General features: G+C 33.0%; 21 protein-coding genes and 1 pseudogene across 32 annotated transcripts in view; 9 read left to right on the top strand and 13 right to left on the bottom strand.

Moving 5' to 3' along the window:
- Window positions 1-17,378: 17,378 nt before the first annotated feature.
- LOC130825036 (histone-lysine N-methyltransferase ATXR6-like) lies at window positions 17,379-21,078 on the bottom strand. The gene is made up of 6 exons (XM_057690062.1): window positions 20,716-21,078; window positions 19,902-19,982; window positions 19,578-19,804; window positions 18,893-18,993; window positions 18,573-18,785; window positions 17,379-18,376 (listed from the first exon to the last, which is right to left on the bottom strand). The coding sequence occupies exons 1-6, from the start codon at window positions 20,987-20,989 to the stop codon at window positions 18,217-18,219; spliced, it is 1,056 nt and encodes a 351-aa protein (XP_057546045.1). The 5' UTR covers window positions 20,990-21,078; the 3' UTR covers window positions 17,379-18,216.
- Window positions 21,079-22,110: 1,032 nt separating this feature from the next.
- LOC130825035 (uncharacterized) lies at window positions 22,111-32,146 on the top strand. 3 transcript variants are annotated; one of them, XR_009046825.1, is made up of 9 exons: window positions 22,111-22,491; window positions 26,080-26,224; window positions 26,315-26,483; window positions 27,022-27,292; window positions 27,497-27,762; window positions 27,853-28,068; window positions 28,447-28,549; window positions 28,760-30,536; window positions 32,031-32,146. XR_009046825.1 is itself a non-coding variant. In XM_057690060.1 (8 exons), exons 1-8 carry the CDS (start codon window positions 22,341-22,343, stop codon window positions 28,816-28,818), a joined length of 1,380 nt encoding a protein of 459 aa, XP_057546043.1. In that variant the 5' UTR covers window positions 22,111-22,340; the 3' UTR covers window positions 28,819-30,603. The 3 variants fall into 3 exon arrangements, 2 of the variants coding, with proteins under 2 accessions (XP_057546043.1, XP_057546044.1); XM_057690060.1 differs by lacking the exon at window positions 32,031-32,146 and having other exon boundaries at window positions 28,760-30,603; XM_057690061.1 differs by lacking the exon at window positions 32,031-32,146 and having other exon boundaries at window positions 22,379-22,491; window positions 26,097-26,224; window positions 28,760-30,605.
- On the top strand, window positions 31,712-35,693 carry LOC130825034 (uncharacterized). The gene is made up of 2 exons (XM_057690058.1): window positions 31,712-32,208; window positions 33,954-35,693. Exons 1-2 carry the CDS (start codon window positions 32,006-32,008, stop codon window positions 35,152-35,154), a joined length of 1,404 nt encoding a protein of 467 aa, XP_057546041.1. The 5' UTR covers window positions 31,712-32,005; the 3' UTR covers window positions 35,155-35,693.
- A 4,520-nt stretch (window positions 35,694-40,213) lies between these two features.
- On the bottom strand, window positions 40,214-42,253 carry LOC130826177 (protein yippee-like At4g27745). Of its 3 annotated transcripts, none has more exons than XM_057691741.1 (3): window positions 41,987-42,253; window positions 41,714-41,859; window positions 40,214-40,850 (listed from the first exon to the last, which is right to left on the bottom strand). In XM_057691741.1, the coding sequence occupies exons 2-3, from the start codon at window positions 41,804-41,806 to the stop codon at window positions 40,623-40,625; spliced, it is 321 nt and encodes a 106-aa protein (XP_057547724.1). In that variant the 5' UTR covers window positions 41,807-41,859; window positions 41,987-42,253; the 3' UTR covers window positions 40,214-40,622. The 3 variants fall into 3 exon arrangements, with proteins under 3 accessions (XP_057547724.1, XP_057547723.1, XP_057547722.1); XM_057691740.1 differs by having other exon boundaries at window positions 42,065-42,253; XM_057691739.1 differs by having other exon boundaries at window positions 42,095-42,253.
- On the bottom strand, window positions 41,806-52,450 carry LOC130824834 (protein yippee-like At4g27740). Its single transcript, XM_057689853.1, has 3 exons — window positions 52,358-52,450; window positions 44,964-45,221; window positions 41,806-41,859 (listed from the first exon to the last, which is right to left on the bottom strand). Exons 1-3 carry the CDS (start codon window positions 52,448-52,450, stop codon window positions 41,806-41,808), a joined length of 405 nt encoding a protein of 134 aa, XP_057545836.1.
- A 6,037-nt stretch (window positions 52,451-58,487) lies between these two features.
- LOC130824833 (uncharacterized) lies at window positions 58,488-61,546 on the bottom strand. The gene is made up of 5 exons (XM_057689852.1): window positions 61,261-61,546; window positions 60,971-61,212; window positions 59,953-60,847; window positions 59,381-59,685; window positions 58,488-58,559 (listed from the first exon to the last, which is right to left on the bottom strand). Exons 1-5 carry the CDS (start codon window positions 61,544-61,546, stop codon window positions 58,488-58,490), a joined length of 1,800 nt encoding a protein of 599 aa, XP_057545835.1.
- Window positions 61,547-77,036: 15,490 nt separating this feature from the next.
- LOC130825419 (RNA-binding protein 1-like) lies at window positions 77,037-82,826 on the top strand. 2 transcript variants are annotated; one of them, XM_057690637.1, is made up of 7 exons: window positions 77,037-77,178; window positions 79,111-79,232; window positions 79,324-79,609; window positions 79,753-79,814; window positions 79,896-79,977; window positions 82,250-82,367; window positions 82,481-82,826. In XM_057690637.1, the coding sequence occupies exons 1-6, from the start codon at window positions 77,094-77,096 to the stop codon at window positions 82,348-82,350; spliced, it is 738 nt and encodes a 245-aa protein (XP_057546620.1). In that variant the 5' UTR covers window positions 77,037-77,093; the 3' UTR covers window positions 82,351-82,367; window positions 82,481-82,826. The 2 variants fall into 2 exon arrangements, with proteins under 2 accessions (XP_057546620.1, XP_057546619.1); XM_057690636.1 differs by having other exon boundaries at window positions 82,250-82,826.
- Window positions 82,827-94,048: 11,222 nt separating this feature from the next.
- On the top strand, window positions 94,049-101,486 carry LOC130826178 (oligopeptide transporter 6-like). Its single transcript, XM_057691742.1, has 6 exons — window positions 94,049-94,695; window positions 96,947-97,044; window positions 97,920-98,489; window positions 99,054-99,312; window positions 99,409-99,591; window positions 100,687-101,486. Exons 1-6 carry the CDS (start codon window positions 94,183-94,185, stop codon window positions 101,308-101,310), a joined length of 2,247 nt encoding a protein of 748 aa, XP_057547725.1. The 5' UTR covers window positions 94,049-94,182; the 3' UTR covers window positions 101,311-101,486.
- Window positions 101,487-109,055: 7,569 nt separating this feature from the next.
- On the top strand, window positions 109,056-130,467 carry LOC130826322 (nuclear pore complex protein NUP98A-like). 5 transcript variants are annotated; one of them, XM_057691946.1, is made up of 13 exons: window positions 109,056-109,311; window positions 110,741-110,812; window positions 113,326-113,595; window positions 117,685-118,368; window positions 118,468-118,680; window positions 119,232-119,839; window positions 123,533-123,596; window positions 123,673-123,727; window positions 125,824-125,962; window positions 126,059-126,175; window positions 126,257-126,413; window positions 127,178-127,234; window positions 129,115-130,464. In XM_057691946.1, the coding sequence occupies exons 2-13, from the start codon at window positions 110,794-110,796 to the stop codon at window positions 129,777-129,779; spliced, it is 3,048 nt and encodes a 1,015-aa protein (XP_057547929.1). In that variant the 5' UTR covers window positions 109,056-109,311; window positions 110,741-110,793; the 3' UTR covers window positions 129,780-130,464. The 5 variants fall into 5 exon arrangements, with proteins under 5 accessions (XP_057547929.1, XP_057547925.1, XP_057547927.1 ...); XM_057691942.1 differs by having other exon boundaries at window positions 123,509-123,596; window positions 127,178-127,237; XM_057691944.1 differs by having other exon boundaries at window positions 123,509-123,596; window positions 129,115-130,461.
- Window positions 130,468-134,488: 4,021 nt separating this feature from the next.
- On the bottom strand, window positions 134,489-148,058 carry LOC130825785 (protein PELOTA 1). Its single transcript, XM_057691193.1, has 17 exons — window positions 147,719-148,058; window positions 147,389-147,462; window positions 147,238-147,320; window positions 144,626-144,698; window positions 143,731-143,805; window positions 143,591-143,647; window positions 142,677-142,722; window positions 141,583-141,658; window positions 140,290-140,365; window positions 140,148-140,180; window positions 139,978-140,046; window positions 138,556-138,662; window positions 138,217-138,289; window positions 137,977-138,015; window positions 137,034-137,128; window positions 135,459-135,565; window positions 134,489-134,838 (listed from the first exon to the last, which is right to left on the bottom strand). The coding sequence occupies exons 2-17, from the start codon at window positions 147,437-147,439 to the stop codon at window positions 134,765-134,767; spliced, it is 1,134 nt and encodes a 377-aa protein (XP_057547176.1). The 5' UTR covers window positions 147,440-147,462; window positions 147,719-148,058; the 3' UTR covers window positions 134,489-134,764.
- Window positions 148,059-153,849: 5,791 nt separating this feature from the next.
- LOC130825745 (uncharacterized) lies at window positions 153,850-154,727 on the bottom strand. The gene has a single exon (XM_057691135.1). The coding sequence runs from the start codon at window positions 154,635-154,637 to the stop codon at window positions 154,209-154,211; it is 429 nt and encodes a 142-aa protein (XP_057547118.1). The 5' UTR covers window positions 154,638-154,727; the 3' UTR covers window positions 153,850-154,208.
- Window positions 154,728-155,893: 1,166 nt separating this feature from the next.
- LOC130824832 (uncharacterized) lies at window positions 155,894-157,197 on the bottom strand. The gene is made up of 2 exons (XM_057689851.1): window positions 157,180-157,197; window positions 155,894-156,301 (listed from the first exon to the last, which is right to left on the bottom strand). The coding sequence occupies exons 1-2, from the start codon at window positions 157,195-157,197 to the stop codon at window positions 155,909-155,911; spliced, it is 411 nt and encodes a 136-aa protein (XP_057545834.1). The 3' UTR covers window positions 155,894-155,908.
- A 646-nt stretch (window positions 157,198-157,843) lies between these two features.
- Window positions 157,844-162,532, bottom strand: LOC130825974 (uncharacterized). The gene is made up of 5 exons (XM_057691438.1): window positions 162,081-162,532; window positions 160,025-160,325; window positions 159,307-159,465; window positions 158,896-159,191; window positions 157,844-158,281 (listed from the first exon to the last, which is right to left on the bottom strand). Exons 1-5 carry the CDS (start codon window positions 162,279-162,281, stop codon window positions 158,063-158,065), a joined length of 1,176 nt encoding a protein of 391 aa, XP_057547421.1. The 5' UTR covers window positions 162,282-162,532; the 3' UTR covers window positions 157,844-158,062.
- A 3,229-nt stretch (window positions 162,533-165,761) lies between these two features.
- Window positions 165,762-186,156, top strand: LOC130825028 (cytochrome b5-like). 2 transcript variants are annotated; one of them, XM_057690056.1, is made up of 4 exons: window positions 165,762-165,765; window positions 182,985-183,093; window positions 185,489-185,555; window positions 185,656-186,156. In XM_057690056.1, the coding sequence occupies exons 2-4, from the start codon at window positions 183,007-183,009 to the stop codon at window positions 185,907-185,909; spliced, it is 408 nt and encodes a 135-aa protein (XP_057546039.1). In that variant the 5' UTR covers window positions 165,762-165,765; window positions 182,985-183,006; the 3' UTR covers window positions 185,910-186,156. The 2 variants fall into 2 exon arrangements, with proteins under 2 accessions (XP_057546039.1, XP_057546038.1); XM_057690055.1 differs by lacking the exon at window positions 165,762-165,765 and adding an exon at window positions 182,576-182,882.
- LOC130824831 (uncharacterized) lies at window positions 174,196-174,813 on the bottom strand. Its single transcript, XM_057689850.1, has one exon. It carries the CDS (start codon window positions 174,811-174,813, stop codon window positions 174,196-174,198), a length of 618 nt encoding a protein of 205 aa, XP_057545833.1.
- LOC130824830 (uncharacterized) lies at window positions 179,367-180,322 on the bottom strand. The gene is made up of 3 exons (XM_057689849.1): window positions 180,239-180,322; window positions 179,505-180,011; window positions 179,367-179,423 (listed from the first exon to the last, which is right to left on the bottom strand). Exons 1-3 carry the CDS (start codon window positions 180,320-180,322, stop codon window positions 179,367-179,369), a joined length of 648 nt encoding a protein of 215 aa, XP_057545832.1.
- Window positions 186,157-188,624: 2,468 nt separating the features above from the next.
- Window positions 188,625-194,403, bottom strand: LOC130825027 (rab GTPase-activating protein 22-like). The gene is made up of 5 exons (XM_057690054.1): window positions 193,928-194,403; window positions 191,705-191,840; window positions 191,259-191,308; window positions 190,118-190,171; window positions 188,625-190,016 (listed from the first exon to the last, which is right to left on the bottom strand). Exons 1-5 carry the CDS (start codon window positions 194,095-194,097, stop codon window positions 188,810-188,812), a joined length of 1,617 nt encoding a protein of 538 aa, XP_057546037.1. The 5' UTR covers window positions 194,098-194,403; the 3' UTR covers window positions 188,625-188,809.
- A 16,682-nt stretch (window positions 194,404-211,085) lies between these two features.
- Window positions 211,086-215,677, bottom strand: LOC130826191 (uncharacterized; annotated as a pseudogene).
- A 12,232-nt stretch (window positions 215,678-227,909) lies between these two features.
- On the top strand, window positions 227,910-230,599 carry LOC130826179 (ubiquitin-60S ribosomal protein L40). Its single transcript, XM_057691743.1, has 5 exons — window positions 227,910-228,191; window positions 229,279-229,365; window positions 229,520-229,622; window positions 230,171-230,237; window positions 230,338-230,599. Exons 1-5 carry the CDS (start codon window positions 228,089-228,091, stop codon window positions 230,362-230,364), a joined length of 387 nt encoding a protein of 128 aa, XP_057547726.1. The 5' UTR covers window positions 227,910-228,088; the 3' UTR covers window positions 230,365-230,599.
- A 15,114-nt stretch (window positions 230,600-245,713) lies between these two features.
- Window positions 245,714-246,636, bottom strand: LOC130824829 (secreted RxLR effector protein 161-like). Its single transcript, XM_057689848.1, has 2 exons — window positions 245,997-246,636; window positions 245,714-245,817 (listed from the first exon to the last, which is right to left on the bottom strand). Exons 1-2 carry the CDS (start codon window positions 246,634-246,636, stop codon window positions 245,714-245,716), a joined length of 744 nt encoding a protein of 247 aa, XP_057545831.1.
- Window positions 246,637-276,191: 29,555 nt separating this feature from the next.
- LOC130825765 (syntaxin-related protein KNOLLE) lies at window positions 276,192-278,326 on the top strand. Of its 2 annotated transcripts, XM_057691167.1 has the most exons (3): window positions 276,311-276,394; window positions 276,469-276,866; window positions 277,614-278,326. In XM_057691167.1, the coding sequence occupies exons 2-3, from the start codon at window positions 276,484-276,486 to the stop codon at window positions 278,155-278,157; spliced, it is 927 nt and encodes a 308-aa protein (XP_057547150.1). In that variant the 5' UTR covers window positions 276,311-276,394; window positions 276,469-276,483; the 3' UTR covers window positions 278,158-278,326. The 2 variants fall into 2 exon arrangements, with proteins under 2 accessions (XP_057547149.1, XP_057547150.1); XM_057691166.1 differs by having other exon boundaries at window positions 276,192-276,866; window positions 277,614-278,318.
- Window positions 278,327-283,736: 5,410 nt separating this feature from the next.
- Window positions 283,737-288,358, top strand: part of LOC130826160 (uncharacterized) — a 5,383-nt gene continuing 761 nt past the window's right edge. The window contains exon 1 of the mRNA XM_057691723.1: window positions 283,737-283,967. Coding sequence (XP_057547706.1) covers window positions 283,845-283,967 — 123 coding nt within the window. The 5' untranslated portion in view covers window positions 283,737-283,844. The remainder of the gene's footprint in view (window positions 283,968-288,358) is intronic.

Raw genomic sequence — 288,358 nt, 5'->3', positions numbered from 1 at the left:
TCTATCAATAAGTAGATGTTCTATCAATGAGTAAATATTCTATCAAAGAGTAACGTTTTATCAATGTGTAGGCTTTCTATCAAATAATGAACCTTTGATCATTAAATAACTTTCAATCAATGAATAAACTCTCTATCACTGAATAACTTTCTATCAGTGGATCTTTCTCTACTTCCTGGCATAGTGACACGGCCAAGGGCGTTAACGGCCATCCGGCGCCCATGGCAAAGTACGAGCTCATGCCCCCTCCAGCTGACCCTCTCGAGTCCTACCTTCGGGAAAAACTAACACACTGGGGTTCTAAATCAGTGAAGAGGCCACCATATTGGAGTTTGCAAGGCCCGCATGGTAACACCTTGGTCAAGGGGCGGTATCTCACCTAGGGGACGAATAAATCAACCGGACATAATCCAGTTGAGTCACGCCAGCTAATCATAATCTAATACTTTATCAGATGGGAACAACTTCCACTTTCGACTAATAATGAGCGCCCTGGGATAACAGCACGCCAAAACCCACTGAGCCACTGAACAAAATATAAAATTCACCTATAAAGGAGTCATTCTAACTCCAATTAAGGCATAATCTAATTCTTAAATAAATACGGGGGTGGTCCCTGCCTTCTACTAACACTCTTATTCTCTAAATTATTCCAAGCGCAAGGATTTCATAGTCGACAGCTTTTCGTATAAGGCGTACTCGCTAGTATTTCATAGTTTTGATGTAGTGCATATTATTACAATAAACAATAATGTCTTAAATAAAATTGCATATAAGGGTTCGTTACTGCATGTACGTACCTACAAGTGTCACTGCACGACCACAAGTTACAAAAATCACCCAACTAAGGGTCTACTTTCCTCTTATAAACTGGGAACCTATACAAGTTAGGAATAAAACTTATAAGTTCTCACAACTACTTTGTCATACCAGCTAGAAACCAAAGTAACCACTATCATCCATTCACGAAAAGTTTTCAATTACTTCTAGCACGTAGGCATCTCATTCAACACCAAGCATAATCGTCAATTCAACAATAACACAAGTTTTTTCATCGGCAAAGAATAAAAGGATTATGCCGACTGCTTCATTACACCACTAACTTTGAGTTATAACGGTTCACATCATCTTAATATAAAGCGACGATTCACACTTAATGTTGATGTAGTGCTAATATGACGACAAGGACGAATCTTAAAGTTATCACATCGCATATCATTTATTATATTCTCCAAGGCTAGAAAGAACTAAAATCAAGACATCCTACAAGTAACTTTAATAATTCTCAACAGTTGACACTATGTTCATGGCTTATTACAATTATGTATTTATGATTTCAATAACAACCTAATGAGGTATTAGTACTCTCACAATTAAATCACTAACAATTAGCAACTACTACTCCCAATTAACAACCAAAACCATTTCTATAGTCAACTGTAATCAAAAACATTACTAATTGCCACAACAATAATCAACCAAGTCATAAAACTACTTATAAGATTATTGAATAAATCATCACACCACCAAAGTAGCATACAAACACACACACTACTAGTAATCACATCTCTAAATAAAACCCTAATCATTTCATGTTCAAGGATAATTCTTTTAACTATTACCCATACTAGAATTCAATGAGACTGATACACAATCAACACACAACTCATAAACATGGCAGATTCTAGTTAGAATTAGTAAATTAATCAATTTGAAAAGTGAGAGATGGCTTACAATGGGTGAAGCTAGAAAATGGGTCAAGAGGTTGGTGGTTCTTGTGGTGGTGGCGTGACTCAAGGTGTTGGTGGTGGAGGAAGCTGCGCGGAGCCAAAGGGGAAGCAAACCCGCAGTCGCCTGTTGCTGTGAGGCGTAATTGCAGCCGCCTGCTACTGGGCTGCACGTGGGAGTGAGGAGGAAGGTCGGGTGCTGCTTGGTAGTGCTTCTGTGGGGTCGTTCAGCGGCTGGTGGCGGCCCACTGTTCTCTGGCGGCGCAAAGGGGAGAAGAGAGAAAGAAGGAGAAGGAGGAGAAGGAGGGATGACGGCTCTCTTGAGCATTTAGGGTTTTCACGGGTTTTATACTCGTTACTGCTATTATTATTATTATTATTATTATTATTATTATTATTATTATTATTATTATTATTATTATTATGTTTATTTATTTATTTACTTTTATCTCGATTTATTTTCTTGCGAGACCCAATTAAGAGGCTCACCTTTGTGTACTCACACGTATAAATAAAATAATAATTTTGATTCAAACCTCTTTATTTTAGAGGTCGCAATCGTATTTTTAATATAATTATATGTTAATATTTAAATTCGTATATAAAAGGGATTTATTAAACTACTTCTAAATTGATTTAATATAATTATAAAATTTTTAAAAGTCATTGAAACATTAATTAATGACGTCAGAAAAACTCGGGGTGTTACATGAAAAGAGAATAATCAGAATAAGATTATAAGAAACCATAATTCCAAAGTGAAGTAGCCAACTTAGCAAACCAACATCTAGGTGCTTGTTTCAATCATAAAGAGATTTCTGCAACCGACATACCTTACCAGGCTGAGCACTGTGAAAACCAGGTAGCTTTTTCATATACACTTCTTCAGACAAATCTCCATGCTGGAAAGCATTGTGGACATCCATTTAGTGCAACTTTCAATTTTTAGCAACAACTACTGCTAGAAAAGCACGAACTGTAGTCATCTTCACTACTGGAGCAACTGTATCTGAATAATCGATCCCTTCAACCTGGTGATTACCAAACACAACCAATCGAGCGTTAAGGTGCTTTACACTACTATCGGAGTTATATTTGATTTTATAAACCCATTGACTACCAAGAGCTTTCTTTCCAGGAGGAAGATCTGTCACACCAAGTACTATTGTTTTTTCCAATGCTTGAATTTCTTTCTGCATAGCTTCTTGCCAACCGGGGTCTCTCATGGCAGCCTTAAAGGATTGAGGTTCTGAAGTTGTGGTAATAGTTGCAAGAAAATTTTGGTGTCCTATAGAAAACCTATCACAATTAACAAAATGTGCTATAGGGTAGAAAATACCCGAGGTCTGAGATGAAGCGCATGGCGGAGGAGAAGAAGACGGACTTACTTTTTGGATTGTATTAGTGAAAAAATCACGCAACTTTGTAGAGGGATACCTTATGCGCTTGCCTTTGCCTCTTTGTTCTTCAACAAGAATAGTGGGAGTGGCCATAGCCTCCTCCATCAAGGAACTATTTGAACCAATACTTGATTATTATAAGAAGCATTGGCCTGAACCTCACTACTACCCATCTCGTGGCCAACAGCACTCCTAGTCCCAACGTCATCGTCACTAGTAGACATTACCCCATCTCTACTTGTAGAAACAGTAATAACGACACTCTCTTGAACAACTCCTCCATCAATATTATTTTCACTTCCACTTCCACCAATATAAAGAAGGTCATCAAAAGAATCATTTGTATAATCAAAAATAGATGCAAAAATATTCTTGGGAGAGGATGAGGTGGATGGAGTATTACGAGCAAAAGGAAATTCATTTTCATTAAACTTCACATCTCGCAATACAAAGTATTCACCTGTTTCAAGATCATATAGTTTCCACCCTTTATTTCCCCGCGGATAACCAACAATTATACATTTTCTACTCCGACTCATAAACTTATCCCTCTTAGATTTGATGTTAAAGGCATAGCACAAACAACCAAAGCCACGAAAAGTATCATAAGAAGGGGAAATATTAAACAAAATTTCATAAGGAGTTTTATTGTCAAGCAAAGAAGCAGGTGTGTGACTAATTATATAACTGGCTGCCAAGACACAATCACCCCAAAATGACAAAGGCAGATTTCCCTGAAAACGTAAAGCCCGAGACATTCAAAATATGATGATGCTTACGCTCAAGCCGTCCATTCTCGCATACAATTGAACTTTGTACCATTATCACTACGCACTACTATAACTTTAGCATCAACTTCTCGCTCAATCATGGAAAAAAAGAAGTAAACATCTTATAAACCTCTGTTTTGTCAAAAAGGAGATACACCCACATTGCTCGAGAATAATCATCCACCAAAGTAAGAAAATAAGTAGCACCACAAGAGGAGCAGGGTCGACCCTAAGATTTTTAAGGGCCCAGGGCGAAACTTAAATATAGGCCCTCGCGATAAATCTTTTCTATTTTATTTTACTTGCAACTTTATGATAAAAAATGTCACAATGAAATATAACTAAAATAATGAAGAAAGTATAAAAAAATAGATCAAAAAATTATATATCTATAACATTGGATCTACGCACCAATAAAAATAAAATTAACTCAAATGAAATTAGTCAAATAAACACATAAGCAAAGCAATATAAAAAGGAAATAAATTGAAAATAGAAAAAAAAAATTCATATATTTATGAGAATTATAATTGTAGAAAAAGAACACTCACAAAAAAAGTTAAAAAGTACTTATTAGGAAAATTCGCTAATGTTTAATAAGTTAAAGTCCACTTAAATTTCATATATGTCCAAGTGTGCACACTATATTACAATTATTGCAATCATACATGTTTAAAATCAATAAACATTGTATTTAAGACAAAAAAATATAATTTACCTTAATGGTTAACAATCTTATCTTTCACACAATAGGTTTAGGTTCATATCCTCTTAAAGATGAATTATAATTTTTTTTAGTGGGCCCTAGGCGTTGGCCCGTCTTGCCCTTGCCCAGGGCCAACCCTAAAGAGGAGGGAGTATGATACTTCCCCCATAAATCACAATGTATGATCTCAAAACAAGAAGTCGCTCTACTGTCACTAACGTGAAATTTATCTCTAGATTGTTTGGCTTGATGACAGATATCACAAGGTTTAGTGGAAATTTTACTACTAGATTTAACAAAAAAAAAAGGGAAAGACCTCATCACTTTGTCCGAAAGACGCCCAAGACGTTGATGCCATAAATCTGTAGATGATTGCCCAACAGTATTCACTGCACTAATCCTTGGAAAGCCACAATAGTAATACAATCCGTCTCTCCGTTCACCCGTTCCAATCAGAGTCCTTAAATGTAGCTCTTGTATAACACAAATTGTTTTAGTGAAATGCACTGTACAACTCTGATCATCTATTAATTGAGTAACAGAAATTAAATTGCACTGTAAATTGGTGACATAGAACACATTGCGAAGAATAATATTTGACTATAATGCAACATCGCCCTGCATGGTGGAAATAATTTTCTTACCATTCGAAAGCCCAATCGGACAGTCAGACACATGATAAACATTACTTAATAAGTCAAAAGTACCAGTAACATGGTGGGAAGCACTCAAATCAATAAGCCAACCGAAAGGAGTCCTACCATGGGAGCAATTGTTTGAAGAGTTGCCAAGTAAATCGATAAGTTGTTGCCATTGAGCATTTTTCATCCCAGGCAGTATGTCATTAAAAATCTGACAATCAACAACTTCATTACTATGAAGTCCTGATATTGAAGCTACAACTATGGGTGTTGCATGTACGCCATGAACATATACTCCATCCATTGATAAAATAAAAAAAATAAAAGAAAAAACACAAATTGCTAATCGTGCACACAAACAGATTCAACCAAATTGTAAAACCAAACACCAAATTGCCTACTCAAATTAATTAAGAATTGTTTCGGTGATGAAACGAGGAAGTGCAAAAGACACTTAAAATACCTGGAAATAGGTGGAAGTGGGATCAAGAGAAGTGACTTGTGGGAAGAAACGACTTAAATTCCTGCAAAACAACTCGTTAGCCTTGTCCGGGGGGTGATCTCCCGGAAAACCCCTCCGACGCTCAAGTTAGAACGTGGATCGGAAATTAATGAGTGACAGATTGTAGAATGAATGTAAGGTCGGGATTAGGACTGCTAGGGCTAGAGCTAGTGTTTGGGAAGGCTGAGGAAATAATGTAAGCAAGAATACTAGGAAAACTATTTCAGATACCCCTCCCTTCTTGATGGCAGCCCCTATTTATAATGGTGAGGAAGGGGAGTTGTTTCTGAAAAGAAGTGGACTATCATGGGAGTAGTGGGAGTAATGGGCAGTTATCAAGCCTGAAACAAGGAGAGCCAAGCATGATTGAAGAGTGGAAGGTGGTGGGAAGTTATTCTCCTTAAAAGGAGGATGGCCAAAGAAGATAGATGACAGGGAAGTTAAGTATTCTGTAGGTAAAAGCCCAAGGGCCCTCCAAGCAAGGCGGGAAATCCAACAGAAGGCCCGTTGACCAAAAGTCAAAGTCAATCTGAAAAGGTCAAAGGGTATTTTAGTAACGTGATGCTAATTAATAAATAAATAAAATAATTGAGTAAACAATACCATGACAAGAATACAATTAGAAATGAACTTTCAGTCTTGAAAGTGTTGTGCGATATTCATAAAATGCAAAAGCGGAAACAGTAAATGGGCAAAATGTAAGCAATATGCATAATCTAACAATAGATAGCGTCGAACATCTAGTTATTTAATCGACGGCCAACCCAAATTAATTGAAGAACACCATTGAAATAATGACTTTTTTTACAATGGAGAGTGTCTGATTTGTTTAAGAGATTGAAAAAAATATATGAAAGGGGATAAAAAATTAAAGAAATAACCTAAGCCTGATACCATGTAGAGAAATAAAATCCTTTACTTTGTATTGTTCATAAGCATAGGCAGATCCAATAGGAGCACGCGCCCGCCTGAAGGCACTAAACATTAAAAATAAATATATGGGAAAATCTCAAAAGGAATCAAGACACCTCTGAAATAATGATTGCACACGCTACCGGTGTGCTAGGAAACCCTTCGTGATAATTAGTTGATTTTAGTCAATAAGTGCTCTGCTCAGCTCAGCTTAAGTTTTTTTGGATAGAGTACCCTTTAACACTAAGGTTTATTGTTGTCCATTAAATAATTAAATTTTTTTTTGAAGGTAATAAATAATTACTTACTTTAGGTAGATTTTGTGTGGGTTATTTTTAATTTTTTTGTCTTATTTTATATGTTTTCTAAATTCATTATTGTTTACCAATTAATTATATATTTGTGAGTTTTTTTCTTATTTTAATTATTTTAAAAATTTTCGTTTATAAGTGTGTTTTAAGAATTATTATTGTTTTAATTGGAGTTATTGTTAAATAGTATACTTTATATGTAAGGCAAGATACTATATTATTTAATTATATAATAATATACAAGATTTAATTTTTAATTTGCCCGTGTTCAAACTTTTCTAAAAATATTGGACCTCCAACGATCACTCCTCTACGCGAACACCCCACAACTGCAACCATCAACAATCATCTCTATGAATGTGATGTTGCCACCACTACAATACTAGCAATGATCACCAATGTTTTTATTAGCAATGTTTATTAAAAAAACTCATAATTCATGAAAAAGTTATACTTTATTTTTTTTTTCATAAATTGCAATTTAGACTAAAATTTTTTGTTGGATTATTTCCTGTAACTACAAGTTATATGTGCTCTCACTGACTGTGAGTTCTGGATCCGCCACTGTTCATAAGATATGTATACAAGAAAGAAGGAAAACCCTAACACAAAGAACCCACTACAAATATACATAATAGGATACATAATAAATCCTCACTTAGTCTATCCTATACTCAAAAAGAAAAATTATCATGGTAGAAGAGTAAGGTGTTTAGATCATCGGGTCAATTTCAGATCAAGTGTTTCGGGTCAGTTTAAAATCAAGTTGTGTGTCCACAATGATTTTTACACAAAATTCAACTCATTTTGAATTTGGGTCAAATTCAACTTAAATTATAAGGTTAGGTAAATTTCAAATCGTCAAGTCTGTTTTAAAGATGAGATTGAAATTTGTCTTCATGGTTTTTTTTTTTTAATTATTTTTAATATGGCTATAGCCATTAATCTAATCTTGAATTCATGAGTAAATAAAGCAAACATAAATATTCATTATAAGTTTATAACATAGATTTCAATTATACTTTGTGAGCTTGCAAAAGTGGGTTTAGACAAGAAGATGCCAATTCTTTGAAACCCATAGGTCGTAAACTTGTGGTAATATTCTAAAAGGGATAACCTTTTCTTTTACGAATGATGAATACTTTATGCTAGCAATTGGTCCTAGGCTCATAGGGTTTGCCTGTTTATTAAGCAACAAATCTTCTCCATGCATGGAATGTTCATTCCTTTTGCTTTAAAATTAGGTTAGACTAATTCTCCGCATGATTGACCTTTTTCTATTTCTTTTTTCTTCAATATTATTATACTATCACATATTTCCTCCGTTTCAAATACTTGCAACGTTTGTTTTTTCACGCGATTCAATATACTAATTTGATTGTTAATATCTATAATCATGTATAATAAAAAATTATAAAAATTTGATATTAATAATCTTTGCATCAAGACAAATCAAACAAGATCTCACTCGACTATGCTTTAACTTATAGATTACAAATATATACAATGTTGCGAGTAAATTGGGACGGAGGAAGTATTAGAGACTATACTCCTCTATGATCCTCTGTATATTCGTTAAAATTGTTTCTATTTGTCATTTTTATCATTTTATTAGTTGTTTTTTAAAATGATCTTTTTATTTATATTATAAATTTTTGACATAATTAATATTATTTATACTCATTTTAATATTTTATTAATGTTATGGTCTCAATATATTATTCACCAACTTCATTTTAATATTTTAATATTGCTTATGGTTTTCAAATATTTCCCACTAACTTTACTTAAATATTTTAAAAATAGTTTTGATACCCATGTTTTTTCTACTAACTTTATTTTACTAATATTTTTCTATTGCTTTTGATACTCACTTTCCTTCATTAAATTTATTAATTAATAAAATGATATATCCACCATCTAAAAATTAGATTTCTCTAATTCTTGTGAATACTTATCTTGGGAACAAATTTAAAGAACGAAACAAGAATAAATTAATAAATACTACCTGCGTTCCTTAAAGAATTTCCTATTTGCCATTTTTGGGTGATTTAGTTGTTGTTTTCATATAGATTCTTGTTATTTATATCAGAAATTTTAGACAAAAATAAACTTGCTCATTCTCATTTTAATATTTTAATAGTAATATTTATGCTCTCCACATATTTTCCACTAACTTCATTTTAATATTTTTATATTTCTTATGGTCCCCACATGTTTCCCACTAACTTTATTAAAATATTTTTTTATTAGTTGTGGTCCTTATATTTTTTTAACTAAATTTCTTTTAATTTTTTTGAATATTTATGGTCTTTATTTTTCTCCATCAAATTTATCATTCAATAAAATTATATCATATTAATTATCTAAAAATTTTTTTTCTTCTTCGTGAACATTTATCGTGGAAACTTTATTAAGCAATGAATGACCAGTAATTCTTTGTTTTTGGCAGTTGGCATAAACTAACCGTCAAATTTCAATAAAAAAGAGAAAAGTCAATCTAAATGCTCAAAAATCAAAATTCATTGATGATGAATTCATTGCATATGATTAAATACATAACAAAAATGGTAATAATCGAGAATGAAAGATTTGTAAACCATAATTTAAGTTACTAATGATGAAATTATACATCCATTGGTTTAGACAAAACCATGTGTAGTTTTGAATTGCTTAGCTGTTTATAGTGCTAAATGGATGTTGCATTATCTCTCTCCTTTTCACACATGCATACATCCTTATTTATTGGTTGAGTTTTTCTCCTAATAATATCACTTAATTAATTAATTAATTAATCATTCTTTAGACTATAATTCTGCCGACATTAGTAAGTAACCTACCGCATTAATTACTCCATACAACGATTTCATATTCACCCAACTTTATAATTGAATTCGATTTGATCCGACTAAAAAACGGATTTACATTAATGTAAAAATAAATTTTAACACAAAATCCAATTTTTTAGCAACCAAAAATACCTAATCCGAAATCAAATCGATGATCTGAATAGTCCTTTCGTTTCCTCTTGTTTGTCCTCTTTATAATTTTTCACCTAATAAGCAGTAAATCAAAGAGAAATTTAAACAATATTTTTAAGGTATATATTAAAGATAGAATACATTTATATAAGATTTTGTTAAATTCGTCTTAACTTGAATTTTTTATTTATTGAACGTATAAAAAGTAGAGTGAAAAAAAAACCAATATTGATTAGTCGTACGTAGTCTCACTTATGGTCAAAATATTATTGACATTCCACTGATTAGGATGTAATAAAGTAAAGTAAAACTCAATCAACCATAGACTTTAAAATAATAATAATAATAATAATAATAATAATAATAATAATAATAATAATTAAAAAAAAAAAAAAAAAAAAAACTAGAAGATAAGAGATGAAAAATAACTTCACTAGCACATCCGTATTCTTCAATCAGCAATTTGTTGTATTAGGAATTTAGAATTTTAAATGTGAAACTTTTTTATTTCAAATATAGCAAAATAAATAGACGGAATAATCCTTCTATTTAGTGAAAAATGTTTATATCTTATCCTATAAACTTATCAAGTCATTTTTTTTTTGAAAGAATTTATCAAGTAATTTAGTTATCTCGCTTATTTAGGTTGTTAGATGCTTATTTTTTGTCCATCAAAATATTAAATTCGTGATTGTTATAATAATATTTTTCTTATCTATACATCAGATGCAAAGGTTTAGACAATAAAATTGATGATTAGTTGAAATTTAATTTAGAATATTCTATAAAATACTAAGAGGAGTACATTTATCAATTTTAGAGGATACTTCTACTCTCTGTTTCCTGATGTTCTTCTTGTTTAGAATAGAGAAATTTGATTAAAATTTTTAAGATATATATAAATGATAAAATATATCCATGTGAGATTTCGTTAGATTCGTCTTAATGTATACTTTTTTATTACATATTTTTTTATAATTTGTTTATGATGCGTATTTAAAGATATTAAGGCACAAAATTTACTTTGAAAACTGTGCAAAAAGTAAACGGAAAAAATATTTGGAAACGGAGAGAGTATTAGATTTAAAATAATTATCAATTTTGTTATTTAAACCTATGCATCTAGTACATAGGTTAAAAAAATCATAATAATATTCACCAAAGGCCTTCCTCGCATTCTCTTTGATGAATTTTGGTACAATCTCACCATTCGTTCTCCACCTGCTTCGATTGAGGGAGAGTATTAGTATTATTAAGTATATATTTATATTCTTTATTAAGGGTAATTGTATAATTATGTATGTGTAGCTCCAGGGTTAATGTTGTATATATACTCATCTTAATTTAATGAATGAGATCAAGGAATTTAATTCTCCTACAATATAAGGTGTATGCTTGTATGGTAATGAAAAATAGTGAACAAACAAACTTGATTAAAATTCATTATTCTGATAATGACACAATATCATTTATAAAAATTTGCATTATATATTATTTTTGTTACCATTATTTAATACGAATACCAAATTATCCGATAACGGGCAACAATGTTGTGAGGTTGGTGTTGAAAATCTTAACATTATTTATTCAAATCCTTAGTCTAGCAATTTGCTACTCCCTCCGTTCTTTTAAATTCACCCACTTTGGGTTTTTCTCACATATTAAGAAAAAGAGAATTTTTAGTTGTAGTGGGTATTATTTTAATTAAATAGTAGCGTAAAGTAATGATTGTATTGAAAGTATGAGAGAGAAAATAATAATAAATAAAAGAAAAAGGGTACATTAAAAGAAAATGGAGGGTTTTAAGGGGTAAAAGCGGGATAAAAACTATCTAAAAATAGAAAGTATTCTAAAATGAAAGAACTTATGAAACTACCCGTTATAGTAAGGTGGAAGAACTTAAAAGAACGGAGGGAGTATATTGTAACTTGTAAGTAACTAAATTCTTTTTTAAGGTTGCAATTGAATTTTGTTGCAGCCTGAGCTTAGCAAAAACAACCAAATCACTACTACAAGAACGTACACTCTCAACAACTAACAGCACAAATCAATTAATTTGATTGATTAATAGTAGCCCTTTTTCAAAGGGAAGAACATAAACTGTTTTAGGACCACTAGCTAAGAAGAGAAAGAAGGAAGATCAATACTCCAATCGATTTATTTATGACTATTATTTTAGTTGATACGTTAAATTCATTATCTGAAGTGTAGCATAAATTTAATTGATTACATGGCTGCCGACGACTTATTTCATGGTATGTGACAGATCAAGGCAATTAAACCCAACGTTTTCCCATACGTGATAAGTCCATGCAATTTTGTCGCAACAGCTATATGGATATCGCGTTTGCAATGCGCGTACAAAGGAAACACATGCCTAAGAGCCTAAGATGCGACGCACGGCTTTAGAAAGGAATGGGTTTTGAGTAAAATGAGGGACCAAAAGAACCACTCATTAAGCCTTGAGAGCACAGTTTCTCTAGTCTTTCTTCTCATACAAAAATGTTGAGCCTAGATATAACCTAATAGTGACCGACCCGAGTCATATCCGACCCGAATCATGCTCAAAACCGAACTTGATCCGGCTAAAACCGACTTAACCCGAATGAATTTTTAATCGAAATGCTATAACCTGAACCGATTTTTAACATAGAGGTATGATCGACACATATTCAATCATCTTATTAGTTAATCTAATAAAGTAATAGAAATTTTAATAAATTAAATTTTATACATACATGGTTTCATTTATTTAGAGTTAATAATCAATTGTCAATGGTTATTTAACTATTTTTAATCAATTTAGATGAAAAATGATAAAACTTTAATTTTAATTTATAGTCAAACAAGTAAAAGTAACAAAGTAATAATCACTAACTGATTTGCATTTTGACTATTTTTCCTTAATTTAGGGGAATCTTATCATCAATTAAAAAATGTCTAACAACTTAATCTAATATTGACTCGATCTATAGTAATTATTAATTCGTAGCCGAATTCTACTGGAAAATAATACCCAAACCGGATCTGTACCCGGTAAAATCGAACCAATTATTAACCAATGACAGTCCGAGACCGATTGACTACTCGACACAAACTTCAACCAATACCGAACCGATACTAACCCGATAGCTCAAATAACTAATCTTCAACTGAACAGTGACTAACCGACCTGACCCGAGTGTGACCCGCCGTAACACGCATCCGAAAAATAACCGATCCGAAATACAACTGTATCGAATGACACCCATTCGAACCCGACTCGATCACCCGAATGAACACCTCTACTTGTGAGTTTAGTATAGAACCCAATAGAAAAGCCCTTAGAACCATTTGATTAAAATCGATGGTAACCATACTATCCAGCTAATAATGGACCACAATTTGTGGGGATACATCCCAAACATCAAAGCTCTCTGGCAAAGATTGAAAACAAACCATCCTCCTCAGACCTCAATGAAGAAGGTGTTGATTAGGATCTCCCTCCCTCCCAATCCGATCTATTTGGATCTGCATAACTCATTTCGCATCATTTTTACTTTTGCTCAATCACCGATCAGTTTTTTTAATTCTCATTTATACATCTAAGCTCTCTTTTAATTTTTAATTAGTATCTCCCTCCCTCCCGATCAAATGTCTTTGGATCTATCTCACTTATTTTGCATCATTTTTAGTTTTGCACAATGATCGATCACTTTTTTTAATCTCATTTATACATTTAAGCTCTCTTTTAATTTCTTTCACATAATATATTGTCACTTTTTGTTTATATAGAATATTTATTGTTTTATTAAAAACACTATATTTCTCTTTGATGCTAACTCAAATCTTGGCCCCTTTTTGCAGAATTTAATGTGTTTGTCAGATTGTTTTTATCTAGAGTTATACATAATTAAAAATTATAAAAATTTAATATTATGAAAATATGTAATGAAAAGAGTAAAACAAAATTTTATATAATTATGTTTTTTTCTCGTATAATAGTTGAAATATATAAACTACTATAAAATAATAAATAGTGCAGAAGTTAATTTAGTACAAGTAATATATAACAATTTGGACCATCCTACAATTTTAACTAAATATTTTTTTCAGTTCTACTGCACATATATGTTAGAGTAGGGTGGTCCAAAAATGGAGTATAGTACTATTTGGTGCAATATGAGTAGGACTAGGGGGAGTATTTAAAACGAAGCAAGTGAGCAAGTCTAGCTTAGATTACAGTATTTACTAGACTGACAAGTAGTGTTAGTTGTCTGTTTCTTTTTCCTTTTCTTTTTTTGGTTGTGTACTGATGTAAGACTTGAGAACCAGTGCAAGTCAAGACAGAAATAAGTGTTTTGTTTATAACCTTTTCAACCCAAATGGAGTAAATTAATTTTTTAAGATTATAAATAGTCACTTTAAGATTAATAAGTGATCATTTTAAAATTGTAAGTGATCACTTTAAGGTTATAAGTTGTCATCACCATCATATCTAATATTATGCCCGAAAGCAGGGTCTGGGTGAGGGAAAATTACAAACAATCCATACCCGTATTCCCTTTACAGAGAGGACCAGAGGAAAACAATCGATTTTACCCCAAACAGTAGAGATAATCTCACTATAAAATCGTCTCATTAGAAAATTTGTTTTTTTTATAATTTTTATCTACACAAATGGAGTACTCCTAGTATATGAAGTTGGGGTGCATTTGTCATAGAGATTTGAGATGCAAATGAAATTGCTTCAGACAGATTTCAGAGTTTTGTCAACATATACTTGGACAAAAGTTTCAGAACTTCATTTATTCTACAGTTTGGAAAACATCAAGTGAAAGAAAGGAATACTCCTAAATAGGTTCACACCTGAGAAGCCCAACTAATTTGGGAGAGTCAAGGGCCTTTAAGTCTTCTATGTGTATGGACTTGGCTTTAAATCCAGTCCCGCCCTACTGTTGTAATATTTCAGGTCCCCAAACTCTGGCAACACATGCTCTATCTTAATACTCCCTTCGTTCCATTATAATTGCAACATTTACTCTTACAAACTCTCATATAGATTTACGTAATGCTAGAATCTCAATAAGACAGAAGAATACATTTTTATGGGCCCTGTGCGGATAACCTCCAGTGCATGTATTTGATTTGTGGGCTTGTGGCAGTGGTTTCTAAGGTATCCTTAAATTCATAGTCATAGTTAGTGTACATAGAACAAGAAATGTATACATTTTAACAGATTGTTTTAAAGTTAAAATTGTATTATAGGTGAAAATCATGGATTAGTATAGTAGTTGAAGTCTTCGCTTTCACCTTTAGGATAAAAGTTCAATTCTCACTGGCTACATATATGATTAATTCCCCTTCACTCTTATCTGTAGCCTGTAGGGATTCCCTAGCCTACTACAAATTAAAAGAAAATAGTGTATCATTGGTATTGTTTTTATTTTATTTGACATAATAGTTAAAGTTGTTTCTTAACAAGTGATGTAAGTCACAGAACTCATTCCTGCATGAGAATGCCACCTGAGATAGTTGAAGCTAAAGTATACATTGATTCATTGAATTCGAATTAGCATTGGCATGCGAAAAATGTATTAGCACTAAACATTTTGTAAATAATGACAGCAAAGATAACTGCAACATCAGCTTTTACAGGCCGTTTGATAAATGATTTGTAGTGTAGATTTTCATGATGTGTATCATGTCATTACCAATTTACCATGGTAATGAAAGTTTGATAATAAAAAAGTTTTTTTTTTATTACTATCTAATACCACATGTTCAAGTGGTAATGTATTAAAATAGATTTTGTGAAGGAAATGAGTTTGTTGAAAGAGAATAAGCATGATCATTAAACTTATCGAGAGATATTCTTACCAAAACTAAACTAACATTCTATAACCATTCCCTCCATTTGATACCGATTACCAAACGGGCCGTGGGTTGTTCCACATCAACATAGCGTAAACCAAATCTATACAAGACTTTCTCCATCAATGCGCTATGAATTAGTTGAAATGTTTAAATCTTTTAATGGTAGGGTTAGCATAACAACTGACATTTGGTCTGCTCCCCCACATTTAGAATCTTATATGTGTGTAACAGCACATTGGATAGATCAAAATTGGATTATTCAAAAAAGAATAATTGCTTTTGAGACAATGCCAGAAAGACATACCAGTGAAAACATAAAATATAGATTAGTAGAGATATGTAGAGAATGGAACTTATTACTTATTAGATAAGATATTTTGTTGTTCAACTGATAATGCAACCGCGAACATTAAATGTCTAGAACTTTTGTATAACGAACCTGCATTTAGTTTTATCCTTGGGGGTAGCTTATTACACATATGCTGTTGTGCGCATATAGTTAACTTATCTTGCCAAGCTGGCATAAAACAATTAAGCGATTTATTAGAACCAATTAGGGATATAGTGAAGTGGCTTAGGATTGGAAAGATAAAGAGACGATACAAACAATTATGTGACCAATATCAACTTAAAAAAGTGTATTGGTCATTGGATACTCCTACACGTTGGGGCTCAACCAACAATTTATTAAGAAAGGCGATTGCTTATCGTCCAGTTATAACACAACTATATAGTGAGTGTACAGATAGTTACAAAGCTGATGACACTTGGGAATTAGCAATAGGTGTACATAACATATTAGAAGCGTATGACCACGCGACTAAGATTTTTTCATATGTTTATGAACCGAACGTTCACTTAGTAATAAGTGAGTGTGTTACTATTTTTTATCATCTCCTTAAATATACACATGATGATACTAACCCATATTTGAAGCCGATTCTTGCAGATATGATGGAAAAATGGAAGGCATATTTTACCGAATTTTCTTATATTTATGGAATCGCAACCATTTTGGACCCATGTTTTAAAACTGAGGTCCTTACTAAAGTAATAGGATTTTACTACCAATCGTTAGATCGCCCGCCTACTGATGTACATAATTATGTAGGAACATGTAAAAAATATTTAGCAGAACTCTATGATTATTACGCTAGTGTGTATAACCCAAAACGCGATACGTCTAGGCGTGCTAGCGTTTCGGCACGTCCCTCTTACTATAATTCGGTAATAGCTAATATAATGAGTCAAGATGATAGTTTTGTAGGATCATCTTCTTCCTCGACCTCATATTTAGAACTAGATAGTTATCTTAAACACCACTTTGAAATAGACCAAGGTAGCTATAATATTTTAGAGTGGTGGAAAGAAAAATCTGTAAAATTTCCCATTTTATCGAGAATTGCAAAGGATATCCTTGCAATTCCCGCGTCAACAATTGCGTCGGAGTCTGCTTTTAGTGCAGGTAGAAGAGTTTTGGACGAAAAGAGATCTCGCCTTGCTCCACAGAGTATTCAAATATGTGTTTGCAAGAAAGATTGGGATCAAGCGAAGATTCGAACGCAAGGACTAAGGAATGATGATGATCAAGACGACGATGATGATCCATGGATGATGATGGATACATCTGCATCATCGTCAGGAGGAGAGTCAGCGGAAGCATCTAACCAACCACATGATGATGACGAAGACGAATAGGATCAATCCGACAACGATAAATCAACATTCAACAACTATAAATAAAAGGTATGACAAAGAACTACGTGGGCTTTGATTCCTTCGGGATACGTAGGCAGCTTAGTATTCCTTTGGGTACTAGGTTCAAGTCCATTTTCTCCCTTTTTTTTATTAATCATCTTTATCGACATTATCATTGATTCGTTTGTTATTAATTTATTTTTTTCATTCTTTTTAGTAAATATTTCAATAACGATGACAACTTGACATGCAATGAATTTCGCTAATAATCAAGTAATCATCAAAGGTACGTCCGCAATATTATAGTATTTTTTTATTATATAAATATTTAAAGAAAAAATAAAAATGGAACCGATGGTCCGACCCGCCCGTCCCGTGAGTTGGAACCGCCGGAACCGCCTCATGAACCGCCAAGGAACCGTTTGGAACCGCCCGGAACCGGAACCGGAACCGTTCGCGACAGGTTCCAAATGGAGCCGGATGGAACCGGAACGGAACCGGACCAACCCGGACCGTGGCCATGCCTAGATCTAACGTTTCTCATAGAGAAATTTAGTTTTACAGATTGTACCTACATAAATTAGCTACTGAAGACTACATGTACAGTTAAGAGATTAATTTCAGCAGAACAGGAAAACCTAAAATGAGTTTATGGTCACTAACAAAAAATTTCTAACTTGAAGTTAGATGTTAAGTTAAAAGAACGGGGATGTTATACAAAATGCTCAGTTGGGTATTCGTTCTCAAGTCCGTTGTAATCATAATACAGCCTTTCTCCTTTACTTATATCTCTGTTTGCAATAAGCAAAACTCTGCATTCACCACCTACATCATATCTTACACACTTCAGGTTCTGCTTTTTCCTTCCTTCCCTGCATTACAACAATGCACAAACTGTCAATTGTAGTCGCATAGTTTAGCTTACGATGTCTTTCAGACACTTTAAACACGTTTTTAGTTTCTAGATAAGCTTATTGATAGGTTTTCATTCTTAATTATTGAACCAAACAATGATTAGTAGAGGTGTTGAAGCATTCAAATTCATCACATAAAAAGAAGAAAGCTTACGGAGTAAAGTTGTTGATGCCATTGATGAAGCGTGCAATGTTACTGCGTTTGTCAGGGCATACAACAAGACTTTGTGAAGGATTACAAGCTGAAAGCAATGTCATCATGCTATCCCCATCATCATTTTCACGATTACGCAGGTAATCAACATCTCCAACATATTCTGTGATGATTGTCAAATCCCTGATAAACTTATCTGCCTGTACTGTGAACCTGTTATATGATTTCAAATTGTAAGTTGGTAGTTTGTACTGCTCCTTGTTCTCTGTTCTTCCTATGGGTATGAAATATATTGATCAAACTTACAAAGGAATACTTACCCTTCTCTAGGATCAAAGACAACTAGAAGGGGAGGCCATTCCCCTCTTTCCATCATCCTTTTGCACAAAGTTAATGTTTCTTTATCTTCTTCTGACATTACCTACATCAATTCAAAATTTCAAATTTCAAAATTATAAGGAAAAACTCTAAGTCACATTTCACAACAATGTACCCCATGGAACAAAAAAATATGCCTTGAGTTGAATCACATCAAGTGCATGCTTGAAAAATTATTTATTCATGATCTAAGATATAAATCAAGTGATAAAGTGCATGAATGAAAGCATATTTATCCATGATCCTAGATATAGATCAAGTAACTAAGTGCATATTATTTATCATTTAACAAAGCTTTGCAGTCTAAATGTCTAATTGAGGACAATAAAGTTTATAAATCCCCTCTAGTTGCACAATACATTCATACTTGAGAAATCCAGCTGAACTCTAGGAAGTAGAATGGTAAAACTAGCAATACAATAATTAGACAAGGAAGCTGTAGGCATTTCAGCTCTAGTAGCAGTTTGCATCTGCATCACAATCTAAAGTAAAATCAGTTTCTAGTTTATTTTCAGCCTCGTGACCGAAGAACCTGATAAGCTATAAACCATAAGCTCCTACAGCCATACATACTAAAGCACCTATCAAAGATAATGTATGTCATTTGCAACCTATATGTGTCATTACCTGCATTCCTCCGTTCTCAAGAACAGCAGAATTTGCTGATTTAGGAGCCATGCCGGGAACATAAGTGAGCTCATTACTAAACTCAGTCCCGGTAGCCATCAACGCAGTGGCTAAAGATGCCATTTGCTCTAGTCTCCTTTCAGGATCCTCAGTTGGATTGAAGGGCAACAATTTTCTACTCTTTTTCGTAACCAGGAAGCTTGAGCGTCTCTTCCTTTTGCGAGTATCTAAAATCAATTTCATGTTCTAATCAATACCCACTTTCTGAATCAGTAAAAAATTCCAGAAAATTTGATTAACTTAAATAGGATTTAGTCATCTCACCTGTCATTAGCTTTTCCATTTCTGCAGGTGGCTTTTTAAGTCTGAAGAAATCAACAATTTTAGTCTGTACTAATGGGAATTCTGCATATATTAAAGAAAAATATGAGAAATTTGAAGCCCAAACATCTAAGAGTGGAAGAGATGATCATCTTGAACATCAATAAGTACAGCAAGAACAAGAACATACTTGTGATGATAAGAAGAAAACCTCAAGGAAAAATAATTACAGAAACCATTAAGCTAAAATCAAAATCCAATAGCAAAATCATAGAGCAAAATAGCATGCATAGCATTCAACATTTTTACTATTTTAATCAAAATACACATTAGTGATTGTATAAAACCCTAATCTCAATTTACAAAAGGTGAAACTTTTTTACAATTGCAAAGTGCCTTTATCAGTTTGCCAGATGTTATACACGCAAAACGAAACTCAATTCATCAGAATTTCGATGCTATATCAACCAAATTAGACCAATCTTAAAATTAAATTGGCGATTGTATAAAAGCCCCAATCTCAATTCAAACCAACATTAAACGAATTCAGCTGTCCGTCAAAGCCTATTAATTAAAATGATAATAACCCAATAACTTACAAACTAAATAGACCAAAAATGAATCAAAATAATAGAACTCTCAATTTAACAAACAAATGTCACTGACAGAAATTGATGTAAAATTGCAATTGAAAACTTTAAAATAAGGAATACAAATCAAAAAATAAATATAAACAATTAAGCTAACAGAAGTTATTCCCACAAATCATGAACCAAAAAAAAATCTCAAATGAAATAAAAAGAATCCAAAAACATACTATGTAGCTTCTTGGTACCAGAACAATTAGGGCAAAACCAAGAACCTTTAGGAACCGCAACAAGAATAGGTTTAAGGCAATACAAATGATAGCCATTATCACAGCCATCACAAAGCAGCAAATGACGAGCATTATTCCCAGATCCACATTCTACACAACACACTTTATCGTAATCTAAATCTGAACTTTCTTCTTCTGATTCTAGAGATGGTGATGGAGGGCGATAGACGGGATTTGGAGCTCGAGTTCGTCGACGTTGAGCTGATAAAGCCATGGTAATGGAGGGCAGCGGTAGTGTTTTGGGGTTTTGGTCAGCGGTAAGACAAAGAGTGCAAGAGGATTTAACGGGACGGAATATTTGGCGGGAGAGATTTTAGTTTCGCGCTTTGTTTGAAGAGAGAACGCTAATTTACAGAGCTAATAAATTTTGTAAATAATTAAGTATTTTAAAAACTATTTTCCTAAAAATAAGGATTTTTTATTCGAATCTCTGGTTATAATTTGTTTGTTGTCAGCACTTGTTATTAACCATGAACAAAAAAACTAGTAAGAAAGTCAAATAATTATTCATTACCAAGAATAATTTATTATTCATCATAATTTTTATCTAAAAACTTTAATATTTTAAAGTTAAAAGGATTAAAAAAACATGTATTCACTTGGTTGCTTTTAGTAATATAACACTTGAGAATATTTTTTTAAAATAATTTTAACATGTGAAGAATTAGTTAGTTAGTTTTTATTTTTTTTTATTTTGTGATTGTTATATTATTATGAATGTTAAATGAATCGGGTCCTAAGTCGTGTCTGAATGAATGGAAAGATTGTAATAAAGTTTTTCTTTCCGGTGATATAAATGATCATATTTTAATCGAGTCGAATTGGATTAGAGATGGGTGAGGAATGTGGTTGGGGAGATGGTTTTGAGTTTTAGGGTCTTTTTGTTTTAAATTCAAATTTTATAAGAGATGTTTGGTAAAATAGTTTATAAGTAATTTTTAATTACTTTGATACAAATAAGGTGTTGGAGTTCAAACCATTTAATGTTAATATTCAATAACTATTAATAAACTGTTTTTTTGAAACCTTGAACAAAACCCTAAATTCGCCTCTCTTCAAGAAACTTCATCTTGATTTAAAAAAAATGTTTTTAAACAAGACACTTATAACAGAAAATTTAAAATCAATTTGTCAAACTAGTTGATATCAAATCGGTCATTATAAATCTATAATCAGCTATCAGCTACCTGCCATTTGCCATACGCCACTAAGGCCACTATAAATTTAAAATACTTAATTTATGTTATAATAATATTTTTAAATAAAAATACAAATTAAAAGTATGATTACTGTATACAGTTGACTGTACAGTACTATATTCTACCGAATGGAGAATGATGGCGAATCAGCAACATGAAAAATCATCGACGCATAAATTTGGCCATGATCACGCTTTGATCTTGCCACGTGTCGTCTCCCTTCAGTATCAACAAACCCGCGTCTCTACCCCAAACATTGCTCATATAATCCGCTGCAATTCTGCGTGTTTCAATTTTTTTCATAACATCAGAACAACAATCTTCATTAATTCTCTGACTAAACGTTTTCTCTGAAAATCAACAAAAATGGAGTTATTCTATTACTTCGTATTCGGATCCCTAGCTATAATTGTCGCAGCACTTGAGTCAAGCAAGAACAACAATGATCGTGTCAACACTTCTTCCGCTTTCAATTCTTTAAAAAACAATTATATCCTCGTTTATTCTCTCATGATGGGTAATTCTTTTCATTCTTTTCTATTTTTTTTTCTGTTTAGTTTCATTCAAATATCGATTAGTTTCCTTTCTTAATCTCGCTTCGTTTTAAGTTTTTTTTTCATTAAAAGGTTGAATCGCTGTTTGTACATTTTTTTTTCATATGTTTGTATATTTTTTTGTTGATTTTTTTTTGTCATATGGGTAATTCTTTTCGAGATATGTTTGTATATATTTTTCTTGGATCGCTGTTTGTTATATACTTTAATTTTTGTTTAATAGTGATTTTACTTCTCAATTTGTTGAGATATGATATGATTTAGTGCAAGAAACGAAAATTATGATCAATGTGGTTTGTTGCATGGAAATTGGAAATGAAAATTTTCTATAGATTGAGAATTGGAGTGCGCTATCTTGATTTTGAATTCTTTTGAGTGAAGTAATGTTGTTAGATTTTCAGTTTATTTATTTTGTTCAAGTTAAGTTGTGAAAGAAGGCATAGTAGTTGTTATGAATAGTGTGACTTGAGTGCGCAAATTGATGTGTGTATTTATGAGTGGAATTGATGGGATGGAATTCTATGGCATTGGTTAATAGGAGAATTAAGTGAGTAACTTAATGTTTTGTTTATGGTGTTTAAGTGTGATTTATTTGTTGAAGTAATTATGGGAGTTATTGGTTTTAATGGTGTTTAATGAAGAAGTGCAAAGGGTTTTTAGAAGATGCTTTGCTCGAGCAGAAACTGTTAGAAGGATACTCAAGGTCGCTCAACCGAGCAAGCTCTTGGGTGGGTCGAGCGAACAAACAAAATGTATCCAGAAGTTGCCTGTAGCTTGCTTGACCGAGCGGGCTCTCTATTCTGGTCGAGCGGTTCCTCTGATGCACCTAGGATGCTACTTTTGTCTTTTCAAGTCCTTGGAGTTGTTTCAACTCATTTGTTATTTAACATTAAGCATGTATTAAGTGAGCAATTATCATTAAATGTACTTAGTACTATAAATAGAGAGCTCTCATACTCATCCAAGATAATCAAAATACAATCCCTAAGCCAAACACATAGCCTATTGTTTTTATCTCTTACTCAATTGTAATACTCCATTTGTAAGAGTGTTTTACTCCATTGAAATAATATAAACAAGAAACTACACACCATGGAGGACGTAGCAGTTATTGGGTGAACCTCCTTAAATCATTGTGTCAATTTTGCAAATTTTATTTTATCAAACGTTTGTTAGTTCATTGAAATTATTATCGTTCATCAAAGTTCTTAACATCGTATCGATCTTGGCAAATTATTTCAGTAGTTAAGTTGTCATGGATAATTACAAACAGTACGAGAGGTGCATTCAGAACATTATTTCATAAGTAATACTACTAGCGGTAGCAGATTGCTTATATAGGACAAAAGGAATGAGATTAATAACTAACTAGTCCTAGAGGCATCATGCTAATAACAAACTTTACATCACAATAACCCTAAAACTTAACTTAATATAATAAACTCATCATGTGTTCACACCCTAGCAAACTTGGAGGTGGGTAACAAGTTCCATGTTTGGTAAGTAACTGTTGGAACTGCAAACACATTTCGTCAAAACAAGGCAATATTTTCGTTGAAACATATGACAGTTGAGAAGTAGTAGTAGGAATGAACATAATTCAAGATATGTCGGAGAACTTGATAATGAGCCACAAAAGGTGTTTGTATATGTTGTCTAAGGTTTTAAGCCATGAATGAAAGACCAGGTTGAGTGTTGGTAAGAAAGTCAAGCCTACCTACTAAGCATCTAGATTTAGTACGATCCTCAAAAGGTTGAGTAAGGTCTTTTTGGAGCTTTAAGTTTAATAGTAAGGCAGTAACAATATGCATAAAATTTTTAAGACCACTGTCTTTAAGTAATTCGTTGGTGAACTTCTTTTGTGACAACACATACCCTTCTAGTAAAGTATGAACTTTCCCCAAAAAAATAATGAAGATTACCTAGGTCTTTGATACTAAACACTTTGTGTAGATGTTGCTTTATAGCATCCATGTGAGCAATAGAGTCTTCAGTTGAAAGGATATTATTCACATGAATTGCTGCGTATAACCATCAAGATGTCGAATGAACAATGATTAATTGTTCTTGGATTGCTCAAAACCCTCGTATAGCTTCGAAACAAGTCTAGCAAACCACTGTACAGACGTTTGTTTTAATCCATACAATAATTTCTTGAGTTTACAAACCATTTTTGGACTAGTAGTAAGTCCCTCGAGAATCTTCATACATACTTCTTCATGAAGATTATCACGAAGAAACGCATTATCGACATCAAGCTAAATACAAGCCTTTTTTGTGTGTGTGATCACTACAAATAAACGCCGAACTATTATCACGTTCACCATAGAGAAAAAGTATCGGAATAGTCCACTCCAAGACAATCTGTAATAGAAAATTTTCAGTAGTACCTAGAGACTAAGTGTTAGGTAATAAAGGTAATGAGTTTTGTTTTAAAGGCAAAGAACCCTGTTGAAAAGGCAATGTACAAGGCAATAAAGTGAATCATCTTCTTGCATAGCTTTATTGTGCACATTTGTAGAGGAATTAGGAGCATGATGTTGACTATTCTCTTGTTGCACAATTTTAGTAGACACGTTGGGAACATGTTGTTCATTGTGTCGTTAGTCTGCGACCATGACCGAAATTATATTTTTTCACTATTATGCGCGCTGGTCACTCTTATATAGTATGAGGAGTATCAAGGTATTGGAAATCAAGGATTGCCTGGCATAGAATCTTATGAAGTTTGAGCATTGAGTTGTTTGCTTAGGGCACAAAATTAGGTGTCTTCCTTTTGACACTAGGAGCCTCAGAGGTGGGAAGACTATTGGGACTTTGTTAGGACTTTTAATCTTTGAAGCTTAATAAGTTGTAAAATTAAAATTGATTCCTTACTAAAGCAAGGTTGGCGTCCTAGATATGAAAAAGTGTGGGTAAGTTGTCTAAGATACTCTTTTCTTGTAAAATTTCATATTGTTTCAGTATAACTTTGAAGACAAGGTATGGGGACGGGATTGAGTAAATTTAGTATTGCTATGGACAAATTGCATACAAATATTGTTATTAATTTCAAGAAACAAGTGTTTTATGAGGGTTCATGGCCAAGACTAGTGGAGGTTGTGCAGCTTTATTGGAGGTGGAGTAGATTGTTTATACATGGAAATATACGGTGGTATCATGCTAATCTACATGTTCAAAATTGGAGGTGCCAGGTTAATAGATGTCGGACCTTATATTAAACTACATGCTGATTAAATGTTTATGGAATATTAGAGTATCATGAACTATTGTGTGTCTTGCTTCTTGCTCATTAGAAGGTGGTTGTCCAATAATGTTTCTATTTTTTCTGATAACATCGGTATCATTGGATGTTCGTGGCCCAGTTCCAATTAGGATTGATCTCAGAAGCTGTTAGTTTTGAAGTAATTACCATCCTTAATTCAGATATAAGTGTCCTAGAAGGGATTTCTTAAGCACATTCATATTCAAAAGTTGAATTGTTCTTGTATGGACACTTAATTGTATAAATGGGAAATTGCTTTTTGATGGAATTGTTTACATGTGAACAGTTGGGGACTGGTTGCAGGGTCCATACGTTTACTACCTTTATAGTACATATGGCTACGGAAAAGGGGATATAGGACAACTTTTTATTGCTGGTTTTGGATCCTCCATGTTATTTGGGACAATTGTCGGATCACTGGCAGACAAGCAGTAATATTTGTAGTTTCTTCTTGATACTTGTAAATGTGTTATTGCCTTACTTGTGTCTTCTAAATCTTACTACTTTATGGAATTTTTTAGGGGTCGAAAGAGGGCATGTGTGACTTACTGCATAACCTACATCCTGAGTTGTATCACCAAACACTCTCCTCAATATCACATCTTGATGCTGGGTCGAGTTCTTGGAGGTATCGCCACATCACTGCTCTTCTCTGCATTTGAGTCATGGCTTGTTGCAGAGCACAACAAGGTGAGCCATTTTTTGCTTGTCATATATAAGGTGGAGTGTAAATGCTGTAACCTAAGCAGTGGATGCTGGCTCCCAGAATGTCTATGTAGCTTGTGATTTATGAAATAGAAGTACCTGCTGAAGTTGGAAATATTGTAACATAGTTGATTGAATAATTGAAAAAAGTTAGGCCTTTCCTACCACATTTGTGAGCGAAATGTGATTTAGTTTTTAGTTTGGTGACCTGTGCTATTTTTTTCTTCAAAAGGCATGTAAAATGGAGGGTCAAGTCTGCATATAATCACATGCATGTATGTTTGCTTATGTGGTTAAAATGTTTACCTATGTCAACTTTGTTTCTTATTCTTTCTTCTATGTTCCGTTTCTGTTGGCAACGTCATCACTTTGAAGTACTCCATTACCATGTCTTTTTTCTCTTGGTACATGTCAATGTTATTCTTCCTCCTTGGCTAGTCACTTAGATGTTGCAATGATTTTCTCCCTTTTCCTGGTTCTATTCAGTTTAAACGTACCCCTGAAGATTTTATCCTTTTTTTAGAGAGGCTTTGAACAACAATGGCTGTCTATAACTTTCTCGAAGGCGATTTTTCTTGGGAACGGTCTTGCTGCTATTCTTTCTGGATTGGTTGGAAATCTACTGGTGTTTACCTTTGGGTTTGGGCCTGTAGCGCCCTTTGATGCTGCTGCATGTCTTCTTGCTATAGGCATGGCCATCATTTTATCATCATGGACCGAGAACTTTGGAGATCCTTCAGAGAATAAAGATCTGCTTTTGCAGTTTAAGGGGGCTGCAGTAGCCATTGCTTCCGGTAATTAATTTTTTTAATACAAAGGTGGATACTCTATAGTTGAAGTTTTGTTTATTGTTGATCCTAGTTCTTGATCAACTCATATGAAAGGGTTAGAGGATTAATGAAAAAAGAAATACTCCTAATTCTTAGTACTCATTTTTTTTAGTTCTGCCTTTTCAGTCCATCAAACATCATATTGAGTATAGTTTATTTTATGTTCAGATGAAAAAATAGCTTTACTTGGAGCCATTCAGTCATTGTTTGAGGGTTCTATGTACACCTTTGTATTCCTCTGGACCCCTGCTTTGAGCCCAAATGACGAGGAGATTCCTCATGGGTTTATCTTTGCAACATTCATGCTTGCTTCAATGCTGGGAAGCTCACTTGCTGCTCGGCTTCTGGCTCGTTCTTCTCCTAGAGTTGAAAGCTATATGCAAATAGTATTCTCCATCTCTGCTGCCTCTCTCCTCTTACCAATTGTAACAAATGTACATTAGACATCCAACTCTTATCTCAAACTAGATGTGATGTGACGATCTTGCCATTATCTCTCTTGACTTTCGCTTATTTTACAACAGTGGCTTGTAGATCCTGCAGAGGTGAAGGGTGGTGGCATCTCATTTTCAGGTTGCATCCAAGTTCTCAGCTTCTGTGTTTTTGAAGCATGTGTTGGAATTTTCTGGCCATCTATTATGAAGATGAGGTCCCAATATATTCCAGAGGAAGCTAGAAGTACCATCATGAACTTCTTCCGTATTCCTCTTAACGTCTTTGTTTGTGTTGTTCTATATAACGTATGCCATTATCTTGTTCTCTGTTATTAGTTTTTCTTTGCAATGTTTATACTATGCTTGGATACACAACTAGGAAAGAAAGAAAGAGAAGGGGTGGGGAGTGATAGGTGACGAGTTTTCCTCGCATATCTCTCCTTGGAGAAATTTGTTTTTCAAAAATATGAGGTTTTGTCCCTTGAAATTTCTCACCTCCATTTTTCATCTTCTCCCCTCCCCAATAGCTATCCAAATAAGAGAAAACTCATCCCTCCATTTCCTTAACCTTCCTTTCCCTCCATTCCTCCTATCCAAATAGGGTGTTGCTCTATCTGCTTTATTCAGGTATTCTTCATTTGCTTTCCTCCAGTTTCTAACACTTGTATTTGTCTTTCTTTAAAGGTTAACGCATTTCCCATCACTGTCATGTTTGGCATGTGCTCAATCTTCCTCTGCGTGGCCTGTATATTGCAGAGACGACTCATGGTTATATCTGACAGACCTAGTAAGTATTGATGTTTTCTTCGGTGCGATGTATTGATCAGTATTACTGTTTTCAATTTAGTTTTAGCTTATGGTGTTATCGGGTTTTTGTATATACTGATGATATGTGCAGTGGTCCACCTGCGGTTTTTGTTAGTCTTTTGCCAGTCTAAAAGCACATCAATTTTTTGTTTATCATTCGCTCATGATGGATTTTTCACTTGTTTGACAGAAACTGATGTTTATGAATTTGAGGATAGAGATACTGAAGCTGAGCCCTTGAATATCTAAGCATTACGAGGTAAAAGGCTTGGCGTATAGCGGTAAAAATTTATTCAACAACATAGCGGCAATGAAAATGGGTGGTAATTCTCACAAGAAATAGTTTTGGTGCTCCTTGTGCGAGTAAAAATACACAAACATACAACTATACAAAGGTGTTTCAACACTTTCTATAGCAGTTCACTAATCATTAGGAAGCAATTTTTTGACCCAATTTTTTTTACCTTTCTTTCATGTCTAAAAGGAGGACAGAGAACTAATGTCCATTTCTGTTCATTTATGTCAAAGAAATTTCATTTTTGTTGTTTAGGCTCAATATTTTTTCACAGTAGAACAGATTTTTCATAGAAACTACTCCATATTGTTTCTCTCGTTTTAGTTGTATGGATATGGAAATTTATAGGAAAATTTCGTATGGCAACTCTAAATTTTTCAACTTTTGCACGTGGTAGACAAATATTTTTTTGATCCACATGGTGACCTTGACCTTCTAATTTTTTCACGTGGTAGATAAAATGAAAATTTTTAAATATTTTTACCATATGGAAAAATTAAAAACTTAAGATCACCATATAAATTTAAAAATACATTTGTAGAAAAACAAAAAAATTTAAGGTCACTAAATTTTTAAATATTACATTTGCTTTGTTTCTAAATGTAATAGTGTATTGGTGGGCTATCCCAATATGTTATAAACTTTGTCTTTAGCAAAATGTATTGATGTCTGACACGTTTAATCGTCGCCCACCACTGTTGTCAGTCTTTTGGCATTCTTTTTACAATATAAATAAGTGCTTAGAGAAGGTTGAAAATCACATTGAGTCCACAAAAAATGTCATCCGAAACTTCTTTTATTCCCCAATATTACATCCAATTACGTATACTTAATACTCATCTAAACAGGTCTTACTTAGTTGGAAAATGACTTAGGAAGCAGTATCATTCTTTTCCCTTTTCTTTTTATTTTAAGCATTATTGACTCGTTCAACATGCTTTTTTTTATTATTATAATAAGCTTGTAAAATTACTCTATAAACTATTTGCGTTATTGATGTGTGTGTTTTATATATTATTTTCTACCATGCCCCCATTGTATTTTCATAGTATTTCTCGCGTATTTTGCTCAATTTCCTATTGGTTTTTATGCTTGGTTGGAGTGTTTGTTTCCTATCTATTTTGTAGGTACAACGCTCTAATTATGCTAGGAATCGACTCTTGGAGCGAGATTTGCAAGTTGGAAGGTCATAAGCTACTCAAAGGTCATTTTTGTGCTGACCAGGTCTCATACTCGGGTGGGTTTCCACATACCCGGCCGGGTGAGCCTCTCATACCCGGTCGGGTTTCCACATACCCGGCCGGGTGAGCATCTCATACCCGGGTGGGTTTCTAGACACCCGGCCAGGCTTCCATTGAAGATTAAAATGCTATGCTGCGTACCCGGGCGGGTTTCCACATACCCGGCCGTGTTTACTCTTGAACTTAGAAAATTTTTGGTCTTGAAGAGTTAGTTTTGCTTCGCACCCGGCCGGGTTCAGCAGTTATTTTTGATAGTAACTTCCCATATCCTCCGATCTCTTTTAAGGGGGATATAAATAGCTTTTGAGAGGAATTTTTGAGACAGTTTTTTTTCTCTGTTTTGAGGGTTTGATATTGAAGAGATTTCTCATATTACTTGCCATGGGGGATTGTTAATCAACACTGAACATGTAATTTTAATTATATTGAAGGTATTAGTTTCAATTCTAATCTCTTGTTCTTGTTTATCATTGTTATCTTTGAATGTTTGTTTCTCCATTAAATTTGAATTTGATTTTTTCCATGAATTTAATTGTTGAATCTCTTGTTAGTTTTAATATGCTTAGTAAGTAGTTTTATTTCTAGGGTTTGGTGAAACTATGCAAAAGGTCATGATTCTTGTTTGATTTTAGGATTTAAATTTGGTTTGTCTAGGCGATTCAATTGATGGGTTTTAGATTGATTGCATGTTTGGCCAATTTGCAAGTTTTATTCGCTCAACTCTATAAGCGAGAGTTGCGAGTTTGAGTGAACGATTTCCTTCTTTGAACAATTAAGCCTTAATCGCGATAGCTTGTTTTATTGTTTGATTGTCGAATTTGTTTGCGAGAGCAACATCTTCCTTCGCCTATATTCATTCCTATCCCAATTGTTGTTCATGAATCATGATCGATGCATAGTGAATCCTTTTAGCCCTAGGTTTTTAATTATTGAATTTTATTCATCTCTTGTTTTTGCGTTCTACTTAGATAAACAAAAAATTCAACATTTGATCGTTAGCAATAGTGAACTTGGTTCAAATTGTGACTTTATTTGTCCTTCCATAGTGGTTCGACCCTACTTTCCCAACTATAATAGTTAGGTGAATTAGGAATTATTTTTAGTAGTAAAACGACCTATCAGTTATTTTTTTATTTATTTGATTTGATTGTGTATAATTGTAAATAATAAATGTAATTAATGCTCAATCAAAACCAAAACTCTTATATTGTTATAAGGATAAATTCATGTATGTAGAAAGCCTCTAATTAAAATTACTTTTTAAACGTACAAAATGTTAGAATATAAAAAATGAACCTAACAACTTAAACAAGAAGGAAAAGCCACATCCAAACCTAAATAGCAAGGGGTAAAAAAAAAAGAAAATATATCTAATTAAGTTGTTTCATTGAAATGAATATGTGGGGGAAAAACTCTCATATATTCTTTAAGTGAATGTAAACTAGTTGATTTGATCAACTCATATATAAAATGGAAAACAAATAATACATCTTTTGACAACATTGTTTTTGTAGTTCTCTAATATATATATATATAAAGAACTGAAGGATTCAATTGGAAGTAAAGCACTCAACTTCATTATTCATTATTATTAATTTCAACTTGTTTTATGACTAAGTCAAAATTTGTTATTGTTTGACAAAGTTTCAACTCCATTAGAAAATAGATTTAAATGGTTCATATAGTTGTATATATATTATTAACATAGGCAAATGAAAATCCCATTGAACCAAAATATTTTTGGGGGGTGTAGAGTAGGTTGAAGGAGGTTAGGGTTAAGGAAGAGACAGCGAGAATTGAGTCTAGTTTTTTCACGGAAAAAGTGATACATTCTTACAATCGAAATTAGACTTAATTCTTCACTTAATTGAACTTATTCCTTCTTATAAGCTACAATAAAATGTCAAGTTTGCCTTCTTTTGCAGCATTCAAATATGAGAGTGCAGATAATTTATTGGGTTATGTAACAGAAGGTGATGGAAAAGGTTATCTTGGATTCTATTCGGAAATAATATTTAATTCAAGAGTTAAATTTGCTATCGAAAATGCACCTGATGGACTTGTGCACATAAGGTGTTGTTACAACAATAAATATTGGACTAGGTAATTAGTTCTATATTTTCTCCATTATAATTGTTATTTTTTATTTTTTTTATTTAATATTTAATGGGAGAAAATAGAAGGAAAGGAAAAAAAATAGATATTTTTATTTAATATTTATCAATTATGACATTAAAAATAGTGAACAGAGGACATTTCTTTACATTCTGTATACTCAACAATCCTTGGAGTATGCCCCTTAAATATTTGGAAGGAAACACATTAATCAATTATTGGTTTGAAATTTGATCTTATACTTTTATTATTAATGTCATAATCAGATTAATTTGAAATTATTGGTTACAAATCATAACTATTACTATATATATCATGTTAAAGTTTGCAAATAAATCAATAGAAATAATCAAATTATATGTTGTCATGATCATGAGTTCATGACATAATGACATAAGTAAAAAAGATAAATAAAAAAATTTATAATTGAGACTAGCTTTGTTGGGTCGTTAGATTGTAGGATTATAGAATTATATAATCATATCATGATCTTTCATACAAAAATTTAATTCTAATTAGACCACAAAATCCTACCAAACATAATTATAATTCAACCTACAATTTAAATTTGCTCGTCAGTTTTAAATTGTAAAATTATAAAACCGTATATCAAAATGACCAATTAAATAACAAATGCAATCATTATTATTTTCGTAAGATCGAAAGTATGATTTATAAAATTATTTATTTTAATCATTATTATTTGAATTATTAATAATATTAGCAACGTTTATCTTAAAAAAATTAAACCTAAATGAAAAAAAGTACACAGTTACGACTTGTCCAAAAAAATCCAGCCTGTTTGACTAGACTTGCTGATCCGCTGACCCATATCATGAATGACGGGTCATGGAACCAAAAAAGGTATAAGTTATCCAACCCGTTTTAATAAGGTCGGGTTAAGGGCCACAAAATAATTTTAACCAGGTATCCGATGACCCCTTTAGGATAGGGAGAGATTTTTTTTAAAAAAATTATTGAAAGTTTCTGCCAGCAGACTTCTCTGATTGGTAGTTGGTACCGCTTCTTTAATTCTTAATGCTCCTTTTTGCATGGCAGTACTGTTTTTTCAATTCTTTTGTTGAAATGGTTTGTTCGAGCAATTACTTGGGTTTTAGTTTGTTTGCTTCATTTGAGAATGTAAGACAATATAACTCACTTTTTTACTGCCTTTCATATGAATTTAATATCACTATTTTTTTTCATCTTGTTATATATGTTATTATATTGATTTTGGAATAATTTTACATACTTTGCCATATTAAAAAATTACATAATTACGCCACAAAATCTACCACAAAAAATAATATATCACAAACACTACTGGGTATTCAGTGTTTCAACCCGATTTATCTGGATACCCGATATATGAATATCCAGATAAATCGGGTTGGAACACGGGCCGTTAAATTAGGTATCCAACTAATCAAGTACCCGGCTTTTCGAGTATCCGAAATGTCGGATACTCGATTATGAACACCTCTTGACGACGGTGATGGCAACAGACATGTGTCACTATTGTTAGTTATGACAACAAGTTTGATGTCAGTTTGGCTTCTGACAACGTTTTTGACGATAGACAAAAATTAACGCCATCCTGTCGTCAAAAACACCTTTTGTGACAGGATGGGGTCAGTTCCTATCTTTTGCCAAACTTTTTTTTTTTTTAATTTTAGTATCAAGATCACTATTTAAATAACAAAGGCAATAATGCTGGCTATTCAAACTTGAAGGGCATCGGCAACGGAAGACTACATTACTCCCTCAGAAAGTGAAGCAATTGAAGACAAAAACAAATGGAATTGTACATTATTTAAACCAGTTATGATCCAAGACTCCATTCTTAGTGTGAATTTTATCCACAATCAAACTGGTCGTTTTATTGCCACAACAATTTTAAAGACAGACGCATGCGTCCTTCATTTAGGACCATCTCATTTTGACAATGGGCATGATCATATACGTTTTCAAGTTTTCGACTATGGTTCACTGGTGAAACTACCACAATATGTAGCATTTAAGGGTGACAATGGAAAATTTCTTATTACCGATTATTTGAACCGCATTAGTTATGATCACAAATTTTCTGGTAAATGCCTCTCAGACAAACGTACAAAGCATGAAATCTTCTCCACCATAGAGGGTCATATTCTTGTAAAAAACGTCGATGCTAATAAGTTTTGGAGGTTCAGAAGGTTGGCTACAAAGATAATTGCCCCCGATGGTACTTCTCGTCGTGATAAGGCTTCTAAGGTTGAGGTAATTCAACTTAGCGAACCAAATGTGGTTTCTCTTCGTATCCCAAGTGACAAAGTATTTCTTGGTAGAAGGTTTGACGTCACGAACCTTCGACATGCCTTGCTCCCTGTGGGAACTACTGTAACACCTGAAACACGATTTGAGGTGGTTGAGCCCATCCTCAACAGGCGAGTTGATCATGTCAAGTTTCGGCTTGAACATTCTAGAATATATGAAAAAACACCTGAAACTGTGCACAAGGCAGAAATCCCAAATGATACCCATCTAGAACACCAGCATAGTATAGAGATTTCTTATACTAAAACTAAGACTTCTTCCTGGAATAATGGTGTTATCTTGACATCTAGTGTCAAAACCACTTTTCAGACATCAACTGCATGTATTGTTGATGGTCAGGTTGAAATTTCTGCTCAGATTTCGGCAGAATTGAAGTGGGGAGAATGTATACAAAGTTCGGAGCAAGTCAAGAGCACGTACATAGTTCCCGTACCTGCAAGACACAAAACAATCGTAACAGCAATGGTAACAAAAGCGAAGTGTGACATACCATTTTCCTATGTTCAGACTGATACATTTTACGATGGATCAAAGACGACTACTAAATTTGATGACGGTGTTTACACTGGTAACGAGACCTATGACTTTCAGCTCATGACTAAATATGAACCGCTTTGATCAGGATGATCTATTGGGCAACCCTGTTAGAATATATAACATATCTTGAGGCCTTAATCATCAGCTTAAGCTTTTGGTTAAATTTGTTACTTAAAATGGTATCAAAGCCAAAGGTGATGTTGTTTTTTTGGTTCCTTTATGTTTACTTTTATCCGTTATTTCAGTGTTAGATAAGAAAACATTAAACAATAAATGTTATGTAAACATATCTAGGTTTACTTGCCCTTTTGTATCATATATACATGCTCTGAACTAGCGTTCGATCATATAGGGCTTGTGTGATAAAAGCTCCTTTTCATATAGTTATTGCTTAATATACAAATTCTTAAATGAGACGGTCTCATGGTGAGACCATCTCTATTAGAGTGCTTCATGTACGTTTAGTGTGTTAAGGTAATCACTTAAAATCTCAAAGTGATCAATTAGAGAAATTGGCTCGTCTCATGGTGAGACTGTCTCATATTAAGACGACTACTTCAAGTTTGTACTTGTGCATTCTTGTATATTCTTGTGTAATGTACTAACTTAAATCTTCGTATTACTGTTTGCATTAGTTTTTTTGTTTAAAATCATCTTATTGCTTGCAAATGGTCTTGTATTATTAGTACACCTTTAAGACATGATCATTACTTTTCTTGGATACCTTTAGGCTTCGCTTCAACTCTCGTTAGGTTTCTCTAGCAATATTTATTCAATCACACCCTACAGTCGAATTAAGTGGTTTACACATACTAAGACTATCCCAAAAATTATCAAAGAGGAAGCCGAGGAAGTCCTATAATAAAAATAGCAACATTTACATATGGTGAAGAGCAATGAAGAACTCGAACTTCATCATGCTTATCTTTCTGGCGAACAACGTGAATGTCAAGTTCAATAGTAAGTGTGGGGATGATGAACATAATTTCTAGATAAATATATAAAACTAACATAGTCATAGTATACTAATGTTTCTTTTATGGATGGGACTATGTAACTGCAATAACATATTGCGGATCCAATATGATTCAAAGACAACATCAATTGCACTATTACATTCGGCTTCAGCACTAAACTTAGATAAAGTGCTTTGTCTTTTGAAAGACTAAGAGATAAGATTATCATCCAAAAATAAACGATTATCAGAAGTAGGTCCTCGATCTACATCATTATATAATGTAAGGATTTATATAGATGTAGACGACAACAATTAGCATTTGAATAAAATCATATCCAACTTTTGGATCATGCATAAATAAACATCCGTTGAACAACTTCCTATGGTTGTGATATTGTGTAGACACTGAAACTTAGTAATAATCAACTATATTCGAGGCTCAAGCTTTGTGTAGCGTATTGCTCCTTATTTCCAAAAGATATTGTTGACTTGACCCCTTGATTCATCCATCGTTTTATATGTTATGATGGAAGACAATATTATATATTTAGTTATTTAGTATATGCTATTATCTAGTTGCGGTTTACATGTTTACGTAGAATAAGAAGTTCAAATTTAGCCGTTTGTTATATTTTGGCAAACATATTTGTGTCTTGTTCATTCCATCCCAACAGGTACAATAAAACATCTCAAGGTATGATCTCTATCTATTTCATTTGGTAAATTATCATGACATATGCCAAGATATTTAAATTGATTTTATTACCAAAGTTGTCATCTATAAAGAGATACTTATTTATACTTGCCTGAAACAGATTGTAGTATTCTAAATGAGTAATTGTTCTTATTTAAAGGTAATATTCTAAATATTCCTACTGGCATATAGTATGTTATTATACCAACAAATTTTTGTAGGAAAATTTCCATAGATACAAAGATATGGTGGCTATTTTCAAGGCCTCGACTGATTTAGTTAAGGCAAGTTACCGTTAAGCATTCGAAGCTTCAAATAGGTATTTAATCTAACGAATGAAGATGAAAGAACAACAACACACTTCACAATACCAGCGCATACATTGATATAGTCTTTCAAGTCTTCAAACAATCCTACTTCAAGAATTACTCTCAAGCTCTACATTTAAGTTAACCTTCTTAGGTTGTCTTGTAATAATATTCGATTCATTGTAAAAAAGAAAAATTGAAAAAGAAATATCTTTAGTTCACTAGAATTAGAGTTTCTAGTTTTGTTGCATTGTGGCTACAAGGAGTTTTTAGATTATAAGTGTGACCTTCTAAGGCTTGTATCTAGAACTCTAAGTGAAAATAAATAGAATATTTGCTAAAATCCTAAGAGCTAGGGAAAAGCTCAAAGGTAGAGACTAGATCCTTTAAAGGGCTAAACTTTATACATTTCTATTTTCTTCATTCTTGCATCTTTACATTCTGTTTTTATCTATTGCTCAAAACATGTTCCAAACTTATTCCGCAAAACAACTTTTGTTTTTAGTTTCAAGCTCCTGACTTTTCTTATTAAGGTTCCAACTTGTTATCAGCAAAAAATTGTCATACTCTATTCAACCTCTCTCCCTTTTAGAGTATTCCACCACCCTTATTGATTCTTCATATATGAATATGTTAAAGATGAAATAATTCGTCCCTAGATCTCTTTGGGATATGTTGAGCCACAATATAGAAACCAAATTTTAGAGGAAGTGAAACATACATCCTCAGTTTGGTAAACATTAGCTTTTTCATTATAAAATTGCATGAGGCGACCTGTAAGAAACGATTCATGATGCATGATGTAATGCATGATCTTGTTCTCTCGATTGCAGGATTCAAGAATAAAATGGCAGACTCAACTACAACGGAATTCGATGAAAGGGTTCAACATGTGTCGTTTGGTAGTATAACGTTGCAACATCTTGGGAAATCCCTTCCTCACTATTCAAAATCAATCACCTGCAGTCCTTCCTTTTCACAATGCCTAAACAATGTAAATTGAAATTGAAGACTCTATCTGTCTGTGACAATCTACATAAGTTGGGGATTACGGTTGAGCCGGTGTGCTTGTGGTATTTGGACTTGTCGAGGAATCCAATAATAAAACTCCCGAATTCAATCACAAGGTTGTTGAATTTGTTGTCTCTCGACTTGTCGTGGTGTGACAAACTTCAGGTGATAACTAAGGACACAAATAAATTGATCAATCTGAGACATCTCTACATTGAACATTGCGATGCATTGAGTCATATGCCTACGAGATTGGAAAGCTTAACAGATCTTCAAACTCTTGACCTGTTCACACTGAGTGAGCAAAACAATTTTTAAAAGCTAATCATGCAGTTAACAATGTTGCATATCTGAGTTCCCTCAACAATTTACATGGAAGGTTAACGATACGTGTGTTATGTTGAAGAACATAGAAAAGCTTAAGACCATTAAATTAGAATTCTGCAATGGCAGCATAAAAGACAACGAGATTTTAATCGAAGGTCTTATACCCAATCGACAGTTGAAAAATCTGAATACATACAGAAGGTTATACCGAGTTGAATGACAAAATGGGCACCGTTGTCCGCTTCCGAATCTTGTACAAATTTGGATATCTAGTCTTAAGGAGTGCAAATGTCTAAGCTCTTTCAGAAGGCTTCCTCATCTACGGAGATAAAGTATTCTCAAGCTAGAAAATATTCAGTACATCGAACAAAGCACAAGTGATGACGAGTCTCATACTTCTTGGATCTTATCACTAGAGAGCCTTTTACTTCAAGACATGCCCAAATTGAAGGGATGGAGACGGAGGGTTTTGAATAGCAAAGAAATTATAAGACATGCCCAAATCAAAGACAACATAGTTGAATAAAGAAAGGGATTTCCAAGATTGAAAAACATGCATTTGGATAAAATGGAATGGCTTGTCATGATAAATAGGGAGTTTGGGAAAATTAACAATCTTAACAATTTATTGATATATAAGTGTGAAAATGTTGAGGCTAAACCAAAGTGCATTTCTAAGCTTTCCAAGTTGAACTTTCCAAACAGCTTAAAGAGAGGTGTTGGAAGCGAACGGGTGAAGATTGGCCTAAAGTTCAGCATATCCCTTTTTATACACTTCTTTTTGCTGTAATCTAATCTTGTAATATACTTTTATACATCCTCTGTATTTTTTTAGTTGCATTCTTTTGATTTTTTTCATATATTTACAGTCAAAATATTATCTTAAATGGGTACTAAGTATAAGAATGACATAGCCAAAGTAGAAACTTATTATATTGAGTTACTCTAGTGAAACTAAGACCGTTTCTCGGCGAGACGACCTCAAAACAAGAAATCTATACTAATAATTTGTGTTTGGAAAAATTAACTAGAATAATCCAAATTTTTTATGATTTTCCTATAATAATCCCACCCATTAATTAACCATGAATAATCCAAATTTTAAGAGGTATTTTCCTAGAGTAAACTCAGTAATTAGAGGACTTAATATAGCAAGTACTCCTATTATTTTTTTAAAAAGAGATAAATTAAAATAAAATGTAGACAAAAATGTAAAAAAAAGTTGAAAAAATTTCTGAAAATTTTTAATTATTCATAACTTTTTATGTAAATTTTCAAAATTTTTCTCTAATTTTACATTCATTTTAGTCTAATTATTTTGCAATTACCTATTTTAGCAGGTCATCTGATTACCCAATTTACTCTAAACAAATACTCCTAAAATTGGGATTATTCATGGTTAATCAATAGGCGGGATTATTGTTGGAAAATCATGAAAATGTTGATTATTCTTGGTAATTTTTCCTTTAAGTTGCATTTGAGAATAAATATTTCATTTCAAATTATAAATTTCAATTATGAAATCATTAATGTAGAATTTGAGAATGACAAGATTTGGGTGATCATTCTCACACCCTCAACTTTAACCATTTTTATAACATCTATGGATTTAACTCGAATCCAAATTTGAAAATTTTTTATTTGTCAAACAAAAAATTTGAGTCAAATCCATATTTTCTAATGAAATCCTCATTTTCAAACATATCATAATTATTGGGCTATTTAGCTATGTATGAAACGTGTGTCACGGTGAGACCGTCTCATACAAGAATTTAGAAATTATATTGTCCCCGTGCCCAGGAATCACATTTAGTCACTAAAGTCTACTTCTAATCACAAAACTTGGAAAAAATATTTTGGTTGGCTAATAAAGACCAAGAAAAAGAAAGAAAAACAATTAAGTACAATGTCCTCTGTTTCAGTACAATGATACAGACATAACAAATGCAGAAGGGTGTATATATAGCCATTAAAGACACTAACCATGGCAATTGCCAACTATTTCTAACATTTTATCAAACTGTTCAATCCAACATCATACCAATTGGTGAACGACAATCATATTCAAAGAACAATCCAGTTTTTTTCAGAATAAATAAAGGTAAAACCCACAACGAGCAACATATTGCACAACAAGAATAAACACTTGGGTCGGAACAAGTTCTATACAGGATAAACAACATTGCTATCTTCACACTTCCGGGAAGTAGAATGAGGCGGAGAATGAAGCAAGGAAGACTTTATTTACTCACTACCAATCTTCCTTAACAATTTTAGACTTCTCGAAAATGAACTTTCCTTCTTTATATTTCTGCGACGATTCATAAGCGCGCAAGTATTTCCACCCCAATACTTGTCGACAATCGACACAACAGATATCAGCAACCGTGTGAAGGCCAGTAATGAGGGGCCTATCTTCCTTGGGCCCAACCTCAATATTCATAGCATGAGAAAACAAAAATGCTCGGCCGTTCCTTCCCTAACAACATACAATCACTTAGTTGGACAAACTAACCGGTAATTCATAACTTTTTGACTTAGTGTAACAGCATACTCATGACCTTAAACTAGAACAAATCCTCCAAAAAAACAATCAAAGAACAAAAAACCCAAAATCCCAATTGCCAAATTGTTTCATTCCTCCAGTAATAACTGAATAGACTTGCTAAATATCTATTAGAGTATATAACATATTCTGAGGCTTCAACTATCAACTTAAGCTTTTGGTTGAGTTGGTTCTTTGACATGGTATCAGTAGCCATCGTGACATAAAGGTCAAAAGTTCGAAACTCAACCACCATTCAAATTCAAGTGGAATATTTTGCACCAAGTATGAAGAGGGTTGTGTTGCATCTATGCTTCTAGCCCAAAGATCTCTCATGAGGTGGCGTGTTAGAGTTTATAACATATTTTGGGGCTTTAACCATCAGCTTAAGCTTTTGGTTGAGTTGGTTCCTTAACAATACTAAAACTCAATCAAATAATGAAACAAAAACCCGAAATTCCAATTGGCAATGTGTTAAATCCTCGACCTAAGTACTTTTTGAATAGCCTCAATCAAATAATCAAACAAAAAAACCAAGAACCCAATTGGCAATTTGTTAATTTCCTCGAGTACTAAATGAATAGCCTTACTAAATATAGAAACTGAATCAAATAATCAAACAAAAACCCTAAAACCCAATTGCCAATTTGTTAAACTGCTCAAGTAGAAAATGAATTGCCTTACTAAATAAAGAAACTCAATCAAATAATCAATCAAAACCTTGGATTAGAATGTGAAATGAAAACTTATAAAGAACATTGAATTCAAATAAGCTAAGGAAAGATTGGGGTATTTACCTGAAAAGCTTTGGAGATAATATCATCATGAAGACAAACTTGATTTCGGCAATTATAGCAGCTATACACCCTGGGACCGCCAAATTCAGCCATCAATCTATTCCCAGTATTTGATTAAGCCCTAAAAAGCAATTCCAATTCCAGTCCTACAATCAAAAAAAGTTCAAACAATCAATTAAGTAACAGAAGTAACAAGTAAAACCCAATTGAGGAATCAAGTAGTATGAAAGAAGGATATAAAGAAAAAAATTAAAAATGATCAAAATTCAGTACTACGGCATTGAAAGATCACAAATAATTAAGAAAGATTGAAGCTTTATGATGTTATGATCACAAACAAAAATTCGTAACTTAGAGGGAAAAGTTTTGGGATTATTTTACTCGAAAAGAAAGATGATGATGATGACGGCGATGAACCAAATTAATCGCAACCAATGACAAGAAATTCGAAAACACTCTTAGCGTACAAAAGTAGGCTTTAGTTGATTTTTGCTGAAAATCATGTACTCAATTTCTCACTATAGAGTGGTCAAAGAAAACATCATATCTTACTTCTAGTTTTTAAGATTCTCCATTTCATTATACTTATTACATTTTATTTTTTACGTAATTTAATATATTATTTTAATTATTTATTTTATCAAATTATATATATCTAAAAATTATAAAAAAACTTAATATTATGAAAGTATGCGATTAGACAATTCAAACAAGATCTCACTTGACTATATTTTTTCTTACACATTAACCATAATATGTAAAATAAGCTGGAACGATATATAGCGAGTATTTCAGAACGGATGAAGTATTATACTTTCTCCATTCTAAAATACTTGCATTATTTGACTTTTCACGTAGTCCAATGTATTAATTATTTTCTTATTATCTCAACTTATGAATAATAAAAAATTATAAAAATTTGATATTAATAATCTTTATATTGAGACGAATCAAACAAGATCCTATGTGACTATGTTTAACTTATTGATTTAAAAACTAATTACAAATTAAAAATAATAAATAAATAGTGCATAATGTAGCAAGTAATATGATAGGGAAAAATTATAAATTATGGCTATTACTCTCATAATCAAACAAAATCATTACTAATATTCACTTTCTTTTCTTCATTATTCACCACCCTCCATATTCCAAAAGAAAGAGTATGTAGTACGTAGAAGTAGAGTGAAAATCATGAAAAAAGTAAAAATGATACTCTAAATAATATATAAGTGTAAATATATGGATGGGATAAAACTAAAAATTATATTTATGAATGTGAATAAAGAGACTATTTTATTGTCAAAAATAAAAATAATTTAAATTTAATAAGACGTAAAAATAAAAATAAGACTTATTTTTTATGAAACTTGTAAAACTGGAGTGACTAAAACATGCTTTAATTGCCAAATCACTGTATCGGTCTTCATTAGTTATTAGGAGACTAAAACATGCTTCGAACTACATATAATGCCGACTCATTGTCTCAGAACCACGATTATGTGTTAGACATTTCAACCAAATTTTTTGTTTTTTATGTTTATTTAAGAATCAAGTTTCAAGAGTTAGGGGTGTATTAAGGGTCTGATTTATATTTTTCTTTTTGAAAAAATTTCCATACTGAAAATATTCTAGCCCTAATTTTGGAGTCGAGACCCAAATTAGGGTCTGCTTTATTTTTTTTCCTGACAAGTTTTTATACTTTTGTAATAGTTTAGCGCCAGTTTTAGAGTTGAGGGCGAAATCAGGGTCTAAATCATTTTTCTCTCGGACAAATCTCCATACTTAATATATTTTAGCCCTAATTTTGGAGTTGAGGGCCAAATTAGGGTCTGAATAATTTTTCCCTTGGACAAATCTCCATGCTTAGAATATTTAAGCCCTAACTATGGAGTTGAGGGCCAAATTGGGGTCCGAATTCTTTTCCATCGATCAAATCTTTATACTTAGAATATTTTAGCCTCAACTTTTGAGTTGAAGGATAAATTAGGAATTTGAATTGTTTTTCCCTCAGACATATATCCACACATAACAAAAATTAGCTCTAACTTATGAGTTGAAGCCAGATCAGGATCCAAATTATTTTTCCCTCTAATAAATTTTTATGAGCTTCATACGATTTTCTTTTGGGGAAATAAATTTCTCACATGAATGGTATTTGTTGTCAGAGAACATTTATATTTCCTATAAAAGCTCTTAACCACATCATTTAAATAGTTTAAAAAAATCCTTTTATAGTGAGAGTAAATGTTTAAATAGTTAAAGTATTTATTTTTGATAACCAAAATACGAAACATGGATAATAATCAGACTATATATAGAATAAATTTAGATAAAACTTAGGCATATGGTGGGTAAAGAGGAGGTAGGAGCACCGAGAATATGATCTTTGGGTAACTAATTTTCCATTATAGTTACATAAAATTATGTAATAACTTAAATATTAGTACAAATGGTGGATTGAATATTAAATAAATTTGTTACTCTTCCTAAGAAAATAGGAGGAAAATAGTAGTATAATAAATGTAATTTATTTTAATATTGCGATCTTAGCAAGCTCAAGTATGTAGTTTGTTGAACATTTAGAATATATAAACCTAAATTTGTATATACTACATACTTAGTATAGTAGTGGGACTTAAATAAATATATTATAAGTCCAATTTAAATGCCTCAAAGAACTTGGTGAAACATTACTTTGTTTCATAAGCTTTGCTTGGTGAAACATTGCTTTGTTTCATAAGCTTTGCTTGGTGAAACATTGATTTGTTTCATAAGCTTTACTTGGTGAAAAAGCTTTGTTTGGTGAAGCACTTTTATTTCAAAAGGAGGTATTGTTTCATGCATAACTCTATAAATAGAGGTTGCATGCCTAGGGACATTCCATCCCATCTCCATATCATTTCTTATTTCTCCCTCAAGAATACTCTCATTCTTGTTCTTCCTTTCATGAGATAATATTGAGAGAGTAATTAACTTTCAATATCATCAAAGTTCTTAATTCACCACAACACTTGTATTTACTATTGCAATTTCCTTGTGCTAAGATTTTGTTGTGTAGATTGTATCTCATTGTGAATTTCATTTATTATCCCAAGCACCTTTGTGGGAGAAATATCACAATAAGAAAGTACATGAACGCCTTCTACTCATATCAAGTTTCCGAGCGACTTCTTTGATTGTCGCAACCATATCTTCATCGTCTCCTTGGTGATTCAACAAGAGTTCAAAGCCATATACAAAGGATTACAAATAGTGTAGATTTATCTTGTAACACATATTTGTAATACATTATTATTATTATTATTATTATTGTAATATAGTTTCCTTCCTTGTATGCTTGTCTTTGGTCATGTGCTCGAATATATTTCCAACCCAAGACTTGTCCAGATTTACCATAATATATACCTGCTATTGTAAAGTGCCCTATCAGGAGTTGCTTCTCAAATTTATCTCCAATCTTCAAATTAGTTGCGTTACGAAACATGTATGCTTGTCCAGATGATGCCTATCATTTTTAAAAATTAATTATTTACAATTTATCAATTAATTTTCAATTTTAATTTTGGGATAAAATGAGGGAGTATATTTCTCCTTTTCCTTTTTCTTAGTGTAACTAGATAGATTCTCACGTAAACATGGATGCTATAAATATTTACTGATATGAATAATGATATTATTGTATAAAATCAATTAATTTACAACTTCAATTTAATTATTAAATCTTTGTACTTTTTATGATGATATTAAAACATATACTCATAGTAATTATTGATAACTAAGACAAATAAAATTTAAAAAGTATTCAACTATGATAGATAGGAGGGAGGATTTAGTTGAAAAAATAGCCAAATTAGTTAGCTTATTCAATATGTGAAAATGATTTATTATCTAAGTTAAAATAGAGATTTACATGTATTTTTTTTTTATATAAGGAAATATAGTATTTCAATAGATTATCACATATAGTTATAGTCAATTAACAAATATTACATGTTTTAATGAGTTAATTGTTTCCCTAAATATCAAGTCAAATATCAAAAATTTCCCTGCCAATAACAGAAAAAGGCGGGAAAATTTTTAATTATAGTATGACACGCGTCTCAAGTCGTTTCTTCATTAGTATATTTTATTTTATTGATGATTGATTGATTGATGATGATTATTTATTGATTATTGATTATGAGTATGATCTGTCCACTATCCTTTCTTGAATCCTCACTTATGCGACATATTGAGTTAATGATGACTATGACTATGACTCTTTTAACTAGACTTTAATTCTTGTTTAAATATTAGTGATTTCTTATCTTCTATACTATTTGAATACGAAAATTTTATGAGCTAGTAGACTAGTAACTAGAGTATTACTAATGATTAGGGGGTATAAAATCAGATACCGAATCGATCTGGATTCGAAAATTAGGATATTCGGTTTTTTTTTATAGTGAAGAACATGATCAAGTTCCAATCTTATTCTGAATTCGGATATCCGACTTAATCCGGATCGAATATCGGATATCGTATTTTAAAATTCGTATACTATTTTTTGGTTTTTTAAAAAAATTACGCTTTTTACACATAAATATTTAAGCTCACTTTACTTTTTTTTAATCAAGTTTATTGTTTGATCTTTAAAAATAAATCATTTTGGGAAAATGGTTTGATTTTTAAAATTTTAAATTAATTAACAATTTTGAATTAGTTATGTAACTTAGTTAAATTGAAAATTGTACATATTAGTAAATTAAACAACCTAAAAAAACATTTATTAAAAATATATATATAAAAAAATTGGAAAACTTGCCAATATTTCGATCTAATTCCGAATGCGATTTTAAAAACCAGATATATGATTTAAATTATCATGTTTCAAAAATCGTATCCGATGGGATACTTTTCCTCACCCGGGTTTTCAATAATTATTAAATGGCAATGGCAATGGCAATGGCAATGGTACATAATTATTGGCCAAAAACTACAATCAGTATATGATGGCAATAGTTTATGAAGCGGATTTGTCGGAGACTTTCTATTTATCATTTTTCGGAATTAAGTCTTGTCTCAATTTAATTAAAAAACAAAGAAAATATAAAGTGTTACCTTAATAATTACAGCGCTTTTCTTGAGAGACCGTCTTTAGAAGAGACGGCTTTTCAGGCCCAAGCCCAACAATTAAAAATAAAGAGAAACATCTAAAAACTGACACGCGCATTTGACCCTATTTGGAGTTGGTGTTATAACCTATTGAAGTTGGTATTATAACCTATTAAAGTTTGTATTATAATCTATTAAAATTGGTATTTGAAGTTGGTGTTATTATTTATTAAAGTTGGTATTATAACCTTTTTGGAGATACCAACTTTAATAGATTATAATATCAAACTCTAATAGGTTATAATACCAACTTTAATAGGTTATAACACCAACTTCAAACAAGATTACACAGCGCGCATTTATCTGATAGTTGTTTTTTTATTAATAATGGACCGGCCATTTAAGACGCATTATAAAGACGGGCTCGAATAAGAATTTGCGTAATTATTATGATTGATGTATAGATGAGACATTTTGCTCAACCTTCTGTCGCCAAGAATTTTTAAAAACTAACTTATCTTTGAAAAAATTGCTTAATTAAAGATATAAAATATATGTCGGAAAATAGGACTATTAGCTAAAGCTATTTATTAGAAAAATAAATGGTGAAAAAAAAAATCAAAACTCAATTTAAAACATTACACAACTTTTTGATTTTATCTTAAAAGTCTCTCCACTAATTTCAATGCTATCTATAAATTTTCTTTTCTATTTGACTAGCCAATAACTAAAAGTCAAAATTCAAAAAAAATTTAGAAGTCATTTACCAAATATATTTTTTACGTGATGAATATCAATTTACTTAAATTGCATCAAATCAAAATCAATATCATAAAAATTAGAAGGGTTCAAAATAGATTTGACAACTTGACGTTTAACCGAGCTTGTAACTGAACGCAATTCGATCTAACTTCAAAAATAAATATTACAATTATGTAAAAAAAACATGACACAAGGCTCGATTATGAAACATCTGACTCGAATCGACCTAATAACCCAATGAACGCATCTAATAAAAACACACCTAAACTAAAATGTAAAACCAATTAAATAATTAATTCTTGTTTTCTTGATTTGGTTTATTTAGGATAATATAACAAACCCTCCTTGTAATTGAATATATATACATTATCCTCTCTAGTAATAAACTCAAGCCTTTATGATCAAATTCTTCAACCTTCTACATGTCAGATTTCGATCCTTTAACCCGCGCCCCTTTCGGTTTCCATGGCTACCGCATCCTCCTCTCTAAACACTCTTCCCAATTAACCATTTGTGACTCTCTCTACCTCCAATATCATCAAATTACATTCCAAAAATTATCTAGATTGGAAGCTTCAAATCAAAGAACATTCTTAATGAGCGCTGCTGTCATTTCCGTCAACAATGTCGACAAGACAAACCCGGCGTTCTCCTCTTGGTTTTGTCAAGATCAATTAATTTTCGGTGCTCTTGTTGGTACTCTCTCCCCGAATCTTATTTCTCTCATTTTCCATTCTACAACATCCAAAGAATTATGGGATAAATTGGCGGACACATTTAACAAGATTAGTTGGGGTCATATTAAACAAAAGAAAGATCAACTCAAAGCCATCTTATAAGGTTCTTATCCATAACCGAGTATATGCACTCGATCAAATCTCTTGTCGATGACTTAGCCTCTATGGGTAAGTCTCTTGATCATGAAGATCTTATTGATCGCGTTCTTGATGGGTTAGATTCTTCATATGATTTGTTTATTGAGCAAATCAATAGTCGTGATTCTTCCATTAGTTTTGAAGAATTACATGAAAAATTAATCAATAAAGAAATTGCTCTTCAAAAATCAGAATCATCATGCCTACCTACCATTCCGGCCACGGCCTTTACTATGCAAATGGGCGAACATTCCAGCCAAAGTTTTGCTCCATTTCCAACTGCTTCTACTTTCCAGCCACGGCCCACATCAGTCCATGCTTCTGTTTTGGGCCCACATAAGTCCCAGCCACGGCCCAGAAATTTTCAGCCTACACAGAATTAACAACCTCGTTTTTCTCAATTTTCAGCTGTTGTCCCGTATCGCTCATCCTCAAATTCGGGTCCATCCAAACCTTTCTTGGGCAAATGTCAATGGTGTGGGGAACGTGGACATGTGTTGTCTCAATGTGCTTCTTTTACTCAACAATTTCCTTCCGCTCATCCTCCTTCAACTATTACAAAACCCGAAACTCGGCGTTTTTCTAACACACCGCAAGTCCTTGCTACCAAGATGAGTCCTCTTGCTCCTACTCATGATTCTAATACGTGGTTACTCGATAGCGGCGCATCTCATCATGTCACCAATGATCTTGCTAATCTTTCTTTACACACTCCCTTTGATGGCACCGAAGAGTTAATTGTGGGTGATGGTAAGAGTATTAGTATTGCTCATACAGGTTTTACTAAACTCAATGTCGCATCTAAATCTCTTTCATTACAAAATGTTTTACATGCTCCTTCTATTTCTCGTAATATAATTCCTATTTCTCAATTTTGTAAAGATGATAATGTTGTTGTTCAATTCTCATCTAATTGTTTTTGTGTGAAGGATATACTCTCGGGGAAGATTCTACTTCGATGCCCAATTAAACAAGGAATTTATGAAGTTTTATCATCATCTCCGGTTGCTTATACCACTCATGCTCATCTTCCATTTCATGTTTTGCATCATAGATTTGGACATCCTTCATTCGTTTTTAAAACAATTGTGCTCTACTATTGATATTTCTATTTCTAAGGACCAAGCATGTACATGTATTTCGTGTAATGTGAATAAAATGCATAAATTGTCTTTTGCGACTTCTACTATTTTATCAACTGCACCTCTAGAATATATATACACAGACTTATGGACTTCTCCTGTTTTGTCGTTTAATGGACATAAATACTATTTGATATTTGTTGATCACTTTACTAAGTACATTTGGTTTTATCCTATACGACGAAAATGTGACACCAAGGCTGTTTTATTTGCTTTAAGGCTTTAGTTGAGAAACATTTTGGTTTGTCTATACATCATCTATATTCTAATAATGGTACTGAGTATCTAGCCTTAAAAAACATTCTTGCTTTAGATGGCATTACTTGGCTCACTACTCCTCCTAACACACCACAACATAATGGATGTTTTGAGAGACATCATCGTCACATTGTTGAGACTGGTCTTTCTCTTCTACACCATGCTTTCATGCCTATTCTTTATTGGTCTCTTGCTTTTTCTACAGCTGTTTATCTCATCAATCGCATGCCTACTCCTGTCTTGAATAATATATCCCTGTTCTCTAAGTTCTCTACACAGCCTAATTACACCAAACTAAAGTCTTTTGGTTGTTTATGTTTTACTTGGCTTCGGCCATACACTAGTCACAAATTAGAACCAAAGTCGATTGCTTGTGTTTTTGTTGGCTATTCTTCATCACAAAGTGCGTACTATTGTTTAGATCCTAAAATGAATAAAATATATGTTTCACGACATGTTAGGTTCATTAAGAATATTTTTCCCTTTAGTACCCAGGCACACACACTTCTTCTCTTCCCTCAGCTGATATATGGTGTCCTATGGATATCATGATTCTCTCGTCTTCGCCTCCCTCCTCTACTCTCCCTACTCAGCTTTCTGATTCATCTTCAAATTTACCTATCACTTCATCTTCACCTCCTTCTGATTTGTCTCACAATTCTACTTCATCATCTTTATCTTCTTCTTCACCACGACCATCACACCAAATGATCACTCGCCTAAAAGATAACATTCACAAACCTATAAATAAATTGAATCTTATGGCTCAATTAACTTCTTTAGAGACTGAACCCAAGACTGTGACTCAAGCCCTTAAAGACCTTAAGTGGTGCCATGCTATGGATTCTGAGTTTAATGCTTTGCTAAAAAATAATACTTGGGATTTAGTTCCACCATGTTATGCTGAGAATGTTAATAGTACAAAGTGGGTGGTCCGACTAAAACGTGATTGTAAGGGTCATATTGTTCAACATAAAGCCCGTCTTGTTGCTCGTGGTTTTAATCAACGAGAAGGGATTGATTTTCGTGAGACCTATAGTCCTGTTATAAAGCCTGCGACCATTCGTGTTGTCTTAACTCTTGCTACTGTTAAGGGATGGAAATTAAGGCAACTAGATATCAATAATGCATTTCTTCAAGGCTGTTTAGATGATAATGTTTATGTTACTCGGCCTCCTGGATATATTGATGTTACTAACCCGCATTATGTGTGCAAATTAAAAAAGGCGCTTTATGGGCTTAAATAGGCTCTCCGAGCATGGTTCAAACAATTGAGTTCTTTTCTCCTCTCTATAGGATTCAAGAATTCCATTTGTGATTCTTCTTTTTTCATTTATCTACATAATGATTTATGCATTTATGTCTTGGTTTATGTTGATGACATAGTTGTTACGGCTAATGATGATACTGTTCTTGAAAAGTTTATCACCAGGCTATCTGCTTGATTTTCATTAAAAGATCTTGGTCTTCTATCTTACTTCCTTGGCGTTGCGGTTCAACACACTTCCTAAGGACTTGTTCTCAATCAACGGCAGTACATTCTTGATCTCCTTGTTAAAAGCAAAATGGTCCATGCCAAGCCTGCTGTCACACCACTTGCAGTTGATCCTCCTCTGACCAAAGCCGGTTCTCCGTACTCCAATCCCACTGAGTATCCTACCCTCATCGGCAATCTACAATATCTTAGCATTCCACGTCCAGATGTGGCTTTTGCTATGAACAAATTAGCACAGTATATGCAATCTCCTACTGATGATCATTGGCATGCTTTGAAACGAATTCTTCGGTATCTTGTGGGCACCATTGACTATGGCTTGATTCTTCACAATAATACTCCTCTTTCTCTTCATGCTTTTTCGGGTGCAGATTGGGCTCGAGACAAAGATGACTATATCTCTACCTCAGCTTATATTGTGTACCTTGACTCTAATCCTATTTCATGGTCCTCTAGCAAACAACGCACTCGGCTCGTCTACGGAGGCCGAATATCACGCGGTCGCTTCCACCACTGCTGAACTACTTTGGTTAAAAAATTTGTTTATTGAAATCTGTCTACAACTCTCCCCTAAACCAGTTATATATTGTGATAATTTGGGTGCAACATATGTTACTGCTAACCCCGTCTTCCATTCTAAGATGAAGCATTTGGGTCTAGACTATCATTTTGTTCGAGAAAATGTGCAATCTGGTTCTCTACGAGTTTCTTTTATCTCCACCCATGATCAAGTGGCTAACTTGTTAACTAAGCCACTTCCTTGGGTGTTATTTCAGAAGTTCGTTAACAAAATTGGTCTTCTTCCTCACAAGCCCATTTTGAGGGAGATGTAAAACCTATTAAATAATTAATTCTTGTTTTCTTAATTTGGTTTGTTTAGGATAATATAACAAACCCTCCTTGTAATTATTTATATATACATTATCCTCTCTAGTAATAAACTCAAGCCTTTATGATCAAATTCTTCAACCTTCAATATAAAATAAGAAAACTCAAGGGGTTGAAAACAACTCACTATGAAAGATTTGGAAAGAATATCATCCTTGAAGGCAATAGGATTCCAGCAATTATTGCAACTATAAACACGATGATCAGCCAAGTTAGCCATTAAAACTTGCTCAATCGAATCAAATATTGATTAAAGTTGTTTCGGTGAAGAAACGAGGAAGTGCAAAAGATACTTAAAATACCTGGAAGTTGATGGCAGTAGGATCAAGGGAAACGACTTGTGAGGAGAAGCGACTTATATTCCTGTGAAACAACACGTTAGCCTTGCCCGGGGGGTGATATCCCGGAAAACCCCTCCGACGCTCAAGTTAGAACGTAGATCGGAAATTAATGAAGGACTGATTAAAGAACGAATGCAAGAGCGTGATTGAGATTGCTAAGGCTTGTGTTAGAATTTGGGAAGGCTAGGAGAATAATGTAAGCAAGAATACTTTTGAAGCTATTTCAGATGATCTTCCCTTTTTGATGGTAGCCCCTATTTATAGTGGTGAAGAAGGGAAGTTGTTTCAGGGAAGAGGTGGATTATAATGGGAGTAATGGGCAGTTACCAAGCCTGAAGCAAGGAGAGCCAAGCATGAAGAAAGAGTGGAAGGTGATGGGTAGTTATTCTCCTTAAAAGGAGGATAGCCACAGAAGAGGGATGGCAGAGAAGTTAGGTATTCTGGAGGTAAAAACCCGTGGGCCTTCCAAAGAAGAAGAGAAGCCCAGCAGAAAGCCTATTGACTAAAAGTCAAAGTCAAATCCCGAAAGGTCAAAGGGTATTTTAGGGATATGATGCTAATTATTAAATAAATAAATTAATTAAAAACAAAAACAGTACCATGACATTTAGCCCCACGCATGAAGGGTGATGTGAGGGGAGAGTCCCCACGACCTAAAATATCTTCCTTTATGCGGAAAAATACGCGCCCATTGTAGTTGATTTGGTGAAGGGATACGATCATAAAGAACATTCAAAAGCCCCATGAGGATGAACACATACCCAATCTGGCGAATTTTCTGATGGATCATGAAAGTTGAGCTCGCAAGCTTCGAATCGACTGTTCATATGCCAAATTCCGAGTTGTAACGAAAAAGATATGGCCTTTTCAAATTAGCCATATAAAAAACGCAACGAATCCGAGTCAAAGAGACAAACAAGGCCGCGGCTTAAAGTATGACGTGGAATAGCCCCGGTCATTTATTTAAGGCAGCAGCAGAATCATAGAGAGGGCGCGGATCCGCGTCCTCCCCTTCAGTGCGTTCCGTGACATCACATACAACAAGTTTCATACTTAGAATATTTTTCACATCTTGGCCAACAGGGGGGTCCGACTTATCGATCCCACGGACGAGCTGCATACTTGGAAAATCTTCGAGTCTTGACCCCCAAGGGGGTCCGACTTATCGACTTAGCGGTCAACACAATGAGTCTTCCGGACACCCCATCATATTATGAACAAGAGACCGCGGCTTGTATCATGCCGTAGGATGATTGGAGTCCCGATCCAAGCTCCTGCTTTGTTGATATCACGGAAATACTCAAATACTTAGAATATTTTTAACAAAATAGCACCATAGGAGGGTCCGACTTATCTACCGTACGGATGAGATCATCTGTTTGTTTTGAACTGATGGCGCGTTACACCAGGAATATTTATGAGTCAAAACCCAAGCAATGACGCGGCATGGTATTCTCACCAAGACATTTCTACCTGTTTGAACTATGCCGCGAACTAATAGTTCACGTCTTCACTCGCCAGTTCAGCACGAGAATCCCTCTTTGATACTTAGAATATTTTGAGAAGGAGAAGGACCACCTGGGGGTCCGACTTATCGACCGCACGGATATTCCTGGTAATTGTGGAAAGATGTTCAGGACTTCGTCAAAACAGCCCCCTTTATTCCAGCACAGTACGGAATGAGCCCCATAACTCGTATCTTCGATCCCACGGACACACAGGAGAGGTTCTATACTTAGAATTTTTCACTTGGACCAGGGTCATATGGGGGTCCGACTTATCGACCATACGGAAATCCTTCGCCCTTAAGATATTTTCATGTTTCCTTCCATCACATTTCATCCATCGTGTCCATAAGTCGGACGGCTGAATGTGTAATCTTCTTAAAATAATTTTCCTCTCTGGAGATTCAGTTTAGGGTCCGACTTATTGACCCTACGGACACAGTCTGAAGGACTTAGAATAATTATCGATATTCTACCCTTTCCTGGGGGTCCGACTTATCGACCTACCGGTTGGATGGTTTGATACTTGAACAAATTTGTGACATTGCTTTCTAATTGGGGGTCCGACTTTTCGACCTCCCGGCTATATTCAAGGATTTAACACTTAGAAAAATTTTGCAAAATTACCCTTTCAACTGGGGTCCGACTAATAGACTTCACGGTCATTATTAAACACTTAAGAAAAAATCTGATGGCTTCCCCTCATTGAGAGTCCGACTTATCGACTTCCCAGCTTTCATTTGGAATTCCACTTTTTCTTTCGAATGTTCAAGCCCCAAGTGAAGCATTTATTGCTGCAATAAATAGGGTAGTTGGAATAGTTCCATCTCACCTAATCTTCATTAACTTTCTCAAATCTTCAAATTGCAAGAAAGAGAAAATAGAGAGAGACGCTCTGACAATCTTCATCCCTTCTTCAAACTTCTGACAAATCCTTTGAAGATCTTCAAGGTTTCTGACAGATCTTCATCAAGTTTCTGACAAATCTTCAAATTACTTCTTAAGGTATTCAAACTTTTCCCAGATATTCGAATTTCTTCAAGTTATTCTTCAAACTGTTCTTGAATTTATTGAATATCTTCAATCTGTTCATGAATGTTAGCCTAGAACTTTGAATTTGTTCATGAATTTAATCTCCATTCTTTACAAATTTCGACTTTTACTTTATTATTAACATGGATGTCGCGACTATTCAAGAGAGTATAGCTAACTCAGACACCAACCCTACTAACTTGTCGGAAACTCCTTTGATAGTACGTAGGCGTCTTAATAAAAAGGGGTTACCCATGAATGACTCGGATGAAAGTAGTTCGGTGAGAATTACCCCCCATTATGAACCAATAAAAGCTGGGGATGAGTCGTCCGTATCCCCTATATACCCTCCGGAGATTATGAAAACTGCTCCTTGGGAAGTGAGCATTGCTTTCTTTCCAAATTACTTGCCGCGAATAAATCCTGACCTAGAAGGGTTATTGTATGTAGATATGGAAAACCTTGAAGGATCAGCCGAGTCTTCTGGAAGAGAGAGTGCAGCGCCAGTTCCTCCTCCATTCTACATTCCAAACGGCGGGCCTCTAAATTACTTCATTGATTTACAGACCAAGAGAGATTTAGACAACCGTCGGGAGGCCATCTCTCAAAAATGGGGTTTAAAAGATAACATAAACATTATTACCCCGGGGAATTATGACACCGTTAGGTTTCCTCCCCCTCATTGTATAGCCGTATACTTTCCTTCTTTTGAATTAGGGCTTAGATTTCCTCTTCACCCGTTTTTTAGAGAGGTGTTAGAGTTTTTGAACGTTTCAGTGCCCGAATTATACCCAAACGCCTGGGGTTGTATGGTGGCCTTTTTGATCTTATGTAAAGTTTTGGCCGTGCCACCAACACTCACAGCCTTTAGATATATATTCAGAGCCCGCCTATGTAATTCCCAATCATACGGCTGTGGCTGGATTACTTTTACCCACCGTCGAGGACTGAAGATAGTCCAAGACCTCCCCGATAACCAGAAGGGGTATAGGACGAAATTCGCGTATTTATATAACTCAGAGGGATGGAATATCAAGACCTCTTTTGACATCAAACCCAATCTCTCGGGTTTTAATAATGGGATCCCGCAATGTTCCTTTAGTGATGCGGTGATCATTGAATATGCAAAGATGGACGTTCAATTGGGAAGGAAACCAATGAACGTCCAACTTAATTGGATACCTGGTCGTCCTGAGTTGGAGAATGAGAACCTCCTCTCAGCCTTCGGCATCAGCTTGGCTATCGATCGGAGTAAGAGTTGCCGGGTTTCTTCCTTTTCTTTTCTATAGCACGTTTGACTGTTTCTAACTCATGGTTTTACAGGGATAGCCAAGAGAAATCTTCGAGCCAAGAGTCCGGAGCTGATGAAGAAATTTAGCGTCTTAAGACTTGCTTCAGGGGCCATCCAGCGGCCCGAGGATAAGCCTCTTCCCCTTCCTCCGAAGGTATATCTTTATACAAAGTTCTTCGTTGAAAAAGATTTTTGTTGATTCTTCCTAACTTTTTCTTTTGTAGGACTCGGCAACTGTGGAGAAGGGTCTGGAGGACGTGCCCTCGGAGCAAGAGGCTCTCCGACTCCTTGAGGAGAGAAAACATGTTCATATCCCCGATGAATCTGAGAGGGTGATTCTTCCTCAGACGAGGGGGGTAACAAAAAAGAGTGGGAAGAAGAAGAGGAAGCGGGATTCTTCTTCCCACAAGGAGAAGTCGGCCAAGAGGCCCTCCGTGGGCACGATCCCTACGGCCGTGCCCCTCCAAATAAGGTCGATTGAAGAGGAGGCATCGCCCCTTCTGGACTCTCCACGACCATCTTCAAACAAGGGGAAGGAGAAAATGGGGGAATCTTCCGCGGCTCCCTCATCACAGTATGCTGAGGTTTATCGTCGTCGGGAGGTTTCCCCTTTTCGACACGAAACACCATTTCCGGAGTTGGGGCATAAGGGCTTAGTTGTTCGCTTTAACAGGGCGACGTCCAACTTAATCAGCAAAGTAGACGTCGACCTTCTAGAATCTATGCCCCTCGTGATAGGGTGCGTCAGGCACAAGCTTCGGCGGCGGAGGTAATGACTTTTTAAGCTTAGTAGTACGATTACTTGTTGCTTTCGGATTTCTTTAATAGTCGTTCCTTTGCAGGCGTTCATACGGTTGGCCTTTGAGCTCGACGCCAACCGTCAAAGTGCCGCGGACCAGGAAACCATGGCCGCCCTTACCTCCCGCTGTGAAGAGCTGAATGAGGAATTATCAAAACTGCGGGAGGACCTGCCGAGCCTAAAAGAGAAACTGGCCAAGTGTTCTGAGCTGAAAGAGCGCTTGGTCAGAACTGAACAATGGCGGGAGAGGGCGAGGAAGCAGCTGGATCAGATCGTCGAGAACTTGGATGCTGCTTCCACCAGGTCTGCGAGCATCGGCCATGAAGTCGGCTTGCTGATGGATACTCATGCCAAGCTCGTTCATCAGAACCAACAACTTATGCAGCAAGTGTCGACCGATTCTTCCCACTTCAAGATGATTCTATCCGCGGCTAAGGTATATAAACTGTGCCTAACCAGGAAGGCCCGGATAGCTCGAGACTGGCTTCTTTCGGATGAGCCGGAAGCGTCGAAGTTTCTTGGAGATCTGACGGCGGAGATGGTGAAGGCCGGAACCATGATTAGTGACGAAAAGTATCGTTTGGCTGCCGCAGAGTTGGGCATGGATTTTACTTCCCTTCAGCAAACTGCTGATCAGAAGGGGAATGAAGCTTTGTCCAACCTTGCTCCTGTCTTGGACGGGGAGTCGGCGGTACTGGTCGACACTGTCTGGGACGCGGAAGAAAAGAGAACCTGGTCCGAAAGGATAGATGCTGAGGCTGAGAGGGAGGCTTTATGTCTCGACTTGGACCAGCTGGCTCTCTCTTCTCCTCCGGCGTCAGATGTCCCGGAAAACTTGACGCTCTCCAACCTGGAGGTTTTGTGCCTTGATCTATCGAACCTTATTATTGACGAAGGCCGGATCCTCCAGGGCTTGTCCCGGGAGTTGTCTGAGATCGGGGTGGAGCCGTTCAACGTTGAAGATTATGTCAGCTTCACCCCCAGTCTTGAAGAGGGAAGGATCGAATCTCCTCTGCCGCCGGGTGAAGACGTCGAGGCATTTTTGGAAGATGTATAATCTTGTACCTTTGTAACTTGATTTTTGTAAAACATTCAACTGTATTTTGAATATGTGATGTATATATTTCTGATCATGGAGTTTGTTCATGGTATCCATGCTATTGTTTGTTGAGCCGTGGCTTCTCTTATCTGAGGCCGCGGAATATTGCTTTGTCATGTGCATTGTTTGTTGAGCCGTGGCTTCTCTTATCTGAGGCCGCGGAATAATGCTTTGTCATGTGCCGGCGACATCAATGAAATTTGTACTTAGAATATTCCGCCCTTAAACCCCAGTTTGGGGGTCCGACTTGTCGATGTCCCGGCTAGGAAACATCATTAAAAGACTTTGAATATTTTTTGAACTTAGGGACCCCAAACTGGGGGTCCGACTTATCGATGTCCCGGTTGGGAAACATCATTGCGAGAAACTTTAGAATATTTTGAACTTTAGGGACCTCAACCTGGAGGTCCGACTTATCGAAGATCCGGTTAGGAAACATAGATTTCTGAATTTAGAGACCCCACTCAGGGGGTCCGACTTATCGATGTCCTGGTTAGGAAACATCTTTTTGAACTTAGGGATCACAATCTAGGGGTCCGACTTGTCGATGTTACTGATTTAATAAGATTTGCAAACATAAGAGTCGGATATTAAATGAAACCTGTTTATTAATGATTGATAAGGATACAAGTGATTGAAATAATTTCGAATTACAATGCAACTGTTGCGGAGTGATTGTAGTCGCGGACTGATACTGATGAGACACTTACTGTTGGCCCCTTGCAAATTTTATTAAATGAAGAATTTTTTCAAATGGTCTCCATTCCATGGTCGTGGTAGTTTTTTCCCTTTCATGTCTTCTAGTTCAAAAGTTCCTGGTTTGATGACGTGGGTGACTTTGAAAGGTCCGTCCCAATTGACCCCTAACTTTCCTTTTTCTACAATCTTTCCCGTAGCTTCGATCTTCCGGAGGACCAAATCACCAATTTGAATGTATCTGGTTTTGACATGGCGATTGAAGCTACGGATCATCTTCTGTTTTTGTGCTATTGATCTCAGCATTGCGTTTCCTCTTTTGTCTGGCAGCAGATCTAAGTTTGCTCTTTTTCCTTCCTCATTTTCGTCGTGTGAGTAGTAGGTGACCCTTGTAGAGGGTACGCCTATTTCAACTGGGAGCACGGCTTCGGATCTGTATACTAAAGAGAAAGGTGTATGCCCTGTTGCGTCTTTGATGGTTGTTCGACTTGCCCATAAGATGCCTGGTAGTTCTTCATCCCAATTGCCTTTGACCCCCTCTATCTTCTTCTTAATGCCATTCAGGATCTCTTTGTTTGCGGACTCTACTTGACCATTAGTTTGCGGCCTGGACACCGAACTGAATCTGATTTGGATGTTAAACTTGTCGCAGTACTCGATGGTGTTCTTGCTGACAAACTGCCTTCCATTATCTGTTATGATCACCCGGGGGATGCCGTACCTTGTGATGATATTCCGCCATATAAACTGACAAACTTGTTTGTCCGTGATCGAGCTAAGGGCTTCTGCTTCTACATACTTTGTAAAATAATCAATGGCCACAATGATGAATTTGCGTTGCCCTTTTGCCGGAGGGAAGGGGCCAAGGAGATCCATGCCCCACTTGTCGAAAGGCAAGACGGCTTGCATGGCGGTCAAGTAATTAGATGGCTTCCTTCCTATCTTTGAGTGGTACTGACATTCAGGACATCTTTTGATCAAATACTCCGCGTCTTCTCGGAGTGAGGGCCAGTAATATCCACTTCTCAGGACTTTCCCGATGACAGTTCGCACTCCCTGATGTATACCGCATCCTCCTTCATGTATTTCGCGGAGGATATAGTTTCCTTCTTCAGGGGATACACATTTCAGGAGGGGCTGTGTATACGACTTTTTGTAGAGCGTTCCTTCGTGGAGTTCGAACCATCTTGCTTTTTTCTGGAGCATTTTGGCTTGGCTTTCATCTTGGGGAAGCGTGTGATTTCGCAAATATTCGATGTACGGCTCCATCCATGTTTCTGATCTGTCGATGGTATCGACCATGAAGTTGATGCTGGGATTAGGAAGCACTTCCCAGATAATGTCTCGAGCCGCGGATGTTTCTGCTGAGCTGGCAAGCTTTGCTAGGGAATCAGCCTGTGCATTCTGGGATCTTGGAATGTGCTCCAATGTGAACTTGTCGAATTTTTGAACAAATTCCTTCACCTGCTGCAAGTACATTTTCATGCTATCATCTTTAGCTTCGAATTCCCTGTTGACTTGTCCCACAATCAATTGGGAGTCAGAGAAGGCGGACAATTTTTTGGCTCCCGCTTCGTAGCAAATTCTAAGTCCCATCAATAATGCTTCATATTCGGCCTCGTTGTTGGATGCTGCGAACTCGAACCTGACCGCCCTTTCCATACGGACCCCTGCGGAAGACACGATGAGGAGTCCAGCTCCACTTGCTGATTGCATTGAGGACCCATCTACATACAACTTCCATTCCTGATTGGGTTCAGGATGATAGGGGAAAGTGCTTTCAGCAATGAAGTCAGCCAGAGCTTGGGCGTTGATTGTTGTTCGAGGCTCGTATTCGATGCCGAAATCCGCTAGCTGGTTTGCCCAATCTGTGACGCGGCTTGACTTGTTTTTCCCTTCCAATATCTTTTTCAAAGGTTGATCAGTCCGGATGATGATCTGGTGGGACTGAAAGTAGGGCTTCAATTTCCTGCTTGCCATGACGATTGCGAATATGACTTTTTCGACTTCACCGTAGTTTCCCTCCGAGCCGCGGAATGCATGACTCACATAGTATATGGGAAGCTGTTTCTTTTCCCTTTCCGCAACCAATACTCCGGATAACGAATATTCGGAGACAGAGACATATAGGACAAGTTTCTCCCCTTTGATGGGCGAAACTAGTTTTGGTAATGTGGACAGGTGCTCTTTGAGTTGGCGGAAGGACTCTTCTGCTTCTGCTGTCCACTCGAACTTCTGTTGTTTTATTGTTTTAAAGAAGGGGGAACATTTATCCGCAAACTTGGAAAGGAATCTTCCGAGAGCGGCTATGCACCCCGTGAGCTTTTGTACTTCTTTTACTAAGGTGGGGGATCTCATGTTCTGTATGGCCCGGATCTTATCGGGATTTGCTTCAATGCCCCGCTCGTCTACCAGAAAGCCGAGGCACTTTCCTCCGGTAACTCCAAACACACACTTGTCGGGATTGAGTTTCATTTGGTGTTTCTGAAGGGTAAGGAACGTTTCTCGTAAGTCCGCGGCGTGCTGACTTGCTTGTTTGCTTTTTGTGATCATGTCATCCACATATACTTCTAAATTCCGTCCAATCTGAGATTGGAAGACCTTGTTGACCATCCTCTGATAAGTTGCCCCCGCGTTTTTTAATCCGAAGGGCATGACTTTGCAGCAATAGACCCCCATGCTGGTAATGAAGGCCGTGTGAGGTTGATCTTCGGTTGCCAACGGAATCTGATGATAGCCGGCATTGGCATCCATGAAGCTTAATAATGCGTGGCCTGCCGTAGAGTCGACCAGACGATCTATCTTTGGAAGTGGGTAGTCGTCTTTAGGGCATGCCTTATTCTGGTCCGTGAAGTCGACGCACATCCTCCATTTGCCATTTGGTTTTTTCACCAGGACAACGTTGGATAGCCACTCACAGTATTTGCATTCTTTAATAAATCCGGCTCTCAACAACTTCTCGACTTCCTCCTTGGCGGCCTCAGTCCGCTCTCTTCCTTGATGTCGCAGCTTTTGTTTTACGGGTTTATAGCCTAGTTTGATGTCAAGTTTATGACACGCGACACTGGTAGGGATTCCGGGCATTTCTTCCGTGCAAAAAGCAAAGACGTCGCGGAATTCAGCAATGGTGGCCACTATGTCCTGTTTGACCGTGTCGGGAAGATCTTTCCCTATCTTGATTTGTTTCCCCTCGAACATGTCTACTTCCTCGTATCGTTCTATGGGGCGGGGCCTTTCATGCGTGTTGGGATTTTCCCTGTACACGCTCATGACAGCTGGGACATTGTCTTCCCTCTTTCTTTTTGCAGGTGTCTCGGAAGACCCGCGCTTCAGGGTGTTGACGAGGCATTGGCGAGCCGTCACCTGGTCTCCCTTAAGAATGCCAACTTGTCCGTCATCTGTCTCGAATTGCAGCAAGAGTTGATGGGGAAAGATTGCTGCCTTGATCTTATTAATGAGTGGGAGCCCCATAATAGCATTGTAGGGAAAGTTGAGATCTACCACTGTGAACCGTATGGGCATAGTCCGGCTTTCATTTTTCTCCCCTACCCGTACGGGGAGAATGATCGTGCCCAACGGAATGACCTGACTCCCTCCAAACCCAATTAGTGGTTTGTCTAGGGGTTGCAAGTGCTTTTCCTCGAACTTCATCTTTCTCAAACACTCCATTGTAATAAGATCAGCCGTGCTTCCCGTATCTACCAGCACCCGTCTGACTTTCATTTGCCCGATTTTAAGAGTGACCACCAGAGGGTCGGTATGGGGTTGTTGCAGCGGTTGGGAGGTCGTGGTGTCGAACTTCATGACCGGTCCCTTAGATGAGGCCATGGGAGGCCCTTTCAGCAAAGTGTGGACACTGTTTTTTGCAGCCCGGATGGTGGGATATTCCTCAGTGTATCCTCCAAAAATCATGTTGATAGTTCCTTGAGTGTCGGAACTTTCGCGTCGGGCTTCGTTCCTCTTTGGGGATCTGTGTTTCTGTTGCCACGGCCTCCTTTCCCCTTCTCTTCCCGCATTATAATCCCTCGGGTTGAGGAACCTGGACAGTTTTCCTTCGTCAGCCAACTGATGCAGGATGCGTTTTAGTTCGCGGCATTGTGCCAGAGTGTGGTCGTGCTCTTTGTGGTAGTCACACCACAGATTATAGTTGCGCCTATCAGAGGGGGTGGTAACAGGTGGTGGAGCCGGCAATTGATCTCGAACAGCAAAGAAAATGTCCCTCCTGTTTCGATTGAACATTGGGTCATTGCCTCCGTCTCCCAGATTCCGCGTCCTAGTTTCTCCTTCGGCAACATATACCTGTCTGGCTCGTGGAGGTCCCATATCAGATGGTGGCGCAGGACGACGCGGCATGTAATTCTTTTCCCTCGAAGAATGTTCCTCTCTACGTCGTGAGGATTGAAGGGAGGACCCGGCTTCCTTCTTTTCGGATTTCCGCCGTTTTGGATCATGGGCCTGACATATCTCCGAGGCCGTGACGTAGCTTTGGCATTGTTTCATGGCCTCTGCATACGTCTTTACTTGACTTTCAACCAACTGGAACTTCAGCCGTTGGGCCTTCATTCCGTTGATTAGGGCGTTTAGCGCAACCGACTCCTCCAAATCAGTCACTTCCAGTACTGCCTCATGGAACTTCTTAAGATATAAGGATATGGATTCTCCTTCCAATTGAGTGACACTAAGCAGGTGGAAGTTTGATCTCTCCTGCCTTTTTGAGGCTATAAAGTGGCTCAAGAACTTGCCTTCTAGTTGGGCAAAGTTGTGGATGCTTCCTCCGGGAAGGGAGGTGTACCATGTCAAAGCTACTCCTGTAAGAGTAGTTGGAAAGAACTTACACCATAACGATGAGTTGGTGGTGTATAACAGCATAAGATTCTTATATGCCGTCAGGTGCTCCTGTGGGCATGACGTGCCATCGAAAGCAGCCATGTTTGGTACTTTTATTTTCCCGGGATTGGGAGTATTCAGTATCTCCATGGCCAGGGGGGAGACTAATGATATGGGCTCTTCAGGAAGGACACTCTTGTCGGCCTCATTCCGCGGCATGGTGGCGGAAGTGAGGGGACGGCTAGATCCAGCGAGTTCCGCCTTCTTTCTTTCCTCCCTTCTTTTATCTACCAGGGACTGGACGCTCTCAGACGTCTTTCGTTTTTTGCTCTCTAGGAAAGTTCGAGCATCTGGAGTGGCGGTTTTGGATTCGCCATCTCGTGTATCTGTCTTGCTAGGGTGCAGGTAAGCTCTGGACCTTTCCCGCCTGTTTTTGTTGCGTCTACTGGAGTGGGAAGTCCTCGAGTTCCCATCTTGAGATTCATGGGATTTTGGTATCTCAGGATGGGGCTCGATTCGTTCCTCCAGGTTTTTTATCTGTGCGGCCATATCTTCCAGTACTCGTTGTTGAGTAGGGGTATTGTTTATGACGGCGCGAAGTTGTTCAGAGAACGCGGCCGTGAGATTTCGCGCTAGCATGTCCAGATCACGACGAGTCACGGCTTGATTGTTAGCGTGACCTGCGGAAGTGTCTGTATCTGTGCTATGCACGGTTGCAGTTTGTGTAGGATTATTTTTAGGAGCCATGACTTTTTGCAATCTTTCCCGACAGACGGCGCCAAACTGTTTCGGTGAAGAAACGAGGAAGTGCAAAAGACACTTAAAATACCTGGAAGTTGATGGCAGTAGGATCAAGGGAAACGACTTGTGAGGAGAAGCGACTTATATTCCTGTGAAACAACACGTTAGCCTTGCCCGGGGGGTGATATCCCGGAAAACCCCTCCGACGCTCAAGTTAGAACGTAGATCGGAAATTAATGAAGGACTGATTAAAGAACGAATGCAAGAGCGTGATTGAGATTGCTAAGGCTTGTGTTAGAATTTGGGAAGGCTAGGAGAATAATGTAAGCAAGAATACTTTTGAAGCTATTTCAGATGATCTTCCCTTTTTGATGGTAGCCCCTATTTATAGTGGTGAAGAAGAGAAGTTGTTTCAGGGAAGAGGTGGATTATAATGGGAGTAATGGGCAGTTACCAAGCCTGAAGCAAGGAGAGCCAAGCATGAAGAAAGAGTGGAAGGTGATGGGTAGTTATTCTCCTTAAAAGGAGGATAGCCACAGAAGAGGGATGGCAGAGAAGTTAGGTATTCTGGAGGTAAAAACCCGTGGGCCTTCCAAAGAAGAAGAGAAGCCCAGCAGAAAGCCTATTGACTAAAAGTCAAAGTCAAATCCCGAAAGGTCAAAGGGTATTTTAGGGATATGATGCTAATTATTAAATAAATTAATTAATTAAAAACAAAAACAGTACCATGACAAAAGTAATTTGATTAAATTGGTGGGTGGATTTGAGAATAGAATTTTTTAAGATGTTTGCAAAGAATTTATATATAGTGGTATGAGATTATAAAAAAAATAATAATAATAATAGAAAGACAAGGTTGTAGTAAAGAACAGTGATTTGTGAAATTAATAAATCATCCTTATATGATAGAATTTAACAGAATAAGGCTTTTATGATTTTAATTACTTTTTTAATTTTATTTTATTTATTATTATTATTTTTTTATTTTTTTATGACGATATACAAATATTGTCATTGATAGGAAATACTGGAATAGAAAATACTATCTAATCATTGCCATCTGACGACTTTTCTAAATTTAGACTGCATATAGTCCATGGACAGATGGACTTGGTTTTCAATTTCCCTTTCCAATTTCTTTTAGCAAGTGTTGTATCCCAAGGTTTTACCGTAAAATGGATCCATATAAGCAGTCAAAATTAATTATATTAAAAAAATTAAAATATATTTAAACTATTTTTGTTTTAAATTTTTTTTAATATATTAAAATTAGATGAATCTATATTAAGTCGTCTTATGGTGAGACGGTCTTAATAAAGAATTTGCCATATTTGTTTGATACTCCTCTGTTCTATCAAATTTGTCTATTTTTTATTTTAGTTGGTCTTACTAAATTTATTCAATTTTATTTTTGATCATGAATTATACACTTTCTTAAATTTAAATTTTCATTTAAGTCGCACATTTCTATCACTTCTCTATAAAATTCTACTTTTATCTATTAATCCCTCCGATTCAACATATGTGTCTCATTTTTTTTTAGCTAAGTCACCCTAAATATCTTAATTCTTTTTTTGGTTGTTAATTTTATTAATTTATCCTTAAAACATTTATCTTATATTACACCTTTATCCATAATAACCTCACTTTACCTCTTCAAAATTAAAAAACACTAACATTTCTCTCTTACCCATGTGGTTCAATTTGACTTTATTAAAATTTATGCAAAGTCAAATGAGACACATGGCGAATAGGAAGGAGTATTTTTTATTTGTTCACCAATTGCCTATAAAATAAGGTTGGACGAAAGGGATTTATGTGTATCAATATTTTGTGAGCAGTTATATTTTCTAACGTAGCCGCCTCCCTTTTTTCTCTCTTTTCTCTCTAAAAAAAACTCTAATTTCCATAATTGTGTTAGGGCTATTATCAACCTTTTGATTGATAATAAGCCCCTAATTTTTCTATTTTAAGCTTTTTTAATATGATTAGAATAATTTTTTGTCCTCTCCCTACAAAAGAGTTGTTCCACCCATTCATTGAGTTGATTCTACCCATATATTGGGTTTTAATCTCTCTCCTTGTGAGAGTTTGGGGTTATGAATTTTAATCTCTAGTTGATTTGTTGGTAGAGATTAACGCGACAATGCAGCAGACACAAAAATTGCAATTACTATCAACTACATCAAACTCAATTCTATCTCAAGACTATAACAAATTGAAAGATCCCCTCGTAGAAGGTTGTATCAAACAGCTATGTGGAAGAGGATATTCAGAATTGTCAGATCTCATACACAACGATCATAGTTTTGTTAATTTTGAATTAGTTTTGGTTAAAACTGTTATTGAGAAAATTTGCTAAGATCGATACGATGCTAAGAACTTACATGAACGATACAAACAACAAAGAATAAACAACGTTTGATAATGTAAATTTGCAAAGAGACACAAAGATTTAAGAAGGCTCACCCAATGATGGCTACGTCCTCCGTTGTGTGTAGTTTCTTTTTATATTATATCAATGGTGTATAAAATACTCTTACAAATGAAGTATTACAATTTTGCAAGAGATAAAACCGACAGCTATGTGTTTGGGTTTGGGGTTGTGTTTGATGTGTGTTTGAGTGAGTATGAGAGCTTTATTTATAGTACTAAGTATATTCAATGACAATTGCTCACTTAATACATGTTTAATATTGAATAATGAATGATATGAAACATGTAACATCTCGGAATAACTCGGATCGTACGAAAAGAGAAGATGACCTTTTAAAAACAAGTATATATCGTCCGAGTCAAACCAGGATGTTAAAAGGCAGTTAAAAACGAATTTGAAATTAAGGGAAGCTTGCGGATCGAGTTTTATTAGTGTTATTATGAACTACTAGATATAAGAAATTCTTAGCAGCGGATAAGAACGAAAAATTAAATCTACTTATTACAACTTGAGAACGAAATCGCCTCATAAAACCAAATATTCTTTAAACTTTATTAGAAGTTCTTATCAAGACTTCTGTATCCTAACGATTTATTTCTCCAAGGGACAATCCTCACTCCCCAGACCTGCAACTTAACTTACTGCTAGTCATTGCCCAGATAGGAAACAACATCATCGCAGGGTCGTTAAGACCAAAAGTACACGTCAGCAAACGTCGCATACCAAATAAATAATAACACAAGAGAAAGTTTTAATTTATTAGCTGACAATTCACAGAACCTTATGCTTCGATCATGCTTATTAAGAATAATTATTTTCATGTAAAGGTTAGTCAGCCATACTGCTGTACTATCCAGCCATACTGCCGGTACACTCCAAACTCCATAAGTGAGACAATACATTAGGGGGAGCTAACCCCTAAGCAAGTCTCTACCATAGACACTCGCCTTACTTCGGTGCCTATGGTTAAGTATGCATACCCCCGCGGTGGCTCATAATGCCCTCATATACCGCGAGAAATTTTTTTTTCCACCAATTGACGTCATACTACGGCCACTTTAAAGTTAGTGAGGTCATACTACCTCTGCTTATCAAAACAATGTATAAAAATTATTGATTCGAAAGATAACATTATTCGTACTATATATCCATGCTTTACTTTTGTATATCATTATTATATGATACATCGGACTAATGCGAACCACGCTGCGTGTACATACCTTAAGCAAGATAACCAACTCACAAGCGTCTTAATCAATTCCCGGTCACGAATCGACTTCCTACAAGGTTCAATCGTATTCGGGAAATAAGCACACATACACATTTTCCTCAAATCATCCATAACACACATATACAATCACATCCATACCTAGAATACTACACACAACATGAACATCCATCACATACTATAACATGGTAAATACACAAAACAGGACAACCTATACAATCTGTCCAGAAACTCAACTTAAAACTGTCAAATTAAAAATCCGACTTCACCGTTGCGTCCGGAAGGCGTCAAAACCCCCCGGTACCAATTTTCATAATTCATAACATAGTATAAGTATTTTTAACTTAATTTCAAAGCCAAAAATGTTCCAAAAACACATTTTTTTTCACCATTTTCAAAACCTACGGGATTTTGTCATTCCATTTTTTTTATCACAAAAATATAAATATCAATGCTTTATTTCCTATTAAATCTAAACAAAAAAATTTACATAAAAATAAATTTTAATGAATTATTATTATTATTATTATTTTTAATTCTTTTTACACAATTGTATACACACATACACATCACATATTTACATGTATATATTTTTTTTTACCAACATTATAAATTCCTTCTACTAATCAATAAAAATAATTAAATAAATTCCTAACACCACATATATTTTTTTTTTCTATGAACATCCATTTTTATATATATATATATTTTCAATTATCCATCAAACAATTTCTTCACACATATGTAAACATATCCAAAACCCTAAAAAAAACATACATCAATTTAGATAGAAAATACATCATACTTTCACACATGAATTTTTAAATCATGAACAAATCATAAACTATAAAATAACACACATAAAAATCATAGAAATTTAAATTAAAATTAAAAAATAAAAACTAGATTAAGGATTACTCACAATTGCTCAAGAACAAAACACCAAAATTGATGAATCAATGGAGGATTAGGCGTGGGAATTTGAGGGTTTTGGGAGTGTTTTTCTTACTTGCAAATGGTTTGGAATGAAAAGATGTAAGGAAATTAGGAGATTAAGGAAATAAAGAAATTAAGGAAAATTAAGGCAATACTTATGGAAGGCAATTACTCCTTAATCTTTCCATATCCTTAAGAAGTTACAAATCCCCTAATGTTGCTCCATATGCCCGGCCAAAACCAATCACCTTCCCACATTTATTTTTTTTTAAATTAAATTAAAGATAGATTAGGAAAAAGGTTTGGACTTAAAATGGTTTTAATTGCCTTAAAAGTTGAAGTCTCGTGATTTAACCTACTAACAAAATAAATAATAAAAAGAAATATATTTTTCTAAAAAGAATAATAATAATAATAATAATAATAATAATAATAATAATAATAATAATATTACTAGCAAATCATTTAATATATCGGAAAAATATCGGGGTGTTACAAAACATCTCCAAGAACTTGAAAGGTCGAAAACCAGCATCCTAGGCATGTCAGAGGAACCGCTCGAACAAAACAGAGAGCTTACTCGGTCGAGCGAGCTACAAAAAACTTCTGGATGCATTCTGTCTGACCGCTCGACCAACCCAAAGAGCTCGCTCGATCGAGCGGCTCGGCCGAGCGACCATTAGACTTCCTCTGTCAGATTCTGCTCGAGCAAAGTATCTTCCAAGACCCTTTGCACTTCTTTATTAATCATCAACACCAATAATTCCTATGAATACTTCACCACAATAAATCACACTTAAACACTACAATTATTAAGTTAACAACTTAATCACCCACATTACCATACTCATTGGATTTCAAGAGTCACATATGAATGCACACATCATTTGTACACTCAAGTCAGTATTATTAAAACAGTTATGTATTTACTAATTTTTATCTCTGATGTAATCCTTTATTAATGAATCAGTATTATTAAAAAAAAGTTGGACGATGAGAATAATTGGTATTTGGTATGGTGGGCTCTACATTAGACCTTCTCAATTACTTGAATTTCACGTACCTAGATTTACACAAATACTTAATTTCATGGAACGGGACTTACATAAATTTTCATTTAAGATAATGTTAGGGAGAAAAAATAAATTAAGACGTCTATATATTACTTAAATAAAATATTCACTTTGGTTATTAATGTTTGGCATGTTATTTGAGAGTTTAAAATTAACACTTTAGATACTAGGTTATTCATTATTTTAATTTGACTCTTTGTATAAATATGTTAATTGTCAAACAATTTTATACAAAAATTGCTTCTAAACTTATTATAAGTTTTCTAATTACACAAAAATTTGGGTGAGATCCATCTCACTTATGAGACGCGTCTTATACAGCCGGTCAAATTATATATATATATATATATATATATATATATATATATATATATATATATATATATATATATATATATATATATATATATATATATATATATATATATATATATATATATATATATATATATATACCAATTTTACAAATTAAATGTCAATTTCAAAAATTAAAAGGTCAATTTAAAGGCTTAAAAGATCAATTTCAATGATTTAAAATTGACATTTTAAGTTATAGAATTTGACAGTTTTAAAACTTTAAAGGTCAATTTCAATATTTAAAAAAACCAATTTTAAGACTTAAAAGACTAATTATAGAACATTAAATTCTCATTTCAACTTTAAAATCGGATATGACCCAAACATTAAAGTAGATATTAAAAACTTTAAAATTGACTTTTTAAGTCTTAAAATTGGATTTTTAAGTCTTGAAATTGTTCTTTTAAGTCTTAAAATTAGCATGTTAGAATATTTTTAAAAAATTATTAAGCTTGGGCCAATTGCACGACTAAGACATCTTACTGGAGAGTAACCGTTCTAATTATAGATCTTATATTAGCTTGAACTCGCACCAACTACATAAATGATACTTAACTATTTATTTATCTTTTAATATATTGAGTTTTCTATTAAAAACAAAAATTCTTTTTTTCAAGGAACTAAAAAAACAAAAAAGTTGATTCTTATCATATTATTTTTTAATTGTTAATCCACTAACACTGCATAAATGAGGGTTGACACCAGCAACAAAAATCACTGACCAATGACCACCCATGAAAGTTGTTCCAAATCATCGACAAGACACAGTTGGTCGCGATCAGTGACTACTTGGCAACCATCTTGCGACGAACTAAAATTTAAAAAATGTATTAATAAGCAGCCACTATTGCGACCACATATTCTTTTTTCTTTTATATAGAAAATATTATTTTTAAATTAATCTCAAATTAGACTCATCGTTCACCTTAAGACTAAAATGGTTGGTCACAAATTTTTGTGTAATAAAATAATTTATTTATTATATATTGGGTGTTTGTATAGTGGTTATGCATTTAAATAATTAAATTGGAGGGAGTTTTCTCGTGCACAATTAAATCTACAACTTTTAATTGACTTGCACTATATGAATATAACTAATTAGGCGTATTCATCTAGTATAAGTCTAGTATTAGTATAATATATAAAATTAGTCATATTAGTATAATATATAAAAAAAGTTATTATCTAAGTTGATCAAAGTTAAAGTCAAAGTTAAATTGTAGTAATAAAAATGTGATGTACTTGTGTGAATAAATATTGATTAAATGACCCTAATAGTAAGGTAATGTCGAACCATGGTGTAACACCCGAATTTCCTCCCGTAAACCTGAATTTCCAACCCCTTACACGAAACTAGAAGTCGTGAAGGAAGGGAGGAAATTCGGGTGTTACACATGGACCAGCATGTAAAATCCCGGCGCCCATATTGGTCGGCACATAAAAATGCGGTATAAGACAGGGGGTTAGCTACCTATCCTGTACAGCTCGAGCATAAATTGTATTGGGTGACGACTCTCACCACAGTTAGGGTTTAGGACTATGGTCCTCACCTAACCAGATCCTTACATGTATCAGGTGTCATATTGATGTGCTTGTTGATAAGTGATAAACTTGATTAGTGTTGATGCTATGATGCATGGTACGGTTATGAGTATTAACCAAACATTTACTTAAGTGTTAAGATTACCAAACTGTATATAAGTGGCAGTAACTGTAACACCCCGGCCCCTCGGACCGCTGGTGACTACTCATGGAGATTGTAGACTAGCTCCACAAACCAACACAAGTCTTTCCAGCGCACTTTGACCTCAATCGTGCGTGCCCGGAATAACTTTCCAAGAGGTCACCCATCCTAAGATTGCTCCATACAAAGCACGCTTAACTGAGGTGTTCTTAGCAAATAGGCTCCATGAAAAAAAGATGTACTTTGTTGATATGAGTAGTTTATCAATACTTTTTCAAGCTAAATCTGGGGTATTACACTCACCCCCACTTAGGAATACAACATCCTCGTTGGACCGTAGTTTCAAGATCTTTTCCCCCGCTAGGTGCACTGAATACACAATTAGCCACGGTCGCAGGGTTGCTTTGATACCATTTGTAACACCCCGGCCCCTCGGACCGCTGGTGATTACTCATGGAGATTGTAGACTAGCCCCACAAACCAACACAAGTCTTTCCAACGCACTTTGGCCTCACTCGTGCGCGCCTGGAAAAACTTCCCAGGAGATGTCTAGGGCTGCACACGGTCCGATCTGGTCTGGTTTGACAGAAAAATCAGACCAGACCAGAAATTCCGGTCTGAAATTTTTCAGACCAGACCAGACCAGTCAAGAGACCAGACCGGACCAGACCAGACCGTTCTAGAACGGTCTGGTCTGGTCTGGTCTACGGTTTTTTATTATTTTTGTGTACATTTCAGATGTTGTGCCTGTACATTCAAACAAGTAATACAACATTCAACTATTTAAACAAAATTAACATTCAACATATCCAAATCATATATATATAATTTTGATGGAAGCATATAAAACACTTATTACACTATTTTACAAACAACCTAAGAATACCCACAAATATTTAACCTTATTTCACTATTTCATATAATGCTCATTGATCTTCAGTCTTCACCTTCTTGCATATCAAACATTACATGATACATCTCACAATTAATCACATTATTACATCAAAATTACAACACTTAATCAATATATGATAAGTCAAGATTCATAAACCAATAATCATCAAAACAGAAGATATCCAGTAATCATCAAAACAAAAGAATAGAAGATATCCAGTAATTCATAAACCACTTCAAAAACTGATTCCAGTAATCATCAAATGGAGGATGAAACAAAAACCCTAAAAATCAAAAACTGATAAAAAAAACCCTAAAAATCAAAAAAATCAACCAATATACTTACATTACGAGATTCTACACTTGATTCCGTGGTGAATGGTGAGATTGGAGAATGAAGATTGGAGGAGGAGCGTCGAAGCCTCGAAGAACCACAGAAGCAGAGGCGTCTTTGAAGGAGGTCGTTTGTCGATTGGCGTCTGGCGTCTGTCGACTGTCGATGGGTTAAAGCTTGAACAGTTGAAGGAAGCGAGGCGAGGCGACTGTCGACTTCAGAGACTCAGAGTTGAAGGCAGGAGGCGAGGAATGGGAGGAGAATGGGAGAGGAGAATGGGCAGGAGGCGAAGGAAATGTTTGTTTATTGAGAAATGTTTGCCCTAATCCCTAATATTAGAGACTTAGAGTTTATTACGGTTTATTGGTCCGGTTTGGTCTACAAATTTAAAAACCGGGACCGGACCGTAAACCGTTTTAAAAAAAAAAAAAAAAAACGGACCAGACCATTCAGACCGTAGACCAGACCAAATACTTAAATTACGGTTTGGTCCGGTTTGGTTTACGGTTTAGACCAAACCCTGTTCAGCCCTAGAGATGTCACCCATCGTAAGATTGAAATGGTATCTTAATTACTCAAAAGTATGGAACAGAAAAAGAATATGGTAAAAGTATACAGGGATGTCAATTAATTATAAGTTCGTACTTAAATTATTATTTTGTAAATGTAGCGTATAATTTCCGTATTTTGAGCTTGATAAAAAGTTATGCTCGGCATTAAGCGTTGACCGATTTAATCGGATGTCATCGGTATCATGGATGGTAGCATTTCGCAGGATTTAGTTCGGGTTCCGATCTAGGCCGCAACAATTACTGTTTATCGAGAACTTTGTTGCTTTTTGTGTCTTTATTGATGACTTGATGATGATGATGTATTTTTTTCATTTTGAGAAAACAATATTTCTTATAGATATAATATTTTACTTTTGTTTTAAACAGTTTCAGTTTTTATGATATAAAGTTTTTAACAGTTCGACATTTTGAGACATCCGCAATATTTTTCTATTAAACATTATTATTATATGTTAATTATGTATCGAAATTTCCGCTCCTGTTACATGTGGTATCAGAGCTAAAGTTACTCGAATCGCAGAACTTCGGTTCCATGTAAAAGAATGTTCTCGATAGCCGACATTTTCAAAAAAAAAAAGAAAAGATGTTTTTTTTTTCAAATAACTTTTATTCAATTTTTTTATTTTGTGCTTGTGTGACCATGTGTTGATTACATGTTATAGTTATGTTTATGTGATTGATATTGATCACATGTTTATTTGAGATGACGAAAAATTATAATATTCCCTTCCCCACTCAGGAGTCTAGGATTTGACAGTTGAAATAACAGTTAACGTGAATGAAGAGTTTGAAGGCAAAGTTATTTCTGATAATTTTCTCGTAGATGACTTTCTATCTAAACAACGAATGAGATCACGTAAGCTCCTATCAAATTCATGAGCTTCAAAATAATGCTTGTGAATTATTGAGGCGTCATCCCATATTATTAGCTTGGTTCTTTTAAGGAGTTTTGTCAACTAATTATTTGGTTCTATATCTCTACACATAAAATCTTCATTAACATAAAGGGTATCCCAAATTGTGAATATGTAGTTCTTATTTTAGGAAGTAACAACATTGCTATGCCACTTGAAGCAATAAGAAAGACAATTTCACCCATCGATCTTAGACATGCACATAAGATCTTCCACATAAATATATTTCTCGTCTCACCTTGTCTATGTAGCAAAAAACACCTCACTTACCTTTTTCAATTGTTCTATTAATATTATTATATATTATGGTTTGCTGTACAGTCATCAACAGGAGTAGGTTATGAAGTTTAGCTTCCAATGATTCTTTATCGTAATTGAGCTCTTTCATGATTAGCTTATTTTGACCATCTTTGACTATCATATCACTCGGGAACATTTCATGACATGCTCATCATTGAACTACCATAATTATGTAGTATTTCTTCAAGATTATAAAGATAATAGTTCTTTAATTAATCATCTGTGAGATTTAGATATGTATTAAAAAAAAGAAATTGAGAGTTAGTATTATTTTCATTACCTAAAAGAAATTAAGAGTAAATTATTACTTGATGGAAAAAATAAAGGAAATTTTTTTGAGTTTTACTTTTCGTTATAAAATAGATGTTAAAATATTAGCATGTATTTTCTCTATCCCTATGAGTTTGTCAATATTTTTATTTTATGGGATCTCTTTTACTTTGCTATATATAGTTTTATTTTGGTAATATCCTCACTGCTTTTTAATGTCCCCACTAATTTTTAATTGTGATTTTCAAATGTATCAATGTCATGGGGCGACCGGAATAATGGTGAAAAAGTAATAGAGACATCTACTAAACAGTAAATCTCTTGTGAGACGACAACATACCTGTGACTACTCACAAGCCTAAATCATTTAGTAAATCTATCTATTAAATTTTATTTGAAAATGATTTAGTTTTATTTTTAAAGTTATCTTTTGGAATTGTCATTTTAAAGATTAAAATTGGCATTTTAGACATTGGAATTTGCTTTTTAAGTGTTAAAATTGACAACTTTAAATCTTAAATCATTAGTGAAGGAAAATTAAGACTTAGAATAGGTACTTTGTGAAGAATTCAATAAAATAATATATTTGTTATCTAAAAGATTCAATTTTTTTTAATGTTTACTCAATTTTTGTGAGAACTTCTTTAAGGAACAAAGGAAATAATAATATATTCGGGTTTTTTTAAAAAGGAGAAAATCCACGTGGTAACCTTAAGGTATTGGATTTTCCACGTGGTAACTAAAGTTTTTTTTTTTAAATTCATGCAGTAATCCTGAGGTTTATCGAATTAAACCTCCATGACCTTTTTAACCAAAAAAACGTTAGGAAACCATATATTAGTCGCGGTTGCCATGTTTCTAAGATTCAAACATCGAAAATCATTCCAAGGATTACATTTTCCCTAATTTTATAAACCTAATTCCCCAATTTCTCTAATTTCTAATCCCTAATTCCCTAATCCTAATCCCTCAATTTCTCAAAGTGTGATAACAAATTTCTCAAACTCTAAATTAAAGTTACTTATCTTTATTACTTGCTAAAACAAACGAATTATTGGGTAAACCAAACAAAATTGACCCAAAACTTTTGAAATTAATCTACCAATAGCTGAATTCTTGAAATTTGTTGCTAAACTTTGAGAATTGGAGAATTAGGATTAGGAAACTAGAGGTTGAGAAATTAGAGAAATTGATGAATTGAAATTAGAAAATTAGGAAAAATATGATCTTTGGGAGAATTTTTGATGTTTAAATCTCAGAAATATGAAAATCCATACTAATAGACGTTTTCCAAATGTTTTTGAGGTAAAAAGGTCACAAAGATTTAGTTAAATAAACCTTAAAGTTACCACATAAATTTTAAAAAGACTTATTACCACGTAGAAAATCCAATATTACTATGTGGAATTTCAAAAAAAAAAAAAAAAAACCCGGTTCGTATCAACAATATACCTTGGGTCGTTTTAAATTTTTTCTTGTGAAGTCTCTCTATTCTCTTCTGTAATTTCCTTATCTTCTCTCACGAAAGCGAAAATGTCAGATGCACAATGGAGGTACACCGACTCTAGGCAACAGCCCGCTGCGCCACTTGTCGGGAAACGTCCCCGCTCTGATTATGGTATACTTTTTTTTCGTATCTCTCCTTCTTTTGTTCTTGGTTAAACTAGGGTTTTTTCTGTAACAAAGAAATGGAAGATTAGTTAGATGCTTGAAAATATTTTCTTTCTTTTTTATTTATTTAATTATATAGTTAGATGCTTTAAGGATTGTAGTTTGCTGTTAGGATCCTTAATTTTCTTTTTTCTCTACTTTTTAGGGTTTTAGTTAACATTTGATTAATTCAATTTGTTTAGTAAAAGTAGGTGCATTTATATATTTATGTTCGGTATTAGTCTCGATAGTTATATATTCTCGAAGTTTAATGTTGAATGGTGATTATGTTTATGAGGTTCAAATGATGTTTGATGGGTTTTCCTGAATTCCTGTTTACAATTTTACTAATCTGTCCAGAACTCGTTGTGATGGATTTAACGGGTAATTGTGTAATGGTGTCTGCATTTGCTTGCAGATTGTACAACTTATGTTTTTTTTCAAGAGAAATACTTTCTCAAGGGGTAGGTTATGAGTTTGGAACGAGGAAATTGTTATCTTTTTAGGACTTATGAAGTATATATTTTCAGGATAATTTTAGATCTCTTTTCTTAAAGAACAACATTATCTTGGAAAGGGAGAGGATTTTTGTAGGACATGGTGTTTGACAATTGGCTGCTCATCGTAAATTAGAGAAAAATGAGTTAACAAGTCAAAAGCAATGAAAAAAGCTACTCATTAGTTTTTTGATTTTGGCATAAAAGCCAATGTCTACATGAATCTCATATACCTAATAATTTTGACCAATCAACAAGACAAGCCAAAAGGCTAACTAACAAGTCGACAAAAAAGTCATTTACTAAACAAGGCCGATATCTATAAGCAAGCAACTTGTGTGGAACCCAATGTTTGATAGGGCGCTATTTGCTCTAGTCCTTGTGTTACCTTTGTTGCCAAACTGGTTAAAATATTGATTTTTAAAAGTTTGTATGTCAGTTAACTCTTTTTAATCTTGGTAAAACACTAAATCATTGGTGTCTTCATATACAATTCCTTGTTTCTTTAGTCCTTAATGACTTACATAGTAAACTTATATAGACAAACCAGGTTTCTACATGCAAGGTAATTAGACTATTGATATAATACCCTTACTGCTTTCACATCTTGCTATGAAAAAATGATAGTTCACATTTTCTGCTAAAGAATTAAATTGTTTGTTCTGTTGAAAGCATCATTAAGCCTTCTATTTACAAACTCCAATTGAGGGTTTGGTGGCTGGGTGCGTGATGGACTGGAGTAGGGTCTAGTGAATATTTATGAGACTTTTCTCTATTTTGTCTTCAACAATCATTATTTTTCTTTCTCCCTTAAATAGAAGAAAATTAGTAAACAAACTTTGTGCGTACGTATGACTCTAAATTTATGTTTGATCAGGGTTCAGCTACAATATCTCTACTGCCATTCATACGTCTTTAGAAAGTAGATGCAATTTAAACTAATGGTATACTCATAAAATGGTAACTGTTTGAACAGTGTGACATTATCGTTACCAGGTCACTATTAGTTGTACCTTTCATGTTTTATTCTTACGGGTCCTGTTATGTGTTCAGTTTTGCCTATAATGTCATTGACACATTATGCTCTTGTCTTCACATTGTTTCTCCAAATTCTTTTTTTATTTATTGCTACTCCATTTTTTCTCTTAAGACTGGCACAACTTCAACTTTTAACTTGATTGCAAAATAATGGTTTTTAAAATATCTTTTTAAAAAAGTTGGAAGTAAAAGTATATTGGATACATTTTAAGTAATATCAGAATTCATAAAATTACTTGTTTATTATAGTGATTTAGATAAGTCAAATGTCAAAGTTGAAGCTGTAGACTTATTTGTGCATTAAAAACAGCTAAAGGGGTAATATGTGCTGCATAATTTGCTGAATTCTTGGTTTGATGTTGTAGACATACCATCTGGGCATGATATGATAGGTTATTATCCTCAGGAAGATAACAGGCTTACTCAGCATGCAGTAAGAGATACTGAAGCTATAAATCAATCTTATGATCATTATCTACAGAGTGGGGTAAAATCTTAGCTTTAATAATCTTTTTCTGGCCTTTACTTTATTTGTGATTGGATATGTCTGATGTGAATACAAAGTTCAATTATTTCAGCAAGCATATCCAGGGGCAGATTTAAGTAGATTACCTGGTTCTGGAGTGTCTGGTCATGTTGTTCATGATCCTCGCATGGGTAGTGATCCACGCATTTCTGGTGACCCGCGTATTGTAAGCGATCCTCGTATGGCAAATTTTGGGATAATGGATCCTGGGCTGTCAGCTAAAGGACAGGGTTCTAATCTTGTATCTGGAAGGTCGGAGGTTCCTCTTCCGCCTGATGCCAGTAGTACTCTCTTTGTTGAGGGATTGCCTGCAAACTGTACAAGCAGGGAAGTGGCCCGTATCCTTGTGTTGATAGTTTTTACTTTGGAAAACTATTTTTAATTTCATATATTCTATTATCGTTGAGCCCCCTCCCCCCCCCCCCCCCCCCCCCACAATAAAGGATCTGGGACTGTTTGTTTCCTTTACTTCTTTTGGCAGACATCTTTCGTCCCTTCGTAGGCTACAAGGAAGTCAGGCTTGTAACCAAGGAAGCAAGACATGTATGTTGAATTTTGTTTACTCCACTAATTTTATATCACGTTTTTCATGGATATGGACTTACGTATAATGTTAATGTGCAGTCTGGGTCAGATCTATTTGTGCTGTGTTTTGTTGACTTTTTAAGCCCTGCCCATGCTGCAACAGCTCTGGATGCTTTGCAAGGTGAGTTAGTTGAGGTTTTTCTTTTGTTTGTATCAACTTTGTACATCTATGTAATCTCATTTGATCTTAGTGATCCATTACATGCTTGTTTTATTTTTGTCAAAACTACTGTGGAGGTGCAAATTAGGAGCTTGATTTCTAGGAATGAAGGTTTTGGACTTCTCTTTTCTAGAACTGTTGCCTTGACATGTGTTGAATATATGATCCAATCTTTACTATTCAAATGAGCTTAGAAGAAATGGTGTGACACTAATTGTGTTCTAATTCTTCAGTTCTACATGAGGTCAATGATTGGTTTGAGAGCTTTGTTTTGTTTGTTACTAGAAAATATTTTTTCTATTGTTCCATATCCGATAAGGGCCAAGGGAGATTCTGACCTTGTTATCTATGTGCACGGGTAACATACGACGTTGTTTATGAGAATATAGAACTTAATGTCTCTGTTAAATGTTAACTTTTTCTTCTTATCTTTGGAGGCTTTTCAATATTACAATTGGGATTAAGCAAGGGATCCTTTGGGTTGTCTGTATCGTTTTCTTGTACTAATCCTGCTTTTGAACTTGTGATGATTGAATTGTAAATGCAAGTATATTAGACTTTTTTAGAGTCTGACACGAGTCAAGTTTTTTTTTTTACTAATATTTATTTAATAAAGTTGATGGAATTGAGGAACTTTTCATGCAGACCATAAGCTAGAATAGCATAATTGCATGGGTTTGCAATTCATTTTGCTTTTCCCAATGTTGTTAGGAGTATAAATTGAGATTTGCCCCTATTCTTTTACCCTGATATTTCGTTGCACCATGTGTCACTTTGAAGGGTGAACTCATAGGGATAGTGGTTTGATAACATATATGAAGATATCTGCTAGGATTTTATTGGATGGGCCTTTGGCTGATTTGAAGGGTTGAGGGCTGGGCAAAAAGTGCTGCATTTTGATATTTATGCCTCCAATAAAACATGTTTAAAATTTGTTCGGTTGTACCAAATTCTTGGAATTGTATTAGTTGAGCTATGCTTCACCTCTTTCTTGTCTGGTTCTGCGCATCAGATACCTCGGAAATGAGTTCTGCCTTCATTATTGAAAATGGAATTTAATTGTTAAACACCAGGTAGTATATAGAAGATTGGATTTCTTTGCCTACTTATAGTAATAGTCCCTGCTTTTAATAATGTAGAGTTTTGCGTAAAGTTACCTTCCTTTTCAAGATTTAGAAATTTTCTAACTCATACTAGTTTCTACAACTATGGTGGTTTCATTTCCCTGTCATCAAGATATTTTGGTCTTGAAGTCCAGATAGTTATCACACAAGATATTTCTTTTATAGATTAATAATCTTATTGTTGCAACGCACCACCAAGGAACTGCTCCGTGCAGAATTGTAAAACGCTATTGTTGTAGAGAGTGAAATAGACTGTTCTGTGTGTGCCACTGGTCTTCAGATGTGGTTTGACCTTGCTGATGGATACTTTTCATCGTCACCTTTTTTTAAATTACAGTTTGGATTAACGTGGTCCATAAAGCTTGGATGGCCAGCCACATGAATTTAGAAAGCCTTGACATCTGAGCCTTGTTGCTAGGCTTGTTTAGTTCTTTACCCTAGTTTGATTACCACTTTTGTTTGCCCTGCTACTCTTTCTGTTTCAAAGGGGAGCTGGCATCTCTTTTCTTTTTGAGTTGCGGACATTAGGTTTAACTGTTTCCTCTCCTGTATGTCTGGCCTTGTAAGCTGACCCTCGAATTCTGGCTGTTACGTTTCAAGAACATATAATAGTGTTCTAGTTTGAATGTATGTAAGTTATGGTACATTATAGTTCGTAACGTTACGTGGAACGACATTTGGTTCGGAACGGGGAACGGGTTCTGAAACATGGAATGGAACCTAGATTGACTTGGGGACAATTGGATACGAGATACATTATGTATAAAATATTTAATTGAAAACAAAATTAAATTAAAATGATTGTTATGCTTTAAGAAATTATTTTCAAGTGGAATTTTTTTAGATTTCAAGTTTTCATTCGTTTTTTTACCTTTTATCTTTAATTCATAACTGAAGGCCAAAATACTTTCAAAAAAGGTCTTAAAAACCGGAACGTCACCTTTAGCGATTTGGGTCGCGTTTCATGGTGATTGGGGACAAACGTTCCCGGATCGTGGAACGTGGCTACGTTCCACGTTCTATGTAACTATGGTTCGTAATGACCCCAAAATACATATAAACCTCTACCATAGTCTATTTTGCGGCGTGAGTAAAGCTCGATTTTGCAGGTTATAAGTTCGATGAGAACGACCGAGAATCTCCTTATTTAAGGCTCCAGTTTGCGCGTTATCCTGCCAGGTCAGGTGGTGGACTTCGTAGAAAACGTTGAACGATGGGATTTTGCAGGTGATAAACGTCATTGTTCATTTGCTGAGGCTTAGGCATTAATCGCTCTATAGGCTATAACTGAAACAGAAACAAATATTCACTCTAAATTATCGAAGAACGTTTTTATGTAGGAATCTGCTTGAAATGGGAGGTTTGTAATAATGCGGTTGATACTATGTTCTTGCAGTTGGAGAAAATGCGCACATTTCATACCGAGTCCGTTTTAGGACCAATATGTGGGATTTTGGGTGTATAACATGGGGCGTTGAGTTTGTACCTTTTTATATACGCCTGGGTGCATATGAGTTTGTACCCTTTTATTAGCAACTTTAAATACTAGATTGTATTCGCTTTTAGATACTTAATAACTTTTATGTATTCGACTGAGTACATTTGACAATGCTACTTGGTCTTGAAGATGGTTTTGGATTCTATAGACATTCCTGCTTTTGGGGTAGTCTGTCAGGAATTAGTCTATTGGCCTGGTGTTTGGGAGGGTTGGGGGTTTGGGGATGGATTTCTGTCGTAGAGTTTTGCGCGTGATCTTTCAATCTTCTAAGAATTTCATTAAGGCACAATAAGTATCTTGTTGCGTTACTTGTTGATAAAAGTCCTTCACCTACAAATTTTTTGTTTTATTTAGATTTCGGATTTAATTCTACATAAACTTTTCTAAAATGATCTGTGTAATCAAGTATATCAGAAACTAGTCTTTGGAATTTAATATAATCTTAAACTTGAGATCAGGAGACTTTGTGCATGAATAGAAAGGGAGCATGGGATGACGAGATTACCTCGCATATTCTTCCCTGCTCTGCTGCGGCCTCTAGTGAGTCGCGATTTGTTACTATGTTACAGTTTTCCTTGTTTTTATGGGGTTTTTGCATCTCTCATCTGCTCTTGTAACTTGCTACTGTATTTTGTTCTGTACCTCAATATTATTCTTTGTGCTTTTGGATTTCATATAAATTTGTTTAGTTGAATTATGTTTTGGATGGCATTTTCATATGCATATCAGCATATGGTGGCGAGATTGCGTTAGCTTCATTTGGTTTCATCGTATGGTGCATTTCTGTTGATGTTAATGAAATTTCACGGTATTTACGTTGATATCTAGAACCATTTGTTTACAAGCATCATTGTTACTTTGCTTCCATCGAATAATCAAATAGTTTTGGAGTCTCGACCTTAAGGCAATTTCAACGTTTCAACTTTCTTGCAATGAGTCATTATTGTTTGATTTAGATCTGTTGTTTCTGTTATGAGAAATTACCACCTATGTTCCTTTGAGTTTGCACCATAAGACTCAAGTATGTGGGCTTTTGGAGTCTTATGGTGCAAACTCAAGAGACAGACGTAGTATTTGATATTGATTCAAAGATTTAAAGAAGTGTTAACATCAGACTATATGGGAAGTGAATGATTTCAACACCTTTATATTTTCCCTGATCCTAGATTGGGGCATGAAAAGCTTTTTGGAGATCATTGTTACTTTTGAAGTAGTCACTCACTCGGACACTTGCTCAATCATAATAACTGAAATTTGGCCCTCTATATATAATACTCCCCCTAATCCTTCTTAATTAGCACCATCTTCTTTAGTATGTTCTGATTTTGCAACATTTTTCTTTTTTGGCAATATATTTTCTCTCTATCTTATTCATTCTTTACACAGTTTTTCGTTTTACTGATTTCACCCAAAAAGCAAGTGTTTATTTATTACCATTTGTGGAGCAGTGTGCTATACATGTGGGCACTCAAGTTACAGTATTGACTTTCATAATGATATTTTGTACACTTCTATTTATAATAATTTAAATGAAAATATGAAAGTGTCAATGTGTTGTAATAGTGTGAAAGATGCGAGGTTGAAAGTGTGTTAATTGTAGGCAGCACCCCTAAGAAATCCTATTATTATTGTGATGATGTTTAGTTTAATAATTATAGTTAATTGTACCCTAAGATATCTTGTTGACTTTTAAACAGTTGTATTAACAAAAATTGTACTGAAAATATTTGTGTTGAACTGACTAAGTTATGTAATGGTTAAACTCAAAGAGAGTAACTTTGTTGATTTAGAGATGTTTATGCTGATAAAAAACCTGAGAAGTAATATTTTTTTTATAGTAATAAAGCATTATAAAATAAAAATATTTAGTAGAATCAAAGCAAGTCATGCAACAAGAGATTGAGCGAAGCAAAGATATTTTGCGTGCATGCGATAAGGTGAAGATTTTTGAAGGCTTTATAGATTCAACCATAGAGAATGAAGAAGGCATGCAATTAAGCGAAGACAAAGAAGTTTCGGCTATTCTTGTGAGAGATTTTTTCTCAAAGAGACGACCTCAAAACATGAAGCTTACATTCTTATTTCTTCTTTAAGTTGTATTTATTGGGTTATTTAGCCTATTTATGTAATATGTCTGTTGGAGAGATCGTCTCTCACAATGATTTGTGAAGAAGTTTTAAAGGATTTTATAGGTCACCGAGCATAACTATCTTGTTAAAGGAAAAAAAAATCAAATATAAATGTCGAATCAAGGAACAAAAGGATAGAAATTAATTGATTGTTTGAGAATGTAAATTTAATAATATTAATGTAACTTATTTGAATCATAACGGGTGTGTGTTTTTGTAATTGTTGTGTACTCTAATTTTTTAGTCTTAAAGTACGTACGTATCTTCATTTTTGGAAATTTTGTATATTTCCTTTACTGTTGGATCGCAAGTTTAGCTGGCTTTATTCTTCAAATGGTTTCTTACATATGTTGAGCTAAAAACAAGAAAGTTGGTGTTAACATAAGCAAACAGAGTAGAAACAATGCAAAACATGATGAATTGATTTTAAGTGTTTGGAAAGAGGAACTAACCTTCTTTGAAAGGTCTTCACGTAGTTGGTAAATCACTCATATCTGCATGATAATTTGAAGTTTGTTTAGGGAATGCTTGGTAATAGTTGAGTAAAGTGCAAGGAAAACTATGAAGCAAAGAATATCTGACATCAAATTACTACATAATATAAGTAGATTGATATAGCAAGTTGTGTAAGTACGTAATAAATATGGATTCAGTAAAAACGAGATGGCAAGTAAATTTTTAAAAAGACGATCTCATTTGTTCAATCGTTTAAAAAGACAACCACATTATGTTTTAAATAGACCACTATAAAATAAAAAGAAGATGGTGCTTTACATTCATTCTTTAATCACCTAAAAATAGGAGATTGCTTTCTAGTTTCTTCATCTTAAATCGATTATGTTCACTTGGAAAGAAATTAAAATGAAAGGTTAGAAAATACAAACTTTAACAAGGAATCACTAAAACAAAAAAAAAAACACAAACAAAATGTGAAAATTCTAATTCCAAATAGTATGATATTCAAAAAGAGAAATGTATATCAGAAAAAGAAGATTAAGGAATTTAATTTTCTTGATTCGAATCCCTCTATGTTCATCTTATTTATAAAAAAGAATCTCTCTATGTTCATCTTATTTATAAAAAAGAATTTTTCTATTCGAACCCTAATTACAAAAAAAATCAAAAAAATCAAAAAAATTCAGAAAAAAAGAATAAAAATGAAAAAAAAATTACCTAAAGAATAATCAAATTCAAGGAGCGAAAAAAATTAGGAGATCCTTTAAAACAATCTAATTAAGCAAAAATGATAGAGGAAGAAGGAATCATTCTAAGTCATTTTATAGGTCCACAACTTCTATAAGTTGGATTCCTTATTGACTCAAATTGGAGGTTTGAGGCCAAAATCAATCTAAATCATTTTCAAGGTCTGAGAGTTCTATAAGTTGGACCCCTTACTAGCCCAAGCTGGATGTTTGAAGCCATAAAAAGCCTCAGTCATTTGAATTACAGTTCGAGACTCAATTAAGTCGGAGCCTTTGATCCACTTGAGCTTATAGACCAAGACCCTTTACTCCAGCACGTCGTACTCTCTTCTCCTATATGCGTGAGGCCAATGTTGGGGATAAAATATCTCGTCTATGTGAAATGTTGAAAATATCCCTAGTCAAAGATCAAAGTCAATACAAAAGTCAAGGCCTAATCCAAGTCATATATTTTATTTTATTTTATTTTTCCCTACATCAAACGGCTCATCCTACCAAGCCTTGTACAACAATTATAAGCTACTACTCCCAATAACTATTCATTACTCCTAAAATAACTGTCTATTATCCCACTTTCACAAACATGATCAATATGAGCCAGCATTGGTCAAATAACTACCTACACCTTACAATTTCCACAGCAAGATTATTATAAATACTTCCTCTTCTACACAAAGGAGGTGAAGCAATCCTACTCTGATACTAAAACTCTACTTATCATTTTACTTCCGCAACCCAACCATCTTCTTAAATTGAGTCTTATTTCACAAAATTATTGAAAGTAAAGATCAAGCAAAAGATACTTTTTACTAAAGAAAGCCCCAATTCTCCGATTCAATAATCTGTTTATACAAGTTATTGTTAGAGCAAATGCTCTTGTCAATAAATATTGTAAAACAAAGAACGAAAGATTGCAAAATGTAAAATATAAAAAATAAAAAATAAAAAAAAATCAAAAATCGGAAGATGGGAAAAATCCTAATATCAAATTGATATAAACAAAAACAAACACACCAATAATTGAAAGGTGGTGAAAATCCTAATATCAAATTGATATTAGACTATAAAACCCCACCCAATGAATGAAGACAATTTATTGGTTAGAGTTCTTTATTACATACACTAATCCAATTCTAACAATAGAGAATGAAAAGCTATAGAAATTAAAAAGAAAATTTAACAAACCCCAATTTCACCTTTATGAACCCTAATTTGTGGCTTCCTCTCTATATAGATCAATCTCACTATCTTGAGGATTACAAGAGGATTACTATTAATCTCTCTACTAATGATGTATACAATGAGTATTTATAAGCCTAATAACAAGAATGGACAGCAAATAAAAGCTCACGCAAAATAGAGAACAAAACAGAAACCGCACATGATGAGCTGAAGCTAGCTTGACCAAGTCGAGCGACCATCAGTAGATCGAGCCAAGGCTCGAGTGGGAGGCAACATCATTCTGATCTTAAGCTTCTTAAGATCCTTCATATGCCCATTTATTCCAAGCACAATTACTCCCCAACATCAAGCTATGATAGAGATTATGAACCACAAACATAACAGCTATAAACATATACTTATTTAAATTGGTAAATGATACTTATATCACATATATCATAATAGATTGTATGATATTAATGGTCAAAATAGTATAAGTTTGCCTATGAAAATCGAAATAATAAAAAACCTAAAACATCACGTTTAAAACTTTGAGTGTTATATTATTAACTGATAGTAAAACATAATTTGATGAACTTAACTTAGAATGAAACACAAATTGAGCTTAGAACTTTGCTTGAATTTGAAATTTAATCTGACTCAGATGCCAACTTCACAAATTGATTTGAATAAACTTTTTTCATTTTATTTTAAATATGAAGCTTCATTTTTTTTTTCAAAATAAAAAATGACTTAAATTTGAGTTCAGAGTTGAATGTTGGGTCAAATTGGAGAGTTTTGAGTCGGAGAAGGGTCGGAGTTGGGTTGAATCGGACTTGGATTATAAATCGAATTCTGAGTTGGATGTTTTTTTGCTCGAATTCAGATCAGATTAAATTTCTCGAATCGAATCGAACTAAGGGTAAATTCGGACTGAATTGCAATATCTCGACTCAAGTCAGTCTAAATCCTACTTAGAGTCATCTAATTGAAAACACTATTAATATTAAATTATATATCACATATTACAATAAAAATGAAAGTCAAGTTGATTGAATATTCATAGAGATAATTATTGGGTCTAATATTCATGACTTTGCCTTAAATATTATAGGTTGGGCCAGAGAAAATTTGTAGTGAAGGATTGAAGTATGGGAAGGCTCACATTTCGAAGTATAGTCCACCGAATGTGAGGTTACTCTGTTACTCATGTCACTTGTTTGGTGTCGTATTACCTGTGTTGTGTACATAATTTGAGAATGGTCACGGATAGAGAATTGGACTAATTTGTAAGGCATAGCCATGACACTGATTCTTATCTAATTCATTTCTGTTACGGCCCGTTTGGTTGATGGTAATGAAGTAATGGGAATGAAATGTTGTAATGGCAATAGTAATGAAGGAATGGATATGAGAATTGGTAATGAAGATTCTTTTGTTTGGTGTGGATAACTAAAGAATGGTAATGAAAGATAATATTCCATTAATTGCATTTGGTTGTTAGTAATAAAAAATGGTAATGACTCTTATAGTTTCATTATTGTATATTTGTATCTAAAAGCATTATTGTATCTAAATTATTATATCTAATGATTCTTTTTTTAATAATAATATTTTTTTGGATAATTACATACATTATCTTTTTTTCTTCATTATTTTTTTTCTTCAGCTCGAAACAACATTACCTTATTTTATTACCACAGTAATACTTCATTACCATTACCGCCTAATACCATGTTGTTTGATGGTAATGAAAATGGCCCTTTTTGGTAATTTCATTACCTTATTTTATTACCATTCATTATCATTGAAGGCATCCAAACAACCAAAATTTTCATTAATTTTATTACCATTACCGCCCTCTAATACTATGTACCAAACGGGCCGTTAATGTTTAGTTTCCTCTATAAATTAAAAAAATAATTAAAAAATTCCTTTTTTTTAAAGACTTCGTTTTGTGTCGTATTCCTTGTGTACATCCCATTTAAGAATGGTCGCAAATTAAGAGAATTGGATTTGATCTTGGTTATAGCAATATTATTTTTTACAGGTAATGTTATTTAATTGATTTTCATTAAGAGTCTGGCCTACCATTTGGCTAAACACAAGAAGGAAAATTCGATGGGGTGACCCTAAATTTTTGACTTTTCCACTTGACAAATAATTTTTTTTAATCCGCGTGGTGATCTTGAGCTTTCAACTTTCCCCTGTCGTAGATAAAATGTTAAGTTTTTTGTTAATCTAAGTGCTCATTTCGAATAGATTTTTTTTTAAAAGTGTTTTTTAAGTGTGATTGGGGCTTATATTTTTATGTAAAAAGGTCGTTATAATAGATAATAATAACGTAAATTTAACAAAAACTTAATTTTTTATCTACCAAGTGAAAATGTTCAAAGCTAAGGTCACCATGCAAATTTAAAAAATATTTATTTTCTATATTGAAAAGTAAAAAACTCAATTTTACTATATGAAATTTCCCAAAATAGAATGATTACAAGTTCCCTATTTTTAAAGACTTATTTGGTCTCTTATATATGTGTACTTCCCATTTTAAGTGTAACATCGCTTTTTTTTAAAAAAAAAAATAATAATAAATAAATAAAATAGTAATAATAAATTTATAAAAGCAAATTTCATAAATTTTAAAAAAAATAAAAAATAACTCACCATTAACAAATAACTTCCCACTTCTCCCTCTAAATCTTATAACTAACCTCATTTACCTACCTACTATAAATTAAACCAATTAGCCTTAATTCATTCACATTATTATTCACACTTCCTTTTTCTTCTACAAACTACTTCCTTCATCTTCCAATTGCTTAAAATTTAATCAAGAAAAGACAAGATTTTGTATTAAAGGTATGAATTTCATTTATTTGTTAGAAATTTTTTGTATTCAAAACCCAAAAAAAATTATGCTATTAATTGAAAAATACCCATCTTTTATTTGAAAAATGAAAAAAAAAAGTATTTCTGACCTTAGTTTTCCGACGATACGACAGTCACTGGGACACCACCGGCGTGCGACGGCGGCTTCCGGAGCCACCGCCGGCCGACACCTTCTTCCTTCTTCCTCTCTCTTCTTTCCCCTGTTTCTTTTCGTGGGTATTGATAACCAGTACAAAATTTCCTAAGTTTTGTAAAGCACCTTTATATATATATATATATATATATATATATATATATATATATATATATATATATATATATAATATATATATATATATATATATATATATATATATATATATATATATATATTTTATAATCCTTTTATTATTTAAACTTTGTCCTTTTCTTTTAAAACTATTACTACTAATCTTTAAAATTTTAACAACATTTTAAAATTTTTCATTTTAAATAAATTATAAAATATAAATCGAGAGTCTTTTAATTTATTATTTTCGATTGGGTTGATTTGGGTATTAATTTTAGATATATTATTTTATCGTGTAGACAGCGAATTCTTAAACAAAGATTATTAGGAGCGTACGTTTGTTTAGGATCGCATGACATGGTAATTCTCAATGTCCATCTAATTAGGACTATCCCATTAATATTATGTGCTAAGTTTTAATTAATGTGTTTAAATAGAATGCATGATTTTATATGACATTATTTTGTATGATATTATGTTTTATATATTCTCAAATTATATCTACTATTATTTTTGTCATACTTGAATTTATAATTACTATTTTGATAAAATTTATATTATTATTTTGATAACGAAATTAGATGTTTAATTTGGAGGAGAAATACTTATAATATTATTATTTTGATGAAAGTTATATTATTATTTTAATAATGATTTTAAATGTGATTGAATTTGGGAGAAAAATATTATGATATTAATATTGCAATTGAATATTCTTGAGATATACTTTTCTTGGGAAAACCTATGATCATAAAATAAAATGTATAATGTATGTTTGATTATATATTTGTGTGCAGGCGACTAATTATTAAAATATATTAAATCACGTAAAGTGTAACACGAGGGAAATGAAACTCCTATATTTGTTGTGATCCAAGTATAAGGGTGATGAACAGGTTGTCCTGTTTGGTTAGTATAGCTGCCGACAGGTATTATTATTTCTGATACTTGATATGATGTTTTGGTCTTCCTTCTATTTGTTGTGATCCAAGTAGAAGGGTTGTGCACATTAGGGTTCCCTGAGACTACTCTGCTGGTCTTGAATTATTTGGGTGATGACCTCTTGATGAAGTAGGTATAGGGGTAAAGGCTCGGCCTACTGGCGTTCTTGTTCCCTCAAATTAAAAATTGATTATGTGTTTGTCATTATTAAATATCAAATTAATAAATTGGTTTATGTGATATTATATATATTGTTTTCACAAATTGTTTTTTCTTAAATTCAGCTATATATTATATTCTAAAATTATTTTCAATTTGATTATATTTTATTTTCTTAAATCATTTTCAGACTTAATCGTTTTATGGGATGGAGTTGAAATTACTTAATTTCCTGATTTTGGGAGTTTTTCCCTTGTTTTTCTTGCATTCTTATGTTGCAGGTTATTGATTGCGTGGGAATCATGGAGTGAGGATCACCTGGAAACATAGCTTTTATTAGAGTCGTATTTCAGTTTACATTTTACCTTAAGTTGTTTAAATTTTATATGGACATAGATTGCGTTTCAGTCTTTTCTTATGTTGTAAGACCCTTTATTGGATTTAAAGTTATTAAGTTATTTCTTAGTCGTTAAGCCTTACATTTATTTTATTAGAAATAGATATGGCGATAACATTCCCATGAGTAGGTTTTGGCTCATGTTTTTCAATAAAGGTGTTTTCAAAAGTTCGACCTATTTTGAGAGTGTTAAATTAAGAATGGTCACGAATTAAGAAAATCGGATTTGATTTGAGTTAGAGCAATAATTTTTACTTTTCAGTCATATGATTGATTTTCACCTAATTCTTCTCCCTTAACTGCCTAATCTACTTTATAATTTAAAAAACTAACTGAAAACGATCGCCTAATGCTTTGCGATGATAAGAACAAACAACAATGAACAAAATAAGATTGACAAAGTAACAAACAAGGACACAAAGATTTAAGGAGGTTCACCCAATGATGGCTACGTCCTCCGTGGTGTGTAGTTTATGTTTATATTATATCAAATGAATACAAACAACACTTCAAAATATGAAGAATTACAATTGGGAAAGAGATAACAACAATAGGCTATGTGTTTGGCTAAGGGGTTTGTGTTTGATGTGTTTGCATACTTGAAGTGTGGGTATGAGAGCCCTATTTATAGTACCAAGTACTTGAAGCTGAATGGCTCACATAATTACATAGTTAATATTGAGTAATGAATACTAAGAATTAAGTCCAAGGAGTTGAAAGGTCGAAAACAAGCATCCTATGCACGTCAGAGACTTCGCTCGACCGGATCAGAGAGTTCGCTCGGGTCGAGCGGCTCGGTCGAGCGAGAAACATCAAAATCTGGAGCATTCTGTCTGACTGCTCGACTAACCCAAAAGGACTCGCTCGGTCGAGCGGAGCTTGCTCAGTCGAGCGGAGAGCTCGCTCGGTCGAGCGGATAGGTCGAGCGACGCTTCAGAACCTTCTGACAGTAACTTTGTTCGAGCATCTCATAAATCAACCCTTACATATTCTTCATTACACCTCATTAACACCCATAATTCTTCATCAATACTCCACACATAATTGCACCCATTTCGTTACCAAATAACCAAGAGTCACACTCATGAATTCATCCCATTAAAGTGCACTCAAGTCACACATTAGTATACTCCATTCATGATCATTAGTATACTCCCATTCATAACACTAACATTCACAAATTTCTTTTTTTTTTTTAAGGAGGCGTGAGGCGTGAAAACAAACCAACAAACTTGAAGGATTCTACATCTACATCAAACTAGATTTTCATACAATTCCTTTGCCCTTTAATTAGAATGTGAAGTAAACCTTTTAAACTTCCAATCTTTGTTGTATGTAGTTACGTAGTACTTCACTAGAATGTGGTATAGAATGAGCAAACTAACCAATTATTAAATTAGATTGATAACCCTTTTCTCCTTTTTAGGCAATTTTTGTGATGTATAATAATAAATATTTGGCAAAGAGTTCTTATCAATTTCTACTAGTAAATAGTGGAGTATATGATTAGTGTTCCTTTAAATTTGTTACACTTTTGTATTGATTAGAAATTTAGAATCAAATAAAAAGATGATGACCGTGAATGAAACCATAGTTTTGCAAATGTTATGCTCTATTAATATGTGCAAATCATTTTTAAAATTCACCAATAACTAAATATGTTTTTCTTCATAATTAAAGACTAATATTGTATAAAATGAAAAATTAAAACTTGTTACCTGGTAGGGCGAAGTAAAAATCAAATCTCTAACATTGCCCTAAAAAAAGTGATACTTAATATTCAATTGAGACATGACTCGGTTATATTTCTATATATTATCTTTATAATATAGTTTGAAATGAATAAAAATAAGGTATATATACCCACATTCATGAAAATTAAATTAAATTAAATTACAAATGATTATGTGAAAATATATTTCCAATTAAAAAAGAACAAATTAAAGATTAATTAGCTATTAGATAATGTACATGATACTCCAACATCTAGCCATATCATCTACGTATTTTGAGGAATTACATTACATTTTACAAAAAGTGAAAAATATTTTTTATTTTAGTAATTTAGTAGTATTCTCAATTTAAAAAAATTGCTATTTGTAAAATAAATATTTTTCACCTCAACTTGTGTTTATGTAGAAGTAGTCAAGGCCATATTTGTGGGGCGGGTCAATTTCGGTAAAACTAATTTTTGCGTTTTTAGGGGATTTAGTTATTTTTTTTCTATTAAATACCTTTTTATGACAAACTAATCCATATTTTTAGGTGAACAAAAGGTCCAAAAGTCGGATCCACAAAACTTAATATAAAACCCCATAAACAATCCAAATTTCATCATTTTTTTCACAATCATTCTCAGAAAAAATATTAATTCTCAATCTCCGCCCATAAACCATGGGGGAAATACAAGAAACAACAACGACAACAACAAAGACAACAAAGACGACGGAATCATCATCATCAGAAGAAGATAATAACATAAGCAGCGTTATCAAACAGGTGGAATTAACCGTACCAAAAACGGATGATCCAAACATGCCCGTATTAACATTCCGGATGTGGGTTTTGGGTCTTGGAACATGTATTTTACTGTCATTTGTGAATCAGTTTATGTGGTACAGACAGAATCCCATGTCAGTAAGTTCAATATCTGCACAAATTGCGGTAGTTCCTCTTGGTCATCTTATGGCTAAATATATTACAAAAAGGGTTTTCTTTGAAGGTTGTAAGTATGAGTTTACGTTGAATCCTGGGCCTTTTAATGTTAAAGAACATGTTTTGATCACTATTTTTGCTAATTCTGGTGCTGGGACTGTTTATGCTACTCATATTCTTAGTGCTGTTAAGCTTTTTTATAAGAGGGAGTTGTCTCTTCTTCCTGCTTTTCTCATCATGTTCACTACTCAGGTATTATGATAAATCTTTTCTTTTTTTTTTTTATATCTATGTTTATTTATTTATTTTATTATTATATGATTCTTATATTCCGTTAAATTTACCGGAAATAGACATTTGATGTGAAAATCAAAAAAAGTGGGATACTTTATCAAATATTTCAATCTTAATTAATGGCATTTCATACCAGTGTCGGCAAATATTTTTATGACATTTGGATAAATGACAAAATATTTATACCTTAAATGTTATAATTGGTATTAAAATTTGTGGTGAGTGAAGTGATATTATATGGAGAAATGAGAGTAATGTAAGTGTATGTTAATGTATATTAAATTAATGTATGCATGACAATTAAAAATGAATTTATGGGTTTATGATTAATAATAGAAGAGGATAACTACAATGAAAGTAAAACGGTGTAAATTTTGATGGGATTAAAGAAGTATATCGTTTCATCTTCGTTTTGTTTTGTTTTGTTTTATTTTGTTTTAGATCTATTTTGTTTTGTTGTTTCAGATCTAGGGTAAAACAATTGGTAATAATAATAATAATAATAATAATAATAATCTTAATCGTAATCGTAATCGTAATCGTAATCGTAATCGTAATAATAATAATAATAATAATAATAATAATAATAATAATAATAATAATAATAATAATAATCTTAATCTTAATCGTAATCGTAATCGTAATCGTAATCGTAATCGTAATAATGATAATGATAATGTAATAATAATAATAATAATAATAATAATAATAATAATAATAATAATAATAATAATAATAATAATAATAACTTATGATTTGGAGATTAAAAAACAACTAAATTAAGTCTTCAACTAATATTTAAAATCCTTTAAATTAGGAAAACTTATTCGATCATTAGACACCTTTCACATACTCAGAATCACTTTTAATATTATGTTACATAATAAAAATAATTCTAATATGATTTAAAATTTAAAATATTTTTCATTTAATATTTAAAATTAATTTATATGTTGTTTAATTAACCAACGTCTTAGCCCCAGACATCGTTAGGAAGATCTTTCAAATATACATGCAATGAATAATAAATATGGATCTCATACTTTCTCCGTTCCATATTAGTTGCAATATTGTGAAAAATGACACTATTTATTCATCACTCTTAATTTGTAATTAATTTTTAATTTATAAGTTAAAATATAGTCAAACGAGATCTTGTTTAATTCGTCTCATTGTAAAGATTATAAATATCAAAATTTTATAATTTTTTATTATGCATAATTAGAGATATTAAAGATTAAATTAGGTCATTGGACTACGTAAAAAAGTAAAAGTTACAAGTAAATTGAAACAAAAAAAGTACATGTGTTTGTTAACCTAGATCTCATGATGTCGTTGTTTATTAAGGAGACGTCTGGTACAGTAGTAATTATTGACTTATTGTTAACCTAAATTTTTATTATTGTGGGGTCATTAAGTTGACTTTTAAATCTTTTGTTGACTTTACAATTGAATCATAATTCTTTCATATTATTGTTTTTTTAATAAATTAGAATAATTCAATATTTTGTTGATTTTTCTACAATAATCCTAATTTTATTTAATTATAAGAAATTTTAATTTTATAGTCGCTTACCTAAGAAAACTATTGCCCAAATGGCGACCAGTTTTGCAGATTAATGTTACAAAAAAAATAAATAAATAAAAAATAAAAAATATTAAAGATTTAAAGTTAAAATCTAAAAATTAACTTACTTGATTTTTTTATTTTTAAAATTTTTAAATTTAAGTTTGTATTTACTTTCTTTTTTTACTTTACGCAAGATAGCTTGTTGTATAGGTAAGATGTTGCCTAAGTGCATTCTTAACAAGCCTCTATTCTAGTTGGAATTATTCAATATTTAATTAAGTTGGGATTATTATAGAAAATTCAGTAAAATATTGGATTACACTGTAATTTTTTTTTTTTTACCTATGCTTAAAAAAAACTGTCATATTAAAGGAAAAGTATAGCTATTAAAAAAAAAAAAAACAAAGGTAGTATAAATCTGTTAAAAAAATTATAGCAACGATGTTTAGATGCTAATTGTCGCATTTGGATTATGTTAATTATTTAAGGATTAGTTTAACCCGGGAGAAATTCTGAGATTTCAGTGTATTAGGGTGCTTTTCTTTATCTATTTTTCTTGGGTTTCCTCTTGCTCTTTAAAGAACAATTTTGTTAATGTATTGTTTGGCACTAAATTAAGCTACTTGATGACATTTGTAGGTACTGGGCTTTGGATGGGCCGGTCTGTTCAGAAAGTATCTTGTGGAGCCTCCACAAATGTGGTGGCCTATTAATATGGTTCAAGTCTCAATATTTAGGTATATTATAATCTATCAAATTATGTGCGCTTTTTATTACACAAATTATCAAGAAAGATTGTTTCATACTCAGGGTTGATCAATTTTCAATTTGGTTGTTTTTTGGTTTGTTTTTTGTGGTTGCTGTTAGGATCAAATGTAACCTAAAACTAATTAATTTTAACTTTAAAGTGATCAGTTTTAAGTTAAAGTATATAGTTTTAAAGTGATCAATTATGGCTTTTTAAAGTAATCAATTTTGATCTTAAACTGATCAATTCTTGTTAAGGAAGCAACTCTACCAAAAACTTAAGCTGATGGTTGAGGCCTCAGGATATGTTATATACTCTAACACGTCCTCTCACATGAGAGCCTATTGTGCTAGAAGTGTGGATGCGCATAGGCACTGAATATTTCACTTTAAATGAGGGGCGGTTGAGATTCGAATCTGTGACCTCTTGTCATGATGGCTACTGATACCATATTAAGGAACCAACTCAAACAAAAGTTTAAACTGATAGTTGAGACTTTAGGATTTGTTATGTACTCTAACAATTCTAACCTTAAATTGATAAGTTAAATATAAAAAGATTAATCATAAACAATAACCTTAAAGGGATTAATTTTGAACTTCAAGTAAAAAACTATAGATGATCATTTGTAATTTTTAAATGCATTTATTATGACCTTAAACTGGTTAATTTAATGAGTATGTATTATAATTTTTTTTAAAAAATATCAAAATTAGACCTATTGGGCTACTGTATGTTATTACAAAGATAAGATTGTTACATCCGACCCCTATTTGCAAACCGAAAAATGAAGTGTATTTGTTGTAGCCTTCCAATGTATGTCAACTATTATATGGACTAACCATCTAAACTACTACTAACCAGGGCTCTACATGAGAAGGAACCAAGACAAAAAGGAGGCTTAAGCCGAACACAAACCTTCCTGATCATTCTATGTTGTGCTGCTGCTTATTGTGTGCTACCTTCTTACCTGTTCATAATGACCACAAGTTTTTCATGGCTGTGTTGGTTTAAGCCAAAATCTGTTCTAATAAACCAGTTGGGTTCGGGTACTGAAGGTCTTGGCATTGGCTCATTCGCGATAGACTGGTCGACAATTTCTTCGTACCTAGGGAGTCCGTTAGCTAGCCCATGGTTCGCAACAGCGAATGTAGCAGCAGGATTTGTGCTCACCATGTACATTTTGATACCAATTACTTACTGGTCAGATTTTTTCAAAGCCAAAACCTTCCCTATCTATTCTCAAAAGCTTTTTAAGGCTGATGGGTCATTGTACAATATCAAAGGCATTGTTACTCCAAGCTTTGAGTTGGATAAACTTCAATATGCTAAAGATGGTCAGCTATATCTCAGTAATTTCTTTGCTCTTTCTTATGGACTTGGGTTTGCTACACTATCCGCTACTGTTGTTCATGTCCTAATCTTCAATGGAAGGTACGTGTTCGATTGAAAATTTTCGAGATTGTAGGCCTATTTGACATGTTGTTTTATCAAAAAAGTCTTTGTCAAGGAACCAACTCAACCAAAAGCTTAAGCTGATGGTTAAGGTTTCAGGATATGTTATATACTCTAACACACCCTCTCAGATAAAAGCCCTTTGAGCTAGAAGTGTGTATGCAGCATAGGCTCTCCTCGGATGGTTGTGATTTGAACCTGTGACCTCTTGTTATGTTGGTTTCTGAAACCATTTCAAGGAACCAATTCAAATCAAAAGCTTAAGTTGATGGTTAAGGTTTTAGGATATGTTAGATACTCTAACACGCCCCTTCACATAAGAGTCTTTTGGGCTAGAAGCGTGAATGCAACATAGGCCCTCCTCATATGTAAATGAGGGGTGGTTGAGATTTAAACCTGTGACCTCTTGTCACGCTGGCTTCTAATACCATGTCAAGGAACCAACTCAATCAAAAGTTTAAGTTGATGGTTAAGGCCCCGTAATATGTTATATATTTTAACAATCTTTATGCTTGACAATGAACGCACCTTATGATGCTGCAGGGAGATATGGGAACAAGTGAAGGGAGCATTGGAAGGATCAAAGAAAATGGATATACACATGAAGCTAATGAAGGCCTACAAACAAGTTCCCGGTTGGTGGTTTCATGTCCTTTTGTTGTTGAACTTGGCTTTAACCATATTTACATGTGAATATTACAAAGAGTCACTCCAACTACCATGGTGGGGTGTTCTTCTTGCTTGCTCCATTGCTTTCTTTTTCACCCTTCCAGTTGGAATCATACAAGCCACAACTAATCAGGTAAATTAACCTCTCGAAAACTAGAATGTATTTCAGTTTCTTACCTTACATTTATCTGTTCTAAAGCTTATGAGTTCCTTGATGTTGTTGTAACAGCAACCAGGGTTGAATATCATCACTGAATACATCATTGGTTATCTATACCCTGGAAGACCTGTTGCTAATATGTTGTTCAAAGTCTATGGCTACATTAGTATGGTTCAAGCATTATTTCTTACCCAAGATTTCAAGCTTGGTCATTACATGAAGATCCCACCTAGATCTATGTATATGGCTCAGGTACCTACCCTTTTCTTAATATGCTTCTTCAAAAGTACTAGGTCATGTCAATTTTTTTCTGACTTAGTAAAGTTAGAGTATATATCATATCCTGGAGCTTTAATCATCAGCTTAAACTTTTGGTTGAGTTAGTCTTTTGAAAGCCACCCTGACCGAAAGAATAGGGTTTTGAATCTCATCTACACCTCATTCAAGTGGAATATTTGGTAACATGTATGAGAATGACATGTGTTTTATCCACACTTCTAGTCCAAAAAAAACACTCGTGTGAGGATGCATGAAAGAGTATATAACATATTGGACTCAAGTATGAGGAGGGCATGTACGTATCTGTACTTTTAGTCCAAATGGCTCTCGTATGAAGGGCATATTAGAGTATATAACAAATCAATGAGCTTTAATCATCAGCTAAAGACTTAAGCTTTGGTTTAGCTGTTCTCTTGACAAGAAGCACTAAATTAAGATCAAAATAAGTTTCAAATGAACCAAATTTAGCACTTAAAAGTTTAATGTATCTTGTTATATTAGTAAAAATTCAGTTATATTAGTAACTAACTCAGAAAAGTATGAATAGTTACAGTAAAATTCAATTGGATCAGTTCGATTTATTGTCGATAGTAAACATCATCTATAACTTCATAACGTAAACTAAGAATTTTGTTAAATAATCTGTACTAGTTATTTTACTCTTTAATAGCCAAAGGCGGAGCAAAAATTGATAAATTCTTTGAAGGTTCTATGTAAGTTTTGAAAATTATTATATTTTTCTAACAACTTTATATCTTTAAACTCTTAACATACACTATGTAAATTAATATTGAGGCTAGAAGGGTCTTTGAGGGTGTGTAAAGTGATCGACCACACAGGGCCCCCTCTTTCTCCCTTATATGAAAAAGTTAATCTAAAAAAATATATTAAGTTTATTAATAAAATAAATATATTTACAATTAATAAGACGCAAAATAAAAGTTTTACACAAAGCCTTCAAATTTTTCAAGATGGCTTTTGATTAAGGCCCTCAACTTTTTAGAACCATGTGCAGTCGAACATATTCTGAATCTCCTGCTAATATCATCCTTCTACTAATGATTTCAGGTGGTTGGGGCACTAGTATCAGTATGTGTGTACACCGCAACAGCGTGGTGGATGATGGAATCAATCCCTAATATTTGTGACGTATCACAATTACCACCTGACAGTCCTTGGACCTGTTCATATGACAGAACCTTCTATTCTGCTTCCGTAATATGGGGGCTCGTAGGCCCACGCAGAATCTTCGGTGACTTAGGATACTACGCGCGTGTCAACTGGTTTTTCGTAGCAGGAGCAATAGCACCGTGCCTAGTATGGCTCGCTCAGAAGACATTCCCAAGCCAAAACTGGATCAAACACATTCACATGCCTGTTATGTTGGGCGCAACAATGATGATGCCTCCTGCTAGTGCAGTTAACTTCACCAGTTGGATCATTGTAGGATTCATCTCAGGCTACGTTTTCTATAGGCATCGACAGCAGTTGTGGGTACGATATAACTACATTCTTTCGGGAGGTCTGGATGCAGGAACCGCGTTTATGACGATTCTTCTCTTCTTCTCTTTGCAATATGTTACCAACATTGGGCTTGACTGGTGGGGAAACCAACCGGATGATGTTATTTGCCCCTTGGCTACATGCCCTACTGCTAAAGGGATTGTAGTTGATGGTTGCCCTGTCTTTTAGTTCAATTTTAGACAATTTATTCATGCTTTTTTTTTCATAGAATAGTTTAGAATTAGGGATTTTTTTTCTACTTTTGATTTTAATTTCTTTTTTGAGTTGTAAATACTATTTCTAAGGTTAATAATTTGTTAAATTTGGATAGAATTCTCGTGAATGCCAGTATATGATCTAGAAAATACGAGGTACACATACTTCATAAGTCAAGGAGATACTATCCCAAACTGTACTGCAATAGGTGGAAGAGCTCGAATGACTTATAAAGTGTGCACAGTGCACACCATCTTTAATTTATTGACGTGAGATAATCATCCCAAGAGCCCCTCACATGCAAACTTTGTCAAGTTCGCATGTGGGAGTAATCTATTGGAGTAAGAACGCGATTACTTTTGGACTTACCATTTTTATTTTTGATCGAACCATCGGCTCAGATATCATGTTAAATTAGGCTAGACTTATTATGAATATCAACAAATAAAGTTAAAGCTTCCCCATAATCCCTTTTGAAAAATAAAAACTAGGTGTTTTTGATTCTATATATTTGTCTAGTAAATCACCAAAGACATACTATTAAATTTAAGATAGCAAAAATATAAACACGCTTACTAAAATGGATAAATGTGAAAGTATTAAAGATAAAAAGTAATGACATTTAATATAAATTTATTAGTCTAAAAAAATTAGAGTAGTTTAAATTAGGATTTCATCCCTTAACTTTAGATTATAAATGTATTACTCCAACCATTAACCTATAGGATTTTTGTTATTTAATCTTTAAGCTATATATCATAGTAGTAAGTGGGCAAAAGCTAAAAATATAAAAGATCTCATTTTTGGTAGGGGGTTGGGCCTCCCTCGACCCCCAATGTAGCTTTGCCTATGAGTGTGCACACTATTTTTAATTTATCGTTCTGGTTATATTAAATCAATCATTCCAATGTAATTGGATTATAAGGCTTTATGAGATGGGTTAGGAATTTTTTTGATGGTACAAAAAAATTGAAGCACTTTGTAAGTTGGATTTAAATTTAAATTGTACATATTCAAATTCAATAAAACCAACCTTTACTTCCTTCTATTTTGATTTATTTTGCTATTGTTGCACATAATGAATTTGAAGAATTAAGAAAGCTTAAATTGGGTTAATGAATACTGTATTTGTATTGATTTTCCATAAATACAGTCCTAATATTTATACACAGACCTAGCTTGGAGAAACAGTAATGGACTAAAATACATTGGCCTAAAAAAGGTAATTAAAGATCTGTAATCAAATAAAATATTTGTAATCAAATAAAATCAGGGATTATATTCCCACACTTCCCCTCAAGTTAGGTTATGGGATTCTCAATACCTAACTTGGATAAAGTAGTTTCGAAGACTTATGCTGGAACAGCTTTTGTGAGAATGTCTGCTAACTGATCTTCTGATTTCACATGCAGGATGCAGATTATTTTTTTTCTCCAATTTCTCTTTTATGAACTGCCTGTCGATCTCTACATGTTTTGTTTGATCATGTTGGATAGGGTTTTCTGAGATGTTAATAGCTGCCTTATTATCACAAAGTAATTTGCATGCTTCTGTAGGTGGACAGTTCAGTTCACATAGAAGTTTCTTGAGCCATAATATCTCCGTTATTCCCTTGGCAACTCCTCTGAATTCTGCTTTTGTACTTGATAGTGCAACTACTTTCTGTTTTTTACTTTTCCAAGTAACCAAGTTACCCCCTACAAGGGTGAAGTATCTAGATGTGGATCTTCTACTATCTCAATCACCTGCCCAGTCAGCGTCAGTATAGGCTATGAGTTTTAGATGGCCATTTTTCTTATAGAAAACACCTTTGTCACTTGTGCCCTTCAAGTATCTCAAGTTCTCATGACTGCTTCCATATGGGATGTCTGGGGTAAGTGCATGAAACGACTTACAACCCTAACTGCGTAAGATATGTCAGGCCTAGTGTGCGACAAATGAATGAGCTTTCCCACCAATTTCTGATACTTTTCTTTGTCAGTTGAATCTTCTCCTGGTGTTGTTTGTAGCCTGTGGTTAGTAACAATAGGTGTTTCTGCTGGTTTGCAGTATATCATACCTACCTCTGCTAATAGGTCTAAGATATATTTCTTCTGATTGATGAAGATTCCCCTTTTTGATAGAAAAACTTCTATACCAAGGAAGTTTTTCAAGTTCCCTAAATCTTTCATCTCGAATTCCTTAAATAATTTCTCCTTAAGATTACTAATCTCCTCTTCATTATTCCCTGTTATGATCATATCATCAACATAAATGATTAAGCAAGTGATATGACTTTTTTCTTTCTTTAAGAACAATGTGTGGTCGGAGTTGCTCTGGTCGTACCCAAACTTTCTCATGGCTGTGGTAAATCTTCCAAACCAAGCTCTTGGGGATTGTTTCAAACCATACAAGGCTCTTTTTAATCGACATCCTTCTTCTGGAGCAAATTCATCTGAAAAACCCGGTGGGGCATGTATGTATACTTCTTCTTCAATCTCACCATGAAGGAATGCATTTTTAACATCGAATTAATATAAGGGTCAGTCCTTATTAGCGGCTATAGAGAACAGAACTCTGATGGTGTCTATCTTTGCAACTGGTGAAAAAGTCTCTGAATAGTCAATCCCATATGTCTGTGTATATCCTTTTGCTACAAGGCGGGCTTTGTATCGTTTAATAGTCCCATCAGCATGATATTTTATTGTGAACACCCATTTGCAATCGACAGTTTTCTTCCCTTTAGGTAGCACACACTTGTCCCATGTACTATTTTTCTTCAGTGCTAATATCTCATCTTTCATTGCTTCTTGCCATTTTGGATTCTAGAGAGCTTCTTCAGTATTGCGAGGAAGGGAATTTGAGTATAGACTGGTTTGAAACGCTATTGCCATCTGTTCTAATTTATTCATATCACGGCTAACCGGGTATCAAGATCTCTGTGACTCAAAATCTGGGTCATACCGCTTTGGAGGGACACCTCTTTTGCATCTTGGAGGTAATTCATACCTGCATGGAGGGTTAACAGTATGGGGTATATCATCATCAATCCGAGAGTCAAGTTCAGTAATTACCTCTTGAGTCTCACAGGCCGCCTCTTGTTCACTGGATGCTTCAGACAAGGTAAGGGAAGTCTGAGGAGAAAGAAGTATTATGTTTTCAGTAGCAATATCTGCGGAACTACCTACTTGCTCTTTGGGGTTCAAATCATCAGTCACGGACTGTGTAAGCCAGCTCAAGTCATCACATATAGTCTCCCCCTGAGGACGGGTTCGAGAGTAAAAATAGAAGTTCTCAAAAAAATCACAATCCATTATGGTATAGAGTTTATTCTAAGTAGGGTCAAAGCAGCGATACCCTTTCTAGTGAACACCATACCCCAAAAAGATACACTTAATAGCCCTGGGTTCAAGTTTATTTCTAGTAGGTTTAGGCAAATGGACATATACTACACAACCAAAGATGCGAGGAGGTAAGGAGTGTAGAGAGGGAATGATAGTGTGGTTCTGGAGGGTTTCAAGAGGGGTTTTGAATGTAAGGGTTTTTGAGGGTAGTCTATTTGTGAGATTTGTGGCAGATGTGATAGCTTCGGGCCAGAAATGAAGTGGAACATGTGCTTCAAACATGAGGGCTCGACTGATTTCAAGAAGAGTACGATTTTTCTTTTTAGCGACCCCATTTTGTTGCGGTGTATAAGTACAGGAAGTTTGGTGGATAAGTCCATAAATGGTGAAGAAATTTTTCATATTTTGGTTTATGTATTCCCCCCCATTATCAGATCGAAGGATTCGAGACTTAGTCTTAAATTGGGTAACAATCATATTATAAAACTTAACAAAAGCATCAAAAACTTCAGATTTATGTTTCAATAAATACACCCAACACATCCGAGTACAATTATCAATAAATGAAACAAAATATGAGTAATTGTGATTATTAAACTCAGGAGCAGGGCCCCAGACATCAGAATGTATTAAAATAAAAGGTTCACTACTATGATTATGACTCGGAGGATAGGATTGTTTATGACTTTTGGTAAGAACACATGCTGCATAGTCTAGAGCAACATTTCAATTGTTTAATGATGGAAAAAGACGTTTCAGATACCCTACTGACGGATGTCCCAGATGTCGTTGCCAAGTCCACAACTGTTGATCGGAGAACCCATGAGCAAGCGAAGTGTGTCCCTTTTGAATCGCTTCATCCACATAGTACAGGCCATCTTGTTCAGTACCATGCCCAATAATCCTCCCCGTCTGAGCATCTTGTACAATACAATCAGAAGAAGTCATAAGCACAGTACAATTCAATTCCCGAGTTAATTGACTAATAGATAACAGCTTATGGGATAAATTAGGAATTAGGAGACAATTATTTAATTTTAGAGACGGAGGTGAGTCTTGTCCTCTATGTCATGCCAGTGAGAAATTTGACCGGTGGTGTTTGATGGCCAACCCACTCCAAATTTCTGAGGGAATTTTTCCCGATGATGAAGCGTGGGTCATGATACCACGTCGTGAAACTTCACGGCTGATTGTAGCATAAGCCATGTCTACTGTTGGAAGTGGGTCAAGGTTCAGTAAGTCCCTTTTTTCTTTGTCAAAGGTTTTATTGATTCCGGCCAAAAATTGAAAGAGGCGTTGTTTTTGAATGAAGGTGTTAAAGATGGTAATATCTTCAGCATGCATCATCGGGTTTGGTTGCCTTCGATCTATCTCCTTCCATATTGTGGTCAGCTTCCCATAATATACCTCTAATGGATCTTGATTCTGTTTTATGTTATTTGCCTGTGAACTCAGATCAAATATATGGAGTTCATCCCTTCCACTGCTCAATAAGACTTCGATCCCCTTCCATAAGTCTTTTGCAATCGTGTAATCTAGAAACTGATTTATGAGTTCAGTGTCTATGTTTGAGATAATCCATGATAGGACTATTGAGTCCTTTTGCTTCTAGTTTTTGTAATTTGGATCTGAAATGCTAGGAAGGTCGTCAATGATGTGGCTAAGACGAACCCTGCATTCTATGGCTATCTGCATCATTTTACATCAAGTTGTGTAATTTTGATAGTTTAATTTTTCGGCCAATTTCAAGTCTGGGGAAATAGTTTCAAGGGTTGTGTTTGGTTTTTGCATCTGTTGAAACAAATCTGAACATGTGTTCCATCTGTTCCATAGTTCTGATTTGGTTTGGGTTTGTTTCCGCCATTGTTACAGGTAAGGTTTAGGGTAGATGATGATAACCAATGGTGTTGCCGGTCCCGGATAACACCTTTGACTCTGGTACCATGAAGAATTAAGAAAGCTTAAATTGGGTTAATGAATATTGTGTTTGTATTGATTTTCCATAACTACAGTCCTAATATTTATACACAGACCTAGCTTGGAGAAACAGTAATGGACTAAATACATTGGCCTAAAAAAGGTAATTAAATATCTGTAATCAAATAAAATATCTGTAATCAAATAAAATCAGGGATTATATTCCCACAGAATTGACCCCTTCTTTTAAATTTATTTTTCGATAGAGATAGATTAGAGAATCCCCTATAGATTTGATAAAGGGAAACTCAATTCTTCCTCTAAATACTAATTGAGAATATAATTTTTACCATAAGAGTTAAAAGGGAAAATGATCAAGAAACTCCAAAGAACTTCCATTTAATTGTGGAGTTTCAGTAAATTATGATTTATGGGTCATCTAAAGACTAATGATATGGGGGAAACTCATTCTTGTGTGAAAAGTTGAGTCTGCAATCTCATATCATCATGTTACCCCATGTATCCTACTTATAGAAACTATTATTTGCGTTTAGAAAGGAAAGGTAGGCGATAACTCATACCTATAAAGGAGGGTAAGACCAAAGAGTCTCTCCACTCGAGACAGATCCAGATGAATCCTCAGAGAAAAAAAGGCCTAAGTAAACAAGAACATTAAAAAAACATATAGAAGCATATAAAAACTAGGTACAAACTAATAAAGGAAAGATATGGTAGAAGGCAAAGGCCAAACAAGAACACAAACTAGTACACGCAAGATAATTATAATTCTAAGACTTGGATATGATGCCTCAAATTAATTCTACTCCTAATCAGCGCCTCCGAGAGGTGTAGGTCATGCAAGTCAATTTTTATTTGTTCTTCCTACGTTCTCCTAGGTCCTCCTCTACTTCAAGTCCTACAAGACGTACAACTATGTCCATTTTTCGATATTTTTCAAATTATTTTTGATTTTCTAAATAATTTTAATTTTTTCATTTAATCATTATTAATAATTTTATTTTAATAATAATAATATTTTATTTTTATAATTAAAAACGCGTTTTAGGGCATTCTCGTAATTTTTCATTAAAAAATTAAAGACACAATGAAAAGGGTGACAACATTTAAAAATGGATTTAAAGGCTTTTTCACAATAAACATTACACATTTTCAATTATTAATATCTCTAATCATGCAAATCATCAAAATATTAATGGAAACAAAAAATTACTAAAACTTTTGATCCAGATGATTAAAAAAATTCCATATGAGTATATGACTAAAGGCAACATAGGTACAACATAAAATAGGGAAAAGTATGAACTAAAAGCCACTCCTTCATTCCTAAATGATATTTCCATTCGCAATTTTGATCGTTATATTTATTATTTCTCTAAAAAAATCTTTACATTTATATAAGATAATATGGATATATTTTGATATAAATAGAGGATTGGGTGGTCAAACCAATTAATGTTAGTGTTTGGTGAATTAACTGGTTGAAACAACTTATTGATATGAATAAGTTGTTTTTGAACAAGTTACTTATAGCAGCGGGTTCAAAATCAGCTGGTCAAACCAGTTAATAAAATCAGCTGGTCAAATCCGCCACTATAATCAGCTATCAGTTATCAGCCATTTGCCAAACACCTTTATTTGATTCCATTTAATGTAAAATTTATTAATATCAACTTTTTATAATTTTTAGTTATACATAATTACTATATTAATGATTAAATAAGTGAATTGAATATAGTGCATAAATAGATGAGACAGTTTAGATGAATGAAAGAAATGAATAAGAGGGAGTATCTATCTATTTATATATCTATAATCTATCTATAACTATTACTAAAACAAAACACTGCTGACATCATCACTATTTAAAATTGCTTACGTGTCACAACCTCAACAAAATTTTTTCCTCCAACACTCAATGATGATGTTAATATTTTTATGACTATTATTTTATCTTTGACTTTATTACTCACACCATTTAATGTATTAGATAATCATATGTATTATTTCTTTTTTTCAATTAATTATAAAACCTTTTTTTATTTTATTTATTAAATGAGTATTATTTAGTGTATTGAATATTTTGAGATGATTAAAACATAATATATTTTTATTAGGAATTTTTTGTTATTTATACAATTAGTTACTTAAATGCAATACTTGATTCTAATATGATTCAGGTTGTGATAATTTTTATGTAAGTCAATTAGATTTTTCATGACAAAAACTATTTTTTTCGTTTAAACTTTTATATAATAATGTTACATATTTTCGTGTTAAATTTGATTTTGAAACGTGTTACTAATAGTTGTAATACTTTATACAAATTAATGTAATTTATGTCGAAAAATTTAATAAAACCGTAAATCGCACGAAAACTATCCAGTTTTTTACTCTAATAATAAATCTCATATCTAAAAAAAATATTTTTTTTCTTAATTGTCATTAACATTTGTTGTGGAACAATTTTATGCAACAAATGGCTAATTACAATCACCTCGATACATGAATAAAGCATTTTTGAAGTATTCCTCGTAAGCCAACTTAGGGCATAATTGCTCATTGGATTCGAAACAAATCAAACGCCAGACTCTGCTGGCTTGGCTCAATCATAAGTACATTCTCTCAATTGTAATTCCTTCATATTCTCTAATCAGATCATATACAAACTCATCTTTGATTTTTTTTTTTTGCGCTAATCTTCGTCGTCATCTCCGTAAGTCATCTTCGATTAATTTCATTTTTATGCTCAATCGAATATATTTTCTATTTTTTTAATTGAATTTCTGCTGTTGCTGATCAGATTGGAACTTTTTTCGTTATATTGTTTTATTCTTTATCGAGACCTGTTAGATTTCTGTTGTTAGTTTAAATTCAGACATTATTTATTTACTTTATCAGCGAGAAATAGAGTATTAACGATAGTTAGGGCTTGCTGTGTGTGGTCAAATACAATCTATATCTTTACTGAGTTATTAATTGAAATTTATTCAATTAATATTTCCTCGCAAAGGAATTTTTTATTACATTTTTCTCTTGATGTTCTCATTATTTGTGATGTTCATGGATCCTGAGATGCTGCTTATGGTAATTATAAAACCCATCCCATTGAGATAGGCTCTTAGATTAAAAAGTTAATTTTTGCAATCTCAATGATAATTATAGGACAAGCTTACTGACATAGTGACATTACTTTGACTGGCTAGATTTGTTCCATGCTGCTACTTGATGGGTTCGTTATTAAAGTTTGTTGTTGAATGTTTTCTGGTTTAATCTGCCCCTGTGTAGATCTTGGTTCTGTTCTCTCTAGGGTTTAGAATTTCCAATTTGTACTGGTTTGATTAAAGGTCAACAGACATCCTTGTAATGATTGTAAATTCAAATCTCGTGATTCGAGATTGCTTATGTTTTTTTGGATTTGAATTATATAATTCAAGAAGTATCTTACTTTCCACATCATCTACTTTATCTCGGGTGGCTTCTTCATGGTTTATTTTGCAATATGTGTTATATTTTTACCAAGGGCATGCTTGTATTGAGCGAAATATTTCAGAGGTGAATAAAAGTCAAATGGAAATGAAGCTTAGTAGAGGTGAATCTTCTAGGGGAGTCTGGGAGATGAAGGAAAGAGAATATATGGTATGAGGAGAATGAAGGAGGAAAAAATATTATCATTATTATTTTGTGGGAGAAAGAGAGAAATATTTCTTCTCCATCCCATCAGGGTAATTAGTTACCCAAAATGAAGGGACTAATTTTTCCATTCCTCCTTCATCACTTTACAACTATTTTTGTTCCCTTTACAACCATTTTTTCTTCGAAAGACTTGAGATGTGGCGTTTCCCACTTAGTAGTAAATGTGATTTTAAAGTTTTACTTCAAAATTATATCATTTTCAGAAACTGACAAGATCACGCAAGAGATTTAAATCTCGGATCTGTCGGTTCTAAAAAATCAAGATTCAGACACTATAAAACGAATCTAGATCCACATATCCGAGTTGGGTCCAATATCCATTGACATCCCTTGTCTCCATGCTAAGTCCATATGCGATACTAAGTTTTGTAATGTTGATATCAAATGTCTTCAGTAGTTGCATTTTTAGAACTTCTATTTGATGTTGATTCAATCTTCTTTTGCTGCAGGTTATAGTGGAAATTTAACATAAGTAGGTCATTTGGATATTTTATAAAGGAGCATGTTTGGCTCAAGTAGCCGTAAGTATTTATTATTTTATTTTATTTTATTTATTTATTTTGTTATTATTTACTTTGAAATGAGTAGTAAGTATTTATTGAGCATGCTTGCTGTGGCAAACAATTTCTTTTTTTTTTTCTCTGTATTTTATATTTTTATTGTTTGTACATGAGTTGAACAATGTGCTATATAGAACAATCATACTCTTACTTTTTGAATTTTGGTTGGAACATTTATTTTTTTGGTTGGCACGACGAAGATAAGTGAATATATAATTGTCTTATAAATGAATGTCAACATATGCACATGCACTATGGAATAAAAACATTCTACGCTTGTTATGTAACCTTTTGAGAGTTTTTGTGACGTTAAATCCCGTTTTATAACGGTGCATGAGTTTTCAGGTCAAAATGCTCATCATTACAACGATATTTCATAGTTATAACATTATTGTCTCGCCGTTAAATTCCATTAATACCATTAACCTTAATTATTATAGATCACTTAAATTATAGGTACTCATAATTTTAGTCGTTAAACAAAATAATTAACTTATAAGAATTATAAATTTTAGCCCTTTTAGTTAGGAAGAATGTTTTTATCACTTTCTACATTGTCATGCCTGGAAAATTACCCAAGGGGAACAAAAGACTTTTGAAGAGTCTTTGGAAGATCCCCCAAGAAAACTATAAGGAATGTTTTTGTTATTTTGGAGTGGTTTGTTATGAGCTATTATTTTGTTATTTTTGCTAAGGAAGATCTTTATATCCTTGTATATATAGAGATGGGGAGGGAAAAAAGTAAAGCATGCTTTGTATTGTCAATGGTGTTTTACACTGCTTTGAGTGTACAAGATAGTCGACCACTATCATAATACAACATATTTTATTTCTTTTCATCAGCATTTTGTGCAACTTCCATATAATAAATTGACCCCCTAATCCTTATAAAGACCCTTACACGAACAAAAATTGGAAATGTACCACTATTCCTAATCCTTGTTTTACTGCAAAAAATTAGGAGACGATATTAGGTTGACTTATAAGGAACATTAAGAATGAATGAGGATGAACTTATGTTTGCGATGCAATGAAAAATGGCTAATACATCAATGTAAATTGTAAACCAACAACCTATACCTAAACCACTCAAACCAACACCACAAAATTCCTGAAGATTTTTCCCTTACCGCCAATCTCAATCCCCCAACTCGTGTAAAAATCTTTAAATACGCAGAAGCACTTCTAGCTTATTGTTTGTTAGACACAAAGCATAAATCAAACCCATAATATTTCCATCTCTTTGGAATTTATTAAAAATAAACCATTAAATTTTATTTATCCAACCATAATAAAAGCCAAAAACAATCCACAAATTTTTCTTGCCCTTCTACCACACATCGAAAATGGAGACAAAACTGGAGATGGGAGGAAAGAAGACAAAAAGTGAAAAAAAAGAAAGAAGGAAAAAAGTGGAGAATACTTAAAATTGACATCAGATAGTAGGAAACCTAGGAAGAGAAACGTCAGTTGAAATCAATTAGTCATTACCCATTTTTATGAAATTTGAGGAGTATTCATGAAGCCTATGTTACCCGGATCAAAGGACGGAAGGTCGTTTTCCGATCAGAAACGGTCCATCCAAACAGAACAACCGTGCACTCAAATTGCCAACTGCTTAAATTGAAAAGAAAAAATAAAAGAGATATGGGACAAGAAGATAATATAATATAAGATTGAAAAGAAGAGAAAGGGAGAAAATTAGAAGAATCAAAAGAAGTGGAGAGAAAAAAAAAAGAAAGATAGGTCATGTCTTTTGGTTTTCAGATATGAATAGGTTAAAGTATTGGGCTTTGGCCCAATCTCTTAGAATATCGTTTAAACTTTTTATTTCTTTGTCTTTAGGAGAGTGCTTTTCACATGAGACATGATGTTCTTTACTTTTTTTTTTGTTTTCCTTTTTCCTTATCTTTTATTCTCATAGTTTCTTATCATTTCGGTTTTATTTTTCAACTCTTCCAATGATTTATAACAAATTGTGTATTTAGATTAAATTTATTCTGCTTCTAACGGCCTTAATAACGGATTGTATGACTGTGAAGTTGCATAACTGTCTACAATGGATGTCACCATTGGTTATGCATAACATTTTATGGAACAAGTAGAAATTTTTGTAAGAGTGGCTCTGAGCATGATTAAGTCTATTTATTTTCCTGTCAAATTTACTGTTTTAGTTGGAGTGAAGAAGTGCCTTACACCTTGCATCCTTTTTGTTGTGGACTATTGCTTACTCACACAAATTTTATATTTTTAGTACCTATTGACCTATTTAGGTCCTGTAAATGCTGATTTATGGGTCACAAGGTTAGTCTTATTGTTATTGGGGTTTTGCTCTGTATATATATTTTCTTAATCTCATAGTCCTGGATCATTTGATAGTCTTGCTTGCAGTCCTTTTTAGTAGATTATTATGCTGTGTTTTCTATGTTCTGTTAATGTTTGATTAATTTGTTGCTTATTCATTGCCCTTTCAGCTTTTGGGCAATCACCTAGTGCATCCTTTGGAACGCAGTCCCCTTTCGGGCAAAGCAATCCAAACAGTAATCCTTTTGCTCCAAGCCCTTTTGGTGCTACCAACCCTTTTGGTTCACAAACAGGAGGTTCAATGTTTGGCAACACCTCAACTGGTGTGTTTGGTCAATCATCATCACCCTTGTCTTCAACACCAGTGTTTGGTTCTACTGCATCAACTGGGTTTGGGAGCTCCAATCCTGCTTTTGGAAGCTCTTCTTCAGCTTTTGGAGGTACGTGGGATGTTTTATTCTACATCTAGAACAGTATCAATTTTATTACTGGACATTCAGTTGAGATTAAGCCTTTGGCATTGTTACTATTGTTGTTGTTGTTGTACATACAGTTGGGTGGATAAATGCAGTGGAAATTGTGATTTACCAATCCCTAATTCCATCTGCACATGTACTTTTGTTTAAATTCTAGGTATTGACTCTCGGTGCACGGTTCTAACATTAGAGTTAAATATCCATTTATCTCCAAAAAGCGTTGCATTTTCGGTTCGCACGTTAGAGATTGAAATATCTTGTTAACATCTGCTTGACATGGTGCAGTTGATCTGAGCCTATGCTTCTCAGGCTGATTTCAGTGTATTGGCAATCAGTGCCCTTTCTTTTCTTCTGTGTCAAGCTGGTTGTCCCTCTCCCTATCTATCATGCAGTTTAAAAATTGGAATTTAGGGTTCTTGGAGAGATTAAAACCGATGTGAGGGATGATTGTTGAATAATTGATTCTGAATCCATGTGTACTTCTAGTTTTGATCAGTTTTGAATACTGGAGTTGGTTAAACAATCTCAATTCTCAAATGAGCAATAAGCATTGTTTTATTTTCAGACTTTTGGCCAATATTTGTTTATACTTTTTCTTTGCATCCATATTTTTCTCCACTGAGATTTTGAAGTTACATACTAAAGGTTTCCTAAAAGTTTTAAATATCTGCAACCATATTTGTCAAAAGTATCTCAGACAAACGTATGACTAATACCATTTTGTTTATTTCTTTAGCCGTGCTTTACTTGAAAATGCTTTTGTTGTATGTGCTTTTTCTTTTATATGGATATATGACTGGGTATGTGCTTGAGCAGGTATAACCCTATTCCATCACAATGTAGATTATTCACTTGATAATGTTGGCAATTTTCCCTTTCATTTGTTTTGTTTTCCAATATCATTTTCCTCTGGTGTTGCATTAGGAAATGTCAAGTGTTACCGACATTTCATACTTTTATAATGTGTTATGTTTCTACATTTCAAATACTACTACTTGAACATTAATATAGCAGTACTTCTAACAACTTATGTGTATTGCACCTTCTTTCCGTTTGTCCTTCCAACCATTTACTATTACATAGCCCTTTTGTGTCAATTGAGTTTCTTTCCACGGTTATAGGACTGGAAATTTGGAATATGCTTAGAATTTAGATGATTAGATGTTGCACAATATTTCACGTCTTAGTCCTACAGTGTTACCAGGATCAAAGCTTTGGCTGCAACGTATAATCCGGGTCGTTTGATTTGAATTGCGGGTCAAAAGCGACCAAAATCGATGGGATACGAGATTTGGAATGGTGTTCAATCGATCAGCTATTAAAGCTTGAAGAAAAAGAAGAAAGAAGAAAGGAGAAAGGGTACTTGGAGACTTGAGAGAACTCAAGGAGTTTTCCATTGCAAGGCCATTACCATTCTTCTTTTACCGAGTATGAATGGAAGAAAAACGCAGAGGGAGAAAGGGTAAGTGAGACGAGAGAAAAAGAAAGATGAAAAGACTTATGATTGTAGTGTCCATTCTCACTCTTGTTTAACTTTTCTTTCTTTATTTAAAAACTCTAGTCCATGGTACCATCACTACCATAATGAAAATCAAAGCCATATCATATTGTATCGGCTATATTGTAATGGTTTTAAAATTTACGGAACCAGTATTACCCACATCGTAAAGGTGTAAAGAAATCGCATTTTAGGCTGTTCCAAGCTATAATTCATGGTTTAGGCCGATATTTTTGCCATTATCGTATTATCATTTTCGTTACCGCAACCGTGTCCGTTATCACATTTTTGCACTATGATTACTACTATTATTACTATAGTTTTTTGAAATGTATTTATTCACTTTTTTTGGTTCTTTTTGCTATTGCTTTTTATTTGTTTCTTTATTTCTTTTATTTTCCTCTTATCAATTGTTTATTTATTTTTTTCCTTTTTCGATTTCCTTTTCTTTTTCTCTTCCTCTTTCTTTTTCCTTTTTTTTTTTTTAATTTTTAATTTTTAATATTTTTTTCTTTGAGTCTTCAATCCAAATCTTACCTCAATCCGGAATAAATTGTTTCGCGACCTTGGAAAACTTCGCCCAAATCTTTTTGATCAGATCTCAGAATTTGGAAGTTGCTGAATTTCGTTCCGGACCCCGTTCCATGACCCAAATAATTCCTTTATCCTGGTCAACTCTATTCCTATCCTCTTTGATGTTAATATATCTCGACTTGCAATCTTATTAATGATATTTTAATGTGATTTAATGGAATCGTGTTTTCTTTCCTTGGAAATAATCCCTAGTGAATTGAAGTAGAGACTCTTTCATGATTTTTTCTTCTGTAGAAGGAATTTGGCCCAAAGTCTGTTGGATATGTTTAGTGTTGCCTAAACGTTGTCTAAACTGGGCCAAAAAAACGTCAAAACCAACCATCACAATAGTCCAAAACCAACCCTAATTTTCTTGTCTTAGTTTGTAACATTGTAACATAGTGCAAAAACAAGGTCGCATTGTATCGTATCAACCGTAACGTAAAGGTTTTCTAATCAACTAACTTGTATTACCCACATCGTAAAGGTATAGAAATCCGGGTTTAGGCACTGTATTTAAAACGATATTTCACAGTTTAGGCAGAACTTTGGTGGTACGGCAACATCTTCACCCCTGCTATCACAGCATTATATCCGTTACTGCAATCGCGATTGTTACCACATTTGGCATTGCATGGGAACATGTTATTAGCTAACACTGGGTGTTCCTGGGCATTTTTGATGTGATGTAGTAGAGACACTTGATAATAGCTTGGGTAGTTGCATTATGTTTGACTGACTCTCTTAGTTAAAGCTTAGAGGAGCTATGGTTTTGATATTCTTACTCGACAAGGGGTTGTTGATCTGATTTAAGAGCATGGCTTTGAGAAAGCATCAGATCAATTTCAAATTACTGGATCCTCTGGTTTTTCATCTTAATATGGTGGTAGATGATTGCTCACAGGAGGAACTTTGACATCAATTGGTTTTGTTAGAAAATGTTTTCAAATCTGTTGATTGAAGTTCCAAAGTCTTTTAGGCTTCCATTCCCTGAGGTGATTTGAGCTGAATATTATTGTCACCGAGTTTTGTCAAATTACAGTGCAAGAGCTACATATTAGTTTTCTTGTCGCACCTTCTTTTTCCTTTCACTTTTATTGTTGCGTGTGAATTGTTTTGTTCTCTGATCCAAAGCAGTGGACTGATGTCAATTAAGCTCTCCCTTTACCACTCTATCTTGTGTGATTTTCTTGCAGAATTACTTGCTTTGATTTTGGTTTAAATTACTTGCCCCTTTTAAGTTCCATGTTCCAACACCCCTTTTGTCTGACAACTTCACGAATACCAAAACTTAATCTCGGTTTACTAAAAGGTTGTTTTCTACTGTTTTTCGTAGTTTAGAATATCAAAGGGATTATATTATATTGCAATACAAGATTACTACAACATCAGATAAAGCATATATTTATGGACTGCAAATTAATTGTTAAGCTAATGTTGGAAGCCAGATCACTTTTTTGAGGATTGGACACTCAGATTCTCAGATTCATGTCGTATTTGCATGACCAAGTCTGATTAACGTAGGTTATGGTAGTATTTCTTTAGAGTTTAGGGTACTTGGAATGCACAATTGTGAAGGTCAGAACTGCTTACTAATTTGAGCTTTGACTGCTGAATGCTGATTGCTGAATGCTGAATGCTGAATGCTGAATGCTGAATGCTGAATGCTGAATGCTGAGTGATCTACTCTGATGTATTCTCTTTCTCTTTCTGCAAGAAACTTCATGTATTTACTTCTTTTTATTTTGTGATTCAAGAGTAGGCTAGAGAATTCATACATACAAGTTGGGAAAGGAAGTTAATCTTTACTATACATGGTGAAAATCGAACCCCTGTTAGTGTTACAAGGATGAAAGGGAAAACCCTCAACTACTTAGGCTAGGCTATCCTGTGATTCTTGCCTTAAAAAAACTTTATTAGCCACTTGTTTTTGTGTTATAGTCTTTTCCTCATGCATGTTCTGAAAACTCTATCTTGTCCAGGTTCTTTTGGCCAGAAGCCTGCTTTTGGAGGTTTTGGGTCCAATACTCAAACAAGTCCCTTTGGAAGCTCATTTCAACAATCACAGCCTTCATTTAGCAGCAATGTATTTGGTGGTACATCACCATTCGGTGCATCAACCCAACCTTCATTCGGTGGTAACAGCTCCCCTGCTTTTGGATCATCAAGTACACCCTCATTTGGCGCTGCAACTGCTCCAACATTTGGAGTCAATAGTGCTCCTGCTTTCGGTTCAACACCAAGTCCAGCTTTTGGAAGCACGGGAGCGGCCTTTGGTGTCTCAACTACACCTGCTTTTGGGTCTGGAGGAGGTTTTGGTTCTGCAAGTACTTCTGTCTTTGGAGCTGGCAGTGGTGCTGCATTTGGTGCTACGACCACACCAGCATTTGGTGCTGCATCCACTCCAGCCTTTGGTGCTGCATCCACTCCAGCCTTTGGTGCTACTAGCTCTCCGACATTTGGTGTTAATAGTGCACCTGCTTTTGGAGCTAGTACACCTGCTTTTGGTGCTAATACTAGCACTCCAACATTTGGGACACCAAATGCCAGTACCTCATCTTTTACTTTTTCTTCCAGCCCAGCCTTTGGTCAGACTACATCTACATTCGGTAGCACCGGTTTCGGATCTACACAATCCCCATTTGGTGCATCGTCCTCTCCGTTTGGTAAGTTAAATAGCTTGGAATGATATATGAGGTGTAATCTTTATGACTTGGCTAGCTTTTTGACTTCAACAACTTAATGATTTGCTTTATTGTATGTAGGAGCATCAATATCAAGCACCTTTGGTGGTGCTGTTGGGCAGTCAAATATGGGAGGAAGTAGAATTGCTCCATACCAACCGTCCCCAGAAGTTGATGGAAGTAATAGTAGCACTGGAGGACCTGGAAAGTTGGAGTCAATATCTGCTATGCCAATCTACAAAGACAAAAGCCATGAAGAGCTGAGGTGGGAGGATTACCAGCGTAATGATAAAGGTTTTGTTTTACTATTCCCTCGTCTTGAGCTGTACAAGAAGTGAGATGTGAATATTTACTTGTCTTGCTGTTGTTCACATTACTCAGAACTGCCTTTCTTTTAGGATGAAGTTAGCTGGGGAGGGGGGCCGAGGGGGCGAGGGGGAAGGAAAACCACGGCATTTTTTTGTTGATAATCATGAAAAAGCTTTATTTACACAGGGTATTTTTTTAAGGGGGTATTCTGTATGTACATCTACGCAACTTTAGTAGAGAATGACATGCCATCATTTGTGTATTCCATTGGGTTCGTTTTTTTATACTTATGTTTGGTTTTTCACTCGTGGTGAAAATTTATCAAAATAATGTTGGTCAACCCCTGGTTTTTTATTGTTATGGTATAGCTAATTATGCTTCATTGATGTGGCTGACCATTTAAACTGCAATGTTTGCCAGATTGTGACTTTCACTCGTGGTGAAAATATATTAAAATAATATTGAACTTGATGTGATACAGTAGTCTTTCATTTTCAAATGTATATATGTTTCGACAATCCTATACTGTGTTGTAGGTGGCCCTTCTCCAACTGGACAGTCTATACCAGGGATGAACTTTGGTGCATCTCCATCTACCGTGCAGTCCAGTCCTTTTGGAACACCAACGTTTGGGCAAACATCAACTAATCCATTTGGAACACCAGCAGCTGGTCAATCGAACCCATTTGGTTCAAAACCTTCAGTATTTGGTTCTACTACTACCTCGACATTTGGCTCCTCGCTTTTCGGTTCTGTTACTACGCCCTCCACTTTTGGATCAACTCCAACACCAACACCTTCCCTTTTTGGAGCATCCACTCCAGGATTTGGTTCGGGCAGTACTCCATCTCTTTTTAGTACCGGTAGCTCTTCTGCCATTGGATCGTCATCTATATTTGGTTCTGCGCCTGCTCAGGGTGCCACCACAAATTTTGGTTCCACTTTGAGCTTTGGGAATTCTCAGCCATCCTCTTTATTTCAGTCGTCCCCATCGCTTGGAATAGGAAATAGTTTTGGGCAAACTAGTTCTGCCCCAGGACAAACTTCTGGATTTGGTCAAAATCCTTTTAATAATGCATCCGGATTTGGATCAAATATATTTTCAAGCACCACTACCAGTCAATTCGGCTTTCCTCAAACCACTGTAAGTCCATCTAAAATTGTCAAGTTACATTTTTTGACCCTTTTTGTTTGACTTTCTATGCTGAATTTTATGGTTTTATACTTTTTTTTTATGTTACGTTATGTGGCTGTGCTAGTATCACTTAGGTGTTTGCCTTTTTTTCTTGGAGGTTTCCTATCTTAAAGGAAGTTGTGATGTATGTCTGTGCTGCATGGCTAGAGTGATCTGTTTGCTTTATTTTATTCAATAAATGTGAATTAAGATTGAAGACGCCAAACCATACTCATAAAGGAGGATGCGACCAAAGAGCCCCTCGACTCAAGAAAAACTAGCCAAGGAAAGAAAAGCAAGACAAGAAAAAAAAAAAAAAAACATGGCAAGACAATGCAAGATAAAAATTACAGCTTATAACATAACCAAAGAAAAATAAAATTATTTTTTTTTGTAGCCTCAAAATCGGTACATGTGTCATTTTTATAAGAAAGTATATTATTTTAAAATAGAAAATATATTTTATTTATTTATTTTTTTTACGAAAGGAGTAATGATAAAATAATTCTTGTAAAGACCCTTGAACCGTTGGGTTGTCCTAAACCCAACTCAAACCTAGCACAACCCGATCCGGAATTGACCCTACCGAAAGTGACCCGACTCGTAACCTGCAACATAGTGCTAAAATACGATTTCAATCATGAACTCTATAATTTTTATGGTTTTGTGGATGATTTTGCGTGGCCTATTATGAGCTACATGAAATTTGATAGCTTTCCTTTATTAATAAACTTTCTTTTAGTTTTTTATTTGGGGGGGGGTAAGATTTGCAAGTGGGCTTTAGACCCATATTAAATACATGGGCTTTTGTTATAAGTTGTAATGAATTGGATTATACTAAGAGGACACTCTTGAAAGAGATTTTGAGTCTATAGTTCGACTTCTTAACATTCTTGAAAACTTTCATCCCTCCTTAAACCCAGATAAAACGATTTGCAATTTTAACTCTTATTTGACTTTGTCAAGCACTTCATTCGATCTTTTTTATCTCCGCCTGCTCATAATACACCTTGTTTCTCTTGAGCCAAAATGATCTGGAAAGCTAAGGCTGCCTTCAAAATTGGAGCTTATTTTTTACTTGTGGCTTTGGACAAATTCAAGACTTTGGAAATTCTTCAAAAAAACGTCCTTATTATCTTAACCCTCCCTGGTTTATAACGTGCTCTGATAGCTAGAAGATAATGATCATTTCTTTCTCCACTTAAAGTTTACTAGAAATATTTGAATAAATTATATAGCATCATCATTGGAGAGGTTTGGATGGAAGCATTAATCTATAGATTTAGTTTGGGAGATAGATAGAAGAATGTTTAAGGATATAACTCTTCCTTTAGATTCAGTTTGGGAGAGATTCAAATTCCTGGTCTCGATTTAGGCTAAGGTTAATGGCTTATTTTTGGATTATATGTTAGGAGATCTATGAGGAATGATTGGAAAATCTTAATGTAATTTTCTTCTTTGTGTGGGGATACCTTATCCCTATTCTTGTACTATTTTCTTTTAGTATTTCATAAAAAGAACTTCTTTACTAAAAATATAATACTCCCTCTGTTCCTATTTGATGTTCTCATAAAGAATTTTCACCTGGATTAAGAAATGTAGAATCTTTGAAATAACAATAATGATAACTTAGATAGTTTAAATATTTTTTATTGGTTGTAAGTGTATGTGGATAACATAATGATTTTGGCAATATTAAGTATGATGAGAATGAATCTAATAGGTAAAAAGGAGTTTATTAAAAAAAACTAAGGACAATCTTGTCCAAAAACTGTAATAGTTAGGGTCAAATATGACCAAAATTATAGGATACAAATAGAAAGATTCTTTGTGAAAACATCAATTGGGACACTCTAAATGGATATGAGAACATTAAAAGGAATGGAGAGAGTAATTGAGTGGACACTTGACATTTTTTTAGTTTTTTCATTGTAATCTTTGAAGTTATATTATATTATTTACCCATAAAAGTAACTGACTCCAAACATACCTTGATCAAAATTAAAATTTAAAGAAGTTTTAATCGCATCTCAATTTGTGAAAAATAATGGATTGCCCCTTTGACACCGCTCCACTACTCGGATTGTTCCTCATCCTAGTAAGTGATAACATTGATAAGGGCTCTGGTAAGCACGAGTTCACAATCTTGGAACCCTGGCCTTTGCTTTTGATTGGACTTTGATGTGTTATTGGCAGTTCAAAATTTGTTATTATTTGGCAAGATTGTTGAGCAAAAGTTCTTACATCTGCTTAGGATTCTGCTACTGTTTTCAGATTTGCTTAGGCTAGTTAGTAGTACTCATGGAAAAAAAATCACAGTCGCGGATGCGTTTGCGGAAATGATTGCGATGTCGCGAAAAACGATTATAACGGAGAAATAATGCAAATCGCGGCCGATGTGGTGTGATTTTTGGAAAAAGAGTCACATAAGGGGTTTTGAACTTATAATTGCTTTTTTGTTGTTGAACTACTATTATTATGCAATAATATACAATTAGCTATTATAATTGCAATATTTGAGATTCTTTAGTGTATAATTAATTAACTTATTAGTTATTCGTTAATTATTTTGTTTATCAACTAAAATTATGAGTAACTATAATTTAAGTAATCATAATAATTAAAGTTAATAGGTATTATTAAAATTTTAATGGGAAGACAAATAACGTTGTAACGGTGAAATATCGTTATAACGGTAGAATAACGGGTGTTACACGTTATATAACGGTCAACACAGCGTTTTGACCGTGAAATTTTGTGCACTATTATATAACGGGATTTAACGTCACGGCAACTTTTAAATAGGTTATATAACGGACATTACGTAACGTAACGGGAGAGCTTTTATTCAATGGTAGTACTAGGCGTTTTTTATGAAGAATTTTGCATGGTGTGAGATTTTGATGTTTATGTATTCTGGGAAGCACGAAGTTACCAAAGGCAAGCGTCTGAAATGATTCTTTTTTAACATGTGCCATGTTGAGGAACTCTTTTCCCCGTCTGTATACCCTCACGCTCTCTCTTCTCATCCTCACCCTTTCTTGTACCTTTCCCTCTTTTTCATCCTTTCTTATCTTTTTCTCTTTTCATCTTGGTTTTTTCTTTTTGAATCTCTCTTTACACATGCACTTTCACTTATTTTTCTCTATCGTTGCACTTTCTTACTTTTCTCTCCTATTCTTCATGTTTGTGTCAAATCAATTGTGAAACATGTTTAGTGCCTGGGAGAACTGAATGAGTGGTGTGTCATAGATTCTCATGTGTACATCCCGTGTGATTAACCATCACGGTGTTTCAAATAGGGTTTGTCTGATTATTAAGTTTACATCTTTCCGATTGCTGGTTACTCTTGCATTTGTTGTCTTAGGGATAAAAAACTTATTTGTGAAAGGATAGTTGTATGTTTTGGCTTGTAGTTATCTTTTAGTTGCATGTTATTTAGCAAGGCTGGTTGCTTTTTTTTTTTCTGACTATTATTTTGAAATTTGTGACAGATTGTATAGCATAGTTGATAATCTGCTCGTTTATGCTCACTGTGTAAATAGAGTTTCTATCAGGAAAATCAAAATTATGAATGACAAATCTATGTTCTGTTTGAATGTAATTGTTCTTGTTTATATAATGGTGTTCAACTTGCAGCCTTCTCTTTCAACTTCTTTTCAGCCCAGTTTTCCCACGCAGACAGCCAGTGGTTTCAACATTAGTACCTTCGGACAAACACCGTCAGGTACTGTGTCGAGTCATTTTGTTAGTTTTGCTGACAATTTAATTTATATTTACTGACTTAATCCTTCATGTGTTAGGTTTGAGCAGTGGCCTTGGTGCATCAAACCTGTTTGCTCAGGGTCTTGGTCAAACGTACGTCATTTGTTTGCTCCACCTCCACTGTAGCACTGATTTTTGTTTCCTTTTTGATGCAAGCGTTGGAGCCACATGTTAAACATGAAAATATTCTTTGTATGTCGAATGCCTTTACACTTTGTTCCAAAAAGGAACTTACCATAATTTGAAAATATCTAAGTCTCGATCATGTGGGGATGCCCTTTTTTCAGATGATCAGTGAATCAAAGTGTACTTTACACCTTCTCTTGTTTCGGGGTAGGTGAGTGGGTTGGTTTCGTCAGCTGTTGAAGTTGGGTTAGTTTTTCTTTCTAAAAGCATATTTTTTGACTTTCTACCACTGCTCTGTATCAACCTCCAGTGGGGGAGAAGAGGGAAAGTAGATCATTACAAATGAGGAATACGCATTGTTTTAATGATTCAACTCCATTCAAGAAAGGTTCTATTGACTACTTACTTGAGAAGCCCTAACGACAAAGAGCTATGAAGGTTGATTTTGTGTCTCATGAGTGTTTGGAGATGAAGGCATCAAATAATTGCCTACTATCATTAAAGATGGTGCCTCCAAAGCTGATTAATAGATTATTGGCAGAGTTATTTGCCTATAGGAATCCTCTCTCCAAACCATAGTAACCATACCCATACCCACCACCTACCCTCTATCTATAGCAAGTACAATTTTCATACTCACGTGGGTACGCATGCAAGCTATTTGCATAAATTACTTAATTAGGTACACCCATTAGAGTCATGCCTGTCTTATACCCCCCTTATACACTCCATCCCCACCCCGTCCCCTAAGTATAAACAATAAGCACATTGTATGGATTGTTAGGCCAATTTAGATTTACAATCTTTTTTTGAAATTTATCTATGATGGTTTATAATCATTATATAAAGGAGAATAATATGAGTATGTAGGGCTTTTTTATCCCCAAAACCACTCACTACCCACCAAATTCCTATTCATACTCGCCCCAGTTGGGTAAGATCTGCCAAATTTTATTCGTCTACCCTCCATATTTTTCTAGCAAAGATGAGGAACAAAAGGCTGTTAGAGAGCAGTGTCGAGAGTCATTGCCTCCCATTAACTGAGAAGATGGTGAAGCCAAGCAAAACTAGGTAATGATTTGTTGTTTCAAACCACCAAATCAGCGCCACATTCTGACTCTTTGATAGTTTCTGCACATACAACGGACTTGCAATGCAGAGATAGCTATGTTAGCTTTTTTTTGTTATTTGGAAATAAATGCATGTTGTTTAGCTCTAGCTTCTCTACCTAGCATGCTATTACATGCTGATCGATTCGGGTGTTGGATTATGTAATGAAAGAGAAAAAACTTAAATAGGAGGGGCTAGGAACAACGTCGAACTTCTGCTTAGGCAACAATTTTAGGATCAAAGTAACATGCATTATTTTTGTGTGCTGCAAGTGTGCTAGGAAGAACATTTTTTTAATCCATCTGAACTTATTCAATAAACTAAAGTAAATGCTTGTTTGACTTCATGTTAGTCCTATTTCTTCATGAAATGTTCATCTTTTTGCTAATTTCTATAACTATTACTTAGCCCTAGTTGTGTACCATTTGGAGCAATTCTGGTAGATTGTGTGTATAATGAACGATAGTGGTTTGTTTCTTTGTCGTTGGGGGTGTTTGGTAAATCGGTTTTAGGTTGGATTTTTTATTGACTTTTGGCTTTTGGCTTTTTGGTTGGTCAAGAAGCCAAAAAATGTGTTTGATAAGTGGCTTTTCAGCATGCTGTTTTAGCTGACTTCTAAGTCAAATGAAAAGGCTAACATGGTTGAATTTTTTCATTTGGTTTGTTGGCCCATTTTTTCTTTAATATATAAACAAGCAATACTTTGCTTTACCAAATATCTTAAACCACAAACTTATCCAGCTTAGCTTAAATGCCAACAAAAAAGCAAATACTTCCACTTGGTCAAACAAGCTAAGTAAAAAAGCCAACAATCAACAACCATTTGCCAAACATGCCTTATCCTTTCTGTTAATTTCGTGCTGGTAGTTTGAGGATTCCATTTTGAAAATCAATATTAAAGTCATATATGATGTTTATTAACTAATTTTGCTCCTTTCCCTTGCATGTAACAGTTCTTTCAATCAGATCTCTGCAGTTGCACAGCCGGTTGCAGTCACAAATCCTTTCGGGACCCTTCCAGCAATGCCTCATATGTCAATAGGCAATGCTGGAACCTCACCATCTATTCAATACGGAATATCTAGCATGCCTGTAAAATTATCTTTTTCATCAACTTATTATTTTGTTTATACTTCATGAAATGTAACGAGGAAGTTGTAAATCTGGTGGTGTTGTCATCTTTTCCAGGTTGTTGATAAGCCTACCCCTGTAAGAATTTCTTCCTTTTTAACATCACGACATTTGTCTCAAAGGCGAATCAGGCTACCTGCAAGGAAATACCATCCTAAAAATGATGGTTCAAGGGTGAGAGTCTAAAATCTAAATAGCTATTCATTGTTATTTTTTCACTTGTGCAACTTTTTCACACTTGGTTGGTTTCTGCAGGTTCCTTTTTTCAATGATGATGATGAAGCACCTAGCACCCCCAAGGCAGATGCTCTATTTGTTCCCCGAGAAAATCCTAGAGCTTTGGTTATTCGGCCCATCAATCAGTGGACGAAATCTTCGAAGAAGGAAACTTGCGTCTTGGTGCACGAAAATGGTCTTCTCTTCACCCCAAATTACTTTATACATATGGGTTTTGATTTTGACTCTTTGTTAGGATTGTATATCAATTATTGGTTAGTTAATTAAATGGATGGTGTGAATGCTGAAAACTACGAATGGTTGGTGTAAAATAGGCAATTTTTGGGGGTTGACTTGTAAAAAAATTTTATGAAAGGAAATGCTGCACCTAGAAAGGATTACGTAAAAAGTAAATTGGGACAGAGTAGTATTGTATTTTACTATTGTGCATGTTATAAATATAAGATGGTTGAATTCCGTATCTGACGCTGTTCTCAAATCCCATTGTCTTCCACTCTGTAGCACTCATCCAAATGAGCATACGTTTTAGCACCCCAAAGAAAAGGATTGCAAAAGCCAAAATTTCTTTATCAGATGGAATTGTGCTGTTGAAAAAAGTGATTGCATGTGTATGTGCTTAGTCTTGTCAGTGGGTGGGGATATTTTGCTCTTATATTTTGCATAATGAATTTGGTGAAATTCAAGAAAAATAAAATTGGAATTGCTTTTGATGTATTAAGTGTGTATAGATGTATAATGAGATGAATGGGAGTGGTATCATCACGTTGTAAATTGTTTTTATGTTTCATACTGGCTGCTACGCCATTCTTGCGTAAGAGACTAGGTGTCTGCACTCCCCCCTTCAAATATGTTCCCGGTTGTAACTTTATTTCTGAAATTTCATTTGAAGTTTTGTTGCTATGTTCAAATTTTGACCCCTCTTTTTCTCTACATGGAAAGGCAAAACGTCTGAAGAAATTGAGCATACTCAGAATGGATCTACTTCTGAAAGAAATGGTAGTAAGTTTATTCCTTGATATGAAAATTGAAAAAACTAGTGATTTTTCTTTATTAATTATTTTCAATGATAAGAATATTGATATATCTGGTATTCTTTTGGATTGGGAGTATGGCTTTGGTTTTCTTCTTCGCTGTTGTATTGTTTTACTAAAAGATGTTAAATGCACTATATATCATGAATGCCTGTACGCATATACACATACTCTGACACAGAGAGTGAGAGAGAGAGAGAGACAGAGAGAGAGGGGAGGGGGGCAGGCAGAGCTAACGACTGTTGATGATTTGGGTGGTGAAGCAGGGGAAGTTGCATTTGGTGTATGAAAGATTTACTACTTTCTGATTATGGTGGTGGATCATTGCTCTTGTAAACTTGGAGTTGAACAAATGGGAGGTATAAAGTTAATGTGTATAGCAATATACACGAATAGAAGTTATGAGATAAAAGGATTAGAATACTTTGTCTCGGACAATCCCCTTGTTTAGGTCATGGTAATCTGTACAAAAGTGCCATTACCCATCTTTTATCTCGATTGAAATCACCTGGCTATAGGAAGGACTTGTGGAGGCCTGTTTATGTCAGCTTTTGATATATCACTAATTAAATCTTTATTCTTGTCTTTTTGAAACCGAGTATGACAATAAAGCTCACAGTTGTGGGCTTGCAAAACCTCATTGTAATATTGGATTGTGGCTTCCATTGCTCATATCACCCGCCATCTTAGTTATAAAAAGTCGGTGAGCCTTAGCTAAGCGCCTTGGGGCTTAGATGGCCGATGCTAAGGTTTTTATATAGTGCTCGTCGAGGAAATTCGTTAAGGCGAGCTCCTTAGAGCGCCTCAAATCGCTTTTTGGGCTTAGCCTCAGAAGGAGATTATTTGTTGCAAACACCCATTACATATGCTTTCTTCTTTTTTCTGTCAGAAACTGAAATATAGATTTAAATGTTGAGATTGTGAAAAATAATGGAAAACAAGAATTCATGTGAATGACCACCGTGGACTCCAATTTTTTGAGATTGAGGCTTTGAAATTGTTGTGTTGTGTTCTCTTTTTTTTATTTTTTATTTCCCTTTATTCTAGATTCTTTCTGGGCTTTTAGGATTTTAATATCATTTTTTCTGGATTTTAGGGCGCCTCAGCCTTCGACCTAAAAGTTAGCTCATTTGCACGCTCTAGTGACCGTTAGTGCCTGGAAATGGAGCACCTTTTGACTTTTTAAACTGAGCCCTCCATTTGGTTTAACTCTAAACTAAAGTACTTCCCCACTTACTTTTGTCAAGGTTTTTAACATGGCCTATGTGGAGATTTTTGATCTTCCCAGAGATGGGTCTCCTGTCAATGTGATTTTAACTCCCCCTATTCAGGTGAAGAAATTTTCCTCGCTATTGACCCCTTGCACCTGCAGCAACACGTTTCCACACACTTCTACATACCCCAAACTCCTTCCCGCTAATTATGGCAATTCCCATTTTCACATCTTTGGAAAAAGTATTGGGTAGCCTCCAGATCATTAGGCATCCCTATTATTTTGTTACCCAGCATTTCCCCCACCAATGTCATAGATCAGGGATCTGAAATCCGGATCACAGAATTGATTGAGATGCCTAGTGCCTATCTGTGTTGGTTTCAGAGTCTGATCTATTTTGCCTTACAACTCTTGCAAATGGTCTGACACTCTTGGGTTACGTATATTCACTAAATTCGTCACAATTTGGACAATTTGATTGCTAATGTCAATAGCACAATAGCTTATCTCTGCATTTGAGTTCGAGAGCAATTAAGATGTTCGAAAATGTCGATTTCTTTTTTCATCCTAGGGTGTGCTGCCATGTCATGTATCAGCGTTTCGTATCTTCCTAATTTGGGGTTGTATTGTAGGCATTGCCAATGGAAATGGATTGACCAAGGAACGAAGCCATCCTATAAAAATCAACCAGAAATCTGCTGATGATGATACTATGAATCATAAAGGAAATTCCTGCATTCCACTTTCTGGTCACAGAGCTGGTGAGGCAGCAATTGTATATGAGCATGGGGCTGATATCGAGGCAATGATGCCAAAACTTCGACACTCTGATTATTACACCGAGCCTCGGATCCAAGAGCTGGCCGCCAAAGAAAGGGCCGAACCAGGTTTCTGCAGGCATGTGAAGGATTTTGTTGTGGGACGGCATGGTTTCGGAAGCATTAGGTTCCTAGGCGAGACTGATGTACGAAGGCTTGATCTTGAGTCCCTAATCCAGTTCAATAACCGTGAGGTGATTGTTTATATGGATGAGAGTAAGAAACCTCTGGTTGGTCAAGGTCTCAACAAGCCTGCTGAAGTAACTCTTCTTAACATCAAATGTTACGATAAAAAAACTGGAAACCAGATCGTAGATGGACCAAGAATTGAAAAATACAAAGAGATATTGAAGAAAAAAGCTGAGGAACAAGAGGCTGAATTTTTGTCCTATGACCCTGCAAAAGGAGAGTGGAAATTCAGGGTCAAGCACTTCAGCAAATATATGCTTTGCGATGATGATAACTGGGATATCGATTGACGCTCCTTCTTTCCCTTTTATAATAAAGGAAAATAGCTTGGTCCATGTATCTGGTTGCTGCAAGTTTTCTGCTAGCTGATTGTAATGCTTTTCTCTGGCAGATTTATGTTGTGATCTTTATTTTTGGTTTTCTAGGTTTTGTATATGCAACGAATTTATGGTAGTTTTGTAGAAATTGTTGTAATTTAATTTCAATTTTGGTGTTAGTACTTGTAGACCATTTACAAAGTCTTGAGACTCAGGTCTCCTGGGCGTCTCTTCTGTGCCAGACGTGAATTTTTTGTGGACTTGATCTTCACTGCCCAATTTTGGTTTATTATTTGTAGAAATGGTACATTTGGGTTTCATTGCCCATAGCTCACTCGGACTGGCACCTTGATATAAGGATGTATACGTATTTATAACTTTAGCGAACTTATTCATTGTACTCTTATGTATCTTTAAATAGACACTCATGACTCACGCTTCACCTGTTGCACAACATTGAGCTCTTTAATTTTTATTTTTTTTTTTGTTTATGCGATGTTTTGAACCTCCTCATATTATCACCATGATTTGTTGTGTTCCTTTGTCTTTTATGTTGAAATTTCTAGACTTTTGAATCGCTTTGGAAGTCTCTTGAAGCAATAGAGGGGCGGTAATTGCTGCGACAATCTCTAAAGAAAGTATCAATAGTCAAATTTGTTAAGTTATTTATGGTCGGGTTACTTTTAGTGGAGCCATTTTCGAGTACAATTGTTTTCAATTTTGGTTGGTTTGAGTCGAAAATTTGAAAAAAATGACATTATTTAACAACTTAATTTCAAATTTAAGCTTTGTAAAAACTTATTTTCCAAAATAAACTTCCGTACATCCAAGCCTAGGCTCGGGTAAAATCGCTGTTACTAACAGCGAAAGAGGGAAAAAAAAATCCATAAGTCGATGTTAGTAACAGCGACGTAAGAAGTTGACCAGTCAACTCCTTAAGTCGCTGTTACTAACAGCAACTTATGGGTTTTTAATTTTTTTTTCTCTTTATGAACTAAAGTAGCCGTTGTTAATTAGAAAAATAGCTTTAGGAAATTGAAAATAGTCATTGTAATGATGCTCTATGTAAGTTTTACTCTCAATTTATAAATGTTAATACTTTTTTTGAAATTTCACTTACGTTACTATATTATATGTACAAATGTTCAATATATACAAACAGTATTCTAATGCTCCTATGATTCGCCTGCATCGTAAGGATACTAGGGTCGAGAGGGCCTGGAGCTGCTGGATCCATCTCTGCTGCAATTTAACAATAAGTAAGCGTTATGAATTGTAAAAATAATTAAGAAGTACTCAAATTGTTTACTGTTTACCTTGACGTGCAAGTTCTAGTGTTGTGACCGTCACTACCACACCGTCGACAAGCGTTGCGTCTCCGCGATCCTTCGTCCATTTCGTTCGTGATCCTCCTGTACTTAGGTCTTCCTAATCCACGAATGTGATCTGGATCGTGTAGCACCTCAACACTGGTGTATTGAGGCGATGACCTCTTATCAATTAACGACAAGAATATGCATTCATATGTGTTAACATAGCTCTGGGTCGTGTAGCAGGAGTCCACAAAACGCTCATAGAATAAGTGTCGTTTAATACAAACGGCAAGAACATGAGAACAAGGTAAGTGATATATAGAGGGTTTATTACAAGTGCATTTCATCTCTCTCATATCTACACTTTGTATTTTACCATCCTTGGCGGATCCTCTATTACCACGTCCAGTCTTAACTTGGAAAATGCCTCGTCTGTAGTCAAATGCGACGATCTCATGGTAGTTTTCCTTATCGGTGTTACGGGTTATATTCCTAGTGGCGTGTGAAGTGTATTTATTTCCCCCAATTAGCCACGCGTTCGCATTCTCGCGTCTTTTAACAAAGTAATCTTCTTGCGTCATTACTCTCACTATTAACATCATCCCAAGGCTCATTTGTATCTTTTAAGTTAAAAATATCATCATTTGATACTTGAAATTGAATTTGATTGGGTTCATTAGAAGGACATGAGGAAGATGGCATAAAGGGATTTTGGGTTTCTTGGGTAGGAAAGGGCGTATGAGAAGGAGCAGAAGAAGTTATATTCATGAATGCATTTGTCTCCACAACATTGATATCTTCATTCCCTAGGGGCACCTCTTCTACATATAACTCTAAAGAAGGACTAACAAATACTCCCACATTGTATCTATAGCCTCCTCATCCTCAACCAGAAAAGCTAACAAATCTCCACTCAGATTGTACTTAAAACTTATATTAACAGTACTTCTTGTAGTGTCAATGTCGATCTTAGAGCATATAAAATGTTTAAATTCATTCAAATCCATGTATGAGTTGCATGCAAACAGTTTACGTCTTCCCCCAACGTACTTAACATTGTTACTAGTTGATCGAATTGAACCATTTCAAAAGCATACAACAGTCACACGAAATGAATCCATTTCTACAACAATACATACAAAATCATCATCATCATACATGACATACATTTTAAAATCAAGACCAAATAAAAAAATTAAATTAAAAACGTACCTCAATAAGCTGTAGATGAACAAGAATTAGTAAATTGGAAGTTTAAAAACCTACATTCATGTGAAAGTTCATTAAAATCAAGTAAACCCTAATTTTTCGAATATCGAAAAAAACACAAAAAATTAGTACCTTACGTCAATGTAGGAAGATAAAATAACTAATTACTGGTACAAACTTGAAATTTGATGAGTTTAGTTGAAGGATTGAAGTTGATTTTAATGGTGCAAGGAGAAAGAGAGCTCGTAAGTGTCGAAATGGCAAAGAGAAGGCGTGAACTGAAATGAGGAGGAAGCAAGCTGGAAAAATTAAAAACCCATAAGTCGCTGTTACTAACAGCAACTTATGGGTTTTTAATTTTTTTTCCCTCTTTCGCTGTTAGTAACAATGATTTTACCCGAGGCTAGGCTTGGATGTACGGAAGCTTATTTTGGGAAATAAGTTTTCCCGAAGCTTATTTTGGGAATTAAGTTGTTAAATAACCTTATTTTTTTCAAATTTTCGTTTGAGTCAACTTAACATTTCACGGGTTTTTAAAAACTTTATTACGAACTTTAACAAAAAATAATTCGCTGGTCTTGGACGAGACCGTCTCAATATGAGACGAATAGCTCAATCAGTTCAATTATAATAGTTTTTCTAATATACATTTAGTACTTGATCTATTTGAGGTTATAATTGATATATTTAAGGTTAAAATTGATTTTTTTTTAAAGTTATAATTGATCATAATTAATCACTGTAATGTCTGAATCGATCATTCTTAGATCAAAATTTAAATTTTGTATAACAAAGAAGCATTAAACTCTTGGTCATTTCCAAGAGCACTTATTGAATCTATTGGCAAACATAATTCGAAATCGAAACTTCCTATACCTTCACATCCTGGGCAAGCAAACATTACACCTACAACTTTGTTTTCAAGTCTATTATGAATGAAAACTATTGAGGAAAGAGCAATATCACTATTATTGATTGATGATTAAAAAGTACGATGATTAACTCTTATGTTCCATCAAAACCATCATGTATGCATTGAATAAGAGTAATTGTATTGTGCAATGTTTTATCACTATTATTGATAGTTTTATTGACCATTCATTTATTATTTTAAAATCATCCATTGAATGATAGAATAATACCATTTTATTAAACTTCGTTCTGAATCATGAAAACAGAACCATATTTAGGTAAAAATTGATCAGTTTAATGTCAAAATTGATGACTTAAAGGTCCAAATTCAATTTTTTTTTTATTTTAAATGATCTGTTTAAGTTTTACTTTACGTGAAATCGATAACTTTAAGGTCAAAGTTGATAAATACCCAAGAAATGAAAAAAAAACGAGTGAAAGTGTGTGATGTTATTACACGCGTGAATTGGACCGGCCCAAATTGACAGTCTCATTATGAGACCGTCTCATCCAATTTTTTGTGAAAAATCATACTCCTTATTGACATAAGAATAGGATTACAATATACATCTACAAATTATGAGGGAACCACAATAAAAAGGTTTTCACGTGTACAAATCAACTCGTTAGCTTAATGGGCAATAAAATTTTTTCAAGGCTAAAATATTAATCTTAACCTTAACCTAGCCCATTTAATATTGAAATTAGATTTGATCGAATTATTTATTGGGTCAAAAATCACAAACCAAACTTCAGATATTTTGAAATAGGTTTAGGTGAAATTGACATGTTAGATCTGATTTTGTCAGGCCTAAATATACCGCTTTTAAGTTTTGAAGAGAGAATATAAACTCAAGATACAAAAATTGACTAAAAATACAGTAGCCTCAACTAAATATTGATTAGAAGCCGAAAAAAGTGAAAGTTAGCAAAATGTGTCAAAACGATTGAATTCAAGTTAAAATCGTGTAAGATCTTACATTTTAGTTATTGGGTAGAGTTAGTTGTAATTTACGAGTTAAATTTTCCAGGTTATAATTCACTGATTTTCGATCCAATTTCGTTTCTGGACGAATAAATAATTAGGAACAAATTCATACACTAATGAAAGAATTTCGCAGCATCCCAAAAGTTCTAACACTGTTAATTTAGGAAAGAATGACAAAGTATACTGTCTTAAGCTACACCAAGCTTTTTTTTGGCAATTAAGATGGCACAAATAAAGCAACCCACACGAACTAGAAGAAATCAAAAGCAAACAAAGTTTTACTCGACCAAAGACTTATGGTTTACATTGGGTGTTACAATAAATAAAATTAAAATAAAAAATTTAACCAAAAATAAAAGGATGATAATTATAAGATAATAAAGTTAGATTCTGTTCTGTATACAAACTATAAAACTCAAGCTATCATCCAAATTCCGAACTTACGAGTCCCTGAAGATAAAAGAATCGATGACAGAACAAGGATGTACACTTTCGTTTATTAGTTACTATTATACAAAATGATCTTCCCTTTCTAATCACATTTCAATATCGTCAAGATCAGGTAGAGGGAAGCGAAGAATTGCAGCGATGCCGGTGAGTTGTGCCAATTCTGCATCCATATACATAGTAAGATACAAGTATAGGCATTCATCCGAAAAGGTTGATGACTACATCAATATAGCGGATCATAAATAACCATTACCATCCGTCAATAAATCGCAAACAATAATCCACTACACAGTAGTGTCAAAGAAGCCGCCTAAGCCTAGAGGCGTATGGCTAAGGTATAGAAGAGCTACATAGGAATTATAAGTGCAATGACTAACGATTAAAAGTTGAGAGCCCGTGAGGGTGTTATTCGATTTTTACACAAACACAAAGGCAATTGCAGCAATGATATGGCTTTTCCCAAGGCAAGATATTTGGGTACCCTTTTAAAAACGTTCACACTCCACTTTAAATGGTTGTATACTTGTAGTCTTGTATGTATGGATTCTATATTACATGATTCAAATTTCATGAAGATCTTCTAAAAGTTGGTCACAATAAACCGGTTTTAGATGTTCAGAATAATAACTATCTTTCTAGGGGCTTAAAGAACATCTCACTTTCTGTCTTCCATTTATTTATACCGTCACATTCAATTTGCTGGACTCAAACTAACAGGCATCTCATCAATAACAAGAATATATAGGAAGTAGCTCTGCATTAATGAATGAATGTACTTACGCTCCCCTGACACATGCATCGATGAGAATATATGAGTGTTTCCCCCAGAAGCTTTTACTGAGTCGACAAAGTTCACATATTTTTTCCGTGATGAAACATCAGCGCTCCTGAAAACAAGATCAAACAACGATAGAAAATTTTAATCAACTTGAAATAGATCAACAATGTATAAATAAATCACTTCAAAGATGTGACTGAGGTAAATAGCATGACATTAAGTCATTAACAGTGTATTAAATTAGTTATCAAGAAAAGACATATGGTTGCACCCCCTTCTCTCTCCCCTCCTATTTTCTTGTTTCAACTAGATATAAAGCCTGCGACACAATTCATTCACAACAAACAAACTAATACAGGAGGCTATGTGAACCGAGAGCCACTAGCTCTCAAAATCCACCTCTCATCATCCACCAGATAATGAGATCTTCAGCTCAAACTGTTTGACTTCTACGATGACATCTAGCCGGGTATTGTATAATCCTACTGCAAACCATTCTGTGGCAGGTTTAAATTATAGGGGTGTTTGGTTTGTAAAATTTTAATGCAAGAAACGGAATGAATAATGCATTACCGTTACTAAGCGTTTGGTTGGACATCCAAGATAACCTAATCCATTTCTCAGGGGTAATGGTTTCCTTCCATTTGTTACCTCCCATAAACATCCTGTAACAAAAATCATTACCCTCCTCCATCAACAAATTATACAGATTTGCTATTACTCAATGTCTACATGCCATTTTTCTTATTTCCTTCTCCTTTTCTCTCTCCTATTTTACTCAATATTACTTACTATTTTTTCTCTTAATTTTTCTCAATATAACATTTATTATTAATTCATACATTTTGTATTTAAAAGTAATTGCAAGAATTAGAATAGTTTATAAAAAAAAAACAAATAAGATGAATAATGAGAAAAAAAAACTTCAAATAATATAACAATGAAAGAAGTAAATTCCTTTTAAAATAATAGGTCAAGGAAGATAGGCTTTTAAAGGTCATTTTGAACAAATTAAAAAAAAAACTGTAATTAAGGCCAACTAATTATAATTTAAATTTTATATATTGCAATTTCATAGCTTCCACTATTAGAGAGCGTATAATTTCACTTCTTAAATATTGCTATCGATTTCATTGTATCATCACATTTCCAGAGCAATTAAAAATTAAACCAAACAACAAGTAAGGGAAATGTAAACAAGTGTTTCCTTACATTGTTATACCAAACAATAAATAACTACAACTCTTACTCTTACCCTTACCCCTTTATATCGATTCCCTTTCTATTACATTTTATATTCCTATACCAAACACCCCCTAAATGTGATCAAATTAAAGATTTTCCTACAGCATCAAAAGGGTGCAAGGAAAAATTCATAAGTTAATGTGTTCTAAAAAGAATGTTATGTCATATGATATAATAAGCAAAAACGTATCCTTGCAGCATGTAAAATAAAACACAAGAATCTCTTTTGGTGTTCTTAGTGTTTTACTGAATTAATTAAAAAACTCCAAAGGAGCATTGATGGAACATAATAACAACAGATCTATTTTTTAGACTTGTGTTAAGGAAGGGACCTGAATAATTCATCTGTGATAAGTAGAGTCTGAATAGCCATTCGCTCATGGGCGACCTCTACATGCTTGGGACCATAGCATGCACGAGCTGGATCCTGCACAGTAATTCCAAGGCTCAAAAATAGTTCAATATTGAGCAGGAACAAAAAAAAAAGGTAAATAAAGCAGGAAAAAGCAATAAAAACATCTAGTATTGCTACGATTTTCGGAAATCACTCATATTACTCAACTCTAAAGGTCAAGGTCCTCAATGCAGAATGCCACTACAATAATACTAAAGTAATACAAATTATGCCATCAATTATGTTTAAACCCTAGTACTTCATATAAATTTACAGTCAAATATTTCATTAAATGTCCTCTTATTCTCTTACACCCAGACATTCACTCCAAAGACACACATTTTAGGCAAATTGCATTCATACTTAAGGTCATCATTGTACACACCATGAAAAGAAACAAAGACGATGGACGACATTGGAGCCTACTTCAAGTGTAGACTGCTCCAGAAACAATAGCAAAAGCATGAAAACATAGGTCTACTTCACAATAGAAAAATGTTTCTGAATATCATGTCATGAATTACGATTGAAGTCTAATGACTAGTAGGCATAAATAGTTAACGCACACCGATTTGTTTACTAGTGAATTAATGAGATAATTAAGTTATTTAAGTAATAAAAGAGGTTACTTTATAAAATAAGAGATTACTCTGATGATAGCAATAAAAGAGGTTACTTAAGCAATTTAAATGGTTAGTAATCGGGGTTACTCTAATAAGAGTAACTGTGAAAGGGATAAAGGGATGACAATAAATAGGGGTCATTTTATGAGAAAATGGGGTCGCTTCAGCATTGGTGCACAATAAATGAATTGAACTCAAGTCATTTTGAGAATGTTATAAACAAAATTTCAATTATATATCTTAAGATTAGAAACTGACATTTGATAGCATGCTGAAGAATTCTTCAAGGGCCCGAACCTGTATCAAATCAGAGGAGACATGTTCATCATTTAATGTTTTAAGATCTACTGTAGAAGCACGTTTAGCATGTTTTAGAACATACTTCGTTCATATCTTAATACTCGCACCACTTTTCCTTAAATTGTGAGGGCTTTTAAGCAGAAGTGCAAGTTGTAAGATAAGGAGGAAGTAAAAATAAAATATTTGAATTTTGTTAACCTCTTGGGCTGCTTTTGTATCCTTTATCATATTCATCACATTGGGTGCATCTAAAACCTCCTTCAAACTATGCCTGTTTAAACAAAATAGCAACAGATTAAGAAATGTCAAATCAAACACTTCATGCATCAAAAAAGCTTCTTCTTAACAAGGGAAAAGAGACTTTAAAGTTTAAAGTTTAAACTTTGGCACGGACAGCACCAAACATACAAGAAAAGGGTTAATATAAAAGTTGATCACAAGGTAGCATATGAAGTTATTTTTTCCCATACTTGTATCCTGATATAGCAACATATTCAGCAATATATAGAAAGAAACAAAACAAACTACAATCCATACTTGTATCCTGAAGTAGTATGCACAAGAAGTATGCGTGACTTGTTTTCAATAATCGATCTCAGCTGTCTCCTTTCAGCTTCAAGCAACAAATGACGATGAAACTGATCCTATAATTAAATAATAGAGCCCTGATTTATTCAGCCGACATGCTATAGAAACATTATTAATAATTCTTAGACGACTCAAAAACTGTACATTAACTATGAAATCCCTTCTAATTTCCAAAATACTTCTACGGAGGATTGTATTCGCTTTTTTTTTTTAAAAAAAGTTGTATTTGTAATTAAAATATCACATTTTGAAATAAATCACACCATAAAAGGTCTTGATAAAACTAGTGAAAATCATTTAAGGATAGAGCACACTTAAAAAACAGAGCCATTATCTGTCAGCATGATTCAAACACTCAAAAAAAAAACTTTTATGGCATTCTAGCTGTAAAATGTTTGTTAAGGTCACAACTCACCTAGCTAATCCCTTATTTGCTATGGCTAGGGGTGTTCATAACCGGATACTCGGCATTTCGGGTACCCAATTAGTCGGGTATCTATTTTAACGGCCCGTGTCCCGATCCGATTAATCCGGGTACCCAGTTATCGGGTACCCACATAATCGGGTCAGGACATCGAGTACCATTTTTTTGTAACAAACTTTATAAGAATAAAAGGAAAAAATAAACACTTGTTTGCTCCACCATTACAGGTATGAAGATGCATCTGTGCATATTTGAGTACTTCTCCCCTACAATTTCTTTCCTTTTCTCCGGTAAAAGAAAATTTAGAATACTTATAGTTAATGGTAAAGATAGAAAGTGGGGCGCTTGAATGAAGTTACCGACTTTTTGTTCTTTCTTATTGCTTATTAAGAGTAGTTATTAGTTATTACTTAGTCTTAATACTAAGGCAACCGCAACTCATACAACAAAATACTTTTTAATAAAATTTTTTCTATAATGAGTCGACAGGTTCTCTGTTTAATTTATTTTGTGACACATGACTAGATCTGGTTAAGGCAGGTCGAGTACCCAACTCGTAACATATTACTTTTTTGAAAATTGAACCGCCAATTAAGAATCGGGTCGGCGGGTCAGCGGATCGGGTTTTTTTGAACACCCTTAGCTATGGCTTATGACCTATATTTGGCTCTCAACTATTATTCTCATAGCAACTAAAAATTTAAAAATATTTAGTAAACAGTATTTAGTATATAAATCAATAAAAAAATTTTAAAAAACATTTAGTGATTTTATTCTGAGAAACCACTAAACCCAGGATACTACTCAAATACAACTTTAGTTAAAACTCATTCTCATGCAAACCCTAAATCGAAACCTTTTTTTAGTTGATGTGAACAAATACAACAATAAAATAAATGAAAAAATACATAAAGTGTTCACTTAAGTTTAAGGTTAAAAAAATTAACCTTAGTAAATCCCGGGCTTGCAATGACAGCACATCGAACAATCTTGAAATCAATATGTTTCAAGAAAGCCTATGAAACAAGAATACAATAATAATTCACCACAAACGAAAACAATTGAAAAGACTACTTAGTCATTATCAACATGCTTAAAAATGATTAACTTAACAAACCTGTAGAACGTTCTCAAAAAACTTATTTAAGGCCTGTGGAAAAAGATAAGTGAAAATTAGTAATTTTTTACATCCACAACTTTAGGACTGTATTCAATTGCAATAATATATTGGATTCTTAAAAATGTTTTTGTATGCTTACAGATTCATATCCAGCAATAGCTGGCCCATGTTTCCGAGGAATAGAGGCTTCAATCCGAGAACGTGTGAGGGTTACACTGTCAAAAACAAAGTAATAGTTGAAAAATACCAATACATGAGCCATTAGATTATTAGTTGCAAATAGAATCAAGATAAATTCAGAAAGAATAGTACTGCTCTGAGTGTCGTTAGTGGGTACAGAATTGCCAACTAATTCATCCAAAACTAATTTGCAAAAGTGCATATATGCAGAAACAATATGGAAACTTTTTCCTTGTTACAATGATGAGCTAAAAGAGCTTTAAGCCTTTAAACAACTAATCGTATGTCTCCTTGAGCAAGCATCAATAACAAATATTGTTTTGACAATTTATAGTTTTATTTTGGGAAGAATAAGACAAAATATTTGAAATATGTGGATGAGGATTGATTGGGAGTAGGGTAGTTTCAACAATAGAAAATATATCGAAGTTGGTAGAACAAACTAAAAAGAAAATTGTTGCAAACTCAAGGGGATAAAGCTTATATATGAGCAGTTTAAGAAAACACCGACAAAAAATAAAGGACAATGTCTACTATAACTTACATGGCAGTTTAAGAAAAATGAAAATATGATTATATTGATTGACTTTAGTTGGAAATACAAAAATAAAGGGCAGGTTTTAGACTTTTGAGATTTCCCCTTTATTTATGGAGTTCTTATTTTTCCTTTTCTTCATCTAATCTCTACCATGAGAGTTAAGAATCCATTACAAAACCACTCACACTCTCTCTACCTTAATTTGTGAAGTTCCTCATTTCCCCTTTTCTTCGTCTACGCTACAGCTTTCCGTACATGCCACATTCTTACTGATTTCTAAGCAATTCCCACCACACCCTGGCAGATGGTATTCTGGTACATCACATCTATCTTATATATTGTAACCAATACAAATGCAAGTACTGGGTGCTTTCTCACCAAGATGTGGTTAGAGCCTCAAAGGTAAAGGGAGAAACTCTTGGTCACGCTTCCTATTAGGGATAAGGTAGGAAATCCCATATGATGTAGCTTAAATACAAAGGAACACATTGCAAGGTTAAGGAAAAATAATCAGCTAAAATGGGGATCTACCATATAACTAATTCTCTACTGACAACCAAAAGTCTGTATCTTGCCATTTCATTTTTTGTGCTACCATTTGGCGATGTAGAAAGTTATGACAATATCTCCATTTCCGTAAGACAATATGGAATTATCTTGGCCTGGCATACTTTTAATACTAAAATAATCCAAAATTACAAGAAAGAAACATACCTTTTACCAACCAAAAGTATATTAGCTAGTCCCTCTTGCATTAATAACACAGCTAAATCGGCACTAGCAGCAGGATCTGAGTGCAATAAATACAAGAATGATATCATCATTAACCAAAATTATCTTCTATATTAAGTGGTAAGAATAAAGAACACCAAAAACTTCCCCAACTAGTATTGTCAACTCCCAATATTGCTAGAATGAAATGGTTGACCATATAAAAAAGGGGATATATTATAGGAACGGAGGAGTATAAACACATTATTCATCAACAATCATAATATTCATTAAAAACATGTTTATACTGCTTCCATCCGTAAAATATTGCCCCAACTTTTACAACCCTAAAAAGAATGCCCCATTCTGTTTTAGCAACGCGGTCTAACCATTTTATTCTTATTTTCAACTACATATGGCCCCACCAAATTACTCATTCATCAACCCCACACAACAACCAAAGTCTTTATAGTTGAACCACTAGGTTAGGGAGATGTTTTGGGACAATGCTCTTCTAAAACCATATCAAATATTCCTGTCAGATAAGTAAATACTAATAATAACCATATGCAAGCGTGTAAAGCTGAGGTTACTCAGTAATAAATTCAACCACAATATAAAACCAAAAAGAAGTTAAACACAATCATCAGTGTACACTTATGTGCCAATTATTTAGCTGGGAAAGTGTTGATGAATATTTAAATATGATAAAAAATTTACAATTATAATGTTATGCAATCTGCACCTTGGATGCTTAGATTATTATACGAAAAACACTCCATACGAGGAAAACATGCATTATTGCATTGCAAATCTTGTACATAACTTCAAGCTAGATCTTCCTTAATGGAAAGATTAATATTATAAACACATATTCTAATACTAGCCTAAGGATTTGTTTCATACACAGATTGTGCAATTTGAAAGGGATACATTTAATGTAGAAACATAGAAAATGAATAGTATTAATGCTTGAAACATTAAGCTGAAAGACTATTTCAGAAAAGGAAAAAAACTAATAATGTTGACTCATAATAATGGAAGCATGTGATTTAATAGCAAAAGAAGGAACCACTAAATTATTTTTGAAATCATACCAGATGCTTGATGGAGCATATCCAAGGCCAAGGAGTCCCATATGGCCTACAAAAAATTAAGCATGTATAGTATGAGTAGGTTAGTGAAAAGGAAGATTCAAAGATACAACGATTGAGTCAAGATAATACAACGATTGAGTCAAGATAATACACCATATATAGATCTACAAACATCCTAATGTGCTCTAGGACTGATCAAAACCATCTAATGATCTCAATAACCAATTCGAAATTCTAATTCGGATCGGAAATCTGAATCGAAAATTCGGATATCAAATTTTTGAAATCCGAATATCCGACATTTTGAAAATAGTCGAATATCTGAAATTGTTTTTGGTAGTCGAATATCGGATATCCACATACTACAAGTAATTCGGACATCCAATAATCATAAGAAAAAAAATATTTTGTAAAAAAATCATTTTGACTAAATTCGGATTTCAGATTTCAGATATCTGATATTTCAGATATCTGATTAGAATTTTTAAATCAATCCTAATTGATATCGGATATTTAGGACATCGAATCTGAATATTTTCAAATATCGAATTCGGATAACGGATACAATATATCGCAGTCGATTATTGGATATCCGATCCAACTGCATTCACCCCAAATGTGCTCCCTAAAAAAAATGCGTAAATCCACCAAACAAGTTTCTGTTTTTAAAAGCACATAGGTGTTTAAGTGCCACATTCATAACAAAATCAAATCTCCTATTTGAGAAGATAAACGAGCAGAAGCAACATTTTCCAGAAGATGTTTTCTTTTCAACTCAATGGGTCAGGTTTTATTAAGAATTTTATAAGTAGAAATAATTTAAAGAAGAATTTTTTTGTGTAGCTTCATTCGAAGCAAGGAGTATCATTCAAAACACATGAAGAAATATAAATCAAATGCAAGTTGAATCATACCTTTCTGAGCACAAAAGGGCGATGAAGCTCAAGTTCCAATGTATGAAATGCACCGATCTTCAAAACCAAGGAAAATTAACTAGTAAACTTACTAAAAAGATTAGAACTAAAACATTATTCAATGCAGATGTTACAAGTACCTTCACATGGTCATTTTCCAAAGTGTTTTTGCCACGTAAACGTAACATAGAGCCTTCTTTATCATAATCCACAGACTGTAAACTTAAAGTCAAAGTCAGGGATACTCTAAACCACATTTCAAAATAACAAAATAAAGAACTCCAACTCCTACTAGCTCATCTTACTATAAAATCTCATGGTGCAAAAACAAGATGGTACATCGTATTAACAAAGTCTAAAGGTTTTCAAACCATCAAATCGATGCCACATGCACCGTAAAGGTATAAAAACCATGTTTTTGGTTGGTTCAAGAGATATATTGTGCTTTTGAACCAAGATTTGTCAATAATGCATTATTGCAATTGCACAATTACACAATTTCCGCAATTGCCAACAAAACTCATTTTTCCCTGTGTTATGTTCTAAGACAGTAACAGACAAAACCATTGAAGCACAACACTAAAACTATGCCCCATGCCACGTTTCAAACCCTCCATACCAAAACAATGCAAAAACGCAATTTGAAACATTTAATAAGTGTTTCTCGTTTTTCACATGTACCAAGATAGAAAAACGAGTCTTTGTTTCCTAATATGGCTATATTATGTTCTACGTTTCTGATATAAGATTAATGATTAGTGTTATAATTATATTTCCTACTTATGTTACAATGTATTTGGACAACATCATGGCCTTGTCTTAACTCCTATTGGATCATATTTCAATTTTTAAGTTTCTGAATCACTAAATTAATAATTTTCATATCAAATAAATATTGTTTGTAATTGTAACATTGGACCAAACACTGCCCCATTTACCCCAAAACACAAGAGCTATAAGTCTTAACTTCTATCTTTCTTTACCATGCTATCTTAAAACCAGAAATAATATCAATAGATGCAAAATTTTGATTACCTCTACTATGATTTCAAGCCGAAGCTTCACTCGCTCTGCATCCCTTCTGCCAGAAGCCTCTCTCAATACTTTCCTGTAAAATCAAACAACTTACTTAGAGGAGCTTATCATTGAGCAATAAAAACATTGTTTTGTTTTTGTAGCAGTGCAAAGCTCCTTAAAGGTAGGTGACAAGTCTTGCGCAAGGATTCAGGCTTTGTAACACATTCAATTGGTAAGACATAACTCACTTAAAAACTATTTACAAGGCTCTGTTCTCTATTCATCTAAGATGAGCACTACCATTGGATTTGTCCCACACTACTCTCTTTAAAATATAGCCAAATAGACGCATTGGACAGACAAACACAGCCTCACTAACATATCAACACTTTATTCATGATTATATCATTCACTAGCTATCTAGAGGAGTTTAGCACTCATTTCATATGTTTTACATATACTTCACTTGCCTTGGACATGGAACCTTAGATATTCTTTTGTTTCTCAATTAAGGTTTGCATGATTTCTAGGAACCCTTTTGGGATTCATGAAACAATGCTCGTGTAAAAGTGATCTGAAGTGATGATTAAGGGATAATAGATAACATTTAAATTTTCAAGAAGTATCCTAGAGGATTTGAAAGCACATAAATGGAAAAGGACATCCATGAAATACTGATCCACGGTACAATTAATCATGCACTAAAAATTGTTACCAAAGCAAAGCAAGGTAAAAAACAAAAGGTAACCTTGCGTGAGCGCCATGTCTAACTTTGAGATATTAGAAGAAAAATTGGTCGCAAAGCTAAACTTTTAAAGTATTTGGCTAAAAGGACACCCCACTTCACCCAAATTTAAGAGGGTTGTAAATTTGTTTTGAAAATCAGTTTCTTGGTAAAGAACAATGACAACGCTGAGTTTCTTGAATTTCTTTATGGTTCCTTAATTACTTTATGCATCAAAATTCATAATTCTTAATCTTGGATTATAGAAGACCAAATCAAAACAAGTTCTAGTTTCAAGTTTATTTTTATTCGGGTATTTTGAATATATAATATTTCACTATGACTATCTTTATTAAAGACATTGTGGCAAGCCACAGTGAAAATCCTTTTGTTTATTGGTTGATAAACTAATTGTAGTAGATTGTCTCATACAAACATTTTACTAGGCCTCGTAAATTTCAACAATTAAATTTCACTTGGAACCAAAGGCGCTTGTGGCTCAATGGATAGAGCATCTACATGTTGAGCAGAAGGTTGGGATTCGACCCCTACTGGGCGCAGGTTTCAACTGGGGGTTTTCTTGACTACATGCATCCTCTTCACTCACTCCTTGAGGGGAACGGGGATGGCTTGTCCGCATCTTTCAAGAAAAAAATACTCCCCACCTGGACCCTACCTTGTGCAAAATACTTGGAGTGTCCTTTACCTTTACCTTCTAAATTTCACTTTGACTCATATAATCCTGTGGATGCGCTATGGGAGTCAAAATTACCCTCACATAGGCAATCCAACAAAGTTTCCCATCAATTATGGCATTAGGCAATAGTCATTCAATTAATGGTGGCATATTTAATTATAATTAGCCAAAATACTCCTAATGTCCTAATAGTTCTAACATTATCTCAATTTAAAAAAAATTAAAGATAGCGCTGCCCTTTGTAAAAATTGTATCACCCCTACCCTTCTACATTTAGTCATTTATCATTTAACTATATTGATATGCTGAGAACCAATCACAACCTAGTTGGCAGTGAAGAGACTCCATATAAACTACAAAATCTGATACTAAAATCTCAGGCATTCATCGCATCCTCTTGCACATAGAATTTCATTACCCAAATTTCATTAAATAGCTCGCAATTACGCTCCCACTTATGTGAAGAATGGAAGACGTAAGTATGTAACTTTACAACTTTAGTACCTTACGCTTGCAATAACAAAGAGGTTGATATGCAACTGTCACATTATCTTCTAATAAATATATTACTATTCATTGAAAAACAATTTTTGTTCTCAAAGTCAATTTTATTAAGCGTCAAACTGGATCAACATGGCTGTATATGATGATCAATCCTCTAGGCATATAGCTAATATGAATCAATCAAATTAACAAGCTCTATCTCAAACCAAAACACTGGTTAGTTCTTAAGTTCGAAAACATGTTCATTTTCATTGACAATTAACAACATTCAAGCAAGTATATAGTTGGTATTAAATAGTGAAAATAATAATAAAAGTTAGTTTATTAGCGGTTAGAAAACTCTTGACAAAATTAACACTCATGGCAATTCATTCCAATGCAACCAAATAGATCAATATAAGAGAACAGAGAATCATAACCACTGGAAACTTGATAGGGACATGGAGGCCAACCTCTGGACAAGTTTAGTACTCATGACAATTCATCCAATGCAAAATCATTTCAAAATGCATATTAGGTGGTAATGGAAAATCGTAAAAAAAAAAAATTACGATCAAAATTTTATTACCATTATCAAAGTTCTATCACCATTTGGAATGACATGGATTCACATTACAAATTACTCTCATTGACAACATTTACTCATTTAGTACCAAATCGGGTGTTAATAAGAAGCACACTAGTTAGAGTAGGTGATAAAGAAACCTGACAGTGACGGCAAGAACAGAATCACCTACAGCAATCAAATTGTAAGCCATCCACAAGTCATCGGCTTCTTCTGGAATCATCTGTAAACCAAAATCGAATTCAAAATCCTTGAATTACGAAATTCATAAAAACTAACTACTTTGATTACCTTGACACTGCCAGGGCCACCACGAACGAAATCTCTGCGGACGATCTTCATTGTAATAATATTAGTAATGTGTTCTGTTGACGGAGTTGAAGCAGAAAAATGTTTAGAACTATGATAATGGTAATAAAAATCCACAAGAGTATATATTCTCATATAAAATTATTAGGTTATTGATAATCACGAAGAAAACACAAAATTATCAGTCACAATAAAATATAATTACGTACATCAAAATGTTTTAAATCAAGATTGATAAAGGCAAATTCAAATTGACAGAACATAATGACACTTAATATTCGTAATTGAATGCTAACCCATAATTTAAATTACCTTATCTTCAACCGAAATTTCTCCTTTTAATTAGGGTTTTGAGTATATGATTGACTTCATCTAAACTGAAAAAAACCTAAAATCCACAACAGCATATATATTCTCATGTAAAATTAGATAGAGAAATATTAAGAACAAGATTATGCAAGTCGCTATTGCATATTCGAACAAGCTAAAATACTAAATACTAAAAAGTCTTAAAATTTTCAAGTTGCATTAAATAATAGTTCGACAAAAATCTATTAGTTACAGATGTTTTAATAAAAATCAATTAATTTATGACTATATGATAAATTTGCTCTCTTAAAAAAATTCTCTTGCAAATTTAAAACTATCTTTGTTAATAAAAAAAGAATATTTCATAGTTGAATATATTTCTCATTGATTTTGAGCAAAGAGTGTATGGGCCCTATGGGGAATCAAATTTCGATTTATAGGCTCGTTTTTTTTTTTCAAGACAGCCGTTTAGGGCTCAATTTGTAAGATACATTAAAGATTTTTGCATTAAAAGATATTAAAAGAAATACAAAATGTATTGCATGTGATTTGATAGGCGCGTTGAAACAGTGAAGTATTTTTAGAAAATTAAGGTGTGCTTTATTTAGTGATTATTAAGATCCATAAACACTTTATCGGTAGTCAAAGTGTAGCTTATTATCGTCGATCCAAACTTTATCACAAAAGCTAGTAGACATCACTCTTAGCTAGATGATGGGAAATTTCATTACATTCACTAAAATAAAAGGAAAATTATAAACCATCAAAAACATAAGAATTAGATAGATTATTTTTGACAATAACTAGAATATTGTTGTGCGACAGTGAAAGCAATAATAAAAAAATTAAAGAAACAACAGAAATTCAATGCAAACAATAAAGAAAATCACACCGAGAAATTTATGTGGTTCACTATCAATGAGATATTTACATCCACGGAGCACTGAAAAGACAAATTTCACTATAAACTGGAAGATTACAAGATGAATCTTAGATTAACTCTCTAATGGCAGCTATCCTTTCTCACTTGTGTATATTGCATCCCTTAATCCTAATTACAAGAGGAGTTTGTATAGCAATCCTCTAATAAGAAGAAATTAGGTTAAATAAAATACAAAGCCCGACTAAAAAAAGAAAGATCGTCAGCCATCGTGACATGAGAATAAAGTAGAGTTGGCTTCCTCTTGGGTCCAAGGAATGCCAACTCCGCGTTTAGCCGTCTTCCAGAAAAAGTTGAGTTGGCTCGTTTGTCCACTGGAACACTCTAAAACCTATTCATCTTCTCTCATATTTAGACTCTTGTCCAAGTCACAAAATACCAACAAATATGAAATTTGGAGGGAACTCATTTTTGAGGAGCACCAATAACACACAAAATAGCCAAAGCCTTAACCAACCTCGCACAGTCAAAATGATCCAAAGACCAAGCTCCAACCATAATAACTTCACCCTTCCAGTTTCCAACTACCAGAGTAAGTGATAGCCATGGGGCGAATTACCCGAAAATAAACCGCTAAAGAACCGTACCAAAACCAAAACCGTCTGCAACAGGCTTTGAACTGGTCCGAACCACAAACTCTTAAGGTTATAAAAAAAAATTGACGAACCCATGGACCGTTGGCAGAAATCGGCTCGCGAAATTGCGAACCATTAAGGTACAAGTTCATTTTCTCCCTCTTTTATTATTAATTTTTTATTATGTTATTAATTTTAGTTTTTCCTTCTTTTTAGTACATTTTTTAATAACGATTGACAAGCAATAAATTTCGATAATAATCAACAATGGTATGTCCACATTTTTATAGTACTTTATATAACTTTTTATATTTATATTTAACGTAAAAAAAAAAAAAGAATTAAACCGATAGTCCGACTCGCACAACCCCGAAGTTTCAGTTTTTAGAAACCTCCTGAACCGCTAAGAAACCGTCTAGAATCACCTAGAACTGAAATTGAAACCGGAATCAAAATCCAACAGTCCTAAACTCCTTATCAAGTTTCAGTTTTTAGAAACCTGATGCGCATGCTTTATATACATTTTGTCCCCTAATTTTGACTCATATTTATGCCATCCTTATGCTTTATTCTTTTTATTCGGTCCATTTATACTTGTTTTCAAGGATTTTACGCTTTATGGTACGATGTTTATTGTTTTGTCAATTTCTGTAGGTTTTCCTTCATTATTGAGTCGTCACAAGCATTGATTATGTTTATCCTCTGAATGAAAATGGACCCACCTTAAAAACTAAGATGGTGACAAAAGAGAAGAAAATTAATGAAAAGAAGCCCAACTGAAGCAAAGTGTTATATTTTTCGATCATCAAAAGCACAAGGGTCCACTTAAGACGACCATACCCTTCACCACACTTAAAATTTGGTATATGTTTTTATTAAAGATCAAAAGTGAATTCGTTAGCTTCGAATCAAATGGTCACACGTCTAATTTCGATAAGAAACAACCAAGCTATGGCATTTCAAAGATCCAATGTGCACTAGGTCTGAACCATTCAACCGGTTAACCCTAGCCAGTCGAGTCGGCTGGTTCAGTATTGCAGCAATTGTTTTTTTTTTTTGGTCTATAATCATTTATCTCTTGCCTCCTCCAATCATTTCCCTTGTGTGCCAAAACCTTCTTGAACCTTCTTGCTCTTAAATCCTAATGATGAAGAAGGTTGGCCGTTGGTTCACCTAAGCAATGATCATGAATGCAAGTGGGAAAAGTCTCTATGATTTGAATATTTATGCTCCAACTTTCTGAAGGAAAACACATGAACACACTATAGAAGCAACTCATCTTAAGGGTTTATTCAAAGAACTTGCTCTTAAGTTCAGAAACTTGTTTTAGTTTTCATAAAAGCACTTCTCTTTAGCATTTTCATTCTATATTTCAAGATTAAAGTTGTAATTTTAGTTCACATACACTAGTAGTTTGAAAGTAGTGTTCACTTGGTGATCAATCAAACGTTTGGATATTTCACAACTTGTTGGTGTATTTGCATATTAGAGTTCTTGTTGTTGATATTATTATACTCAACTTCATCATTGTTGGAGGAAGAAAGTTCTTAAAACCTTTACTTTTAGTTCATTGCATGAATCATGAACATTATGATGATGAACGAGCATTGTTGTTCTTTAAACTGGAGTGAGTAATCTACTTCCTAGAGTTTGGGATGTAGATAACAAATTGATTTGTTTATGGGGGAATGGGTTGGATATATCTATGTGTATATGATTGAATATGTGAGTTCCATGGAAAGGAATCGAAACTCCATTGAAGTAGCTTGTGTCTACAACATTTCGATCTCCATCTATGGACAATTTATGTTGAGTTAATGTATTGAATACTTGTGATTTTATGAATTCATGCTAGTAATGAGACCTAGCCAGTCCTATGAGACCTAGTCAGTCCTTAGGATAATGAGTCATGTCTATCTTATATGACTATTTGTTTCAATATAAATTGGAATTCATGTGCATATAATAGAAAGTTAGTAGTACGATTCAGGTTTACGCCCACAAGTCGAATCTCCTTAACCATATTAATGATTATGTAGTTTCTATACTCAAAAAGTAGTGGAGTTAGATGAAAAGACTTTTCTCATCATAAAACTTAGTTAAAAACATATTGTCAACCCATTCTCTTAGTAATTCAAGGAATCAACTATAGTCCTTACCTTTACAATTTGAAATTTAAATCATTTTTCTTTGTAACTCATCAACCCAAACCAAATTAAAATCTCCATTGACATTGAAACTAATTGTCACTTAATCATTTCCCCGTGGATTGACCCCTTACTTATACTAATTCTAGTCATTGCTAGTTAATTATGGTGTATGATTTATTGCACTAAAAGGACATAGTCAATTGACAACAACCTAGGAATCGACCTCTATCAAAACCGGAACCGGATGAAACCAAAATTGAAAGTGGCTTAAACGAACCATGGCCATCACTAATAATAACCAGACCAAGACCGACTAGCTAGCATTTACATGATTTAAGCATTTAGGGTCGCCCCTATAAGGTGTAAGGGGACAAAAGGTGCTCGTGCTTCGGGCCCATCAAAAAAATTAGAAAAACGACATTTTATTATTTAATAGTTAAGGGCATATAATAGTATATTTAGTAATTAGGAGTTCATCATTAATGATTTTGCCCCAATTTTCTCAAATCTCAGGGTCGACCCTGCAAGCATAAGCATTGATTTTTAGACTACCTTTATTGGGAGCAAACCATGAAGCTTCTGTCTTCTTATCTCTGTTGGACACAAACATATAGTTTTTTTATTCACGAGACCAGTCTAGTGCCCTCTTTTAGCAGGCTTCATGGAGTGTGTAGATCTTATCAAAAACAGTTCATTGTGAGTGGTCCATAGTTGCCATATCAGGATGCAAAATTCTTCTAGAAATTGAAGATTTTTTGGAATGGATGACTGACTTAATGCACACTTTTTTACCAGAGAAGTTTTTCCTTTCAACCCTTAAGCTTCTCCTATTCTCTATGAGTTAATGCCTGGGAATTGCTCTTCATTCTAGTGTTTTATATTGTGTAAGTATGAAAGGTGACCCGTTAAGATATCGTGATACAATGGCTTCAATCTAGAGAAATTTTCTATACTTCCTTAAAGAAAGCTTTGGTAATAATTTAGTTATTAAACTACAATTAATGCCTTGCCTTCAATAACGTAAGCACCTATAAGACTCACAAACTAGTCATATAACAAGAGTACATGTTCGACAATTTGCTGGTCATTCTACTACATCTTATTTCTTTTGCGTCAATACTAATGACTCATGCACACAGGCGATTAATCGTCGCCCTTGATAGTACCGACATGTCGGTTCATGTAATGAATTGTCGCAACTTCTATCGGTTTTTTACAAGTTTGCATATCCTTTATCAAAGTCAATCAATAAATTGTAAAGGTCTTTGATATCTATTGTCCAATAATATGACCATTTAACTTATTTGAAAACCTTCAATCATGTCTTACATTGTCTCATAATGACTAGAGGTGTGCTTAATTATCTGATTCGTAATTTTTGTATCTATTTTTAAAAATTAAATATTTTATTTAATTTTTTAAAAAGTGGGATAATTCAAATAGACTATTCAATTTTAAAACTAGATATTGGATTTAGATTCGGGTTTTGTGAAACGGGATATTCATTTTTTATTTAGATTTTAAAAGAGAAAACTATAAAAAGTAAAAATTATAAAGTACTTGCTAACTTTTGCTTGAATTAAGCCTTTGAATTTTATTTATGAAAATGCTATTTTTAATTTCAACTACAACTAAATTGGATCACTTATCAATTGTTAATTAATTTTGAACGTCGAACCATTTTTCGAAATTGATTTGATTTTTAATCTTATTCATGTCTTATATTACTGATAATCTCTCAACTACATGTGGGTGTTCTTGTTCTTTGCCTTTTACAGTTTATTTTTTTACTCTTTTTTTTTTTACCTAGTTTGTTTTATTTTATTTATATGTTTTTATTTAGTCTAGTTTTATGTTTAAGGACTAAACTTGAGTAGTTAGATGTGCGCTTGATGATTCAACTTCACTCGGTCCGTTTTATTTGTAAGAACCTCTTTTTCTGAGGATTCTCTAAAGATATTTCTTAAGTCGATTGACTCTTTGGTCATACACTTATATGGGTATGAGCTGTCACCTTCCTTTCCACCCCAGACCTTGATTATAATTTCCTATGAGCGAGAATCTTGACATTTTGGTTAAAGAAAGAAAAGTGAGCAGAAAAAATGAACTAAAAATATAAAATTATACACATAGAAATAAAATCAGATATCCATTATCTGATTTAGAGTAAATCAAATATCCAAATTTTGGGATATCTAATTTATTAGGATACAAACTAAATCACAATTTTCACTATCTAAAAAATCAAATATCCGAATTGGATATGTTCTAAAATTTGATTTTGAATAACCTTAATAATTACCAAAATAGTGGAAATAATACTCCAATTTGTGTTTCAACAATATGCACAACTAGAAAACTATTTCAAGCATAAGATCAAGAAAGCATTATTGCAAACAAAATTGATTCTACTTATAAAAACATAAACAAGGAAAATAGCAACATAAATTATAAAAATAAACCAAAAACTTTACTAGTTTCCAACAACTCAATCATACTTGGATTACAACAACAAATTTCAAGCTTAATGCATCTTGAACTCCAAATTTGCTTCTAAAATATCAAACCCAACTTCCCAAAACCCAAAATCTCTCACAAACACAACCTATAGCTTGAATCAATCCAACCAATTTACCCTAAAAACTCAAATTGTTGTGAGAGACGATTTTCTCCGAGAGACGCATTAGATATATGAACTAAATAGTCCAATTAATACAAATTAAAGAAAAAATAAAAATATGAGCATCTTATTTTAGGCACAGTTTTTAACTAGAGTAGTTGAAAAAAAAGAAAAAAAAAACAATCTTGAACATCCCAACAAAAAAACCTCAAGATGAGATCTTGGAACAAGAAGAAATCCCGGTAAGAGAGTAAGAATTTTCCCAATTAACACCATCAAAGCTCTTAATTTGAACATGGGTCAATGTTCCAGGATCAACACAAGCTAAAGTAACAGCAATCCCATCAGGGTTAGAGCGAGGAGTATAGAAGGAAGTGATACCACAAACATTACAGAAAGTGTGTTTAGCAGTGTGAGTTCCATAAGTGTAGGAACTGATATTTGATTGTCCAGAGAGTAAATGAAAATGATTTGATGGGACTATGAAATGGATGTTGCCTCTCATAGTACAGATAGAACAGTTACATTTCCATGCTGTTAAGGATTTGGGTGCTTCTACTTTCCATCTTATTGTCTTGCAATGGCATCCTCCTTTGTGGGTTACTAAGTTTGAGATCGAGTCTGGTTTTGAATCCATGAAGAATGGAGATTGAGAGATGAGTGGAAATAGGAAAAGGATTTTTTTTTAATTTGTTCGGTCGAGTGAGGAGAGGAAGTGATTTTATCTTTGACTTTGCTTCCTCGAATTATTTCACTAATATTCACTAATTTTTATTAATATCGTCTCATCGAAAAAGGTCTTAAATTGATCAATTCAAACTATTTAAAAAATAAGTGGATTTCAGATTTTATTGTTTTTTTTTATTTTTTATTAATAAGATGTTTGTATGGGTCTATCTCACGATAAGACAATCTCTTATAAAACTTATTATTATTGTTTCAATTTGGGTAACATTTTTTTATGTTTGGAAGTTCAATAAGTATTCAAGAAGAGGGCCAAGTAAATTTTTATTTATTTATTTTCTGAAATTATTAATTTTGAGGTTTAAAATGTTAATTTTAACATTTAAAATATTACTTTAAAGTTGCATGAGAATATTTGAAATTAACATTTAAAATTAGTCTTTAAATCTTAAAATTAACAAAAAAAATAAAATAATTAAGATGTCTCGACAAATGGTATTGTATTCTCAACCAAAGAGTTTGGTTTGGAAGCAGTGTGATGTTTTCTGACATGAGAATTGAGATGCACAATAGTCAATAATGGCGGTCTCGTAAGGATTAGGCTAGTGTTCCTCTTTTAAGCATTCAGATTGTTTCTTGTCATATTTTTGTTGGAGTATATTATATATTATGCACAATTCTTCTTTATATGCGTGGGAGGTTCTGAGCATGTTCAACATATTTCATAGTACAGAACCTCGAAAAGTTAGGGGTCTTAATATTAAATTACTTAATATATGCTAGGTGTATAAAGATACAAAATTGTTAGAAAATATCATAGTTTAAAATTACACAGGACCTTTATAGAATTTGTCAACTTTTGCTCCGCTCCTGTTAACATAATATCACAAGCCAGTGTGACAAGAGGTCATAAGTTCAAATCTCAACCGCCCCTCAATAAATGTGAAATTTGTCAGAGGTCTTGTTTTGTATCCACACTTATAACCTAAAATGCTTTCGTAATTGTGTGAAATGGGTGTTAAAGTATATAACATATCCTGAGACCTCAATCATCAACTAAAGCTTTTAATTGAGTTGGTTTCATTAACTAATGTTTTTTTGGACATTGACGTTATCCAAATACAAGTCATAAGAAATTTTAGCAATGAAATAGCTTTATTATAAATAGTTTTCCTTACAAATAAGTTACATACATGAAATCATCATTTTCCAAGTAAAGACTAGCTATTTTGACGAGGTGCATGAATGAGCATGCTCCCAATTGCACCCATCAAAACTCAGTATCTCAACATGTTTGAGCGTCCCAGGACGAACACAAGCAACATTAACAGACACAGCATCGGGATTCGATCTCGAGATGTTAAAAGAAGTGATCCCACAAACCTTGCAGAAGGTATGCTTAGCAGTATGTGTACCAAAAGTGTAGGTACTAATACTTGAATCACCACTAAGTAAATGGAAATGGTGTGAAGGAACACTAAAAGATATATTACCTCTTTTTGAACACAAAGAACAGTTGCATTTCCATGCTCTTATATTTTTTGGTGCTTTGAATTCGTATCTTACACTTCCACAATGACACCCACCTTTGTGTGTTACTAACTCCATGTTAAGATGCTCATATTATTGTCGATTTCGAACCCGTGTCATATTTGGATATCAATATATAAGAATCTTAGACAGTTTAAGGCATATTTGGGGTGTTCGACCTTTTTAGGCCCTTAAAATTTTGGGGATTTAAATTAGTTTTAAGATGTATTCTCTCCGTCTTTATAAGAATGCACTCAAATTATTTTGCGTAAAAATTAGTAGAAAGTGAAATTGAGTTGGAGAATAAGACAAAAAACAAGTGGATGATAAAAATAAGTGGTTAAGATGGAGAGTGTAATAAGTTTGTAGATGAGATTTATATAAAGAAAGTGATGTCATTGCCAAAAAGGGAAATGATGCAAAATGAGTGGGACAAACTAAAATGGAAAAAGTACAAAATGAAAGGGACAAAGAGAGTATTTTTTTTTTGATAATCAAGCATTGCAATTTATATTTAATTTTTCGGTTTCTATAGATTCGTTAGATTATAAGATGAACTTTGTGTTGTTATTGTTGTTTATGAACGAATACTTAAGCATTGACTATTTCATTTTAGAATATAATAATACATTTTAGTGTTAAGTATTTTTACAGTTAATTCAATTTTCTTTAATCATTTGTAAAGGGCATAAGAGTCCAAAAAAAGTGGACTCTATAATCTTTGCTCCATTCGTGTATAAGATGATGAGAGAATCAGATCTACTTTCTATTGAAACAAATATCATCTTTTCCAAACAAAGTACTAAAATAAAATCTCATTTAATTCTTCATTTTTCTCAGTTGTCCTATAAATTAAAATAATTTTTAAGATGAAGAGATAATACTAAGCGAAAGAGTGCAAATGGATGAATATCAACATTTGGTGCTCCTGTTACACAGCCATATGGGAGTTAGAGGAAAAACACATTTGTGTTTCTGTGCATTGTGGCATTTACCAACCACACATACGTTTTCAATTTTAGCATGGGCATAATCAGAGGTGAAGCCCGGCCCGCCTTAGACTCTTCGCTTTACTCCAAGTAACCAAATCATATATTATATTGACATTCAAAATCTGGGACACTTAAATTTTGTTCAGAATATTGACATTTTTTTATAAATTAATCCAATCGAACGTTTAAACATGTATACACATTAATTTGGCGAACCAAAAACACTCAAATTGTTAGATTTTCTGAAATTTGCCTACTTACAATTTAAAATGTTAGTATTTATATGTTAAATGAGCTAAATCTTAATGTGGATAGTAAATTGATTCAATCTTAAGTCACATTAGATTTTATAGTACAGATTTCTTATTCTAATAACTATTATTTAGCAAACAAAACGATAATTTAAGTTGGAAAAAATAAAACACCCTTCATTGTATAAGTCGATGAATAAAAATTACAGTTGGAGAATCCGGTGAATCGCAAACAAACACTCCTTCAAATTTTTTTAAGTTAGTACCATTTAGTTTTTTGACACTATTCATCGATCACTCTTAATTTATATTTTATTCTTAAACTAGACGTTAAAATATAATCAAGTAGAATCTTATTTGATTCGTCTCAATGTAAATTTTATTAATATCAAATTTTTATAATTTTTATTCATACACAATTAAAGATATTTAAAATTGAATCAGTACATTAGATAGTGTGCCAAAATTAAAGAGGACAACTTAAAAAAACTGGAGGGAGTAATAAAATAACCACAAATGACTTATTAGAAAATCTTAGTCAATAACGATCATTTGTAAATAACTATAAAAAGACAAGTTCAACATTTGTAAATCATTTGTAAATCTTAGTCTTGGTTATCATTCTGCAAGTTCAACATTTGGGCCAAGACAAGCTTCGAGAGCTCGTTGATCATGTTTTGGACAGGTACATCTTCTCCGTCTCTCTGTAATGCCCAGGAAGATGATCTCGACATTAGCCTCGAGTATTCATGTGCAGCTACATTTGTCTTTTTAGACGCGGCGAGGACTTTCTCTAAATCAATTTGTGTCAACGGTCGTGGATCCTGAAATTTTACGAAACACCCGTCCGTCAACGGTCAAAATTTTCTAGCACAAAGGTTACCTACGAATTAACCGGCATAAAATTTGCAACTTGCTTACTAAGGTCTTGTTTGGGTCTTGTTTGGACAGAGGGAAATGGAGGGAAAAAAAAGGAAAGAATTTGGAGGGATGGAGATCCCCTTGTTTGTATAGCAGAAAAGAAAGGAGAGAATTTAGAGGGAAGGAATCTGGAAGGATTAAGTCCCTTCATTTTATTAACATCCAAAAATATCTCTTTAAGACAAGATTTGCACGGAAAATGAAATTCCTTTTGTTCTCCTCCCTTCCCTTCCGATATGGAGTCCTTTCCTTCTCTTTCCCTCTCCTTCCTTTCCCTTCTTTCCCTTCTCCTTTCCTTCCTTTCTTTTCTCTCCTAATTTGCTATTCAAACATAGTGTAAACGAATTTCTGAACTAATTGAATCATAGTAGTAATGGACAGAAGGCATCAACACTTTCATGAATCCGCCCGACAATATAAATCACAGCATCCACTTGGTTGACAGAATCCATAAGCAACAAACAACTCGTAGAAGAAACATGATAATAAGAAATGATGAACAGAGAAAGTTGCTTACATGAAGCGGTTTCCCGCTCTTCTCATCATCGAGGAGCTCCCTGATTGGAAGATATGCAGCCTTTTTACAAAGATCAACTAGATCAGAACCGGTACGTCCTTCACACAAGCTAGCCAGATAATCAAAGTCGATGTTTTCTTCCACTCTCTCGCCTTTCAGAATAACTTTCAATATCTCTGCCCTCTCCTTGCTATTAGGCATTCCGATTTCAAAGGCCTGAGAAAAACGACGAAGAATAGCCTCATCAAGTTCTGATGGAAGATTTGTAGCAGCAAGGACCATTACTCTAGCATTCTCTACATGAATAAGATAATATTATCGTAAGCTAAAAGTAGAAGGGATAGATTCAATATGAAGAAATAATATCCCAAAAGAAAAAACTAAATTGACGAAGAATAGTAGCTAACTTACGATCAGTTGTAAAGCCATCCCACAAAGACATGAACTCTGTTTTCATGTTCATCAGTGCTTCATGATCAGAGTTTTTGCGTTGTCCTAAAAAGCTATCTACCTCATCGATGAATATAATTGCAGGCTGTAATTTGTAGGCCAAGCTAAATACAGCTGCAACTGCAGAAATTTGAAGAGAAGATTAGCTAATATAGTATGATGAATCATGAACTTCAGCAAATCAAATGAATCTTCGAAAGAAGACTCATGTAGATCACTTATGGCCCATTTGGTAGATGGCATTAAACGATGGCACTAAATGGTGGGAGACTTATGTAAGCAAAAAAAATATTTTTTGATTAAAGTTTCATTATCATGGGAATGACATGTAACTTTTGATGAAATTTTACACTACAAAACATTCTCATTACCACCATTTAGTACCACTAACCAAACGGGCAGTAAATTCCGTTTTCCTATTTTCCTTGTAGAAGAATACTTTGTGAAATATACTTCAGATATATCACGTTTAATAGTTCCAAAAGAAATAAAGTCTAAAAAAAAGAAAATTAACGACCGTTGCATAAACAATTAACATGCTCCTCCGGCAAAGTCTACATGTTCCCCACCTTTCAACAACCAAACATCAAAAACTATTTTCATAAATACAGAAGAAAAAGAAAAAAAATGAATTCTTGAACATAAAAATATGAATCTTATAATTAATCTTTAAACTTACCAAGTTTTTGTGCATCACCAAACCATTTGCTCATCAAATTTGCTATTCTCACATTAATAAAAACTGCATCAGACTCCTTAGCAATAGCTTTTGCTAGCATTGTTTTTCCGGTTCCTGGAGGGCCATAAAGTAAGACTCCTTTTTGGGGACCAAGCAGTTTCCCATAAGCAAATAGCTCTGGTCTCCGCAGTGGAAGAATGACAAGTTCATATACTGCCTGTTTAATGCTCTCTAAGCCTCCAATTGAGTCAAACTTGCAATCTATGTGGTCAGGATTTATGACATCACATGCAATAACATCCTGAAGGAAAATAGAACATAATGAACAAACAGTAAGTAATCACATAGTGAAACGGCTTCTCTCATGTGAACAGGAATCCAACCAGAAGAAAATCGTTAATTCCCTTATACTCTTACACAATGAGTTTGATAATCCAAATGTTTAAACTTTCAAAATGCACTCGGGTCAAAATCAGACAAATGAAGTCTCAATAAGTATCAAGGTCTTATCATCAAAATTAAATCAATGCTATGCTAACATGTGACAAGAAACTAGACTTTCAATGACAACAAGTAACCATCATCATATAGAAGCTATGATCACGGTCATACAATTCGTACGGACTATTCCCCAACTAACGAATAAATCTTGGTGGAATTGCCACATATGAAATTGAGCACAATTTTGCAAAGAATAGCCAGCTTGTTTCTCGAGAAGCGATGAGAAACATGCTCAATATCATTTGATTGACTAGTTGACCCAGTCCCTTGTTCTTCGAAGAAACTCTCCACTTCAATTGGTATTCTTTTCACAAAAAGCAAACATGATATAAAAAATCCAGTGCTTCACTATGAAATCAAAAGCTGTCCCAAATTCAAGCTGATTGTGTTTTGCCTCTTCCTCAAAAAAAGACAACCAGAAATTCCCAATCGTGGTCCTTGCGGATTTGATCAACCATATAATATACAAAGGGAAGCATCAAATATTTGATATCTTTCTCTACGAATGAGATCTGTATTCTAACGATGGTTTCATTAGATAACTTACAACTAGAATCTCTCTTATTTCCGATCTAATTCCTTCACTACCGCGAACCGTAGTTAAGTTCAAGCATGATACACTTTTTAGTTATAGGAAGAAACCAAACACTCTCTTTCGGATCTAGTAAATAACTCTCATAAATCTTCTTTCCTTTTAATAAATAGAGTAGCAAACCAATCAACCTATTGATATTGAAACACCAAAAGGATTTTTTCAATTATCGTATTTAGCACTATGGAATTCATAGATATAGGAAGAATAACTATCAAATATAGAATTTTTTCCTTTCGACCATATTTGGATTGGTAATATTATATATAAAGACCACTACCACAAAGAGAAGGCACCATACCCCTTAATAAATAACCATTCCAAGTAAAGGGTGCATTTAAAATCCATTTATTTCTAGGTTCTTTAGCATTATGATATTGTGCATCACATAAGATTTTGAGAGGAAAATAGTAAGGTCCAAATATATCCATGGAAACCAATGGAACCTATGGCTCAAAGATATTCCTTCACCCCTAATAATCCAATTACCTTACAGTAAAGCTCAACAAACTTCGACTGTATAATCATCCTTTATTAAACTTATGCTAATTGTTTCTGATTTTCAATCAGTCATGCCTTGTAAACAAGAACTTCATGAAACATCATCAAAAACATGATTGCATTTGGACCTATTCTAAAATCGGAAACAATGGTCTGATAAAACTATCCTCTTAATCAAAACATAATCATCAAAAACTCACTTTGACATCAATAGCAATGCAAAAATAGAAATTCAAATCAAAACCCAAACACAAATATCCCAATTCATAAGCATAACATAAAACAACAAAGGAACAGAAATCATAATCTTCCCAAACAAAAAACCCTAACCCAAATACCCCAATTCATCATCAACAACAACAACACAACCAAATTTAAACCACCCATATCAAAAAGGATCAAGCTTTTATCTGTAAAACCAAAAAAGAATGAGAACTTTAAATTAAGAAGGAAAGAAAGTACCTCATAAGGGTTAGTATGAATAAGAGGTCTACCCAAACGTTTAGAAATATCTTTTTTCATTTCAAGGGCTTTCTTTGACGCTTCACGATTTGGGTCTAAGTGTTTAAGTCCTGCAAATAATACCAAACAGCTAAGGGCAGCGCTTGCTGCATACAACACCAGTTCTTGAAGAAACTTTGTGCCATTTTCTCCACTTCCCATATGTATTATCCAAAACCCAGAAAAATTTGGGAGTTTTTAATAATTTTTTCAGTAATTTTTCACCAAGAAATTACTACTTATTTCAGAGAATTTGAACCTAGTAACACAAATGGAATTAAATTTAGGAGATGATACCAGATTGAAGGATAAATGAAGGAAAGGAGAAAGAGAGCAAAAAGCTTCTGGAAATGTGAAGGAAGGTTTAAAAGAACCAAAAATTTGTTCGTGTTGGGGTAAAGGTAAGATTATTTCGAAAATTTGAAACCAAGCGAACAGACATCAGAATAACTAATTATAAGTTAATGTATGTTCGCAGTTTGTCTTGTTTGGCTGTTCGCAGTTAGTAATTGTGAATAACTATTTAAAACTTTTTTTTTTCCTTAATTTTTGAGTTGTTATTTGTTGTATTTGCATTACAGACATTAGAATAAGTAATTACAAGTTAATGTATGTTTCAGGCAGCATGATTCATCGCCAAAACTCCGATTATTCGTAAGTGAAATCTTCGAGGCTATGATAAAGTAATTAAACATATATATACAACAAAATATATACAAATGTTTGAAATATACAACTCAATATATATATATATATATATATATATATATATATATATATATATATATATATATATATATACATAGTCGATCCAAATACACAAAAGTTAAATGTTAACGCTCACGACCCTCATCTACCCTATCCAACTGAGTTGGTCTCCTACGCCTCCTACGATAGTAAGAGGCGTTCGCGTGTCGCTCTGGCAGTGGAGGGGACTGATACTGTGATGGCCCAGCCTGCGAGGTTCCTGCAACGTCAACAAGGTATGAATGGTCCATCTCCTCCAAATGATAGTCATAAGCAGGAGATGAGACGTGCGTATGGGCGGTAGTCGGTGAGGACTCTGCAGCGACTTCCGGTATGAAGTGTTGGAACTACGAGCCGACGAGCATTCCATGCGCAATCTCCCTCACCAGCTCCTCGTGGATGTACCGCATCACTGCTGCCACGCCTTGTGCTTGCAATTAATATTTAGTTAATGTAACATTAGATTATTTAATCGACAACTTAATCATATAAATGTAAATAAAAAGACTTACAAATTGGGTCATCGTAGGCGCAGCATGTGCGTAATGCGCTGCTGCGAAGATGGCACGTGGTGTCATCCATCGGCGCGTGACGGAGAGGAACCACGACATGTAGTCTGGTGTAGTAGGTTCGCCATGAACATTGATCGGCGCACCTTTAATTCAAATCGCCAGCAGCTCTAGTCTACCATCCCAACGAGCGATGTGACGCCAGTTGATGTCCATCCAGTTTGTCGCACCCTGATTTTTGCGCGAAATCTGGTGCAGCTGGGGTTCAGTGTCACAAGGCGGTGGAATGCCCTGTACCAACCCAGTAGATGTACTTCGACAATGTCGAAGCATATGAGTGGCACAGAAGCCCTCCACGCACCTGAATGAATCCCCGAGTGTTCGGGTATAGTTGTGTAGGTTTCCGCAGGGTATGGCTCCCATAAAAACTAAAATACATGTTATGAAAATGTAAGTGATATGTTAATTAAATTGTACTAATGTTAATGAGTATTGAAATATTTACTTGGTTGGGTCATAGCAGGTCTAACTGATCTCGGTAAAATTCGAGACCGGTGCCGGTGTGCTTGCGCGTCCGGCGTGCAAAATTCCACCTTGAACCGTACGCAACATCTGGTGGGGCTTGTGGTGGAGGAGCAGTATCACCACGACAAACGGTTCTGTAAGGTTGGCCGATAAGAATATGCTCCCACGCCCACAGCTGAACATTGGAAATGTAATTAGTATGTAATTCAACTACACCGGATTAGAGTTAAATGTTAATTATATTACCTGAAATATGACTATTGACCCCGCAATCTCCTTGACGTTCTTTTGGGCAGTACCACATAGCCTTCTATACAGGTATCCAAGGGCTGCGGAGCCCCATCTATACTCGGCGATGCGCTCCCACGGGTCGTCAAGTAAAGTTAAGTAAAGGAGCTGTATTTGGTTGTTTGTTTTATCGGCAAACAACACAACACCTATCAAAAGGCGTACCTCAAAATGGTGCCTTCATCAGCATCTTTGGGGAGATGCGAGAAGGTCTGAACTAACCACGTGCAGCGCAAACCGCTCCCCCTGATCACTTCCGGTGGAGGGCGCTGTAACATTTAACTCAAGTTTAGCAAAAGTTCATAATGTGCTCCATGTTTCACAGTTGAGGAAGTATGTTCATGATCCATCTCATGTTCTAACTCACGAGCCGCTTTTGATTGAGGAGTCTTTGGTGTATAAGGAACGACCAATAAGGATCTTAGATACCCGAGTAAAAGAGTTGAGAAATTCGAGGATTCCATTGGTCAAGGTTTTGTGGTCAAACCGCGCGGTTGAAGAGGCAACTTGGGAAAAAGAGGTCGACATGAGAGAGCGTTATCCTAACCTTTTTGGTAAGTCCTAGTTTCGGGACGAAACTATCTAAAGGGGGAAAGAGTTGTAACAGGTTCAAATTTCTTAATCTTAATCTTCCAATTAATTATTCCGAAATTTCTTTTCGAATTCCTAATCCTTTGGTTATCTAATTCAAATCACTTTTAATTCCTAAACCTTATTCCGATTTTGTAATTTCTTCCAAATATTAAACTTTAAAAAAAAATTACGTATATATATATTCTTAAATTTCTTTATAAGCACTAAAATATTATTTTATTATTTTATACTACGAAAAGTAAAATTTTAATATTATATTTATGGTTTTATTAAAACGTTAAGTTTCAATTTCGTTTCCTTAAATTAACTTTACTACTTATCATTTTAACCTTACAACTTTGATTTAATTATTTTATACCTAAAAATTAACTATATTTTTCTTATTAACTTTAAGTATAGTTTTAACTAAAATTTTTTAAGTAAACTATCATATTTTCATAATCAAACCTTAATCATACTTTCCCATTAATCTAAAACACTTCACTAGTATAAACTAGAACAAAAATTTGATGAACCAAAATCCTTTCTACATCAATCCATAATGTTCATCACTTACACAAGCTATCACCATTTTCTTACATAAGTTAACCTTCTTCTACACTCCAAACTCTTACACATCTACTTACACACTCCAACTCTTACACATTCACTTACACACTCTAAATCATTTACACAAGTTAACCTTCTTTTTCATACAATCTTATGAACTAAAAAGTTGCCCAAAACCCATTATAAATACCCCTCCTTAGCCATGAGATCACTTGCATCCCCATCATCAAATCTTTCTACCATTCTTTCTTATATCTTCACTTCATTAACATCTTATTAACTTTATACCCTTTTTATTTGTTGAAGAATCAAATGAAGATGGAGCTTGATCTTATCACTTCTTAAGCCAATAATCATCAACTTTTAAAAAGTCAAGTATTATCTTTTGGAGCTTGGATATCATTTTCTTTTGGGTAATTGAAGATCTACTTCTTTGAAGCTTGGAACCTTGAAGACTTTCTCTTTTGGAGCTTATTTCTTTGAGTTCTTATTTTCTTATTATTATTCTCTTACTTGGTTTAGCACCACCTTAGGAGGAAAATGGTACACATTTTCTTAACTCTCTCGTTATGTGATATTTATTTATGGTTACTCGATAATATAAAAGCATGATCAACATAATTTTATTTTAGTCATTTAAACTTTACAAGGTAATATTAAAGTCATATCCAGTTTAGTGATATTTTCGTCAAAACAATAATACTTTTGGGATACTCGAAAAAAAAAAAGTCATATATATGGAAATTTTTGATTAATATGATAATATAAATATATATGAATTTTACTAGTTAAATAAACTTATGTGTTTAAAATGATTCCATATCATCTTGGTGTTTTGATAAATTTTTAATCGGTTTATTGGTAAAATAGTCAAACAAATTTGTTAAAATGTTTAGCGTTGTTTTTCTCGAAAACTCATTTCATTTAGATTTTGGACCTTTAATAACTTGTCGGATTATGTTTTTTTTATAGTTATGATAGATCCGTTTTACTATTTTATTGATTATTTGATAAAATACGTTATTATACTCTTGACTTTTATGATTATTTATGACATAATAATGACTTATTTTAGCCTTAGGAATCTTAGTATAACTACGAAAATTTGTTATTTAATTAATATTAATTTATTAGATACTAGTAATTTGTTTCTATTAAAAGGGTAGATTGTCAAAATTTTGACTAGTGCCAGTTTGACTTATAAGAATGTAAACTATTTCGATTTAGAGTCTTGTTTGATATTGCACGATATTGATTGTATGACTCTGATAGTAAGGTAACGTCGAACCATGGACCGGCATGTAAAATCCCGGCGTCCGTGTTAGCCGGCACGTAAAATGCGGTGTCAGACAGGGGGTCCGAGAAAAACCCATCCTGTGAAGTCTCGAGCATAACAGTATTGAGAGGAGTGACGACTCCCACCACAGTTAGGGTTTAGGATTATGGTCCTCACCTAACCAGGCCCTTACATATATCAGTTGTCATTATTGTTGTGATCTTGTGATGTGCTATGATGGTAAAGTTATGAGGCTTAGTTGAATTTGACTAAATAAGCATTAAGGTTACCAAGTATTTAGTAGCAGTAATGAACTTTTGCAAGTATTGAGAATGTAACTTAATGGCTTAGTAAAGGTCAATAATGAGTAATAACCTTCTATATTGTGCTTGATGATTATTTTGTAAGCATGATTTAACTATTGCATCATAAGCTTGTTGAGAAAATTGTACTCAGCTTTATCGCTGACCGATTTAATCGGCTGTCATCCGTATTATGGATGACAGTATTTTGCAGGAAAATTTAGCTCAGGTTTCGATCCAGGCCGCAACTTTAATTATTCTATCGAGGACTTAGCTTCAATGATTTTACTTGATGACTATATTGTACTTATGTTTTTTTTTATCGTATTTAAGTAAACCTTATTTTATATTTTCTCAGTTGTAAGATATTTTTTTTTACTTATGTTTTGAACGATTTTATTTTAAATGGTTTTTAGCAATTCGGCGTTTTACACTTCCGCATTATTTATCTTAAGTATAATTATTAATGTTAATTATGTATCGAGAGTGCCGCTCCTGCTACACGCTCTCCCAATATGCGATGCACCACTCTCGCTTATAATTCACATCTACACCAAAACGATCTTTAACCATCTGCCGTACGACAGATACCTTAATGGATGGGTCTTTAGCAACACAATTTCTAATGAAATTATTAATGACATAAGATGTTGGGTGATGTGTCCAGCCGAAACAGTGTCACTACCCAATACACAAGAACCATGCTTACCCTTATAGGTAACAATACGCAATGAAGATAAATAAGAATCAAACGTAGCCCTAAGTCTCCACGAAAAACCCCGCTTACACTTCAAGGTTAGGACAGTTTGGTTCGAGGTCTCCGTTCTGTACTCCACATTTCTGCGAATATGATACACTCTGATAGCTTCCAACAACGATTCCTTGCTATCAAACATCATACCCTTCTCAAACTCTCCTTCTTCGTTGTATGTGGTATCACAAGCCCAAGTCCTCCATGAGTTGTCCTCCTCATACTCGTCTAAAGGTGGACAGAGGGCATAAGATGTAGGAGGAATGATTATAGGAATGTTGCCTAGGGTCATGTCATTTGCTAGCGCATCCTTATCGACATCCACATCGTCCTCAGAAGGATCGTCAATGAGCTCATTACTCTCATTTCCATCATCCCAAGGTCTCATCTCAGCAGTTTCTCCTAAGTTAACCATTGAATCAATTGTAACTTGATTCGTAGGGGGTTGAGAAAAGTACAAGATGAGAAAGAAACGACGGGATTTAAAGTTTCCTGAGTTAATATAGGCATAGGGGTAGGAGGAGGATTAGAAGCAAGTACATTCCCAAATGGTACTTCTTCTACGTATAACTCCAAAAAGGGAATTTAGGTGGACTTTGAATGCTCCCACATAGCAACTATAGTCTCATCATCCTCAACTGGAGAGGCAAGCAATTCTCCACTCATGTCATATTTAAAGCTTATTTGACGGTACTTCTAGTAGGGTCCAATCCAATCTTAGAACATATAAAACGTTTAAAGTGGTTCAAATCCATGTTCGAATTGCAAGCAAACAACTTACGTCTTCCCCCAATATAATGAACTTTGCCACTACTTTCTCGAATACAACCATTCCAAAAACATACTATAGTCACACGAAATGATGCTATTTTCTACATTAATACAAAGAAAATCAACATCATCATCAACTTCATGCCCATACAAGTACATTATATTCATTTGATTATAATCTTTTTTGGTCTAAAAAATTATTACTTATAATATTACTTCATTTCTAATAATATTATCAACATTGAATTCAACTAATTCAACAACATTACTTCAAAAAACAACATAAAGCAAACTACCTTCAATACTTATGGATGATTAAGAATAGTCTTGATTTAACAACTAGTAACCTACATTTGAAAAAGTAAGCAAATTATATTATAACCCTAAAAAACTACATATACACTAAAAAAACACAAACAAGTTTACCTTTAAGCAAGTTAGAGTATCCCACACTAATTTTGAAGTGCCAAATTGAAAGAGGAATGCAAGAATTGATGGATTGAATCAATGGTTTTAGAGGGAGAATGTCGAGTGTGAAGGTATGGTTTTGAGAAATGGGAAAAAATGAAAAAAAAGAAACTGATGCGTGTTTTGTGCAGCTGGTCTGTTTGCAGTTACTAACTGCGAACAACCAAATAGGACAAAGTAGCTGTTCGCAGTTAGTAACTGCGAACAGCTCCAAACCACAAGTTTGGAATTTTCACGCTTACTTTTGGAATATTTTTGAAATTTAGATTATTTTGTTCATTTTTTTATTTTTCCACTTATTGATTTCAAATTTTCGATTATTTCGACAAATAATTTTGTTGGGCTTGTAATTTGTACCACCTTGTTTAATGGCAACTTTTGAATTACTGTTTTATTAAATAAAAAATTATAAAAAAAATTTTATTTTTAAGATTATGTTTTAAAATAAGAATTTTCTTGTCGAGCTTATGATCATGTTTTATTCGCTATATTATTAATTATTAATACCAAATAAAATAATTGGTCAAAAAGTAAGTAAAAATGTGCTCACTATTAGCTATAGTGAACAAGTCTTCATCATTATTATTTATTTGAAAATTCATAATTTTTAGAAATAAAAAATAAAAATATTTTCATTTTACTCTATTTTTTATTTTGATTTTCTCAACAATTTGAAAAATCGACTCACACATTTTGTTACAAAGAACGAAAAATCGAACTAACAAATTTGGAGAACAAGGCAAACGAAATGTATGGGATTCAAGAAATTTATATATAAAATTGACCCAAGTTCTTAAGTAATTTTAGTAAGTCTAAAATTTGGAAGCTAGCACATTATTTGACTGAAATCATTATGTAATTCAAATTATTATCTCACGTTATCCACCATTACATAACTCTTAAGAACACTATTTTTTTTCCTACCTCAAGGTCTAAGTAAATGGAAACAGCATGATAGTACACAATAAAAGTTATAAAATTTTATTAAAAAAATAAAATGAATTTTTGTTCATTGTTAAAGATCAAAAATAAGACATAGTTGACTTTATTACAAGTTTTTTTCTTATTTACTGTTAGTAATAGCGAATAAGGCATGACCATATATTCGGATAAGTGCCTAGTGGTGATTGTGTGGAGCGTACTTTGCCATCGACATGTGCATTGGAAGTTTAGTGGTGTTTGTGTGGCAATTGATGGCGTTCAAATCTTGTAGTTAGCTAGGCTGTTATTAGGCGTTCCATTTGTTTGTAAAGTTAGTCTTAGCAATTTTCACACATCAATGCTAACAAAATGATACTTGAGTATTTTACCTATGCCTTGGTGATCACAAAACCATAATGTTAGCTTATAGAGATATAGTTCAATAAATTGATGATTGAGAGATTGTTATTTTTCAGATATACTATGTACGTTTATGATTATTTTTTATCTCACATTTCACTACCCTTTCAATTGAATTAAAATAGAAAGAGTATACGTTAGCTTATTATTTATGACAGAGAAGGCAAACATTAAACTCATTGTCATTAGACATCGAAATTTGAGATTTCAATTTAGGTTATTTTCATATTTTGTGTGACTTGGAAAACATATTAATGTGTTTTGATTTTAAGTTTAAGGTTTTTGGTCTAGCCAATTCAACAAGCTAGCATCGATTTGGAGGGTGTCAACTGCCATGGAATCCTATCCTAGGTTGCGGCTAAAGCTTCGAATCCTCTTGTGGGCCTAGAGCATATTTAACAAATTGGAATTCATTTTCAAATGCTGAATAGATTCAAATATTATGTTTGGTAAATTTTGAATTTGAAAATGTGAGATTTGTAATTCCATAGAATTCCAATAACAATGTAAAATAGGCCAAGTTTTAAAATTTATAAATTGCAAGTATATAGATGTTATTAACAATTCTTGAATTTTTCTTTCAAAAAAAAGACAATTTTTGAATTTGAATATCAAAATTAAATTTCTTATTTCAAAATGAGTTTTATGTTGCCAAACATTACCCTACTAAACTTATGATAAATTTTCCATTGTTTTTGATTTTGTTTGGATAAATTTGGTTGTTTTTGTTAGATGGTGTTGCGATTTGGACCTCTAGTTAGGGCTCTTTTGTACCTTGCTTGCCTCGCTTGGTAATGAGAAAAATGTATGGGTATCGTGAACAGTAAAAGAAAGACAATAAAGTGATGATTTTTCTTTCTGTCATGATTGGATAATAAGGACAAGAAAGTTGTATATTTGGGTGATTGAGTGAATTTCAGGTATGATATTATGGGTGGAGTTAATTTTAATTGTTATTTGTATGTGAGTGCCTTGATTATTTAATTTGATTTTTGTATGCTGGTTATATTGAGTCGAGTCAAGTCAAACTTGATTCGATTAATTGAGTCAATTTAGACAACTTAAAATTTTTCTTATCATAAAATAGTACTTCCTCCAATTCAATTTTTATTGTCTAATTTTTTTTGCACTATCTTAGTATTTTATTTTTAATTTATAATTTAGAATAGTCAAGTGAAATTGTTTCATTAGAAAATTTGTGATTAATAAAAATATTTATATTTTATGTATTTTATTTTATATTTTTTACTTATGTCAAATAGACCTGATCATGGGCGGTCCGGCCCGAAAAAGTGAGGGTTTGGGTACTAAAATATGGCCCGATAGGCGGGTTTGGGCAGAAAATAAGTGGCCCGAATTTTTTTGGGACGGGTTTGGGATTGGCGTTTGGCCCGCTCCGGCCCGAAAAGGATCTTGTTCATGATTTGCATTTTGAATTTGTTTTACATTATGTATAATATGTAACAATTGTATTTGTTTATTTCAATTATTTGTAATTTGTGTTTTAAATTATGTATAATATGTAACAATTGTATTTGTTTATTTCAATTATTTGTAATTTGTATTTTTAATTATGTATAAATAATATATAACATATAGGCCCGCAAGCCCGCATATTACGGGTTTGGGCAGGAACTTTTAGGCCCGCATCAATGGGCTGTTTTTTTCCACCCCGCCCGGCCCGATGTTTGATCAGGTCTAATGTCAAATTAGAAATTAGAAATATTTAGACTTGAATATGTGAATTTTGACGTGCAAAAAATTAAGAGTAAACTAAAGGAAGTAAATAATGATATGAAATACTCCCTCTATTATTAATGTTCTTCCCATTTACTTTTTGCGCAGTTTTCAAAGTAAACTTTGAATCTTAATATCTCTAAATACGCATCATAAAAAATTATAAAAAATATATAATAAAAAAGTATACTTTAAGACGAATCTAACAAGATGTCACATGAATATATTTTATCATCTGTATATGTCTTAAAAATCTTAATCAAATTTCTCTCTCTAAAATAGAATATTTTAAATGGGAAGAATATTAGGAAATGGAGAGAGTATTTGATAGGTATTTAATTTTTTATAAATTGTTGTTTGAGATGGTCTCATCAAGAGATGCACCTCATATATAAGTTAGATAGTACATCTCATACTTCCCTTGTTCTAAAATATTTGCTACATTAGACTTTTTACGCAGTTTAATATACTAATTTAATTCTTAGTATCTCTAATTATGTGTAGTAAAGAATTATAAAAATTTGATACTCCCTCCGAACCAATTTAGTTGTCATATTTCCTTATTCGGCAAAACCATATCAATTGTCACATTTCTATTTTTGTCAATCTTTTTTTTACCTAAATACCCTTAGTTCACACACGTAATTACGAATATACCCCCATATATCTTAGTTACCCAACTAATTAAGTAAATAACTCAACACTAATAATCTTAATTATTCCCTCCCTTTTTAATACCTATAACTGAAACCCTATCTCTTCCTCTCTCATCTTCATCTTCAACGTTTGATTTTTTCTTCATCTTCTTCAATGATCTTCATCTTCATCCCCATTCTTACTGTTTAACTTTTATCATCTTCATCTTCATTTTTTTCCACCATCTTCGTCTTCGTTTGAAACCCTAATAATTTTAGGGGTTTTTAAGATCTGGGTTTGTTCTTTACTTTTCTGGGTTTTTCGAACATGGCGTCACCAAGGTCTTGTCTTTCTTGGTTGTCTTCGTCCCAAGAAAGTGATCCTACGATTGGACCTCCTAACCCATGGTTCGACTTCTACAATTGCCTACCTCCATCTCCTACGACTTCTGTTGAAACGGATCCTAACTGGGGAAGAAGTATAACTTCCAAAGATGAATAAATGTAGGGTATGTTTGATTTATAACTGGATCTTCAAGACCTATACATTGAGACCTTGTTCCCCTCCTCAGATGAAGAATCATTGGATGATGATGATTTGGTGTCTGATATTTGATGTTCGAGGCCCATTTTCTCGTATGGATACATCTTTCCTCTATGACTAATGATGATTTTGTTTATGTGGTTTGTATGGTATGCATGTTTATGTTCGTGTTCTGTTTTTGTTGCCCTATGGTTTTTTTTTTGAGGGTAAACAATTGATTATAGCTACAAAATCCCTAAATCCACTTATTTTGCCACCAATCTAGGGTTTTCAGTTCATAAGCCACCAAACATTATGTTTAGGAGGCTATGTTCTTACCAGATGAAGGAGGCAATTAGTATGGGATTTGGGTTATCTGTGATGAGTGCAATTTGTTCTCTGAGATGAATTCGTTTTCATTTTGTTTTTGAAGCCATCAATAAATTGTTAAATCTGACATTTCCTTCTAAATGTTTACGGTTAAACAACTTCATGATTTAATTTCTACATCGTGTTTAGACCTAAACATTTACCTAACAATGTAACCCAAAAGTGAGTACAAAAGGTAACCCAAAAGTATACTCATGTGTGTCCTATTTACATGTTACTGGTGTTCATGCTGGTGCTGCTTCTGTTGATGTAGATGGATTTGGTGTTGGTGTTGTTGTTTCTTTTGTTGGTGTTGTTGCTTCATTTGTTGCTAGGATATCTATTGCATCTCTTGCTTCTGCTGATAATATTGTTTGTGGTGTTGTTGTTGGCTCTGTGGTTGCTGTTGTGTGTGATGTTGCTATTGTTTCTATGGATGCTGTTGGTAAATGATGTTGATGGAAAAATGGTTCGTCTTTGATCCCCAAGTAAAATAAAATGATCTCAAATGTAGTTTCATCTACCTTTGTGTCTAGATAATGTATTGCCTCGTAAATAATTTCCTTTTGTACCCCCAAACAATGTGGGAGTCTCTCTTACCTTGCAAGTTTTGATTTGTTCATGTGTGGAATGTCATAATCTATACCACCTAGGTTCTTAATAACCTCAACTTTACATGTTATAGTGTGATTCATACATACTTCAATGCGTTTGGATGTAGATTGTCAAATGCTGCACTCACTGCGTTTACTAATTGTGCATAGTTATATGCTAATTTTTGATGTTGTAATGATTGTATTGACCTAAAGAACCCTAAGTCAAGCACATTCATATCTGGTGAGTTAGGAGGTTGTTGCACTAAGTGGAAGCAAAATCCATCAAGTGTTGCCACCTCTCTAAACACTACATCATCATCTAAAATGTGGGGCTTAGTATTGTCCTGTTGAATGAATATCGTTTTGCTTAAATGTGGTGGCCATTTACTTCTAATTGCTAGTAATATCTTGTGCACAATCATATCTCTCGTGTGTACTTTAGTGATTGATTGTATTAGTTTGGTTTCTGGCTCTCCTCTCTTCCTGTTTTTTGAATTTCTTTGTGCTGCCACTTCATGTGTAAAAGGAAATATGCCTATCTTTCCATCAAAAATCATCTCACCTTCACTAGAAAAGATTGGTCTTGCAACGGCACACATAAACATGATCTTAGGTACAAATCTTTTAGATTGGATTTCTCTATGTGGCTCTATTTCATCTGGAGTCAGATAAAATGTTTGTTGTGTCCTTGTAATGTAAAAACAACATTTCATCTATGTGCACTACATTTGACATGTCATTAAATGTGAAGTTGCTTGTTTCTCATCTAAAATGCAACTAGTAAGACAAATAATTAACCTGTCGAGTTTATTTTTGTCGTTAAGTAACGGTTTGATTGCGTTGGTGTGCTTTTGAAAGTACTTTTTTCTTTTCCATCTGCAAATTGTGGTTTGCCTAACTCCTATGGCCTTTGACAGTGCTGCTAAACTTGTCTTCTTCGCCTTTTCAATTGACTTGAAATTTTTTTCATCAAAGGGGATGGATGGCCTTCCTTTGCTGCCTTTCTTCTTGTTGTTGACAGTTATTGGTACTTGATTATTCTTTTTTTAATCCCGAATTTGTCTCCATATCCTTCCTACTGTCCTCTTATGCACATTGTACTTCTTGGCAATTTTATTGATGACCCCGTGTGCTGGCTTCCCTTTACTGTTTAGTGACAATAAAAGCCCATGCATTATTTGACTCCTACTAAAATGATCTAGCTCTTTTTTTTAACCATGATTGTACTTCAATGTCGGTTGGTGGAAATTAATTTGAGTTCCTAACTTTATTTAATGCTTTTATTATATAGATGCAATGATCTTGGTGTTTTGAGGTGTTGTATAGACGCAATTTTTTTTTTAATTTGGCGCCATTCTACAAAATTGGGTTTCAACTCTCTGGATCTTACTGATGTGCTTCCTACAATGTTACTTGGCTGATTGGCTCCTCTGTCTGTTGATGATTGCTGAGTTTATGTGGATTCCAGTTTCATTGATGGTTTCTTTTCAAAATCAAAACCTTCAGATTTTTTGTAGCTATTTAATTAATTTTGAACACTAAATGCATACCATGTTTTTTTTTAAATCTAAAGTCAACGAAAGATTTAATATCCGCATGCACATGTGGCGAGAGGGTTGCTCGTTTTCAGTTGTCGTTCAAAAAACGTTCAAGAAATCAAGGAAGAATTGAAGACTTAGTTTATTTTATGATTTTGATGGTTTTTGTAATTTATTTGATGTAATTTTTTGTAATTTAAATTAAGTAGTTTGATGGTTTGTTAATTATAATAATCTCGGAAATGTATTAATATCAATTAATTTTATTGGAAATGTGAAACCCAATTTTCCCTCCAAAATTCAATTCTATCTACTTTATTAAGCAAAAGGAGGAAATCATTAACAATTAATCCAATCACTTAAAAATACCCAACTACCACCTTTTTAATGGACCCCACACCATCCTTAATAACCGTGCCCAAGCAAATGGGACAATTAAAATGGTTCGGAGGGAGTATTAATAATTTCTGCATTAAAATAAATCAAACAAGATCCTACTTGACTATATTTTAACTTATAGATTAAAAATAATCACAAATTAAAGATAACAAATGAATAGTGTAATATGTTGAATGGTATAAGTAATTTGAAACAGAGTTAATACTTCCTCCGTTCCATAATATCCGCTACATTTTCTATTTTTGGCAATTTCATATTACTTGCTACATTTCTATTTTTGGTAATAAAACAATCATTTAAAATTCTACCTACCCCTATTTTTATCCTACTATATACCTCATTAACTTTTATACCTACTATTATTTGATCTTTATCTATTTCCAACTAAAATTAATATTCCCTCCATATTTATTTCTCCCATTAAAAACCCACCTAATCTCCCATTAAACCCACAATCCCAATTAATTATTTCTCCCATTTAAACACACCATCCCAATTAAATTATTTCTCCCATTTAAACCCACTTTTCCAATTTCCTCACATTAATGGTGGGATTGATATCCACCGTCAGATTTGCTTTGGCTTTGATCTAACCGTTGATTTAAAAAACCTAAAAGATGCCACCTTCTATATAAACCAATCCCCCCACCCCAGTTCTAACCCTAATCACACGTCCATCCCCTTCTCTCTCTCTCTTAGTCTCTCTTTCTCTAACAATTCTCAGAACAAATTCTTTGGCTTTGGATTTGATTTTAATTCTTTCTTTAACAAGTACTAATCGTTCACGAAATGGGGATTTAATTTTCTTTGGTTTTGTATTTGGTTTTGCATTAGATCTGGGTTTTTCGATTTGATCCTGTTGGTTCTGGTATAGTCTTTTTACTCTTTGCTTTCATGTATTTTGGTTTAATCATGATCTATTTCGGTTTAATCATCATCTGGTATGGTCTTTTTACTCTTGGTTCTGATTTGGGGTTTATTTTGATTTTGATTATGTTTTTTTTACTATCTCTTTGTTTTTTTTTAATCCGAAATCATGATCTGCTTTTAATCCGAAAATCATTATCTGCTTTTAGTACTTTACCTAATCTGTTTTCATTTATGATAATCTTGCATTTTGTTTTTATGTTGATTTGTTTTAAATCGATCTGTTGTGTTTTAGTCTTATATCATTATCTTTTTTTTTTATTATCTCTTTGATTTATTTTTAATCCGAAAATCATGATCAGATTTTAGTACATCACCTGATCTGCTTTCATTTATGATAATCATGCATGTTGTTTGTATGTTGATTATTTATTTGATTTCGATCTGCTCTTTTGTAGTCTTATGTCATGTTTATTTTGATCTGATTTTGATTTTGATAATGTTTTTTTTTTGGATTATCTCTTGGTTTTAATTCGAATATCACGATCTTTTTGTAGTACTTTAATTGATTTGTTTTTAATTATGATAATCTTGCATGTTATTTTTATGTTGATTTTTTTAAAATTTTTAACTGTTCTGTTATTGTCTTATGTCATGTTTTTTTTTTTGTTGTAGTTTGTAGTTATGTTAAACTAATATAAATGGTTGTATTTTGATTAGTTTTTTTATCATGTCTATTAATGTTGATCAGTTTTTTATTATGTCTATTTTAATATTGAGCAGTTTTTTATTATGTCTGTTAAGTAGTTTTGATTTTTATTATGTCTATTAATATTGACCAGATTTTTCCTATCCTTTTGAGGCTAAAATGTTGTGTTTCTTGGTTTATTGAGTTTGATCTGTTTTGTTGTAGTTTGTAGTTATGTTAAATTGATGTAAATGGTTGAATTTTGATCAGCTTTTTATTATGTCTATTAATGTTGATCAGTTTTTTATTATGTCTATTTTAATATTGAGCAATTTTTTATTATGTCTGTTAATGTAGTTCAAATTTTTATTATGTCTATTAATATTGATCAGATTTTTCCTGTCCTTTTGAGGCTAAAATGTTGTGTTTCTTGGTTTATTGAGTTTGATCTGTTTTGCTGTAGTTTGTAGTTATGTTAAACTAATGTAAATGGTTGAATTTTGATCAGTTTTTTATTATGTCTATTATGTTGATCAGTTTTTTATTATGTTTATTTTAATATTGAGCAGTTTTGCTGTAGTTTGATGTTATCTTAAACTAATGTAAATGGTTGATTTTTGATCAATTTTTATTATGTCTATTAATATTGATCATATTTTTATTATGTCTACTTCCTCTGTTCTGTTTTTGTTGCTATATAAGAATACGTTGCTTTGTTGCCTTTGGAGATGAAAACAAAGGAAAAATCGCTTGACTCATTAACTGATATCTAAAGAGAATGTATGAAATATGACAATATCTTTGGTTCGTGGTATGATCATTATTATTTGAATTGTAGGGAATTAAATTCTCTTGATGATCCTGAACAAGAACCCCCACCTTGGTACTACGGTTTACCAGATGAGGAGGATTATGCATTACTTGAGAAGGTGGAACCTAAACCAAAGTGGCCACGCAAGACGACACTCCGTGGTCTTAACACATGAGCATTCTAACTTTTATTTAATTATCTATGATGATGTTTATGCTGATGGAAAATGTTGTCTTGTTGGCTATGCTATGTAGTGTGTCCCATACTTATCTGCTTTCTCAATGATGATTGTTATTTGTCTGATAAAATGTGTATATTGTAACGTGTTTCATTGCCACCTTACATTACTTGACATGAGCATGAGATATTAACATATTTATAACTTGCCATATGATGTTATTTCATTGCCACACCAATTTCTTGGTATGAGGCTGAAATTTGATAAAGTTACTGATTTGGCAATGATTAATGTGTTTTGTCTCAATGCCGTTTCAAGCACTAAGATGAGGCTGAAATACTTACATTTGCACAATTTGAAATGATGTTAAACATTAAATCTGAGAGTTAAATAAAAGTACACAAGTGAAACTTGGATTGATGAATGATGTTTAACTTGATTAGATTTTTGTGTTTAATAACCACCTCAATGACTAAATGGAGAGGTGTGCATAAGTTCATAGTTACAAAATGTAGTCTTATATATTCTTTCCTTTACAAAATGTTGATCCATGTCTACATAACATTGTAATGATTTACAAAATGTCTACTTAACTAAAGTTAGACAACCCTTGTGATCCAAAAATATGAGGGTGTTAATCCATGTCTACATATTGATAATTAATTTCAATCATCTTGTGGAAGATCATTGAGATTAATTATACCATGAGATAAAAATTGACGTGCTTCATCTATAAGTTCTTGAGGAATTTCTAATTGTCTTGGCAATATACCCAACCTGTCCAATTATTGTTTTCCAATGTGTGGATTCTTGTAATTATTACCACCTCTAGCTTTCAACACCTATATCATGCATAGTTGATATTGTATTCACGTGTAGTTTAAAAGTTTTGGTTCAAAAGTGTCGTACGCATCATTGACCACCTTGATCAAATCTTTGAGGTCTTTCGGGAATGACTTGAATTGAATTGATTGTAGTGCACTAAACAAACCCAAATCTAAGATATTCATATTTGGACTGGATGCCGGTTGACAAACTAGTCTTATGTTAAATCCATCTTTGTTGTCTTCTTCATTGAATGCTTGATTATTTGTTAAAATATGTGGCTTGGCATTATCTTGTTGTATCCAAATATCTTTGACTCCATTTGCTAGCCATTTCAATCTGATTGCTGGTAGAACTTCGTTGATTAGTTTCTCTCGAATAACATCTCGTGTAACTTTTGTTATTTCTCTTAGCTGTGGTGTACCTGCTGGTCTGTTTTCTGACCTCTTCAATGCGTAATAAGTTTTTGTGAATGGAAAAACTCCTTTTCCATCCCACAACACTTCTCCAGTACAACTACTTTGAGGTCTTGCAATAGCTGCTATAAACATTACATTACCTATGAAATTTTTGTTTTGCACACACCTATATGGTTCTTCCTCTTCCTAAGGAAATAAATAGTACCTTTGTGTTTCCCTACTCATGTAGAACCATTTTTCATCGATGTGTACGACATTATACATCAAACTGAATTTTGGTATGTTGTCTATATTAGGTAGTATTATTTGGGATAGAATAAAGTTGAGTCTTCTTATTTTGTGGTCATGAGAAGTTTTGGTTTAATTAAATTTGTATGTGCTCTAATATTACCAGATTTCATCATTCTATAAACTTGTGAATGCCCAATGCCTAATGCACTTGCCATTGCTCTAATTGTGGTCCTCTTTTCAATTGGAACAACATTAAGCAGAGTCATGTCAAAGACTCTTGGTTTCCTACCAACTTTTCCCCTTTTTCTACTATTAAACATCAACTATAATGCCATTTTGCATTGCTGTTTTGGCTGATTCCCAAAGCCTTGCTACTGTCCACCTAGATGTGTTATGTTGCAATGCAATTGTTTTTATTGTACCCCATGGCAAACGTCTATCTGGTTCTTTAGACAAACAAGTTAGTTGCTGTACAATTAACTTTCTGGTCTGAACTGGCAGTTCCCTCTTGTGACCTACTGGTTGCTGTGTTGAAGTTTGTTGTTGGTTTGTTTCAGCTACTGTTTCCTCCTGTGATATTGTTTGACTATGGCTATTGGGATCCTCTAAAGTCAAACTAACATTTATGTTTCCATAATTTTCACTTGTGTACTCCTCATAAATGTCAAATTCAGAATCTATATTAAGGTTTTCAAAGTAAGATATAAATACCTCAATATCAGGATTGATGAATTCTTCTTCTTGACCTTGAACTTCAACCATTTGCTTTTTCTGATTGTTTGTGCTTTATATTGTTTTCCCACTGCCCTCCCAACCCCCCTAAAACTTAACTGATGTTGTGGTTTGTTGGTTTTGTAGAATTAATAAAAGAAATAGGATTGGATCCAAATTCTTATGGACAACTTAAAAGGGGAGGAGAGCAAAAAAAGGCAATGAATTGAAGAAGTGAAGTACAAGGCCTAACAACCTAACAACTTATTTTCTTTTTTTCTTTTTCAATTAACAATAATAAAATATATAGTCTATAAAGCAAACCATCAGCTACATTGTAGCTCAGTCAGTTTTATTAATATGTGTGCCCATGCAATTTGTAGCAAGAAAAACAGAACTGAGGAAGTATATACTTAATAAATATAAATTTCTTATTTGAAATCGTCTCATCGAAAGATGATATTTTACCTACCTTAACTCTTACTCCTTTCGTTTTCTAATGTTCTTCCCATTTAGAATATTCCACTTTGAGAAGAGATAAATTTAATTGAGATTTTATTAAATATTTTTGTGATTTTTATAATGTATATAAAGAGATACTAAGGCTACAAATTTACTTTAAAAACTGTATAAAAAGTAAATAAAAATAAAAAAATAATAATTTTTATAGTCTAAGCATGTGTGCCTAGGTTGCACCAAAACGGACACGGACACGGACACGGACACGACACGGGTACGGGAAAACGCCAACTTAAAAATGGCGGACACGGGGACACGAAAATGGTAATATAATAAATATATCAAATTAAAAATAACTTTACAATCTTCAATTGATATATGTAAATAAACACTTTAGTAACATAAAACTCACATAAAATGTAAATAAGTACCAAATAAACAATATAAGTATCTAAATATAGTCATACACACGCGTTCCATTTTAAGTTAATTTGTTTAAACGACCGAAAATATTACTTATTTTTTAGGACGATTTTGAATTCATTTTAAGTGCCCAACTAGATAGACTCCTGAAAATATAAAGCCTTATATATTAATGCATGCTCTAAATAACAATATATAAACAGTTGACCAACCACACGCGGTGCCTAGATTCAATACTTTTGAAACAAATAAATTTTAAAGTGGGCAATTGCATTCAATTGTCATTTTTTATTTCTCTAATTCTCTTTCTTAAACTTTATTTTGCATCTTTTCCCAAAATAATCTTTTATCTTTGTTCCTCCTCCAAAAACACCCAAAAACCCAACTAAAAACACCCCAAAAAAACCAACCAAAAACACCCACAAAAAACTCAAACACAAACACCCAAATTCCAATCAAATTCCTCAATCAACCCCCAAATCTTCTCCTTCAATCTCCTTCAAATCCAACAATGAAGGTGGATTACAGGATTATTCGTCTGTGATGGTCTGATGGCGTGGTGCGGGAGTGCGGGAGTGCGGCGGCGGTGGCGTGGTGCGGGAGTGCGGCGGCGACAGTGGAGGTGGAGGAAGAGTTGTGTAGAGTTTTTAGGGTTAGAGTGAAAGAGAGTTGAGAGGAGTGAGAGCAAGAGAGGGAATTGAGACTTTGAGAGGGAAGGGAAATGGGTATTGGGTATTCAAGACTCAAGTCACTGTATCAGTGACTTATGAAAAGGAATGTGGGTATCAGAATTTCAATTTTTTTATTTTATTATTATTTTTTTTAAAAAACGTGTCCGTGACTCTTGCCGTGTCCCTTGCCGTGTCCGTCGCGTGTCCTTGCCGTGTCCACGTGTCCGAAAAAATATTAAAAAATTGGACACTTCATTTGGCGTGTCGGACACGCGACACGTCAGTTGCCAGCCGTGTCCGTGTTTCGCAGATGTGTGCTCGTGGTGCAATCAAAAAAGTCAAAACGACTTGTGTAGTTGTATACACGTAAACCAATAAATTTTTCAAAATATCGGGATTAATTTTGCTGACCACTAAATAAAAAAACCTTTTTTCCGATACAATTTCTTTCCCACTCCATTACTTCATTGAACATATGAAAACGTGGTTGGTGAGCAAGTATAAACTATAGACTATAAACCCATCAAATACCTTTTTTTCTTTCTCTTTGTCTCTACTCCTTGTAAGTAACGAAACCTGATCTTGATCTGAGAACATTATTTATCTTTCTCATTTTTCCTTTTGGATTTAAGCTTTTTATTTTTAATTCTGTTTTCTTTTGCAGAATCAAGGAAAGGGTTATTAAAATGGCTTCAGATGGTAAAGTTCACACCTTTGAAGAAGTTTCTAAGCACAATAGCACGAAGGATTGCTGGTTGATTATCTCAGGAAAGGTCAGATCTTTTTTTCTTTTTTTCTTTGAATTTTCTTTATTTTACTATTGGGTGGTACACAGATTTTTGTTCTTATATGATTTTCTCTATTGGGTAGTTTTCAGATTGTTTTTATTTTTTGGAAATTGAATTTGAATTTGATTTGTGTTATGATGAAATTGTTAATCAGTGATCAGTAGAATGCTTATTAATTTGATTAAGGAATAAGGAGTGCTGATGATTTTGTTTGTTTCATAGAAAAGTGTATTTTGATGAGTTGCACTTGAAAATAGTTGATGCTCTGATTAGAATGTTGAGGGAAACGGTCACTTATTCTTAAAATAGTGTTTTTGCCATATGCTTACCCTATAATTTAAATCTTGGGATAATGTTGGGCCATTTAAAAAAATGTAGCAAACTCGAAGGTAGGACGCAAAGTTAAGGTGTCACAACCTAGTCTTGTTCACAAGAGTGTGGCATTGGTGATGTGGGGATAAATAATACGTCTTGCATTCAATCTTGACAAATAAAACCGACTCTTAAAGTGGGGTAAGTTTTGAATCCTAATGATGACTTGTCAACTCATTATGCAAGAATTTTATAATTAGTGTCACATGATTTGCTAATTGGCTTGCAAGTCGCGAATCGAAAAAGTCGAATTATGGTTGGTTTTAGGCTATTTTTGAAATTTTTGAGCGAATCGCGAAATCAAAAGGCGAAAGTAATTTGCGAATGTGTTTCACTGAGTACAATAAATGTAGTATAACTTAAAATGAATATGCAAATATAAAATGTAAATGTATAAATTGATATTAATATGAATACGGAGAAGACGGAGAAGTATTGATTGGGAGAGGAAACTAGAATATCAATGTGACAATTATTTTCTAGAAGTGGGAGTATATTACTTTCTTACGAGTTAAATTGAGAGGGATTTGTATAATTATGGCAGAGATTGGAAGATTGTATAAGGAATCCCTTGTTTCTAGCTAATTTGTAAATGAAGGGATGAACATGTGATATTTAAGAAAAATCGATCATTCGTGTAAAGTTTATTTGTTATTTACTTGAACTCTTGATTCTTCCGTCTTCATCCAACTTGAAATACATGTTTTCAAGGGTAGAGAGTGTGATTGTGTCATCTTAATAGAAGTATTAATTAAGGTGGAAATTTAGAGAGAAAATTATTCCGAAACACTCAAAATTTATAGTACACTAGCCTAGCAGTCTTCTCTATCTTCGTGTCTTTTGTATATTCTTCTGTGATGACAGAGAACCTGATGTGTAAACTTGTATCGTCCTGTAAACACACCTCTTTTGCAATCCTTTGTAAGAGTGAAATTTTCTCTCGAAAACTCGGGTAGATATGGCATTGATACATAATTTGCACTGCCAAGTTCTTTGACAATTGACTATCATGATCCCTGAATCAGAATTCTTCATTTATTTTTTCAAGTAGCACTTAGTAGTGAACACCTCTCCCCCCGGACCCTGACTTTGTGCAGGCACTGAGCTGACGACTAATACCAAGACCAAGACTTGGTATTGAACACCTGTTTTGTCTGCTTACTCGAATAGTAGCCAGGTTGAAGTACCTTTGTTCACTGCACAAACCATATATGCTCATATAACTGTCTTACCCAATGTGATTCGGTGTGTACATTAGTGACATTCTCTCTTTACTTTCGATGTCATAGCCTTTAGAGTTGTCCGATAGTGCATTTTTACTAGGTATTTCTTTATATAAGTTTGGCTTTATTGCTTTGTGTTTTGAATATGCATATGTGCTGAACTGTTTGTACATTGCATTCGAATGATTCTACATCTATCCTTACATCCTGAAATAATCCTTTGCTCTAAGATTAGCAATGTTTTAGTTGTACTTTATATATAATGGGATTTCCAAAGTTTGACTCATTGTTACCTTGAACGACATTCGATTTGTGACGGGGAACGGAAACAAGGAACGCAATCTAGATTGACTCGGGAACTATTGGGTTTGAGATACATTATGTATAACAAAATATATTTGAAATTAAAATTAAATTAAAATGATTTTTTTGCTTTAAAAAATTTGTTTTTAAGTGGATTTTTATTAGTTTTCTATGTTTCATCAATTCATGTTGGTTTTTCTTCTTTGTAAATGAAGGTGAAAATACATTTTAAAAAAAGTTTTCTATACCGTGACGTTATCTTGAGCAAATTGGGTTGCGTTTCGTGGTGATTGTGGATGGACGTTTCCGGATCGCGGAACGTGGCTACGTTCCACATTCCATGTAACTACTGTTTGACACTTTGACTAAAGAGGAGAATGCCTTAACGGTCTACATACTCATTACTAAAACTTATCCTTGATCATGAATAATTGGAATAGCGTCACAAATATGGTTGAGACTTAGTTGATTGATGTATACAGGTATATGATGTAACTCCATTCATGGATGATCATCCCGGTGGTGATGAAGTTCTTCTATCAGCAACTGGTTTGTTCCTTTATTATCTTGTTTACATTTTTACCTTGAGAGGCTTACGATTCAACTTTTACATGACAATTGACATACAAGTTCTGTGTTGAATTTGTAGGAAAAGATGCAACAAATGACTTCGAAGATGTTGGACACAGCGATTCTGCCAGAGAAATGATGGACAAATACTACATAGGCGAAGTTGATGTATCAACTGTCCCACTAAAGCGGATATATGTTCCACCGCAACAAGCTCATTACAATCAGGATAAGACACCGGAGTTTATAATCAAGATCTTACAGTTCGTGGTACCCCTTCTCATTTTGGGGCTTGCTTTTGTCGTGCGACAATATACCAAAAAGGAGGATTAGAGAATTATGTATTTCCTCCGAATTCAATTTAGCTATTGAGAAGTCTGAGACGTTGGAGAAATGATCGGTTTTATTCCTTATTCGTCTTGTGGTATTTGAGAGTTTAGTCCTAGCTCTTTAGTCATATGCTATTTTGTTGTGGTTCGGACATCCTATTGTTTTGGTGCTCATCGGCTAATTTTCTCTGTAAAACCTTTGTTAAGAATTGCAACATTGTGCTAATGTTCCTAGTTGTATTTGTTAGTTATCTGTTAGATCATTCGCTTTTATCGAGCTTCTCAATCACAACTTACAAGTGAGAAATGGTCTTGATGCCCCTGCCACCCTTCCCCTCCAAGGCTCGGACACTCGATCCTTGTCTTGAGCATTCAATTGGATGACTGCCTGGGGAGAGCACTTCTCTTAAGATGCTGGTAGGATTTGGTGGGTGAGCATGCTAATGGGAGTTCCGGAGTGTAAGTTCATCATACAGTACCCATCGCTCCCCTCTCCTAAGTCCTAGCTAGCCTTCGGGATACGGTTATACTTAACATAAAAAGGGAAAATTGTTAAACATAAATCAACTTTTGTTCGAATCGATAAAAAAAAAATTTAACTACAATTTATTTTGAATAAACTCATCTATTTGTTTACTTAACTTGCAAAGAAACTTTGAAGATAGTTTACAAACAATAGATGTGTTTATTTTTAGTAGATATATCTAGTAGGCGTGTTTATTTAAAAATAAACAATATATGGATTTATTTTTAGCTGGTTAAACAAATGTTGTTTTATTATAGGCCCCTTATAAAGAAGATTGTCGTTGTACCAAATGTATTGGCTCTCAGGTAACCTAACCTAATTTAAAGTGTTAATCGGCTATTGATTCAGTTAGATAAAGCAATAGCAGAAAGATCGTCAATAAAATTTGGGTTATTTTTTGCTTAAAGAAAGCATTAACACTAAGAATCATACAATATTTAACATAACAATATATATTCATCAGTAGAGATGCACATTCAAATTGTCGAGTCAAAGGTGTTTGGTGGTCGAATCATTATCGAGTTAATTCAATTTTATTTTGAAAAATGGGTTGGATCATAGTCATATTATGGACAATTGTCCATTTTAACCTATCTTTTCACCATGTATCAGTCTAACCATGACTAATTGAAGATTACTTCTGCAATTTCCATTAACAACCTGTGAAATTTAACATGAACATTTCGTCATTCACAATTCAGTTCTAAATTGGAATTTGATTCACATGGTATTTTCTCTACGACTGCACAGAAGACATCTACTTTGATTATTTTCCTCATTACACATTTCTGCGGATCGTTGCAACCAAACGCAAGCAACAATTTTCTCGAATACAAGCCGCAGTTTTCACGTTCTTCCCAATTGTTTCCCTCTTTGCTCAACTTTGACAGATTCATTACTGATCCATATTTGGATGGATCAAGGTTGAATAATACAAGAAAAAAAGCTACAAAACAAAAACAAAGAGAAAGATTCATCAAATGCAACAGAACAGAAGCTAAATCAGAAGCCAGAACAACAGCTCAACAAACTGTCGACCAGCCAACCTTGAAGGCCTTGTACAGCTCAGCCAAGAATGATTCAGAGGTTGTAGAAGGTCATTTTGGAATCTTGGCATATAGGCCTTCATATCTTGGCCCAATAACATTGTTTTACATCATAGATAACCCACTAAAAGTAGCTGTGAAGGTCACCCACTCAACAGAAACTGCCTAGCAGCCTTTGATATTGAATGTCAACCAGCAGACCTTGCACGAGTTTATTAGAGCAAGCCTATGCACCTTGGGAAGCATGGAAGATGATAATGGAATCTCTACATATGGATCTTCATGTGGTAATCCAAGAGTTCTTTTATCGGGCATGGGAAGACCTCAAGAAGTAGAGATGAAGGTTCTTCACTCAACAACATGTGCACAGCAGTATCAGGATGAAACTGCTGACCAGCAGACCTAGCAAGCCTTGGCTAGATCGTATCTTCCAATCATTTGGGCCTCCAAGGGTAGAAATGGAATCTTTGCACTAGAAACTTGCTACCTTGACTAATCATGGCCATCATCAACCATTTAAAGAGCACAAGAAGATACGTGGAAGGTCACCTGTTCAGCAACCTTTGGTCAGAATGTCAGAATGTCCTGTTTAGCTTGTTTCTCTTGTTTTTAATGTGCACATGTTTTGCACGTGTCTTTTAATGACCGTTATAGTTAGTTGTACGTGTCCTTAGCTTTGTCATTGTATTTCCCCCGTTCCTCAAGTCTATATATAGACGTCCCTAGCTTTGTAAAACACATGTTTCAAGTTTAATAAAAATTCAGAAATTAAGATTCATTGGATTGTTTCCTTTGTTTTCTCCTTGAGTGTGTATGAACACTCAAAGATCTTGAGTAGTGCAAGATCATCATCCTATTAAAGCTGAGAGTAGTCCTTGGTTATACTTAGGAAATTGTTGGCCTTAGAGGGTTAAACTCCTAGTCTTTCAATTCAAGATTCACCCTACAAACTTGTTCTGTTTGTGTGAATCATATCACTGTTTCATGTGTGTTTTGAGTTTGTTTGGCTATCACATTACGTGGAATTGAAGGCTGGCTTAGATCTTCACATTGCATTGAGGATTTCCAACCCAAACACGCATCAATTACCAACCAACAACTTCGGTTCTAGAGCTCCGAGGTAAATCATCCCTGACATCATGTGTGTGTTTAGTACAAGTGAAATGGAAAAAAATTTCTTGATAATTTGAATATATTGTTTATCCATCGCGAGATATTATGAAGAATCAAACACCAGAATGAACAAGATTAGGCCTTCCGAAAATTTGTTCAACATCGAATATTTTTGAACATGGCCCCGTATCATGTGCTACAAAAGAAGAGCTAAGGCCTTTAAACGGTTGCATCAATTTTATCATGAAGAGTCATTACCAGATGATGTGCATCATCTAAGAGTTTCCAGACATCAAGTTGTCCAGCCATGTTATTGCATTCCCTCAAGATCTCATCCATGCTATTGTACTTTTCTATGAATTGTTTTCTTCTCTGCAAAACAGAAGCAGCAATGGCATACAACAGCAGATCTTCGGTTGGTGGAGCCCGTTGTCTTATTCTGCTCCAAGCTGTCTTGCCCACTCCAGACCTGAGTGCAGCCTGATCAGCCCACATCACTTCCCACAGACAGAGAGTCTGCTCGAAATTCAGCTCACGCCTAAACAGGACCACCACCATTCGGTACACAAAAAAACAATCCTCTGCCTGAAGCTTTACCAAGTGTCTATAAAGGTGGGAGTCTTTGTATTTTATAATTTTGGCCACAATATTAAGTTGTCGACGAATTCCCACTTCATCTAGCCTGAAGTTATGACGAGCCTTCTTCATAAACCCAACAAAACACCAAAATGCCATATGGTCCTCCTCAATTACTGATATTATTGGGGAAAGTAGATCGCTCATACCTTGACAATAACCAATTTCAGAGTCATAAATAGCATAGGCTTCGAGTATTGCCACCAATCGCGCAGCATGGAAAACCCTGCACGGCTCAAGGTGATCATAATCTTTGAGTCCTACCGCCTCAGCACAGCATCGTGCCCGGTCTTCTGATATTGCAGCCTGAGAAGGGGAATAAGCTATCCATTCTGCATTGGCCCGAACAGCATCAAGACGGATTATACGTTGCCAGGTAGCAAAATCTTCAGATCGAAAAACATTAGACTGCATATTTGTCTTTGATGCGGGAACATTTCCCTTTAGAGACACATCGTGCTCATTTTCATGCTCTACCAGAGGGGAGTTTTCATAAAATTGCTCATCTTCTGATGACCCCACCTCAGACGAATCATACACTACAGAAGTAGAACTTGTGATCTGTTGAGAGCTACTGGTCCTATCCAATACCGAACTAGAATGATTTTCTGAGAACTCAAGATCTGAACTTCCCCTTTCACTACAGAGGGACTCATGAGCACTAACCACTTCTGAAGCAGGTGAACTTGGCTCTGTAATCTCACTCTTCGCATTGCTATTTGGCTTCAAATTCTCATCAGTTTGTCTTAGTAGTCGTCGGCTCTGTCTTCTGAGTTTTTCATACTCCTTTCTGCAGAACAAGAACAAAATAAGAGTTTATGTAGCAACACAAAAAAAATTAACAGAAAATTTATTACGACAATAAAAAACTTTCAAATACATCCAAATAACCTGTTCCTATTTCTGACAGCTTCTCTTTCTTCTTCGGTGCTATCAAGATCATACCTGTTAAACAACAACAATGAAGTTAAGAAAAAGGTTGAGAAAAATGCATCAATCAGATAAGAGCAAGCCCTACAAATTCTGAAATAAGGTGGTACACAGCTAAGTTAAGGGAAATCCACAATAAGATAACCTGGATTCCTCAGTTGCCAATATGTCAACTATCAACTGAGAAAAGCCTACTTGTACATCTACGGCCCTTTTAATTGTTGGTACTAAATGTTAGTAGTGGGAATTTTCATGAAATGTACATTTCATTCCCTGGTGATGAAACTTTGATCATAATAAAGTTGTTTTCTTCAGATTTTTCATTGACACCTAATACCACCTCTCCAAATAGTAATGCATGGGAATGAGTTTTGTGAAGAAAATGAGATGAATGCATTAGAACAAACTTGTCAAGAAATTTTCTTACCAAAATTACACTAACTTTCCATTATAATTCCCACTATTTAATACTGACAACGAAACGTGTCACAAGTGAATTTCAGCAAGCACATTAGACCCACATCCACCACAATTAGCTAGCCGATAAATCACCCAAATAGGTCAAAGCATGAAGCTGTGACATCAGCAAACTTCTACAAAAGTTCACCTCAATTACAAATATTGATTTAGCATTTATTATTAGAGCAAGACAAAAAAATAAACAAATCACATACGTAACAGATGCCTGGAGATGACACAGACAATATTAATCAAAGTACAAAAGAAGATTAAACCATGAAAACCCATGCAGACACACCAAATCAAACTAGAACAAAGACTAGAAGTAAAAACAGTATGTCATGTTGAAAGTATTTTTTAATTGTAAAAAGATTGTGCAGGGTCCAAATACCCAAACAGAACCAAACATCGTTGCTCTGTTTGAAAATAAGTTTTGGTGAGGGGTGGTAATATAAATCAAGAACATCAAAAGGAAGTAACATTATAAGATTAGGGTACATGGAAGCAAATCATAGAATCCTTGCTCAATAACAATTGTGATGGACACAAATGAGTTTGCAAAATCACAATTAGGCATCATCAATAGCTCATATACTCCAGGCAGTAAAGAGGTGGATAAGACATGTATGCCCTATGAACTTACACGCCAAGAAGAAAAGGCCAAACCTCTGCTCTGACACTGTGATCAATACCCTGCAATGAGAGATCCAAACACATTAAGAAAAAGAAATAAAGGCAAGGCATTTCTCTACACACAAATATAATTCCTGAAAACCGATAGAAGTAACAATTATACCGCAATTGACCACAAAATATCTCGTTTAAGTAGAAGAATTGGAAAACAGAAATTTAAGAAGCTGCCAAGAGTATCATGAATTACAAGAGACAAAGCATCAATCAGATCTAACGAGGATAAATTCCAAGAGCAGGACTACAACCAATATGGAGAAGGAAGTCAAGGAGCAAACAAAACAAGTGAACATGAACACGACCGTAGAGAAAAATCTAAGAACCTTGGGAAGCAAATATTATTTTATAACTCGTATGAAGTGCAAACAAACAAATAAAGTCATATATACAGTAACTTACTCCACTTCGAACTTTTTTCAAAAGATTTATTCCACCATCATGAAGTTTTCCATCTGGTTGAAATGAATTTCTCCACTGCTCCGGAGTAAGGGCGTTTTTTATTCTTTTCCGACTCCATGGTGACTTAACATTACCACTGGCAATACGAATATAACCAACATCAATCAAAGAAACTAAAAACTTGAGAAAAATACTAATTGTGTTTAATATCTCATACTATTCCATTCAAAATCAAGACCCACATGCAAAAGACTAAAGATTAGGTTTGCTGCATCCAATACTAAGATATAAAGCACATCATAACTTTCTCCTTAAGATTCACAACCAAACAAAACTCATTAAGCTCACAAACATTATAAGATACTCCCTCGGTCCCTCTCATTTTGCATAAGGTGCAAAATGGTGAAATTTAGTGAAAAAGAGAAATTGAGCTGGAGAATTAAACAAAAAAACAAGTGGATGATAGAAATGAATGGTTAAGATGGAAAGAGTATAAGTTTATGGATGAGACTAAAGGAAGGAAAGTGGGTCCATTACAAAAAAAAAGAAAAGGGTGCAAAATCAGTGGAACAAACTACAATGGAAAGTGTACAAATTGAGAGGAACTGAAGAAGTATAATCACAAGAATTCACATACTGACACCATAGTTGTACTTGCTCTCTTTCAATCACCACAACACTAAAACATTACAAAATTAATTCCAATTGAGCCACTTAACTGGCCATCACCTTCGCTCGGACAGGCACAAACTTAACGTTGAAATAACAAAACAATTGTTTCCAATTGAGCAAAACTAAACAATTAAACTAATCTTGGCCTTTTCATGTCTGAGCCTTTCTATACGAAACAAAATTACAAAAAGTCATGTTTACCTTTTATACACTTTTGACTCTACAGACTAACTCACTTCTCCATGGAGGGAAAGTCGGTATGCTGAACATGCAAAGTGACATGAATTACAAAGCAAGCATGGAAAAGTTGAAGCTTTGAAACCACATAGACCTTTGTAGCGAACAAAATTTGGGTCTACATAGGTAATCATCAAAGAATATGTCACTAACCCCGGTCCCCCACCCCTAAATAATGAATAAAAAGATTGCGCTCTAGATATGCAAACTAGGTCATGGGTACAATTTGATAAAAACAATGTAGCACATGAAGTTCCCTCAACTGTTCAAACTTCCAATTACCAAAACATGTTCACATTCCTAGTAACACAATCCCAAATCCCAACTTACAGCTAGTATACAAATTCACCCTTTGACTTATGCTACAGATTTCAATATTTTTTTCCGCTCAAGCAACAAATAAGAGAAAACATACCCCCAAAATCACAGAAAACTCCCACAAAGTAGGAGTACAATGCATATGAGATACAACAACGAAAATTCTGGACTTGAAACAACCATTATAATGCACAAGAGAATCCAATATTATATTCCATAAAACAATTTAATTAATTAATATGCACATTGCTTAACCGGAGCAAGCCAATCAAAATCTTCATTTCCCAAATTACCATAACAAATGCTTTAACAAAGTAGCCAAAAATGTCCCAATCTTTGAGTTAAGCAAACAAGATTGTTACACTTCATGAGAATCAACATTGTAGTGGAGTCATTCTTAGCAATTTAAGTCCAATAAATGATTAATATACCACAGGCAACGGCTTTCTCAGTCGTAACTACATAACTACAATTTCAGCTATCTTTAATCTATCATTGCTACTGTATCATGATTTTGCAAAGAAAAGCGAAATGGAGTTCTCAAATTAAGCAAGAAATTGAGGGTTGTGATAAAACGAGAGAAAATGGAAGTGTTTATGGAAACTCGTCGATGGGAAGAAGAAGAAGAAGAAGAAGACCCCGGTGAGGAAGAAGCAACAACGAATAAAGCCAATCACAAATGAACCTATGAGGCAGATAATGGTGATGGTGACGACGACGATGATGAATAACGATGATGTTTTTCGAATTAGATGATAATGGAAATGATTTCGATAAAGAAGATGATGAGGAACAAGTATGACTTTTTCTTAAAGCTTTCATCTATAATAATCAAATTAAAAAATCCTAATCCTAAACCTAAAGATAACCCTAACCCTTCCCTAGAAATTTCAATAAGATCCCACCAAAAATCCGCAATCACAACCTTAATCTAGGGTTTACAGTAATCAATCACGCAAAATCAAACCAGAAAAAGGAGAGATTTTCAAATTTTACCTACGAGTATAAACAACGGCAGCGACAACGGCGAGACCAGCAACGGCAGTAATAGCAACGGCTACAGCCGAGCCGCCACCATTTTGGGCGCCAGCAGTTGCACCACCGCTTAAGAAGAGGAAAAGTCCACCAATATTGCTATATAAGCTCGATGGGACGCTGTTAAGCATCGGAGGAAATAAAAAAACGCACAAAAATGGCGGAAATTATTATTGATCGAGATGGAGAAGAAGATAAGGTGATAAAATATTGGAATTTTTCTTCCTTTTCAATCTTCTTCTCCAATCTCTCTCTTTTTCCCTGAAAATTTCTGTAATTTTGAATTTGAACGATTCTCCGGAAGGAAGTGGAGAAAGAGAAAGGATCAATGGATATCTAGTATGTCGAGAGATTGTTAGCATCTATCATGTATAATGATATGTATAGACTATAGTGAATTCGTTGTATGTATAATGATTGGGAGATTTTGTTTTTATAGGTGGTTAAAAGTGGTTAATACTTGCTACTCCTACTTAGATTTCTCAATAAATATTTTTGATTAATCAAATACTCAAATTTGTAAGTATAAAATAGTCAAACTATGGTAGTAGGGTGTTTAGTACATGAAAATGAGAATTTGAAGATAAGAATGTAAAATTGAGATTGAAATTTAATTGTTAAGAATTTATAATATAATATAATTTTAATTTCTTAGTTGGTACGTTAACGAGAGTAAATTGTGAATTGTGTACGTATTAAAATAAAATGTGAATTTACAATTTTACCCTTTATTAGAAATGAAAAAAGTTGTGAATTTTCATAAATAAGAATATAAAAGTATTTTCCAATTAAATATCAATAAACATCCTCTAATACTTGCCGCTTAGGTATTAATACCTTAGGAATACATAGCAAATTATCCTATTCTCAATCTCCAACTCTAATCCCAATTCCACTTACCAAACACAAGATATTATGAAATTGAAAATTGAAATTCTCATTCTCATCCCTTAATCCCACATACCAAACACTCCAAGCTTGTCGTTATTATTATTATTTTTATTGTTGTTGTTGTTGTTGTTGTTATAAAATTGTTGATGTTATTGTAAAAGGAAACAAATAAAAAGTTGGGAAAGTATCAAGCAACAAGCTAATCTTTGACATTTTTTTGAATATAAAAAGCTATTTTATGAAAAATATAACTCTTAGACTTGGTACTATTAAAAATACTCAAAGATTTCAAAGAACTATTTGAAAGCATATCTAATGTTTCTCCTCTCATTTCCCAAATATAGAGAAATCAAAAGGGTAATTTTATATTCATTCTCCTCATAGTAATAATTCATTTCTACGACATTAGCTAATGAAGCACCAGGGGCTCAATAGGAGGCACATGTGCCATCAAAGGGGAAAACACCAAGGACATCCAAACAAGCATTTTTGCCATGAACTCAATTAAACATTAATAAATCTGTTGGCCTCAAGTCTTTCCCACTATTTGTAAGAAACCTCATCGGTTATAAACTACTTTGCAACAAATATCCACAAGCATGCCACGATTTAAGTTGTGCGTAAACTTCACAGCAAACTCATTAGAGCAATAGACAACGTGATTCCTTCATTTGTCTATTTTGAGAGCATTGTAACTTGGGTATAAACTACTTTCCGAACAAGATACGTTTGGCGGGAAAAGAAAACCACTCTACTCCTTGGGTCCTTAATTATTAGGCCAAAAACATTTTTTCTTGTCTGCATTAAGAAACAAAACACGAGCTGGCCCTTCCTCCATTATAAAGCGTATTCGGAGAAAAATTGAATGGACATGCGAGGACCGCATCAAGGGTAGTAAAAACACATCCAAGAAGGTAAAAATCATACATAGAAGAAGTGTCTCTAAACATAAAAGACAATTGAGAACAGAGCTCACTAAAAAAGGTCTTGGGTTACCATAGAGTATGTCCTCTGAACAAGGAGCAAGAACTACCATGGTATCAACATGCTTGTAATGCTTATTAAAAGAGTGAGTACTAAAATACTCCCTACAAAATCATATTCCTGCCTTTTTAAGCGCTACAAACAAAACTGAGAACAAGCAAAGATAAATCGCAATACGATCTTTAAGGTATACTTTAAAATCACTCGTACTAAAATGATGAAACCCTAGATGAGCAATTAAGTACTCTTTGGTAAACCCTCTTCCACCATCACTGTTGCAACCATCATAACCCTTAAAATTTTCTATTCAAATTAACAAGTGAAAGGGGAAATAGAAGTCAAGGACAATCTTTGGCATACGTGGAATATATTTGCCTAACCATGTATTTATCATGGTCAATTTTATGAGGTTATCATAAGGGTAACGAGTAGACTTGGTCTTAAGATCTTAATATGAGACAAAGACAACAAACTAAAAAATACTATTGAAAATATCGTATTTTGGGGGAACATTGTTATAAAAATATCTAGAAAAATATGACTTTTGTGAAAAATTAATTGTTTTGTAAAACATACCTAGTAACAGAATCCGTTAATATTTCCGTAAGTTTTTTAAATTTAAAATAATAATAATAATAATAATAATAAAGGCATAAGTTAGAAACAGCACGTGGTGACATGGGTTCTCAAAACCCATTTTCCCCAAATCAAACACTTGGAAGTTAGGGTTTCGAAAAGCAAAACAAACAAATTGTGCTTCTTCCAAATCACGCAGCCATGAACGTCACAGAAACAATTTTTTTGAAAATGGGTTTAGATGAATCTTCTTCCTGGATTTTAAGGTCTTGATTTTCGAACACCACATAAACAGTTTTTTTGAAGGCTTGATTTTCGAACTGCAATTGAAGCTGGTAATGAAGGTTTTCGCAGGTTCTTTAATGGTGAAGGAGAAGTATTTTCCAAATCGAGGGTTCTTATTTTGTTGAATGTGGAAGATGATGAGGAATCATCGGAGTTCTTTAATGGGTGAAGTGGCCCGTGACCTACACAAGAGAAACTAACGGAAATATTAACTAATTCTGTTAGTAGGTATGTTTTGATAAAGAAAATTAAATTTTTTTTGACAAAAAAATTTGTTTAAGTAGTTTTCTTAAAAGTGGAATTTTTCTTGCTAGTTTTTAACAATTTTAGATCTTTTCTAATTTAAGCTGTGTATTTGCATTATGTTTGAGGAAAAAATTGACATTAATAATTCGACCTTTTGCTTGTCGGATGTGAATAATTCAACCTTTAGATTATATTCTAATAATCTAACATTTGCCCTTAGTTTACTGTAATTTATAAATAATTCAACCTTTATTTTAGTTTGCTGACAGTATACTCTATTATTATTTATAATTAGTAATATAGTATATTACGGGCATATGTATGATAAATATTAAATTATTAAAAAATAATACAAAAAGTTAGATTATTCACATATAAAATATTAAATTATTAATGTTAATTTTTCCTAAATAATATTAGTATGTTTATTTACTGATTTCAATTTTATTTATTTTGCAGGGTGAAAACATGTTTTTCATCATTGTGATGTGTCGTATAACAAATGATGATCATTTGATTATTTAATATCGTTAAGATTTTTTGTCAAGTTATTAATACAATTTATTTTATAGCAATTTTGGTATATTTTAAATTATTTCTCTTACAATTTTAGTGAACTTTTGTTTGTTTTATAATTACAATGTTTTATTCACTGAAAATTTGATTAATTTTTAGGATAGGATAAATTTATTAAACAAATTTTAAATTAGAATCAATATTTATAAAGGCTCAAGTGTATGCAGCCCATAAATTTATAATGGAAGTATAATAAATATTTTCTTACCAACAAATAGCATACATAAATCTGATTCAAATCCATAGGTCACAGAATTTTTTCAACGACTAGCAAATAATAGTACACAACTAATAAATATTATTTATATCGTTTGTCAAAATAAATGATATAAATAAATATTATTTGTATCATTTGTCAAAATAAACGATACAAATAATATTTATTTGTATCTTAAATTAAGATAAAATATATAAATAACTTTATTTATATCTTATATTTTAACAAATGATATAAATAGAGGTTACAAATATTACTTTTTTTACTAGTATTTATTTGTTTCTCACCAACAGATTTATATCTAAATTACAATGAGAAAGTTGTTTCCTATAAAGATGCTAGTAAACCCTTAATGGATTGAAGCCATTGATTATATAGGAATTAAAAGCTTTTGCAGATAACAAAACTTGTAAAATTGTTAACTTGCCTAAAGATGAAAAGCCCATAGGTAGCAAATTGGTTTACAAAGTAAAAACTCAAGTTAGAAGGAACATTGAAAAGGTTCAAATTTAGGTTAGTAGCTAAATGATTTATTGATAAAAATTATAGAAAGTATGATAGAGTTATAAAACATAAAACTATAACATTATGAAGAAATAGTTTCCCCAATTGTAAGATGATGAGTAGATGACATTATAAGGTGTCTTTTGGCGGTTGCGGCCAGTTATTAATGGGTAAATCATTAAATTATACGTGAAAATAAGACTTTTATTTATGGAGATTTACATGAAGAAGTATATATAAAGATGCCAGAGGGTATATTTAATTCTAAGTAATAATGTTTTTTACTAAAGAAAACTTTGTATGACCTTAAATAGGCTTATAGACAATGGCATGCCACATTAGTCCAATAGTGAAAAGACTTGGGTTATATTCAGTCCGAAAACCATTATTCGTTGTTCTAAAGCATACTTCAAGTATAGTTACTATAGTAGCTGTCTATATTGATAATGTCTTAGCTAGAAGTGATTTTTTTCACTATTAAAATTTTTTTTCAATTACATTTTTTCTAGAAGTGATTTTTGCTAGGAGCTTTTACAACCTAGTCACTACAGATAAGTATTGAAATAGCGATGGATAAAAGGCGACGGAAAGGTATGATCGCTAATGGCGACGAATTTGCTACGAAGCAACCCTCGCCTTTTGTGTTTTAAAAGCTGGCGACGGACACGAGTGGTCGCCAAAGGAGAAAAGTAAAATGGCGACGGGCAAGGTGGTCGCCAATGTGACGCCACAATGTTAACGGCTATTTTTTTGATTTTATTTACAGTGGGCGATGGCTTGTTCGTAGCCCTTTCGTCGCCCATCCAAGGATATTTTTTAAGTTGAAGTTGGCGACGGTTAATTAATGATGTTATTTAAAGTGGCCGACGGCTTTGTTAGTAGCCCTTTGGTCGCCAATACTAGAACTTATTTTTTAATTTTTATTTTAATTTTTGGCGACAGAGGTCTGATAGCCAGCTCGTCGCCCTTTTTCGTTCGTATTTTTGGAATTTGAATTTGAAAAATGGCGAGGGGCTTGTAATCGCCGTGTTGTCGCCATGTTTTGTATAAATAATCAAGACGTATAATTGTTATGCATTGTATATTTCGGAAACCAAAGCATTAAGAGAGGTTAGTGATTTACTTATTCTATTATATAGCTTGTTTTTAATGTTTACATGAGTTGTTTTATTTATTTTTATTATTTTTATTTAATTTTTATTGTCATAATTTGATTTAATTTTATTATTTAACTAGTACATATTTTATTTCCTTTGTTATTTACATGAGTTTTTTAATATTTTTTTGTTATTTTATATTTTATTTTTATTGTCATTAATTTGATTTAATTTTATTATTTAATTAGTACATATTTTATTTCCTTTGTTATTTACATGCGTTTTTTTTATTTTTTTTTATTATTTTATATTTTATTTTTATTGTCATTAATTTGCTTTAATAATTCACATTAGAATAATTATATTATTATCAGATTTTTTTATTGTCCTTAACTTACTTTACTAATCAATTGAATAATTATATTATTATATTATATATAGGTGTTAAAAAGGAATGTTAGGCAAGAAAGATGTTGGATGTACAACCGACGAAAAAATGAAAACTTTAGTTTAAGATTTATGAGAGGGTTGGAAGAGTTTTTAGATTCTGCTCGTACAAATATCATGAGTTCTGAGATTAGATGTCCTTGTAAAAAGTGTAAAAATTATTGTTATAAGGAACCAGATGAAATAAGAGAACATCTAATGAGAAAGGGGTTTGTTGAAAATTACTATGAGTGGGAATATCATCAAAACACACAGGTAGGAACAAAATCTGATGTTGTGGCGGTAGTGGGAGAGCAATCGTCAAACAATCTAAATTCATACTCACAGATGGTGCATGATGCAGTAGCTAGTGTATTTCCAGACACTTACCATCAGTTTCTTCCCTCCCAGTATGATGTAGTATAGGTAGATAATGAACCACCGGTACACGTTGACGAATATCCAAACCCTCAAGTGTCAACAGTTCTTTGAAATGTTAAATTCTGTAAATAGTCCTTTATTTAAAGGTTGTAAAATCACACCAAGATGTCTATTATTGGTCGACTTACAAACCTGAAGACATACCATCGTCTCACTAAGAGGTGTTACGACGATATTTGTGTTATTGTGAATGAAGTGTTACCAGAAGAGAATACGATGGTAAACAACTTCTATGAAACCAAAAAAAATAGCTGCCCTTGGTTTACCCGTTGAGAAGATAGATTGTTGTCCTAACGAATGTTTGATATATTGGGAGAATAATGTGAATGTAACTCGCTGTTATAATTGTGAAACTTCTAGATGGAGAAGAAACAGTAAAGGTGATAAGGTTTCGCGGAAACAGTTTCATTATATCCCCTTGGGCCACAAATTACAAAGATTGTATGCTTCAGAGGCAACAACTAGGCATATGACGTGGCACGCAGAGCATCGCACTAAAGATGGAGAGATGATACATCCGTCTGATGCTGAAGCATGGTTGACATTTAACGACTTACATCCAGATTTTGCATTGGAGACTTGAAACGTGCGGCTTAGTCTGTGTACTGATGGTTTTAACCCCTTTGGAAGTTCGGGTCAACAGTATTCATCGTGGCCTGTAATTGTCATACCATTCAATCTTCCGCAATGGATGTGCATGAAGAAGCCGTATATGTTCTTGACCGTGATTGTCCCTGGGCCGAGTAACCCAAAGCACAACATTGACTTATATCTTCAACCATTAATATAAAAGTTGAATATGTTGTGGGATGAGGGAATTTGTACATTTTATGTTTCAAGAAAGAAGAATTTCCAACTGCGAGCAGCTTTAATGTGGATGATCAATGACTTTTCAGCTTATTCGATGTTGTCTAGTTGGAGTGCTACGGGCAGTCAAAGGATAGAAGCGTTTGTGCAAGAGAATTTTACAAATGCGTTCTGAACAACAGTATGTTATTCATCTTTTAACATCTTTTATGTATGACAAAATTACGTTATTAAAATTCATAAAGTTATTTTCATTTATGTGACAGGCAAGACAAGGATTATTCGATAACCGAGAGAACAGTGAGATTTTGAAGTAGATGGTTGAAGGACCACTTAAACATGCTCGGAGTTACAATGTCTGTTACACAAATGGATATAGATTCCACACAGTACTTCATGCAACTAATAAATCTGCAGACAATAGTGGAGTGTGCGTCAAAGCTGCTGACAACTGTTTTAACGAAGATGATTTTTACGGGCAATTGTTTGAACTTATAAAGGTTGAATATCCGGGGATACCTATCAAAAGAGTGACGTTGTTTAAATGTCATTGGTATGACCCAACTACTACTGGAAATACCCATGGAACAAACATTCATAAACGATATAAGTTAGTTGACATACATCAGGGTCGTTCGTCGTTTATATGATCCATCTGTGTTGGCAAGTCAAGCATCTCAAGTATATTATCTTCCATATCCGAGTACAAGAAAAAATTTGAAAGATTGAAGAGCGTTTTGCAAAGTCAAACAAAGTAAATTCGACAACGCAATACAACAAGAATCCAAAGATGCTGCTTTTCAAGATGAAAATAGAGAACGTATTGAAATTGAAGAAGAAGTTTTCCAGACACCGCTTCTTGATTCATCTGGCGAAATTGTTCAGCAAGTGCATGATAATGATGAAGATACTGAAAAAGATGTGGATCTTGTACTGTCAGAAGACGAAGAATCCGAAGATGAAGTTGCTGAGAACAACGATAATTTTAGTGATGAAGAGTAGCGTAATTAATTACATGTAATCATTTAATATTTTGTAATATTTAATACAATTATATGATATAGATTCCAAATTATTAATATTTTGTGTTAATAATAATAATCACAACAACAACAACAAAAACAATAATAATAATAATAATAATAATAATAATAATAATAATAATAATAACAATAATAATAATAATAATAATAATAATAATAATTAGAATTATAATAACAACAACAATAATAATAATAATAATAATAATAATAATAATAATAATTAATATTACTAAAGCTACACGAAAACAAACGGCGGGAATTTCAAAAATTTTGAATAAAGGGCGATGACTAGGAGACGGGCACTGTCGTCGCCCCCTGCAACAATATCCTACTTATTTTCCCTAATCGTGCACGCCAAATTTTGCTCATTACCGATGTGGGCAACGGGACAGCGACGGGTCATGTCGTCGCCAGTACCCGATGACAAAATATTAAATTTTTGACCTAATTTCTCATTTCTAACAATCCTAACCCTATACTTCTTCATTTTTTCTCTAAGTTCTACGCCTCTTCATCTACTTACTCCATTAATCTCATCCTCTATTAATTTTCTTTTCTCTCTTAATCTCATCTTCATTATCTTGTGGTTACTACTCATCTGAACTCTAAAATTATCATCTTCTTACAAAAAGGTTAGTGCTTATTGTTTATTTTTATGACTTATTTTTATGTCTTGATGATTATGATGATGAATTATATTTGTATGTCTTTATTTTTTTTATGTTTGTTTTCGAATTATAGAGTAAATTGTGATCTTCAACATGTCATTTCATGATGTTTATGGTGAATTATGTTTTTTTTTTCAAATTATGGTATAATTTAAGCATGTTTCATGTAATTTTTTTCTGATTTTTTTTTGTTATTTTTAAATGTAATTTTCGAATTATGGAGTAATTTATTTTTGTTGTCATGTTATTTTATTGTTTCAAAATATTATTATGTTTTTTTTGTTATTTTCGAATTATGGTATAATTTAAGCATGTTTCATGTAATTTTTTTCTGATTTTTTTTTGTTATTTTTAAATGTAATTTTTGAATTATGGAGTAATTTATTTTTTTGTCATGTTATTTTATTGTTTCGATATATTATTATGTTTTTTTTTGTTATTTTCGAATTATGGTATAATTTGTGCATGTTTCATATTATTTTTTTTTAGATTTTTTTTTATTAATTTTAAATGTAATTTTCGAATTATGGAGTAATTTCTAGTTGTTGTCATGTTATTTTATTGTTTCGAAATATTAGTATTATTATTATTATTTTTTCGAATTATGGTATAATTTGAGCATGTTTCATGTTATTTTTTTCCAGATTTTTTTTGTTATTTTTAAATGTAATTTTCGAATTATGAAGTAATTTATTTTTGTTCTCATGTTATTATTTTGTTTTGAATAATTTTCGGAATTTTTATTAAGTAATTTTCGAATAATGTTGTGGTTTATGGTTGTTTTTATTTTATGTTATTTTCAATATATTTTTATGTTGAAAATAATATTAGGGTTTGATATAAATTTATAGGTATAGATGACCTTGATTTTAGTTGAAAATAATATTAGGGTTTGATATAAATGTTATAGGCGAAATGAATAACGATCCTAATGATTGGGCTAGCGATTTTTTGTTGAATAATCTGTCAAGCAATAACGAGGAAAATAGCAATGAAGAAAACACAACTCAAATTGATGGGAGTAATGAAAATATTCCAAGTGATTCCATAAATAATATGGAAGAGGACGATGGAAATGATCCTCGTCTGAATCTTCCATGGCTAGCAAATATAAACAAGTAAAATTTTTTATAATCTTATTATCATTAATATTTTTTCATTACTAAAATTTCATTGTAAACTAATTTTGTTAATTATTGTAAGATTTGATTCGGCATACGGGAATACCACTTCTTCAAACAAAAGGGCTACCTTTAACTATAGACAAGATGTCGCAGGTAGTAGTTGGAAGGCTGTCACCAAACCCACTAAAAATTTTTACTTTAATGAATTTAAAGTAAAATAATTATCTACTTAGTTTATTTTCAGACTTTTTATATATAAATTACTATAAGTATTTTATTTAATGAAAATTTATGCAATTAGAAAGAATACAAATGGGACCCTCGCCTCGAACATTTCGTTAGGAGGTCATGGGAGGAAAAAGCTGCAAAGCGCTATGCGGATATGCTTTTCAAAGCGCGCAAAAAGTTGAAAAGCGCGCTGAATTTTAAATCCTCTTCCATCGTTAATGAGACTTGGGCACGATAGAAAAGTGATTGGGAGCGCCCAGATAATAAAGCCTTATCTGCTAGGAATTCCTCCAATCGACGTAGAGGAGGAGACAAAGCTGAACCCACCCATATAGGTGGCTCAGTCCCGCACGCCAAAACCATGCGGGATTTGGTGAGTATTTAGTTAATTAAGTAGTATTATATTGAATTGGAAATTATCTTTTAGTTAATTGTAAATCGTTTTTTTTTAATTTCAGGAACATTCGAAAGGTCAAAGACCCACACCCTATGAAATATTTACAAGAACACATGGGGTCATTGACACTGAATTTGGGGATTGTTTCCAATGGACTAATACGAAGTCGCAAAAAGTTAATGTAATAATTTTTTAAACTTGTTTATTTCTTTAATTTTATTTTTTTAATTAATGCACAAAGTTTTTTATTTTATTTTATTTTAGTATTAATTATTAATTTGTGTTGTCCTAATTGATTTGTTTGTTTTATCGAAGGATGAATATCGTGCTTTAATGGAGGAGCATCCAACCCGCGTCCCAAGTCAAATTTGGTTGGATGCTATTAAAAATGTAGATAGCGGGTCAAGCACAAAAAGCAAAAAAGGAGAGAGGTATATGGGGTTGGGTCCGCCTCCCAAATTATTTAAAGCCAACTGATAATCCGTCTTCTCAACCTGCACAATCTGATTATGATGCCATCATTCAACAAAGGTTTGCAGATTTGAAAGTACGACAAATGGAGTTTAACAATCAATTATGGGAAGCGGTACGAATGGGAAATGCTCTTCCTATGAGACTCACCAAAGGCTAACTGAACAAATCGAAACAGAACGAGAACTTTTTTGAAATTTGTTCAATCGCATCTCAATTTGTGTCAACCCTCTCCTCCACCTCATCCTAATCAGTGATTAACTTTTGTGACTTTGTAGATACACTTTTGTTTTATATATAATATGTCCCACTTTTTAATATTTATTTTTTTTATGTGTACATTTTTATCTTAATATTATAACAAATATATAATATATATAAATATAATATATATATATATATATATATATATATATATATATATATATATATATATATATTAATATTTATATAATGCGAAAAAGGGAAAAAAATGCGTTCAACTTAGCGAGGGAATGGCGACAAAAGCTTGGTCGCTAACTGACAGAAAGTACAGGCAACGACTTAGCGACGGGCAATTTGGTCGCCCCACCAAAAAGCTTGGCGATGGGATTTTACGTCGCCAGTTCGTCCCCAGTTCGTCGCCAGTTGCAGGCTTTTAGCGATGGATTTGTTGTCGCTAGTTGGTCGCCATTGCGCTCTGAATGTTGGCGAGGAAATAACGTTCACTTTTAGTTTAGCGACGAACGAAAAGACGACCGCGCTGGTGCCCGTCGTCTGGCCTACTTTTTGACCGTTTAGCTATCAAATAGCGATAAAATATGTAGTCGCCATTTTGTTGTTTATTTGTAGTGAGTGGAGTACAACATTTTAAGAAAGTAGTTACTCGTTTTCCAATAATGCATGTCAAACAAAGAACCAATGAAGGTATTCTCTTGGAAGATTCTTTGTTATACACAAGTATTAACTATAGTTAACAAATTTAATTTCCTCTCAAATACTAAACCTGAATTGTCATATATTATCCAAACTTTAAGTTAATATATGCAAGCATCAAGAAGTTCACACCCTTATGCAGATGTACACATGATAAGCAGTGAGCACAAGATCAGCAACTTTACATCACATCAGAAAGAAGGAAGCATTACAGTCTATCATTTCATAATAACCATTTTGTTTGTGTCAAATCGTTTCAATCCTCTATTTCTACTCTTGAAACTTAAATCTTGTGAAAGAAATTTTGTTAAAATCTTAGAAATCATCAAATTTCATTAGATAATAATATGAAAATAACATTAATAATTTTACTTTGTTGATTTGTTATTAGGAAAAATTATCTAAAATAATCTTTTATTGATTCTAATAAACCTAACTTTTGATTAAATATGAATACTCCCAACTATAGGAGGTGTTGCTAAGAATGCACCAATGTAACTTATATTATGACCTACAAAACAAGTCATTTTGCATAAAAAATTAAAAAGTAAAAACAAAATTAAATTAAAAAATTAAAAAATAAACAAAATAAAAAATGATATCAAGTAAGTTTATTTTTTAATTTTAACTTTTAATTTTAAATATTTTAAATTTTTATATTATTTTTCTTTTTTGGTGCAATTATTATGAAAAAACGGTCACCAATTGGGACAATATTTTTGCATAATGGACCTTAATATTGAAATTATTTAGAGTTTACCAAAACTTGAAATTATTGTAGAAAAATTAATAAAAAGTTAAATTATTCTAGATATCTTATTATTATTATTATTATTATTATTATTATTATTATTATTATTATTATTATTATTATTGTTATTGTTATTGTTATTGTTACTATTATTATTATTATTATTATTATTATTATTAAGAAAAGTACCCAGAATAATCCATTTTTTATTGATTTTCCTACAATAATTTTAACTTCTGATTAATCATAAATAATCCCAATTTTAGAGTTACTTAACTAAAAGCATTGTTGCCCAAATAGTGACTGGTTTTTGCTGGTTAATTGGAACAAAAAAATTAATAAATAAAAAATTAAAATTTCTAAAAATTAAAAGTTAAAATAAAAAAGTTACTTGATTTCCCTTTTTAAATTTTAAAATTAAAATTTTTTAATTTTTTTATAATTTAATTTTGTATTTACATTTAATTTTTTAATGCAAAATGATTTATTATATAGGTAAGAGGTTACTTTGGTGCATTCTTAGCAAGAACCCATTATAGTTGGTGTTATTCATGTTTAATCAAAAGTTGGGATTATTGTAGAAAAATCATTAAAATTTGGATTATTCTAAGAAATTTTTTCTTATTATTATTATTAGGTTTATTATTAATGGTACCCTTAAGTTTTCGCATTTTATCAATTGTACCCCTAAGTTTTTTCGATTATCAATGGTACCCTCGTGTTATTGAGCGTCTTACAACCGTAACATTTTCTAATTTTTTCCGTCCAAAATCGTATTGTTCACTTTTTTCTTTTTCATTTATTTTTCAATTTAAAACATAAAAAAATAAAAGAAAAAGAAAAAAAAAAGTTAACTGTTTTGGACGAAAAAAATTAGAAAAGGTTATGGGCATGGGTCTAGAACCGACCCGACCATAATTTTAAGGGTCTGGGTCCACCTATTTTTAGACCCTATGGATCCAGGTCGGATTTGGGTTCATGACCTTAGGTTCCGGGTTCGAATCCTGGTCTACACGTTTGAGACCCAAATCCGACCTAGCTCTGATCCATGGACCCAATTACATCTTTTTTCGAATGTCCAAAACTTTATTTGAACTTCCACAACTTCCTAAATCAAAGAATTAATTAATGATTATACTCCCTCCGTTCTCTAATGTTCTTACCATTTGGAATATTCTATCTTAAGGAGAGAGAAATTTGGTTAATGTTTTTGACACATATTTAGAAGATAAAATATATCCATGTGAGATCTCGTTAGATTCGTCTTAATGTATACTTTTTTATTATGTATTTTTTATAATTTTTTATTATATGTATTTAAAGATATTGAGATTTAAAATTTGCTTTGAAAACCGTAAAAAACCGAAGGAATAAATTCCAATCTATCTGCAAAACTTCCACTTATGAATGGGCATAAGTAGTAGAAAAGATAACTATGACGAGTACTTTCTTTAGCCCTTTCAATTTGCACAATTTTTGATTTTTAATTTGTTCTATTTTACACTCTTTTTCTTTTGTGACAATTACAATGATTTTATTTTTCTCTTTTTAATCTCATCTACAAAAATTTAAATTTTTTCCATTTTAACTACTCACTTTTATTATCCATTTATTTTTATCTTATTCACCAACTAAATTTTTCTAGCCATTAAATTTCGTGCATTTTGCAATTTGTGCTATAAGAGGGATAGAGCAAGTACTAATCACCAAAATCTTCCACCGTCCTTTTAATTGGGGACTACAGATCTCCAACCTTTTAATTTGAGTCTTGAAACAGTTCACTACTTCTAACTGCTCACATTAATGGCACACTCTAGAGAGATCATGTAGTGTTGTTGAGTTTATTTATTACAATGAACTCCCCCTTTTCGCAAGTGGTTATTACTATTAATGACCCATCTTCAACAATTATGGCCCGTTTGATTAGTAATATTAAATGATGGTAATGAGAATGATTTATAGTGTAAAAGTTCATTAAAAGTTTCATGTTATTTCCATGATGATGAAACTTTAATCACAAAAAAGTTCTTTTATTTACAAATTTCCATTAAAACCTAATACCACTTCTTCCAATGTTAGTGCATTGGAACGTATTTTATGAAGAAAATGAGATGACTGAAATTGGACAAATATGGCCATCAAGGTAGCCAAGAGATTTTTCAACCAAAAATACATTATTTTTCATTTTCATTACCACCGTCTAATATTACTTACCAAATAGATCGTTAAGGTCTGTTCTAGAACTTGAAGCGACTATATGAAAAACTAACATCCTACGCAATGGAAAATTCTATAGGATTGACTTTAAAACCAATCGCTATAAAATTATGAATAATTAAGAGTCGACCAAACAGCCTTAAATTGAATTGAGATTTTGATTAAAACAAGAAAAACAGATTATTTGCCTTAAAGGACGTACCGTATTTCACCCAATTTTAGTTACATCCACCCTAACCTAAATATCACTTTTAATGATTACGTACAAAGTCGTCTTGAAAAATTTTGGGGCCTTATGTAAAATTTTTATTTTGCGTCTTATATAGAGTAAATATATTTATTTTATTAATAAACTTAACATATTTCTTTTTTTGATTAACCTTTTCATATACGGGAAAAAGAAAGAGTCATATGTTATCGATCACCTCGCACACCTTCAAGAACCCACTGATTGATTAGCAAAGCTTGAACAAGCAACATACAATTAGCGCTTTAAAACTTGCTTTCAGGGTTTAGGTATAAACCTAATTGATTAATTAGCTTTAATTACATGATGATGATGTAACCAATAAATTCTATAAGTGACTTCATATTAATGTAGCAAAGTGGTCCACTTATTCTCATAACTAGAAAATGCATATCAGAACTTTCAGCTAGGTTATTAGGGTCACTAACCAGTAAATGTACCTACATGAATTTATAGCCACTGAAAATTGAATCTTTTCCTTACGTATTGCTTTTTTTACAACATATTTCCATGTTTAACGTGGATCGGAAAAATATTTTCCATATTACTGTTCATGTAGCATTGATGTTTTTTTTTTTATAAAAAAAAAAGCTCTACAAAACTGCCACCTATAATAGTGGTTTGATACAAAACATAAATTGCCACCTAAAATAGAGATTTATAGGAGTTTTATTTTTTTTAAAATAAGATAACCGCCATTTAAAGTGGTGGTTTAGTCTGAGGATAAAATTTTGTGGATTGTGTTTAGCTAAACCAAGGATTCATGCTTATCTTTATATGGTTGTTTTTCAAATTATACTCTTTTATGTGTGGAGTTTTTTTTGTTAGTACTTGATTCCTTGCCACCGTTCCGAGTTTTGACACCATGTTCTTGTTACCACATCATCGTTTCATTACCGCGATCATTACAATATTTTTACACTTTGACTTTGGTAGCAACTATAACAAGGAACCAAGACTGCAAAGCTATCATCAGTTTCATCATCACTCAAGAAATTAGGCCCATGAGGCTCCAACCACCCAATAGACCAATCAGAAGTTCCATGCAAGTGAAGGTACCTTGATTAGGAAGGGTGATGAGAATTCGGTTGCTGTGATTAAATCAGAGCCTCATTATTGCATTAGCGTTGAAGAGGAGGGTAAATTTATTCCATTTAAATGTTGAGGAGAATGAACAAGTATTGAAGGAGATAATTGCAATGAAGTTGATTAAATTAGTTGAATGATTGATCTTGTGAGCAAAGAAGAGATTGGGTGAAAGAAACTTTTGAGGTGGCGGTTTCCATAGCATTATTTTTTTAAAATTCAAACCTCATTAATGTAAAACGCTTTTCCAAATGACGATTTGATTCAATTTTCAAATAAAACTGCTTTGTAAAGTAGCGGTTTACTAAATAAAAAGGAAAAAAGAAAATTAATGTTGTCCTATGTGGACAGTATGTAGGAAAATAATTTCCTGAATAACGTAAAGTTGAAAATATTTATTATAAAAGCTATATTTAAAAAAAAAAGGTTTGTGAAAATTAGTTGAACCTACCAAATCCTAACATGAAATTGATGTGAAATTGTAAACTTTGAACTAACTTATTTTAGTATATGGATGGACCAAAACAACACTTAATAGATAGATGGATAGCTTGTAAGGACCAATATATAGAATAAATAGATTTACTAAAGATATAAAAGATAATCTTGAATAATACTAATATACTCTCTTTGTTTTCATATGTTATTATCAAATAAAATTTATGAATTTTAGTGTTAAATTTTGATTAGGATTTTTCATTGATTTATAAGAAAAAACATATTTATATGGAATCTGAGACATAAAAAACATAGTTCGAACAAAGAATTTTATTTTCATTGAACAAACCAAAAATTACAATGCGAAAAAAAACATAATTGTATATCGTAATAAAAAGCATATAAGCAATTGTTTTTTAGAATTAATATTAAATATTAAATAATCTAAATTACATTTACTTGCTCATAATTAATTTCTACTAATCACTTAAAATTAAATTATATTGCATCAATTACTCTTAATATTGAGTGATTAAGTTAGTTCTGTACAAATTCTTAGAAAAATTAAGAAACTAATAGAGTATAAGATGAGAATTAAAGACAATACAATTAAAAAATTTAAAATTATATTGAGCTAAGTCATCCATTACAATTCAAGTTCTAAATTAGACTAAAACAACGTTATTGTGTGACTTTTTTGAATGTAGTTCGTTTAGTAATTTTGTATTTGAGCATATTCAAGATTTTGTAGAACCAAAATGCACTAACAAGCTGTAATCCCAATGCCATCGCCTGTACCATAATTTTTAGTTGACGTTAGGATTTGTATATATAATTAATGAAAGGTTGACATTAATAATTTAATAATTTTACTTATCCACTGAGCATAATTCTACTTGTAAATTATTTTTTAATGATTTAATATTTACCATTTTGTGAATAATTAAATATTTATCATAATTTGTTGGTATGTAACATATCTTATTATTGCCTATTATGAGAAATATAATATGTTATGGGCAAATATATGACAATAGTTTAATTATTATAAAATAATCTAAATATGAGATCATTCATAGTGAATAGGTAAAAAATTAGATTATTAATGTTAATTTTTTCAAAAATTAAATACATTTTCAGTCTCTTTGAAATTGCAGTATTTAAGGGAGAAGACAAATAATATATGATAATAATAAAAATTCACTACCTTAATTAGGAGTGGATTATTGGCAGGTAGAGTTACATAGCAGAGATAGGGACCGCCAATCATCCTTGCAACCGAGAATGTGGTTGCAAAAAGTATCTGCCACAATAAAAACAAGAAATCAATATTGGTATAAGAGTATATATTTAACATCAATTTAAAAGAATTTTATTGGTTAATAATTAATATTGTCCTAAAGGGATCTTTTTGTTGGGATGAGTTATCCCACATTGATAAATTAAAAATGGTGTGCACGCTTTATAAGTTATTAAAATGGACTAACTCTAGATTAGTGTAATGATCCTATATATAGCAAGAGATGATTGCAAATAATTGGAAATAAAAACCTACAACACAAATAATATGTAAGCTCACAAGAGACCAGCCGCAAAAATTAACAAAGAATTATCTTAGACGAAGTGCCCGTTTAGCACCAATACTGCTCGTTTGGGCACTTCACTTCAGACTGTTATTCCAGCGTTTCAAGGCACTATTCTTGCCCATTGCTACCTTGTTCTAGCATAGTGTCCGACACTACATACATGTCTCAATACCTCGTGCCTCCTCATTGTATACACATGCCCCATGTACCCTTGCACAAGATGCACTCATCATGGTGCATTCAAGTCACCCATTTCAACATAATAAATCTTATACTTAAATTAATAGTAAAAGTATTCATTTTCGTGAAAAATGAAAGGGATTTTGTTTTTGAATGAGTTAATTATAGAATAGATGATTTCTACATTGAAAACATTTTTAGGTGCCTTTTGATAATAAATATGGTTTTAGGTATCTTTTGAACAAATAAAAATATTCTTGATACTTTCTAACAAAAAAATCACTTTTGTTTGGTAGTTTCTAATAAATTTTCCCTTAATTATTTATTTATTTATTTATTTTAATGTTTGGGATACGCTACCGAATTCTTACATATATAGAGGAAAAGGAAAAGTTGTAAGTATCAAAATTCAAATCTTTATCACAAAGGTGAAAATAAATGCTCTCAACCATTAAATAAACTCATAATTCTCTAATTTAGAATGCCATGAAATCTCATCAAAGCATATACTTTTCAAATTTCAAATTCCACGAATAAAGTGAAATATTTTTACTGGTCTAGTTGATTTTCTATAATTAATGATTTTTCTCTTCCAACTTATTATTTTGCGTAGCAAATTCATATAAATAAAATAATACTCCTATATAATATTTATTTTTGGAAAAGGCTAGTTTTCAAAGAAAATAAAAGGACACACAACTCTCATGATACTAATTTTCTTGTACACTCATTGTGTCCCCTTGTGAGAGTATCATAATGTTTGGTGTAAAATTAAATTTGTAGTTTGAAAATAAGACAAAATAATAAATAAATCGTAAAAATGAGTTACTAAGATGTAGAGTGAAAAAATTTTATGAATGCGATTAAACACAGAGAAACCATTATTAAATAAAAGAAAAGAATGTAAATTAATTAGGACATATCAAAATAGAAAGGGAGCTTTCTCATAACGAAAGAGGGAGAACTACATAACAATGCACTTAGGCAATTAACTAGATCTTGGGGTTATTAATAAGTTACAATATTTTCTACAATTATATTTTGCTGTTTAACTAAGACAGTGGAGGAAAAGGAAAATTTTATGAGAAAGCAAGAAAAATTTAAAAATAAGATGAAAAGATAAATTAGCCGTGTGAATGAGAATTAAAACAAGAATATGAGTTACTGTAAAATATACAAAATTCATAAGACATTCTTAAAATAAAAATATAAGAAAATTCATGGGATGGAGCAATAAGTAGTTAAAAATCTTTTTACAACATTGCCTAATAAATTGCTAAATTTACGCATGTTGAGAGGCATTACTCAATTGCTTAAGTTAAGGCATCATAGTAGAATTTTAACATGAAAATTTAAACAACTTTATATAAGGAGATTTTTCCAAACTTATTAACTAATCATCAGCGCATATTGTCTTTAGTTGTGGAATGAACAAATGTTTATATAACCACCGACGATCCAATTAGAGTCCGCGCCTACACATTAGGGTATTGAAATTTCATTGAAAAAAAATAAAGTTTATAGGATTTGAGCCTTAGACCTATTGCATTGAAGCCTTTGTGCACATCTTTCGGGTGTGTTTGGTATGCATTTTTTAGGATTAAGTAAAGGAAACGAATAAGCAAATTCGTTATTTTGCGTTTGTTAAGATAATTAGGTAACCATTTTCGTATTCTTTTGTCAATTGATTCCCCCAATTTGTTTCCCCTCTCAAAGCTCAGGTAACACTTTTTGCAAAAAAAGTGTTTTCATTACATAATTATACCAAATTAACAACAATAACTCTTATTATTTCTCTTACCTCTCTATAAGAATTCTCTTTTCACTTTTTATACCAAACACCGCCTTTTATATTACTTTTTTCTCTTAATTGTGCCCTCAGTGAATATGACTCTAAATCTGCTAATTTATTTAATTATAAACTAAAAATACTAGCAAAAGGTTGAAAAACTCACATCAGCAACCAAATTTAGATCTGTTTCTTTGTATCCAAGTTCTTTGAGAAACTCTCTTAGGTGTAGAAACGGGCTTGATATCTCTGTTATAAACAATGTTGCTACCATCTCTGTTCCACACTGCAATTTTCAAACTAAACCCATCAAATTAAATATTCTATAAAGTATAATATATAATATATCATGATATTTCAACCATTATCTAAAATTTATTTAAGATCCTCCTTCATAGTTGAAAGTTACTTAAAATTAATCATAAAAATTGGGATTATTTTAAGAAGAAGCTTTCTAAATATGAAATATTTCAAGTTAGTCAGAAAAATAGGAATTAATTTATAAAATTAGTGGAAGTTGAAATCATTTTCATAACTAAAATAGTAAAAGTAAAATAGAACCTTTTGATAGGCAAGGCCAGCTCCAATCCCCACAATGCTGACTAAATGATGAATAGTGTTGTCAACACTTGATCTTTTGTCAAAATGAGAGCAAATCATGAGTTTATGGAGGAAAATAGACAATCATGAGTTTATGTTTTTATAGTTAATTTCTTAATATGCTATAAAAAGATTACAGATTTAAATCTTAATAACCCTTTTAAGTTCAAGTGGATTATTTTATATCAGATATGATATGAGGAGGGTATGTGCTGCATTCACGTTTTAATTCAAAGGGCTCTCTTGTGATGGGGCGTGTTAGAATATATAACATATTATGTGGTCTCAACCATCAGCCTAAACTTTTGATTGAATTGGTTTCTTCACAATTAAGTGGCTTCCACTAGGACGAGGTTGGTCGGATGCATGTAACCTTACCTTGTCACCTATAACTTTAACAAAAAAGTCGTTTCCGATTGACCCTTAGTAGCAAATATCATATACAATCTCACGTGAAGAGAAATGTATGATTAAAAAAACTTATGTTTATAAATACCTGTTTGGGGGAGGAATTTGAGTTCAAAGGGCAAACAGGACAATGCCAATCTTGAACAGTAAGACAAGCTAAGGTTACAGCTAAAATGGCATGAATTGTAGAGACAAGCCTATTGCAGAACTCAAAGGAGTTGTTTGGGAGGAGTTTTCTTATGAATAAAAATAGGGTAGTCCATGAAATTATTGCTCCTATTATTATGTTTATTACATAATCTTCCATTTCAAGGAGCATTGTTTAGACTGAAATCAGAATCTTGACTTTTTGTGAAGAAGAAGAGAGAGAATGGACATGAATGAGAGGTTTGGAAGTGAGTGGAGATGTTGTAAGTCACTCAACTTTTATGGCCCAAAACCAATGAGCAACGCCTATCTCTTTCTATACCTTTCCTCTCATCTACATCATTTTTTTTTTGAAAATTTTTGCTATCTAAGTTTATCCGTGGGAAAAAATTTCCTCACTACTCTCTCATAATTTATATTTTATGACACCTTATTTTTTCTCTCAACTCTAAAATATTATTAAGATAAAATACTAATACCACAAAAAAATTAAAAATAAAAAATCAAATTAATAATGTAAACATTAAACCACTTGAATACTAATTTTTTGAAATTAAAGAGAGAAGAGAATTTTTAAAGTGTGTCAAAAAATAGAAAAATGAGTGTCGAGAATTCTTTTTAGGAAAAATTACTTAGAATAATCCAATTTTTTTATGATTTTCCTACAATATTAATGACTTGTTAAAGCAAGTTTTTTTTAAAAAAAAATAAATAAAAATAAAATGTTGAAAAAATATTTAAAAAATGTTGAAAAAAAAATTCTGATTTTTTTAACATTCAAAATTTTTATGCATATTTTTAAACTTTTTATATAATTTTACATTAATTTTCAGTTTACATTTTTGGTAAATTACCAATTATAGCAGGTCATTGGATTATCCAAGTTTATTTTAGGAAAATACCCCTAAAATTGAAATTATTTATGGTTAATCAATAGATGAGATTATTGCAGGAAAATTATGAAAAAGTTAAATTATTCTAAATAATTTTTTTTTTTATGAATCTTGGTGTATTTTATTTTTTCATAAGTCTTTAAAATCTAAAAATTGTGTGACCAAAAATAGGAAAATGGGTGTATTTCTATAAATGGTTGGGCACACTGAGGAAATCCCAAAAATTTCCTCCCATTGAGTTTTTTCTTAAGAAACATTTGAGTATTTTTTTTGTGAGTATTACTAATGAAGTATATTTTTATCCAAAAATATTTCCACTCAGATAAAAAATTCTCACTATTGTGATAGCTCTAAGAGCTAAGAGCTAAGAGGCACCACATCTACATCATAATTTTGATACTTCCTTATACCCTAAGAGATTCTTACCCTTTTATTTTTAGTCTGTTTATTTAACTTTTTTATAATTTTTTTTTATGAAAATATTTCATTATTTTTTACAGATTTTAACTCTTTTTTGATATTATCCAACCCAATTCAAATTAACCTGTCTTTTTTTATATCTTTGTGTAATACTCCCTTCTAAAAATCAAAGAATAAAAATTCAATTTTAATCTTAAAGATATTAATTTTGACCTTAACGGTATCAATTTCAACATAAAGTAAACCTTAAATAGATTAATTTAAACAAAAAAATTTCAATTTCGACATAATAGTGATCAATTTTGACATTAAACTGATTAATTTCTACCTAAATATGGTTCTTTTTTCACAATTTTAGAATTAAGTTAATAAAATAGTATTATTTTATGGATTAATTTCAAACAACAAATGAATGATCAATAACACTATCAATAATAATGTTAAAACAATGCACACTATAAGTACTCTTATCTGATACAACATGATGGTTCTAATGGAACATAAGAGTACTTTTACTTTTTAATCATCAATCAATAATGGTACTACTGCTCTTCCCGCAACATTTTATATTCATAATGGACTTGGAATAAAGTTGTAGGTGTAGTGTTTGCTTACCCTGGATGTGCATGCGGGGGAAGTGTCGATCTTGTGTTATATTTGTCAATTGATTCAATGAATGCTGCGGAAAATATTCAAAGTTCATGGCTGCTTTGTTATAAAAAATTTCAATTTTGATCTAAAAATGATCAATTCAGACCTTAAAGTGATCAATTATGATCAATCACAACTTATAAAAAATATCAATTTTGACCTTAAAGGTATCAATTAAGACCTTAAATAGATCAAGTAATGAGCGCATATTGAGGAAAACTATAATTTGACTAATTGGGATGTCCTTCTCATATTGAGACCGTTTCTCCCAAGGGTGGCTATTGGAGTAATTATCATATTTTTCAGATATGGTTTTGGGTTCGATTCTCACCTAACCCTTCTCTTCCCTTGGTTAATCCAATCTCAGCTCATCTTGTATGAGATCGTCTCACCATGAGACAAGCTCATATTATTAATTTATTTCTCTAATTAATCACTTAAAAATTTTAAGTGATCACTTTAATAAATTAAATGTACATAGATCAACCCAATAAACATAGTTTCACTATAAACTGTCTCAAATTTATAAATCTTTTAATGATACATCTACAATAGAAGGGAAAAAATTAAACTAGAGGTAGGTAAAATACTTATCATAAACATATACAATTGCTTTGCCTCAATTATTTTCCTGCTAATATCACGCATGTGCCTGTCTTTGATTAGGTTGGACTGTTGTTTTCTTGTTGCATTGGTAAGTTATTGGCAGAGATGAATTACACCTAAATAAATGGGTTGGATCTGACATTTATATTGGGTGGGATAACTGAAAATACTAACTTTTTAAAAATAATAATCAATTTATTGTTAAATAATCAAACAATATCTACTTATCTACATCATAATTAACAACAAACAAATACATAGCAGTTGATATTAAATATCAATCTAAACAATGAAATTTAACTACGATAATTATAGATGAAATTTAACTCTTTGACATACCCGTTTCACGTTATTGTTTGATACAATATTCAACAAGGTGATGTTTTGTTTTGAACATTTTTCATATAAAATGATATCTTCCGCGTGACCTGGTATTAATCTTCGTCAACAAATCAAATTTTATGGTCTTTACGCCTAGTACAAGTGTACAACATGCGATATGTGGGCTTGGCCCAAAATGTCCAAACTTATTAATAGAGTGTATCATAAGTAATCTATAGCTTAGACTTGGACCATATATGATGTTCTCATAAAGCATGTTAGCTACCTTGTGTCTAGAGATAAGACTATACAAGGGAAGTTTTCTAGACTAGCTACTAACATGATAAAACTAGGTGAAGGAGTAATATCTGCTAATGATATGGATCGGAGATACATGGGAAGAGATTACTCAAACCTCTAACCTAATTTCTTATTATATATACATGTATGTTCATTAATATTAGTTACGCATTATTATCTTTCCTCAGAACATTAACTTTAAAAAAGTGTTCGAACATCACTAAGCAATCATTAAGCATCTGTTACGTCTCGCGACATTAAATAAATCATAGCATGAATCCTCTAAGCTAAGACTACAGTGCATTTGGAATCATGCTATCTAGGTCATCCAACTAATATAAATACTAACTTGAGCATTAGAAAAGGTTTCAAAAGACACCCTTAAAATCCCCTAACTTGTGTTATTTGTGCGGTAATTATCTCAAGTGACACTCAGTGAAAGTTAAGAATGATCTAAGGATTATGTAAAAAATCTCTCACCAACATTACATCTAATGCTATTTGCATTTGATCCCTATTGATCTTAATTATGTCCATTTTTTAGACATGAATAACCCCATATATATATATGATCAAATAAGAAGAGTACTTATTAATAATGCCATTATCCTCTCCATTTCTTCCCTTATATGCGCCTTATCATCTGCTTTTCTATTCAAACTAAGTATCTTATTTTTCAGCTTCTCTTTCTCTTTATCAAGTTTAATAATATTGTCTTTTTATCATTGGATGCCCTATAGATTAATCCACCTGAAAGTAAATCCTAATCTTTCATCTTAAAAAATAGACAAGCAAAATATTGAGGATCAAGATTAAAGTCAGCATCAATCACAATCATATTCAATTTCATGACCATAATTATACTCCTCCATTGAATAAAGTTTTGACACATCCTCTATATATAAAAGGTTTGGTAAGGCTTAATACTATTCATCAACATTTGATGAACAGCGAAAACACTGTTTATGTGCGCGTCCGTTTTCTCCTTTCTTCCTCTTGTTGCTCTCCTCTAAATTACTTCTTGGTTCATGTAGTCGATCCTAAACTTTTGGATTAAGTATTTGGCATTATCCTTCTTGGTTTCCAGCACTACATTTTGATGCTACATATCACCCTCAAGAGCCAGGAATTTTTGTTCAATTCATGCATCGTAAGTTTATAGTTATCTTCTTCGCAATGTGAAGCTAATCAAGTATTTCCAGTATTGGGATGCTGATTAAGAAATTGAAACTGATTAGTTAATTTTTAAGTTTCTTGCTTATGAGGTTAGTAGGTCACCATTGTCTATTGTTTCTTAAAACTTGAATGAATTTTATGACAGCTCCAAAGGAGTTATTTCCCTCGAACCCGAACGCTACAAGGGCCCAAAGCTAAAAGTAGCAATTTTTGGAGCAGGACTTGCTGGCATGTCCACTGTAGTTGAGCTTTTGGATCAAGGCCACGAGATTTTTAATCTTAACTATTTTTAAGCGTTGAAATGACTTTAAGATTAGCCGACAGAGGCTGTGGGATGTATGTAGAATAATAATTAATTCTCCCCTTATTTCTCCTTTATTTTTACACGAGAATAGTACTTTGTCGCTTGACTTGTGCTTCCATGAGCAATTGCTTCACCAAATATTGAATTCCATATTTTCAAGATGAACACACCCAGCGAAAAACAAGTGTTGATCAAGTTGTAGAACTTACAATTCTTTCTGTAAATAGCCCCATATGTTATGTTGTTCTTACTGGTTTTGATTGTTTAACCTTTATTTACAGGTGTGTGCTGAAAAAAGAATCGGGTAGCTCGCCAAACAGAAAGGACGAAAAGATTTGCTCACTAGGAGGTCAATATCTTTATATCCCATGTTGATATCCTGGTTTTTGCTCAAAATTTGTGTTTGCTTATGGTCATGAATTCATAGCATGTATAACTGAAATGTTGGCTCAGAATTTTGTTTTTGCTCAGAATTTCATTTTTTATGTGGCACAATTCCTCACTTCGTTGTGAAGCGAATTCAATCAAACATTCATAATTGAAATTGAATTCCTTGAATGATTACACATTCTTAATTGAAATTGAATTCGGTTTAGGATGGCGTTGAAGATGGATTGTTCATTCAAGATTTTCTTTTTGTAAATTGAGTTGGTATTTTTATTTCTTTCTTTCTTGAAATTTGAATGTATGAGTTTGATTAAATTGCATTTTGATTGTGATTTGTGAAGTTGTTGGTAATTGAGAAATCAGTACTTTAGAGAAGTTTTATAACGTTTGTTTGTTTTTATCAAGAGCCTATGGGTATTGAGAGCTTTGATTAGCGTTTTGAGGTTGAAAGTGGTCGAGATTCACTAAATTTAGTTCATTTGCCGTTCTATGCCTTTTTGTGCTTTATCATTCCGTGTTCGAGTGTATTTAAGCGATTTTGTAGCTATCCCATTCCTCAACCATGTCTAACGAGTGTTATGAACATATCATCAAAAGTTTAGACATCATTTTGTGGCTCACAAAGATATTTTATGGATATGAAGAAGTTTCGATAACCACTTGATGAGATTCCAAGTCATTTGGAGCATTGTATACGAAGCTTCGGTCGAGATTCAACGGCTTTGGTCGAATCTTTATTAAAATACAAGCTAATGGGTTGAATTGATGAAGTCTCGAGCGAGACTGAGCACATTTCGGGCGAATGGAAGTAGTCTCGGCCGAAATTTAAGAACTTCGGTCGAAGCTCCTGCTGCACTATATATAACTGAAAATAAGTTGGAGAGAACATGTCCTTAGTCTATATGGGTACAAAAAATAAGTTTGCTGATCGATAATAGTTGGTTGATTTTGTTTGGTTTCATGATCAAGCCCATTATAAATGAAAATGTTTGCCAAAACCGTTACGATGTTAAGAACGATACAAACAACAATGAACAAAACAATGTTTGACAATGTAAACTAAGCAAAAGAGACACAAGGATTTAAGGAGGTTCACCCAATGATGGCTACGTCCTCCGTGGTGTGTAGTTTCTGTTTATATTATATCAAGAATGTATAAACAACACTTACAAATGAAGAATTACAATTGAGTAAGAGATAAAAACAAAAGGCTATGTGTTTGGCTTAGGGGTTGTGTTTGATGTGTGAGTATGAGAGCTTTATATATAGTACTAGGTACATAAATGTCAATAGCTCACTTGAATATAATATTAATATAGAGTATGAATAATATGAAATAACTCCAAGAACTTGAAATGTCGAAAATCAGCATCCCATGCACATCAGAGGATCCGCTCGACCGGAACAAGTAAATAATATTTGCTTAAATGTTGAGTTGCAATTATTACTATAAAGAAATGAAATAAGTATTTGTCAATTTATTATTTACCCATTACAAATAATAAGCAAGAAGAGATTGTCACTATTCATTTTTCATTCATTATCTATTTTTTAATACTATTGTAGTTTGTATTCGTTCGTCTCTATTAAATTAGGATAGTCATTCTAACTCTTATTAGTCATTAATATACCCTCGACATTAGGCCTTGTTACATCATCACAATAGCAGTGCCCACAACTTAAACTGCTCAGAAACTACCTCTTCAAACAGCTTAGCAACCCATCAACAATGGGCGCCTACATGCTTGTGTTAAACAACACAATAGTCATCTTCAGTAGATCACAATCACTTCGACCCATCACACCAATTCTGTGCACCATTGACACATCAACTGCACATTGATACCCCAACATACACCTGTAACCCATGCATCCTTCACACTTTTGCAATACATTTATATTTAAATATTTTTATTCGTATTATGGTTAATAAAAGTGCATAAAATAACATTACGACATTCGATAGTATAACTCGAGGGACGCGGCCCCACAACTAGTGAAAGCGCAAGCGAATATGCAAGCCTCAAAGAGGTTCAACAAAGGAAAAACAAATGAAAAATAATGCAAGATAAGAACACAAGTGTTTATGAGGTATTTAGAATACCTCCCCCTCAAATGTAGTTTATTATATTGAATTCAACAATTACAAGTATAATAAACTCCTTTATCTTAAGAACAATCTCTCAAGATCACAAATACTAAAGCAAAGTAAGAACACTCTCAAGTTTCTAACAATGCAATAGCCCTCTCAACAATATGTGTTTGTGGTGTGTGTTACTATGGGTGATGAATCCTATTTATAGGCAAGGCATTCATCACCCTTAGTATTCCCTCATTAATCACCATAAAGCACAATTAACAACACTATTAACTATGACAATAAACATAGTAATAAACATCACAATAAACCAGCAAGTAATGCACCCATTCAATTGCATAGTCATTTCACATTCTGACGAAAACAACATCCAATGCAGTCTTCTGATATTCCGCTCGACCCGAGCCACTCCCGCTCGACCCGAGCGAGCTTCCAGAGAAGCTACTGACCTGTTCTGCACACCCCGCTCGACCTGTTGCTCGACCGAGCCACTCCCGCTCGACCGGTCGAGCGACCCTTTGCTCGACCGAGCGGCTGGTCGAGCAGCTCACAGTTTGTTCCTTTATTTGTTGCTTTGATCAAACAACCCTCATCAACCGTTCCAAACCTTAAACCACCCACATTCGACACATCTTTATCGACCCTCTCTAAAGTACAAGACAAAGCATGTTCGATTAAATGTTTAAAGTTAACGTCATTGTTAAGATTATTGGCACTTGCTCTAACAATCTCCCCCTCAAGTCCAATATTCTTATCATCCTCAAAAGTAACTCTCCTTGACCCAAACACACCATCATCAACACCTTTGTGGCCTAGGCTACCACAATTAACTTGTAACTCATACAAGTTCCCATGACTCCTCACTCCCTTCATGAGCACCATGCTCCCTCTAATGACTTTCAAAACCCCTCCACTTGCTTTGAAAGTGCATCCCTTACTCTCAAGTCTACCCAATGAAATAAGGTTCCTCTCAAACTTAGATATATACCTTACATCACCAAGTCTTCTCTTGACACCTCCGAGAGTCTCAATAATAACCTCACCAATACCTTCTACTTTCACCTTCTCATCATTTGGTAAAGTAACAAGGCCATAATCCCCATAACTAAGCTTAGTAAATTTTTCTTTCTCACAACAAATGTGGAATGAGCAACCGGAGTCTATTACCCATTCCTTACTATGATCCACTCCCCCATCAGCTAGTAGAACATCATCATCATAGTCATCATCAACAAAGCCTAGAGCGGCATTCCCGCTACTCTCACTCTCATTCCTTAAGTTTCTCATTCTCTTAAGGTCTTCCTTAAACTCTTTGCACATCATTTGTATGTGCCCCTTTTTCTTACAATAGTAACACTCTTTGTCACTAAGGTCACCCCTCCCTTGAGACTTACCCCTTCCTTGAAATTTCTTCTCTTTGGTTCTTCCTCTATTAGAACCTTCACTCAACAAGCCCTTTCCAACATCCTTCTTTTCTTCCCCCTCTCTTCTCACCATGAACCTATCATTCTCTCTCAACGCCGCCAATGCTTGATCAAGAGTGATAGAATCCCTACCTATGAGCAATGTTTGGACTATGTTTCTATAGTCCTTGGGAAGTGAAGCCAAAAGTAATAGAGCTTGTTCTTCATCGGACAACTTTTCATCGGCATTTAACAATTGGCACACCAACTTGTTAAATGTGTTAATGTGGTCTTGCATTGTTGTATCTTCATCCTTCATGAGTTGATACAACTCCCACCTCAAGCAAAGTTTATTTGTAAGGGATTTGGAAGCATACACATTTTGTAATTTTTCCAACAACTCACCGGGGTCGGTCTCTTTCAAGTAGTGATACTTGATTTCGGGTGCAATGGCAAGCCGGACTGTGCTCACCGCCTTCTTTTTCATTAGTGCCCATCTTGCTTGATCTACATGATTTGGTTTCTCCTTCAATAGAGCATCATCTATGCCTTGTTGCACCAAAACATCTTCCACCGAGCTCTTCCATATGGAAAAATTAATTCTTCCATCAAACAATTGAATAGAGAAATTCTTCCCGTCAGTCATTGTGTTTTTCTTGTTCTTTTAACCTCACTTTCGCACCCCAAATAGCCCAAGACGCACTCCCGCTCTGATACCAATTGAAAGCGCAAGCGAATATGCAAGCCTCAAAGAGGTTCAACAAAGGAAAAACAAATGAAAAATAATGCAAGATAAGAACACAAGTGTTTATGAGGTATTTAGAATACCTCCCCCTCAAATGTAGTTTATTATATTGAATTCAACAATTACAAGTATAATAAACTCCCTTATCTTAAGAACAATCTCTCAAGATCACAAATACTAAAGCAAAGTAAGAACACTCTCAAGTTTCTAACAATGCAATAGCCCTCTCAACAATATGTGTTTGTGGTGTGTGTTACTATGGGTGATGAATCCTATTTATAGGCAAGGCATTCATCACCCTTAGTATTCCCTCATTAATCACCATAAAGCACAATTAACAACACTATTAACTATGACAATAAACATAGTAATAAACATCACAATAAACCAGCAAGTAATGCACCCATTCAATTGCATAGTCATTTCACATTCTGACGAAAACAACATCCAATGCAGTCTTCTGATCTTCCGCTCGACCCGAGCCACTCCCGCTCGACCCGAGCGAGCTTCCAGAGAAGCTACTGACCTGTTCTGCACACCCCGCTCGACCTGTTGCTCGACCGAGCCACTCCCGCTCGACCGGTCGAGCGACCCTTTGCTCGACCGAGCGGCTGGTCGAGCAGCTCACAGTTTGTTCCTTTATTTGTTGCTTTGATCAGACAACCCTCATCAACCGTTCCAAACCTTAAACCACCCACATTCGACACATCTTTATCGACCCTCTCTAAAGTACAAGACAAAGCATGTTCGATTAAATGTTTAAAGTTAACGTCATTGTTAAGATTATTGGCACTTGCTCTAACAACTAGTATTGATAAAAATACCTTAACTTAAGTAAATTCAATAATAACATTAAATGATGAATATAAGTTATAAGAAAATGCCTTAACTTTGATACAGTTGCTACTTTGGTGAATTTGGATGTGATTAATTAATCCATTTTGATGTGTATTTATAGAACTATTATTCGCTAATAATAACAACGAATAAATTAATGGCTAATTTGAAAAGTTAGAACGACTAGTTTTGAAATAAACTGAAAAGAAGTCAAAAAATTCAAGTAATTTGTTCGCTGTTACTAGCAGGGAACAAAGGAGACTTGATCAAATAAGGTCAAATCTTTATTCGTTGAATAAACATGTTGACTTTTTTTTTACGAGCATTGTTTTGTTCGCATTTACTAGGGGTGTTCAATGGGTCCCCCATTTGAGCCTGTATTTGGCCCATTTTTAAAAGGGCTTGGTAAGCGCTGGGCCGAAAGCAAGTCGGGCCAAAAATGGGCTCTATTATAATTAAAATGAAGTTGACCATAAAAGGGCTCAATAAGGGCCGGGAATGAACCTTTGTAAATAGCATAATTAATGTATGATTTAAATATTATATAAAAAGACAATGTCAAAGAAAGTATTAATATTTTTTCAATTTAATTATTATAAATAATAATTTAATTGTTATAAATTGTTAAATTAGGAGTAAAGTAATTTCAGCAAGTCTTGTATAAGACCATTCACCGTGAGACAAGCTCCTACCAATTAATGCCTTTTTTTAAAAGTTTAACTAATTAAGTAAGTTAAAGACTCATATTAAGCCCTCTCATGATGAGAAGGTCATAATAAAGAATTTGTCAAATAATTTTTATTAAAAAAGAAAGCCCAACCCATTTAATACCTATATAAAGTTTTAAGGGTCTTATCCAATCCGGTCCATATTTACCTTAAATCCGACCTGATCCTTATCTGGCCCATTGAACACCCATAGTTGTTACTAACAGCAAACAGGACCAAAGCATAAGCTTGGACAGAATAACGCTTCTTTGAACAAGTTTTTCCAAGCTTACTTTGAATTATGGCAAAATGTTAAAAAACTACCTAGTATATGCCCCATTTTACAAAAAACTACCTTAAATAAAAATTTTCACAAAAAACTACCTTATATAATACAATTGTTTGCAAAACACTACCTTATAACGGATTGTGGCTTTTGACCGCTATCTTTAACCGTTGACCCGCATGTGAGACGCACGTGATGCATTACTGTATTTAATTTTTATTTTTATTTTTTTTTAATTTTTGTTTTTATTTTTATTTTTATTTTTATTTATTATTATTATTTTTTTTAAATAAAAATAATAATAATAATAATAAAAATTTAAAATAAAATAAAAATAAAAACAAAAATAAAAATAATAATAATAATAATAATAATAATAATAATAATAATAATAAAATAAATAAAATAAAAATTTTAAAAAAAATTTAAAATAAAATTATTTTTTTTATATTTTATATGTATTATTATTATTATTATTATTTTATATTATTATTATTATTATTATTATTATTATTATTATTATTATTTTTAAAGAAAAAAAATAATAATAATAAAAATTTAAAATAAAATATAAATATAAAGAAAAGTAAAAATAAAAAAAAATACTAAATATAAAAATAAAAAAAATTTAACAAAACTAATTTTTTTTTATATTTTTTTATTATTATTATAATTATTTTTTTTATTTTTAATTTTAATTTTAATTTTATTTTTATTATTATTATTATTATTATTATTTTATTTTTTTTAATTATAATTATTATTATTATTATTTTTTTAATTTTTGTTTTTATTATTATTATTATTATTATTATTTTTTTTTTTTAAATAATAAAAATAATAATAATAAAAATTTTAAATAAAATAAAAATAAAAACAAAAGTAAAAAAAATAAAAATTGGTTTTATTTTAAATTTTTTTTAGAATTTTTATTTTATTTATTTTATTGTTATTATTATTATTATTATTATTATTATTATTATTATTATTATTATTATTATTATTATTATTATTATTATTATTTTACTTTTGTTTTTATTTTTATTTTATTTTAAATTTTTATTATTTTTATTATTTTTATTTTAAAAAAAAATTAATAATAATAATAATAATAATAATAATAATAATAGTAATAATAATAATAACTATAATAATAATAATAATAATAATAATAATAATAATAATAATAATAATAATAATAATAATAATAATTAAATACAGTAATGCATCACGTGCGTCTCACATGCGGGTCAACTGTTAAAGATAGCGGTCAAAGGCCACAATCCGTTATAAGTTAGTGTTTTGCAAACAATTGTATTATATAAGGTAGTTTTTTGCAAAAATTTTTATTTAAGGTAGTTTTTTGCAAAATGGGGTATATATTAGGTAGTTTTTTAACATTTTGCCTTGAATTATTTTTTCTAAATACGCTTATTTTGTTCAATTATTCACCCAAAATTTGCTTTCCAAATCACCAAACAGCCCCATTAGAAAAAGCCCATGAAGTCCTAAACCCTAACCCCATCACCAAACTCTATAAAAGCAAACGCAGAACAAAGTAAATTCATCGCCTTCTGCCCTATTTTTTACCTTCAACAAAATCACGTAGAGAAGAAAGAGTGTGGAGGAAGGTGTTTGTCAAGATGCAGATCTTTGTGAAAACCCTAACAGGGAAGACCATCACCCTTGAAGTTGAATCTAGCGACACCATTGACAACGTCAAGACTAAGATTCAAGACAAGGAAGGTATAATTCTTTTTGTAATTCATGTTTTTTAGTTTTTTAATTTTTATTTCTTTGTATTGCTTTGTTTTTTCTCTAACGATTTGATGTATCGGCAGTTGACTTTGAAGTGATGATGAATAAAGGGATTGCATTTTTAATTGTTTGTTGAATTTTGGATATTTGGTATTGATTATTTTGATTTGAATTACTTATTGATTATTTTGATTTGAATTATTTATTGATTATTTCGATTTGAATTACTTATTTGATGGAATTTTACACTAGTTCTTTTGACATTTTTAATGACAAATCATCCTGATGTGTGGTAAAATTTAATAGGGCTAGAGTTTTGTGATTTTAATTTACTTTTGATTTAATTTAACTTAATTTACAAATTACGGTGGTTGATTAGAAATTTGTGGTTTAATAAAGTTGTCACTTTTGATGAAATCATGACAATTTACGACCTCTGTCACATGAATTTATTTTTGTATTGATTAAGTTGATATAAAGTACTTGTTTGATGAATTCTATACTATGGTTCAGAAAGTTTGATTGTGTTGGATGTTCTTCGAAAGGATGATACTTGAATTTGTTTGCATGATCTGGGAATTAGGTATAATTATCTTGATTTGATGTACTTAGTTGAATAAAGTTACTTTTGTCTTAGTTATGTTTTGTGAATACTTATGGTTAGTTTTCAAAAGTGGGTGTTTGTCTTAAACCTTTTTCCATGGTTGCATTGGTACGGATACATTGTACTTCCTTCGTTTTTTTAATTGTACCAAAATCAAGTTTTGTACTGTTCATCATTTTATGATATTTCATGTATTGCGGCTATTATACGAGAAAAAATAGTCATGGCGTCATTATAATATCAAATTTTTATGACTTTATGTCGTGTATAAATCTAGATAAAAACAATCTGTTAAACCCATTTGATCGTGTAAAAAGGTGTTTGGATAGAAGTAAAAAATCAGAGAAAGTATATCCACATTTTTGTATTGATAGGCACTCCGTAATTCGGTTTTAGCTTTGATGCACTGTTCATCTTTGACGTTTTGTAATATTTGTGAATCATTACAAATTGAGGGTTTTGTATTGATAGGCATTCCACCTGACCAGCAGAGGCTGATCTTTGCTGGAAAGCAGCTTGAAGATGGCCGCACTCTTGCTGATTATAACATCCAAAAGGGTTATTTTCTGATCTTCTGTGTCACTTTTTTTCATAATAATTCATCTATCATTGAAAATTTACCCTTAAAGTTTGCATTTTGCAATGACACACAAATGCCATTAACTTTTTAAACATGTTTCTAAAATTTATGATCTTCTATCGACAATTACAGAGTCAACCCTTCATCTGGTTCTGAGGCTCCGTGGTGGAATTATCGAGCCTTCTTTGATGGCCCTTGCTAGGAAGTTCAATCAAGACAAGATGATTTGTCGCAAGTGAGTACTTCGAGTTCCACTTTGTTTCGTAGCATGCTATAGATTGACATTGCCCCTGCTTCCCTCTTATATTTGTGTACACGAGACATAATTTTCTTTTTCCCTCTCCGCCCCTTGCTCTTTGCCTTCCCCTATATTGTCTCGCCTCCTTCTCCCTTCTGAATATTGAGTTAGTTTATCTATGGTTTAGTCACAGAATTGTTGATGTTTGCTTTGAATCGAAGCATACTCCTCTGTCCTCTCTGATTTGAATCAAAGAGATATTGACTTATTTTTATGAAAGTAATGATAATTAATAAATGAAGAGAGAGAATGAATGATGTGGATGAAATTAAAAGAGAGTTAAAATGTATGGATGAGATTAAAAGAAAGTAGTGGGCTATTATCCAAAAATAGAAATGATGCAAATTAATTGGGATGGACCAAAAATAGAAAATACTGCAAATTCAATGGGACAGACGGTGTATAAGTTTTTAGCATGGGTTAACCCTATACAATGCGTAATTTACCTCTAACAATGTCTTGTTGGTTGGGTGGTGATCTTGTAGATGTTATGCGCGCTTGCACCCTCGTGCTGTAAACTGTAGGAAGAAGAAATGTGGCCACAGCAACCAGGTACTCTTACAAAATCAGCTTACAAACAAATGAGCCAGTTAATACCCGATTTTGCTCTTGTTTTGGTTTTGATGATCCCTTTGTGCTGATGGTTTTGCAGTTGAGGCCAAAGAAGAAGATTAAGTAGAGCGATCAGTTGTTTGCAGCTGATGCCGGGCAGTGGCTTTCATGGGGTTGGTGCTCGGACCTAGCTGTTTTACTATGGCTCCTAGAGCATTTATTAGTTTAGTTAGCATATTTATCTTCTAATAAAGGCATATTTTCTCTATATAAGTGCCTTATTTTTGTCTGGAAATATTTTTATTGCCTTGATGGAATTTGGTTTTATGACTTCAAACTGAAGATTTGGGTTATTGGACATCTATGGCTTGGATCCGTTTTTATTTTGCTTGTAGGTCTCTTGCATTATTTTGTTTAGTAAAAATTACTAGAATGTAGGTATTAAGGATATAGTAAGTAAGCTTACATAAATACAAATTCTTGTTTGTGACAGACGGTCTCTTACCATCAATAATTGGGTCGATTTATTATATATTTTTAAAAATATTATAAGTAAGCATTAAGAGTGATGTAAGTAGACATTTAAATTATTGAAAGTAGGCATTCATTGAAAGTAGGCATTAAGGATACGATAAATAAGCATTAAGGATAATGTAAGTAGGCATTAATAATACGGTAAGTAGCATTAATCTTTATTCGGCTGGGATTGAGATATATTTTTCAAAGAGACGGTCTCTCAAGAAATTAGCTTTTCCTAAAATGATATACTAATTGGAATGAAAGTTAAACTCGTGACATTAGCTTCTAATACTATGTTGACTCAACTAAAAATTTAAACTTAAGCTGATAGTTGCAATTTGTGTTTTATTATCAATTACTCTTATGAGAGACCGTCTTTCGATGAGACAATTTTAAAACAAGATCATAACCCATACTTTGTATTGATTAGACTATTTAACTCATATAAAACGCGTTTTACAAATAGACTGTTTCATATAACAATTTATGCTTTGTTATTATTTGTTTTTGTTCAAAGGTTTTTTATGCAGTGAATTGCAATTTTGATAATTTGTATTTAAACCTTTAAATTTTTGAAAATTCGAACAAAATAAGCTTTTCTTCTAAAAATATTCTCAAACCAAGCATGAGAAAAACATATTTCCCAAAATAAGAAGCTCCAGTCCATTCCTAAGGTGAGTTCAATTGCTGTTAGTAACTGCGGCCAATTATTAAAACTGAGTCAAAAAAGTCGGCCAAGCAATCGCCCGCTCTTCCTAACAGGGAGCAATTGCTTTGACTTTTTTTGACTGTTGTTGAGCTTTTGCATATTGATGCGAATATGGGGTTGAATGATCCAAGAACCCGTTAATTCCCTCAAAAAACTATGTCAAGACTAGTCTTGACACAATGAAGAACACACACAAGCCTTCTGTTTTGTATGAAACAGAAGGTGGCTTGGAATAGTTCTATGTCGTGGATAGAGACAATTGACTTTCACTCAGCCACTGGCCTCTTCCTCACACTCAAATTAAGATTCACTCTCTTAATTCTCGTGGAAACAACTGAATACCCTCTTTGCTTCACTCACAAAGAAACCACTCAGGATTATAATTGCACACAATTACTTGAATGAAAATTCATTAACCAAATTTGACTTTATGATACAATGAGGATGTCCCTTTATATAGGACTCTAACGGCTAGTTTGGGACATCTAACAAACATAACTAACCCCGTGCCTAATTATTAAAGCGCGTGCAAAACAAGGATTAAAAACAGAAACATAAAAGAGGCTTATTTACAACTGATCAACCTTTATCAAGGAACTGGCGAGCACACGACCTTGCAGCTATTCTTGTGGGCTCTGTGAGGACTCTCCGTATTACCTTTGAGTCTTGGCTTCTTATTTCATGTATGAAGATGCCATTCTCTGAATTTCCACGCTCATACATGCACCAGGCTAGACTCTTCATGGCTCGCAAGGTGGGCTGGCAGACAGCTCGATGTCTTTGTTGTTCTGCTGTTTGCTGTCTTGGGAACAGGCTTCTGTTCTGTCTGATGGTTGTTAGGAGACCTTCTATTGTTCCCTCCCGGTCTTGCCATGCTTCTAGGTTCCTCTTTACTCCAGTTTGAAGGTGATCCTCTTTAATCTTCAAGCAAAAGTTCGTAAGTTCAATAGGTTCAATAGGCTTAGCGAGTGCATTGATACAATTATGCTCTTCTTGTTTTGACTTTTTTTGACTTTTTTGACTGTTGTTGAGCTTTTGCATATGTAATGGCCTGTTGTTACTAACAGCGGACGACTGCTTTCCCATATACCTTAATCAAATTTATTGTTTGTACATGGCCCGTTATTAGTAACAACAGGTGATTGCTTAAACTGAGTTAAAAAGTCTGTCTAGAAAACGTCCGCTGTTAGTAACAACGAACAACACCCTAACTAGGTTTGGAGATTTACGTGCTTATTTTGAGAATTAAGTTTCCCCATACTTATTTGAAAATATTAAAAAAAAAAAGCCATTTGAACAAAAATAGTCAAAATTCAAGCTTTTAGCAAACTTTAATCCCAAAATAAGCGCCATTGCCTCTAGAGATAGGTTTGGTATATACTTGCTGCTAATAACAGCGAAATAAGGCAGCGACTGAAATTAAGTCAAGTGTTTGTTCGCTGTTAGTAACATCGAACAGAGACTTCGGTTAAACGTCAACATCTTTGTTCGATGTTACTAACAGCGAACAAAACCAAACCTGGTCAAAGTAGGTCTAACCTCTGTTCGCTATTAGTAATGGAGAACAGAGGTTTGACTCAGCTTTGACCAGGTCTGCTTTTGTTCGATGTTAGTAACAGCGAACAGAGACTTGACTATTTTTTTGTTCTACTTCCTAAGTTCGCTATTACTAACAATGAACACATACCGAACCTAGCTTATGAGCCATAGACGCTTATTTTGGAATTAAAGTTTTCCCAAAGCTTGGATTTTGACTATTTTTGTTCAAAAGGCTTATTTTTTTCAAATTTGCTACCTATTTTAGGAATTTTTAAAGCATTTTTGCTTATTTTGCTCAAAATTTCTAGATTTTCATAGGTGAAGCCCACTGGGTTTTGGGCCTCTGGCATCCCTGCATTGCTTTCAAACCCAATAAGAATCAGCTAGTCTCTTGAGAGACCGTTTCTTTGAGAGATGTATCTCAAACCTAGTCCATTAAAAGATTAATGCCTACTTACTTTATCCTTGATGCTACTTATGTATCCTTAATGCCTACTTTCAAGATCTTAAATGTCTAGTTACATCATTCTTAATGTATACTTACAATATTTTTAAAAATATATAATTGACTGGCCCAATTATAGATGATCTCTCAAAGGGATTGTCTCTCACAAGAATTTGTGAGTAGGGCTGAACAGAGTTTCGTCTAAACCGTAAACCAAACCGTAATTTAAGTATTTGGTCTGGTATACGGTCTAAATGGTCCGGTTCGATTCTTTTTTTAAAAAAATTTCAGACCAGACTGAACCGGAAAACCGTAATAATTCTGGTCTGGTGAAAACCGTAAACCGTAAACCGGAACCCGCATTAATATATGAGAAGGCCCAAGTTTAATATTCTGTCTGGCGACCCAAGTACCATTTTATTTAAATGTTAGTGCTTAAAAAAAGTGGAAACCCTAGTTCTTTGTTCTCAAGAGAAAGCAAACGGCGCTCCTCCCTCCTTCGACATTCTGTGCTTAAACCTTCAGGTATCAGTCTTCTCCATCTCAACTTGCTTCTTTCTTGCTTTCTAATTTATAGTTTCTTTCTAATTTATAGTCTCCATTCTTCAATCTCCATCTCCATCCACGCAACTGCAGTCCGCAAGCCCCAACTCCCAGCGATTGACGGTTCTACCTTCGGCCCTTCAAATCTCAAGTGCAAATTTTCACCACAGAATCAAGTGTAGAATCTCGTAATGTAAGTATGTTGGTTGATTTTTTTATTTTTTAGGGTTTTTTTGTTCAGTTTTTGTATTTCGAATTTGAATATTTATAAGTTGATGTTTTGATTTTTCCGATTTTTGGTTGATATTATGTTGATATTTTTGGATGGAATATATGTGAAACAAAATATTTAGTTGATATTATGTTGAATGTTAATATTTTGGGTAGAAATAGTCTTTGAAATGCAAGAAAGTGCTCTTTTAATTATGTAGATGGTTGATATTGTTTGGTTGATATTGATTGAAAACAGAATATTTGGAATATATGTGAAATAGTCTTTGAAATGCCAAGTTGTAACTTGTAAGTATTGGTTGTTCAATTATAGATGTCGATGGATGAAACTTTTATAATTTGCGATGAAAATGAAGTGGATTATCAGGATGAAAATGAAACCAAAAAGGATGAAGCTATGAGCAAACAAAGGAGAAAGCTTGTGAAACTAACATCCGACATATGGGATCACTTCACCAATTTTACAAACAAAAATATGGAAAACAAATGTAAGTACAACTATTGTGGTCGTGAATATAAGTGAAATCCTAGTGTAAATGGGACTAGTACTTATAGAGCACATTTAAGTAAGTGTCCTAGATTTTCACTCAATAACAAATCAAATGCTACTCAAACACAATTGAGTTTTCAATCAAGTGTTAATGAACAAGGGGAACAAGAGGCTCACATAAAGAGTTGGATGTTAACTATCAGGCTTGTAGGAAAGGCTTAGCGTTCATGATAATTGTTGATGAACTTCCCTTTAGATTTGTTGAAGCCAGGGATTTAGGTACTTTTGCTCACGGATGCAAAATAAGTTTCTGGTTCCTTTTAGAATGACTGTTGTTAGAGATTGTTATGAGACGTTTTTGGATGAAAGGTTGAAATTAAAATCTTTTTTAAAAACTAATTGTAGGAGAGTATGTCTTACTACTGACACATGGACTTCAATCCAAAAAATTAATTATATGTGTTTAACTGCTCATTTTATTGATAATGATTGGAAGTTAAATAAAAGAATCTTAAACTTTTGACCAATATCAAGTCATAAAGGTCAGGCCATTGGAAAGGCAATTGAGAAATGTTTGCTTGCTTGGGGTCTTGAAAATGTGAAGACCATTACTGTTGACAATGCTAGTTTTAATGACACTGCAATTGCTTATTTTAAAACAAGAGTCAAAACGTGGGGAACTAGTGTGTTGAATGGAGAATATTTGCATGTAAGATGTATTGCTCATATCATAAACTTAGTGGTTAATGATGGTCTTAAATTAGTTACTGATACTGTTTGTCGAGTTCGAGGTGTTGTTAAATTTATTTTATCTTCTCCATCCAGAACTGAAAAGTTTTATAAGTGTGTTTCGGATGAGAAGATTCCATCAAAAAACATGTTGTCTCTTGATGTGGTCACATGGTGGAACTCAACTTATTTGGTGTTAAGCATTGCTTTGAAGTTTATATTGGCATTTGAGAGGTATGATGGGGAAGATCCAAATTTTCATGAGCATCTTCTAGATCCCCATGATTATGGGAATAATTTAGGAAAGCCTACTACTTATGATTGGGACCAAGTGAAGAACTTAGTTCAATTATTAGAAGTGTTTTATAATTTAACTTTGCGTATGTCTCGTTCACAATATGTTACTTGTAATGGTTGTTCTGATGATATAGCTGATGTTGATTGTTTGCTAAAAGAATGGTGTGAAAGCCCTAATTATGATTCAAGGAAATGACAAAGAGAATGAAAGAGAAGTGTGATAAGTATTGGGGGGATCCTAAAAAATTAAATGTTATGATGTACTTGATCCTAGATATAAATGGAAAACTGTGAAATTTGGGATAAGACAAATGTAAACAAAAGATAATGATGCTTCCGTTGTTTGTATGCGGGTAAAGAGTGCCCTTTATGATTTATATGATGAATACAAAGGCTTTCATTCCACACCCGTAACAAAGAACCAAAGTGATGGTGCTTCAAGTTCGAGAAAAGATGTAGAACCTGATCTTCCGAAAAAAGGACTTATGAGATCTAAGTTCAAAAAACTCAAAGAGTCTCGTGAGTATGGGGAATTGACTAAAACAAAGGTGGACAACTATTTAGATGAGGTTACAGAAGAAGATGGAGATAAGCTTTGATATTTTGACCTGGTGGAAAAACAATAGTTCAAGGTTTCCCATTCTTTCTCTTGTAACTCGTGATGTGCTAGTCATTCCTGTATCCACAGTTACAACTGAAAGTGCCTTTAGCACTGTAGGTTGAGTTCTAGATTCATTTCGAAGTTCATTAAGTCCAAAGATGGAGGAAGCTCTTATTTCTTGTCAACATTGGCTTCGTGCTTCTTCTCCAAAAGTTGAGGAGTGCTCGGAGGATATATCACAACTAGAGAACGGTATGTGATTTTTTATATCATGATTAGTATTATGTTTATTTTATAAAATTATATTTTTTGATGTCTGTTTTTATTGTATAGAGTTATCGAAGATCAATTTAGCTCCTTTAGTTATCGACTTTCCTTAATGCATGATGCTTATTTATGGATGAAGACGCTATTACTGAGTGCTGACTAGTGACTACTATAAATTTACTTTATGTTATATATTATAAAATTGGTGATGTACTTAATTATCTTAGATTCTCAATTAAAAAAATACATAAAAAGAAAAAAACTGTAGAACATATCGAAATTCTGGTCTGGTCTGAAAAATTTCCGGATCGAAATTTCTAATATGGTATGATTTTTCTGTAAAACGAGACCAGACCGAACTGTGTGCAGCTCTATTTGTGAGCAAGAATTAAGGAATTGTGGAGCGAAATATTTAATATTGAAGCAACAATAGTACATTTCAATACGCTGAGATGGCCGAGTTGGTCGAGGACGCCAGATTAAGGATCTGCCCCGAAAGGGCGTGGGTTGAAATCCCACTCCCAACAATTCTTCAATCTATATTTCAATTACATATAAATTAGTGTCTATTTTTTTATCACCAAAACTCTTTGCAAGTTGGTTCGATCTGAATTAATGGACTAAATATTTTGAGAGCAAGCAAGAGACATGGAGGAGTTCCTAATCCCACTGTGTTCATAATGATGACTAAATCTCTAGTTATAAAGTCTGAAGTCTCTATGTGCCTATGAAAAAGCATCATATACTCACAATTATAATTGTTTTTTGAGTTATATAGTGCAAATTCAAAATAACAAATAAATTTACTTTTGAACCAACTGTTGCTTTATTGTTCTAGTATTACTTATTTGAGCGACATGTTTACTATGTTCCACTAAAATAAACATAGGTGATAACTCATCAATATTTAGTACTCTACAGGCAAACTCAATGCTCAGTCTAGTGAATCTTGTGCAAATCCACTCCGTATTGTATATTAGCAGGCTCTCTTCAATATTTATCATTCACTCGACTTGATATTTCTTTTGCCATCCAACATGCATGATCCACGTGTTCAACATATGGAGCCAAATCATCCTAGTCTTTGGTATATCCAAGGCACTATTGAATATGGTTTGTAGTTGTACAAATCCTCTACTTTTACTATTCTATCTTATACAAATGTAGATTGGGGTGGCTGCCCTGAATTGCATAGATTTGCTTGTGGAAACTGCGTTTTTCTTTGTGATAATCTTATTTCTTGGTCTTCGAAATGGCAACCTACTTTCTCCAAGTCTAGTGCTGAGGCTTAATACTGCGATGTTACCAATGTTGTCTCTGAATCTTGTTGGTTTGCAATCTACTTTTGGAACATCGTTGTCCTATTCAAAAACAACTTTGGTTTATTGTGATAAAGTGAGCGCAGTCAATTTGTTTGGCAACCCTGTTCAACATCAACGCATTAAGTATATTGAGTTAAATATTCATTTTGTGCGGGAAAAGATTCAATGAGGAAAAATCCGTGTATTTGATGTTCCATCGCGATATTCATTTTTACCAAAAGTCTTCCTTGCGTTTTATTTAATGATTTTCGTGCCAGTTTCAGCGTTTCTAAACCTCCTGATTTGACTATGAAGGAGAAATAAAATATATAATTAATGTAATTTAATTAGTTATAAGTTACTAGCTTAACCTTTACCCTAATTTATGAAAACTTGTATATCTACACTCATTGAATGAAAGATGGGCAAGGGCAATATTCCTTTAATTGTTGCTATAAGCATGGCAATTAAATAGTAATTGTCTTCACATACATATCCCTTCAATTAGGGGTGTTCAAAAATCCGACCTGCTTGACTCGACTCGCCGACCCGCTTGACCAGATCTGCTGACCCACATCCTAAATGGAGGGTCAATTTTTTTAAAAAATAATGTAATTCGGGTTGGGTACCCGACCTGCCTTAACCGACTTGGGTCATGGGCCACAAAATACACTGAGTCGAGTACTCGCCAACCCGTTATATATTATCTTTATCAAGTTGAAATTTACACGTCAAAAATTTTAATCAATATAATTATAAAAAATTAATAAAAGTCGTAAGTTTTTCACTTTTCTTCAAAGTAAAATACCCCTTTAATCAGTGGCAAAGATAAATTGAATATTTCAAAAATTGTGGATTTTTTAATATTAATGAAGAGAAAATGTGTTAAAGAAATTAAAAGAGACTTACGATGTATGGATGAGATATGTTGGATTATTATAAAATAGTGGCAAAGAGAAATTGAATATTTAGCTTCTTAAAGGGTTCATTGGCAACAAAATAAAAACAAAGGTTGAATTATTAAAAAAAAATTCAAAAGGTGGAATTATTGACAGCTAATAAAAAATAAGTTGGGTTATTATAAAGAATAAGAAGATGAGAGGTAACTTGATATAACAGGTCATTTTCTAAATAGTCCATTGACAACAAATTAAAAGTAAAAGTTAAATTATTAAAAAAAATTTTAAAAATAAAATTATTAATAGATAGTTGAAAATAGGTTAGATTATTAAAACAAATTTTTTCAAAATAAAAAAAACTTTGCCCACTTCCTAATCTTAGCATGCACCTTCTCACTTATCCCCTTCTCCAAACCAAAAAGCACCTTAAATAAAGTCCAACCTTTAAAAATGTTTTCTTTCCCTATAATAACAATGCATTAAGGGCAATAAATAATCCAAATTTTCAAATCAATTTACAGCAACTTATTGCCTAACCAAGTTGACATTTGGAACCTCGCTCAACTAATCAAACTTATTACTCTACTTCTTGTATAATGAAAAGTATATATCCTACAATAAAGTACTATCACATACTCATAGGCTCTAACTTTTTACGTTTCTCTTGTCTTTTACTTTTGTTTATTTTTAAATAAATTCATCTATTAAGTATAATGGTTGAAAATAAATTCAACTATTATTTATTCTTAATTTTTGATTTACAAAGAAGTTATAAACAATAGGTTGATTTATTTTAGCAAATCTACTTAATAGGTGGATTTAGTTAAAAATAAATTATAGGTGGATTTATTTTTAGTGGATCAAGCAAATATTAATTTATTATTGATAATTTACTCTATAAAATATTATTTTTAATAGCTCATTTTGTATAAGTTTGTTTTATAACATATTATATAATTAGTCAATTTCTCTGGTTGATCATTCTAAATTATAAATAATTATTTTATTTTAACGCACTAAATATATATAAATCAACTCAATAAAACTGGTCTCAACATAATATCGTCTCATTTAATAATTTTTGTATTTTAATTTGGGAGGGAGAATAAGTTTTACCCATACAACTTCTTAGCCCTATCCTTATCTCTCCTTCACTCACCCCCAATTCTCTCTCTCAAATTATTATTCTCATCATGATGTTCTCTGTTTACCCTCACAAAACCCCATGAAAATCAAAAACTTTTTAATCCTTAATTATCAATTTACCAATAATTGAGCATAAAAAATCCTCTGATTTGCAAGATTAGGAAAAGTAGGAAGCTTGATTTTTGAGGGGAATGTTGTCTGGCTCGAAGGTTACCTAATCTTCATTTTAATTCATCAACGAAATTGTCGGTAGCTCAAACTTATAATGTAGGCCGGTAAGTAAATGTAGGAAGAATTTCTTTGGAGGATCAAATTATGAGTCGGAGACTATTTGACTACATACTTCTTTATGAGTATGAGTTGCCGTCTTTCTTCTTTCCTCAGACCCTGCTCATAGTCCCTATAAGCGGAATATACTAGGTATGATGATCAAAATTGCCTTCGGACCAGGCTTCATTCCCCTCAATTTGGCCTTCCAGATCATTCCAATCATCAAAATAATCAAGAATTTGTCTTATTCCACTTAAATTTCAAAAGGGTATGATCTATTACTATTTTCTCTTTAATTCATTGTAATTCTCTTTCTTGATTTTTTTTCATGATAATGTGGTGAGTTGTTCCTTTTCAATTATGAATATTTATTTTTTTTCATAATTAAGGAATACAACTAATCCCTTTTTTTTTTACCGCTCCTCATATATCGCTGACTATGATTTGTAATTATTAAGGGTTTTGAATTTTGTAGAGTGCAGATTAGTGTAATGATGAAAAAGTTTGGGTTTTTTTTGGTGGGTTTACAGAGTTATACGTCAAGTAGGTAAGTTTTTGGGAAGGGATTTCATGATTTCATCAATTTCCAATTTTCCTTTTTATTTTTGAATTTATATATTTATTTGTACATTAAATGTCTTAGATTTACATTATTTTAGTACTCACAAATCTTAAAAATTATAAAAATAGAAGTATAAATTAACAAATACAATCAAGTACAATCATTAAAAAATATTCGATATATATTAGGTTTGTACTTTCTATTTATAGCGTATATCAAATCTATACAAGACTTTTACCTAAAGGACTTCCACGTTTTAAAATACTTGCATACTTGCTATGTTATTGGCACTATTCATCATTTTTGTATTCATACTTTTTATTACATGAGCAAATCTATATAAGACTTTTATCAAAGTACTTTATACATTCTGAAATACATACTATATTATTGGCACTATATTATAAAGTTGAAATATTTGAGAATTTCAACGCTAGTTATCATAGTTGCTTATGTTTCTGTCGGTCTTGACTCTTTCTTGTAGTAATCCCTAGTTTTCATCATCATTGAAGTGAGATTTTTCATCATGACTTCTTTGAAGTTTCTAAAATTTCTTTCTTCTCTTCTAGGGTTTATTTTGAGTAGTTACATCATTATTTTTTTTTCCATTTTCTTCCTATTTTTACTGCTATTTTTTTTCTCTAATCAATCCATCATTTGTTACTAGTTTTTTTTTACCAAAAAATTAGCAATATATTATGGAATTGTAATTGTTTGTAATTTAATTCATTTTCGTAATTCTTTATGATTAAAATCATTGCATATGATCCATATTTTTGGATCATAAATATACATTGCACATTCACATCTTAAACACTAGCCACAAAAAGTTGCCCTTGTTTACTTAATGATGGTAGGTGAATAAATTAAATTACATATATACAAACAAATACATCATTTAATGTGGAGTATGTGGTACACATTATTTTATTGAAGTTGATTTAAGCTATACTTATTAATTATAATCTCCCATTCAAATTGGGACTAATAGTAACATATTACTCCACCCAGTGAACATTTTAACTATAATATCCATAACTAAGCATGATTAAAAATTATAGAAAGTTGATATTAAAAACTCTTGTATTCAGATAAATCAATCAAAATTTCACTTTACTATGTATTAATTTATTGATCAAAAATAAAACACAAATTAGTGACAAAAAAATAAATAAAACTAATAGGAACATGTGAGAGTATATGATAGTAAAGATGTCTACAACATTTGCTAATGTACGTTTTCAATCTTAAACATCTCTAATTGTGTTTGAGTAAAAAATTATAAAAAGTTGATATTAATAAAATTTACAATAAGATAAATTAAACAAGATCTCACATAACTATGTTGTAATTTATAAATTAAGAACAAATCAGATAATAAGAATGATCGATGAATAGTGTTGAAAAACCAAATAGGACAAATAAAGCGATTAAAGGTGAGTATTATTTTCCTTTCAAATTTACTGCAAAGATCAGGTATTTTTGATTCATAAAATCATTAATTTAACCCTAATTAATGGTTTAAATAAAAAGCCAGTTTTTGTTAATTTGGTGTAAGTTGTATGAAGAATCAGATTCATAGTGTGGTTCTTGAAACGTACGTTTGGAGCATGCGAAACTTTTTGCCAATTTGTCATCAAGTTGAAGCATCTGCCTTTGGCTAATATTTGCTTGTTCAATCTTTTCTCTTTTTTCTTGTCTGTTTATATAGAAAGTGAAATTTGCAGAAAAAGAGAGGAATTGCTGTATTTGTTTCTGTGTTTGTCTATGTTAGTTGATTTATTCAATGTTGGATTTATAATGGAATTTCATTATATTTTTGTAGAGTTCGAAAATACTTTATTTTTTAATTAAAACAAAGACAATATCAAAATCTTAATATTATATGAAATCAACTAAATGAAATAAAATTAGCACAAATAGACAATTAGTAATAAAATATTATTTAATATTAAATTGTGTTATCTATAACATATAAAAAATATTTATTACCAATTAGTTTGATAATAAAGCTATACGAAACTATGTAATTATAAGATAATAAGATGAAAAGATATGGGTCAATAATACTTTTATATTAAATAATCAAAATTCAGTTTTTAGAGTGAAGAAAACTGAGATAAACAATCTACTTGACTATTGTGACCTTATAATTAATCTTTTAAAGTGAATAGTGATAAGGAATATTCAAAATTATATTATCTATTAGACTTTATATTATGCTATTTGTTATTAAATTATAAAGCGATCATATCACAAAGTTCAATAAGTATAAGTTCAATAAGTTCAATAAGTAATAAAATAAGTTTGTTATTAAATTATATCACAAAGTTCAATAATTGAAATTCCATTTGACATCAATCTTAATTATCAATAAGTATGATATATTTACAATCTGTTTGGTAGATGATATTAAACGGTGGTAATATGAATGAATTTTAGTATAATTTTGGTTAAAAAATCTCTTGCTACCTTGATTGCCATGCTTGTCCAACTTCAATTATCTCATTTTTTTTCTTCATTAATTTCATTCCAATGCATTGCCATTGGGAGTTGTGGTATTAGGTGGTAATAAAAATTTGTAAACAACAAAATTTTTTTATGATCACATTAGTTTCATTACCATGGAAATGACATGGAAATTTTGATGAAACTTTAGACTATAAATCATTCTTATTACCACTATTTATATCAATAACAAAATGGGCCATTCTTATAAATGAAATTCTATACTCACAAAATTTAATATAATTGAGTGAATCAAACTAATATAAATAATTGATCAGACAAGGCAGTTAAAAAGTAATTTAATTATAATGAAACTTTAAAATTAACTAATTAAACTATTAGACTATCTATTAATTAATTTGACACTTTCTTATAATTATCAAGGATTCAAAATAGGTTTTTTTTTTTATATATTGATTAGTGTTATACTCCCTCCAATTCATAGATTAGGACACATTTATTTTTTCACACTATCCAATGTAATTATTGAATGTATAATATCTCTTAATATACATAAAAAGTGGATATTAATAATCTTTGCATTGAGACGATTCAAATTAGATCTCACTTGACTATGTTTTAATTTATAGATTAAGAATAAAATACAAATTAAGAGCAATAAGTGAATAGTATTAAAAAGTAAATATCACATTTTCTATAAATTGGAGGAAGTATGCAGTTGAAAAATGATGAAATTGAAATACTCCCTCCGTTCTCTAATGAAGTTCCCAAAAGGAATGTTCACGGTAATTAAGAGAAATAGAATACTTTTGATAGTGGATATATTATTTAATTAAATAATAAATTTGATTGGAGAAAAGTCGGAACCACAAGCATTAAAAAAATATTAAAAGAAAGTTAGTGAAAAAATATGGGGACCAAAACTAATAAAACATTAGTTTTATAAAATTAGTGGGAAACATATGAAGACTATAAAGATTATTAAAATGTTAAATTGAAGTTAGTGGAGAATATGTGGAGTACATAAGCATTATAAAAAATTTTAAGTGAGTATGAATAAAGTTATTTTTGTCCAAAATTTATGACATAAATGAAAAATTCTCTATAGGATCAACAATTAAAATACCCAAAATAATAAATGGAAACTTTTTAAAAAAATAAAGGTTGCATTATATATAAACTTATTATATGAAAGACAATAAGAGCAATAACAAAACAAAAATAAAAAATAAGCACAATAACAAAAAGGATAATTCCACATTGCTAGAGGAAGGAAAGTGTACGTCTAATGCTCTGTTATAAAAGAAAAGGCAGAAGAACATGATAGTAAAACAACTCTTTTGATGGGTGGGATTGCAAACAATGTCAGATTTAACGATGGATTATTATTTTGATTATATTATGTTTATCATGAACACAACAATATTAATATTTATAGCTTTTATTAATTTTGTATATATTAATTTCTCTTATAATTATTATCCCACATTTTTTGGAAAATAATTTATTACAAGTCTAAAGCTTTCTTATTAAAGAATAGATTAAGAGTAAAATAAAAAATTAAATTTTATTCCACTATCACTTGGGAAACAACATAGTAACACAAATTTGTCCCTCATTGTTTGGAGAACATATCGATCGAGTTTAATGCATCCTTATAAAGTAAAGAAAAATAGTGAAAATCCTAATTATAGAATAAGTCTTATCTCACGTCATTTAAAAAACAAAAAGTATATAAAATAATCACTTATAAAAGATGTTGTGCGACAGCAGAAGTAAGGTCGATGAACAATAATAAAACAATAAGAAATTCAATGCAAACAATAAGAAAATGACATAAGAGATTTAACGTGGTTCACTATCAATGTGATAGCTACGTTCACCGGCACCGAGATCAAATAATTTCACTATGATCGCAAAGAACTTACAATAGGAATTCCAATCACACTCACAAATTATAATGGCTCTCTTGTGATATCTCTTAATTTGTGAATCATCAACCCTAGTACTAATAAAAGGAAGTATTTATAATAAAACCTAAATATACGACACTTAAGTATTAAGTATCACAAAATAACCGGCCAAAGGAAATTGAAAACTGCTCCTCGCAAAAAATGTAACCGCAGCCGACTCGGCTTTTCTCTATCCAGTATTGCCGCCGAGTCGGCTTCTTCTTTTGGAATAAAATGCATTTTGGCAGCCATCACAACCGAGTCGGCTGTCTTCCAAACACCACGGATGCCGACTCGGGCGTTAGTCTCTGGAAATTTGCTTCAAGAACAGCATACCACGCCGAGTCGTCTTCAACCTTGGCACACTGACGCCGAGTCAGCGTTTGCTACTGTTCATCATCTTCAACAATGGTAACTTACTAGATTGAGTCACCATTAACAACAATATCCACCTTGACAAAAGCTCGTATTCAGCAAACGGTCTCATCAACACATAGTAAAAATATCTCAAGCCAAATCCCCGATGCAAAGCTCATGCATAAGCCGTACATCCCGATAAGTCTTCAACCAAGACTCATCCCGACAAGTCTCCACCCAAGACCCACCACATACTTGTAACCAAGTATAACAACTCATAATGCTCCACCTGCATCACAAGCCCCGGGCAAGCTCCACCTTAAGGCCAACATGCCTATAATAGAAGCTCCTCAACACCGCCCCTAAGGGCCTACTACATCACATAGTAATATTTAGCAAGTCTAAGCAATGTTTAAACTTACTAAATGGAAACACTTAGTAAAGAAATCAGCTGGTTTGTCAGCGGTCCCGATCTTCTTTACCTTTACTCTCTTCTCAGTACGCAAGAAATGATACCTGACGTCAATGTGCTTGGTCCGATCATGGTGTACTTGGTCTTTAGCTAAGCAAATGGCACTTAGACTATCACAATACACCGTAGCAAAATCTTGTGCAATACCCAGTTCACCTACAAGGCCTTTGAGCCATATAGACTCCTTAGCTGCTGAAGTTAAAGCCATGAACTCAGCTTCAGTAGTAGACAACTTAACCGAAGACTGCAATGTGGACTTCCAACTTACCACAGAACCACCCAAAGTAAACACATACCCGATCACCGACCTCCTGGTATCCACATCAGTTGCATAATCAGAATCACTATACCCAGTTACCAAACACTCCTTACCATTCCCATACACAAGACTAATATCACTTGTCCCTCTCAAATAGCGAAAAATCCTTTTCACCCCCTGCCAGTACTCTCTCCCTGGTCGAGCCATAAACCTACTCATAAGACTAACAGCGTGCGCAATATCCGGCCTAGTACAGACCATAGCATACATCAAAAAATCAACTGCATTGGGATAAGGGACCCTAGACATATACGCCAACTCCTCCTCAGTTTGAGGTGACATAAACAAAGACAATTTGCAGCTTACAGATGTTAGTGTACTTATAGGCTTAGATTTTTCCATCCAAAACGAGACAAAATCTTTTCGATGTAACTTTTCTGAGTCAAGAAAAGATTACCCTTAGCCTGATCCCTATAGATCAACATACCCAAAATCTTCTTAGCTGAACCCAAATCTTTCATGTCAAATTTCGAGCTAAGCAACTCTTTAAGTCTAGCAACATCAGATTTATTCTTTGTGGCAACAAGCATGTCATCAACGTATAACAACAGATAAATCATGGAAGCATTATCTAACTTACTATGATACACACAGCAATCATACGAGTTCCTATCAAAACCATGCAAAACCATAAAAGAATTAAACCTCTAATACCACTGCCAAGGGGATTGCTTAAGTCCATACAATGACTTTAGGAATCTGCATGCATAGTGCTCTTTCCCTGGAATCTCGAATCCCTCGGGCTGCTTCATCAAAATCTCTTCTTCCAAATCACCATGGAGGAAAGCCGTCTTAACATCTAGCTGCTCCAACTCAAGGTCATAATGTGCTATGATTGATAATAGCACAAGAATAGAAGTATGTCGAACCACCGGTGAGAATATCTCCACAAAGTCAACCCCTTCTACCTGACTGAACCCTTTTGCAACTAGCCTAGCCTTAAAACAAACTTTCTCAGATTCAGATGACCCTTCTTTCTTCTTAAAAATCCACTTACACTCTACAAGCTTCCTCCCCTCTGGTACCTTAACTAGTTCCCACAATCTATTTTTGTAAAGAGACTGCATCTCTGCACCCATTGTAGCAAGCCATTGCGCCGACTCACTACAACTAATTGCTTGTTTATACGTGGCAGGTTCATATGACTCTACATCATCAACTAGACTCAATGCATGACCTGTCAAATTCTCAACAAGCGATTTCTTCCTTCCATCTCTTCAATCAACCTAACAAGCTTCTTGATAACTCGTCTAGGTCTCTCAAGAATGGTGTTAGATTGACTAGATGACCCTTGATTAGACTACCCCTCCTCCTCCCCAGAGTTAGGAGAAGATGGAACAACCTCAAGTTCAGGAGTACTCGGCACTGAAACCTCAACATCATCATTAATAAATTGGACTTGAGGTAAATCAGCAATGGATGACTGATGTACCTCAAGCACCCAATCTGTCTGTAGTATGTTCTCTCCTTCCTTCCCCAAATCAGAAGACTCCGATCTCTTCTTGGAATACATGGTGCTCTCATCAAAAGTGACATCTCTACTAAGAATGACCCGACCCTCCGAAGGCGAATAGATCCTAAACCCGTTCACACCATCACTATACCCAAAAAAACACCTCGTCTTGGCTCGTGGATCTAACTTACCCTCACTAACATGATAATAAGCAACACAACCAAAAATCTTCAAATTAGAGAAACTAGGCAACCTACCACTCCAGATCTCTAACGAGATTTTGGAGTCAATTCCCGAATAAGGACCCCTATTGATGATATAACAAGCTGTCATCATAGCTTCACTCCAATACCTCCTCCCAAGCCCTACATTAGAGAGCATGCATCGAACTCTCTCAAGCAGTGTCTGATTACCCCACTCTGCAACACCGTTCTGCTGTGGTTTTATCCTAACGGTATGATGCCAACCAATACCCTCATTTGCACAGAACTGATTAAACTCCTCTTTGCAAAACTCTAGCCCATTATCTGTTCGTAGCTTCTTGATCTTCCTACCTTGTCGATTCTCCACCAAAGCTTTCCATTGCTTAAAAGCTTTGAAAGTCTCATCCTTTGACTTAAGTAACCTAAGCCATGTGTATCGGAACTTGTCATCTACAAATGACACAAAATAGCGGAAACCTCCCATACCTTCAACCCTAGATGGACCCCAGCAATCTGAATGAATATAATCGAGCACGTCATCAGTAATGTGAGCACCCTTGCTGAACTTTGACCTGTGTTTCTTCCCAAACACACAATGCTCACAAACCTCAAGGTTGGCAACCTTGATCTCGGATTGTAGACCCCTCTAAGACAATAACTGCATCCCTTTCTCCCCCATATGACCAAGCCTCATGCGCCAAATCTTGGTCATCTCCTAGTGAGACAACGATGTGCAAACCGCACAACTAGACAATGTGACACCCTCAAAGACATAGAGGGTATTCCTCTTGATACCCTTGAGTACCCAACTCCGAACCTCAATAAATGGACAGCTCCCCATCCGAAAACACTCTGTACCCCAAATCATCCAAGGTACTTAAGGAAATCAGATTCTTCCCCAAAGCAGGGGCATGCCGCACCCTAGTCAAAGTCAACTTTCGCCCATCATTAGTCCTCAATCTCATGAACTAAATACCCGTAATCTTACAAGGTGCATTGTTACCTACAATAACTTTACCCACATTGCAAGACTCATATGTCTCAAACCAGTCTCGATGCGGACTCATATAGAACGAACACCCCGAATCTAGAATCCAATCATCAGAAAGATCGTCAGACTTAGCAGAACTCACTAATGCCAAGTCTTCCTCCGAATTATAGTTCTCCTTCTGTTTTTCCTCAACTACAGTAGCTTGGGACTTGTCCTTCCTCGCCGGACAATTAGCCCTAAAATGACCCGATTTCTTACAGTAATAACAGGTCTTCCCTGCAGTCCTACCAGATCCCTCATTGCCGTTTCTAGCACCCGACCCAGTATTGTTGCCCTCGTTAACCCCCTTCTTCTTTTTAGATTTTCCGGACTTAACAAACAACTCACTGCCACTTTCCCTGTTATCACTTATAGCTTTCTAACGAAATTCCCTAATATGAAGTGTTGCCTTCACTTCTTCTAGGGTCAGAGAGTCTTTACCAACAAAAGACTCAATAAAATTCTCATAGCTAGACGGTAGAGACACAAGTAAAATCAACGCAGCATCCTCATCATCTATTTTAACATCTAAGTTACGCAAATCCAGTAAAATAGAGTTAAGTTTTTCAAGATGTTCCCGTAAGGGAGTACCTGACTGCATTCGGAGGCTGAACAACCGCTGCTTCAGCAATAATTTGTTGGTCAGCGATTTAGTCATATACAATGACTCCAATTTCATCCATAGTTCCGCCGTTGTAGCCTGATCAGCGACTTCCGTGATGATATGATCATCCAAACTTAGCAAAATGGTAGAATGAGCCTTTTCCTCCATTACTGCTAATTGCCCGTCAGTTAATCCGTCTTTCGACCCCGCAGTAGTACTCTTTGGAGCCAACGAACGCCATATTTGCTGCTGTTTCAACTGAGTCTTCATCTTTATTTGCCATAGCCCGAAGCTATTTTTCCCGGTAAATTTCTCGATTCTTTTTGTAGAATCTCCAGCCATTGTTTCACTCAAAAACTCTCCAAGGACTTAAAGCTGAGCTCTGATACCAATTGTTGTGCGACAGCGGAAGCAAGGTTGATCAACAATAATGAAACAGTAAGAAATTCAATGCAAACAATAAGAAAATGACACAAGAGACACTAGTGGAAAAAACCTTATTTGCTGCGGTTTTTTGGCCATAATATGCTGCGGTTTTGGCCCGCAGCAATAGTGATAGCAGCAAATATCCTATTTTAAATGCTGCGGTTTAAAATCGCAGCAAAAAACTGACTATTTTCTACGGTCTTCTTAAAAAACCGCAGCAAATAAGCATTATTTGCTGCGGTTTTAAGAAGCCCGCAGCAAATAAGTGCTTATTAAACGAAAATTTTTTTTTTCATTGCTTTTTTTCGTTTAATAGTATTAAATAATCCAATAATGTACAATGTAATAAACAATGATTATTCCAATGATAATCACCAATTAACACCAATAATCACCAATAATCTCTTTGTAAACTCTCGATCGTATATATAATATAATAATATGTACATATACAAATTAAAGTCCTAATAAATCGAAAGTGAATAGTGGATTCGAGTTGAGAATTTCTGTCCTTCGAATAAACATCGACATGGCAAACTATCAATTTGCAAATCCAACGAAACACAAATAAGCATTAAATCATTCCAAAAACATAATTAATTAACATCCTAGAAGTACATTAGAATACCAACTTAATCCTAAAAATAGAAAATGAATAATACATTATCAACAATCAATCACCAAGGAACTTGATCATTCACAAACATCGCGTTCAATCTTAAATCTTTATAAACATAAAAATAATGACACAAAAGCAACAAACCTTTTGAACCTGATTGAAGCTAAAAGAATTGTTCATTAGCTAAAAGATATCTTCTTGTATTTTATAAGTAATGTATATAAATCTCATTTTATTCTGAGGTTCTTTAAATCTCTTCAGTTTCTTAGCTGATTTTCGATAAGCAAAAGTCATTATCCTACTTCCAAATTTCTACTTCACACAGATAATAAAGCAAAGTAGGTTTAATACCAACAAAATTTATCATCACCAAATAAAGATTGATATATAATTAAATTACATGATTATAATCTTACATGATGTCGTTTACAAGAACAACTACCCATTGAACCATTGATACCACATACATAAGTAATCATTCACATTCAAATATACAACTACATATATACATAAGTAAATTATTCACATTCAATCTACCCTAAAAATCCTAATTAATTAAAATTATTCACATTCAAATATTCAAGTACATACATAAGTAAATTATTCACATTCAAATATAAAATACATACCTTGTTAATGAGATATGATAATTTTGTTTCTACAATAAGATTATGTAACCTACAATGAAAAACACATTTAAAATTAGTATAAAAAAAGACTAAATACTTATTAAAAGACAATGACTTGAAAAAGAACAAGACTAGCCCTAATTTTGTGGCTTTTAAAGGAAAAGCAACAATGGTGGGCTGAAGAACTTAAACAAAGATGGAGAAGGAAATTCATGCAATGGGTGGTTATTGAAGCAACAAATTTCAATAACATAGGAACTTGAAGAACTTAAACAAAGTCGTGGGGTTTGGAAGAAGATGAGCGAAATGAAGAGAAAACACAGTAGAGTCGTATGATTTGAAATACTTGAAGAACTTGAAGAGATTTTTCGTGGGTTTTTGAAGAAATTTTCTGAAATTGAAGAGCTTGAAGAAGAAGACAGTCGTCGTCGTGGGTTTTTGAAGAAAGTTATTTTAGGGTTTTAAGCAATTGAACGTCAAAACACGTTTTTAAATTTTATGAACTGACTATTTGCTGCGGGCTTCTTAAAAAACAGCAGCAAATAAGCATTATTTGCTGCGGTTCTAAGAAGCCCGCAGCAAATAAGCGATTATTAAACGGAAATTTTTTTTTTATTTTTATATATTCGCTGCGGTTTTATTAAAACCGCAGCAAATAATGCTTATTTTTTTTAATTTTATTTTTTTGTTTAATAAGCACTTATTTGCTGCGGACATCAGGAAAACCGCAGCATTTGTACTAAATATTTTTTTTTCTTTTTTTTTTTTTTGCTATTTAATGCTGCGTCTAAAGAAAACCGCAGCAAATGAGGTTTTTTCCACTAGTGAGATTTAATGTGGTTCACTATCAATGTAATAGCTACGTCCACCGGCACCGAGATCAAATAATTTCACTATGATCGCAAAAAATTTACGAGATGATTTCCAATCACACTCACAAATTATAATGGCTCTCTTGTGATCTCTCTCAATTTGTGAATCATCAACCCTAGTACTAATAAAAGGAAGTATTTATAATAAAACCTAAATACGAGACTTGGGTACCAAGTATCACAAAATAACCGGCCAAAGGAAATTGAAAAATGCTCCTCGCACAAATGTAACCGCAGCCGGCTCGGCTTTTCTCTATCCCGTATTGCCGCGCAAGTCAGCTTCTTCTTTTGGATTAAAATGCATTTTGGTAGCCATCACAGCCGAGTCGGCTGCCTTCCAAACACCACGGACGCCGATTCGGCGTTAGTCTCTGGAAATTTGCTTCAAGAACAGCATACCACGCCGAGTCGTCTTCAACCTTGGCCACACCGATGCCGAGTCGGCGTTTGCTACTGTTCATCATCTTCAACAATGGTATTACTAAATTGAGTCACCATTAACAATAAAAGAAACACATTCTTAAGAAAGAAAAGGGATATCATCAAAAATAAATTTTCTCTTGCATCACTTGTGAAATAAAAAGTTTTTCAAATAATCCCTTATTAAGAAATGGGAACTTGCCCAGCAAAATCAACGTCTATTACTCCCTTCATTTAAAAATGTCCTTTTCGTTTGGAATATTTCATTCTAAAAGAAGAGAAATCTGATTAATATTTTTAAGGCATATTTAGAAGATAAAATATATCAATGTGAGATTTTCTGAAATTCATTTTAGTGATACTTTTTTATCATGTATTTTGTAACTGTGCAAAAAATAAAGAGAATAAAAAAATATAGAGAAGAAAAAAAAGACTTAAAATTTGCTTTCAAACTTTGCTAAAAATTATATAAAAAAAAAGGAGTATATTACTACCTTATCAAACAAAAGGAAAAGGTTCTAAGTAACAAAACCAACCTGCTTTGTCCCATATTTATAAAGAATTAAATTTTTTTGATATATTGATATTCATAATCATAACGTTAAAGTTGCTTATATGGTTGCAGAAATTAATATTCAAACATAGCTCATTTGATTAGTTGAAATTAATCGTAAATTTGTCAAACTTAATAAATGTTAAAAAAAAAAATAACCATGATACAATTCAATTAGTTGAAAATTTTTTGGTGGTTCAATTTGTTTTTTGAGTTCGTTGAAATCAGTTTGCGTTTAAAACAAGAGCTTTGTATAAATCAGTTTAGGTGCATTTATTTGATAAATTTAATAATAGTTTCATAAAATAAAATTAAACATAAATTTCTTGGATCTTCAATTTGTTTTTGATTTAAAATCCTTCGCGTTTACGACAGTTTGGTTGATAAACGATCGGATTTACAATAATTTGGTTAAAATTGATTTAGGTTAAGACGGTTTTAACTGGTTCACGTTCCATTTCGTGTATAATTCGAATTGGATATGATTTTGTTCGGTCACTACTCAGTTCATAGATAATTTTAATATACAGTTATACATCAATTATAATCATCAATTGCAATTCGAATTCAATTATACCATTTTCGATTATCAACTATTTTAGATGCAAATTTTGATATGAATTGTCGATTTAATAAACTTTTAAAAAAATACATTTTTAAATCAGATAAACTAGCCAATTCAAAATGTTATCTCTTCATTAATGTTGAGAAACCTCACAATTTTTGCATACACTAGCCAACGGCTTAGAGCATCGATTATTCTCTTCACAATTCTATTTTTTTTTTTCTCTATTTGACACATTATTTTCTCTTTTCTCCGTATTATTTTTCACTATTTACATCATCTTCCTCATTCTATTTCTTTAATTTGTCCAACATTTAAGGGTATACTCTTTCATCCTCTTTTTACTTTCTCTCTCTTACTCACATTTACCCCACCACACATTCTTTTTCCTATCCAAATTTAATAATTGTAATTTGTGTAATTATTGAATATAAATATTTGGATCCATAATTAAGGATATGATAATGTGTATGAAATTATCAACAAGAAAATGAGTTTAGATGAGTAGTATAGAAGAGAGAGAAAAAACCGAAAAATTGATGTGTGTGAAATATATGTAAATTTAGGTTCATTTTATAGAGAAAAAAAATAGAGCCATTGGTGAAATTATTTCGAAGTTTTACTTTACTGTTTTTTTATGACTGTTTTAAATAATACAATTATAAAAAAATCAAACTTAAATGCAACTAATCAAATTGTGTCAAGTGTACCAATTATTGCATGCCAAATCTTTTTTTTTTCCCTCTTTTTCTCCCTTCCAACGTGTGAAAGCAATATTTTTTTGATTTATTCAATTCTCTTCCCATCATCTTCATCCTCTTCATGAAGAGGATCAAAGCAATCCTCTTGTCCAAGAGGATTGAGATAATCCCTCCACATTTAAGAGAATATCCTTAAGAAGAAAAAAAGTGCTAAAAAGAAGGAATATCCTCTTCATTGTTCATGGTCTTTCAATTGGTACCAACAATTTTGTTTTCCCTTTTAAACTACACTTACCTATTTACGTATTCTTACAAGTTACTAATGTCTAGTATAATTTTACATATCTTTGAATAGAACTGATGTTAAATAAATAAGGAAAAATTATTGTGAATAATATACTTTTTTATTAATTTTTTTATAATAATACTAATTATTGATTAATTATGAATAGTATAAATTTAGAGGGGTATTTTTCTGGAATAATACCAACTTTAGTTTATTAACTAATTTACCAATTTTTTTTGTTTTATAATCACCTATAGTTTGATTTTTAACATATTAGTGATATTCTAAGAAACATCCCTTTAAGTTAGTATTATTCATGATTAATCAAAAATGGGTATTATTATTGAAAAATAAGCAAAATATTTTATTAATTCTGGTAATTTTTCAAATAAATATAGACATGCACAAGAAATAAAGGCGTGACTATAATTAGAGCTGAATCACAACAATTTGTTATGGTTTACTTCCTCCATTACATTATACTATTACTGACTATATTTGACTTTTATACACAACCCATTGTGTTATTTTGATTATTCATACATAAAATTATACAATTTTAAAAATTATAAAAACTTGTTATTATGAAAGAATGTGATTAGAAGATTAAAACAAAATCCCTTTTGACTATATTTTTCTATACATAATAGCTACAATATATAAAATAGACTTAAACGATGAATAGTATTAAAACTGTTATGTAACGACTATTTCAGAACAGAGGAAATAACTATAAACCCATTCTTTAGATGTAAGGAAATAGACAAAGGGACTTTTCCTTTTAACATATGCGAATATCTAACAAACCACCTATTGTGCATAGTTAATTTTTTTTTATTGGCAATTAAGAGAAATATATTAGCTTTAAACTTTTCTTTTATAACTTAGGTTAATTATTTGTCTTTTCCCTTTACTGTACTATTAATTTTGCTGGATGCTATGTACATCTTTTAGTATAACCAACATAATAATAACAAGTACTTCTATTTTCCAATGATTATTTGTTTTCGGTTAATATTTGAAAGTTGGTAGTGTTGGGTGTACATTAACAAGATAGAGAGAAGAGAGAAAGAAAGAAAAAAAATGAAGAGAAAGAAATAAATTTTGAAATTTTTAATTTCAATTTTTTGGCGAGTTCAAAAATAGTCGGAAAGTTAAAACACTATCGACCAAGTACCAACCAAACCTTTTTGGTTGGGACTCAAAACTACTAACTAAAATGTTTTTGTCAATAGTTAGTCATTTTTAACATCTATCGAACGATATTGGATCACGTAAGAGTGAAAACTAAAAACCAATTTCAAGGAAAACATATTAACTAAAACAAGGTACATATTTAGTAAAAAAAAAATAGCGTTTTTTTTGAACTATGATAATTATTTATAATTTTAATAGATATTTTTTAAAAAAATTAGTTGAGAAAACGTTGTCCATTTTAACCGGATATGTATACCTTTTAAATGTATATATATACACTATACAATTAATATTCGATTTTCTCGCTTTAAGTTTTTAGATAATAATTGGTATAAGATAATGATAAAGACTACTCCCTCTTTTCCATAATAAAGTTCCCATTGGGAATGTTCACGGAAATTAAAAAAAATAGAATATTTTAGATAGTGAATATATTATTTGATTGAATAATAAATTTGATTGGATAAAAGTAGGGACCGTATGCATTTAAAAAATATTAAAATAAATCTAGTGAAAAAATATATAGATTACAACTAATAAAAAAATAGTTTTATAAAGTTAGTGGGAAATATGTGGGGACCATAAAGAATATTAAAATGTTAAATTGAAGTTAATGTAAGATATGTGGGGTCCATAAATATTATAAAAATATTAGAATGAGTATAAATAAAGTTATTTTTGTCCAAAATTTGTGACATAAATAGAATGATTCTTAATGGAAACAACAAATGAAACACTCAAAATGACAACTGAGAACTTCTTTATGGAACGGAGGGAGTATAAAGTTATGTTTGGAAACAAACCTTTCATTACAAATTATAAAGTTTAATTATGAAAACTTTCATCAAGAATCATACAAACTAATAAAAATATTAGAAAATGATATATGTCATCTATCAAAAGCTTTGAAAAATAAAATTATTTTAGTATATGATACTTGATTACATAACAATAGTACTTGATTTAGAGTCTGATTTTATTTAAACAAATTGGAGCTAAATTAGAAAAAAAAATTTATATAATTCATTAACTATTTCTATTTACCTACCTAAATTTTATATGTTTAATTGAATAAAAAAATAATACATTTAATATTTTATAAAACATAAGTAATTAATTTTGATTTAAAAAGTCATATATTTAATAAATTTAATCACAATAACATAGTATTCCTTATCAATAAACTTGCACGAGTTTTAATCAAGAATTTAATAATAATAAAATTAAGACGTTAACTACTTTTAAAATAATGATAAATTTAACTTAAATATACATTTAAATTTTTAAAGTCAATATTATATTCTCAAATGATTTTCAAACTACTTAAATAGTAAACCCGATAGAAAAAGGACAAGAGCGAAAACATCGGGTGTTGGCTGGCAAGTGGAAAAGGGTAAGAGGACGCCTTTTGTATCAGTTAAGCTTTCACCTTTTCATGCTTGTCAGATTCAGACGGTCTCAAGTTTCCATTCTCCAAGTAAAATTCATTTTTACCCTCTTTCAGCTATTCCATGTTTGGATTTATCTTCTCAGCTATTCCATGTTCATCATCTGTTGCTGATATTATTTTGACGGAAATTTTTTTATGATTTTTCTATAATAATCTTATTTATTTATTAATTATGAATAATTTTAATTTTAGAGGATATTTGCCTAAAGTAAACTTGTGTAATCCGATGACATGCTATAATAGATAATTCACAAAAAAAGTAAATTGAAAATTAATGTAAAATTAGAGAAAATTTTAAAAATTCTCATAAAAAATTCTGAATGATAAAAAAAATCAGAAAATTTTTAAATATTTTTTTCACATATTTTTGATATTTTTAAATTTATCTTTTTTTTAAAAAAAAATAAAACTTAATATAACAAATCATCGGGTTACCGGGTTTACTCTGGAAAAATACCTTCTAAAGTTGGAAATATTCATGGTTAATCAATTGGTAGGATTATTGTAGGAAAAATTAAGAATAGATAGGATTATTCTAGGCAATTTTTTCTATTTTAATTAGAATAATACTTCCTTCGTTCTGAAATGTTTGATACATTTTAGTTATGTGCACTATTAATCGTTCAAGATTATTTTGTATATTGCAGCTAATGTTTAAGCAAAAATATAGCCAGATAGGATTTTATTTGAATCGTCTAATCGCACACTTTTATAATATTACTTTTTATAATTTTCAGATGTGTTTAGTTTAACATAAAAATGAACAAAATAACACATTAAATTACGTAAAAAGTCAAATGTAACAAGTATAATAAACAGATTAAATATTTACTTAACTTCTTTAAAATTTTGTGTGCAATCGAGAGGATTGAGATGATTAAAGATGAATTGGGCATGAATTTAGATGGAGTATATATTTCCTTTCATTTTAAATAATTAATATACTTTTATATTAGCCACCATTTATAAATTAAAATTAAAAGTAGTGTTTAACATTTATCTTGTTCATTATGTATAACAAATAATATACTCATGACATTATATAAGATGTTATTTGTTACAATGCATTTTTTTCATAATGTCAATATTTTATATTTTATTTAATTATGCGTAACTAAAGAAAGTAAAATCAAATAGCCTATTAAATATATAAAAACAAAAACTATAGCAACAATTGAAGACCATATGAAAAATTACGGCCCGTTTAGTTAGTGTACTAAATGGTGGTAATGAGAATAATTCATAGTGTTAAATTTCATCAGAAGTTTCATATCATTTTCATGGTAATGAAACTTTGATCACCAAAAGTTTTTTTTGTTTACAAATTGCCATTACCACCTAATACCACTTCTCCCAATGATTATGCATTGGAATAAATTTTAAGAAGAAAATTGCCATTACCACCTAATACCACTTCTCCCAATGGAACAAATTGCCATTACAAGCATGTCCGTCGATGTAGCCTAGAGATTTTTCAAACAAAATTACACTAATTTTTCATTCTCATTACTATTGTTTAAAAAAAATCCAAAATGAAACATAAAAAGATAGCATGGATAGTAAAAGTACGGAAATATTAAATCTAAGCACTTAAAATTTCTTTAACCCTAATTTTCTTCAAATAACTGTGACATAATGTAAAGTGCTTTTTGGAATACATAACATTATGGTAAGGTGATTTGAGTCGTTGGTCCTATTCAAAAATAAAGTAATACTTCTTAAACACAAATGAATATATATAATGGAAGTAAGGATCGTACTTAGAGAAATCGTGACTTTTAAATAGATTAGGGATAATTAAAGAGCATGTGATATTTTCCAATTGCTAATTGTTAATTATAAGGGGGTGCTGAAGAGATTATAAACAACAATAAGAACATGTTTTTGAGTTGAAATTGGATTACTACTCATTGATTGTAGTTTCTATAGTTTAAACCAACACTTGATTGCCTATTGTGAAGATACCTTTAAATTCTCTCAAAACTAGTTAAACAACATGATCGACATGATTATCTAAAGGTAAATAAGGTAAATGACACTCCCAATATCCCACATAAGGTAGGGTTCGGGTGGGGTTTTTTTCCCGAAAGATGCGGACAAACTATGCATGTTCCTCGGAGTAAAGAGGATGCGCGCAGTCAAGAAACCCCCAACTGATACCTGCGCTCAATAGAGATCGAACCCCAAACATTTTGCTCAACATACAGATATTCTATTCATTGAGCCACAAGCACTTTTGGTATCGGCATGATTATCTAAACCTTACTATTTACTATTCTAATCCAACAAAGAGTTATAAATTCAACTCAATAGTATCTAGCATTCATAATAGAGAATTATAGGTTTGTTAATTAATGTTAATCAAGCAATCAACACTCAATCAAAATGATAGACTTCTCGTATTTCCTAGTACTAACCATTAAAAATAAGCTAGTCCAATTAGAATATAAGTTGCTACTATAACAATTAAACACAAAATAATCAAACACAAAATAATCAAACACAAAATGATCGGATTTCGCAATTTGATTTAGCAATATGAATTGTCGATCAAAATCCTTGAATACCAAATCTTAATCCTAGATCATGATCCTAAATATTTTTAATCAATTTTACACTCTAAAATTATAAATAGAAAAGATAATACTAATGTTACACTCATTCTATTTTAATGATATATAAAGCTAATTTACAAATTTAACTTTTAAAATTAATGTCTGTTCATTCATTTTCCAAAGCTATATAAAAGTGGCAATAGTCATCTTCTACCAGTACATAAAATTACGTTTAATCTAAGTCCAATAAAAGAAAGTTAAATAAATTATAATTTAAAATGCATTTTACATTAAAGAAATAATTGGAAATGAAATGAAAGCCTCAAAGAGGTTTAACAATGAAAAACAAAATGAAAATATAAGCAAAGATGAACACCAATGTTTATGAAGTATCTTGAATACCTCCCCCTCAAATGTAGTTTTATTATAAATGATTCAACAATACAATTATAATAAACATCCTTTATCTTGAGAATAAATCTCTTAAGATCACAAATACTAATGCAAAGTAAGAACACTCTCAAGTTTCAAACAATGCAATAGCCCTCTCAACAATATATGTGTTTGTGGTGATTGTTTCTATGAGTGATGAATCCTATTTATAGGCAATGTATTCATCACTCTTACAATTTCTTCATAAATCACCATAAACCACATATAACACCCTAATTAACTATGATAATTAACCATAGTAATAAACTTCACAATAAACATTATATTAAACAAGGAAGTAATGCACTTATTCAATGACTACATTAAGAATTCTGACCAAAACAGAATCCTATGTAGTCTGCTCGACTACCGCTCGATCGAGCCACTACCTTGCTAGGAGGAGCGAGCTTCCAGTGAAGCTATTGTCTCATTCTGTACATTTCGCTCGACCAACAAACTTCCGCTCAACCGGTCGAGCGAACCCCACATCAGGTCGAGCGAGCTTCAGACATCCTCTTTCTTTGTTGCTTCGACCAAGCAACCAACATCAAACATTCCAAACCTTAAACCACCCTTATACGACATGTCTTTATCGACCGTCTTCAAAGTGCATGATAAAGCATGTTCTATTATATGTTTAAAGTTAATGTCATTCATATGAATATTGACACTTATTTTAACGGAAAATGATGCTGATAATGAATGCATAAAACCGTAACTATGATAAAATTTAAAATAGAGAATCATTACTATTGAATCATTTCTTATATTAGAAAATTATACACAAAAATTTCATATAACCTACTAAAAGATATTATAGTCTTATTTTAATATAATCATCATCATTATCATACACAATACTTCACACTCGTAAAATATACTATATTCTTATTCAATCAATAAAATCAATAATTATCAATAAAATATACTAATGAGGAAACAATTTGGAATACATGTCATGTTCTCACTAAAAGTTTTTCCGCCTTTTATCTATTGTTGTTATGCAAATTTTTGATGATTGACTTGATTTTAACGAAATAATTAACTCATTTAAAAATATAATATTTTTTAATTGACTATAAATATATTTCCTTATATAAACCTGCAATTTTTTTATGCCAAACCTTAAATAAAATCAAAGTTTATTTCATTGACAAGTAAACCAACCATGAAAAAACAAAAATAAATTAATTTAATTTTCTATTTTAATATACATAATAGTAAGTCTTAAGCTCAAAAGTTATATTATGTTTTATATTTAGTTTATATATCTTACTATTCTTTTAAAAATATTTTATAATTATAAATGATAAGAATCTACAAATTAGATTAAAATATAATATATTAATGGAAAATCTAAAATATTTATTTCAATGATGGGATCATAAAACAAAGAATGAATTTTAAATAATAAACAAAGTATTCTATTGCATGTTAAAATTGAATTTCATAAATACTATTAACGGACATTTCTTGACTTACTTGTGTGATTTCACATCTATAATATAGCTTAAGGATAATCAATTTAATAAATTTTTATTGATTGATGGTAATTTTTTGTCTATTTTTTTGCATATATGTTTTAATATAATTGTGTAATAAATTATTTTTTCCCTTTTTCAATTATATTATTATGAAAAGTACAAAGATTTAATGATTAAGTTTATGTTGTAAATGAATTAATTTTATACATTTATATTAATATATTCATATAAGTAAATATTTATTACATCCGTGTTTTACATATTTCTTATAAATGTGATATAATGTGATCTTATTCAATTCCAAAACATAAAAAATTATATATAAAACGGTTAATGTTATAATTAAACACTAATTACTATTCCCTTATATCATATGTGATTCCATAATAATAAAATATATGAATTATTATTTTGCATTCGATATGATTTATTATATTGATTAAAAATAAATAATTTAAAAATAGGTACATGAAAAAATTCACAAAAACCGTAGAAAAGCACTAACTGGACCAAAATAAACTACAACTATTACAAATAATAATGTAAAATATAAATTATAATTTGGAAATTTGTATTTTTCCTTTGTTGTGGCTAAAATAAAACTTATAAAAATTACACTAAGAACAAACTTGAAGATGATATTTGTTATGACAACTGTTACCCGAAAACTTAACACTTGTTGTAGGCGTGTAATCACATTCCTTTTGTGATATTTTCCCACAAAGGTACTTGGGTTGAGACTTGGAAATTCACAACGAGATACAAACAACACAACGCACCCTTAGTAATTAGGGTATGCAACTTAATGACAAAGTTTAAACACTTTGAAAATTCTATCAAAAAGTTTATAAATCTTTTTGAAAGAACACAAGTGAAAGAGAAAGTAAGGATATGAGAATTCGGAATTTTTGGTGTGTCAAACAACCTTTCCGGAGCCCCTATTTATACTAGTTCAAGTATACCAAGGGATCATGACTCATTTAATCACCCATTGATGATCAAGCATGATGACCATCAAGCAATACCATTATAACTATGGTATTCATGAGCATTATTCCTCCTCATTAAGCATTTGTAACATCAGAATTGATATGACATAAGAGAAGAAATCTAATGCACTTAATTCAAAGAAAACGTAAAGTCACAACAGTCTGATCAGAGCCCCACTCGGCTTTTCCTATTGGATGAATTCATTTTCCAGTACCTAAAGCCGAGTTGGCTTTAGGCCCAATTCCAGGAAAGCCGAGTCGGCTTTTCTTGCTGACTCGTTTTTCAATTTGCCTTTTGTCCTATCCTTTGTGAAAGAAATTAGTGTCCTTTGATCAAGTGTAATTTCTATATATAAGCGGGATAAATCATGGAGATAAAATACATTCGATTATTTTTAGGTGGTCATAGTGTTATGCTAGAAACCAACTATGATTTGTATCTAATATGATTAGTTTACTACTATTATAATCGGGTCCTATGAGGTCACACATATAAGTAATCGATCGGATATACATTGGCACCAATAACATAAGATGCTCATAGAACATTTAAGTATGAGGAGTTTATTGCATGTATTGATGGTGTGTTTAATTGAGAATTAAACCAGAAATTTAAATTATCATTAGTGTTTGTAACTTCTATTTGTGGAGTTGAAAGGGTGATGAAAAGTGTATAAATAGTGCCCTTGTTCATCTCATTTCTACAACACAACATTTTAGTATGCTATACATATTTTCCACCTAAAAAGTAATGAGAAAATGAGTTTTCTTATTCTGCACTAGCATGTGTGGTGATCCGTGCGATGCTTGTGGACCAACATTAGAGGAACGACATTTGACGTTCTACTATCTCGATTTTGGTATATTTGATACTCGATTATATAACGTGGAGTTCACACATCAAAGGTATGATATTCTTCTATATTTGATAATTCATATTATGATATGCATGCGATTCTGTTTAGATGTTAAGAAATAGTTTCTTGCAATTCCGCTTTACGCATCAATATTCCTATACTTTGAACCACTTTTGAACCTTGTATTTTTAATAGATTTTGTCCCACTACTATTTGTAGTACTTGGTGATAATTACTTAGGATTTAATAAACACTAAATGTTCAACAACTACTATAAAATAATGAAACTAAAGAGGCCAACTTGAAACTTAATTTAAAATATGCAAAACTAAGCTACAATATGCAAATGATGCATGGTATGTACGAAATTCCAATCGTTTAGGACAGATTATAAAATTGTTACAACATTTGAGAGCGTTGATGAATTAAACGGTGAATAAACGTTAAAATGGTGAATTATAAACATTTGAGAGCATAAAAATGGTTTAGGGCAAATTATAAAGACAACCAACACTTAATAAGAGTAGAAACGTCAAAATGGTAAATTCAACGGAATTTGACAAGAATTTAACGGAAAATGCTACGGCAGTTAGATAAGGCATGAACTGGAAGCTACCACGTGGAAAAATCTCACAAAAGTGCTACTACTGGCGTTTTATGAAAGTTCGATGGTACCATGTGGAATTTCCCTAATATTTCATATTTATGATTTTTACTTTATTTTTCTTTGTTTTGTAGGAATTAACCTGTAAAAACCGGTCACCACTTGGATAATAATGTTCTCGAATAAGTGACTCTAAAATTGAAATTATTCATATAATCGAAAGTTGAGATTGTTATAAGAAAATCAATAAAAATTAAATTATCATAGGTAATTTTTTTTCCCAATCCTTAAACTTCGCCACCCTTTTTATTTTATCGCCACCCCTATTTAAATGAAATGACGAAAATGCCCTTGGACTTCAAATTTGTAGAAAACACTTCAATCTCACTCAATAACACTTTTATCACTCAAAAAACACTAGATCAAAACTTAAAATTTGTGGAGCTAAAGCAAAGGAAATCAAATCCCGAACAACAATTCGAGGTAATTTCTAATCGAACTTCATTCCTAAATTCAAAAAAAAATTAGAAAAAAAAATATTTGAACCCCAGTCACGAGCGACCTAACCGCGGAGGAGTCGCACAAAACGCACTACTGGACCGCGGCTCAAATTCATCGAGCGTAGAACTGGTAACCAAGTGGTTCCATCTAGTTTACCTGAATATCTGCCCTTGTTGATTTCTTTCCTGCCACACAACTTGTCCACCATGTTCTCTTAGTCTTAGGCAATATGTCATACGCATAATAAATGTCGCACATCTACATTAAATATAAGATTGAATATAATTAAGATATATTTAATAAATAGAACGACAATAATTAATCAGTATAAACTTTTTACCTGGGAAGACATCACGAATTGCTGCAGATAAACCCTCGTCTTGATCAGTTACGAATACGTTGGGTGTCTGAACTCTGCCAAAAATATCTCTCAATCTCTCCAACACCCACGAATATGACACAGACGTCTCATCTCGCATCAAACAAAACGCAACAAAGAAGTTTTGATTGGTTGGCGTCATTCCAATTATTTCACAAAGCGGCCACTTTTGTTTGTTTGTTTTATACGTTGTGTCTATCAACACAACATAGGGCCACGTACGTATCATCTGGATGGATGTAGGATTTGCAATTAATAATCTACTCAATTGTCCTTCACTATCCAAGTCTGTCCAAACCACGTAATTATTCTCTGTGGCAATATAAAGACAGTGTTGAAGCGGAGTCCTACCCTCCATCTCTTCTCTCCTAATTGATCGTCTTACATTATAAATTTGATTCATAATAGTAAAAAAAAGGAAAATTTTGTCTAATTGAGGTCATGATAAACGCAGGTTGCATGCCGGTTGCACTAAACTTTCGTATGTGCTGCCGAATATCTACAGTCAACCTATTTGCTCTTATATGACCGTCTCTGTACACTAAGAACGGGTGGTTATGTCTTACTTTTTCACCAGGACACACCCTCACCGTCCAAGGTCTTTCTCCTGGTTTACGACTACTTCCTACAATCATAAATTTACACCCACATGTTCTACTTTTAGAACCAGGTCGGACAGCATTATCTAGATTATGCAAATCACCCCTAATATTACCATAGCGGTGACATTTTAAGTACAAATTAACTCTAAAACGTTCTTCTTTTTGTTTATATGAAGCACGTGTAAATAGAATACCAATTTCTATTGCTATCTCATCGGCCCAAGCATGTAATTATGTACAGAATCAAATTTCCTATCAGTAACAAATTTATCAGAGTAATCTACATTGTCTCCTAAGTTTTCAAAGTCCTGTAATTGTAAAATAATTTTTCAAAGAATAATAAATAATACGTAAATTATAATAATCAATATAAATATTACCTTACTTTAAAATATAAAATAAAACATAGATTAAGTTAATAAAATGTTAAATAAATAAACATTAATAATAAAAATATTAAATAAATAATAATTAAGTTTAATAATTAAAAATTAAAATATTAAATAAATAATAATTTAGTTTAATAATTAAAATTTCAAATAAATTAACAATAACAATACAAAATATTAAATAAATAATGATTAGGTAAATAAAATATATATAAATTATAAAATAAAATAATTTACTACAACATATATTAAATAATAATAAAATAAAAAATAAATTAGATAAATAAGAGAAATAAAATTCAAAAAAAAAAAAGGGGAGGATTCGCGCGACTGAACTGCGGTCCAGTTGCGCGTTTCACGCGACCTAACCGCGGTCCAGTCGAGCGTTTCATGTGACCCACCCACGGCCCGATCGCGCACAACTGGTGTTCTTCCTTTTTTATTTTTTTTGATAAAAATCAAATCGATTAAATTACTTACCGAATCGTATTTATGATCATTTTGATTCGCCATTGTGATTTGACTTCAAGTTTTAGCTTGTTTTAGTTTAGAGAGTGTTTTCAGAGAGTTTTTAGAGAGATATTAGAGTTTTTGCGTTCTGAAATTATGCAGAGAGAATTTGAAAAATTCATTGTATTGGATAGCGATAAAATGAAAAGGGTGGCGAAGTTTAATAATGTTTTTTTTTAATCACTTTTCATACTATACTACTTTATCTACTTTTATTTTTTGTACCAATTGTGAATGAGGCCATTCTTAAGGAGTCTATCTGTATTGTAAATTTAAGCAATGTGACATGGTTCATGGGAGACAGGTGGTCAATTGTGGAAGGTGGAGTACAGAATGTTGTACCTTGGATCTGACCATTTTATCTGCTTCGTCTCTATATATTTTATGTTATGTGGAAGTAATCAAGAATCTTCATATTATAAGTGCAAATTATAATCATTAATAAATTATAAGTACTATGGCTTTATGGTTAGTCAGATCTGAGAAGTGAGAACTCAGTCATCAATTACTAGTGAAGTATGGTTTAAAAATTCTTTAAGAAACAATTCAAACAAAACTCGGTAGTCGGTATTCATCAGGATAACAAATACTTCATCCTTTTCATATTATTTGCACTAAACAAATTTTTGTACTATTTATCTTTCTACGGCTATTATATGAGAAAAAAATTTAGTCATGTGGGATCTTGTTTTATCCGTCTCTTTACGTATTTTCATAATATCAAATTGTTATAATTTTTAATTATGTAAAACTCTAGATATAAGTGATCCGACAAACGCATTAGATTGCGCAAAAATGTATTTAGTGCAAGTAATTTGAAACGGAAGGAGTAAGTAATAAAAGTACAAGTTTTTTTTAATTTATCGGCGAAAGTGTTGTATAGATTTAGCTTACACTATTAACCTAATAATAGCAAGAGAATACTTTACAATAATGATACTTAATTATACTTGTCAATTAAAAGTATTTACTTTTTTAATATATTATGTTTAGGAATATAAGAGAAATAATTTTAAGGAATAAATTAAAATTTCTTCATTTAGATTTCAAATCTAAACCAAGAATTGAAACATAGTGATTTTAAGAGATTGACTCACTCAACTTTATTAATAAACAAATGGAAAAATTGTCTTAAATAATTTCACTTTTTATCAATTCGCTGTCAATAATCTCAACTTTCAATTATTCACATATAATTCCACCTTTGCCTTATATTTGCTCCCAGCATACCCTCTCATAAGTTAACCTATTGTAACAAGTCATCTTCACTTAAAAAAAAAAAAAAAATTCAATTTATTTCCTTCCCACCTTCCTCCTACCTCTTGCACCACCCCAGCCAGGTGCACCACTACACCACTGCCTAGCTCACCATCCCCACCGCATATTGACGATGAACTCATCATTCCATCGTAAATTACTCCTCTGTGCTCGTCCTTTCTTTCTCACCTCTTCTTTCTTGTTCATTAATGAACAATAACCCATCCAAAGCAAGTGCCAATCGACATCTACAAGTAAAATCCAACAACATTCAATTGAATTTCCCAATTACAAGCTCTTTACTCAACGGTATTCCTTGATTCTTAGCTCATTTAATTTGGGATGCATCCAAGAAGCTTGATTTATCCTTTTGGTAGACTAATTACAAGCTCTTAATAGATAAAAATATCTTCTTTATTGTTGTAGAACGCATCAAAACAGGGCTTCTCAACGTGGGTAGCTTGATTTCCCCAACGAAAATCATTGTTTCTTGGCCCTTCTTGTTCGTTAATCCTCCATATTAGCTGAATTGTACTTAAATTGAACCGTATTTGTAATTTGGTTAATCCCCTAACTTCATGGTTGTTAATCCATGTTTTCTTAATTTGGCTGAATTTTGGAGAGATTTGGTAAAATGGCATAACAATAAGCTACTATTTTCTTGAATGTTGTGTGATGCTTGGAGTGCTACTTGATTGTGAAATGCACATAGAGGTGGAAAATCAACAATTTAGTTGTTGAGTGAGGTGCAGTACTAGTGAGAGAGGAATTAGCATGCATATATTTTTGCCTAGAAGTGGGGAAGGTGCTTCGGTGTGGGGTGGGGTACTGGAGGAGCAAGGGTTGGAGTATGGTGGCGCCGGGAAAAGGAAAGGGGTGTGTTGTACTGTTGGTGTTGGGCAGTGGTGGAATAGTGGTACAGTTGGTTGGGGTGGTGCAAGGAGTGGGAAGAAGGTGGGAAGGAAATAAAATTAAATTTTTTTTAAGTGAAAATGACCTGTTGCAGTAGGTTATGTTATACGAGAGTATGTTACAAAGGTGAAAGTATTTGTGAATAATTAAAAGATGGGAATATTCATAGCAAATCGATAAAAGGTGGAATTATTTAGGACAATTTTTTCTAATTAAATTTATCTAAAAATGAAAAATTTTGAAGGATTAATACGTTAATAATTATTTTTCTTTATTTTTCTTTCTAAACAAATAAAGGGAAGACTTTTCATTTTATTCTTTTCCCTTCGTTCCCTGTAAATCTTTAGTCCAAAATTTCAAACACAACAATCTAGTGAAAGTATACCATAAATCTTATGAACTAGTTTTATTAACTTCAGCAAAAATACTATCATCTCAAATAAAGATATTTAGGATTCAAAATTATGTTGTATTCGAATCAAACTTACTCTTAATTTTTCAATTTGAGTTTAGTTTTTCATATTTAACAAATCTAAATTTAATGTTTAATAAGTTAAAATCTTAATTTCATTGAACTCGTTTCAAATCCAACCTAAAAAATTCCATTCTCAAAAAAAAAATCCAATACAATTTGACTTAAATCAACTCATTCAAACTATCTTAAAACAAGTAGTAGTAAACCTTTAACCAACAAAGTCAACTCTAGATACAAGTGGTAACTACAATAGTAGAATCCAATAAGTAGCAAATACAGAATAGAATTGATGAGCAAATCCACAAGTGGGGATTGGACAGCAAATATTCTCGGATTTACAAATGGCTGCCAACGCACCAAGGCCGAAATATTTTTATGGTTTTTATGTTTAAACTATGATTTTTAAAACAATACCAACCACTTTTATAATGGTTACTCCCCTTAGTTCCTCTCAATCAACACGACTTGGTTTTTAAAAATTAGTACAGAAAAATTAAGTTGAAATATAAGCTAAAAGATAAGTGAATAATAGTAACTTAGTAAGTAATGATTATAATGGAAGGAAATAATATTGTAGATGAAATTTGATTTTAGAGGTGTTTAATATTGATGTCATTAACCGAATTTGAATATAAATTGACTCGATTTATAAATAATTCGTATGCAAAAATAATTAGATTAGGAACATGTACTTACATGTAAGATCTTAAATTGAGCCGATCCAAAATATTATATCTGAAATCCGTCCGAACATTTAAATGTACACTTCTAATCATAATTGATGGTTGTTAATAAAATTGATGGCCTCATGATTAATAAATTATTTGTATTAAGCTTGCATTTTTTTTGACTCCAACTGGCTAAAATTCAATGGCTCAGATTGAAGTATTAATTAGACCTACCTATGCAAGTTGTTTTTACATAAAGATAAAATTCTAATCTCAAAATATAAAATGAAAATATAATATTTTTAATAATATGTAAATAATAGTATTATTTATAACTAATATTATAAGGACTTTATTTTATTATGCTTGGTAAATATAACAATTCACATTAAAATTAACAAACAAAGAAATTTTGTTTGTACATAAAGATTGGATAAGTAAAGAAACAGCTGGGTCTTAACTCTAAAATGAGTGTGATACAACCCAATAAGCAATTATGCAGCAACTAAGCCACCAATAAACACTGAACAACTCCTCCCATCAATTCAGATTATTCATCCTATTTGTTTTGGGATATTTATATGGGAAGGCATTCTTTTTAGAAAAAATTATCAAAATAATTTAATTTTTTATTGATTTATCTACAAGAATTTCAATTTTTGAATAACTATAAATAATCCATCCAATTTTAGGCTACCTAATTAAGAATATTGTTGTCCAAATGTAATCAATTTTTACGGGTTAGTTGCTATTGCTACAAAAAATGAAAAATAAATATAAAAATTCAAATATATTAATCATCAAAAGATTTTTCTTTTTAATTTTTTATCATTTAATTTTTTTTTCTTTTATATTTTATTACTCTTTTCCGTTCCCTTTTGTTTGTCCACTTTAAGTTTTTTCATTTTAAGAGAGAAATTCAAATTTGATTTTTAAAGTAAATATTGAAGACAAAATATATTCATGTGAAATATTCTTAAATTTGTCTTGATGCAAAGAATTTTAATATATAAATTTTACAATTTTTTCTGATACGTACTATGAGATATCAAAACTCAAAATTTACTTAGAAATACATGTAAAAAGTAAAATGGACTAAGATAAAAGAACAGAGAGAGTATGCAAAATGACTTGTAATTATGGATAATTAAAAAATTTTAAAAAATTAAATAATTTTAAATCAAGTCAAAAAAATTCTACTTAATTGTTTTAAAATTTATAAATTAAAAATAAAATACAAAACAAATATAATTAATAAATAGCATAAAACAAAACAAAGGAAGTAATAGGCTGAATTGAGGTAGCTTTTAAGTGTCAAACACACCATCAACACCAAAATATTCTGTCAAACACCTGCCAAATCACTAATACAAATACAATTATTCCTAATTAATAATTGTAATTTGCAAATCAACACAAATAGACAATAATAATAATAATAATAATGTTTAATTGAAAAAGGTAAATTAAATCATAAAATTATCACCTATCAAATCTTACCATATAAAAGTAATTTATTAACTTTTAATTTATTTACTTTAAAAATCTCCATTATTTACTAAAATATCATCATACAAAAATTAAATAATCCAACACATACTATCTACTTCAATCACTTATTCAAATACCAATTCTCTTCTCCTTCTCCACTTAGCTTTCTATACTCAAAACATTTCTTCCCCGAAATTCATTCTTGTTTTTCAAACACCCAAAAAATGTTTTATTTTCTCTAATTACCCATTAATTTTTCTTTTCTTCCCTTGATTTTTTTCTCTCTAAAACGCATCAAATTTCCACAAAATAAAAGAAAAGATTTAATTTTTCCTGTAAAATTCTGTAATATCCTGTGTTTTTGATCATCATCTAAACAAAAAATGGGGTAAGGTTGGGCTTTTTGCCCTCCTTTCCCCCAATTTCTAGCTTCCAAAAACAAAACCCACCACCCAAATTCATCTATTAATGAACAAAAACCCGATCATCAAATCATTCATCATCATCATTCCAATGAATCCCGCTCGATCAAATCATTCATAAACACAAAAAATAATAAAAGTTTCAATCTTTCAATGAAATCAACCTTCACCACCACAAATGCCGACGCTTTCAACGCTGTCGCTTCTAACCCATTTTTTTCCGTCGCCTCAAAAACGTCAATTTTGCCTAAACTTAATCATTTGACATTTCCAACCGTTCCTGTTGTCGACACTTTTTTTGATCTAATCACAATCGCTTTAATCCTCTGTTTTATTTTTCTTTCTCTTCTTTCTCTTTCATTTATTCTCCATCTTCGGATCAAATCCCGCCATTTTTCTAAGCTTCAGACTTTCTCTTCTCATTGGGTCCCACGTTTTCTGTTGGTCGTTTTATTCTGTTTTTGGTCAATTAACGAATTTTTCCGATTACCCATTTTTAGAAAGAGTTTTATTTTCCCTTTTTTACCCTCTCTTTCGATTCCTCACCAAACCCATTTTTGTAAAGTCCATGTTATATTTTCATTCGGGTTGTATGAACCGGGATTCTTGGTTGTTCTTCTTTTCTTGGTTAATATCTCTACCAAAAAACGGAGCCCCGGTAACTTATGGGCTATCGGGTTTGTTACTACTACATGTTTACCCTTGTTGATTTCTCTTTACCTTGGGATTTATGTTTTACCCGGACGATTATATTTACCACCCATTTTTTACCGTAGTTCGGTTTTATTGGAGGATCCGAATTCGGGGACCCATGTTGTGTATTGTACGTATCCGTTGATTGGAAGTGCGATTTTCTCGGTGTTTGGTGTGGTGTTTGCACTTGTGTTTTTGGCGAATTGTTGTAAGATTGTAATGGTTGTTATTAACAAACGTCTAAAGAAACGTGTTAATGTGCTTGTTGTGACAGTTTTGGCATGCCTTTTGTCTCAGGTGATGCTTCTTACGACTTCCGCCTTTTGGGATCCTGATGATGTGTGGTATTACGGTTTTGTCCTAGTTAATTTCGCATGTGTTATAACATGTGGTTTTGTTGTTGAGGGTATTTTGATAATTTTACCGATTATCGACTCGATCAAAGTGGCAGATAGTCCAAGAGAAGAAGAGCATGAATACGTCGATGAACATGTATGAAAAGGGAAATATTGCGTATGTCTGACTCGAGATCAAGGGCATTCAAGTCCATTGGTAAAAACGGTCAAAGTTGGCCTTGCGCACAGCACGGGTTTAGTAATTGACATAGAAGAAATCAAGAAATGTAAAGTGACAAAGTTCAAATGTGCTTGAAGATCCTAAAATAATTGGTGATCTAGAGAAGCAATGCTCTGTGATGTTTTGTTAATCCTTCATAATGATGATCTTCTCTTTGCCATTGATTTCACCATAAGATCTTGTCCATGTGTTTTATTGTATAAATTTCTTTTAAATTCTTACCTAGTAAATGATTTTGTACATAATTGATATGAGCACTATCCAAAATAGTGTGGATTAAGGTAGTTTTTGAACTTTGATAGTCTTTGATAGAAGTTGTTAACTTGTTTTTTAAAAGTTAGGATATATTGTATATGAACCATTGCAAATTTTTGTTGAAGGGTAACTCTAAAAAGTTTCATAATTTTTTTTTTGTGTAATTTCCAACTAACTACTACAAAATAGCTACTAATTTTATGTGCTTTATATACAAAATATTTTGTCTTTCATTTAGATGAATAATATATCTAATTTAAACTTTTATTATATATGAAAAATAATTTAATTAGTTACGGGTTGATTGCATTAATATTAAATATATAGAATTTAGAATATAATTATATATCAATAATTTATGGTTATTAAAGATAGATCATATTTAAGGTGTATATGATCATTATTCTGAGATCAAGTAAACAATTGAACCATGTTAGTGCTTAACTATAAGAAATTTATTCATATTTGAAACACTAAATAACATAAAAATTGAGACGGCCTAAAGACAAGGAGCAAATGTTCGTCACCCTTGATGACGAGCAAGCGACGACATGTGTCTAGGAGAAGGAGCGATGATACCAGGGCGGTTGTTTTGTATGTTGGTGAAAGAAGTTTTACCGAAAGAGAATACAATGACAAACAACTTTCATGACTCTAAAAACTAATAGTTGCCCTTCGATTACCCCCGGAAAAGATCATAAATTCTTGTATGAGACAGTCTCACCGTGAGACATACCTTATATTTGGGTTAAATAGCCCAATAATAGAAACTTTTAACTTATGAGCTTCTTACTTTGAGGTCGTCTCACTGTGAGACTGTCTCATACAAGACGGGCTTGGAAAAGATAGATTGTTGTCCTAACAAGTGTATGATATATTGGAAAATTAATGTGAATGCAAATTGTTGACAAGTCTGTGAAACTTCTAAGTAGAGAAGAAATAATAATGGTGACAAGATTTTACGGAAATAATTTCATTATTTTCCTCTTGGATCCATATTATAAAGATTGTATGCTTTAAAGGCCACTGCTAGTCATATGAGGTAGCAAACAGAACACCATTCTAAAGATAGAGAAATAAGTCATCCATCTGATGCTTAAGCATGGTTGACTTTCAATGAAACACATCCAAACTTTACAATGCAGACTCAAAACTTGAGTCTTAGTCTGTGTACTGATGGTTTCAACCCCTTAAGAAGTTTAGAGCAATAATATTTATCATGTGGCTTGTGATTGTTACCTCATACAGTTCTCACCTTGGATATGCATGAAGAAGTCGTATATGTTCTTATCGGTAATTGTCCTTAGGTCCAGAAATCCGAATCACAATATCGACTTATACTTTTATCCATTAATACAAGAGCTGAACATATTGTGGGAGAAAAGAATTCAGACATTCAAGTCTCTTAAAAAAATAAACTTTCAACTTCAAGCAACATTGATGCAGACAATCAACGACTATCCTGCTTTTTCGATGTTGTTTAGACGGAGTACAACATACGATATGCTTGCCCTTACTATGTTTAATTGATTTGATGAGAACCTTTATCTAACAACTTGACTTCATATTTAATTTAATGATGTAATATTTAAGCAAATACTTCATACATCTTAAGATTGCTTCTTATAAATTATGTGTCGAGATAATTTTTAAATTCTTTTTTAGTTTAGCTCTTGTCATATTTTAGTTAACAATTAATTAAGAGTATATTGTAGTGTATTTTTTATGCACGGATAAATATGCATTTCGGAGCCAATAGTTTTAGTCCATTTGTCAAGCTTCATCAAATGCTGACATGTGAAATATTGGAATATTTAACTAACTCGTCTCATGATGCGATTGTCTTAAATAAGGACTTGTGTCGATTGTATGATAGAATCACAAATTCTCAAATGAGACGGTCTCACGATGAAACTATTCCATTATGTACATTATTGTCTTACAGAAATCACATTTTATTGTCTTAAATTGATCACTTTCAATCATAAAGTAATCAGTAAGAGAAATAAGCTAATCATATAAGTTCATCTTATGGTGAGCCTGTCTCATACAAAACTTGTTGTAAAGTAATATGATATGATTATGATAAATTGAACAAAATAAGTTTTTTTTCTAAATAAATTCCCAAAATATGTGTCTTTCAGTTAAGCGTGTCGTATGGTAACATTCGTTGTTGCTAATAGCGGATAATTACTAAAATTAAGTCAAAAAAGTCAATCAAGCAATCGTCCGTTGTTATTATCAGGGGGCAATTTTTGGGTTTACTTTTTTACTCAGTTGACTACAATAGACTTTGAATTTCAACGGTCCGTTGTTAGTAACAGCAGAAGATTGTTTTCCTATATACCTTAATCTGAGTTTTTGCGCATACGACCCGCTATTAGTAACAGCTGGCGATTACTTAAACTGAGTCAAAAAAGTCAGTCCGGCAAGTATTCGCTATTCCTAACAGTCACATCGAGTGACTGTTGGGCTGACTGTTTTGACTCAATTTAAGTAATCGTCCGCTATTACTAACAACGAACATTACCGTATCTTTGACTTAGATTTAGAGACACTTATTTTGTGAAATAAAAATTTTCCAAGCTCACAGGAACTTCTTTTGTTCAAATTTTCATATGATTATACTCATAGCCCAAATGTTGAAGGACATTATACAGGCTTGGGCCAATGATACAGTATTATGAGCCCAATAACATCTGTTCACAACGGCTCTTAATTCAAATATACATCAAAAGACATAAAGGCCCTCCACGCTCCTTTATTCGAACCAGTTCACTCAGAGGACCCTTGAGACATTTCAAATAAATTATAACGTTCAATTTGTTTATGTTCCAACGGTCATCTAACTCTCACAAAATATAACCTTCCTTTCCTTCTTCTCAACCCTTCAGACAACATTTCTCCAAATATCTCAATCTGATCTCAACACTACTTTTTAATTTCTTACTAAATTTATAGCAAACAACCGATCATTTCCGGTAAAAAATTACTTCAATTTCCATTTTCTATTAAGCATACAAATTATTGATTCTAAATTACTGCAATTCCTCAGTTTTTTCAGGTAAAAATGAATAATTTGATGACAAAATCGTTCTTAAGCTACGTTGATCTGAAGAAAGCGGCTGAAAAAGATGTTGAACAAGATTTAGAAATGGGAAATGGAGGAGGAAAATCAGATCCAAAAATGGAAGCTTTTCTGGAAGAAGCAGAGAAAGTGAAGGCGGAAATGGCTTCCATTAAAGACATATTGATAACCCTTGAAGCTTCTAATGAGGAGAGCAAATCTTTACATAAACCCGAGGCACTGAAGGCTCTTCGAGGCCGAATCAATGCAGATGTTGTAACTGTTCTTAGGAAGGCTAAAGCTATTAAAGCACGCCTTGAATTGATGGACCGGGCTACTGCCGAGAATCGCCGTCTTTCTTCTGAAATGGGTACACCCATTGATAGGTATGGAGAATTTATTTTTTGGAATCTTGTATTTTGGTGATCTTTATTTTGGGTTTAAACTTACTATTTCTGGGTTTTATCTGTGGGTTCTGAAATTCTGTTTTTTAGGGTTTAAAATGATTATTGAGATTAAATGCTTTAATGGGTTTTCTAAATTGAGGTGGCTACTGTTAAGTTGTGTGATTTTGGATAGTGGGTGTTACGGGGTTTGTCAAAATTTGGAAAATATTAGTTCACATTCCATCGCATCGGTCGTTTTGTAAAGATTTTTAAAACAAACGAACTGATATTCTCACATCGTAAAGGTGTAAAAAATTACATTTAAATCGTATCAAGAAATATCTTATGGTTTCGACCGATATTTAGGCGTTATAGTAACTGCATCAGTCCCATTACCAAATCATCATTCCATTACCTCGATCGCGACCGTGTCCACATTTTTTTACACTATGTTTAGTACTAAGATTAGATCATTGTAGAAAGGAAATGATTTTAATTATCTAATTGTTAAACATGCATACTAATTAGTATTTTGAGCAGCCTCCCATACTCTCCATACTCTGGTCAATCCATTAAATTTGCCCCGATTTGAACTTTAATGGCTTTTAGTTTAAATGTTGCAAAATGAGTGGAGCATAGGAGCAAAATATAGGATTTTGTAACATTGGAGAATTAAAATATTGATTTATAAAATTGAATATTGATTTGTGAAATTAATTGAAGTACAATCCAATCTCACAATGACAGGACAAGAACATGTGTGACAAATGGGCTAAGAAAGAAACTAAAAGAGCTAATGATGGAATTCCAAGCCTTAAGGCAAAAGATGATGTCTGAGTACAAAGAAACTGTTGGGAGATGCTACTACACAGTCACAGGAGAGTACCCTGAAGACGACATGATCGAAAAGATCATATCCAATGGTGTAGGAGAAGGTGAGATTTTAACCCATGCAGTGCAGGAGCACGGCCGTGGTAAGGTGTTAGAGACGGTGATCGAGATCCAAGGCCGCCATGACGCTGCCAAGGAGATCGAACGCTCGCTGTTAGAACTTCATCAAGTGTTCTTAGATATGGCTGTGATGGTGGAAGCTCAAGGGGAGCAAATGGACAATATTGAACATCATGTGATTAATGCTTCACATTATGTGCAAGATGGGACTAAGAATCTTAAGCAAGCTAAAGTGTATCAAAGAGGAAGTAGGAAGTGTATGTGTATTGGGATTATAGCATTGTTGGTGATTATACTCTTGATTGTAATTCCTATTCTTGCAAGTTTTACTCATTCTTGAGTATGTTTTTGTTGAATGTGTGTGTAGTAGATGATGTAATGATGGGCTTGTTACTCAAAGCTCCTCTTTAAGATCCTATGAAGTTCATTTTATTCATTTGTTTGTTCAATGAAAACTAGTCATATATTACTTGGTTACTTCTTATTTGCCAACACCAATTTGTTTTATACATTATTGCAAGATTTCTCATTCTTGAGTGTTTTTTTTCTTAAATATGTGTAGTAAATGATGGGTTGTTGCTCAACGCTCCTCCTTGAGCTCTTACGTTCATTTTATTCATTTGATAAATGAAACTAGTCATATATAATAACTTGGTCACTTCTTATTTGCCCACAGCAATTTGTTTTATAGAATTATTTTCCTTCTTTTAATCATCACACTTTTCTTTTATACAATATTATGCATAACGTACTCCCATGCCAGGGTATTGTAAAGCAATATGGTCGAAAACATTGCCCTCCTAGCACTTTATTGAAGATTGACCTGAGGGCATAACTTTGAAATGGGATTTATTAGAGATATGCTGATCTCTCTTAATTTCCCCTCCCACTTTATTAATATTGTTATGACCTGTATTAGCTCAGCCCAATTCTCCTTGATTCTAAATGAAAGCCCCATGCCTCTGTTTAGATCAGAGAGGGGAATCAGACAAGGAGACCCAATGTGTCCTTTGATTTTTGTGATTTGCATGGAGTATCTTTCTAGATTACTAAAGGTTGCTGGGGATCATGAGAATTTCAGATTTCACCCAAGGTGCAATAGACTCAAACTAAACCATCTGTGCTTTGCGGATGATTTAATGATATTTTGTCGGGGTGACATGGCTTCTGTTAGAATCCTTCTAGATAAATTAGAGATTTTTGCGAACTCCTCTGGTTTGGTTGCCAACTCTTCAAAATCTGACATGTATCTTGCAGGTATCCCTACTTCTTTGAAACAGTATATAGTGGATTCTTGTAATATTCCTTTGGGTTCTATGCCTTTTCGCTAGCTGGGGGTTTCGCTCTCCTCCAAACGTATTCCTGCAGTTGAATGTGAACTAAGAATGACCTCTAAGATTAGATCTTGACATGTCCGGAATCTCTCTTATGCAGCTAGACTACAACTTGTTTCTTCTGTTTTGATGAATATCACAAATTTTTGGTGTCAAATCTTTGTGCTGCCTAAGAAGGTGCTAAATCAGGTGAATGCAATCTGTAGAGCATATCTTTGGCATGGAAAGCTGACTCTGATACCCCTGGAAATATGACTTGGGCTAAGGTTTGTACTCCAAAAAAGATGGGTGGCCTGGGCATTCGTAACCTGGAAGTGTGGAACCTAGTCGCAGTGGGTAAACATGTATGGCATATATCCTCTATGACTGACTCCATGTGGGTCAAATGGGTGCATGGTGTCTATACCAAGGATGGTAATTGGAAGGTCTTTAACGCTCCCATAACCTCAAGCTGGGCTTTTAAGAAGATATGCAAGGTTAAAGATAGGCTGGGTCAATGGGTGCATAATTGCTCTTACTCTATTAAAGATGTCTATCATGAGCTCTTAGGGGTTGGGCAGCCAGTTGTCTAGGCGGGTTTTGTGTGGAATAGAAGCTCCATCCCCAAAGCTCATTTCATATTATGGTTAGCGGTGAATGAGAGATTGAAGTCTAGGGACAAGCTGGCTACATTAGGGCTCACCCCTACTGACACATGTCCATTATGTGGTCTGATATCAGAATCTCACTCTCATCTTTTTTTTTTTGCTTGTAACTATAGCTCTCAATGTCTTCGAGACATTTTGACATGGTTGGGCATCAGGATTCCTAATGATTCCCTTGCTGATTTTGCATCTCGAAAGTGGAAGTGTACTATAGCTAAGAGAAAGATTGCTACTATTGCTCTATGCAGTCTTATGTATGAAATCTGGTGTGCTCGGAATGACTCGGAATTTCAAAGTCCCTATGGTAAGTAGGGTTACTAGGCAGGAGAAACTTGCAGTAAAGAGCAGAGTTTTGTATATTCCAATCAAAAGCGTTAATATACAACGCCCTTGGATTAGAAACCTTTTGAACTATAAGTAAATAGAGTATACTGTATAGGTAACTACTTTGCCTGCTTTTGTTTTCTTGGAGCTTTGATCCCCTTATGCACATGAAGAGTGGAAGTTGAAAACCCTTCCTAGAAGGGGTGTCCCTCTTTCATGCTGATGTAAAAATAGGAGATTGTTCTCATGTTAGGGTACTATGTACTGTTTTGTTCAAGATTAATGAAATTTTTTCTTATTCTAAAAAAAATCATCACACTTTTCTTTTATACAAAGGTTATTTTTCACACTCATCTAAAAGCTTGATCATAAATTTTGACCCCTAATAATCTTTTCATGACTTTGGACTTAACAGTTTGCCAATCATCGCAACAACCTCACATAAATTTAATAGTGGTCATACGAGTGGATATTGGAAGTGTTGTCATCTTCATAATCCTCGACTGTAAATTTAAAGAACATTACATGCAATCCTTAAACTAGCCTCTTGTAGGATTCATAGGTGGCTGAGGGGTCTTTGAGGATGGGTAGGTGATCGACCGCACATGGCCCCCTCTTTCTCCTGTGTATGAAAAAGTTAATAAAAAAAAAATATGTTAAGTTTATTAATAAAATAAATATATTTTATAAATAAGACGCAAAATAAAAATTTTGCACAAAGCCCCAAAATTTTCAAGATGGCTTTGAATTAAGTGGTCATGTTATTCCACAAGAAACCATCATGCTCCTTAATTGGGTAGGACTAGGGGTGTTTAATGGGTCGGGCCCTCATTTTAAGCCCTTATCCAGCCCGTTTTTAGAAGGGCTTTGTAAAGATCGAGTCGAAAATGTGTCGGGCTGAAAACGGGCTATACTATAATTAAAATGAAGCAGGCTATATAAGGGCTCACTAAGGGTCGAAAACGGGCCTCTATAAATAACATAATTAATGTATAATTTATTTATTATAAATTGATAAATGAGAATTAAAATAATTGTTAGCAGTAAAAATGGGTCGGGTTGGGCCGGGCTGGGCTGACTTTGAAATCGCGGCCCGCCCTTATCCGACCCATTGAACACCCCAATATAGGACTAAAGAATGCTAAGAGAAGCGTTTATGTCATACTCAAGACATGTAATTTCCGTATAAAGCTAATATGGGACTCTCCTTGATCTACAAAGGCGATTTGAACCCATCCGTTTCTACCGCAGTTCAAAAGGATACCCAAAGGTAGAATTCATTCACGAATATATGAAGTGCGATCAACAACCTCAACTCAGAGGAATCTAAAACAATATTTTCATTTCTCACAATTTAGTGACAGTAAGTGGTTTATATAAGATTGAATAAGTTCAATATCAAGATAGGATTTATGTTTGGGTTACTTGATGAGTTAGAGTTAGTCAAATGCATGGCCATGCTAAAGTCATTAATAGTTAATTATTTTCTTGTTAAATCAAACTTGTAGATCTAAAATATAATTTGAAAATACATCACGTGCAACGATGATTGTTAACATTTTTTTAATTTTTTATATTAATAACATAATAAATTTTTAAAATTGTCAAGTGGAAGATTGTAGAAATGATATCTTAAAACATTTCCTACAATTATTTTCTTATTACCTTTTAAATAAAATAATTTTACTTGAATATTTAAAATCTCTAAATTAGTTGCACCAACAAATAATTATTACTAAACGTTCAATTTTAAATAGCACATGTTTGTGGTCTAAAGTTTTTAACCAAGAAATCGATATTTAAAAATTAAATGTTTGATTTACATTACATGTGAACATTTAAGCATTACAAAATAATTGAGAAAGCGAAAATGACAAGTCAATATGCATTTTGGGTTTTCTCTTCACATTTTTAGAGTTTTAAACATTAACTACACCTTAATTTTTGGCCTCAATTTAAGACTTTTGATTTATGACTTGTGTATATTGTTAATTGTATGTATCTACAACAAATTGAAGATATCTAAATAATTAACTTTTATTTAAATTAGAAAATTTGGGGTTTTATAAATTAATTAAATTTGAAATTAACTCGCTTAATTTAAAGGGTTATGGAGGTTTGGTTGGGTTACAAATTATGACCTTAACCTAACTGATTTAATAATTGCATCATATTGAGTCCGACCATTTACTTAAGTGTCAAAAATCTCAACCCAAACCTGCTTATTTCGAGTTAGGATAAGATCGGATCAAGTTAAAAGATATGTCAACTTTTGTTAAGTCTAGAGGACCTCCATCCCATTTAATTTGCATCTTTTATTAGAGTTTTAAATATTGATTTGTAATTGGTAAATAAGAAAAATAACAGGAGATGAGAAAAATAAGTAAATGAAAAAATTGAATCAAATTGCGGATGAGAATTATAGAGATAATGAAATTTTTGATGGTAATATCTACTAAGAAAGTATTGTGATTTGTGAGGATATACTAAAAAAGAAAAGAAAGGGTGTAACTGAAGTAACCTTAAATAGGAGGAACAACTATTATATGAGACCTCATGGTTAAATATGTCCATACATGGCACCAAATAGGGGTGTATATGGTACAGTTTGGTCTGATATGATATTAAAAATTTTAGTTTGAAAAATTTTTAGAGCGAACTGGACCATTTAAATCACCAGACCAACCCGTTCTATAACGATCTGGTTTACGTTTTATTTTTATTTTTATATATTTTTGCCAAATTAATATATGTGTTTATACAAATCTTTTACACATGCAATCACCAAATATAATAATTTGTAATTAGTTGATTGTGTTAAAATTATTCAAGTACATATTACTATACTAAAATAAGTACATCTCGAATATCTAGATAGAAACATATTTTTTTTAAAAAAATTATGATTTTGATCATAGTACGGTTTGCGATCTGGTCTGGTCTTAAAAATAAAAAGCCGGGACCAGAACGTAACTATAATCTTTTTGAAAAAAACAGAATATACCGTTTAGGCCGTAGATCAGACAAAATAGTAAAATTACGGTTTGTCCAATTTAATTTGAGGTTTAGACCAAACTCTGTTCAGCCCTACACCCAAATTCAAAAAAAATGAGTTTTTAATACTTAAAATGTTGCAAAATAACTTGTTAAAAATTAAATAAATAAATATAAATATTAAGTATAAACGTACATATTTAATTAATTTAGTTGCAACATTTAACCCAAATTGAAATTATTTTTCAATGAGATCGTCTTAGTTGAAAATTTGTGATATAAATTTGAAAAAATTATCGTAAATAACACAATCTTTCGTTAATTTTTCTACAATAATATTTACTATTGATTAACCATAAATAATACCAACTTTTTTTTATTAACTAATTCACCAAATTTTTTGTCATATAATTTGATTTTTAACATGTTAGGTATATTTTAGGAAAACAGCCCAAAATTAGTATTATTCATGATTAATCAAAAGTTAATATTATTGTAGAGAAATAAGCAAAATATTGTATTATTCATGATAATTTTTCTAATAAGTTTTAAAAAATAAAAATTCAACGCTCACACTAGAAGTTTTATAAAAGCAACAAACGACGTCGCTTGACCTGTGCATATTCTAATTTAGAGATGAAGAGAAATCGAACAATGGTGGAAGCCTGATTAGGGTCAAATCGAAAACATCCTAAAAATTAGAGAAGAGAGAAAGACATTACTCATCAGGCATGGGTTACGTTTTAAGGGTGAGATTGGCATCATTTTTTGCTGGGGCTGCTGTCGCTTCTACTGCTGGTCTTTACATCCTTTACAATGATTATAAACTTGCTCATCATTCCATTTCTGACCAGGTTTTTTTTCTTTCTCTTTTATGTTTTTCAATAATTGAATTTATGGGTGCGTTTCAAATTCATACTTCAATCTTGGGTTTTAATTGTGGTTGTCAGATATCCATTTATCTTTAATTTAGCAAGTTATTGCTATAAATTGCCGTATGTGAATGCCCCATTTTCGTAATTGAAGTTGAATGTGTTAGATGTTAATTACAAATTTATTGAGTAATTTTTGTTGCAAAGTATTGGATTTTGATGGGTAATTTTTCGATTATGAAAAGGGAATTAGATGAGGGATGTGTACTTTTTAATATATGAAATTGGAATGAGGATTTGGTGGGTGATAGGTCTATATGGTGGATTTGTTGCGCTGTTTCAGGCTGGCATTGATCGAAAGATGAGAAAAGGAACATTTTCCTATGGACTTTGCTCTACAAATCACATTAGTTTTACATTCTTTGGTGCTGTTACTATTTTAGTTATTTTTCTGTCGCTTAGTTCAAAGGATTTGCCAGAAACAATGTCATTACTGACCTTGAATCTTGACTGGTTAAGTTATTTTGTCCTAAGCTTTAGGTCTCCGAAACACAGCAAACTGGAAACTAGAGGATGAGTTGCTGTTGTTTTATCAATTGAAGGATTGTCAATGATAAGTTGCTATAATAGTTATGGAGTTTGTATGAATTAGACCAATTACTAAGGCAGCTCCCAAGTTTTAATAACCTTTAGTGGATCTTTTTTTAGAGGTGATATATCTTTGTAGTTTAGTTTTATGGAGGCCAATCAATATCAGTATAAGGCTATGAGCTTTTAAGAGACAAGATGCAAGAGCCAATGGACCTCGTAGACAATCGATAGTGCTTGGTTTCTTATTAGTGGTTCCTTATATCAGTATAAGGCTATGAGCTTTTAAGAGACAAGATGCAAGAGCCAATGGACCTCGTAGACAATCGATAGTGCTTGGTTTCTTATTAGTGGTTCCTTATATCTCTCTTCAAGTATTTTTTATGGTTCAGTAATTTTGATCTCCTCAACAAGATGTAAAGGTAACCTAGGGTGGTTTTGGCGGCTATGGCAAAACAAACAAATGCTCGCGTTTCGTACGTAATGTCTTGTTTAGCCTACAATAATTTGATATGGTGCTCATGAGTTTTAAACTCTAAAACACTGTTATTAGTAATGTTAATAGAGAGAGTAAGGAGGAGAGGTGCAACTTGTATTTCCCCTTCAAATCTTTTTAACTTTGTTATCATAGACATAATCACTTGGATGGGATATATATTTGTGGTAGTTAACGTAACACTCCAAGTTGAGCTCTAATATAGTTGATAATAGTAAGAAATTAATAAAGTGCATCTTCTTTTAAAGAAAAATCATATGCCAAGAACATTACTATTAGGCATGCTTGGTTTGGAATAGTCGTTTGATAATGGCTTCATGGTAAACTATTATGGCGTTCAATGATTGTGGATATAAAAATTTGTGTTGTTTTAAGTGGTCAGTCTACATCCTCCATGGATAGTTTCCATCTGCATAGTTTTATTGTGATCTCTATCTCAATAAGAAGAAAAGGGTAGTCTACGGTTGTATTGGCAGCAATAGGGAAACAAATTGTGCTTTCATTTCTTACATGGTGTCTTTTTTAGCCTATGGACTTCGACATTGAGCTTTTAAATGGAACCTATAGTTGTGGGCTCTAGTGGCATTTTGATAGTAGTGATGAAAGGAAAGAGTGGATAGGGAGGGAGGAGAGATAGAAGTCAGATTGTATTTACTCTTCAAATCTGTCCATCTTTGTTAGGAATTAGGATTTGGTCTATTTAAAGTCAATAAATTTGGGTCCTTCTATGAGTCTATCCACTTTCTCCTTGTTTTATTTCTATCAACTCTTCTGACCTATCTATCTAAATACTTTTGAAAGGAAATGTGGAAGTTGCAAGATATCTTTATCTATGTTTTCTTTCTTCTTTTTGCAATTTTTTGGCTTATTAGTAATTTGAATTTGCAAAACTTTTGTTTAACTCCAAACATGATGTCTCATTGTCTCCAACGGCATAGTTTAGTAATGATAACTTTGACCATGCTATATCCTTTTCTTTCACAACTTTCCATCACACCAATGTCATTAAGTGGCTCCCACCTAGGCTGGAGTTTGAAAGGTTAGATGTACACTACCTTGACCTTATTGATGATAAAATTAACAACGAAATTTTTTTCGATTGACCTTTGGTAGTAGATGTCATGTGCAACTTCACATAAATAAGAAGTGCATATGATTATTAAAAACAATCAAGTATGACCATGCCATTATGCCAAGCCCTGTTTGTGACTGCTTGTTATGTGATATCTCTTTTGAGCATCGTGCATATTATAAGATTCAAAGAATATAGTGAAAGATCCTTTTCTTCCGTATTTAGTCTAGGTTTTTTTTTTAATGTTTTTCCTCTCAAAGATTTTTGTTGGAACTTCCACAAATTTTTTGAAGCGTTTACTTAAAACCTAAATTTCTCAAAGAAAAATATTATTTTGCTTATTAGGTCTATAATTGAAAATTTTTTTTCTCTATAATTATTTTATTGTTGAAATGTCTTCTTGATGTGTATTGGGGAGATGAAAAGCCTTTTAAGTTACACAAATTATTTTGCTTATTAGGTGGTTGCTTCGTAGTGATTTTAATTGATTTTGAAAGTAGCATATCATAGAAATCGTGCTTTCTGAAATGCATGTCTTTAAGTATAGCTTCTAGTTTTGATATGCTATGATACTTTACTATGATTTTTATATTTTCTGTTGCTCTGAACTGTTTACTAATAGATGATTTATTATGAGTTTAAAACGATTGTTTTGTCATGATGAGTTCTTATTCATTTATTAGGTTATTGAACATGTGGCTTAGCGCTTGGTGATTTTCATTTCTTTGGTTTTGTAGTTCTTTGCTTTCAAATTGTAATGGACTAAAGTAAAATAACTTATTAAATCATGTGCACTTCTTATTTATATAAAGTTGCACATGCCATTTGTTACCAAAGGTCAATCGGAAATAGAGGTGTTCAACAGGGCGGGTTGACCCAAAGGGTCAAGGGTCGGTTCACATTTTAATGGGTCATTATTGGGTTGGGTCAATAATGGGTCGAGTTATTAACGAGCCTTGGTGTAAAGGGTTGGGTCGGGTCGGATAATTATAAGAATTAATCGTGAAAAAAAATTTATCACTTTTTTTTTTATATATTTTTAAATGATGTTATTATATACATAAGTGTGCCGAGCCAACGGGTCATAAAATATATTTAAATAACTATTTTATGAACTTTTAAAAAAGGGTCAAATTGGGTCGGATTTAAATGGGCTTTGACCCGCCCCGGCCCGTTTAACATTTAACATGACCTGTCCCGTTGAACACCTCTAGTCGGAAAATAACCTCTTTCTTTTGTAAGTTTGCGTGCATTCGACCCCAAACCCTACGCTACGTAATGACATTGGGTAATGGCATTTGAGAATGTTGTGGGTTTTTTACCCTGGAGTTTTTGGCAATTGAGTAATCATTTGGTGTTTTAATAAATTTATAAATTAGGATTGTCTTCGCTTCAAATCATTTTGATCTTTGAGTCATCAACATAGATATAAATGGATATGTAGTGAGCGATGATATTTATCAGTCTGCAAGACTGCAGTGGTTTTTATTGGTGGGAAAGTAAATGCCATTCTATATTCTGCTATCTCAGAATGTTTGCAATGACTTATGGACTATGGAATGAGATTGTGAGAAATGGGAATCAGCCATTGAAAGACTTCAGTCCAACTCTTTCCCTCTTTTATTGGGGTAGCACTTTGATTTGTTGTCTGAAAATATCATAAGGAAACAAGGAAATGCGGAAGGGGGTGATCATGCCTTTCAGTTAGAGGTGATCAAATTCTTCTTGACCCATTAGCCGAGCCTGAACAAGCCCAGACAACAAAAAATTTAACCTAAAGCCTAAAGATTGGCCCAGCTCAGAAAATCCCATGAGCTTTCCGATGTCCATTGTCCAGAAATGCCCCGCCTGACACAGGTCTATAAATTAAAAAATTTTGGATGTGAAATGGGACCTGGCCTTCATGGTGATCAACTGAAATTATAATGAACCGGCTGAATGTCTCTGCAGCCGATTTGAACTAGAATCAGAGATACATTACTGTGTTTGTTACGGATGCCTGTGGGATGGTATTTATGAATTCGCTTTCTACAATTTGAAAATTTGTCATTCCTTAGGTTTTTCTTTGCTGAATTTTACAATGCTGTTGCGCTTGGAAAGCATAATGTGTTTGATTTGCTGAAATGTACAAATCTCTAGCCTGAGTAAAACTATTCTACAACTTATAATATTCAGTTTTTAGACCAATACGGTTATTGTACATCTTTTTTTTTATTT

Source organism: Amaranthus tricolor, chromosome 10, assembly GCF_026212465.1.
Source record: "Amaranthus tricolor cultivar Red isolate AtriRed21 chromosome 10, ASM2621246v1, whole genome shotgun sequence".
NCBI classification, from domain to species: domain Eukaryota; kingdom Viridiplantae; phylum Streptophyta; class Magnoliopsida; order Caryophyllales; family Amaranthaceae; genus Amaranthus; species Amaranthus tricolor.
This window is presented reverse-complemented; position numbering and strand designations above follow the sequence as displayed.

What these genes read in the sequence shown, in the direction of transcription:
- LOC130824831 (XM_057689850.1), bottom strand. Translation starts at nt 174,813, where the DNA reads ATGAAATGTTGTTTTTACATTACAAGGACACAACAAACATTTTATCTG.
- LOC130825765 (XM_057691167.1), top strand. Translation starts at nt 276,484, where the DNA reads ATGAATAATTTGATGACAAAATCGTTCTTAAGCTACGTTGATCTGAAG. An exon ending in ATGGGTACACCCATTGATAG is followed by an intron (nt 276,867 to 277,613) that starts GTATGGAGAATT and finishes TCACAATGACAG; the next exon opens with GACAAGAACATGTGTGACAA.
- LOC130825036 (XM_057690062.1), bottom strand. Translation starts at nt 20,989, where the DNA reads ATGGCTTTATCAGCTCAACGTCGACGAACTCGAGCTCCAAATCCCGTC. An exon ending in TGGTACCAAGAAGCTACATA is followed by an intron (nt 19,983 to 20,715) that starts GTATGTTTTTGG and finishes TAATATATGCAG; the next exon opens with AATTCCCATTAGTACAGACT. An exon ending in AATGGAAAAGCTAATGACAG is followed by an intron (nt 19,805 to 19,901) that starts GTGAGATGACTA and finishes AATTGATTTTAG; the next exon opens with ATACTCGCAAAAGGAAGAGA.
- LOC130825974 (XM_057691438.1), bottom strand. Translation starts at nt 162,281, where the DNA reads ATGGGAAGTGGAGAAAATGGCACAAAGTTTCTTCAAGAACTGGTGTTG. An exon ending in GGATGGCTTTACAACTGATC is followed by an intron (nt 159,192 to 159,306) that starts GTAAGTTAGCTA and finishes TTATTCATGTAG; the next exon opens with AGAATGCTAGAGTAATGGTC. An exon ending in AGAGCGGGAAACCGCTTCAT is followed by an intron (nt 158,282 to 158,895) that starts GTAAGCAACTTT and finishes GTAAAATTTCAG; the next exon opens with GATCCACGACCGTTGACACA.
- LOC130826178 (XM_057691742.1), top strand. Translation starts at nt 94,183, where the DNA reads ATGGGGGAAATACAAGAAACAACAACGACAACAACAAAGACAACAAAG. An exon ending in GTTCAAGTCTCAATATTTAG is followed by an intron (nt 97,045 to 97,919) that starts GTATATTATAAT and finishes ACTACTAACCAG; the next exon opens with GGCTCTACATGAGAAGGAAC. An exon ending in GTCCTAATCTTCAATGGAAG is followed by an intron (nt 98,490 to 99,053) that starts GTACGTGTTCGA and finishes ATGATGCTGCAG; the next exon opens with GGAGATATGGGAACAAGTGA.
- LOC130826179 (XM_057691743.1), top strand. Translation starts at nt 228,089, where the DNA reads ATGCAGATCTTTGTGAAAACCCTAACAGGGAAGACCATCACCCTTGAA. An exon ending in TGATTATAACATCCAAAAGG is followed by an intron (nt 229,366 to 229,519) that starts GTTATTTTCTGA and finishes CGACAATTACAG; the next exon opens with AGTCAACCCTTCATCTGGTT. An exon ending in AATGTGGCCACAGCAACCAG is followed by an intron (nt 230,238 to 230,337) that starts GTACTCTTACAA and finishes ATGGTTTTGCAG; the next exon opens with TTGAGGCCAAAGAAGAAGAT.
- LOC130825419 (XM_057690637.1), top strand. Translation starts at nt 77,094, where the DNA reads ATGTCAGATGCACAATGGAGGTACACCGACTCTAGGCAACAGCCCGCT. An exon ending in ACGTCCCCGCTCTGATTATG is followed by an intron (nt 77,179 to 79,110) that starts GTATACTTTTTT and finishes TTGATGTTGTAG; the next exon opens with ACATACCATCTGGGCATGAT. An exon ending in TACAAGCAGGGAAGTGGCCC is followed by an intron (nt 79,610 to 79,752) that starts GTATCCTTGTGT and finishes TTCTTTTGGCAG; the next exon opens with ACATCTTTCGTCCCTTCGTA.
- LOC130825034 (XM_057690058.1), top strand. Translation starts at nt 32,006, where the DNA reads ATGTCAAGTTTGCCTTCTTTTGCAGCATTCAAATATGAGAGTGCAGAT. An exon ending in AACAATAAATATTGGACTAG is followed by an intron (nt 32,209 to 33,953) that starts GTAATTAGTTCT and finishes TCAAACTTGAAG; the next exon opens with GGCATCGGCAACGGAAGACT.
- LOC130824829 (XM_057689848.1), bottom strand. Translation starts at nt 246,636, where the DNA reads ATGTCACCTCAAACTGAGGAGGAGTTGGCGTATATGTCTAGGGTCCCT. An exon ending in AGCTGATTTCTTTACTAAGT is followed by an intron (nt 245,818 to 245,996) that starts GTTTCCATTTAG and finishes CTTGGTTACAAG; the next exon opens with TATGTGGTGGGTCTTGGGTG.
- LOC130826177 (XM_057691741.1), bottom strand. Translation starts at nt 41,806, where the DNA reads ATGGCTGAATTTGGCGGTCCCAGGGTGTATAGCTGCTATAATTGCCGA. An exon ending in TTATCTCCAAAGCTTTTCAG is followed by an intron (nt 40,851 to 41,713) that starts GTAAATACCCCA and finishes GTATGTTGTTAG; the next exon opens with GGAAGGAACGGCCGAGCATT.
- LOC130824830 (XM_057689849.1), bottom strand. Translation starts at nt 180,322, where the DNA reads ATGACTCTGCTTAATGTTGTTCCAATTGAAAAGAGGACCACAATTAGA. An exon ending in TAGGCATTGGGCATTCACAA is followed by an intron (nt 180,012 to 180,238) that starts GTTTATAGAATG and finishes TTATTTCCTTAG; the next exon opens with GAAGAGGAAGAACCATATAG. An exon ending in ACCTCAAAGATTTGATCAAG is followed by an intron (nt 179,424 to 179,504) that starts GTGGTCAATGAT and finishes TGCATGATATAG; the next exon opens with GTGTTGAAAGCTAGAGGTGG.
- LOC130825027 (XM_057690054.1), bottom strand. Translation starts at nt 194,097, where the DNA reads ATGCTTAACAGCGTCCCATCGAGCTTATATAGCAATATTGGTGGACTT. An exon ending in GCCGTTGTTTATACTCGTAG is followed by an intron (nt 191,841 to 193,927) that starts GTAAAATTTGAA and finishes TCGTATTGCCAG; the next exon opens with TGGTAATGTTAAGTCACCAT. An exon ending in GCTGTCAGAAATAGGAACAG is followed by an intron (nt 190,017 to 190,117) that starts GTTATTTGGATG and finishes CTTGTTCTGCAG; the next exon opens with AAAGGAGTATGAAAAACTCA.
- LOC130825745 (XM_057691135.1), bottom strand. Translation starts at nt 154,637, where the DNA reads ATGGATTCAAAACCAGACTCGATCTCAAACTTAGTAACCCACAAAGGA.
- LOC130824833 (XM_057689852.1), bottom strand. Translation starts at nt 61,546, where the DNA reads ATGATCACAAAAAGCAAACAAGCAAGTCAGCACGCCGCGGACTTACGA. An exon ending in TTCCAAGTTTGCGGATAAAT is followed by an intron (nt 61,213 to 61,260) that starts GTTCCCCCTTCT and finishes TCGAGTGGACAG; the next exon opens with CAGAAGCAGAAGAGTCCTTC. An exon ending in GATCAAAAGATGTCCTGAAT is followed by an intron (nt 59,686 to 59,952) that starts GTCAGTACCACT and finishes TGATCATAACAG; the next exon opens with ATAATGGAAGGCAGTTTGTC.
- LOC130825785 (XM_057691193.1), bottom strand. Translation starts at nt 147,439, where the DNA reads ATGAAGATCGTCCGCAGAGATTTCGTTCGTGGTGGCCCTGGCAGTGTC. An exon ending in TGGAAAATGACCATGTGAAG is followed by an intron (nt 143,648 to 143,730) that starts GTACTTGTAACA and finishes TTGGTTTTGAAG; the next exon opens with ATCGGTGCATTTCATACATT. An exon ending in CTATTGCTGGATATGAATCT is followed by an intron (nt 140,181 to 140,289) that starts GTAAGCATACAA and finishes CTTTTTCCACAG; the next exon opens with GCCTTAAATAAGTTTTTTGA.
- LOC130825028 (XM_057690056.1), top strand. Translation starts at nt 183,007, where the DNA reads ATGGCTTCAGATGGTAAAGTTCACACCTTTGAAGAAGTTTCTAAGCAC. An exon ending in GGTTGATTATCTCAGGAAAG is followed by an intron (nt 183,094 to 185,488) that starts GTCAGATCTTTT and finishes TGATGTATACAG; the next exon opens with GTATATGATGTAACTCCATT. An exon ending in AGTTCTTCTATCAGCAACTG is followed by an intron (nt 185,556 to 185,655) that starts GTTTGTTCCTTT and finishes TTGAATTTGTAG; the next exon opens with GAAAAGATGCAACAAATGAC.
- LOC130824834 (XM_057689853.1), bottom strand. Translation starts at nt 52,450, where the DNA reads ATGGCTAACTTGGCTGATCATCGTGTTTATAGTTGCAATAATTGCTGG. An exon ending in TTCTTTCCAAATCTTTCATA is followed by an intron (nt 45,222 to 52,357) that starts GTGAGTTGTTTT and finishes TAAAAATGATAG; the next exon opens with GCATCATCTGGACAAGCATA. An exon ending in AAGATAAATCTACACTATTT is followed by an intron (nt 41,860 to 44,963) that starts GTAATCCTTTGT and finishes TTTTGATTGTAG; the next exon opens with GACTGGAATTGGAATTGCTT.
- LOC130825035 (XM_057690060.1), top strand. Translation starts at nt 22,341, where the DNA reads ATGGAGTTATTCTATTACTTCGTATTCGGATCCCTAGCTATAATTGTC. An exon ending in TTGTTGCAGAGCACAACAAG is followed by an intron (nt 26,484 to 27,021) that starts GTGAGCCATTTT and finishes TCCTTTTTTTAG; the next exon opens with AGAGGCTTTGAACAACAATG. An exon ending in TTTGTGTTGTTCTATATAAC is followed by an intron (nt 28,069 to 28,446) that starts GTATGCCATTAT and finishes CTTTCTTTAAAG; the next exon opens with GTTAACGCATTTCCCATCAC.
- LOC130826322 (XM_057691943.1), top strand. An exon ending in TTACCAGCGTAATGATAAAG is followed by an intron (nt 118,681 to 119,231) that starts GTTTTGTTTTAC and finishes ACTGTGTTGTAG; the next exon opens with GTGGCCCTTCTCCAACTGGA. An exon ending in GCTCAGGGTCTTGGTCAAAC is followed by an intron (nt 123,728 to 125,823) that starts GTACGTCATTTG and finishes TGCATGTAACAG; the next exon opens with TTCTTTCAATCAGATCTCTG.